At 52.7% G+C, this 281,683-nt stretch overlaps 4 protein-coding genes and 3 long non-coding RNA genes across 21 annotated transcripts in view; 2 read left to right on the top strand and 5 right to left on the bottom strand.

Moving 5' to 3' along the window:
• Nucleotides 1–27,157, bottom strand: part of ANKRD10 (ankyrin repeat domain 10) — a 31,835-nt gene extending 4,678 nt beyond the window's left edge. The window contains exons 1-5 of one of the 3 annotated variants that reach the window (XM_006049140.4): nt 26,777–27,155; nt 22,848–23,000; nt 18,607–18,698; nt 7,590–7,825; nt 26–115 (exon numbers count right to left, since the gene is read on the bottom strand). In XM_006049140.4, coding sequence (XP_006049202.1) covers nt 26–115; nt 7,590–7,825; nt 18,607–18,698; nt 22,848–23,000; nt 26,777–26,986 — 781 coding nt within the window. In that variant the 5' untranslated portion in view covers nt 26,987–27,155. Of the gene's footprint in view, nt 1–25; nt 116–7,589; nt 7,826–18,606; nt 18,699–22,847; nt 23,001–26,776 lie in introns of all 3 variants that reach the window. The other 2 variants (XM_006049141.4, XM_044927074.2) reach the window with 2 other exon arrangements.
• Nucleotides 27,158–39,502: 12,345 nt separating this feature from the next.
• LOC123328940 lies at nt 39,503–51,254 on the bottom strand. The gene is made up of 3 exons (XR_006543946.2): nt 51,170–51,254; nt 44,918–44,998; nt 39,503–39,942 (listed from the first exon to the last, which is right to left on the bottom strand). It is a non-coding gene; the product is annotated as an uncharacterized LOC123328940 (long non-coding RNA).
• Nucleotides 51,255–52,258: 1,004 nt separating this feature from the next.
• On the bottom strand, nt 52,259–57,075 carry LOC123328941. The gene is made up of 3 exons (XR_006543947.1): nt 56,814–57,075; nt 53,788–53,850; nt 52,259–52,365 (listed from the first exon to the last, which is right to left on the bottom strand). It is a non-coding gene; the product is annotated as an uncharacterized LOC123328941 (long non-coding RNA).
• A 44,973-nt stretch (nt 57,076–102,048) lies between these two features.
• Nucleotides 102,049–206,029, top strand: ARHGEF7 (Rho guanine nucleotide exchange factor 7). Of its 12 annotated transcripts, XM_045162527.1 has the most exons (22): nt 102,049–102,360; nt 130,969–131,055; nt 144,109–144,193; nt 146,914–147,044; nt 152,269–152,470; nt 159,641–159,729; nt 169,037–169,131; nt 169,333–169,428; nt 177,400–177,522; nt 181,342–181,480; nt 182,154–182,213; nt 182,909–183,055; nt 183,967–184,053; nt 186,362–186,440; nt 186,616–186,755; nt 188,683–188,907; nt 190,581–190,674; nt 192,479–192,568; nt 195,047–195,223; nt 202,549–202,648; nt 202,848–202,902; nt 203,741–206,029. In XM_045162527.1, exons 1-22 carry the CDS (start codon nt 102,196–102,198, stop codon nt 203,861–203,863), a joined length of 2,589 nt encoding a protein of 862 aa, XP_045018462.1. In that variant the 5' UTR covers nt 102,049–102,195; the 3' UTR covers nt 203,864–206,029. The 12 variants fall into 12 exon arrangements, with proteins under 12 accessions (XP_045018462.1, XP_045018463.1, XP_045018464.1 ...); XM_045162528.1 differs by lacking the exon at nt 130,969–131,055; XM_045162529.1 differs by lacking the exon at nt 195,047–195,223.
• On the bottom strand, nt 172,592–173,121 carry LOC123464846. The gene is made up of 3 exons (XR_006639878.1): nt 173,009–173,121; nt 172,710–172,859; nt 172,592–172,609 (listed from the first exon to the last, which is right to left on the bottom strand). It is a non-coding gene; the product is annotated as an uncharacterized LOC123464846 (long non-coding RNA).
• Nucleotides 206,030–210,563: 4,534 nt separating the features above from the next.
• Nucleotides 210,564–222,015, top strand: TEX29 (testis expressed 29). Of its 2 annotated transcripts, XM_006076650.3 has the most exons (6): nt 210,564–210,699; nt 210,780–210,874; nt 212,273–212,383; nt 220,119–220,188; nt 220,943–221,106; nt 221,850–222,015. In XM_006076650.3, the coding sequence occupies exons 2-6, from the start codon at nt 210,817–210,819 to the stop codon at nt 221,888–221,890; spliced, it is 444 nt and encodes a 147-aa protein (XP_006076712.1). In that variant the 5' UTR covers nt 210,564–210,699; nt 210,780–210,816; the 3' UTR covers nt 221,891–222,015. The 2 variants fall into 2 exon arrangements, with proteins under 2 accessions (XP_006076712.1, XP_044783005.1); XM_044927070.1 differs by lacking the exon at nt 210,564–210,699 and having other exon boundaries at nt 210,707–210,874.
• A 1,889-nt stretch (nt 222,016–223,904) lies between these two features.
• Nucleotides 223,905–239,239, bottom strand: LOC123328930 (translation initiation factor IF-2-like). The gene is made up of 3 exons (XM_045162482.1): nt 239,176–239,239; nt 224,857–225,857; nt 223,905–224,101 (listed from the first exon to the last, which is right to left on the bottom strand). Exons 1-2 carry the CDS (start codon nt 239,237–239,239, stop codon nt 224,992–224,994), a joined length of 930 nt encoding a protein of 309 aa, XP_045018417.1. The 3' UTR covers nt 223,905–224,101; nt 224,857–224,991.
• Nucleotides 239,240–281,683: the final 42,444 nt, after the last annotated feature.

Here is a 281,683-nt window from a genome sequence, read left to right as displayed (position 1 = left end):
CTAACGGGAACCTGTCCGCCCCCACCTGTGGCGAGCTCTCTGTCCACGTGCATCTTGTCGGGGTCATCTTCCACCTCACCACTCGCGAGCGGCATGGACTCATCCAGACTGTGGGCTGCACAGAAAACAGACACGTTTAGGTTCCTTGCACCCAAGACAGATGCGCCTCACTCCTTGTCATCAGAGCACTGGATGCTCCCAAACTGCCAAACAGCTTAATAATCTATGGATTACCAATGACCTTGGCACACTACCAACAAACTTACTTCCCCACAATAGAGAATAATTCCGGAAACGTGCAGCTTTGATGAAGTCATGGCAATTCAGACACCTACTCGAGATTTACTTGCTGGCGTAAATTCTCATTTAAGGCTGGTACTTGGGCAACATAAAGCAGTTATGTAACTCGAAGACATTTATTTCTAAATACTTCTAAAGATTTAGGATGGTCTGTTACACCCCCAAATGTTCCTTCAGTTGTTTTTCATAAAGAAATGATAATTCCTGAGTAACATAAAAACCATTATAATGATCCTCAAATTTAAAAATCAGTGATTTCATTAATAGAAAATAAATTCCAAGATCAAGACAAGCTCGTCGGATATGGGCTGAGAGCAGCTCTGGCCTTGTGCCCCAAGATGTGACGCAACTGGAAACGCCCAGTAAGCTTCTGGGCTCCAGGACGGCAGGACTGAAGCTACGCATGCGCCTCTGGGCACGCCAACGCTCGCATCGTGGAGAACAGCGGGTGCGCACACCTGGTACCCCTTCCTGCGGGGCTCACACACACTGCAGCAAAACCTCCTGCTAGCCCTGGGGCCCCTACTTCTCAGGAGCAGCCACTGCCATGCTGCGCATAGCTATCCAGTCTTAAGAAGCAGGCATTTTTACAACATCGGATCTGAAGGATCACTTGCACGTCTTGCCTATATTCATTTACCACTAAACGAACACATCCCAACAACTAAATTCAAAAGGACCCTTAAAGCTGAGTAACAACTCCCTGAATGGCTGGACCACCAATAGCTCAGCCACCACCCAGCTCCCCACTGCTGCCTGAGTGGGGCTCCTTTTCCATCACCAACACCATATTAACTACCATCCCTATAAACACACTTCTGCATACACTTCTGCTTCTTCACCAGGATAGACTAGAATGGTTTCTGGGTCACAGGATATATACAACAAGTAAGTAACAACTTTCAGTGCTATTTCTTTCAAACAAACATTTAAAAACAGAAAGACTTGAACTCTGCAGCTTCAACCACTTCTAGAGGCACATGAATTGTTTTCTGTATCGGAATGAACATATCAGTTTCAGAGTATCCCCAAACTGTTAAAAGTTTTAGATGAAAAAGTCTTAATAAGAGAAATACAAATTCGATGATCAGTATGCAGAACAAACAGAATGGTGTGACGCGTGCTGTTAAGAAAAAGCAGAAATCTGCACAGACACGAGGCCATGAACACCCTAGAAATAGAAGTGCTTTGAAACCAGAGGTAACCAATGGAGGACTTCAGCAGTTTTCAAAGCTTTTCTTAATCTTCCACAGGCCCCACTGAGGTCAGTGATAGGCCAGGTTCCAGCTTCACTATCAAACAAGGTACTTTCAAGAAATCAGTGGTAAACAGGCCATCTTTTCTTAAAAAAAAAGGGGGGGGGGGTTGGGGGATGGAAGTTCAGGTACCAGGAGACAGAACCCTTCCAACCTCTGATTCTGTCTCTGCAGTAACGCAGGGCCCACGTCTGACAAGCCAGATCAGGCAGTTGACTGAGAAGCAGAGCGGGCCTATTGGGCAAAGCCACAAACAGCCTTGAACGAAAGGGGATACAGCACAAACAGCTTGACGTGGCCATCCTCCCGATGCCTGGCTTTGTTCTGGAGTTCAGGGCCAGTGCTCCTCGGGGAAAGGGACATCTAGGTTACAGCTGCAACTTCAGATCTCTGAAAGCAGGTTTTAAAAAGAAAAGTGGACAGGTATGACATAAGGACCCCCTCTTCCCCAAAAGGCACAACAGAGCAGCTTCACGAAAGCAGGTCAACCGTCTCCCCAGCGCCTGGAGTGTCCCATCAGGGAATGAAGCCCACACTCTAGCTAGAAAGGGCACAGGCACAGAAAGCAAGCAGCACCATTAAGAACAGGTAATCAAGACTGGCAACAAAACGAAGCAGGACAAGAGGGCAGACCTGCCACTAGGGGGCCGGAAGAGCTGGTAGCGAAGGGAGCCAGAGGACATTCAAAGGAAAAGTGCTTGTAGACAGGAGCAAGACCCAGTGCTGCTTCACAGCAGAAGCTGACCCCTAACTAGAGACCCACGCGGAGCGCCAGCAGGGCTCCTCCCAAGGCTCTCCTTTCGGGTGCATCTTTTGTTAATGCGGTTTCTCACCAGCAGAGCAGGAAAAACGTGTACAAATGAGATAGACTAAAGGCTTTCAGATTTTAAGAAACTCTTTACTAAACGCGGGAGGCATATGCTAACGTGGACAGCCTAGAATTACTTTCTCCGTAGACACTCTGTGAGGCGTTTTCCCCACGCAGGATCTATCTGCCAGGATCTATCTGCCAGCTGCTAACCTAGCTGCCTAGAACCCCGGTAATGTATCTTATACCAACGTTTCCATGTTTTTCTTCCCAGCACCTGGAATTAGGAAGGGCTCAGACAGCTCCATGGGAGCACAGAGGGTGTCACCACTTACCTTTTAAAACCGCATCAAAAGCCATGACATTAAAACCAGCCTTGCAGAACTGTAAGAACACGGATCTGGACTTGACTCCCGTCTCCCACACATCGCTATCACCATCACCAACGCAACTACGACAACGCCCCACGCTGCGTCTGAGAAAGGTGGCTTGTCGACATTTCAGAAAAAAGGCTTTCTTCCAAAATGTTTGATTCTATTTGTTTTAGAAAAGAAGTATTTCCCTATCTTCCTACTCCAGTTAAAAGGAAAAATGAGACACTTGTTAAGTGTCCATATCTTTTGACTTCCAAAGCAGTTATCCGCTGACATGACTCCAGTACACGCCAGACAAAGCGTACTCATGGCAGAACATCACCCAGGACTGCCTCAGAATAAACCCAGTTTCTTGGCCCAGAGGCAGAGTCAGGACCAGGTGTGACCACTGCCCAGAAGCCTCCTGTTCTTGACGTTGGGGCTAGGCAAGAAGCTCCATTTGGGAAGGTGCCCTGGGGCAGCATGGAAACCTGCCCCTGAATTTTCATATAAACCAGAGAGCTGAATAAAACTAAAGCCAGGTACCAGTGTGAATCTAAAACTACAAAACTATTCCTGATGAAGGACATAGGAAAACAGCAGGAAACCCTTCCTTAGCTTTTAAAGACAGGGGTCTGCAGCACTACAGAAACGGTTGCCACCAAGCAGCTTCCCTTCGTGCGGGCTGGGTCAGCTCGGGGAGATGTGCCCAAACTATGCCGTGCAGGTCCCTGATCCTGATGCAGAACCTATACACAAGACTGATCGCCAGGCCCACTTACAGAGGTACCTAGGGCTTATGAAAAACACGTCGTCAGGATTCTTTCACTTTAAAGGCAGTGAACTCTCTCAATAGGCAAAACCCAACCTACACAGTCTTAATTGCTTTAGTTAGCTCACGGGGCGTCCTCCCCTGCACACCACCAGCCGAGCAAGCACTGCTGGGCACTTCCACGTGTGGAGCCCAGTGAAGCTGGGGTCAGGGTAGCAACCTACTGCCCTCTGTGCCTCTTCAAGGGAAGACCTAAGAGCTGACCCGTAACCAAGGTTACTCCCAACACTCTGGCCTTCCCGCTGGTGAAACCCCATTCCCCAAAAAAGGAATGGCTTCCCTCCATTACTAACTAGAACCGTTCTCTTCTCCTCACAGCACATTTTACTCAGATCACCCTCTAAAGGAAAAGTCCTATTAGAACCTGAACAGTACAAAAGGCCGGTAGGAAGGTGGTTCTTTCTACCGGTAACCTCTCCTGGGACTCCCACCACAGCCCCAACAGCAGACGGGGGCGGGGGAGTTTAAGAGGGCAGGTGAACGGAGATGCCGACTACAGAGTGACAGCTGCGGAAACACTAACGAGGGGTCTGGGGCTTTGTTAATAGAAGGTGGAGGGGGAGGTGCACGTGGCACAGAGGAGCCGACAAAGCGTGCCAGGAAGGCCTGCTCCTGGCCGATGCACGCCGCAGCCACCACGTGCGCGGAGGCCAGACGGGCCTGTGAGCTCTGCCCAGCTCAAGACTAACCCAGAAATGACTCGGCTCTTAAATGTAATTCAGTCAGACGATTCATATATATATATATAAAATGCCATGCCTTTGGAGATTAAAACCATCTTTTGTTAACTGGAATACAAACATTTGGTCAAATTTTTAAAAGCAAACACAGCCATTTGCTGCAAATAAGAGGGAACACTAAGCAAGCGTCAAGGTTAAAGTCTCTTGTGTATGTCAGATATACGGACCTCAACTAGAAGGAACTACATTACAAATCTGATTTCTGGAGAAGGAAACAGCAACCCACCCCAGTATTCTTGCCTGGGAAATCTCATAGACAGAGGAGCCTGGTGGGCCAGTCCATGGGGCTGCAGAGTTGGACAGAACTTAGTGACTGAGCATGAACACTCAACAATCTCCAGTCACATCCATCCTCCTTTCTCCTTATCTTTTTAAGCCTGGTCATCCATGAACAATTAAGAACAGAAGATGGAGATTCTTTGTTATTTCATCCTGAGGAATTCGGGCTGAGCAACTTCCTATGACTCATTTTAAGCAAAGTCAAACTGTATTTTTCCTAAAAGGTGTTTTTAAATACCTAACATGTTATACATGAGATGCTAAGCTCAGTAATATACTTATTTGATTAAAACAAAAACCATGAAGTCAACCTAACATCTGAGATTGATCTGGTACCACCACAGCCTCCTGGGGATGGCAACTGTTCACCCAGATAAAACGAGGTTCCCAGGTCAGTCTGTTGCTCACACCGCCTCTCCCCGTCAAGGCTCTGGAGCCGCGCCTGAAACTACTCAAGATTAAAAACAAGATGAAGCTTCTCTCGTGGGCGGGAGTGGCATTTTTCTCTATCCTGGATCATTGATAATTTGGACAAGTTTCCAAGGAATACATTTGTGAACAATTGTACTGTTGCTCCTATAAGCTACAATGCTAACAGCCCTAACACAGATTTTATTCAACAGCTGCAGCTGAAGTCCCGAGGCCCACCTGTCATTCTACCCCGAGCAGACGGTTGGTCAACGTGGAAGGGAAAAAAACCCCCAAACCTAGTTATTATGAACCGATATTTCCTTGCATTGTCCTAAATGAACCAAATCTCCCACACTGGGGAAAATATTACCCTGAAATACTTTTCATCAGGATCAATCTTGGATTTCAACTCACCCTCCTCAACAGGGTGCATGCTGACCCTGGTGTGAACGACTGCATCGAAGACATTCTCAAGTACCCACGTCTGCTGGACAACTTGCTTTCAAAGGATAGTTTGTATTTGGGCCATACAAATAAATGATCAGTGCCTTAAGTTCTTTTACATCATATGGTTTTCAAAGGAAAAACCACTCCAATTACTTTAAAGTATTTAAAAACCATTTATTAAGAGAGAGATCCTACTCTCTATGGATTGCAGGAGGTAAACTTTCACAATCGTGACACCAAACTCAAGAGTCAATATCACAGAACGCCATCCGTCTGTTAAGAGTTGGCTCAGCCAGAAAATCTCTGGAATTAATAGCTTTTGGGTATATTCCACACTAAAAACATAAGTACGTCTAATTTATTAAATTCTAGGAATACAGAACAGACTAAACTTATTGATAAAGTCCAAGCTGTGTAGCCAAGATACTTCAGGCATGTTTTTAAAAAAGGTAACCAAAGATTTAACGCCCAGCCTGAGGTGTGTGTAACCACCTGTGAACTCAAACGCCAGGTTCCAACGTCATTTTCTTAACTGGCTTCCTTGAGCTGACTGCTAGGAATGGGGCACTTAGGGAAAGTTGTACCTTGAGCTGAATGTGCAGAACATTAATCTCTTAACTCAGCTGACCAAGATGAATCCTTGTCTGGAAGAGGAAAATAAAATCCCCAAATACCTGCATAATTCTTCAAACACAATTTGTGCAGCGACAGGGCCTAGGGTGCAAATTCTTAAGTTTCCAGGAACCCTTGGAAAGGCTCTTCCAGACACATCAATAATAAGGAGATACTGGCCAATTCAACTGAAATTGAAACCTGAAGAGGCTAGTTTAAAACTCTTTAGGTACATGTGAATCTTCACTGAACGTTAAGTGACATCTCTTTAAAAAAGCTAAGCAGAATTTAAGATTTATCCTGTATGCTAACATGACAGGGACATGCGTGGTCCCTGTACCAGGACCCAGTGAAACTAGCAACACCACCCCAAAACACTAACCAGGCAGGAAACAGAACGGGGATTAGTTTCTGAAGTTTACACATACCTTCATGTTCTGGGTATGACTTTTACAACATCTTTCTAAGGATTAGGCCCATAATTTATACAAGTTACGAGTTTTAGAAACTATTAAGTCCATACATTCATTTCTATAGAAAAGTTGCGTAATCACAACTTTTCACAGCGACCAACATCTTAAATGTTGTGAAGTAGAGAATTCACTTTTTACTGACTCTGGGAGAAATGCTTTTGTCTGGATATGTGCCAGTTACATTAAAGAGGCACAGCGCTGGGAGGATCAGGCTGACACATCGAATTTAAAGACACGAGCCGCTCCGGTTTTCTCAGACTATACTTGAACAGTTTCTTTTTTTTTTAAACCAAAGGGCATGATTTTGTATTTATCCTTGGCAAATCTCATCTGAGCACATAATTTCAGTGTGATTACTTTCACTGTCAGCTCTAAACTTCCCTTTCCATGTAAGTTTGCTGAACATTCCTGCCAAGCTACTAACGTCTTCTGATTATATATATTTTCTCCCCCTAAGTGAAAGGGACACCTCAAAGAGTGACTAGCTGACTGTTTATTTACACGTCCTGAAACCATCTAGAGATAAAAAGCTGGAGGGACACGAGAACCGGAACACTTACCTTGGAGACACGAGCCCTCAGTGTGGAGGCGGCACGCCGGGCCCCGCTGCGGCACCCCCCCACACCCGGGCGTGCAGACCAGCTGAGGCCATGTAGCAGTGCAAACATCCACCTTCCCCGATGCGAGACTGTATTTTACATCAGACCAACAATTGTTGTAAGTCCAGGAAAATTCACAGGAAGAAAAAATGAGGCACAGGGGCAGATTTTTTTTAATAGTTATATTTCAAGAGGTACAACAAACGGGAAGACTCTAATTCACGGCAGGTGAACCTGGGTGTGCAGCAGGTTACACACACATTACACTTGGGCCGAACTGCCCTCTCACATCCTCCCCTCTCGTTAAATGGCCAATCTTCCAAGAAGCAACACAGGAAAGCCTCCTCCATCACTGCACCAGAGTCCTCCGGGCACAGCACCCTGAGTGAGGGAGCGTCTCCGAGGCGCACTCAGCCGTAAGAAGAACACACGTTAGAGAAGAAACAGGCCTGCCTGCCCTGCCCACAAAGCGGTCTCACCTGCAGGTCGAGCTTTCTTCACGCCAAAGGGTTCCGAATCTTCCAGGCATCTCTTGCGGTTTGTTCCCACACTAACGTGATTAGGAAATATACTCGGATGGCCTCCGTTTAAGGTGCCATTGTGACCGAAACGAGTCAGATGACAATTCTGGAGGTTCAAGAGAAACTGGGTACACTCTTGGAAACCCTGGGTTTGAGCAATGTCTGCTGCCGTCAGGCCACTGGCATTTCTCAGGCTGTACGACACAAAAACACTGAATTACACGCCATTAGCACGTTCATCGGGTCTCTGCTCCTGCTGCGCTGACTAGCTATCTGAAGGTGATACGAAAGAGCATACAGATTACAGCAAGTCTTCATTAAGAAGGAGCTGCTCTCCTATCTCTGTAACTAACTTCTCTCTTACGCACATTTGATTACGAAACAAGATTTGGGAGATAGTAATTTAAAAATCAACATACTAAACTTAAAAAAATAAAAGGCATCTTCCTATTTAACGTCTCAAAATCATTTTTTATGTTAGTCTGAAGAATGAAAATTTATGCTAACTTCAGACTTAACCTGAAACTGAATTCTGTATTATCTGCACGTAATAATCCATTCCTTTAGCTCCAGTAAAATCATAACAAACAAACATTTACTGAATTGTCCATGGCATTCATAACAATTGACTTCCTAAAAGCAAAGACAAGTGGCTTAATGACAAGCCAGAATTTGTGCTGACATGTGACACCATAAGTGGACGTTTAGATGGATGCCCTGAAGCTGATTCATCGTCAGCCTGGAGATCTGAGAAGCTGAGTTTTTTGAGATTTTGGTATTTTGGCCATAGGAAAACTTGTAGGAGTTTAGATTTTGGCATTTGAAAGCATGTGAGTAGATGTCTCCTTCTAATACTGTCCTAGGAGCTATCCCTGAGGCCGAGTCCTACCACCAAGAAGAATCAACATCACTCTGTAGTTAATCCCACTGACAAGTACAGGGCCAATGTCTCTGCACCAACTAAGATTTAGACTAGTCAGGAGGGGTGGCAGAGGATAAATGAAGGCTCTGAGTAAGATGGATAGCAAAGAACCCGTTGAAATTGTACATCTTAATTAGGAAACAGTAAAAATGGAGGGAACAAAAGCAACTCCATGATGAAGTTCCCCTGGAAGACAGGAAAATACACCGCTCTGTGTGATGAATCTGTAACACAGCAAACCAGGCTGTCGCTGCAGGCTGATGCAGTCAAACTGGAGAAGTGCCGAGGAGCCCAGGCAGCGCCCACACCTCACAGCAGACCGCTCAGCTCTGACCAGACACAGGCCTCGCCTTGTCCCGAAAGAACAATGCACAGCCCTGGACGCTTGTCTCCTATATGAACACGTTAATGGGGGAAAAACTGTTTCAGAGAGAAAACTACAGAATCAGGGACAAATAGGGATCTTCCACTTTAAAGATACCATAGCCCTGTATTCCTAGTTCCAGCCATAATACTCAGGACAGTCAAAATTCAGAAATGAAACATCCACACACGTTTGACAATCACTAGATATGTTTCCATGTTTAAAAGCACGAGAAAAAGAAATGATTTATACAGTTTGAAGAAAGGAAAAAGCCCAAACTCAATTTGGTCAGATATAAATGAGACAAGACTCGAGAATCCCCAAACCAACGATATTTTCTTAAAAATAAAAGGCATTGTGTGTAGGACTACTGGGAACTAAAACTGACATTTACCTTGTGGCTATGATTTCTGATAAATATTATTCTAAAATTTCATAGTGTTTTAATTTTGAGATAAATTAAAGAAAGGAAATACCAAAGTTTTGGCAAAGTTAATTACATTAATTATGTGCATATAAAATAATCATATACTTAATTTTTAGTATCAGCATGCTATAGAAATTTAATATTCAAGTAACTTTAAGACTGGGTAATTTTTTTAAAGGGTGTATTTCCTTTTCAGAAGATACCATGAGTGAATGGTCCAAAAAGGTCTACTCTATGAAGAACGTGAACAGAGTAAGGTGCCACAATTAAAAAAAAAAAAATTAAATCAACAAAATTTGAAAAGATGAAGACCTAGAATAAGCAGTTTATAAAATGATTTCTATGGACATGACTATGAACTCGCTCTCTGAAATCAGGTGCAGAAATGAGGAACTGTTGCTTGACATGAGGACACAGAAGCTGTCAGTAGAAAGCACCCCTCTAGTGGACGATAAAATAAAGAACAGCACAGACTTTTAAAATGCCATTTACACCAGAAATGCAGTTCACCGAGGAAAGCTGAGATGCTCAGGGAGCAGGCCGACTTTTTAAAGTCATTGAAAGCAAAGCTGTCCAAATTACATTCCGTTCCTCCGCTCTTAAGCAGCCCGAGACTGAGTTTACTGTTCTTCCACGGAAATACGAGGAAACATAACAAGTAAGGCCGGCATCCAGAGACCACAGAGACTGTCTGTGTCCGAGGGGGCACATCCGGGAGAACACAGGCAGGGGCTCCCGCCACCACAGGGGCCCGACAGGAACACGTCACTCAGCTTGGCTGGAGCCCAGCAAACTCCCAGGTGGGGTGACACAGAGCCTTCACAACTCCCAAGAGCAGTCACCAGAGCCAACTCACGCTATGTGCCCCCATGTGTGGACCAAGAAAGAAAGCAATCATAAGCCAAGCTGAACTTCAACTGGCTCCTCAAGTAACTCTGAGGGGTCGAAGAGTGACCCAAAAGGGAGCTCCAAACATTCCAGAAGACATACGGACAGACGTCAGAATCGGGGTCACATGGGAGCTGCGGAAGAACTACTGGAGACCCTAGTGTCAGCACCGTCTTTGGAGTGTTATTAGAAATGGGGACATAGAGTACCCCTTCTCCACTTCTGGGGAAACTACAGAAGACTTCCAACCATGTGATTTCTCGGTCACTAAGGGCTGAGTGGAACATCCAGCCTGATGGTGCTGGTGTTCCTCTAAAGCAAACGATCTGTGAACGCCTGGCCCTGGGGCAGGACAGCAGGCCTCCCTTCCCCTCCCCGGCTCCCAGCGCCTTCCTCCCGCGCCCACACTCACGCCTTTCTCCACCTAGTGTAACACGCTTCTCTGCTCTGCTCACATTTAGATCCTGCTCTACTGGCCGTGCAATCGTACGGGGCACAAGAAGTGGGTGGGAAGGAGTGGATGGGACCACCAATTCAGGGGGCAGGCACTTTTTCTGGAAAGGGCTAGACAGCAAGGACTCCATTCTCTCGTTGCCGCCCGAAGCAGCCTTAGATGATATGTGAGGACTACAGTGCTCCCTGTGTTCTAATAAACCTTCAGCTACAGCCACTGGAATCTGACTTTCATATATTTTTACATATTGTGAAATGAAACATTATTCTTTTGATTTTTCACTCAACCATTTAAAAAATGTAAAAATCATTCTTAGTTTATGGGCCATACGAAACAAACAACGGGCTGGACTAGTTGAGTAACATTTAACCAGTAGATGATATTAGTAACCAGTCTTCTACTTTTTAAAAATTCGGGTGTGGTACAGCTGATTTACAACGTTAATGTCTATTGTACAGCAAAGTGACTCCGTTATGTATGCCTTTTTTTCATATTCTCTTCCATCATGGTTTGTCATGATGAAGTTACGATGCTGCAGCTCCTTCTGCTGCAGTGGGACCCTGTTCATCCATCCTGTATGTACGAGTTTACACCTGTCAACCTGCAACTCCCAATCCTTGCCTTCCCCACCCCTCTTACCCTGGCAACGGGTCTGTTCTCTCTGTGAATCTGTGTCTGTTCTGTAGTTCATATGTGTCCTATTTTGGATTCCACACACAAGTGATATCATATGGTATTTGTCTTTCTCTGACTAGATCGCTAACCCTTAATAAGAGATGCCTATTGGTTCCTGAAAAATGTCTCTCTGGTAATTTTGCATACTATTCAATTCAAATAAAATGGAACTTTTTAAAAGGCTGCCCAATCTGTTAAACCACAAAATGTCAAACACCAAGAAAAATATCTGAAGGTAAACTTCAGAAGAATGTAAAAATAAAAGACTCTGAGAGAGCAAGCAGAAGTAATACAATCATTCCTATTTGAGTGTTTTCAGTTGAAAGTTCAAAGTGCCTCACAACTGAATCAAGCAATGTACTTAAAGTGAAGAAGGCGAAACTGCCTTTATAGGTCTGAATCCTCGAACCACCTCTTAATACTTCCTAAGTAGAGGGTTTTCAAGTGTACTCCACAGAGGCTGAAAATCATGCTGGCTTTTTGCTAAAGACTAGAATAAACAATAATTAAGTAGTGTAGTTCCCAAGACACTTTAACAAAACAGGCTCAGGTCTTTAAATTCATTTTTTAATATACACTTTCTTGAGCATGTTTCAATTTTGACATTTTAAGAGTTGAAACAGTTACCCTGGTTACAATGTATCATCAATTTATTAAGCCTTCAAATTCTAGTGTTCCAAGTGTAAGCAGATTTTAAACCTAGTGATTTTGCTAAAAATCCAATGGGAGCTGGGCACATGCATGTGACTTAGGATTTACAGGCTCTATGATAATTTTACATTCGAATGTGGCCTCTCGTTGTTACAGTACTTTTTAAACAGTCAGGCCTTGACTCTTCAATCCTGAGGTATTCACTACACTTCCTGCTGACCACGCCTACCGACCCCATGAGAGACTGCTGAAGACAAAGTCTGGACTGCAGTCCGCAAACACCAGTCCAAAGGGAAATTCACAGTATCTGGTAGATATTGTGCAAAATTACTCTCAGGAACTGTGCTCTGCATGAAAACAGGGTAGTAATGAAAGTGTACATGTTATTTTCAGATTAAATCATTAAACATACACACCAGTTTAATGTCTTTGGTTGTTGTACTTGGGCAAACAGACTGAACCTGATCCAAGATTTCCCTCTGCCCATTTCTTAAAGCAAAAAGCCACACATGGGATGTGCTTCAAATTCTACTTCACCTCTCTGGCCCCCTCTGGCATCCATCTGAAAAGTCTTCGAAAATGGGCAGAGATTTAAAAAAATCAGACATCAGTCAACCTGGGTGTTCAGATTGGGTCTACTCTGTGAAAGCTGTAAAAACTTTTCTTTAAAAGCTGACATGATCCGATTTGGGGGCTAGTGAATCATTTGCTACAATTCATTATGAAAGCTATGTCCTGTGTCGACAGACTTCGGTTCCTGTAACTTTCACTGAGGCTACACAAAGTCATTCTACCCATTTTCTCCCAATAGTTCCTAGTGTTCTTTCAAAACTGGAATATGAAAACATGGGAAGACAAAGAATAATATCTGCTGTGAATTATTCTGCTGAATAATTGGCAAGATAAATCAAACTTTTTATACTCTACTGTATTTTCTGTAATAAAGTTCTGAATGGTTTATTACAACTTATTATACCTAACAATATATCCCCACGGAACTTGAGAACAACGCTCCGCTCTGCTGCCAGCTGATCCCATCCACCTCCACTTATAGTGTCACCACATCAGAGTATGAGAAGCCGTGCCAATAGTTTTTTTTAAAAAAATTTGAAAAACCACGGATCCAGAAGTTTCTGAAGTACATTTAGAGTCTGAGTTGTCACATCACCTTCAGGATGTTTTCTTTTTAGTTAATGCCATGTGACAATGAAAGATAACCACAATTTTTATATAAATAATATTTCTGTTAAAATTCTGATCTCAACTTAACTATTGTTAGTTTACAAATAAAAAGGTAGCTATCATAAATTAGGGTAAGCAAAGCATGCAAATCTAAAGAATCTATATCTGAATTCCTAGATTAGCATTAAAACCAATCACCGCAACAAATACCTCAACAGTATGCCTCGATGGAGAAAGGAAGCCATACTGAGCATTCAATGCCACAACGGTAAGGGTTCGGAGAAGCACCTGTGGCAGTTTCAGCAGTTTCTATATGGAATGCTCCCCCTTTCTAGGATTACTTGAAAAAATCAAGTCAATTCGAATTACGTAGCTGTAAAACATTGACATGTGTAGTTTTTACGATTCAGAACCTTCTATGTGATTTAAAACGGGCAATGGTTCATAAACAGGAAACTTAAATAATAAGGGATCACATATTTGCAGGCAACATTTTGATTGAAAATACATACACATACATGAGGTGCGGAAGCACAGTTACCGGGCATAGCCACTGTCGCGTGGCCCCCGTGGCCGAGAGCTGTCGCTCTGAGACACTGCCCTCGCCATTACTTCTAGTGATGTTTAGCATGAAGCCAATTTAATCATGTCAGTATTTCAACAAAAGTTTAACAGTATGGACTAAAAACCATTAACTCACGATTCTGGTTACTTTAAAATTTGGTATGCTGTATCTCAAATACATTAGTAACTATTCCTAGATGGAAATAAGCAAATACATGGAATCATTAAAAAAAAAAAAGATAAAACATTACTAAACGCCCATTTGTACAGACAAAACATTACAAACATCTAAAATGTCTTCAATAAAAGAAAAACATGTGTATTTTTAACCCTTTGGTATCCAAACTCTTAAATAAGTAATTATGAAAACGTTCTTAAATATATTTTTCAGGTAACAATAGGAAGAAAGTATTTTTTAAAGTTTCTACTTGAATAAATTTGGTGCCAAGTTTTCATTTCAAGTTCAACACTACTGGGGGTAGTTTTAATTTGCAACTGAACCCCAACTATGTCTGCATACATTAAAATACAACAGCATCATTCAAAGAGTCTGACAAAATAGTTAACAGGCTCCCACTGTAATTTGGCAAAGGAAAAGACATCTGAATTTAGAAATCATTGGTTTTATTTGAAAGCACTATTTATAAAAGCGGTGATTAAACAAATATTAAAACGTGGGTACTATTCAGGCTGCCATGACAAGTCTAGAGCGCCCCAGGCCCCCCACTACCTGCTCCTTCCCAGCAAGCAGATCCCAGCAGCTGCCTTGCAGTGATCCCTCCACCTGCCTGCAGTCGCTTAATAAAGGAAACCAGAATCAGGAAACCCAGTCTGCTGCAGTGACAAGGCCAGAATGGAACGCACAGGATCCCAAGATCAGAAACTACTACTCACTTCTCCTACATTTCATATTTGCACTATTACTCTGAAGGGCAAATGGGTAAGTTTCAAACTTCAAATGTGAACAAATGTCTAATAAAGTAAACATGGATTACATTTTGCCACGGGCAAATGTGGCAAACCAGCTTTCGACACTAACATCAAATATGCTCGTCACGTGATTTGCCCCAGTGAAAATTTTGCTTCTAGACGGGGCTCTATGGGTCAGCAAATACAGGTGGGTCATAAACCTGAACCAAACTAAACCAACTCCATTTCAGTTATGAATTCTTAGAAGTTCAGCAAAATACTTTTTTTGCAACACTGAAAAATCTATTAAGATCCAATGTTAAGACTTCTGTTAACTTTAATCACCTGTGTCCGTTTTCTATATCAGGCAAGAAAGATTTTTTCAGAGTGAATCACTGAACTTGCCTATTTAAGGCCATGGATGCGTCTCTCCCTATCGATGATCATAACTAACTTTCTCTTGGGATCAAAATAATTAAGTTAAAATACATGTAGCTCATTGGAAGATCTATCCAGTCACCACAGAACCAATGGCTTTTATGAAATACTCTCTTATAGAAAGCTGTGGGACTCTGTCACAATTAAACACTGGCACCTGTACAAAGTGATATTAAAATAGACTAGCAAACTGGCCTTCGATGCAAGCAATTCTGAATCTCTAAAATCTCACTAAATCCATTTTTATACTCTGAGGCATTAAAAAAATCAACTTTTATAGATTGATAAGGAAACATTCTCCATTATCTCTCAAGACAATAAAAATATTAAAAATCAATCAGTGTCAAAGTACTAAAGTAAAGCTAATTCAAGGGTAGAAAACCATAGTTTACAAAGCTGATAGTAAAAGGTCGTCTTAATTATCAGCAGACAGCAAATTTTCAAGAGTCTTTCTTGGAAATCACATTGAGACTTAATTTTATATTTTTACTTGAAGTGATTGAAGAATCACCTTTCCCATGATATGATTTGCCCTTCTTCCAATCAAACAAGCAGCATTCAAACTGTGACTGCAAAGAGCTGAACTGTCACACAAGCAAAGGTCAAGATGCTGCCCGTTTAACTTGATGCAAACTTCGTACTTGAGAAAAAGAGTGAGAAGCATCTGCAGCGGTCTGGGTCATTTAAAGCATACACACTCATACTGTAATGTGGCCGCAGAACCGCCACCGTCCTGTTGGTTCTTAGTTTTGGATGGAAACAGTGGCAGATACCAGCAACAATCATATAAGCAGAAACAAAACCTTACGTGAAAAAGAAAACTTGGCACCAAAACTCAAGATGTAAAATAAGAGAAGAAAAAGAAACTCCATCGACATACTCACGTGTGGTGCTAGCAAGTGTGCCGCAGCGCACGCGGCGTGCGTTACCTTACGGACGCGGCCTACATTGACAAGTAGGGTATGTAACAAACCGCTCTAGCCACGGTCGCCTGGCCCGCAGGCCCTCACCATTATCTACCCCATGACCAAAAAAGCAGCAACTTCAGATTTTGGCCACTTTATGTAGCAGATATATAAAAAGCAAAGTAGGAGTTAATAACAAAATTATTAATTACCACCAAGTGTGATAAAACACTGATACAAGACAGCTCTTAATCTAGTCACAGAAAAAGGAAAAATTTCCACTACTCCATCTACAGCATGTAATATTAACACTCCAGTTCAATCTGAACTGGGGGAAAAAAATTTGTAACTTTAAGTAAGGTAATTTTGTGCCCCTTGATGCTCTTAAAACTAAAAGGCACTGGTCAGGGCTGCACCTTACCATACGGGCAGCCTAACAGAAAACAAAAGACCTAAGTATATCATAATTTGGGGGGGAATTAAAGTATTATTTGTTGGTAGACTAAAAGTATTAAACTATAAAAATGTGCAGAACAGACATTAAAAAGCAATTTACAATTTGGCTTACTGGCAACATTGACATTTTATCTGTATGTTAAAACTGAATAACCACACATACAACAGCGATTATTAACGACCACTGGGCTCTACCTCCAGGCCAAAGACTTACAATTTTAAAAACTGCTTTTGGCAGGTGGCTCAGGCTAAGTATTTGTTCTAAAAAATATGTGAAAGTTCAGACCAGGGAAATCACCATGTGCAGGGTCTCGAGGGAGTGGCTTATACTGAGAAGGAAAAGCAAGCTGGCACTCAGGCCATGCTCAGTCACACTTGGTGGGAAAGAGACACTCGAGGGTCCTGTAACAAGGACAGAATTGTAAATAAAATGATCTCATTTAAAAAAGACACCTATTAAAAAAAGGACATAGCAAAAGAAAGATATTTACTGGTTCAAAGGATTAAGCTATCCATTAAAGTGAATAAAACTAACATCTTAGTAATAAAATGCTCAGGACCAACTATTATTTAGAAAAATAAGTCATCAAGAAGATCAACTTCTGATTATTCATTCTTTTAATAAATGACAATTAAGGAATTTAATCAATTATTTTATGACTCTGTATTTCATAATCAAAGCTTTTGTTATTAAAATTGAAGATCAGAGTTTTAAACCTAAAAACAGCAAAGAAAATGGCATCTATAACTTTGCTTTAAAGCAATGCATTGAGAATCATCTCAGTGCTTTTTAAAACTATGTAATATATTCATTAGTGAATCATCAATTGCTTTTACATTACCTTAAGTTATAACTACATATGAAGTCACAAGGCTCCCTGCAATGTAACAGGTAATACAGGTCATAGTTATAACACTAAATGGTTATACAAGTAAATGATTCAAGCCCATACCAATGTCCAGTCTTAACAATATAATACTTACTGAAACAGAAGCTAAGATACTGAGAGTCTAATGATAGCCCTTGGTATTAGACAGGCCGTACATTAATGTATATGGTTCTGCTGTCCAGGATCTATTTTCAATATTTATTATAATACAGAGTCAAAACAATGAAGTGGAAACCAAAGGGTTAAACTAAGTTTTGTGGGTTTTATTTTTCCCAAAGTCTAAATTTTCACATTTCCAATTAGAATAAAGTGATTTGTAATTAATTTTTATGAAATATTCAATACACTTGGTAAAACAAGAAAGCTGATATTATCACAGTTATTTTGGTTATTACAGCTCTATAGCTTACACTCAACATTTAAGGGTGAAAACCGCATCCATTTTGTTAATGCTGTGAACTGCAGAAGAAAAATTTTTATAATAAATCTTTAAGAGAAAGTTAATACAAATAAATTTAATACTAAAATAAATGTATAATGCCATGTCTAGCTAATGATTTGCATACACAATCACATTTTTAAATTAATACACTTAAATGCTAATATTGTTCTATGAAGCTCTAAGTAAGCCAGTTGATGTAACCTGGGCTAAGACAAGGATATTCTAAAATTATGACATCGGTATCAAAAACTCAGAATGAGTTTGAAGTCTATTGTATATAGTTCCATTTTACATGGAATTATAAAATCATTAAAAATCATAGGTTTTAAAACACAAGATGTTCTCACATCTAATAAAAGATAGGAAATAAAAATTTAGAAAAGCTAACTGTCTGCATGATATTTTGAGCCAGAGAGGCCTGAAAAGATAACGTAATCCAATTCAAGGCACTCATTTTGAAACTAAAACTTGGCCAAGTTTGAAGACTCGCCCACAGTGACACAGCTAGGTGGTGGCAAAGTCAACAATGCCAGGCTCCAAACTTAACGGGTTAACTGTCATCTCCACCCTAATTCACTTGCTCACTCTCATGGCAAGAATTCCAAGTCTGCTGTGATCAAGGCCCCTTCTGCTGGTGGTCAACTTAACCCACAGAACAACCTGCTTACTACCGCCAACTGATCTAAAAAGCAAAACTATATTACTAATGTTAAAAACAAAGCTCAGAACTTGTGCTTGCTCTAAACCTGTCTCTAAACACAGCACCTGACTACATCTTCGGTTGGCAGGAATAAATGAAGACGCTTACTCGACTTGAGCCCCGTTAGCCACCAGGGCACTAATGCAGTCCAGGCTCCCAGAGCGAGCCGCCTTGTGAATAGGAGTCTCGCCCTCACAGTCCTGAAACGACAAAAATGATACACAACAGTGAAAACATTCAGATCCACATTCTAGGGTCATTAATGAAGGCCAAGGACCATCTCAGCCCTCTTTGAAACAGAGTAAGGCGAGCCAAATTTGAAGCAACACACAAAAAAATGTAGATGAAAGAGAACAGAAGAGCAGACCAAGGAAGGAGCACACTCTCCTGGATTCTCAGGGCGAGAACAGAACCACCAAGGGGCCTCAGCAGCAATGACAGCATGTGTACTGTAGGCGCAATTGAGAAATAATTCTTATCGTGAATCACTGTGCAAATGAGTATACAACGCAAAACCACTGTCCTCACACAAAACTAGTAATCCAGGCCTAACATCCGAGGCCTGGTCTAGTCTACCCATGTTTATCTAGTCTCCCACAGGGACACCCTGAGGCCACACATCATCTCAGGCACACCCAGTGCCCCCACTGCCCCAGGTGTTTTATCCCGAGAGTGAATCAGGACTACACTTTAGACAAGACTGCTGAGATAAAGCAGAGAAGGCGATGGCACCCCGCTCCAGTACTCTTGCCTGGAAAATCCCATGGACGGAGGAGCCTAGTGGGCTGCAGTCCATGGAGTCGCTGGGAGTCAGACAGGACTGAGCGACTTCACTTTCACTTTTCACTTTCACGCATTGGAGAAGGAAATGGCAACCTACTCCAGTATTCTTGCCTGGAGCATCCCAGGGACGGGGGAGCGTGGTGGGCTGCTGTCTATGGGGTCGCACAGGGTCGGACATGACTAAATCGACTTAGCAGCAGCTGAGATAAAGGGTCGAGAAAAAATAGAGAACACGGAGTCAGACACAGGCAGCTCTGCACAGTTTAGGCTGTTTGTGACAGGTAGCTGTGTTTAAGGACCTTCAGAAAGGCTGCATTAGAACCTTTTCTTCAGAGGAGAAGGAAATGGCAACCCACTGCAGTATTCTTACCTAGAGAATCCCGCGGACAGAGGAGCCTGGAAGGCTGCTGTCCATAGGGTTGCACAGAGTCGGACACGACTGAAGCGACTTAGCATGCATGCATGCATTGGAGAAGGAAATGGCAACCCACTCCAGTATTCTTGCCTAGAGAATCCCAGGGACGGGGGAGCCTGGTGGGCTGCCGTTTATGGGGTCGCCGAGTCGGACATGACTGAAGCGACTTGGCAGCAGCCCCTTCAGAAAACAACGTTCAAGGAGGCAGAGGCAGTGAGTGATTCAGGGAGATGACTCTGAAGAATAATACAGTCATTAAAGAAAAGGATTATTCTACACTGTATGAAAGGACCAAAACAATCTGAAATACAGTTTCATTCACAGACACGGGGGTAAAACAAAAGGTCAAGAAAGAGCGAGCAAGAGAAGCTGCTTCTGTTAGAGCAACTGATTTAGGACTTTCTGCTTCAGAAATGCCAACAATCCTTGAATCAATCATATCCCATCATCACTGAATGGGAACTTGGTGCAGAAGACTACACACAGCTACGGGAAAATACAGGAAGCAGGAGTGGGGCAACTGCGCACGTGCACGGCACTCGGGAACATTAGCTCACAGGGGAGACTGAGGTGAGGGCTGCGTAGAGAGCGGCAGAGCATTGTACAAAACAACACAATGGGAAAGACTCAACTGCTTACTGGAGCGAAAAGCACGTATATTTAAGCTCACAAGCAACATAAAATTCCCAACAGAATAGTCCCACCTTTGAAGAAAGAAACAGAAAATCATGAGTCTATACAGTAAACTATCTGGTAAAGTCAGACTTACAACAACTACAAAAACCTACCCCTATTCTCTGAAAGGGAAGGGAGGGGAGAGGCACACGCAGAAAGGAGGCAACAAGCACCTATGTGCATCGCCAGGAAGAGCAGAACCAAGACTCAGATGACATTCTGCCAAATCACAGAGACTAAAGAAAACAAAGCGGACTTTTAAAAACTATCTTTAGTACAAGAAAAGGTTTTCTATATTGTTTCAAGAAGACGGTGAGATAGCAACAGAAGGCAGAGAAGAGAGCAGAGCCAGCCTGCTCCTACTTCGTGGTGTGCGAGGAGACCATTTCAGCTGGGAAGGGCAGAATGAACACTATTTAAAGAAAACTGCAACCAACGGAATGAGAGGCAAGAGCCATTTCATGGTTGCTCACATCTCAAGTTCAGGCCAGTCATATTTCAAAAATACCAAACGGCTTGTAACATGATTCTAGAACTACTGCTGGCAGACTCTGAGTCATAAAAGACAGAGGGAGCCGCGCCAGAGACCCGAGGCGGACAAGCCACCTTGAATCTTAATTAAAAAAAAACAAACAACCTTATTTCTAATCTAGTTATAAGAAACTAAAGGCAGTATCAAACACCAGCACCATTCTAGAAGGGGTATTAAAGAGAGGACTTATGGACTATAAAAATAAACCACTTAAAAACGAACTCCACTTCCTCTTTGGGTAATCTCAGAGCACTGAGCCTCGAGACAGCACATCCAGGCTTCAGTGACCACCCATGCCAACCTCAGCAATGACAGCAGAAGTCTCCATTACACTTGAGGAAAATGAGCTCAGAAAGGTTAGTAGTAACTAACATGCCAAAAGATTAAGACTAGAACATGAGTTAAAACAAAATTTATTAAGACTAGGTTCCAAAAATTATACGCACACAAAGAATAACAAAAACCTGGATTTAGTTTTGTATGTTTATGTGGGAAATGAGGAAAAACTGTCTACCTTGAGATGAGCCAACAGGAAGCCTACTGGGGCCTCAGGGTCGCGGGGTGCTGGTCACGGCAGTCCAGCCTGGCAGCCGAGCCTCAGAGGGGCGAAGCTCCCCATGTGAGACCGCAGCCAGCCAAGGTCCCCCCAAGAGGGATGTCAGGACCCAGCAATACCCTCGTCTGTGAAAGGACTGGGGACGTGGAGCCAGGTGGGCCGTTTCAACACTAGAGGACAGCTGCAAGGTGACTGGGATCTGGGGTCTGCCCTGGGAGCAGAACTGAGGAGGGCTTCCACACAGTACCATCCAGAGCAGCTCAGGGAAGGGGTGTCTGTAGAAAATACCGAGCTGCTATAAATCATTATATGAAAAGGGGGCTTCTGGGCTTAAAAATCTTTGAAACACAGCATTAGACGACTTCTTTAGAGCTCTCCAAATTAAATTTATGTAACAACTTAATTAAAATAATCATGAAGAAGGTTCTACACTTAAAACTCTACATATATACTAAACAGTAATTACTGCTGTCCGCACTATCCTATCTCACTGATAAGGAAGCTGAGTCACAACCAAGGAAACAGCCTGCCCAAAGGCCCTGGAGACAGGAGGCAGGGCGTGCCCTTTCCACCAGGAGGAGGGGGAGGATCCAGGAGCGGGAAGGAGACCCGTGGGGACAGGCAACGCCCGGCGCCACCACCACACACAGCTGCCCACTGGGAACTCCTGAATCCTTGGACAAAAGCGACAAAGCACAGGAGGAGCCTGTGTGAGAGGGGGTGGCGTGGAGGGTAACCAGTGAGCGGAGCAGCAAGAAAAGGGCTCTCCTCTCCTCGTGGCCCTTCCTCCCTAGCCAGTCTCACCCTTACTCCCCTTCCTCACTGACCCGACTCAAACGACTGCTACACCACCTTTCCTCAATCTGGTGTCTAGGAGTCACGTTCTATTTGACCCCTGACTGCCTCCCTCCGTCTAGTCATCATCCCCACCTAGTACCTGGCGCGATGTAACTCAGATGGTGACCTGCCGAAGCTCACGTGCCTGCCGAAGCTATCGCAACCAGACAACTGTAGATGACTTCACAGCCTCTCTTCTGCTGAACAGGTGTGTTCTCACAACCATCGGGGATGAAGCTAAGGCAGCTGTGAGCAGGGGAGCCAGGAAACCTAGGCTCACGACCAGACTCCTCCCGTCACCAGCTGTGACCTTGGGCAGCTCGCTTCGGATCGCAGCGAGTCACACAACAGGTGAAAGCACTCTGAGCAGAAAGCATTGCTCCGTGAAGGCCAATTATCCACAAATAGTTTAATAAACTTAAGTTCCAGTTAGCCCACAGGTAAAGATCTTACACTCTAATTAAGGCCTCAATTTAAAACTCAACACCATGTAATTACAGCTGGAAGAAGAAAACAAAAACAAACCATGTCAATCACAGGCACTCCCTTACCGGTTTGTTAATGTTGGCTCCTGCTTGGATCAACCAGACGAGGCACTGAGGGTGTCCCCCAAAAGCGGCAATGTGGGCTGGGGTCTGTGCGTAACGGGTGGTGGAGACGTCCAGGGTGGCCCCCGCTCTCACCAACTGTATCAAGCATTCCAACTTGGAGAAGAGGGGATGAAAGAGGCACACAAGTCAGTATACTAGTAACACTGCTCAATCTAAACTCTATGGTGGAGACGAGTGGTGTTTTGCTAAACTTTTTTCTGTTTAACAAAGTAAGTCGTGCCTTCCCAGTATCACAAAATTTAAAAGGCTTATTTAAAAACACATTTTTCCTCTTTCTTGTAAAAAAGCTGGTACACAGGAATAGGAACTCAAAATGATGGACACAATACAAGTTTACATGTTTTTTCTACAACTAACAAAACCAATATAACGTAAATCAACTATACTTCAATCTTTAAAAAAGCTCAAATCAGAAGAGACTAGATTGTATATTCCAGGATTTTGATGAGAACTAAGCTTTGCCACTTTCACCAACTATTCTAAAAACTTATGAACAGTTAAGAGTGATTGGTTGGATTTTCTGCGTCCTGCACAGGCCGCACTCAGGCCCAGCGCTAGATCTCAGGGAGAAGACAGCGCCGAGCAGGCGAGAGGGCAGCACTTCATCTCGTCAGTCTGTACAGAACCCCTCCCCCCATCAAGGAAAAAACTGGCTGAGCAGCACAGGTGAGCTGTGCCCAGGCAGGCGACTCAGACAGACAGACGGGCGGGAGTCAGAACGAGACTGCAGCCGGACACCAGTACCACACTGGCCTCTGGAGAAAGAGCCATCACACTCAAGGATTCAGCAAGTGCCTACGCTGCGCCCAGCACTGTGAGGGAAGGTCTGCTGTCCTCAGAGACTCCCACTGTTCCACCCAGCGCGTCCTCAGATCGAGGACGATCGCCTGTTTATCCTCCCCAAACACCATGCAGACTCAGTGGGGAAAAAAAATTGCTCACCGCCAGCAATTCTCCAGAGGACAGACCTCAGGCAAGGAACAAACGGCCACCCCTGGGTCTCACGCCGTGTCTCTTACCCTCTTTCAGCAATGCCACTGTTGCCCGGCAAAGGGCAGAGCGCTGCCATCGCCGGTTTTGTGAGGGTGAACTCACAGTTGGTGGTACAGATTTAAAATAGGATTTGTCTTCAAGAAACCTGAATCTGAGAGTAAAGGCTGAAAAAGGGGTACTATTTTGGTATATTTTTATATATTGCTTTTACTAATGTACTGAGTGAAAAATGAAGGCCAATAATAGCGACAAGATGAGCAGGTCTCAAAGCAACAAAAATGAAACAAGGATAAAAACCGCTTGATATGCCGAAAGTGGTTAATCTTAGTATGAACTGAGAGGTCCCCGGACTTAAATTTGTTAACCGCGGTTTGATGAAGGAAACCAGGTTTGGAATTCTGGAAAGATACTGTTCAATAGGACACCTTGTAAAAACGAGGTGTAATCAGAGTTTTTAAATGATGTCTGGTTTAGTCCTCTGGGCGAGAACAAGCCTCATAAAACGGTTAGGTAATTAGTGCACAGTTGGCACATTTCTAGGAACACAGATTGAGGGCTGAGAGTAGTTCACAACACGCTAAGCGCTCAGCTGGCTCTCACACAGGTGGAGAACAATGAGGGCTCGGTGCATGCTCGTTGCATCTGACTCTTCTGCAACTCCACGGACTATAGCCCGCCAGGCTCCTCTGCCCATGGGGATTCCCCAGGCAAGAATACTGGAATGGGCTGCCACTTTCTTCTCCAGAGAGAATTCCCGACCCAGGGATGGAACCCGAGTCTCCTGCATTGGCGGGAGGGGTGGGGTGGGTGGTTCTTTACCACTGAGCCACCTGCAATGCCCTGAGAGTCGTTCACAGCATGCTAAATGGTCAGCTGGCTCTTGCACAGGCAGAGAACAGTGAAGGCCTGAGTGTACACCAAAGGAGGGAAGCTGCTGGCAGGGTGCGGGGAGGCAGGGCTGAGAACTCTGTCAGGAGTCCTGGCCTAACTTTTGCCCTAACAGCCTTTTCTCACGGCCCCTTCTGCATCGAAGACCCTACAGTGAGAGTAAAGACAACCAAAGGCACTAAAATAAAAGGCTCCAGTTACAACTTTTGGTCTCTGAGGGCTATCTACTACTTGGTGTCCAGGTTACTACTCATGTTCTGTACAAGTAGAGACTTGCTGAATTCAGCTGGTTTCATTTTTATTACCAAATACACATGCATGAAATCCACCACTTCCATCATCATAGCCATCTTCCAGTTATGGCTATTTTTAATTCCTAAAGATAGGGAAGTACCTGTGCCTTGGTCAATATTTCTAAATAGCCCTTTGTAAGGAGCCTACAGAATGTTTGGGATTGCCATGCTGTGTCCTTCTCAAGCAGGGTAGGGAGGATCGGAATCAATAGGGGAACCTTTCCCCCCAAAACCTGCCTTGGCTATTACAAGGGTGGTGGCGGTACTGTTTAGTCCCTAAGTCATGTCCGACCCTTTGGGACGCCATGGGCCGTGGCCCACCAGGCTCCTCTGTCCACGGGATCTTCCAGACTATAATACTGGAGGGAGTTGCCATTTCCTTCGGCAGGGGATCTTCTCAACCCGGGACGGAACCGTCTTCTGCATTGGCAGGCGAGTTCCTTATCCTTGGACCACCTGGGAAGCCCGTTACCAGGGTGTCTCTTGCCCTCCCCCCGCCCCCCAAAGATGCCGAGAACCAATGCTTTGAGAATTACCTAGTTTAACGTAAAAATGAAGCAAGACGCGCTCAGCAGGGAGATGGCTCCCGGGCTAATTGACCGGCTGGGGAAATCCACATTCCAGGCTGCAGGGAGACGCGCCGAAAGGCGCTTTTGTTCTTGTTTATTGACACTGATTTCCCCGGGGCACGCGGGGTGTCGGGGGAATCTCAAGGCCCCGGACGACTACCCTCCTCGCCCCGCCGTCGTGACTCCCTCTCACTTCTCTCACTGAGATAAACCCGGCTTCGTTTTCCTGGGGGCCGGGAAGCTGCTTCCCAAAAGTTCTCGCTGGGCTGTGACCGCAGCCGGTACAAGCAAGTCGTTGCGGCCGCTTCTGAGAAGCCTGGAGGACGCCCCTGGACGAGCACTCCTCGGCCACCCAAGGACCGCGCGGACGGGGCACGCCGGCGCCTCTCGTCAGGTCTGCAGCGGCGCCGGCACCCTCGCCCGCAGAAGCCCATGGACAGAGGAGCCTGACAGGCCCAGTCCACGGGGTCGCAAGAGGCGGACACGACCGAGCAACTACACCGATCCGCTCCGCCCAGTCCCGAGGTAACCGACGCGCCGCGGACCACACCAACACGGGCAACACGCGGCCCGGAGCCCCCCAGAAGCGTCGAGCGCCGCGGCCGCCTGACCCCGAAACCCTCCAACTCGGCCCTCGGGTGGCGGCCCCGCCTCGGGACCTGAGGGCGGCTTCCCCCCGGGCGCGAGGAGGCCCGGCAGAGGCTCCGCGCGTTGAAGTTCCGCTCCGAGAGCCTCCCCTCGGAGACGCTCGCGCCGCCGCGCCACTTCGCGCGCCGCGTCTCCACCAAGGGCGGCCCGGCCCTCAGCCCCGCCGGCTGCGGACGAACCTCGCCGCCTGGGCGGCGCCTCGGAGCGGCAGCCCGCGTCCGAAACTTGCGCCGCTGCACATGCGCCGCGCACGCCGGGCCCGTTTCCGCCGGCGCGCCCCGCGCGCCCCTCGGGGCCGCGGTCGTCCCCCGCGCCGCCGACCAAACGCCCCGGACCCTCGCGGCGCCGCCGCGGCCCCCCCGGTTCTGCCCCCGTCCCCGATACGCCCCGCGACCCCCGAGCCTCAGCCCCCGACCCCTTCTCCTCGGCCCCCGCAGCAAAGCCGCGGAAGATGGCGCCTTAAAGGGCCCGCGCCCACCTTGCCGAAGTGTGCGGCCCAGTGCACCGGCGTCCAGCCGTAGAAGGAGTCCTCGGCGGCCAGATGGGCGCGCGGCGTCTGCTGCAGCAGCGAGCAGAGCGCGGCCAGGTCCCCGTCGCGGCAGGCGCGGTGCAGCGGGAAGCGGAGCGACAGCAGCTCCTCGCTGGAGAAGCCCGCCTCCACACCCGCGCCCGCTCCCACCGCCGACATGGTCCGTCACGGAAGAGCGCGGACTGGCGAGCAGAGAAGACGCCTCACGGAAGACCCGAGAGAACACCGCCGCCGTCCGAGCACAAAGGAGCGAAAGCAGCACGGCCGCTGCGTCCCGCCTGCTGCCGAGCCGAGAGCGCACAGGGACGGGGCGAGGCGGGGACGGGGGCGTGGCCTGCGGCGCCGGGCTGGAGGGCGGGGCCCGAAGCGTCGGGGGTGGAGCCAGGATCCCTGGGGCGGGGCGGGGCGAGGCCCCTCCCGGTCCCTGCGGGCGGGTGCGTCTCTGGCTTGCGTCTCCTGTCCAGACCTCAGGGCTGACGGTGTCTTGACCCCCTTAATGAAAATTTCCCGGGGCCGCAGGTTTGGGGTGCGGGCACAGCCCCTGAGGCTACGGCTGCGCGGCTGTAATTCTCGCAGTGAAACAGGTGGTGCGTCCGTGGGGCCCCGAGAGCGGTTCCCGCACTCTGGGTCCTGCTTCTCAGGTGGGCCGCACGCTTCCGAGAACCCAGGGCGAAAACGCTGAGAAACCCCGCAGCACGCAAGGAAATACCAAATGCTCTCTCTGTGGTCGAGATCACAGGATTTTGAAGATTTTTTTTCTCATTATGAGTAATATGTGAAAATCATCAATCATTTCATTTATCAAGGAGTAACGTCTATTATACGGAGAAGGCAATGGCACCCCACTCCAGTACTCTTGCCTGGAAAATCCCATGGACGGAGGAGCCTGGTAGGCTGCAGTCCACGGGGTGGCACAGAGTCGGACACGACTGAGCGACTTCACTTTCACTTTTCACTTTCATGCATTGGAGAAGGAAGTGGCAACCCACTCCAGTGTTCTTGCCTGGAGAATCCCAGGGACAGGGAAGCCTGGTGGGCTCCTGTCTATGGGGTCGCACAGAGTCGGACACGACTGAAGTGACTTAGCAGCAGCAACATCTATTATGGAGAAGGGAATGGCAACCCACTCCAGTATTCTTGCCTGGGAAATTCCATGGACAGAGGAGCCTGGTGGGCTACAGTCAATGGAATCGCAAAGAGTCGGACACGACTGAGCGACTGAGCGCAACCTCTCTTAACCTGCGTTCCCGCTCAGTCTTGTCTGACTCTGTGACCCCATGGCCTGTAGCCCACCAGTCTCCTCTGTCCATGGAATTTCCCAAGCAAGAATACTGGAGTGGATAGCCATTTCCTTCTCCAGGGGGTCTTCCCAACCCAGTGATCGAACCCAGGTCTCCTGCTCTGCAGGCAGATTCTTTATCATTGAACCAGGGGATTGCAAGTAGTCCTACACGACTGAGCCACTAAGCGCACACACACGTTTAAGTAGCTGTCCCAAAGCAGGCCCAAAGATGATGACCGCCTAAGACAGGCCACAAGGTGGCTGTGGATGTGACAAAGATAAGGGCCGGTCTTGGGAGTCCTGCTAAAGCCAATAGTCCAGTGGTTTGTTCCCAGGTTTTGCCCAACTCTTACAGTTAGTACTAATTACAGATTTTCTTTAGGGCTGTTGTTTTTAAAATGTCCTAGGAGGAGAAAAGTATATTCATAACTCAGATCCTTTGTTTTAATTTGACAAAGTAACTGTACATAAATGACAAGGGTTCTCTCCTTGACCAAACTCTACTCAGGCTCCCCTAAATTTCAGCAAGGCCTCAGCTTTTGGACTTGTGGACTTGTTTGTCTCTGCATTGTCCGATTTTAGCGAGAATCCTGCTAAGTTGGTTTGGCTAGACTCCCCCATCTCTGATAACCATCTATATCTAACTGGGTTCTTCATCCTCCCCCCAACCCTGGTGATATCTGCTCGCCCTGGCCTGCCTTCAGCAAAAATCCTGTTAGGTCAGTTTAGCCAGAACCCTGGACATTTAATTGACCTCTGAGTAATTCCCGATCCACTGACACCCTCCCTGCTCCTTAGCCTGAGTCCCCGATTACCCTTGATGTATTCAGAGTTCAGTCCAATCCTTCTGGACTGCAAGAAAAAAGCGAGGTCTCCCCAGTCCCATTGTGGTGGTCCCTGTACCCATTTGAAGGCTCCCATTGAATTAAGTCCGCCTTTCTACACTTTAACAAGTGTCTTTGAATAATGTCTTCTTTAACAGTTTGAAATAATTTTTTTCTTTAATGTAAGCACAATTGGGTATTTGAAGATGTGATGGAAAAGAGGAAGATTCAAAACTCAGTATATGTATTAGAAACAAAGCCAAACCCAGCCCTGCCTTTAGGATTGGCATTGTGTTTTCCTAAAGGGGTTTGTGTGTGTGAGAAACTGCTCACGTAGGCCGGGCTTGGAGGAAGAAAGTTCCCGTGAGAGATGCACAGAGGGGTCCACGGCCTTAGTGGACAGTGGCGAGCCTCTTTTGGGGGCTGTGGTCACCCTGGGAACTGGACCCAGTGGATGAGGCATCACGGGAGATGAGGCTGGAGAGGAGGTGGGAGGCACTGTCCACCACACACAGAGCCTCTGTGGTTCCTGAAAGTGTCAGTCCTCGAGGACTCTGCTGTGCTGAGTAAGGGAGGGTTGGGGTGCAGACGGGGGACCCAGAGGGGGTGCAGCTGGCTTGGGAGGGGGGTTTGGGGGGGCGGGAGGGCCCTCTGCAGTGGCACCTTCACCGAGGCCTAAGAGCGGGACCAGAGCCCGTACTGTTCTGTTCTCCCTGTGGCCCCTTCTCCTCGCCCCTCCTCCTCCCACCACGCTGCCAGGTCCGCCCGTGGAGACGGCAAGTCTGCATGAACTTGGCCTTGAGAGTCTCGGGCCACCCGGGCTGCCATCAGAACTGCTGCATCTATCTGCCTGGCTCAGACAGCAGAGATGTGTTTCCTGCAGCTCTGGGTGTCCGGGTCCAGGTGCCAGCGCTGTGGGATCCGGGAAGGCAGGCCTCTCCCCCAGTTCAGAGGTCTTGTTCTTACACCATGGGTGGGCGCCCCGTTCCTTATACCTCAGAACAGACTCCCCGAGTTTGGCAAGTGCCACTCGCGGTGACAGGCTGCTCTGTGCTGTGCTTTGGGAAGCTAAGAGGAAGGGGCCACCCTGCACTGGGGATGAAGGGGTCAGGGAAGGGCAGTGTCCAGGAGGGGCCGTCTCCCAAGGGCCGGCCGCCGGGCAAGCTCCATGAAGTGCAGGCTGAGACTCAGATTTGACGGATGGCTGCTTGTTTTCAGAAACAGAGCCTTGCCCTGGGCCAGGGATCTCCGCTATAAACATCACGAAGGTTCTGGAATCTTGCCGATTGTCCTGTTTTCCTTAAATCTTTTTAGAAAAGTGATTAGCACAAGTCCCCTTGCAGTGAAATAGAAACAGAAGGTCTGTGCTCCCCTAGAAGCAGAACGCGAAAGCAGAACCGTGGGGGACGGAGGGTGAAGGTTTGCTGAAGGAAAGAGGAACAGCGGGCTGGCGGGCCGGCGCCCAGAGATGGGCGGCTGGGTCGGGCTGCTCGGGGGCAGGGCCCCGCTCGCCGCCGAGAGTGCCCACAGGCCCCTCCCAACTCCTTGACCTTTAACTTGCCAACCGCACAGTCTGTTCAAACGTTTCAGCCGATTCCTCCATTTCCCAACGCTCTCGCGGGAGAGCAGAGCCCCAGTGAGCCACAGGTATTATTAAATGTGCTGCCCATCCCCGGGGTGGGGAGGTGGGGGGCTGGCTGAGTGGCCCGGAACTCCCTGGGAGGCCACCCTGTGGGCAGAGCCCTTGGGCAGAGGCTGCTGACAGCTGCGGGCTAGACCAGCCACGGGCACCTGGTGTCTGTCGTGTCATCCTCGCCCATCCTGACACGCCCACCCCTGAATGTGTTCTTTAGGAATGTTCCCGAAACAAGAGCACGCAGCCAGCCTGGGAATCTCTGTTACCGAGGAGAGTGGGATCCTAGCCCTCGGACGAAATAACTGGAGGGAGGCTGTCACAGTAGAAGCAGTCTTGCCCTGGAGGCGAGGTGGGACAGAAAAGCTCCTGTCTCTTCATCTCCAGGTGTCTCTACCTGGAAGGCAAACGCGTGGACACCACTGTCCTGCCACTCTGCCAGAGCCCTGCACCCCTTCCTGGCCGCGTGGGGCTGGGGGTGCGGGAGGCGGCTGGAGACAGGCAGGGCAGACCGAGCAGCGGCGGCTCAGGGAGCTGTGGCCGGCCTCCAGCCCTGCCCTGTCTCCCCTAACTCAGGTTGAAGAAATCTCCCTGGGCTTCCCTGGCGGCTCAAATGGTAAAGAATCTGCCTGCAATGCAGGAGACCTGGGTTTGATCCCTGGGTTGGGGACATTCCCCTGGAGAAGGGAATGCCAACCCACTCCAGTATTCTTGCCTGGAGAATTCCATAGACATTAGAGCCTGGTGGGCGACCGTCCACGGACGTGACCGAGCAGCTGACACTTCACACTGGGTTGCAGGAGTGTTTCTCAGCCTGTTGGCATAATCTCCTCATTCATTAAAGAAGATCAATATTATTATGCTGGTTCTGCAGAAGGGTCCCGGTCAGGGTCAGAGAGGTTGTGGGTGTGGAGGGGTTTAGATGGAGAAGCTCTAGGCTACTCACTGTTCTCCAAAGCCTCTTTATTATCCACCCCACCCCCCAACACCCTGGCCACCAACAGTTTATAAAAATTTCAGCTACAAAGCGTCCCTGGCAGGAGCTGTTGCTGTGAGGTGTGTTGTTTGTCTTGAAGACTGAGTCACAGTGACAAGGCACCCAGGGCACTTGTTGTCAGACTCGGGCACCACTTAGAATGTGAGCCCGCTGCTCCCGGGACTGCCAGCCCTTGGGAGGCGGCCCGTCCTGGACGCTGCCCTTCCCTGACTCCTTCATGCCCGGTACAGGGTGGCCCCTTCCTCTTGGGCTGCCACTGTGAGTGGCACTTGCCAAAGGTTCTCAGACACTGGCGAGGGCTTGCTGCTCTCCCAAGAAGGGTCGGGGACCAGGGTCTGTCGCCACCGTCGCTCATGTGACCCTGCCTGCCTCCGTGGACCAGGGCGAGAGGAGGGCATTTTGAGTTATGCCACACTCAAAATCTAGTCCGTGTGGACTAGAAATGTGGAAACAAAAGTGAAAATGGCTCACAAGGAGACAGCAGCCATCCCTACGGCGTTAGAGTGGTGAAGGCATTAGACCGGTGAAGGCGTTAGAGCGGTGAAGGCATTAGAGTGGTGAAAGATTCCTTAACGAGACTCACCGAGCAACCCACAAAAAAAGGACACACACGACTATATTATAATCGATGCCTTCATTTTGACAAAAGTCACCAGAAACAAAGTGAAAGGTAAGCAGCAGACAGGAGGAAAGAGTTTGCAAGTCATTCAACAAATTGTTGGTATTCGGCATACACAGAGTCCACAAGAGAAAGATGAACAGCGAAAGGAAGCAGACAGAGGACGTGAGCATGCAGTTCACTGACAGGAAGTGTAAATATCTAATAAGTGGTCAGCGTTTCTCCAGCCCTGCTACCTGGGTCAACACGGTCCACAGGGGAGCCAGCTCAGTGTCACCAGCCGGGCTGCTCTGCCTTGGGAGAACAGCGCTTCACCACGTGTACCTTCTCAGCTACTGCGAACCTGGTCTAACGTCAAGAAAGCCTCGTGTGCCCTCTGCAGCGCGCTCCAGCCGGGTGTTAGCCCCCGGCATGCCTCCCCCTCCCACGTCTGTAACCGCTCGAGCTCAGCACAGACCTTGTTGCCAAGCCCGTGATCAGCCCTCCGTCCTAATCTTCCTCCGCGGACGCTCTGTGGGTTGGCCCTGACCTCCTGGCTTCAGAGGCTCCCCAGCTCTCCTGTCGCACCTCCAGATGTCCAGGGAGCCCAGGCCTGGGTCCTGGGTCGGCGGCCCCTCTCCCTGCTCTCTTCCTGGGCACTGCCATCGCGCCCCATGCCCTTCTGAAGTGAAAGTGTTAGTGGCTCAGTCATGTCCAGCTCGTTGCCACCCTGTGGACTGTAGCCTGCGAGGCTCCTCTGTCCATGGAATTCTCCAGGCAAGGATACAGGAGTGGGTTGTCATTCCCTCCTCCAGGGGATCTTCCTGACCCAGGGATGGAACCGGGGTCTCCTGCATTGCTGGCAGATTCTTTACCACTGAGCCACCCCGGAAGACCTTTTGATGGTTCCTAAATTCACCTCTCCAACCCTGACCTCTGTTGGGATTTAAATCCAATTTCCAGCTGCATTTGGCAATCTGCCAGGCATCCCTACTTCACCCCAGCTGAAATGCCTGGGTCACCCCATGCGCAGTGCCCCTACTCACCGCGCCCCCCACCCCCCACCCCCGGTTGGGTTCTCTGCCTCTCTTCCCAGAGGACCCCCATGCCTCTGCCTTGGCTCACACCCAGCGCTGGGGGCAGCACTTTCCCCTCCCGCTCCCGTCCCTGCCCAGGTCCTGCTGGCCCTGCCCCCGGGTTAGGGTTAGGGGCCCAGGTCCTTCTCCGCTCCCTCGCCCCACCCGCCTCTTTATCTACAATCTCTCACTTAAACCAGCCTGACGGCCTCTTCACTTTTCCTGTCGGGCAGACACAGGATCTTCTCAATGTGCAAATCTAACAGAACTGCCCACCAGTACCTTTTCATTGAACCTAAGATCCAAATGGCACACTTGAAAATGTTCAACGGTACTTAATCTTAACTTACTTAAATTTGAATTTAAAATCTTAAATTCAGAAGATATGCAGATGACACCAACCTTATGGCAGAAAGTCAAGAACTAAAGAGCCTCTTGAGGAAAGTGCAAGAGGAGAGTGAAAAAGTTGGCTTCAAGCTCAACATTCAGAAAACGAAGATCATGGCATCCGGTCCCATCACTTCATGGCAAATAGATGGGGAAATAGTGGAAACAGTGGTTGACTTTGTTTTTCTGGGCTCCAGAATCACTGCAGATGGTGATTGCAGCCATGAAATTAAAAGACACTCCTCTGAAGGAAAGTTATGACCAATCTAGATAGCATATTAAAAAGCAGAGACATTACTTTGCCAACAAAGGTCCATCTAGTCAAGGCTATGGTTTTTCCAGTAGTCGTGTATGGATGTGAGAGTTGGACTATAAAGAAAGCTGAGTGCCGAAGAATTGATGCTTTTGAACTGTGGTATTGGAGAAGACTCTTGAGAGTCCCTCGGACTGCAAGGAGATCCAACCAGTCCATCCTAAACGAGATCAGGCCTGGGTGTTCACTGGAAGGAGCGATGCTAAAGCTGAAACTCCAACACTTTGGCCACCTGATGTGAAGAACTGACTCATTGGAAAAGACCCTGATGCTGGGAAAGATGGAAGGCAGGAGGAGAAGAGGACAACAGAGGATGAGATGGTTGGATGGCATCACTGACTCAATGGACATGGGTTTGGGTGGACTCCAGGAGTTGGTGATGGACAGGGAGGCCTGGTGCTGCGGTTCATGGGGTCGAAAAGAGTTGGATACGACTGAGCGACTGAAGTGAACTGAACTGAAAATCTTAAACTTGATTCTGTGATTGGAAAAAATGTTAAATATTTTTAAACAACCTAAAAATGACTTGGGGATGAGTGGCTTCTCTTTTGACTGTAAGTATTCTGAAATGATCCCCTGGAGAAGGAAATGGCAACCCACTCTAGTACTCTTGCCTGGAGAATCCCATGGATGGAGGACCCTGGTAGGCTACAGTCCATGGGGTCGCAAAGAGTCGGACACAACTGAGCGGCTTACATTCTTTTCTTTTCTTTCTTATTCTGAAATCTAAATACAGACCAGGTGTTCCCAGGGGAAACTGAATGTTCCAACTGAGATGTGCTGAAGGGTAAAGTGTGTGCTGTAAAAACTTAGTAAGAATAGAAGAATATGAAATACCTCACCAGTAATTTTTAACATTGAGTATATGTCAAATTTATAATATTTTGGATGTGCTGTGCTGCGCTGTGCTTAGTCGCTCAGTCGTGTCCGACTCCTCTCGAGCCCCGGGAATGTAGCCCGCCAGGCTCCTCTGTCTGTGGGGATTCTTCAGGCAAGAGTACTGGAGTGGGTTATCATGCTCTCCTCCAGGGGATCTTCCCAACAGGGATCAAACCCAGGTGTCCCGCATTGTCGGCGGAAATATTTTGGTTACATTAGGTTAAATAAAAAACATTATTCAAGTTGGTTTCTCGGTTTATTTTTATTGATTTTTAGTGTGGCTAGTGGAAAATTTTAAATTACATATATGTACCCTGTATATTGTGTCTGTGGGTCAGCTCTGGCAAGCTGGAAGCTAATACATCGTCTAACAATAAATCAGCATGACTAGTTGAGGTTTTTCCCTAAGGAGGGAAGTCTAGGGATCCCTCTGATTGAGTATGAGGCTTGACTGAAGGCCTGTTTGCTTTGGAAAACTGTGTGTTCAGAGCTTTTGTCCATTTTTATCAGGCTATTTGTCTTTCTACTATTGAGTTGTAATAGATCTTTTATTTATTTTTTAATCTTTATCTTATATTGGAGCATAGCTGATTAGCAATGCTGTGTTAGCTTCAGGTGTACAGCAAAGTGATTCAGTTGTACATATACATGCATCCATTCTTTTTAAAATTATTTTCCCACTTAGGTTATCACAGAATATTGAGCAGAGTTTCTCGTGCCGTAAGTAAGTCTTTGTTGGTTATCTGTTTTAAATATGGTAGCATATGTATGTCAATCCCAATCTCCCAATTTATCCCTCCCCACAAATAGATCTAAAAAGCAGCATGCTATAAAGCAAAGATGTTACTTTGCCAACAAAGGTCCGTCTAGTCAAGGCTGCGGTTTTTCCAGTGATCATGTATGGATGTGAGGGTTGGACCCTAAAGAAAGCTGAGCACCAAAGAATCGATGCTTTTGAACTGTGGTGTTGGAGAAGACTCTTGAGAGTCCCTTGGACTGAAAGGAGAGCCAACCAGTCCATCCTAAAGGAGATCAGTCCTGGGTGTTCATTGGAAGGACTGATGCTAAAGCTGAAACTCCAGTACTTTGCTCACCTGATACGAGGAGCCAACTCATTGGAAAAGACCCTGATGCTGGGAAAGACTGAAGGCAGGAGGAGAAGGGATGAGATGGATGGACGGCAGCACCGACTCGATGGACGTGAGTCTGAAGAAGCTCTGGGAGCTGGTGATGGACAGGGAGGCCTGGCGTGCTGCAGTCCACGGGGTTGCAAAGAGTCGGACACGACTAAGTGACTGAGTGAGCAACAGATAGATCTTTTTATGTTTTAGATACATGTCTCTTATCAGATATATGATCACAAAAATTCCTCTTATTCTATGGACTCTCTTTTCATTTTCTTCACAGTGTAGCTGTGGCTATACACTTTAAGGTATTCTTTTTTTTTTAATTGTGTTAGAAAAACCATAGCATTGAATTTACCATCTTAACCCTAAGTGTACAACTCTGTAGTGTTGAGTGTATTTATGCCGTTGGAGAGCAGATCTCCAGGGAACGGGAGCTCAGCTCTGTGCCGGGCACCCAATGTTCTGTCTCAGCTTGTGGATGTTGTCATTTCAATTGGGAACAGCTTTGTGTGGTCAAAATATTAAATCATGGCAAAAAAAAATAAATAAATAAAAAATAAATCATGGCACTTGCAGGATCCTAAAACTGCTGTACTGAGAGATGTTATAAGGTTCAGGATTGATGCTGAAGCCGAAGCTCCAATACTTTGGCCACTTGATGCAAAAAGCAGACTCATTGGAAAAGACCCTGATGCTGGGAAAGATTGAGTGCAGGAGAAGAGGGTGGCAGAGGATGAGATGCTTGGATGGCATCACTGACTCGATGGACATGAGTTTGAACAAACTTTGGGAGACAGTGAAGGACAGGGAAGCCTGGTATACTGCAGTCCACGGGTCACAGAAAGCTGAATGTGACTTAGAGACCAAATGACAGAGACAACAAAGGTTCAGAGGTGGATCAGGGGAAGGTCGAGGTCAAACTTCGGTTTAATCTGCAGAAGGTCAGGAAAGGGGCTTTGTAATATCTTGCCTACCTGGGCAGCAGTGCTAAGCAAACTGATTACACCAATAACGTCCTGATGGGCAAGCAGTGATGGGCGTGGTTTCCTAACATTTAGTGAGAAGACCCTGGCCTCCGGATTAGAAGGCGGGCTGCGGTATGGGGTCCACCACGGGCCGTTTGACGCTGTGACAATGAGAAGGTCACTCAGTGTCTCTGAGTCCGGGTGACTTCTCCCTCCCAGACCCTGTGATGAGGGCCGGATGGTCCTATGTGCGTGTAGACAGTGCAAAACCACAGGATACTCCACAAACGAGGAGTTCTGGGCAGAGTTATGTCCCCTCGAAGTTCACGTGCTGAAGCCGTCACGCCCAGGAACTCAGAATGTGACTGTATTTGAAGATGGGGTCTTAAAGGCGGGCTTATTATTTGGGTGGGCTCTAATCCATTCTAACAGGTTTCCCCCAAGAAGAGGTTTGGACACGTACGGAGGAAAGACTGTGGGAGGACATAGGGAGAAGACGGCCGTCTGCGGGCCAGAGAGCAGCCTTAGGAGGACCCAGCACTGCGCCGATCTTGGACTTCCAGACGCCAGGCTGCGAGGTAGCACGCTGCTGCTGTGTAAGCCACCCGTCATCTGATGCTGTGACGGCAGTCTGAGCACCCTAATACAGGAGTCAAGTAGGAAATAAAAGCAGAGATAATGACTGTGAAATGTCCATTTGTTGTCAGGGGGCTGCAGAATAGGGCCGTGGAAACCAGAGAGGCTGGACATCAGAGCTCTTTGCTTGCTGCTTGGCCTCTGACTTACTTGGTGACCAGCAAGTCTTGGGACCTCTCTCTGCCTCAGCTTCCTTGTCTGGGAACTCAGGGTTGGATTAAGACCTCGTTCTCTGACTCCAGTCCCCCAGTACTCCATTTTACAGTCATCTTGATGACATCTGGGAAAGAGGGGTAAGGGTCTTGTCTGTCTGAGAAGAGTGCACAGCCAGCAAATTACAAATAAGATGCTTTAGTTTGATCCTATCTCTGTTGTTGTTCAGTCGCTAAGTCATGTCTGGCTCTGTGACCCCATGGGCTGCAGAATGCCAGGCCTCCCTGTCCTTTGTCATCTCCTGGAGTTTGCTCAAACTCATGTCCATTGAGTCGGTGAGGCCATCCAAACAACTCATCCTGTGTTGCCCCCATCTGCTCCTGCCCTCAGTCTTTCCCAGCATCAGGGTCTTTTCCAGTGAGTTGGCTCTTCGTATAAGGTAACCAAAGTATGGAGCCTTAGCTTCAACACCAGTTCTTACAAAGAATATTCAGGGCTGATTTCCCTTAGGATTGACTGGTTTGAGCTCCTCACTGTCCATGGGACTCTCAAGACTCTTCTCCAGCACCACAGTTCGAAAGCATCAATGATCCTGTCTCCAGCTGCCTTTGAAACTGATGTTTTAGAACCAACATCGATCTGCTGCCAAGTCTGCACCTTGGAGCAGAAGTTCTCTCTCTATGGCTGTTTTTGAGACAAGATTCATGAGCTTTTCCCAAACCTGCCTTTCTGGAGCAGTGGGGCAATCTCACTTTCCAGCCAGCTCACTTCAGTGTGCTGATCTTGTCCACAACCAAAATCAGTTTGGACAAGAAACCACTGAAGACGTGTTGGCAGTTGCTGAGAAAAAAATCTCAGTCTCCCAGAAAATACTGGTGGGCCAAGAGCTCTGCAGCTAAAGCACTGAGCTGCCAAGACTTACCGCCTTGAGGGTGGGCCGGCTCCTGGAGCACGCGCGAGCACTGGGCCACAGCCGCCTTCATTCTGAGGAAGCAGAGCTCCAGTGCAGTGAAAATTACGTGGAGTTGGGTCATTCCTGGAGACCTGAAAGCTTTCCTCTCAGTAGGGATCTTGGTTTCACTCAGGGACCAGATTCAAAACAGTTAGGCGCCCTTCGGGCTGGACGTGCCTGTGAACCAGCTGGCCACGGGGAGGTGTGATGTCAGCACCGCCCTCCGTGAGGGTCAAACCACACGGCTCCCTGGAACGTGGGTTCGTCATCACAGAAACCCAGAGTGTGTTTTCTGATCCTTCACGAGGCCATGAAGTGTACTCTGCCTGTCTGCACACACTGCATCCCTGGCTGTGCCCCTTGCATGATGCTGGGCAGGAGCGGGGCATGGAAGGGCTGGTTGTCAGGACTTCGTAGGTTCTGGCATTCATGGACAGACGTGGACGTTAATTTCATGTGCCAGCTTGACTGGGCCATGGGGTGCCCAGATACTTGGTCAAACATTATTCTGGTGTTTCTGTGAGGTTGTTTCTGGATGAAGTTCACATTTAGATCAGTGGACTGAGTCAAGCAGATTGTCCCCCTCCCTGATGTGGGAGGGCTTGCTCTGAGCAGCTGAAGGCCCAAATACAACAGAAATCTGACCCTCCCCAGAGTAAGAGGGAACTCCTCCCGCCAGATGGCCTTCCAACCGAGATACCAGCCTTTTCCTGCCTTTGGACTTGAACTGAAACATTGGCTCTTCCTGGGTCTCCAGGCTGTCGGGCTTCAGACTCAGACTGAAACCACACCATCGTCTCTCCTGGGTGCAGCTCCTGGGACTTGTCAGACTCCATGATCACATGATCTAAAGCCTCTTGATTATTTTCCGATCTTTCTACTTTCTACTCCCGTCTTGTAGGTTCTGCTCCTCTGGAGAAGCCTGACGGTGGCACAGTCTCTGAGGTTACGTTTTTTTCCAAAGCTCCTCCTGGTAGGCAGTAGGAGCTTTGGACATTCCTATTTTTCAGGCTCAATTAGATTTTCATTCCTTTTTTTGTTTAAGGGAAAAGAACCACATTGCCTCTAACTTAATATTTAAATAGGTTCATTTTATTTGGCACTCCTTGAATAATACGGTTCTTCTTTATACAGAATGGTTAGTAACTCTTCTCTGTCTGTCTTCCTAGTGGTGGGGGTGAGTGGGCAGTCCCTCGAGTGGTCCTGGGTTCTCAGTCTAGGCTCTCCGCTCGCGGTATTTGTCTCCCCTGAACAAATGTTTATACTTCTTTCTTCTTTTCATGAGCGAACTCCCTGTTTGGAAAGAGGAGATTTTTTTGAGACATTCTAGGTGTTCCTGTGAGCCTGCATTTCAGACCTGCCCCTTTGGCTCACTCACCCAGGAGAGCCCGGGCTGAGAGACGGGGCTCCGGGTTCATTGATGGGGCAGAGGGCTGCGGGGGCAGGGCAGTGCTGGGTCCCCTCGCCTGTGGTCCCTGACCCAGGACAAACGCCTTCCTGGGGTTGCCAGCACTGTGGCCCTCCCACCGGTCCAGTCGTGTGGGTACGTGTCAGACCCTGGGCTAAATGCTCAGCCAGCATCACCCCACTCGGCCCCCTGCCCCAGAAGGAGACAGCTGCCCTGAGGACCCCACTCGGAGGACAAGTCCCGAGAGCTGCACCCAGGAGAGATGAAGATGCTGAGCCTTCGTGTGTGCTGGCCCTTGCCCAAGGTCACGCAACTCACTGGGAGCCCAAAGGGGATTCGACCAAGGTCAGTTCAGTTCAGTTCAGTCGCTCAGTCATGTTCAACTCTTTGCGACCCCATGAACCACAGCATGCCAGGCCTCCCTGTCCATCACCAACTCCTGGAGTCCACCCAAACCCATGTCCATTGAGTCAGTGATACCATCCAACCATCTTATCCTCTGTTGTCCCCTTCTTCTCCTGCCCTCAATCTTTCTGAGCATCAGCATCTTTTCCAATGAGTCAGCTCTTCGCATCAGGTAGCCAAAGTATTGGAGTTTCAGCTTTAGCATCGGTCCTTCCAGTGAACACCCAGGCCTGATCTCCTTTAGGATGAACTGTTTGGATCTCCTTGCAGTCCAAGGGACTCTCAAGAGTCTTCTCACCACAGTTCAAAAGCATCAATTCTTTGGCGCTCAGCTTTCTTTATAGTCCAACTCTCACATCCATACATGACCACTGGAAAAGCCATAGCCTTGATTAGACGGACCTTTGTTGGCAAAGTAATGTCTCTGCTTTTTAATATGCTGTCTAGGTTGGTCATAACTTTCCTTCCAAGGAGTAAGCGTCTTTTAATTTCATGGCTGCAATCACCATCTGCAGTGATTCTGGAGCCCAGAAAAAGAAAAGTTGGCCACTGTTTCCACTGATCCCCATCTATTTGCCATGAAGTGATGGGACTGGATGCCATGATCTTCGTTTTCTGAATGTTGAGCTTTAAGCCAACTTTTTCACTCTCCTCTTTCACTTTCATCAAGAGGCTCGTTAGTTCCTCTTCACTTTCTGCCATAAGGGTGGTGTCATCTGCATATCTGAGGTTATTGATATTTCTCCCGGCAATCTTGATTCCAGCGTGTGCTTCCTCCAGCCCAGCGTTTCTCATGATGTACTCTGCATATAAGTTAAATAAGCAGGGTGACAATATACAGCCTTGACGTACTCCCTTTCCTATTTGGAGCCAGTCTGTTGTTCCATGTCCAGTTCTAACTGTTGATTCCTGACCTGCATACAGGTTTCTCAAGAGACAGGTCAGGTGGTCTGGTATTCCCATCTCTTTCAGTATTTTCCACAGTTTGTTGTGATCCACACAGTCAAAGGCTTTGGCATAGTCAATAAAGCAGAAATAGATGTTTTTCTGGAACTCTCTTGCTTTTTCCATGATCCAGCGGATGTTGGCAATTTGATCTCTGGTTCCTCTGCCTTGTCTAAATCCAGCTTGAACATCTGGAAGTTCACGGTTCATGTATTGCTGAAGTCCTGGCTTGGAGAATTTTGAGCATTGGTTTACTAGCGTGTGAGATGAGTGCAATTGTGTGGTAGTTTGAGCATTCTTTGGCATTGTCTTTCTTTGGGACTGGAATGAAAACTGCTCTTTTCCAGTCCTGTGGCCACTGCTGAGTTTTCCAAATTTGCTGGCATAATTGAGTGCAGCACTTTCACAGCATCATCTTTCAGGATTTGGAATAGCTCAACTGGAATTCCATCACCTCCACTAGCTTTGTTCGTAGTGATGCTTTCTAAGGCCCACTTGACTTCACATTCCAGGATGTCTGGCTCTAGGTGAGTGACCACACTGTCGTGATTATCTGGGTCATGAAGATCTTTTTTGTACAGTTCTTCTGTGTATTCTTGCCACCTCTTAATATCTTCTGCTTCTGTTAGGTCCCTACCGTTTTTGTCCTTTATCAAACCCATCTTTGCATGAAATGTTCCCTTGGTATCTCTATTTATCTTGAAGAGATCTCTAGTCTTTCCTATTCTATTGTTTTCCTCTATTTCTTTGCATTGATCACTGAGGAAGGCTTTCTTATCTCTTTGCTATTCTTTGGAACTCTGCATTCAGATGCTTATATCTTTCCTTTTCTCCTTTGCTTTTCGCTTCCCTTCTATTCACAGCTATTTGTAAGGCCTCCTCAGACAGCCATTTTGCTTTTCTGCATTTCTTTTTCTTGGGGATGGTCTTGATCACTGCCTCCTGTACAATGTCACGAACCTCATTCCATACTTCATCAGGCACTCTGTCTGTCAGATCTAGTCCCTTAAATCTCTTTCTCACTTCCCCTGTATGATTGTAAGGGATTTTACTTAGGTCATAGCTGATGTAGTGGTTTTCTCCACTTTCTTTAATTTCAGTCTGAATTTGGCAATAAGGAAGGAGTTCATGATCTGAGCCACAGTCAGCTCCCAGTCTTGTGTTTGCTGACTGTATAGAGCTTCTCCATCTTTGGCTGCAAGGAATATAATCAATCTGATTTCGGTGTTGACCGTCTGGTGATGTCCATGTGTAGAGTCTTCTCTTGTGTTGTTGGAAGAGGGTGTTTGCTATGAGCAGTGCCTTCTCTTGGCAGAATTCTATTAGCCTTTGCCCTGCTTCATTCTGTATTCCAAGGCCAAATTTGCCTGTTACTCCAGGTGTTTCTTGACTTCCTACTTTTGCATTCCAGTCCCCTATAATGAAAAGGACATCTTTTTTGGGTGTTAGTTCTAGAAGGTCTTATAGGTCTTCATAGAAGTGTTCAACTTCAGCTTCTTCAGAGTTACTGGTCGGGGCATAGACTTGGATTCCATGATATTGAATGGTTTGCCTTGGAAACGAACAGAGATCATTCTGTCATTTTTGAGACTGCATCCAAGTACTGCATTTCATACTCTTTTGTTGACCATGATGGCTACTCCATTTCTTCTAAGGGATTCCTGCTCACAGTAGTAGATATAATGGTCATCTGAGTTAAATTCACCCATTCCAGTCCATCTTTGGAGAAGGAAATGGCCACCCACTCCAGTACTCTCGCCTGGAGAATCCCATGGACAGAGGAGCCTGGTAGGCTACAGTCCATGGGGTTGCAAAGAGTCGGCCACGACTGAACGACTTCACTTCACTTCCAGTCCATCTTAGTTCACTGATTCCTAGAATGTCGACGTTCACTCTTGTCATCTCCTGTTTGACCACTTCCAATTTGCCTTGATTCACGGCCCTAACATTCCAGCTTCCTATGCAATATTATCCAGGTCAGGGAGTTTCAAATCCTGCATTCTTAGCTGCAGCCGAGCCCTGAGGGCTGGTAGCTGGCCCTGGCCCTCAGAGAGAGGCAGTGTCCAGCTGTTTCCCCAGAGGAACTGGGTGGGGGGCAGAGGGGACAGAGGCCGCCCTGCCTTCCGAGTTTCTGGTGCTGGGCTGGGCATCAACCGTGTTGGCCTCAGAGGGTGTCAGAGATGCGGGTCAGAGCCCCGGACTACTATGGGGCATGTTTGCTTGGAGGGAAAGCAGGGAAGGTGGATTTAGGGGAGGTTGTCAGAGAACGAGGAGGGGATAGAGAACCGGCAACTTTGGGGGAACAGGAGGCCTCGGCCGAGGTCCAGGAGGAGCCTCGGGACCGCTCTGGCCCCCAAAGTCCAAGGCGGAAGGCCCTGCTTCACCCTGAACCCCTGGGAGGTCCCAGTGCTGAGCCTAGACCCCATCTCATGGGCGCTGAGCCAAGGACAGGATGGCAATCTCGCTGCCAGAGGACAGCGGGGCCTGAAAGAGCAGCGATGGGACGCGTCACCACCCAGCAGTTCCCGGTGGGGCTGTGCGCGGGCGTGCACATGCGCGCGCGCGTGCGTGAGCTCAGTGGCTCCGGGCATGTCTGACTCTTAGTGGCCCTATGGACTGTAGTCCACCCGGCTGCTCTGTTCATGACATTTCCCAGGCAAGAATACTGGAGTGGGTGGCCATGCCCTCCTCCAGGGGATCTTTCCGACTCGGATGGAACCCACGTCTCCTGCGTCTCCTGCTTTGCAGGTTGATTCTTACCGCTGAGCCACCGGGAAGCCGTTCTGTGTGTGGGGGTGGGGGGCAGGGTAGGGGGCAGATAAATCCTGGGATCTGAGCCCAGCGCCTGGCGCGGGGCACGTGCTCGGTCCACGTGAGATGAGGTTGAATGCGGGCGGGTGCACGGCGTGTGTGATGCTGCAGGAGTTGCTTGGAACCTTCAGCGTGGCGGCCAGGTCTGACTCAGAGAGGAAAGGAGGCCGCGAGGCCGGCCTGGGAGAGGCTCGGAGGTGTTCTGGAGAGTTCCAGGGACAAGCGTGAGGCCGGAGGCAGAAGCGGAGGGGGACGGCGTGGGCGACTTCAGCAGTGAGGACGCTGCGGCCCAGGAGGGGCGGGAGGCCGGCCCCCAGGGGGAGGCGCCTGCGGAGAGGGGCGTGTCTGCCCGGGGGTGGGGTGGGGGTGGGACCTCCCTGGGCCTGGTCACAGGGACACGGGGGTGTGTGAAGCCCTCCTCCCCAACACTTCTGGAAAAGCGGCTCGGCCTTGCTCAGTTTAGCCAAGAAGTGCGGGGAGCCTGCTGGTGGCCCCGTGACTCCTGGACTGTGGACTTGTGAGTGGGGCTCACAGGGTCCCCTCAGGATAGAGTCACCTGCTTGTCCAGAGCTGCTCACGGCTCACGCGGGTCCCTGCAGTGGATGAGGTACCTCCCGTCTCACCAGGGGGACAGCCCCAGCTCAAGGACCCATCCTCCACACTCATCTATGGCCATGGTGGCCCCCTGGTTCCCTTTACCTAAAGATTTCCGGAGATTTTCAATGATTCTTTCCAGAGCCGCTAGGCTTTTAATCTGATAAAGTATTTCTTTGTCCTCATCTGTAGGAAAAAGTAAGCACAGTGATCAAGATTTGATGCACAATGTGATTTAATTTCACAGTTGCTATCTACCCTGAAGGACGCCTCCTGACAATATGAAAATACGTGTGCATCAGTTATCCATCTCAGCATTGTTTGCAAAATGTTGGAAAGAAGCTGAATGCCCATGCATAGAAGGGTGGTTGAATCATCTACATTGTGTCCACCGGTGGATAACTATGCAGCTGTAAAAAAGATAAACAGTGAGGACGCTTCCTACAAATGGACATAGAGTGCGTTACAGCGTATGCTGCTGGGTTAAAAGAAGGGAAAGTGTGAAATGTCTCCCGGGTGCTAGCTTTCATGTGAGAAAGAAGAGGTGATGAGAAAACTTACATGATCATAGCTAATAAAGTGGCTTAATACACACTGGATAAGAAGACAGGCACTATAACGGTATTATGCTAAGTGAAATAAGTCAGACGGAGAAAAGATAAATATTGTATGATCTCATTTACATGTCGAACCTAAAAAAAACAAAGCAAACATAGCAAAATGAAGACGGACTCATCGATACAGAGAGCGAGGGAGGGATTGCCAGAGGAGAGGGGAGCTGGCAAAATAGTTGAAGGGGATTGAGAAGTGCACACATCCAGTTATAACGTAATTAAGCCTCGGGGCTGTAATAAACAGCATAAGGAATGTGCATAATAATACTGTAATACCTGTTTAGGGACAGATGGTTAATAGACTTATCTTAACGATCATTTCATAACGTATGCAAATGTCAAGCCGCTATGTAGCACACTTGAAACTAACATGATATTGTATGTCAACTGTATTTCAATTGGAAAAAAAAGATGTAAAACAATAAACAGAATAATCTTGTACCCAGAAAAGGAGCATTTGCGTGCACTTGTTCCTTTGTGTCGAAGAAAATGCAGAAAGGACAAGCCAGAAAGTGGTGAGGCTGGTTGCAGCAGGAGGCAAGAAGGAGCAGGTGGAAAGAAGCGGGTGGGAATGTGTTTGAGGATTGAGGGTTAGACTCCTGGTGCTTGATGTTTTCTATTAGAGCCAGGGTCATGTTTCACACAAAGGCTTCCTAGGTGGCTCAGTGGAAAAGAACCTGCCTGCCAATGCAGGAGATGCAGGTTCCATCCCTGGGTCAGGAAGATCTGGAGAAGGAAATGGCAACCACTTCAGGATTCTTTCCTGGGAAATCCCATGGACAGAGCCTGGTGGGCTACAGTCCATAGGGTCACAAAAGAGTCAGACACAACTTAGCAACTAAACAACACGTTTCACACGCTCCAAAATAAATCTGTAAAATCAGCCATGATGGGGAGGGACCCAGAATGGAATCTAAGCCCCAAATGGAATTACAGATGAGTAAGAGAGCCCCATGGAAGAGAGGGCATCCCAGGTGGTAAAGAACGTGCCTGCTAATGCAGGAGATACAAGAGACGTGGGTTAGATTCCTGGGTTGGGAGGATCCCCTGGAGAAGGGTGTGGCAACCCACTCCAGTATTCTTGCCTGGAGAATCCCAGGGACAGAGGAGCCCGGTGGGCTACAGTCCATGGGGTCGCAAAGAGTCAGACAAGACTGAAGTGACTTGGCACACACAGAGCAGGCATGCATAGAAGGGTGTGGGAAGGAAAGAACTAATAAGGAACTTTGGCGAGTAGGACGCCACTGTACACGGCAAGGCTGAGAACGAGAGGCTGGACATGACTCTGGTCTGGCAGCAGCTCTGTTTTCCGCAGGGGTGGGTATCCATTAGGAAGTCTCACCTGTTTCTTGGGATTCCAGAACTGGGTCAGGGGATCCGCCCTAGTGGCGTCTGGGAGTCGGGTTTCTCTCAGTGAAGAGGAGAGGAGGACTGGAGGGAAGGGGTAGTTAGGGGCTTTGGGAAAGTCATGTACACACTGCTCTATTTAAAATGGATAACCAGCAAACACCTCTTGTATAGCACAGGGAACTCTGCTCAATGTTATGTGGCAGTTTGAATGGGAGTTTGGGGCAGAATAGATACATGTCTATGCATGGCTGAGTCCCTTTGCTGTCCACCTCAAACTACCACAACCTTATTCATTGGCTATACTCCAATATAAAATGTTTTTGGTGTTAAAAAAATTAAAAAAAAATTATAAGGGCAAAAAAAAAAAGGGGGGGGGAGGAGGCTCAGGTGAGCCCGAAGTTCAGGTGGGGTTAGTCTGAACTCATGGAGTCTGACATCTGAACAGGGAAGTGTAGAACAGACGGATCTGCACACCCAAATCTTCCCAGCCCTGTCTGCGGGGAGGGCCTGGAAACGATGACGGGTCAGGAGCGGGGAACACGTCCAAACACCATCCTCCGGGACGAGGAATCAGGGCTCCTTGGAGACGTGTGAGGTCCTGGGGTGGGGCCAGGGCAAGTGAGGGAGCAGCCTGAGGCTTCTTGTGTCCCCAGAAAGCTAGAAGGTGCTCCCAAGGGAGGACAGCATGCCCGAGCTCCTGGGAACCAAGTCTGAGAGCCTGAGGAAGTAAACATTCATGGCTTATTGCCCGCTATCGGCATCAGCGGTTAGTAAGTTCATGGAGATGTAAACACGCAATGGGATAAACAGTGAATAAAGGGAGGAGAAAGAGCGTCCTTCCTTACAGTAGAATCCTAGCCAATCCGTGCGGAAGGAACGTCGGAAACAGGAACTGACCTTTTGGCAAATAGATGGGGAGACAATGGGAACAACGACAGACACTATTTTCTTGGGCTCCAAAATCATCGCAGATGGTGACTGCAGCCATGGAATTAAAAGACGCTTGCTCCTTGGAAGGAAAGTTACGACACACCTAGCCAGTGTATTAAAAAGCAGAGACACCACTTTGCCGACATGGGTCCAAACTGTCAAAGCTATGGTTTTTCCAATAGTCGTGTATGGATGTGAGAGTTGGACCGTAAAAAGGCTGAGCGCCGAAGAACCGATGCTTTTGAACTGTGGTGTTGGAGAAGACTCTTGAGAGTCCCTTGCACTGCAAGGAGATCCAACCAGTCAGTCCTAAAAGAAATCAGTCCTGAATATTCATTGGAAGGACTGATGCTGAAGCTGAAACTCCAGTACTTTGGCCACCTGATGCGAAGTGCCAATTCATTGGAAAAGACCCTGATGCTGGGAAAGATTGAGGGCAGGAGGAGGAGGGGACGACAGAGGATGGATGTCTCTGGGAGATGGTGAAGGACAGGGAAGCCTGGTGTGCTGCAGTCCACGGGGCCTCAAAGAGTTGAGAGTAGACAACAAAAACAGCGGTTATTTTTGCAAGGGTGCTAGATCAGGAGGTGAAAATAGGATGAGAAAGAAAGAAAGATATTTTCAGAATCTGAAAGTATCTCCCCACAAGGTAGTAATTACACATGCAAAAACTTTTAACCTGATTACGGAGAAATCAGATATCCATCACCTTAAACCAGCAGTGAAGTAAACTTCCCTGACAAAGAGATATATTTGCATCACGTCTTTCACAGTTTTGCCCCAAACGCATAACCTGAATTTAGTCATGGGAAAATGTGAGACAAACTCAAATGGAAAGAGATTCTATGAAAGAACTAGCCTGTGCTGTCTTCAAGGCTGTGAAGGACAGATCAGGAGACTTCCTAGGTTGGAAGAGACTAAAAGTGACCTGAGAGATACATACAATGTGGAATCCTGGATGGATCCTGGAGCCAGGAAAAAAAAAAAATTGGTAAGATGACCGGCCAACTTGGACGTGGGTCTGTAGGTCACCTGACCGCGATGCCTCAGCAGCGCCGCCCTGGTTTTCGCGGTCGTGTTCGGGTTGCGTGAGCCGTCCACAGCGGGCAGTGCCATGGAAGGCGGACGGGAAGCTGTCTGTGTTGCTGCTGCAAGTTTGTTTTGCATAAGTCTCACAAAGGAGACTGGACTAAACGCTTGCACCGTCCTCGTTTGGCCCGAGGTATTGTTTCCCAGACACGCCGCTGCGTGTGCACGCACACTCAGGGTTACTGCGGCAACCCACTTCCGTTTATAAATAGCTGGACACGGCCTGCCCGTGGCCAAGAGCACGTGGCGAGGACATGTCTCTGTTCAGAGGCACTGTCGTGGTCGCTGCTGAAGGCGCCAGTCCTCTGCCCCACTCACAACTTCCTTCTGTTCCTGCTCCAGCCAGGAGGCTCCTCCCGAGCCTGGGAGACCCTGTCTGCACCCAAGTGCCACTGCCCGAGGCCGCCCTGCCCTTCTCGGAGCTGTCCCTTCATGCTCCTAGGTGACCACACTAAGGCTTTGGTTTCCTCGCGCAAACCGTCTGTGCCCTCCCTGCAGCGTCTCACGTCCTGCCCCGACGCCAGTTCCCCGTGGACTTCTCCGAGCACAGCTGCGGTCCAGGCACCCAGCCCGCTAACGTGAGGGGGCGGACGAGGCCAGCGTCAGAAGCACCCTCGCCGTGTCTGGCGGCTCTGCTGGTGGCGGCGCCCGCTGGAATTCGGCTGACAAGAGCGGGGGAGCTGGGGTCTGGGCTCCTTCCACGTGCCACACTCGCCTGCCTCCTGTATGGGTCGCCACCTTTGCTCCAGGTCACCCTCAGCCTTGACTCTCACGGACAGTGGCCACTGGTCAAGAAACTGGGGGCCCAGATGCACCCGTGGGCCACCGCCGGTCCCTGCTCCCGGGACATACTGCAAAGGCAGCTGCCCCAGAGGTGGGGTCTCTGCGCCCTGAGCCTTGGTCTCATGGCTACCCCCAGTGGCATCCTGGGCTCTGGTTTCACGGGGCGGGGTGGTCATCTCAGGACAGAGGCGAGCAGCTTCTTTGCCTGGGGGCCTTTCCCGGCCCACCACACCACGCTCCCCATCTCTCCCGGCCCCCAGACGGCAGGTGAGCATCTGTTCGTCCCTGGGTCCCCTTCCAGGCCTGCCCTCACCCACCCACCCTGCCCCAAACTCGTGACTCACCTCTGCTTTCTCTCACTCACACGCGGCCGTCAGGAGCAACACACTTCCATTAACGGATCCGTGGGCCCTGAAGCCCCGGGGCCCCCGGGAATCTACCGCGGTGCCAGCCGCTCAGGGAGCCGCCCGTGGATGCCCCGCCAGGCCTCAGGTCAGTCTCAGGACGGAGGGGTGGCCCGGGACAAACACGGCGGGGCATGTGGCCCCCTTGCGTCCGTTTTCCACGCAGCTGGCTGGGGGATCTCACGGTCCCTCTGAGGACCCCGGTGAGCCAGTGCCTGCTCGGACAGCGGGCGCGCCCTACCCGTTCCTTTCTGCCTCACCTCTGACCCCCGGCAGCCCCTCCAGGGACTCCCGTCTAGGGACAGTCAGCCCATTCTCTCCTCTTCAGTGACTGCGATGGGCGGGACGCAGGGAGCCTGTGCCCCAAGGCCAGTCCAGCTCGTGCTCAGACCTTTCAGCACAGACTCGCCCCATAACCTCTCCTACCGTGGGCCCGCAAGAAGACGTCCAGCTTTATTTATCTCATAACCACCAGGAGATTTGCACAGTCAAGGAGTGGGCTGCGCCCAGAGGTCTTAGAAGGGACCGGACTCCGGTTACTGCTCCAGCTTCCAAACCCAGAGGCTGGATCCCAGGAGAGACTGGAGACTGGGGACAGACTGAAACCTGAGTTCCTGGCCCTGCGGCAGGGAAGCTCAATGGGGCCCGGGAGTGAGTATTTGACTCAGCTCCCGTCCCACGGAGCCTGGTCTCGCTTCCAGGGCTCAGATCGGGTGCACAGGGAGCCTCAGGAGCTGTGTGGTGCCTCCTTTTTTGTGCTTGGCCTCTTCTGTGACCCCGAAGGATGCTGACTCTGCAGCCTCGGAGCCCCAGCTCACTGCTCTTCATCCCATTTCCTGGGGACTCCCCCCAGGGACACTGGGCTCTCTCCGCCCCACCTGCCCCGGGGAAGGAGCAGTGACCGCAGTGGAATTGCGCGAGCAGGGGACAGGGGGTGGGGCCCTCCCCTGCTGGGGCGGCCACCTGCCTGCAGGACAGCAGGATTGTGCGCTCCTCAGACCCACAGGCAGGAGGCGGGGCTGGGGCACCCCAGTCCCCACGAGGCAGGGACCTGCCTGACCCGACCCGGGGCAGTGGCCTCACTCTCTGACCAGGCTGTTCGTCCCAGGAAGGAGACATCTCTGTCTGCAGCCTCCAGTCCTCCCACCGTGGCTGAGCTCGGGCGGGGCCTGCCGGGGTGCTTTTACCGTTAAAGAAGAGTTTGTCGTCCTTCTTGGCAGAGAGCTGACTTTCATGTTGCACCTTCTTATTAGTGCTGGCCTGATAATTCATTTTAATACGGGCTTCTTTGATGAGGGGCATGGAAAAAAAAATGAGGGAAGGCATGAATGCAGGGATGCTCTGACCCACTCTGCGCTTCGAAACCTGAGGCGGGGACGCTAACACCCTTTCCAGCTTCTCCTGACAACGTGCTCCAGTGAGCCAACATGCACAGGCGGGCATTCTCTGACCTCTGTGAACCCAGCCGTTTGGCGGATGTTCTGAGAGGTAATCCCAGGAAGTGGCATTGACGTCTGGATGCAGAATTTCAAGAAAATGCTGACCTTCCTGCTGCCGAACGCATTCCGTGCTCTGTTGTAGATTTCAGACACACAGCTCTCACCGTCTTTGCGGGTTAACCGTGTGTTCTGTTTGGACCTCAGGGTGCTATTTCCCTTTTCTGTGTGTTTGGACTACGCTAGGCTGCAAACTCTGGGAGATGGGGAAGGACAGGGAAGCCTGGCTTCAGTGCTGCATTCCATGGGGTCGCAAAGAGTCGGACACGACTGAGCGACTGAACAACAACAAAGCTGCACTTGGAAAAAGCACACTGTTTTGTTCGCTACCAGCTCTGTGGCCGGGGGCCAGTCCATTCAGTCCCTAGTTTTGTCTCCTGTCGGCTGGGGTCAAGTCCCCGCCCCTGCTCTCAGGAGGCTTAGGGGAGCGTCACACTCGCGGGGTAGTCGGAAGCTCCGGCCTGCATGCATCCTGGGGTCCTGCAGCGGCTAAACCCCACATGCACTCCAAGCACCAGGCCTCTCCTGCAGTGCCCCTGGAGACCACCCAGATACTGGAGCTTATCTCTGCCCGTCGGTTTGACCTTCCTGCCTCGGGAAGATTACAGAAAATATGGGACTACTGTGTCCTTCACATCTCCATCTGCTTTTGCCCCAGGAGTAGCTGATCTCAAAGATGCTGCCAAGATGGGACTGTGCATACACACCACAGACCTCCAGGAATACAGGCAATTAAGGCTCGAAAAATGTATACTTGCTTTTTTTCTTTGTCGGAGTTGTTGTTAATGTTGTTGAAGTTGTTATTGTTGGTAATGTTGGTAGTGGTTTTTGTGCTTCAAAAAATGATGATCTGTTTGGCTCCATCATCTCCTGGACTAGAATTTCATCTTGGGAAAAGCACACAAGGACGCATGTTACACTCTTCTGCTCCGCGCGGCCCTAAGGTAGTCGGTGAGAGCAGGACTGGACACAGGGACCCAAGGACATGGGGAGACGGACTTGGTTTCTAAAAACCTTGTTCAGGCGTGGGGAGACCACTGCCTCCTAAGTAACTTCTGGAAACCTGAGCTCATCCGGGTACCTGGACACGCTTGCTGGAGATAAGATGCTGGAAACCTGACCCTGCCTGGTCATGATTCTCCTTCTGCCCCAGGGGCCGCTCTGTCCCCTCTGAGACATCCCGCCTCTGTGATCTGCGCCCTGGGAGGCAGGCAGGCGCGAGTGTCTTTCCTGATTTCTACCCAAGGCGGCCTGCTTTCTGCCTGTGCATCCCCGCGCCCGCCCAGGGAGCGTCTAACACGGGCCCTGGACTTGGTGTCGGGCAGCCCTGGACCACACCTGGCTCTGCGCTCACTGGACGTCCTCTGATGTTTCTTGGGCCTTGGGCTTCCTCGTCTATACGACGGGGTCTGCGCTTACCTCATCAGGATTTGTTTGAGGTTCAAATGAAGCCGTGCGTGTAGGACACGGTTGACACAGTCAGGGGCCGGGTGGGGGCTATGTGAACACACGTCAATGCTGAGCCCCAGGTTCAAACCCTGCGGCCAAGCCGACCAGCCTGTCCACGCGCTGGGTCTGTGCTGACTCCCGCCCAGCGGGGTGACCAGCCCGCCCCGGCTTGCCCTGCTTTTCCTGTTTTAGCAAGAAAATCCCACATCCCAGGAGCCCCTTGGTCCCAGCAAGGAGGCCGGCTGGGCCCCCAGTTCCAGCTCACGTGGAGACACACAGAAACGTCCACAGTTGCGGGCGTCATACACACAATTGTCTCTGGAAAAAATCCCAGGTAGCGATGAGCCCAACAGACGTGCAAGGCGAGAAAAGCCTGTGCTTTTAAACCTCGTGTATTTTCTACTTTAAACTTTCCCTTTAGAGAAATGAGATGTTGAACGTGCAAACGGACAACAACCAGACCTGCATCACACAGCGAGCACGCTGACCCCTGTGTGAGTGCCCGCAGGGCAGCCGGTGGCCTCTGGACGTCACACCTGCAGGACGCTGACCGCTGTCCCCGCGACGGTCCCGGAGACCAGACACTCGCAGCGGCACCGTCAGACCCTCCAGGACAGCGTGAGTCACAGCCGCTCCCTGACCTGGCGGAGCAGGGTCCTCCCCAAGCGGGCACATGACCGCAGCCCCAGGTCTAAGCTGCAGCCCCGCTCAGCGGCGTCCCCGTCACCACTCCCGTCTGGCGGGGCCTCAGACCCGGCCACCTCCCCGCCTGTGCGGCTTGCACCAGGGTGTCTGGGTGACGGCCTCAGCCCCCCACCCCTCCCAGACACGGCCGTGTTTGGGAGGAGGAGTTTCCTTACCGAATATTGAGGCCATATCAGCATCCAGATTACTTAGATTTGCTGGCGTTTCAGTGGCTGAAGCTGGGGGGAAATAAAGACCCCAGTAGGTTAACAGTGTTCCTCGAACTGGCACCAACTTCTCTCCAAGTAGGTTTGGTTCTGTGGGCCCACCAGCCTGCTCGAGGGGAGGAAGCCCTGCACAGGATCTGGGGGCTCAGGGCTCGTCTGGAAGGAGGTTGGAGGGTGATGAAGGGTGGCCCTGCTCTGGGAACCAACCCTGCTCCTGGGCAGGCTCACTGGCACTGCCCTCGGGGAGGGTAAGAAGGGGCACACACGTCCTTCTGTGAAAACCACACTCTCCTCCCCGATGACGTGTCCAGCCGAAAGCCTGTCTGGGGCTGAGGACGTGACGTGGAGGAAGGGAGACGGGCACGGCTGCCTGCCCTCTGGCCCTCTGCTTGGGGATCTGCGAGTCCGGCCCCTGTGGCTCCTCGTCTGTAAACAGTGATCCCAGGGGGGGCTCAGTCCCCGGGGGCTGGCCTCTGGAAGCCAGTCCTCCATGGGGCCCTGGATCCCTGGCTCCACCTTCCTGGCCTTGCTGACCTGAATCAGCCAGGCGGGGCTGGGCAGGGTGCAGAGACCCTGAGCACCGGTCCCCACTGCACCCCCAGGGCGCCTCCCACTCTTCTCAGAGCTGGTGTCAGGGTCCATGTCCTCCACTCAAGGTCAAGATCAGCCCCTTCTTTCAGCCCTGGGGGACCAGAGAGCAGACGGTCGCCCCCAGGACTCCCAGGAGACCAGAGAGCAGACAGTCGCTTCCCCAGGACCCCAGGGACCCCAAGGACATCAGAGAGCAGACAGCTGCCCCCCAGGACTCCGGGGAGATGAGAGAGCAGACGACCACCCACAGGACCCCTGGGTGGACCAGAGAGCAGATGGCCGCCCCCAGGACCCTGGGAGACCAGACGGCCGCCCCCAGGACCCTGGGGACCCCAAGGAGACCATAAAGCAGACGGCCGCCCCCGGACCCCGGGCCAGGCCAGCTTCCCGTTGCTTCACACAGAGCGCTCAGGTGGTGTCTGCAGGCATTCAAGTTCCAGCACTAAACCAATGATGACGCTGATTTTGAAATGGTTTTAATGACGGACAATCTGCATAGCAATCGCTCATCTGCGCACACGCGGGCTCAGAACAATGCAGGGAAACTGCACAGAAAGGTCTGTGCCGTGACGACAATCGCTTCCCAGTGCGCGACCCCCGTCAGCGCCGCAAACAAACGTACAGTCCTCTTCGGAGGCGACGTTAGCGAGCCATCACGGATGGGCACAGCTGCTCCTGCGAGCGCTTTGTTAAAAACATTCTTCTCATTTCGCGTCTGTACCTAATTATAATGGGGCCACTGTGCAAGCCCGCCACGCGCGTGTGCAGAGAGATGCTGATGCTTGTGACGCCCGCCCGGCCCGTCCAGTGTGGCTGCCTGTCCGCCTGCGTCTCCTCCCGTCGTCCAGGGTCCGCCAGCCCTGTGCCCTGTGCCCTGTGCCCGCGCGGGGACGATGCTGCTTGCTCCGTGTTTGCACGTGTGCGTCCTGGCCCCTGGCGCGGGCTCGCCGTGGAGCGCAGCGGGTGTGCTCTGCTCCACCCGGGGAAAGCAGGACGGTGACCTCTGTCCTCCCGGGACCAGGGCCACCCCCTTCCTGACCTCTGGGTCAGGCCAGCCCGGTGTCCGCCGAGGGTGGAGGCTGGAACAGAGACTGTGCCCAGGACCGGCCCTGAGCTGCCCTCGGGGTCAAGCCAGCCCGATGTCCACTGAGGCTGAAGGCTGGAGCAGAGACCATGGCCCGGGACTGGCCCTGAGCTGCCCTCGGGCTTGCTATGGACACTCTGTCGGGACGAGGAGCCAGACAGGCTTAGGGCTGCGTCGGGAGACTCAGGTCAGTCCCGGCGGGAGCCGTTCCCACGGGCGCCAGGGGCGGGGAGCCACAAAAGCAGCAGCAGGGGGGAGCCAGCGCGGGGTGAGCCCCCATTGCTGCCCGTCACAGACCCCGTGCCCCGGCACCCAGAGGATGCCTCCTTGCAGGTGCCTCAAAACTCAGTGTCCTGAGGAAAGATCGCTAGAAATGCCAGCTTCTTCACGGCAAGTTCAGGCAGGGGACCCCCTGCCCTCCTGCCCAGACCCGGAGCGGGCTGGGCCTCCCTGGTCACTTGGGGCCGGGCTGAGGCCGTGTCCTTCTCGCGGGAGCTGCCCGAGCCCTGTGGGGACCTCCAGGGCCGCTCGTCCACTGGGCACCAGGCAGGGGGCCTGGCAGGGCCTCGTTCCTTGGGCTCGTCCCTCTGAGGAAGGTGGGAGGGGGCCTGGGCTCAGGTCTCCCAGCAGAAAAGTCGGGTCACGGGGGACCCTGCCCCCTGCAGTCCTCGGGCAGTGATCACATCCCAGGAGGGTGGCGTCCACTGTCGCCTTCCTCGACCCAGGGGTCAGGGTGCAGCGGCCGGAGCCCAGCGGGGCCTGCCTGGGTGGGATTCGAACCCGCCGCCTGTAAAGCACGTTCTGAGACCCGGGGGGAGGTTTGGGCGTGGGCCAGGATTGGCCCTGCTTGGGGGCTTTCTTCATTTTGTTAGTGCTTCAGTGACGCTGAAGGTGCGTAAAAGAAAAATGCCCTTATCTTAGCAAGACACGTTTGCAGGGAATCATAAGACATTTTGGGCGATGCTAAAATACTCCAATAACCACAAAAGTGTGTGTGTGTGCTAAACAAGATGGCAAAATGTGTACGACTGAAACCAGGGAATGGAGTTTCTTTCCACGACTCCTCTACTTTTGGGTAAGCTAGAAATGTCGATCATAAAAGTTAAAGTATATAATGCATGCTACTCTCCCATCCGAAAAACTCTTCGAATATAGGATAGCTGTGCAGCTTGCTCCATCCTCCAGGAATAAGTGGTAAATCTGGGGCGGCACGCAGGGGAAGGGCCTGGGAGAACCCCATGCCCCCGGACTCACCCGGGGGCCCCGTTTCCTCCCGGCCACGACTGCGCCGAGGCTGTACCTGAGGTCACGCTGATCGGCGGCAGCTCGGCTCCCTGCCCGCAGTAGAGCAGCAGGACCAGGAGGGTCACTGCCGTGGTGGCCGCCATGCCCCTCCAGCAGAAGGAGGACCCTCTCCTGAAGGCCCCTCAGCGTCTCTCGCCTTGGTCTCCGGGACACAGTGGAATGCCCAGGGTGTGTGACATCACGGCAGGAGAGGAGCCGGGTCCTACCCATGTGTTGGGGGGCGGAGAGAGTCGTGCTCGGGGTCTGTAGCTGGCAAGGAGGTGGGAGGTGGGCTGGGGTCTCTACGCAGGACTGTGTCCTGTTCTGGCTCCTTCTTCAGTCCTGCAGACCCACTGGCTGTTTCCCCAGCTCACCTGGAAGCTGCTGGAAATGCAGAGCTGGGGGGGCAGCTCACATCTGCTGAGTCAGAACCTGCATTTTCACAGATGCCCGGTAGACACATGTATGCAGTGAATTCAGACTACAGGGTATGGTTTTCAGTGGTGGCTCAGTGGAAAGTAATCTGCCTACCAGTGGAAGAGATGCAAGAGACCTGGGCTTGATCCCCGAGTTGGGAAGATCCCCTGGAGTAAGAAATGGCAACCCACTCCAGTATTCTTACCTGGAGAATCCCATGGACAGAGGAGCCTGGTTGGGCTACAGTCCATGGGGTCGCAAAGAGTCGGACATGACTGAGAGCCTGAGCACACACTGGCTCTTCTAGGGGAGGAGAAAGTTTTCTTCTACCCATTTAGGGCTCCTGAGTGGGTCTGAAAGTTACACTAACAAAGACAGACCAACAGGAGAAAAGCATACACGTTGATTTAATGTTTTACATGAAATGGAAACCTTCATAAGGAAGCGAAGGTCTGAGGAAATGTTTGCATGGACGTGAGGGTTTTCATACTGGCTCTGATGGGGAATGGACAGTCCTGGAGGAACGCGGCTGATCAAGCAGTAGGAGGTAAGTGTTGCCAACAGCGCCTGTTGGTTGGGATTTTTTTTTACCTTTTTATCTTATATTGGAGTGTAGCCAGTTAGCAGTGTTGTGAGAGTTTCAGGTGAACAACAAAGAGACTCAGCCACACATACGCAGGCATCCACTCTCCCCCAAACTCCCCTCCCATCCAGGCTGCCCCGTAACCCCGAGCAGAGTTCCCTGAGCTGTACAGTAGGTCCTTGTTGGTTATCCATTTTAATTAAAAAATTTTTATTTTGCATTATAGCCAGTGAACAATGTTAATTATAATAACGATTAACAATGTTAATTATAGCTGACTGATAACGTTTTGATAGCTTCAGGTGGACAGCAAAGGGACTCAGCCGGACACACATACTCTTGCGTGCGTTGTCCCCCACACCCACCTCCCATGACACTGAGCAAAGTCCCCTGAGCTGCACGGCAGGTCCGTGTCATCCTGGGATTCTTCTCGGCACACATTTGTCTGCAGAGACGAGGCTGCTCCTTTCTTCCAGGTGTGGGGTGGGTTCCAGGGAAGGAGGGTGGAGGCAAGGTCAGAAGACCTGCCCGTTTCTGCCTCCTCAAGTTGTTCAGCATAAGGAGTGGTCCCACATTTTGGAATAGCTTTTCCTGCACCCCATCGTTCTTCTGTCTGAAACTTTCCCAGGAAGACTCACAGCCCAGAATAGACTGATCTCTACAGAGAGGCCCAGGCTCTCAGCTCTGCACCTATCTATGGAAACGAACCGAACCAGAAAGGATTCCTCGCCGGCCCTGGAGGGTGCACGGCCGCACATGGCCCGCCAGGAGCACACGGTGAGGTCACGGGTACAAAGAGAGCATGGGCGAGCCTGGGGCTCTGCCTTCGTCGGGGTCCAAGGCTGGAGTGGCTGGGGTTTCACGCGCACACTCTTTATAGGTTGCTTGAAACGTAGGAATGGGAGTTTGAGCACAGATGGGAGGAGCAGGCCACGCAAAAGGCCAGCTATCCAGTTTACCCAGGACTTCCTAACAGGGGAGCTTGGCGAGTGGGGCAGCCTGGGCCCTTCCCCAGTTGTTTGGCTAGTAACTAAGTCATATAGCTGGTAATACGTTTATTTGAGATGGATGTCTTCGAAGCTGATGCCGTGGCAATGAAAACCTCAATGTCAAGCACTTAGGTTACAATCAAAACTTCATGTCGGTACAACAACCTACGTTCTCCAATACCACATCCAGTCAAAGCTTTGTTATATAACCAAAGTGCCCACCGTGTCCTGCTTTTAGGAGAACAGATTCTTATTGGACTCATGGGAATAACCAGATTTCCATGAAGGTAAAAATACTCAGGAAGAGTTTTCCAGTCCTGGAGAAGTCAGGGAGAAAGATAAGTGATTCAGTTCTGTTTGGAAAGGTATAACTCAGCAACTTGCTCTGAGTTATAGGTTGCTTATGGCTTCCCTGGTGGCTCAGTGGTAAAGAATCCACCTGCTGATGCAGGAGATGCGGGCTCAAATGCAGGAGATGCGGGTTCAATTCCTGGGTTGAAAAGATGCCCTGGAAAAGGAAATGGCAACCCACTCCTGTATTCTGGCCTGGAGAATCCCATGGACAGAGGCTTCTGGCAGGCTAGAGCCCATGGGGTCACAAAAGGGTCGGATGCGACTGACCAGTTGAACAATAACAGGAAGCTTAAGAGAAAAGAGGAAAGTGGTTCCTTAAATCTGGAAAAACAAATGTTAAAGAATCTGAAGTTTTACTAAAAAAGCCATAAAAGTCTTAACTAACCATTCTTCATCAGTTCATCTAATCCCATGCTGTGAGGAAGGCTGAGGCCGAAGAACTGATGCTTCTGAACTGTGGTGCTGGAGAAGACTTTTGAGAGTCCTTTGGACTGCAAGGAGATCCAACCAGTCCCTCCTAAAGGAGATCAGTCCTGGGTGTTCATTGGAAGAACTGATGCTAAAACTGAAACTCCAGTACTTTGGCCACCTCATGCAAAGAGTTGACTCATTGGAAAAGACCCTGATGCTGGGAGGGATTGGGGGCAGGAGGAGAAGGGGACGACAGAGGATGAGATGGCTGGATGGCACCACCGACTCGATGGACGTGAATCTCAGTGAACTCCGGGAGTTGGTGATGGACAGGGAGGCCTGGCGTGCTGCGATTCATGGGGTCGCAAAGAGTCGGACACGAATGAGCAAATGAACTGAACTGAACTGAATGAATTCTTGCTCTGCTTGATCTTGAGTTAGCAGTTACACAAATCCATTAGCTTCTCCACTCATTCTGAAGAATTTTACCCAGCACAATGGTGTGACCTTAAAGTTATTTAAGCAAAGGGACCAGGAGTCTTTGCTCCCAGAGGACCGTCCTTCCCCATGTCCCAAAGATGGTGCTTTTTTGTTTAAGATGAAGAACTTTGGCCTATATTTGATTACAAGAGCAACTGGGAAAATACTAGAGTAAAAAAAATAACTGTCTGTAAATGATAAAAGGCTTAAAATGACCACAGTTAAAGATTTGACGAGAGTTTGCAATTGGAAGGCGATTTGGTTGTTCCTGTGAAGGCAACTGGAATGATCAGGAGCGCTGTATTAGGACATTCCATGGAAAGCAAGGATATTGACAAATTTCTAGAGACTTCTTATAATTTCTGAAACAACTTTTCATCTGTATAAATATAACCTAAGGAAGATTAAGTATCACTTTTTATTCGAGAATGTTTCCAACACAGTTTAACATATCAAATAGACCTAAGGAGTTCAGCATCTCTTTTTACAAAGTGAGAGACCAAATCCTTTGAGATTTTATGAGATCCTCTGGGAAATTTCTGAGTCTCAAGGTCAGGAAGATGTCATTTGGAATTTGATTTTGGAAAGCTGTGCAAAATGTCAAAAAGTTTTGAACACTTGGCTAAATAGCTTCACAGATCACTATGAAAAATATTTATTTACCAAAGTGACAATAAAAGACTTTAAAAATAAGTATAGGGAATAATGTGATTAAAAAAAAAACTTAGCACTTCCAATATTGGGAAGACTTAGCTTTCTTTTATAATCAACGATATGAGAAAGACAGCCGGAAGTGCGTGGAATCCTGGCTTCCTAGGTGGCGCCTTCAAAATGTAAAGCAAGGCTTTCACAGTCTCTTATTAGGAATCTCTCTCTTTAGTCGCTAGGTCATGTCCGACTCTTGCGACCCTATGGACTGTAGCCTGCAAGACTCCTCTGTCCACGGGATTCTCCAGGCAAGAATACTGGAGTGGGTTGCCATGTCCTTCTCTAAGGGATCTTCCTGACCCAGGAATCGAACCAGGGTCTCCTGCATTGCAGGCAGATTCTTTACCAACTGAGCTATGAGGGAAGCCCTTATTATTATTAAGAATAGTCCAAGAAAAATAAAGAACAGTCCAATAGTCCAAGACAACTTACCCCATATCACACGAACTTGAAAAACACTTGAGTCGGCTCCTATATTTCTAAGAATTTTAGGAACATTTACTTTACATAAATGATTATTTTTCTCAAAGCCTTCAAGAAGTTTTTAAAGTTGATTTTGACAGTATCATTCTTAGATGGAAAAATGGTACATACACATAAATACATAAACACACAGACAGATGCTCTAAAACAATGGCCAGTATCAATTTGGGATTTTAAGAATCGAAATTCAGGAGTCACGGATTCAGGTAAAACCCACAGAGCATTCTGGGGAAGAGGGAGAGTCGGGGACTTATGAGGGCAGAAGGACACAGCGTTGCTCGAGTTTGTCTGGCAAGAATTATAATTAACTCTGAAGAAGAAAGGAAATATTTGTCCATGGGGGATAGGCTGTCTCAGGTTATTTAGGGCAAGGGTCTGATGAGTATCTTGAGCTTCTGGCAAGTGTGCAGACATTCTGGAGGCCAGCATCAAGACCATAACCATAAACGGTCAGGGTGCAGATCCCCTCGGGGCTGAGACGGGCACAACCCCACCTCACCCACGGCCTCCGGTCCATTCAGAGGCTCTCTTGGCAAGACTGGTGCGATCTTGATTTCCCCTCCTAGTGCAAATAGAATTCTACTGTCATCAGAAAACTCAGGCATTTACCGCTCGCGCTTTTTTCTTTTTCCCGAGTGCAGCATAGTTCCATCTCAACGTTTGACCTCCTGCAGCATCTGCAAGCATTGTGACCGGGGCTGATGAGCAGGATGGCTGGGTGTGGGCTTTACTTCTAGAGTTATATTTCTGTCTTGCAAAGACTCGATAAATAGGACAAGGACTGCTATTTATAATTCTTCCAAGAAGTGGTGCAGCCTCAGTGATAACTTTAACACGTTTTCCTGCCCATCCAACTACACTATTGTTTAGTATCGGGAAGATTTTTCAACTAGGCAGGGATTAAAGATGCCGTGGAGCCTCAGGTTTAATTCCGTGTTTCTGTAAGTTATTCCACAATGGCTTCAGGGTGCTTTCCCTTCCCTCTCAAGTGCAAGGTCGAAACAGCTTCTACAGACCTGATCTCAGCCTCCGCCTGGGCCACCCTCTGCCAGGACAGCAGTCCCAGGGGCGGGTCTGGCTTTTTGCTGTCTTGAGTGGGGGTAGGGTGGCCTTTCTCCAGGAAGTCGATGGGCCTGTCGCACTACTCCAGGGTGATCGGGTGCAGAGCACAGCCCTTAGTGGCTTGTGGTGCTCACGGACGTTTTCAGCTCTAAATCTGGCAGAATCTCCTGAGAGGGAGGTGGGAAAGGCGAGCAAAGGGCTCCGAGATTTGAGGTCTGTTACCGTCCCGAGGCCATGAGTTCTTTCTGGTGGGGGACCAGGGTGCACTTGCACGGGGGCTGCGCAGGGGGGCCTGGGGCTGAGGGCATCTGGAGACAGAGCACCAGGGTCCCAGGCCTGGTGCTGAAGGCGGTTCCTGGGTATCAGCATCCCAGACGTCTGCCTCGTGCCTGGAGGTCAGGCCGGTATTCTCTGAAAGGAAGAGAAGTTAAAAGCAGACAGCTGTATACTTGTGGCTGATCTGTGTGTTGTACGGGCTTCCCAATGCAGGAGATGTAAGAGATGCAGGTTGGATCCCTGGCTTTGGAAGGTCCCCTGGAGAAGGAAATGGCAACCCACTCCAGTATTCTTGCCTGGAGAATCCCGTGGACAGAAGAGCCTGGTGGGCTACAGTCCATGGGGTAGCAAAGAGTCAGACACGACTGAGTGACTTAGCAAGCGCAGGATGAAGTGCAATAGCGGGCAAGACTAGAGCCCTGTGAGAATTTACAGATGTCCTGAATGTTAGTGCAGAGAGTATGTGCAATGTTTGGCAAGAAGTTTCTAGATATTTTTGGAAGGAGAAGATATACTACATAAGAAAACCACATTTTCTATTATTTGTTACTGAAACAGTCAGAGAAGCCATATCCTTATGCTTCTTTGTGGGTTAAAGGTTTCTGGCCTCATAAACCGATGGAGGTGAACACGTCTGTGTGTTGTGGGTGAGAATGGATCGTCCCAGTGTTAAGTGGATCAGAGTGGGAGAGTCTGGGATAGACTTGCCAGAGCTATAAGAGACTGAGCTTCACACGGCAACAAGAGGGGAAAGTTGGATGCCAGCACCTGTGATTAAAATTAGGAAACCTTCAGACAACAATCAGGGGTTCACGGAAACCCCCTCGGGATGCTCTCCAGTCTTTAAAATTAGGGAAATCTCAGACAGCAATCAGGGGTTCACAGAACCCCTTGGGATGCTCTCGTCTGCGTCTTGGGTCAGAAGGCCGGTGCGCTCACCAGGGGAACGCGGGCGCTACTCCGTGGACTGTCTCTGTGGACACACTAACTTCTTCCTCTTACACGTTTGCCAGGAATTACTGGCCTTACATGAACTGTGAACTTCCTGATGTTCAAGCTGGTTTTAGAAAAGGCAGAGGAACCAGAGATCAAATTGCCAATATCTGCTGGATCATGGAAAAAGCAAGAGAGTTCCAGAAAAACATCTATTTCTGCTTTATTGACTATGCCAAAGCCTTTGTGTGGATCACAATAAACTGTGGAAAATTCTGAAAGAGATGGGAATACCAGACCACTTGACCTGCCTCTTGAGAAATCTGTATGCAGGTCAGGAATCAACAGTTAGAACTGGACATGGAACAACAGACTGGTTCCAAATAGGAAAAGGAGTACGTCAAGGCTGTATATTGTCACCCTGCTTATTTAACTTATATGCAGAGTACATCATGAGAAACGCTGGACTGGAAGAAGCACAAGCTGGAATCAAGATTGCCAGGAGAAATATCAATAACCTCAGATATGCAGATGACACCACCCTTATGGCAGAAAGTGAAGAGGAACTCAAAAGCCTCTTGATGAAAGTGAAAGAGGAGAGTGAAAAAGTGGGCTTAAAGCTCAACATTCACAAAACAAAGATCATGGCATCCGGTCCCATCACTTCATGGGAAATAGATGGGGAAACAGTGGAAACAGTGTCCGACTTTATTTTTCTGGGCTCCAAAATCACTGCAGATGGTGACTGCAGCCATGAAATTAAAAGACGCTTACTCCTTGGAAGGAAAGTTATGACCAACCTAGATAGCATATTCAAAAGCAGAGACATTACTTTGCCAACAAAGGTCCGTCTAGTCAAGGCTATGGTTTTTCCTGTGGTCATGCATGGATGTGAGAGTTGGACTGTGAAGAAGGCTGAGCGCCGAAGAATTGATGCTTTTGAACTGTGGTGTTGGAGAAGACTCTTGAGAGTCCCTTGGACTGCAAGGAGATCCAACCAGTCCATTGTGAAGGAGATCAGCCCTGGGATTTCTTTGGAGGGAATGATGCTAAAGCTGAAACTCCAGTACTTTGGCCACCTCATGTGAAGCGTTGACTCATTGGAAAAGACTCTGATGCTGGGAGGGATTGGGAGCAGGAGGAGAAGGGGACGACAGAGGATGAGATGGCTGGATGGCATCACTGACTCGATGGATGTGAGTCTGAGTGAACTCCGGGAGTTGGTGATGGACAGGGAGGCCTGGCGTGCTGCGATTCATGGGGTAGCAAAGAGTTGGACACGACTGAGCAAATGAACTGAACTGAACTGGCCTTAAAAGTGACCCTGTCCCTGTCTTACACTTAGATGCCTTAACACCCAGCCCTGAGAGCCGTCCTCTGCCGGCCTGCCTGGGCAGGTCCCCTCGCCTCCCCTCGTCCGGAGCGGCCACACTTTTCTCCGTGTGGCCGGAGACGGGCCGCTTGGTGGTCACCTGCCTGCTGGCCAGTTGAGGTTGGGGTCCTTTGTGAATGAATGACCAGATCCTGAATGAATGGATCTGGTCTTAAAGAATAATCACCTTCTTCGTGTCTGTTCTAGCGGGGAGGCCTTGGCATCTGTCCAGCACTTGATGAGAAATCATGGTCCATTTAAGCTTTATTTTCCCCCTTGCTCCTTTGTGAGTTTGACATAACGGTGACAATGAAAGAAACTTGAGCGGCAAACGCATCAATTGAATAAAAGCAAAGCTGTTGCAACCATATTCTGGCCTCGATGCTTTTGCTCCATAACTGTAATTCTTGCAAGATGAATTCTGTGTAATAATGTGTGCTCATGCCTCTCAGTCTTTGTGTCTCGGTGTTTGTGGGCAGGGTGAGCGAGTGCTACTTTGCCCTCAGAAGAAGTGACACTTTATAACTTGTCAAGATGACTGAATGACCAAGTTTTTTAATATTAAAAAATTACATTTGTTTTGTTTTTCACACTGATAAAAATCTGGCTGCATTCCAGTTATCAGGATAAATGAGTGTGCTGTCCATAGAAACGCGTTCTTCTGCTTAAATGAAGAGCAGATAAAGCTATATCTGCGATGAATCTAATCCGTTCAGTGGCAGATCATAGAACCGTGATCTATGAAGTGGTTTACGCAGGCTGGGTAACTTTTTAGATGAGGGCTCCTCACCTTCACCTCAAACTTCTCGGGCTAAGTTCTCTGTGTCTCTGGAACATAGATCATTTTAGGCGAAAGGGGAAAGATAGAAAAGGCTGAGGTTCCCTCTCCTCTTTCACATGCGAGATGCTTCTGTTTCCTCGGTGTCTCGGGCGATGGGGCTTTACGTGCTGGCTTTCCTTGGGATTTACAGCACCCGAGGGGACAGAGTGGTCCTGCACGGCCCCTGGGGAAGGGACAGGGCGGGCCGGGCCTTCCCAGACTCTCCTGCGCGCCCTGCGAGCCGTCTGCCGAGAGCGGCTGTCACGGAACGCCACGGTTTCGCAGCAACGCTCGTTCTGATAAGTCAGGAAGCTTTTTCTGTCACAGGTCGTTCTCTGGGAGGACTGTGGTAAGGACGGCAGTTTCATCGCCATGTTAATACAGTCCTGTGGGCTTGTGCTTTGTAGCTAAGGGTGGTGCCATTTATGGACCTCTGCTGCTTTACTAGATTCCAGTAGTAATTTTAAATGTGGGAGAATCATAATATTGACCTCTGTACCAGCCACTCATTTTATGTTAACTTGCTTTTTTTAAAAAACACATCATGGAGAATTGACCACGAGGCCAAGAAAATGAAAGGCTATTTTTTCGAGTCATGTTTCAACGAACTTTAAAAATAACAAAAGCAAGTGGACCATAGATCCATTTGGAGCGACGTCGGGTGACCTCTAAGGTCGTGGAGGCGGTCTCCTGTTGGAGAGGTTGGTGTGCTGAAGGTGGCTTGCTGGCTTTGCACAGGTGAGTCTGCTGAAGTTCACAAAGTGGTTCCTGCATTTCTGATTAAGTTACAGCTAACAAACTGGTTCAAGAAAGGCCTGGGCGGATGGGCCGCGAGTGTAAGCTTCAGTCCACAGATACTTTAAAGTGAAGATTTAAGACTCTGTTTTCTGAACATCTTTGATCCATGTAATGATTGTTTTGCTCAAAATGTCTTCCTAATTGAAACTTCTTTTAAACCATTTACTGGGACTTCCTGATCCCACATGCCTCATGGCCCAAAAATCAAAACATAAAACAGAACCAATATGGCAACAAATTCAACAAAGACTTTTAAAATGGTCCACAATTAAAAAAAAAAAAAATCTAGAAAGCAAACAAAAAACGTCAGGGCAGCAGAATGCTCGGTCGCGTCCAACTCTTTGTGACCCTGTGGACTGCAGCTCACCAGGCTCCTCTATCTATGGGATTTTCCAGGCAAGGATACTGGAGCGGGTTGCCATTTACTATTTCAGGGAAGCTTCCCGACCTGGGGATCGAACCCGTGTCTCCCGTGCTCCTGCATCGACCAATCTTTCACCAGCAGCACCACTTGGGAAGCCCAATACCCGGCATAGTTTTGGTTTAAGGAAGGTGGGGAGGACTGAAGGAATGAACTCTGGGTAATTACTAGGATGACAAGCCATTCTTTTAAGTAGATTCACAAGAAGGAAAATCATCTTTCTTTCCTGCCTGTGATGAATTGAGTTTTTTTAATAGAAAAATTCATTACTAAATTTAACTTTTATGCCATTAATTGGGAATAAGAAAAAGGATGGAAATTTTAAAAAGCATCATTAAGTAGATTATTATATAACATTTAAATTAAAATTGCTTCTTTAAAACTCTACTCTTAGGGTTTAAAAACCTCTATAAAGCTATCACCATAGCTTTTTTTCCTTCCAACCTGTGCTTTGAAGGAGAAACAATGAATAAATATTAAAAGATATGGTTTTTTTACACCCCAATTTTTAAAAAATTAAATTTAGAATTCCAGCTTCATTATGTTTTCTATGTAATCTGCTCCACACCTATTCAGTTCAGTTCAGTTCAGTCACTCAGTCGTGTGCGACTCCTTGCGACCCCATGAATCGCAGCACGCCAGGCCTCCCTGTCCATCACCAACTACCGGAGTTCACCCAGACTCACGCCCATGGAGTCAGTGATGCCATCCAGCCATCTCATCCTCTGTTGTCCCCTTTTCCTCTTGCCCCCAATCCTTCCCAGCATCAGAGTCTTTTCCAATGAGTCAACTCTTCACATGAGGTGGCCAAAGTACTGGAGTTTCAGCTTTAGCATCATTCCTTCCAAAGAAATCCCAGGGCTGATCTCCTTCAGAATGGACTGGTTGGATCTCCTTGCAGTCCAAGGGACTCTCAAGAGTCTTCTCCAACACCACAGTTCAAAAGCATCAATTCTTCGGCGCTCAGCCTTCTTCACAGTCCAACTCTCACATCCATGCATGACCACAGGAAAAACCATAGCCTTGACTAGACGAACCTTTGTTGGCAAAGTAATGTCTCTGCTTTTGAATATGCTATCTAGGTTGGTCATAACTTTCCTTCCAAGGAGTAAGCGTCTTTTAATTTCATGGCTGCAGTCACCATCTGCAGTGATTTTGGAGCCCAGAAAAATAAAGTCTGACGCTGTTTCCACTGTTTCCCCATCTATTTCCCATGAAGTGATGGGACCAGATGCCATGATCTTCGTTTTCTGAATGCTGAGCTTTAAGCCCACTTTTTCACTCTCCTCTTTCACTTTCATCAAGAGGCTTTTGAGTTCCTCTTCACTTTCTGCCATAAGGGTGGTGTCATCTGCATATCTGAGGTTATTGATATTTCTCCTGGCAATCTTGATTCCAGCTTGTGCTTCTTCCAGTCCAGTGTTTCTCATGATGTACTCTGCATATAAGTTAAATAATAGGGTTTCCAAACATCTAGTAACATTTGGGAGAAAAATAATATTGTGCTTTAATACTAGCCTAGCCTGCTGTGATGAAAGTGAAAGAGGAGAGAGAAAAAGTTGGCTGAAAACGCAACATTCAGAAAACTAAGATCAGGGCATCCGGTCCCATCACTTCATGGCAAACACATGGGGAAACAATGGAAACAGTAAGATATTTTATTTTGGGGGGCTCCAAAATCACTGTAGATAGTGACCACAGCCATGAAATTAAAAGACATTTGCTCCTTGGAAGAAAAGCTATGACCAACCTAGACAGCATATTAAAAAGCAGAGACATTACTTTGCCAACAAAGGTCCATGTAGTCTCAGCTATGGTTTTCCCAGTGGTCATGTTTAGATGTGAGAGTTGGACTGTGAAGAAAGCTGCGCACAGAAGAACTGATGCTTCTGAATGTGGTGTTGGAGAAGACTCCTGAGAGCCCCTTGGACTGCAAGGAGATCCAACCAGTCCATCCTAAAGGAAATAAGTCCTGAGTGTTCATTGGAAGGACTGATGCTGAAGCTGAAACTCCAATACTTTGGCCACCTGATGTGAAGAACTGACTCATTGAAAAGACCCTGATGCTGGGAAAGACTGAAGGCAGGAGGAGAAGGGGAGGACAGAGGATGAGATGGTTGGCTGGCATCACTGACTCGATGGACGTGAGTCTGAGTAAACTCCAGGAGTTGGCGATGGACAGGGAGGCCTGGTGTGCTGCAGTCCATGGGGTCACAGAGAGTTGGACACGACTGAGCGACTGAACTGAACTGAACTGAACTGAACCTGCTGTGGCTGCCAGGCATCTGCGGGGGGGCAGGTGGTGCCAGCCCAGGGCTGCTGCTCGGCTGTGGGTGGCCAGGGTGGGCTCCAGATGCTGGAGTCTCCGCAGGATCATTGGGAGGAAGGAGGAGGTGATGTCCACCCAGCTCACCTGTGAGCACAGGAGGATAGTGTGCAGGCCATGCACTCTGCATCCCACCTCGTTGTTCCGTTTGGCTTCCTGGCCACATGTGCAGAGGGCTATGCGGTGTGGGCCTCTGGTGTCCAGCACGTATACCTGCCCCTTCTGAGCGGGGTCCCGATTCCTGGCTGAGCACTGGGGGAGGGGCACCGCACAGGCTGGACGCAGAGGCTACGCAGGCGAGGTGAGGGAGGCCCACGAGGGTGGCCAGGGCGCAGCATCTCCGGGCTGCTTACCCTGCCTCTCCCTCCACTGAAGGGGCTGTGAGCTCCCCTCAGCGTCGGTTCTCCTGTCTGTAAAGTGGTGACAAGCGCTGCCTTGCAGAGCCGGAGAGGGACATCAGTGAGGTGTCAGGGCCGGGCATGGGGTGACCTCCCGGGTGACTCCTGCACCTGCCTCAGTCTGCTCAGCTCTCCCGGGCCTGTGGGGCCTTAGGGAGCCGGGTGGACCTCACAGCTGCTCCTTCACCATCGCCCTCAGGGGCCTGGAGGAGGCTCTCGGGGCCTGTGGAACAGCTGGCCTCCCCAGGTCACCTGGAGGGCGCCCTAGAGCTCGGGCAGCTAATCTGAAGTGGAAAGATGCTGGCCAAGAGGAGCCTCAGTGGGTCCTAAGCTTCGAGCAGGCACGGAAGTTGGCAGGCTCCCGGGAGCCCATGTGTGGCTGAGGCGTCGTGTCCCGGGCGCTGCTGCAGTCTATGGGCCGAGGTTCTGTCTTTAATGTATGTTCTGGCCGTTGCTCTTCTGTCTGTTCAGTCTCTCAGTGTGTGTGAGTGACAGAAAATTCTGAACATGTAACTGAACTTCTTGAGGAGACGGACGTTTGATATCTCTCCATAGAGCCTTCTTGCAGACAACCCCAAAGCGTGACTTGAACTCAGCAGCTGTGTTCCCAGAAACGTCCCTGAGAAGCAACAGCTGCTGCTATTTAAAAGCTTCCTTCAGACCCACTGCCCGGAAGGCTGAACTGGCGGAGGTGCGGGCGCCCTGGCCCAGAGCCCGCGGGGGCGGGGGCCGGAGCCCGTGTCCCCGGGCACCCTCTGCTCCTTGCCTGCCGTCAGGCCCAAGATCACAGAACTGGAAGGGCCCCAAAAGCGACTCGTCCAGCCCCTGCCCCGGAAGAGCATTTGTAAACGGTTTTTTTTAAAAAAGTCCAGCTGCGGTCGAGACACGATCATGTCACTTGGCAGTGGCTGAGCGTGGGATTAAAACTTCCAGAAAGTCAAATGTTAAGCCGCCATGAAAGGAGGAGATGAGAGGCCATGACTTTGCGGGGAGGAGCGTGCAGCTGCCTGGGGCGGGCAGGCTTGTGGAGACAGCGCGGTTGTCGTGTTGCTGCTGTTTAGTCGCTCCATCGTGTCTGAGTCTGCAACCCCACGGACTGTAGCCCACCAGGCTCCTCGGTCCATGGGAATCTCCAGGCAAGAATACTGGAGTGGGTTGCCATGCCCTCCTCCAGGGGATCTTCCCGACCCAGCCATCGAACCCAGGTCTCCTGCCTTGGCAGGCGGATTCTTGACTGCTGAGCCTCCTGGGGAGTCCAGGGTATATGGAGGGTGTTAACTCAGCAAGCCGCTCCTCACCAGCCACTGCGCCTCTTTTCTGAATCGGCCAACGTTGCAGCTACATTCACAGCCTCTTGGCTAAACACGTGCATTCCTAACCCCTGTTTAAGTTTTCACTCCCTTCAGTTCAGTTCAGTTCAGTTGCTTAGTCGTGTCCCTTAGCAGCAGGCAACTCCAATTTAATTAACAAGAAAAAAATCTTAAACTTACACGAAGAGTGCAGCAGTAGTACAATAGAGTGTTTTCTCCTGAACCATTCGAGAGCAAGTTGAGGCTGTGGTACTCCATCACTCTGAAGTGCTTCATTATGGTTTGTTTGTTTGTTTGTTTTTTTACAAACAATGCCTGCTGCTGCTGTGTCGCTTCAGCCGTGTCCTTCTGTGCGACCCCATACACGTCAGCCCACCAGGCTCCCCCGTCCCTGGGATTCTCCAGGCAAGATCACTGGAGTGGGTTGCCATTTCCCTCTCCAATGCATGAAAGTGAAAAGTGAAAGTGAAGTCGCTCAGTCATGTCCGACTCTTAGCGACCCCATGGACCACAGCCCACCAGGCTCCTCCATCCATAGGATTTTCCAGGCAAGAGGACTGGAGTGGGGTGCCATTGCCTTCTCCACAAACAATGCCTACATGACTCTAAAATACTATCAGAATCAGGAAAGGAGCATTGATACGTTACATGTTGTGCAGTAACACATTCCTTAAAATTACCACTATCTAATCTTCAACCCCATTTACGATTAACCCTTAAACTTCAAATTTATAATTGTAATAAAAGCAAGTGAATAGCTTTTCTGTATCTTAGTACCATCCAACTATAAGATGTGATAAAAATAATCTTCATATTATAGCAAAAACTATACCAGGTGAGGAATATCACTGTAAAACACCCAAGATATACAGAGTAGTTTTGTATATACAAAAGATGTCTCTGTGGGGGGAATGTAATGAAGTGAGGTGTTGGCTTTTAACCGCCCAGAAATGGACCCAAAGTTGATAGGAGAATAAGAAACGGAAGCACAAACTCCATCACATCAAATATGAAGACATTAAAATGCTAACCCTTTACACAGGAGAAAGTTGCTAGTAAAGCAGTGACGATCTCACGGGTGTGGGGATTCAAGTGCGCGGTTAAAAAATAAATACAAAGGGACATTGCAGAGCTGTTTTTAACATATCATTAAGTTTATGGGTTAAAAAAAACCCACACAAAATGGCACTCCATATTTTAATTCTACTTTGCATTTTCCCTGAGGACGCATGCTTGCAAATGTATAAAAGATCTGAAAAAAGCACAGCAAGTTGATGAGACTAGCAGGGTGGGGGAGTAGGGGAGAGGCACGGCTGTCGTTTATTATTACATTTTAGCTTTTTGGCACTTTTCAAAATGCACTTGAATTGCTCGTATAGTAAAATTTTGATTAGAAAGATAATTGTAAAAATTACCAATTCTTTCTCCTGTTGTCAAGCAATAGCAATCAGACCAGGCCAAATTCTTTTCCTTTCCTGTGTCTCCCACTGACTTGAACTTGCAGAAATGTAGCTAAAGATGGTCTAAAATGACTAAATAACTCTGGGAGAAACAGGAAATAACCCTCTTGTGACTGGAGAAGTAGTTACTACAACCACATCCGTGGATAGAGATGTTTATGGCTCAAGTAAGGTGAGACACAGGCTGGAGGCAAAAGAACTTCAGTAACGATTTCAGACACAGCAAGCCGGTCTGGGCTTCCTCTGGGCGTGGTGGCTGGGTTCCCAGAGTGGCTGCCTCAGAAGAGCGCAGTCAAAATGCAGGACATTTTTACAGCGTCACCTAGCCTCGGAGGTCACCTTGCATCAATCCAGCCACACTCTGCTGGTCGGCACGTCACAGAGTCGGCCCAGAGTGAAGTGCAAGAAACGGCTGACTCGAGAGAAGAGCGGTGAGGTCACACTGTTTGGAAAAAAAAAAAAACCTTGGGACGAGAGATACTGTGGCTATTCTTGGAAATTACAACCTGCTACTGAACCGTATGCAAAAGAGCGCTTGACAAAGATTCCAGACATCTGTGCTTCCCAGGGAGCAGGAAGCACGGACTATCCTCGTGAAGTGAGTTAAGACAGTGAGGCATTTTGGTGTACATTTACTAGTTCGCTGACGTATAGGCAGGCTTCCCTGGTGGCTCAGCAGTGAAAAATCTGCAATACAGAAGGATGCAGGTTCAGTCCCCGAGTTGGGAAGATCCCCTGCAGAAGGAAATGGCTACTCGCTCCAGTATCCTTGCCTGGGAGATCCCATGGGCAGAGGAGCCCGGCATGTTGCAGTCCACGGGGTCACAAAAAGCCAGACATGACTTAGTGACTAAATAGCAAAAACACTGATATAAAAGCAAGATAAAACAAGAGAAGCCATTACAGTTCAGTGACTTTTTTGGATTTCATAAAATGTGTGAAAAAGCTGTGGGGTGGTAAATAAAATAATTTTGGGCCTCCGCAGTTAGAACTTTGCAGGGCTTGGCTCCCTCTGCTCCCAGCCTGGGTCGTCTCTCTGAGGTTGTCAAGGGCTCCAGGGAGGGTCAACCTCAACATAAAGTGTCCAGGCTCCTGCTGTTTAGAATGCAGCTTTGGTGGCAAGAAGAATAAAGAAAATACCACCTTCTGAAACAAATACTGCGCCAGTACATAACCCCGTGCGAGAGAAATGGGCTCTCTGATACAGCCGGCGCGGGTAGGGCAGGCGGGTTGCGGTCTTTTCAGATCCGTGTCGACACCACTGATTCCTACTCTTGCCCCTTTGCACCAGCTCAGTGTACACGGTCCGTCCCTCCACTGTCTCTGTCTGCCTGCTTCTCATCAGGGCTGTTCATTTTCTTTGACAAAATGCTTTGGACCCACTCTGCCGGCTCCCACCTTTCTGATCTAGAAGAAGTTGCTTTCCCCTCTGTGCTCTGGAGGCCAGCTCAATTAGGTGTGTTTTTCTAGATGAAATTGGGGCTAGAGTCCTCCTGTGCTCCAGGGGTGTTGAGACCGCCGCCTTGATGCAGGCTCGGGGCCGCCTGGGTTCCTGCCACTGGCATCTCAGCCCAGCTGCCTCTAGCTGCTGGGATGGCCTCTCTGACTCCGGGGCTCCCTCCTTGCCTGGCTCCCAGGGCACAGGGGTGACTGAGATTTCTGTGGGCACCGTGCCCTCTGGACAGAGTCCAGGCCACCGAGAGGACGTTCATGGGCCAGTGGCGCCCAGCACAGACCTGACTAGGTTCCATCATCGTTAGTCTCTGCTTCTCCCTTTCTATGAGGGGCAGAAAAATGAGCCGACCCATTCCCCTGCCCAGACCCCCTTCAGAGCGCCACCCCGCCTCCAAAGGCTTTCTAGAGCGCCCTCAGACGCTGCTGCTGTAAGAACCGAGGCCTTCTTGCAGATGCTGCTTGGATATTCTCTGCATCTTTCCCCCGGCCTTCCCCTGAGAACTGTGGCCCCAAGACAAAGTCCTGCTCTTTGTAAAGTGACTGGTTTTGGCTTCTGGAATGAACACAAGTCAGAACTCCAGAATTAGAATCACTGATTAGACCAAATGAATGTAAATCAGTCACCTTTGGCAGTGCATTTGATTTTTTTAAAGAATTTTCTTTATTTCCTTGCTGGCTGGGGTCTTTGCTGCTCTGCAGGCTTCTCTGCAGTTGCAGTGAATGGGGGCCAGGCTCTGGTTGCGGTGGTGACGGCTTTTCATTGCGGCGGCTCCTCTTGCTCAGGGCCTGTCGGCTCAGTAGCTGTGGCCCACAGGCTTAGCTTCTCCGCAGCACATGGGCTGTCTGCCGACCAGGGCTTGAGCCCTGTCTCCTGCATTGGCAGGTGGGTTATTTACTGCTGAGCCACCAGGGAAGCCTGAGTTGATTTTCAGAGTGTTTTAAGTTTAAACGTCTAGTCCTTTCTTGATGATCACATTTTAAAGTTCTCTGCATCAAAGCTCTAACCCCAGAATGAGGACCTAGCTCTCGGGGCCTGCTCCCGAGACGCGCATCCTGTGCCCAGCATGCAGGTGACTCCTTAGTGGGGGCTGCGTGAAATCACCGCCTCTCCCCCAGCCTCTCCCCCAGCCCTTGCCCTGCTTTTAACAGTTGTTTCTTTGGCAAGAGTCCGTTTGCTGAATGATAGACCCCCTGCTGTGCTCCTCGGCCTGGATAGAACCAGGCGTCGCCCCGTTGGAAAGGGCAGAGAGCTTGCTCCCGGAGGCCCGGCCTTCCTGGGTGAACGGGCAGCTGGAGGGACACAGCTGGCCCACAGGAAGTGGCAGAAATCCCAGCTCGCTCATGGCTCACCCGGGCCCCCCAGGCCCAGCTGTCCCCTGATCTGAACCAGTGACCTCGAAACCTGAGTCTTCTCCCAGCCGGAACGTCCCGTCACATGCTGTTCTATTTTAAACTCTGGCTTCCCTGCAGAGCCTTGTGCTCAGGTGCCCCCACGGGGTCAGATGGTGGCGGGTACCGCCTGCCCAGGGCCCAGTGGCCACGGTGGCCCGGGCCGCCGACTCCTCACTAGCGCCTGGGGGTGAGTCCCTGTCTCGCCCCGGGGGATGAGCACCCAGCGGGCCCTGCTCGGGACTGGCCCCACCCCGCAGGCCCAGCCTGGCGAGTATAGGAAGTCAAGAGTGGCTGCCCCTCGCCCCCCATATACCCAAAGCAGCTCCCCAGCCAGTCCCCCAACCCCGATCAACCTGGCCCTTCCCGCACACCCCCGACGGGACTTGAATGAGAACTCTTAGGACAGCGGAGACTGGAGGGGCTTCCAGCTTGCCCCCACCCCCGCCCATCACTGGTCCTCCCCGCTCTGGGGGGCCCCCCGGGCCTCCTATTAGTTTGGTGACTCAGGCCCTGGAGCCTGGTCACACCCTCAGGGCTCTCCTCCCAGGGGGATGGCATCCAAGGGTGTGTCAGGCCTGCCAGGCTTCTGGAATTCTCTCTTTGGGGCCACAGCGTCCCGCCTGCTGGGCTGGCTGTGAGTCCCTGGAGCTTGCCCTGTTCCCTCCTACAAAGGCCACTGATGTTGGGGATGCTGGTGCAGAGGTCCCATCCTCCCCCCAGGCCCCCAGTCTGAGACGGGTGCTCAGGAACTGGACAGATTGTATTACTGATCAAGCTGGACTTGAGACCAGAGCTTGGACCTGAGCGCCCAGCCTGCACCAAGACGGTGGGCTGAGTCACAGGCCGGCCAGACTGCCGCACCTGGGTCTTGGGGAGGGAGGCGCCCATGAGCCTGTCCTCTCTGGGGAGGGATGACCAGGGAGGGAGAGGAAGCCGTTTCCCCATTCGCCGCAAGGAGGCAGAACTCCGATCGCACAACCGACATGCATTGAACAGGGTCGCCCTGCTTCCCGTCCACCCCGAACCTCAGAATGTCCGAAATGGGGTCTGCGCTGAGGCTCTAGAGAGGAGATGGTCCTGGACTGGGGTGGGCCCTCAGTCCGGCAGCTGGTGTCCCTGTAAGAGGAGGAGGACACGCAGTCGCAGAGGGCGGGCGGCCGAGTGAAGCGGGCGGCAGAGCGGGGTGACGCAGCCTCAGTCCTCGGAAGCCTGGGCCCGGGAGCTGGGGGAGCGAGAGGAACCCCCCGACAAGACCGCAGGGGCGCAGCACACCGTGGTCTGGGACTTCTGAGCTCCAGACCTGTCGGGGGACGCACCCCTGCCGTGTGTGGTCACCCCGTGTCTGGTTCTTCGCCGTGGCGGCCTTTGCTGCTGTTGCTCAGTCGCTCACGCATGTCCAACTCTTTGCAGCCCCATGGCCTGCAGCAGCCAGGCCTCCCTGTCCTTCACCGCCTCCCGGAGTTTGCTCAAGTTCAGGTCCACTGAGTTGGTGAAGCCATGCGGCCACCTCATCACGGCAGCCTTGGGTAACTAATAAAGGAGCCAAGGCAGAAATAAGGACACGGTCGGCGGGCGGCCGTTCTCTGTGTAAAACCTCAGGGCCCACGACCTTGGGCGTCAGGCCCAACCCCTCCAGCCACAGGGGCGCTCGCCTGTCATGCGACCCTTGGTGGGCCGTTGGGTCTAGAGCTCCCTGCTGCCCCTCTTGGAAACCTTGTCTTGTGGTGAGTCCTGCATGCAGGGTGGCTCTGCAGAGAGCCCTGGGCTGGTCACTGCAGCCTGAGGTGCCCCTCCTCAGGGACAGGGAAGAGGGGCACCCCTCCCCCGAGTCGCCCCCCGCCCATTCTGTGTGAGGTCCTCATTCACGGATCCGCAGGGCCCGCCCAGCCTCAGAACTGCTTCCAACAATCTGTTCCACAAGAATGCTTTCCCCATCAGGGGTGAGTCATAATACTGAGTCACAATCTGTATTAAAGCTATGATTCCTGATTCCAACATACTTGGAAGTTTACTAATCCACCCTTAGAGTTGATTTAAGGTTTTTTCCACGGTAAGAATCTGGCTCCAAAGCCATCATACTGGCATCTCGGAGGTGACTCATTTTGGTGGGAACAGGAAGAAGAAAAACTCGGGCAGAGCACCGTCTGCCTGGAAGCGTTTCTGGTCCCCGTCAGCTCTGCCCCCTGTCCTGAGCCAGTATAGGAAGTGAGAGGCCAGCCCATGTGACGGAGTTAAGAGTGAGAACGTTCAAGAACATTCTTTCGTCCCCACACTAATCAGCACACATTCTACCCAAGCCGTTTCACAGCGTGTCGGTAGACGAGTCTGACTCCTGTCCTCAACCCAACAGCTAGGAAACACCCCCATCACCCCTCAAGCTCTCCGGAAGATGTACAATTACTGGGTGATTTAGAACTTTGTCCTTTGGGATCGTTTTGAACGAGGAGGATTTTCTTTGCTTGAGTTTTGCAGATGAGCTGTTTGCTTCAAGTTCTGGTGTAAATTATCTCTCAGCCTCTGAACTTTTGAAGACAGGGTCTTTTGACTGTTTTCTGCCAGGACGTTCTCCGTTGTGGGGCTGCCCTGGGCCGTGGGGTGTGTAGCGGCGTCGCTAGTCACTAATCATCACAGCAGAGACCTAGCCTGCCTGGTGCAGCCTCGTCTGTTTGTTGGGAAGCCTACCTGCGGTTTCTCTACCCCTGAATCCCCTTTTGGGCCTCCCTGGTGGCTCAGTGGTAGAGAACCCGCCTGCCAATGCAGGAGATGCGGGTTCGATCCCTGGATCGGGAAGATTCCTGGAGAAGGGCATGGCAACCCACTCCAGTAGTCTTGTCTGGGAAACCCCATGGACAGAGGAGCCTGGCGGGCTACAGTCCATGGGGTTGCAAAGAGTCAGACACGACTGAAGCAACTGGGCATGAACCCCTTTTGCCTGGAAGGGGCCAGCTTTGGTATACGTGGGCATCTTGCAAAAGCGACCTCTGAGCACTCTGTAAGCTCACCGGTCCGGGGGTACTGCTGTAGACCCCACCCCCCCACTGCGCAGGCGAAGCACTGTGGGCAGGTGCCCACCTCCACAGCACACCTGTGGCTCTGCCTTGACCACCTAGCAAGGCAGCCCCGCCCTGGCTCCACCCGCTGACTGTCCAGGGCTCTCTGCCACCTGAGGCAGTCCGGCTCATTTTCTGCCGTTGAGGGGAAGTGGTATAGCTGGACAGGGCAGCCGTGGGCCTGACGGGTCTCCACGCCTGTTTGCTTTCAGAATTCCTCAGAGACACCTTGCAGGGAAAACCGCAGCTTCTTGGCAGGTGTGATCACAGCTGATGACTGACATTCGCATCTGAACCTTGAGCTCTTCCGAGAAGGACAAGCGTATGTAAAACAACCAGCTACCTGGAGTCTAGATTGCTGGCCTCGGCTGGGACTCAGGTGTGTTTAGATCACATTGGCTGGTGAAGTGACTCCATCTTCTGGCAAAAATCGGCTTCATCTTGTGCCCTGAAGTAATTTTTGGCTGAAACACGCCACCCAGCCAAGTCCATTCGGATTTATGCATCTTGCCCTTGCCCACAAATGTTAGAAAAGCTTCCTAAGGAAAATAAATTTACAAAAGTGGCTGAACTACTGGTCAAAAGTGACCAGTTATAGGGAATGTTAATTCTAAGTCAAGCAGGGGTAACGGGAGCTGAACAGAAACCCAATCTTGCGGGTGATTCGTGATGGCTTTCATGACAGCATGTGCGTGATACACTATCTCACGGAAAGACTCTGCACACTCTTGCTGCTTGTTAGATGCTAGTCTAATGGGTTTTCTATTTTTAGAGACTAACTATGTCATCCAGTGGAAAAAGAAACCACACTCAGTAAATTCCACAGCTTTAAATATCTTATTTCCCAAAAGGGTTACGTTAAGACCTTCCGACCTCCTTAACTGTGGTTTAAAGTTTTCACAAGTGACTCTGTGTGACATTATCTGGCTCGTATTTTTATGTCTTTATCGCCAGTACTGTGATGTGCTCAGTTATGTCCAACTCTCTGTGACCCCATGGACTGTAGCCCGCCAGGCTCCTCTGTCCACGGGATTCTCCAGGCAAGAGTACTGGAGTGGGTTGCCATTTCCTCCTCCAGGGGATCTTCCCCACCCAGGGATGGAAGCTGCATCTCCTGTGTCTCCTGCATGGGCAGTGGATTCCTTACCACTGAGCCCACCTGGGAAGCCTGGATAGCCAGTATCTTGAACTAAATATCTTAAAGTGTGGGTGACAAATTAGATGGTGAGGGGACAGAAATCAACAACACTTAGACCAGCCTCTCTCAGATGAAATTTTGAAGGGAAACTGGTAGATTTGACTGTCTAGTCAAACAACTAGACATTTTAAAATAACAGATTAATGATTCATTCCATTTTCAAACTTGTTCAATACATTTTAACATTTAAAAAGATTGGTTTGAATGATATACACAAATGAATAAACACATCTCCGGGGAGACTGGAAACTCTCAGAGGAGCAGAAATAACGGCGTGAGAAGACCATCACTTACAACCATCACGGTAACCAGGCCAGTGGCTCAGCCTGCTGAGCTGTGGGCTCTTGACCGCTTCTCAAAGTATCGGTCCATCCCCACAAAATACTGATTACAGAGAAGAGAAAGAATCTGGCAGACACCCTCCGGGAATCCTGCCTGGAGAATCCCATGGACAGAGGAGGCTGGCAGGCTACAGTCCGTGGGGTCACAGAGTTGGACACAACTGAGCGAGTAACACGCGCACACGTTGAAGAGACACGCTCAGCCACTGGCAAGCGGCCGGGGTGCACCTACCACGGGGCTGAGTGCGCCACCGGGGCTCAAAAAATCGTGGGGCCCTGCGCTGTTCACCCGAGACTATCACAACATTGTTAATTGTAAAACAATACAAAATAAAAGCTTTTTTTTTTTTTTTTAAAATTTCTATGATGGGGCAGAAACGAATCGACAGAACAAGGCTGTGTTTGAAGTGGCTGAGAGCACAGGACCCGCCACCCCGGGCTGTGCCTGCGGCCCGTGGTTCCGTTCTGCGCATCCAGCCCGGCTGTGGTCCGCCCCGTCTGGCCTGACCCGGAGCTGGGCTCGGCGAGGCGTCCGCGGGGGCCTGGTGGGCCCGCGGCCAGGCGGGCTTCCTTCCGAGAGCGGCAGTCGTCCCAGCTCCTGCCAGCGCCTCCACACCTGACCCTCTCATTCACGTTCTCGGACGCTTCACCGCGTCCCCAAACCACCCCTGAGCAGCTGGGCCGCCCAGCGCCTCTGCTGATCTTTCTCAGCCGCCGGGGTGGGGGGGCGGGTTCTGGCTGTGCCCGCCCTGGATTCCGCTCTCCGCCCCGCTCCTCTGTCCGGAGGCGGGAATGTCGCCCGCAACTTTGGGACACAGCCTCCCCGACAGCGAGACAGCGACTCGTGTCACTTTGAACTCCTCTGCGGTGGCACGGGGCTGCGACTGAGTTCTCCTGTTTCACCTGAACGCCTCGCAAAGAGCAAACAGAAGCTTTAAACGGAAAGATATAGGTTAGCTGTTTTTGTTCTTTTTAAATGTTTCTTGTCCCATAAAATGGAAACCATCACAGTTTATCTCTTTATTATAGACACACTTTGCTAATCTCCTATAAATATGTACACAACTTCAGTAGAAATCAAACATGGAACTCGCCTTGAGGGAGAAAAGTCTCCAAGATGCTCTGGACTCTGCATCAGAGTGAGAGAGCCTGAGCCCAGCTCTTGTTCCCAGTAAATTAAAACCAGAGAAGCAGACATTCGCCCAAGAGCACATGAAGTGTGACGAGACGTCATTGATTTTAAAGCACCCAGTTTACACAAGAAGTAAGACGCAGAGGCCTGTAAATGGGGGCCTGAGCCGCAGTGTCGGGGAGACAGGGTGCCCAGGGCACAGACCGCAGCCACCCGGTTGCCAGGTGCGCCCAGCTCCGGCAGCAAGCCTGACGCACAGTGGGTTCTCAGGAAAGGCCCCTTAGACTGTCGGTAATTAGACGCAAGAGAACGGCCCGGTCACCACGGCACTGCTTTTTCTAAATGTTGACTCTACAAAATGGGAAATCATACTTCTCGTCCACAAGAAAATGCCAATTTATGGCCATAATTGGTTATGAAATAGAAATATGAGCTGAGAAAATGCGGAGCTTGGCAAGATGAATCTGGAGCTCTTTGTGGGTATCTTCTGTCCTTTGCTGTTTAAAAAATGTTTCTAAAGTCTGTAGCTTTCTCTCTCTGTTGGGAACACAATTCAGACCTCAAGACACCTACCAGGTGGGGAAACCTCACCCTCCAGACCAGTCACGTTGGTGAAGGGCCCTCCCTGCTTGGACACGAGCTCGTCTTCACTCGTGACACCTGCAGAGGTTTTGGGGGTCGGGATGCGAGCCCGTTCTTTTAGGGACACTGCTGCTGTTCAGTCACTCATCCGTGTTTGACTCTGTGACCCCAAGGACTGAAGCCCGCCAGGCTCCTCTGTCCATGGGATTCTCCAGGGAAGAATGCTGCAGTGGGTTGCCATGCCCTCCTCCAGGGGATCTTCCCGACCCAAGGATCGAACCCGGATCTCCTGCGTCTCCTGCATTGGCAGGTGGATTCTTTACCACTGAGCCCCTGGAAAGCCTTTTCGGGGTGCAGTTCAGCCCATCACATGCATCCCGGGGGCCCCTTTCCCCTCCCTCTGGTCGTGTAGGGACCCCAGAGCCTCCCGGCTCAGCACAGCCCTGCGCTCTCTCAGGACTCAGGGCCCACTCCTCCCCTGCCGCCTGGAAGCTGCCCCTCCTCACCTGCCAACTGTTGACTTGGGAACTCCTCTCTTCCTTAGAAGCCTGGGAGGGTCCCCGGGGCCTGGTCAGTCATCTTGTCTTCTTGGAGGATAAAAGATGCAGTGGACCCGGTGGGGACACTTCACTTTGCTTAAGGAATCTCCACCCACTTTGTCCTGTTTTGTGGAAACACTAGAGATAACTACTCCCTGGGGCTCAGGGGGGCACCGGTGAGTGAACCCCACAGAGAGACCTGGCACTGACCGCCGGGCAGCCCACACACGACCGGCCGGGTTCTCCGAGAGTCATCCCTACGGCTCCTTAGAGGTCCCTTCCAGTGAGGCCATGGAATATGGGAGTAAGGCAGAAAACCAGGGGACGGGGAATGAACTGCCCTGGAACAGCAGGCGGGAAGGACTAGTGAGCAACGGATTAAAGCAGAGAGGAAGACAGAAACACCACAAAGAGACAGGACGGGGGGAGGGGTCACGAAACAAACGATACAGGAATAGGCAGAGTTTGTTAAAAGTTCTGGCCAGCCTTTCTTATTAAAAATAAACATAAAACAACAAGCCAGTCACAAAAAGACAAATCTGTGTGACTGCACGTTTATGAGACCACGGAGTCGTTGCACTGAGCAGCTGATGCAGGAGCGGACTGCAGACTCGAGAAGGACGAGGTCCCTCTCCGGTGACCTCGTGCCGTGTCCAGTGCGGGAACCGAGGGGTTTGGACCACGAGCGCCAGACGGTTAAGTGAGAGACCCAGTCCACTGTCCACTCGTCAGAGAGCATTTTCACAGCCCCAGCCTCTTCCCGCGTTGTTACTAAACTTTAATGCTGATTTGTAGCTCCTATGAGCAAAGGTGGTGTCAGGGCTCACAACCATTGATGATCTCCTGTATTGATTCTACCTGCACTTACCACTGATGGCCAATAGGGGGTGTTAATCCACAGCTTTATTTCTATTCTGCTCAGTGATATCAATCAAAAAGCATACCAACGTGTCCAATTTCAACACATTTATTAAAACATAAATATTTAACTTCTTGAATCTCATAGGACTTTTGTCATTCTCATTAACTTTACTTATGTAGTCTTAAATCTCAAAGCTAATTCTCTTTAATGTCTACAAATATACTTTAAAGGATATGGATGCATTTTAAAGTCAACATCTAAATGGAAACAGCTTACGTACAGAAAAGCTCAGAAATCCTAAAAGTACCACTAGAAGAATTGTTTACACAGGCGCTGCATCTGTGGGGACACCGGGACAAGATCCAGGGTGTTCCCTCCTACCCCTGCCAGTCATCGCTGCTGAAGAGTAAGCGCTTCCCTGGTTGGCTTCGTTGCAGGGGTCTTGCTGTTCTTAAACATGGAAAAAACTACTATACTGTGTGTCTGAATTCTTCTCAATATTATGTCCACGAGATTGTCCGTATTTTGAGTGAAGCAGTGTTGCATGGTAGTATGCATGCAGCACATATGTGGTATACATGGAGCACACACAACACACATGTAGCATATGTATAGCATGTGTGCACTGCCATGCAACACACACAACAAGGCAACATATATGTGGTGTGTATGTGACACACATGTACTATGCACACGCCACACACGTGTGTATAGCATGTGTGGAATACACATGTGGTATATATGGACTGTGTGTGCAGTACAAATGTAGTTTATGTGTAGTATGCATGCAGTGCACATATGGTACATATACAGCATGTATGCAGTGTGTTGTGGGCTCACAGATCATCACAGGATAACATCTGCAGCCTGAATACACCGCCTTCATTTATCCCTCCTACTGCAAGCCGGCAACATGGCTGCTCCCAGCGCTGGCTGTTACGAGTGATGTGGTTGTGAACATTTCATACTTGTGTTTTGGTGCACACTTGTAGGTATTTCTGAGAACTATATATTTAGGAGTAGAATTGCTGAACAGGTCTCCTGAGAGGTGGTATGAATTTACGCTCCCACCAGCTGCAATTTTTCTTGCTGCACATCCTTATCAACGTTCGATATCATAATCTATTTTTCATCGTATGACATTTTTGTTACTCGATATACAGTTTTTCCACGGTTTTCCAAACAGTATAACTTTAGCTGGATATGAGGAAAAGAGTAATGACGATTAGGAGCTGTGTAATTATGAGCACGGAGCTTCCCGGGTGGCTCAGTGGTAAAGAATCCACCTGCCAATGCAGCAGACACAGCTTCCATCCTGGGGCTGGGAAGACCCCCTGCAGAAGGAATGGCAACCCACTCCAGTATTTTGCCTGGAGAATCCCACGGACAGAGGCGCCGGGTGGGCTACAGTCCACGGGGTCTCAAAGGGTCAGACTCTACTTGGCGACTAAACAACAACAGTAACGCTTACGAGCTCTCAGAATGCTTATACAGCAACAGAATATTCTGATGGAACTCTCGGGACCTTGCTCGTTAGGGAGATGGGGGGTGCTGTGGATACAGTCCTTTATCCGTACTCATTTTAAGCCCACGTTACATTTAAGTTGCTGCCGTGCTAGCCCCCCGGCCCTAAGGCCATCAGCACTGGGGTGGACCGAGAGCATCCAACACCAGTGGGAGAATGGCCCTTCCTCGCCCAAGCGGGCGTCACAAGCTCAGCCTCACTCCCGTCACCAGTCACGGGCCCAGAGGTGACCTTTGTGTTACGGTGCCGACTTCTTTTCAGCGCTGCTTGCAGTTGAGGTCAGAAGGCGGTGGGCTGCAGGTGGCCTGAGTGTCCAGTGTGTAAGCGAGTGGGGCTGGTTTTGTCTTTTCTTTACACTTTTACTGTTTTCGCAAGTGTGGATGCTGGGTGTCCTGCCTGGGCCAGGTCACTCCACAAGTGTGAACAAGTTAGAGAAGCTTCCAGAATCATGACATTCACTTCTCTTAGCACAAACGATGGACTTCAACAGACAACGGGTTTCTTCGGTGTTCCATCTTTCTTGCAGAGTTCTGTAGTTCTCTGAGCAGAGGTCAGCACATCTGCCCAGTCTTTCCAGTTGGCCCACCGCCTCCGGGTCACGGCCGCCTCCGGGTCATGGCCGCCCCACCCTCCCACCTGCTGCTGTCCTGCCCGGCTCTTCCGGCGGGGGAGTGGACCCTGACGAAGGGGCCCAGCGGCACAGCTGACTCATCCGCGGCTGGGGCAGATTTTCCAGGATAAGTGGTTCCTCTGATGCGCCTCCGCGCCTGTCGTGTGTTTGCAGAACTCCCAGCTCAGGAGTCCGGAGGGGTCCTCTCTCCACGGGGGCGGCGCTGCTGGTCCCCCAGAAATCAGTCTTTCAGGACCAGGTTGGGCTTCCCTCGTAGCTCAGTCAGTAAAGAATCTGCCTGCAATGCAGGAGACCCTGGTTTGACCCCTGGGTTGGGAAGATCCTCTGGAGAAGCAAATGGCAACCCACTCCAGTGTTCTTGCCTGGAGAATCCCGGGGACGGAGGAGCCTGGTGGGATACAGTCCGTGGGGTTGCAGGAGTTGCCACGACTTAGTGACTAAACCACCACCACACGACCAGGTTGTGCCAGGTTCTACCTAAATGAGCTGATCAGACGTAGAACACGCTTTTTGGAACCAAAATAAGGTTTTTTCCCCTGTGTTTAGCAAGTCAGTTGTAATGAATTTTTTTATTATAGTAAAATATTGTTGTTGATGTTTAGTCACTAAGCCATGTCCAACTTCTTGTGACTCCATGGACCACAGCACACAGCAAAATATACAAAATGTGAAATTTGGCATTTTAACCATTTAGGTGTACAGTTCAATGGCACTAAATACATCCACATTGCTGGGTGACCGTCACCACCATCAGGTCCAGAACTGCCTCATCTTCCCAACCTGAAAATCTGCCCCCTTTAAACAGCGGCTCCCAGTGCCTCCCCCAGCAGGCAGCCACTATCTACTTACTTCTCTGCTGACACGACTCCTCTTGCTGCTGTTGTCCAGTCGCTAAGTCACGTCTGACTCATTGCGACCCCCTGGGCTGCAGCATGCCAGGCCTCCCTGGCCCTCACGATCTCCCTGAGTTTGCCCAAGTGGCATCTGTGATGCCATCCAACCACCTCATCCTCTGCCGCCTCCTCTCGAGACCTCGTCTTAGTGGATTAGACAGTATCTGTCCTCTCCTGTCTGGCCTATTTCACTCAGCATCATGTCTTCCAGGTTCATCCATGTCAGGGCCTGTCTCAGAATCTTCTTTCTCTTTAAGGCTGGATAATATACCCTTGTATAGATTTTGCTTATTCATCGTGCTACATTTTGCTTATTCATCCAGCTGTTGATGGACACCTGAGTTGTTTCCATCTCTCCGCTGTTGAGAATAGTGCTGCTGTGAATGTGGGTGGACAAGTATCTGTCTGCGTTCCTGTTTTAAATTCTTCTGGGTCTATATACTAAGAAGGCTGCCCAGGTGGTACTTGTGATAAAAGACCCACCTACCAATGCAGGAGGCTCAAGAGACGCACGTTTGATCCTGGGTCAGGAAGACTCCCCAGAAGAGGAAGCGGCAGCCCACTCCAGTACTCTTGCCTGGAAAATCCCATGGACAGAGGAGCCTGGCGGGCTATGGTCCAAAGGGCCGCAAAAGAGCCAGACACCACTGAACGACTAAGCAAGAAGTGGAACGGCTATGGTAATTCCGTTTACCTTTTTGAGGTAGCACCATACGTTTTTCCACAGTGGCTGTACCATTTCACATTCCCGCGTTAAGAATTCTAATTGTGTTGCCAGGGCCTTTCTTTTCTTTGTTTGAAGGTTTTTAATGACAAGTTCAGTTTATTTAACAGGCATCAGGCTGTTCAGATGGTCTCTTCCCGCATCGGCCCTGCTGCTGCCTCCCACGTCGCCCGTGCAGTGCGCACTATCGCTGCGCGGAACTCGCTGCTGTTTCTTTCTGCGGACACGGGCTCTCACACCTGCTCAGATAAACCTGGTGCCCGCAGTGCCCACCAGGGGGTCGTCTGGGGCCCGTGGCCGTGCAGCCTCACAAGAGCACCAGGGGCCTCTCACAGAAGGACGGGGGCAGGCGCACACGGGCACCCAGCGCCAAGAGCAGAGTCAGGCTCCGTCCCTCGGGGCAGTCCTCGCAGGGTCTGTAAAGCGGCTCGGGGACCCTTCCCCAGCCCCCAAGGCTCAGACCAAGACGGGACAAGGAGCAACACATATCCTGCATCCGACTGCCGGCCGGGAGCAGCCTTGGTGAGGGGTGGGGGGGTTCCAGGGCGTTCTCACGAGCTCCTGGTCACCTGCTTGGTTAGGAGAGGACACCTGCCTGCACACCAGACAGCAGCCATGGTCAGCGATGCTCCCAGCGGTGGGAGGTGTGGAGGGGGGACAGAACACAGTCCTCAGGGCCACACAGGAGGGAGCAGAAGGAACCGGGGGCTGAGAGAGGCAGATGCTGCAATAACAAGAGGGTGGGGCCCCAGGGCACGACTGGGCTGGCAGGGAGGTCGAGGACGGGGGCGGAGGGGAGCGTGTGCAGCTCAGCCGCTGGGGATAGCCGTCGGGGCCCTTTCCAGTGCGTGAGGGGCCGGGGGCAGAGCTGCTGAGGCCGGGGGTTGCACAGTCAGGCCTCTGGGGCCCCGTGAGGCTCAGAGAGGCCAAGGTAGTTCGTGGAATTTCAAGTCTCACACACAGGGTGCTGATGTGCCCAGCTAGAGGTGGTCCCACCCTGGGGCCCCTTCCCATCCTGATGCAGGGTGGTCATTCCTGTCACCAGCAAAGGTACCTGGGGACACAGGTGACACCTGGGTACTGCTTTCGGGGGGCACAGCCGGGAAGTGAACCCAAGGTTGCGTTTCCAGAGTCAGGGAGAAACACAGACGCACATGCTGACCTGCGTCTCAGGCTGGCGATGGGGAATATTTACACGCAGATGCGTGGGTGAGTCGAAAAGTGAGGTAGCGCCTCCATCTCCATCATCTCCAGAGTGACCTTTTATACGTAATCCTCAGGCATACAAACTGGTGTGCTGCACTGTCTTTATCAGCTGTGAACGGAAAAAAAATACAACGATACAATCTAGAATAAATGTTTTTGACACCTACGGCTTTTTGATCACATTAAAAATATGTATTTCTATTTGCATGTGTATTTTGTATGCAGAGAAGTGTGCTCGAGTGATTAGTAAAAGTCTCTAATATAAAAGGATAACACATTAAATTTAAAAGTAAGTTACATTAGACAAAGTGCAATACCAGTGACTGCTACACTTTGTTGTACAATCTTCCTATTTCTCTTGTTTTTGGATATTTTATCCAGGCATTTGGACCCATTTCTTTTTTGTTTGTTTGTTTTTAGGACTCCGTAGAATTATTTGCTTCTAATATTTTGTCATTATAAATAATGCTGCAATAACTAAAGTCTTACATATGTTATCTCACATTTGAAAGTTAAACTTAAATTCCTAGAAATGGAATTACTGATTTAAAGAATAAGTCCCTTTGTAATTGTGAGAGACTTGGCCATATTACATTTGTCAGACGTTGTGTCAATATATACACCACTTTCTGTGGAGAAAGTATATTAAAAATACAATTTTAAGGGAAAGAAGTAAAATGTAAATTTAGACCTTTGAAGAAGACCTTAGTGCATTTTAAAATGAATAAAAGTGGGTGTGAATTTTTATGGTTAGCGATGCCATTGAATACCAAGGAGGGACCTGATTTTATTGTTAAGCCAATGTTTACAATTCACTGAACATTACATTCTTAAACTTTTAGAAATCAACTTAAAAATTTGCAAGGCTACAGTAGTTTTTTTCATGAGTAAAAATACATGAAAACCACTGCTCTAAACCCCAGTTTATACCTGGTTTGGTGGCTGGATTTTGAGGTCTGACAGGACTGATACCAAACACTTCGGCCATCAGCTGTTGTCCTGACGTGAGCCCTCCGTCTCTTCTCGAGCAGCTGACCCGAGGGGCTCCCAGCCCTGGATGGCTGTATGTGCACCTGTGTCAGACACATCTATTTTTTATAACAGTAAACATTAGCTTGAGGACAGACATTAAAATTATTAAGTTGTAAGACAGACAGGCGTGCTGCAATTCACGGGGTCGCAAGGACTCGGACACGACTGAGCGACTGAATTGAACTGAAGATAGACAGGCACATGGAGAATAATTGTAAGGTGTCTGTGAGAATGAATTTCAAGTCTTATCTGTCAGTCTGGGTTTTAGAAACCTGTGTGTGTTAGTCGTCCAGTCGTGTCCGACTCTTTGCGATCCCATGGACTGTAGCCCGCCAGGTTCCTCTGTCCATGGGATTCTCCAGGCAAAAATACCGGAGTGGGTTGCCATTTCCTTCTCCAACATCTGGGTTACTAAAACATTCTTTATGGGAAAACAGGTAGACATCTTAGCTTTGGTATATGCTCATGATGAAAATTGTCCACATAATTTGAGATTTCCTATGTCACACTGAGCTGACCAGTAGATCAGTCCAGTACTCTTACCCACCCTATCAGCTTGTTCAGGAGCTGTGGTCACTGCCTTGTGAGGAATAAGGTGAGATGCTGCTAAGACTGCTAAGCTTTTCCCGCACCTAGGTCTGTGTTGAAACCTGCCCCCCGGCCTCTTTCCCTGAGACCCTCTTCCCTACCAGCCACCCTGCCCTCGGACGTTACCCACCTGGAGGTGGGAGGTGGAGAGAGTGGCTGCACAGGTTCTGAGCTGCCCGGGACAGGTGTGCCGACCCCGGTTAGTGACAGACAGTGGAGAGAGGCCAGATCCGAGCGCACATCCTTCACCACCATGGCCTCAAGCCCACACCCGTGGCCAGGGCTGAACTCTTCCCGGGAGAGACAGGATGGGCACGTTCTCAGCCCTGGGTGGGGCAGAGCTGTCTTGCCAGCAGGCGGCCACTTACCTGTGGAGACACTGAAGCCTGGGCCCGAACATTCAGGACCAAGAAGCAGACCTTGGCCATGGGAAGGAAGGGTGGCTCTGCATGCTCAGAACGCCAGCTTGTTCCCTAGGTTAGAAGGTGACTTGTGAGCGCACGGACCAGCGCTCAGGTCTTCTTGCCCGCAGGAGTACTCTCTCAGGAGGACACCCAACCCCTGCTCCCCAGTCCCAGGCCTCGCCCCCGTCTTGGTCCCAGTGCCCCCTTGGTCCCCTATCCCAGGCCACACCCTCCTCTGCGGTCCCCAGTGCCCCCTGATCCCCCATCCCAGGCCACACCCTCCTCTGCGGTCCCCAGTGCCCCCTGCTCCCCCATCCCTGGCCAAGCCCTCCTCTGTGGTCCCAGCGCCCCCTGGTCCTCCATCCCTGGCCACACCCCCCTCTGTGGTCCCAGCGCCCCCTGGTCCCCTATCCAAGGCCAAGCCCTCCTCTGTGGTCCCAGCGGCCCCTGGTCCTCCATCCCTGGCCACGCCCCCCTCTGTGGTCCCTGGTGCCCCCTGATCCCCCATCCCTGGCCACGCCCCCCTCTGTGGTCCCAGCGCCCCCTGCTCCCCTGTCCCGGGCCACGCCTTCCTCTGTGGTCCCCTGCCCAGGACAGCTTCCCACTCCTGGCCCACGCCCCAGCTTCACGCTGTGCTGTCAGAATGTTCTTTTTCATAGGAAAATGTCTGCAGTGTATTAATAAGAGGGCTTCAGTAGGATGAGAACAGGAGTGCCCTTGCTCTTCCTGTCTAGCCCTGTCCTCGCGGGCAGCCCAGGAACACACTTCGGGATCTCGGGGGCAGAGGGCACCGCTTTTCTGGTCCTTGGCAGGTGTTAACAAAGAATCACATTTTTTTTGGTATAAAAAAGTCCCCAGCCACTGTAATGTGAAGGCTTCCACGTCTCATTCAGATATAATCTGCCCTCCTCCCCAGCCTGGTCCCAACCTTTAGCCAGATGTGGAGTGGGTGTTGATGCCAGGCTTCCAGCAAACTCCCGCCTGGGGCTCCTCTCCGCCCCCTCCCCACTTGCAGTGGGCTTGGAGTCTCCTGCTGATGGGGTTGCCTGGGTGGGCCCTTCATGGCCCTTGGGGGGCTCCTGCCTAGAGGCCCCAGACGTGCTCCTGAGCCTGCCCCCGCACCCCGAGACCTGGCCTTTGCCGTCACCTCACTTCCCCCAAGTCTGCCGCAAGGGTGCCCTTTCAGAGGTGCTGAGTCTGGACACAGGGTTCCCACTGGCCTGTTCCACCACTCAGGGGCATCAGCTGTGCTGGTCGCTGTCCCCCCAAGCTGGGGAGCCAGCGAAGCCTGAGTGGCCCCCAGCCCCCTCTCCTGTGGGGGTGAGGTGGCCCTGCCCTCTCCAGGGAGGGCGGAGAGAGCATGGGCCCCCTTTCCAGAGGAGCTCCTACTGCGCTCTGCCCCGATTCCTGGGCTCCCCTTTTGAGCCCAGACATGGTGATGGGTGAGGGGGGCTGGCAGGACACTCGTTTCCGGCACCCCGGCACCTCACTTTACAGACTGTGGGGTCCCTGCAAGCATGTCTCCGTGGAGCCCAGCTACTGCCCCGTCCCCTCCTTTGGCTTGGTGACCGCTCCAGTGGGCTGTTTATCCCATCCCACACACCCCTGCCTCCTGGTTTCACCTGGAATCATCCTCAGCCTCTTGCATCTCCCCTGACCTACTTCCAACTGGACTGGACGCCCCACTGCTCGGGATCCTGTGTCAGCCAGGGTCCCGGCAGGAGGGTGGAGGCCACACAGTTGTCCAAACCCAGAACACGTCTAAGGAGTGGGCTGGCGAGTGGGAGGTACTGGAGGACAGAAGATCAGGGATGCTGAGGGGAAGTGGGGAGAGGTTGAGGGAAGTGGACGTGGGCCCGACTTTCGAGGGCAGGATGCTGGACTGCGGGCAGCCAGGCGCTCAGCCCTTGGGCCAGGGTCTGCACCCCCCGGCTGTCTCGGGATCTCAGGGATGATGGCGTGCAACCATGCAGCGTGTCCTGGGTCGAGGACCCGCTCCGGTTCCTGCCGGGCAGCAGTCACAGCGGCCACGCTCTGGCCTCACTGCTCGCCCACTTCCTCCCCACTCATCGCGAGACCCGCCTCGATCTCACAGCCAGCTCACTTGCCGAGCTCTTTCCCGATGACGTGCACTTCCTGATCTCACGTCGGCAGATGCTGCTGCTATGCGAACACACGTGTGTGACTCCCCCTCACTGGACGTGTTGCCCTTTACTCCGAGGCCAGCTCCACCGTCCGGGGGGGCCACCAGGTCTCCACACCCACGTGTGACTGCAGTGTCCCTGCCCAGCCCATGTCCTTGGCCGGTCCCTCTGCCCTGCCGTCCTTCCTGGTTCTGTGACTGATCCCTCTTCTACCCGACAGTTCCATCCACGCTTTCTCAGCTCTTCTATGAGCCCACACGCTGCTTCACCCCTTCCTCTCTGCTCAGGGCCCTTGAGCTCAGAGGACCTCCTCCACCAGAAATGGTTCTATGAGGACTGAGACGTCTCATGCCAGGCTCATCTGCTCATGGTCCAGGCAGCACCAAAATGAAATTTAGTATCTGGGCAAGCACGAAGGCCTTGTTTCCTAAGGGACTTCTCTATTTCCAATTTTCAATAATTTATGGCTTCTAAAAACTGGGTTCCAATTAATTAAACCCATGATCCACTCAATATACTTTTTTCTGGAGTAAGTCAAAAGGACAGAAAACGGGGGCAATTAAAATGCTTCCTTTGGGAAAAAGATTCTACATCTAAATGGATGAAGCCACTTATAAAGCAAAAGCATTTCATGTGAGATGCATTTTGTTGCCCCATATACAATATGACAGTGGCTACTTATTGAGTTTGAGCAAGCTCTGGGAGTTGGCGATGGACAGGGAAGCTTGGCATGCTGCAGTCCATGGGGTTGCAAAGAGTTGGACATGACTGAGCTGAACTTATGTCAACAAATATTTGTCAGCGTCTGCGGCTGTTCTTTTTCAAAAAGTACCCTAACAGAGAGATATTTTTAGGTTTTTCAGGAAATACAGATAAAATATCAATGGGTATTTTAAAATAACATTCAAGGCACTGCCTATATTTAGGGCCAATGTTTATGTCAGGCTTTGCAACAGATCTGTGAAATTAAAAGACACTGCCCCTTGGAAGAAAAGCTATTACAAACCTAGATAGTGTAATAAAAAGCAGAGACATCACTTTGCCAACAAAGTCCGCATAGTCAAAGCTCTGTTTTTTCCAGCAGTCATGTATGGATGTGAGGGTTGGACTGTAAAGAAGGCTGAGTGCCAAAGAATTGATGCTTTTGAACTCTGGTGTTGGAGAAGACTCTTGAGAGTCCCTGGGACAGCAAGGCGATCAAACCAGTCAATCCTAAAGGAAATCAACCCTGAATATTCATTGGAAGGACTGATGCTGAAGCTGAAGCTCCAATACTTTGGCCACCTTATGTGAAGAGCCAACTGATTAGAAAAGACCCTGATGCTGGGAAAGATTGAGGGCAGGAGGAGAAGAGGGCAACAGAGGATGAGATGGTTGGATGGCATCACCGACTCAATGGACATGAATCTGAGCAAACTCTGGGAGATAGAGAAGGACAGGGAAGCCTGGTGTGCTGCAGTCCAGGGGGTTGCAAAGAGTCGGACATAACTGGGCGACTAAACAACAAGGTCAATGACAGCCCCAGGACCCGGGCCCACAGCCGTTCACGCCTGTCTCTGCGGTTTTGTACGTATTTTTTTTTTGTTTTTGTTTTTTTTTTTAAAGTAACTTCCAGGCAGAGGCATTGAGAATGACACTCTGTCCCCAGAGTAAACCACGTGTGGAGGAGACACACGTGTGAAACACTCTGCTTCCTAAAATGCTTGTCTACTGCAGCCTCATTACGGACCCCACAAACACAAACGATGGGGACCTTTTCACGATAGCACCTGTTGCTCTTAAGTAGGTCCGCTCAGCCACAGAAGGCGTGGGCGTGTGTTTTCTGCTCGCATCTGCTCTCTATCCTGCACGGCCGTGACCCGAGGCCGGTGGAGACGCTCTGCCTCCGTCTCCATCAGCGCTCAAAGGGCTTCTTAACCCCCAGACCTTAAAGAGCCTTGTGAAGAGCCCTAGAACCTCGGATTTGTGCTCCTCACGGAGGTAAGGAAAGAGTGGGAGGCGTTCAGCCCCGGTGAGGATCCAATCCCAGCCAGGGGGTTAACTCTGCCCAACAGAACCCGGGCTTCGTTTCCACCAGCAGGGATGGAGACTCAGCACGGGTGCCTGGGGGAGGCGCCTGGGCAGGAAGGAGCCCACAGGACGGCGGGGTGAAGGGGGTCTGGGTGGCCGAGGGATCACTGCACGCTGGGGTGGGTGGGAAGGGCCCGAGGACGAGTTAGCGAAGGATAGGAGGGGACCGGGGGAGGTGGAAGAGGACAAAGGGTGGGGAGGTCCGCAGAGCGCCCTCCAGAGGACAGGCACGAGCTCAGCATGAAGGACAGACTGCACCGAGCAGGCAGCACCCGTGGGTTCCAGAGGGTCTAGACGGGAGGGAACCGGGACTCGGAGTGAGGCATTCACACAGGGCAGAAATACTGAGGGTGGTGTTTCTCAGAAACACTGAGACAAGAGGGCCGCCCAGTCCCCGCAAACCTCCCGAAGCCCCCTTACCTCTCTGCTTGGGCCACAGGATGACGGAGTGAGCGTTGTAACCACCAAGCGCTCAGTCGCTCAGTCGTGTCCGACTCTGTGACTCCGCGGACTGCAGCCCAGCAGGCTCCTCCGTCCATGGGATTTCCCAGGCAAGAGTACTGGAGTGGGCTGCCATTTCCTTCTCCATTTAACCACCTTAAATCCCCTCAATTGTGGGATTATGTTTCCTACCGCTCTTTCCTAAAATTATAAACGTGAGACAAAAACAGGCTTAAGGAGTTTCAGGTACAACACAAAAGTGACTTCCTGAAAATAAAAAAAAATGTAAGTGCTGAATGGGAGGAGAACACCCACGATATTGGGCTGGCATATAAAATGGAGGCCATACCTCAGAGCACAGAGTAAAAAGACAGAGCTAGAAATCAGGAGGGGAAAAAAGCAAGATTGAGAATCATAAAGAAGAGCTAACAGGAAGATAAGAGGGGTTCCAGGGTGTTAAAAAAAGAGACAAAGGAGAGGCAGTAAGTATAAGTGACTGAAGCACATTTCCCTAAACTGCAGAGAGATGGGAGTCAGCAGTTTGAAAGGCCATCAAGTCACAGGGAGCCATGAGGGTAAACACACGCGCATGTGCGCACACACACACGCACACATATGCACATATGCACACAGATCAGGTCCTGATGAAAACCCTGGTCTTCAACAATAAAGAGGAAAGTCCGACCAGTCTCTAGACCAAAAGATCAAGTTCCCTACACGGAGTAGGAGGATCAGCCTTGCGTAAACGCCCCCGTCTGCAACAGCAGCAGCTGCAGGTGGATGGGAGAGCTTCCTGCCAGGTGCGCGTGAGCAGAGGGCTGGTCCGTGTGATCCTCCGCCCAGCCAGGACGCCGCGCTCTGTCGGGGCACACGTGCCCTTATACAAACATGAATCAGTAACGTACTCTACCATTCAGGTGCCCCACTAGAGCTGAACGTCCGAGACACGACACCAACACCACCCAAACCTCAGGATGCATGAGGAGAGCGGCAAAGTGGTGGTGAGCAGTGACACGCAGACACACGCACCCAACAACACCCAAACCTCAGGATGCATGAGGACAGCGGCAAAGTGGTGGTGAGCAGTGACACACAGACACACGCACCCAACAACACCCAAACCTCAGGATGCATGAGGAGAGCGGCAAAGTGGTGGTGAGCAGTGACACGCAGACACACGCACCCAACAACACCCAAACCTCAGGATGCATGAGGAGAGCGGCAAAGTGGTGGTGAGCAGTGACACGCAAACACACGCACCCATGTGTGCGTAATACAAGGGCTCGATAAAGATGCCTAGAAAACAAGATATACTACAAATGAAATTCTAATGTTGTGTCTGACTCTTTCACGACCCAGTGTCTTTTGGACCATTGCCTGCCAGGCTCCTCTGTCCATGGGATTCTCCAGGCAAGAATACTGGAGTGGGTTGCCATTGCCTCCTCCAGGGGATCTTCCCGACCCAGGATGGAACCTGCATCTCTTGAGTCTCCTGCATTGCAGGAGGGTCTTTTATCATTAGGGCCACCTGGGAAGCCTAATGATAGACAAACGGATGGCAGACCATGGACGCTGAGGGTATAGAAAGGGGAGAAGGCAAAGCTCTCCAGTGGTCTCTCTGGAAGTGTGGGGGTGAAGCTGATGAGCAGCGGGAGGTACAAGCCTTCTGCAAGCCTCGTCTCTCGGGGCGGGCGGTGAGCAGGAAGCAAACAGCACATTGGTGGGAACAGTGAGTCATGGTGGCTCACTTTAAAAAGCAGAGCTATACGAGTCTGACTATAAGCCAAGCAAGGAAAGATAACCATTTATTAAATGAAAAACTATGATGCAACTTTTGAATTGAAAAAGAAATGGACAAAAAATGGAACAAAGCCATTTGAACACACCAGCAAACAGTCAGAAGAGGAAAATAGACCTCAGCAATGTAAGGTAAAAAGTAATTTACTTACAACAACAGGGACAAAATGAAGTCTTATTGGTCAGTACACTAGACGTGAATGGACTTATTATGAAAAAAAACAGACCCTGTCAAAGAGGCATAAAAACAAACCCATTTATGCTCTTGGCACAATCTAACTTAAAGTGAGAAAGAAAGGTTGAAAATGAAAGGGAAAGAGTCATCAGGTAAGTATAAGTAAGAAGGAAACAGGAATGGAAACTGTGATCATGCCCATGGAAAATAAGCATAAAAGAAATAGGACAAAGGTGAACATTATGAACTGACTGAAGGCAGAATTTGTGAAAAGGAGATACGGTTTCAATTCACCCGTGCTTTGAACATCTCACATAAGATGTTTCAGTGATTTGAGATTTAGGGAAAATGTGATTTTAACGTCTATATCTTTCAGGATCGGACATATCTCACAGAAAGGGTTGGGGCAAGACGCAAAATCTCAGCGGGGCAGGGGTGACTCCCCAGGAACATCAGCAGGACTCTGGCTGGAGTGACTGCTTGTCAGTTTCAGGCCCCCACTTTCAGCAAGACCGATGGAGAGCTTTGCCCTCTCCCCGCTCTGAACCCTGCAGACGGGCAGCTCTGCACCTGTCTGGGTGGGACGACACCACCCGCACAGGAGGTGGGGCTGATGAGGCACACACGCCAAGTACACGTAAACCTATAGTTTAGCCAGCAGTCTCGGAGAAGGCACTGGCACCCCACGCCAGTACTCTTGCCTGGAAAGTCCCATGGACGGAGGAGCCTGGTAGGCTGCAGTCCATGGGGTCGCTGAGCGTCAGACACGACTGAGCGACTTCACTTTCACTTTTCACTTTCATGCATTGGAGAAGGAAATGGCAACCCACTCCAGTGTTCTTGCCTGGAGAATCCCAGGGACGGGGGAGCCTGGTGGGCTGCCGTCTATGGGGTTGCACAGAGTCAGACACGACTGAAGCGACTTAGCAGCAGCAGCAAATAGTCTTGAACCAGCATCGACTCCCTTGCTTTGAGCTGTTCTCTGGTTGTGTGACACATTACCTTTGAAGGAAGCCGGGGGAAGCCTACCTGGGAGCCCTCTATACTATTTTTGCAACCTATTGTAGGTCTAAAATTATTTTGGCATAAAAAGTTCTTTTAAAAAAAGCACAAAAACCTTACCTGGAAAATAGAAGTTTATTCTCTCTCCAACAGAGAAAATGGATCATTTTATGTTCACGGCACATTTAAAATCTTAGCAAATTTTGAAAAGTAGAGATTTATAGGTTCAGTTGACTAAGAGTCAGTGGCCAACAAACTTTCAATTTCTTGATAATTAGGAAACATATTCCTAGGAAAGATTTGCTCAAAGAGGAAATCAGAAGGGAAATTTCGAGTCCCCTTGGGAGCAATGAAAAAGAAAGTACCGTCTAATAAAACTCATGGGACACAGTGAAAGCCATATTCAGAGGGGAAAAAAGAAGGGCAATTGATCACTAATTTTGGGAAATGAGTAAAGGACCATGAAGAAGTATAATGGATCTGGGAATTTAGCCATTTGAAAGCTAACGCAGTTAAGCCAAAGCTTCGTGGCTGCTAGAAGACACGAGACTCCCAGGTCAGAGTGAGGAAGGGCCGCGTGACTCAGCACAGCCTCAAGTTCTCACCAGGACCCCGGATCCCAAGTTCAGGGCAAAGACGGGTGGGCTCAGCTGGGCGCCACACACGGGGGGCTTGTGTCACAGCTGAGAACCCCAGGCTGGCAAACCCTGATCTTCAAAGGGATTACAAGTGAACCCGCCCAAACCTCGTCCCGGAGGAAACGTTATTATAATCTGCTGGTCAGCGAGAAAATTTGTCCTCTGCCCTGGAGGGTACCAACCACACATCTACCTTCAAAAGGCTGCTTGCTCCAATATACTCTCGCTGCTGCTGCTGTTGGTAAGTCGCTTCAGTCGTGTCCCACTCTGTGCGACCCCATAGACGGCAGCCCACCAGGCTCCCCCGTCCCTGGGATTCTCCAGGCAAGAACACTGGAGTGGGTTGCCATTTCCCTCTCCAATGCATGAAAGTGAAAAGTGAAAGTGAACTCCCTCAGTCGTGTCCGACTCTTAGCGACCCCATGGACTGCAGCCCAGCAGGCTCCTCCGTCCACTCTTGCAGGAGGGCAAATCAAAACGGCAGTGAGCTAGTCCTCACACCAGTCAGAACGGCCGTCATCAGAAAGTCTACAAACAACGGGGGAGGGAAGGGAGCCCTCCCACCCTGCTGGTGGGACTGTGAACGGGCGCAGCTGCTATGGAAAGCGGTATGTGGTCATGTCCTCCCTTCCTCGCGTGTCCTCCCTGGGGTCACTCCCCAAGTGAACTACTTGAATCCAAGCTGGTGCAGGATCTGCTCTAGGGACCCAAACCAGGATGAGAGTCCTGTCGACATTAGGTATCACCATGACCATAATTGTAAATGTCTTCCTGCCCTGAGTAACTGCTCAGCTCTGTCTGTCCAGAAACTATATTTTCCTGCTTTGCGTCTTTGATTTTTAGCATTTGACCACATTTAAGCCAAATAAGTAGTATACTGTTTTAGTTACAGTGAGCTTCACAGAACTGCTTCCCACTGCGTGTTTCAGTCTAGATGACCGTCCAATTCAATAAAAGCGCCTCTACAGGGAGTGGTGGCTAGGTAAACAGCCATCTGTCTGTCTGGCTTCGGGCTGGGTAGGTTTTAACATTGCTGTAACACCATCCTCCGAGCACCAAGCTAACAAATGGAGTTAGCACAGTTCAGCTGAGCTGTGGGAGCTCCAGGTTTGGGGCTATTTGTGGGTGAAGCTCTAACAGTGGGCTGTATGTGGCCATCGGATGAACAGACAGCCAAGCTGGGAATGAAGCTCAAGTGCTCATGAGAAACGAGGAAACCGAGGGGCCTGGGCCTGTGTGGAGAGCCCTTCCACAATCTTTCGGGGTACATCAAAGGGCATTCACAGACAAGGCCGAATCCTCAGCCAGCAATATTCTTAACTGGCACTAACCCAGAAGAGCAAAGAGTTCTCCTGCACAGGAGCTTGGAAAAATGTTAAGCTTAACCAGATGTCCACCTTGGATAGCCAGCACAATTATACCCTTAAAAACACGTAGGTCTGAGCAGTGTTACTTTCTGGAATGCCTTCTAAATAATCTTTTTTGAAATGAACGTACATCCAAAGTAACAGAATCCCTCTGGTTGCTATAGAGCATTTAAACATTCAGGGACTTCTGAGGTCAGTTAGAGTAGGTGGCCTCTGGGTCCCCCTTCTGATAATGCTTGCCTGCCAGTTCAGTGGCTACCTAAGGCCACTCCCTGGAGCCACCTTTCTGCAGGACCATTTGATTGAGTCAAGTTGACCCTTAAACCCACTTCCAGATTAAAAGCACCGGACGTCATTTAATGCATCTGGAATTGTAATGCCTCTACTCTAAATCATGTGTCCAATTCAGCAGTAATGAGAGCAAACAGGAGCCTCAGTGAACAGCTATTCTTGGGTGAACACCCTTTTGTTGACAAAGTGTCCTTGGGCAGAAAACGTGACGGAGCTGGGAGCTGTCCTGTTTCATAGAAACTGTAGACAGACGTGGTCTGGACAGCAGGTGCCGAGCGTGGACCCTGGAGCTGCAGAACCCAGGCTTGAGTCCGTCCCACCACTCGTGGGACGGAACCTTCCCAAGGCTGCGGCAGTGGCCGTGCCACACAGAGCAGACGCCGGGAGCCCAGGAAGCGACCAAACACACGGCCCTTAAAATCCGGAATTCACGCTGCTGTCTGAGCCACTCTGTGTTCACATCTGGAAAGAAAACTTAACCACTTAACTTGAAGCTGGAAATAAATACAATTCACAGTTGCAAAAGAAGTGCTCTGGAAGAAGGAGGAAGAGGAGAGTCAAGCCTGTTTTTTTTTTTTTAATCTTCATGTTTTCTAACTTTTGTCACTAATGGGATTAATACATTCAATATGTGCCTGGCACAGAGTAAGCTCTTGTGTGCACGTGCACGCTCAGTCACTTCAGTCGTGTCTGACGGTAGCCCGCCAGGCTCCTCGGTCGGTGGAATCTTCCAGGCAAGAATACTGGGGTGGGTTGCATTTCCTCCTCCAGGGCATCTTCCCGACCAAGGGATTGAACCCCCATCTCCTGCGGCTCCACCACCGGGGAAGTGCGAGCTCTCTGTAGATGACACTTTTAAATTGCCAGGGGCAGTCACAGCAAGCAAACAGGCAAAGCACTCAGGGTGCAGACGGACACACGGACGCCTTCACGGTCCCTCTTTTAAGGAGAGGCTCGTTCCCTTCCGCAGCGTGTACAGTGCACGGTCATTCCTCGTTTGAAGAAGCATCTTCCTTAGAACAGTCAGATGGCTGCGTTCCTTAGGCCTGGCCCACTTGCTTCATAGCCGGGCCTTTGAGCATCTCTCAACCACATATGACCTGGCCAAGTGGCCTGTTTGGACTTGAGCAGCTCTCAGTCCTTCCTTCCCAGTCATCTGTGCAGACCAGCTCTGGTTCCGCTGTTTTCTTGACCTTCCTCCCACAGTGTCTGGAACACCACCATCAATTTAACGTGCGGTGGCTCCAAGGTTTCTGGTCCCGGAGGGTGGGCCCGCGGCACCCCGGCCAGGGAGGTCACCCGAGCGGGGCAGACGGGCCTCCCGGCTGGGGGCAGGCTTACTACCAGCCACACGGCGCTCCGACCGGTCACGTCCCCAAGGAGCCCAGCAGCAGGGAAATCAATTCCTCCCCGAAAGAGACCCATCTGGTTACAGATTTAATTATCATTGTGTTCTGTAATTATTGGCTTGCAAGGTAGCGCAGAGAAGGAAACCTCTCGTTTTCAGCTCCCTCCACCCCCGACCTCTTGAAATAAAACTGGCAAAAATAAAAAGAGCTTTCTGGGAAGCACTTAATCATTTAAACATTCATGAATCAGGAATACAAATAAAGGTCCCGCGTCTCCCGAGGAGCGAAGGAGGCGGCAGAAGGGCCAGGACAGCGAGAGGAGCCCGGCCCGGGTCTCCCCCTCCGAGGGGGCTGCCCCGGGCCCCACCGGGCGCACCCGGGGAAGGGCGCGCGCGGCCCTCGGGCGGGGAGGCGCGGCGAGCTCTCGCGGCCGGCGGGCTGTCGCCTCCTGGAGGTCACCGGGCCCTTGGGGCGGGGGCCGTCCACCCGGCGGCGCAGGTGGGGACGCGCGCGCACCGCAGGCGGGGTGCGGAGGGCGCACGGCGGGGGCGCACGGCGGCGGGCCCGAACGCGGAGGCCGGCGCGGCCCGGGTTCGGTTCGGTTCGGGCCCGGGCGGCCCCGGGTCGGGGCGCGGGGCCCGCTCCGGCGCGGCGTCTTTCTTCTGCTCGCGGTGATGTCATCGGCGGCAGCGGCTGGGGGCCGGGAGGCGGCGGCGGGGGCGGCGCCGGGCGGCCGCCGCCGGTTCATGTGCATCTAATGAAAAGGCGCTTGACAGTCGGCCAGGACGCACGCGAGGGAGCGCGAGCCGGCCGGACCGCGGCGCCGCCCGAGCCAATCGCCGTCGCCGGGCTCTCCATGGGCGAGCGGGAGGAGGGGGCGGTGGGCGCAGCCGGCCGGGCCGCGGCCGCTCCGAGGTGAACGGCGCCGAGACGCGCTCGCGGCGCGGGGAGGCCGGGCGCGCCGCCGCGATGAATTCCGCCGAGCAGACCGTTACGTGGCTCATTACCTTGGGCGTGCTGGAGTCGCCCAAGAAAACCATCTCGGACCCGGAGGGCTTCCTGCAGGCGTCTCTGAAGGATGGGGTGGTCCTCTGCAGGCTGCTGGAGCGCCTGCTGCCCGGGACCATCGAGAAAGTGAGTGCCCCCCCGGCCCGGCCCGCGCACGCACCCCCGGCGGACAGGCCCGGGGCGGACGGAGGCCCGGGCGGCGGGAGGCCCCGCGCGTACGGAGGCCCCGCGCCCCACCTGGCCCCCGCCGCGGCCCGGGGTGCGCCGAGACGCGCGGGCGCGGGGTCGCCGGCGCCCGCACCTGGTGGCCGCGCGCGCGCGCGGAGGAGCCCACGCGCTTCCTTTGTGCGCGGGCCCGGGCGCGCGGGGGGCGCGCGGGCGGCGCGGGGAGTCGGCGGCGGGATACCGCCCGGGCTCGGGGCGCCATTGTGTGCGGGGCCGGCGGGGACGGGGGGCCGCGTTCGAGGGGAGCGGCCCGGGGAGGCCGGGGGTCGCGGGAGCCCCGCCCGCACGAGGAGGCGCCGCTCCGGGGCGACCTGAGCCGAAACCGGGCTGCGGCGCCCGCGGGCGTCCTCCCCGGCTTTGTTTGAACAGCTTTTGTTGCTGGTGTCGTGTGAGACTTTCGGCCTCTGGTTCGCTGACCAGTTGCATTTTTAAAAGATCGTTTATCAGTCGCGGAGAGCTGGGCTGGGAGATGGTGTGCTGACCTCCCCAGGGAAGAATTCTCCTGTCTCCAAACCCGGAGGACCGCACACGGGGTCGGGAAGCCCTGGCGTTTCAGGGCCGGCCGCAAGTCCTAGGATGCGTTTTCAGGCTCATCCCTGGTTCGGAACAGAATCCCGAGTCCCGCAGACCCGCTGCCCTTCTCCGTGACTTGCGGTTTTCTCGCGGCTGGAGTGTGAACCTTGGCCGCAGCTCTGAGTGTTCAACTTTGCTTTCCCCTGGCTCAGCTGACAAAGCAGGGCCGAGCCGATAGGGCGCTTTTAAACACGGTGAATCACCGTGTTGCAGAAACACTACAGTCTTACCCCAGTTTTTTTTCCCCCCAAATACATAATCTTAAGATCAACAGTTTCTTAAATGGTTTAAATGTAGACATGAAAGTGCACCATAACTTGGAAAAATTATTTAATTTTTTAAATAGGGTGTATTGGCCCCAACGGTACAGTTATCAGTTTGCTAACAATAAAATGTGAATTAGGTGACTTTAGAAAGTAAAGTGTTGAATCTTTTAAGTTCGTGCATGTTCTGGCACCACATTTTAAAGGTCAGAAAAGACTGTATTTGTCTGAATTGTGGACACATACTAACTAGTTTCAGGTATTTTCTTACTTGGAACGTATTTTTTTAAACTTTTTGTTTTATACTGGAATATAGCTGATTAACAATGCGGTGATAGTTTCAGCTGGACAGCAAAGGGACTCAGTCATACACACACATGTATCCTTTCTCCCCCAAACTCTCTTCCCATCCAGGCTCCCACATGGAACACATTTGTGCAAACAGAATCTGCATTTTAGAAAGGCTGTCCCCCTGTCTGTCCAGGGAGTAAAAATGTTGCTCCTCAGAGAACCTGGTGTCACAATAAAATTATGATTCAAGACAGGAATAAAGAGCAGACTAACTTCCAAGGCACTCAGAATACTTTGTTGTCATCTGGATATCAGGACCTCTGGTAATAAGAGACAGATGTTGAGAAGCATTGAAAATGCATGCTAAGTTAACCAAAACAGGCTTATATAAAAGATGGTTCCATTCCTAAGAGTAAAGCTTTAAGAGACTTCAGAGGCGGTTTGATTAAAAACATGTCATTATCAATGCATACGCTATTTGGCCTATTAACTGCATTCATATTGACTGGTGGACTTCAGGAATCACTCTCTTTTAAATTGTAGAAAGATTTTCTTAGAAAACCGTAGCCCTCCTTTTCACTTGGAAGCAACAAGGAGAGGAATGACTAACATTTAATTTGCAGAAGCCAAACGGAAACAAGCCAACATGCTCTGAAACCGTGGTCGTCTGGGAACTTCTTATAGGGCAGCCACCCTTTCATCACCGCCCCCCGCCCCGAGGCCCCGACTGGTTTGTTTAGAGGGACCCAGCCACAGTGCAAGTTCAACGTCAAAGTCGCAAATTATAGACATAGCGACCACTTCTCTGTGGTACAAAGGTAGGTTTGGGGAGTAAAATATTAGCCATTCTCTGCCCCTGGAAACCCTGGGTTTCAGAAGTTTCACGAGCATTTTCCATTTCCTGAGACAGTTATTTACTTGAACTTTCCCATGTTTGCGTGCACAGCAGAGAACTTTCCTGTTTGCCAGAAAGCACACACGCTGAGCACCCTTCACCCCAGTGTGGGAACGCCAGGCCGAGGACGTTGTTTTTCCTTAAAAAGGAACGTTTGGAAACTTCGCGGAGTATTCATATGGAATTGAAAAGCTCTTGACCCCAGCTTGCCACACGAACACATGGAAGACTGGTTAACAGAGTGTCAGCAGCCTGCAACTTAACTTTTTGCAAATTCACAAAATGTGAAAGGAGCCATCAGATGGAGGCGAGCGTGGCACAGAGTCGGGAAGAGTGCTGGGGTGCCTCGGCTTTCCCATGTGCCTTTCATTAAGAAAGCATGTCCCAGGGTGTTTCGTGCCTTCGGTAGCTCTGTTCTGTTTCAGGGCTGGCGAGAGGGTGAGGAAAGAAAGGGAAGTTCATCTCAGTTCAGGTTGTTCTGCTCACTCTGCAAAGCTTTCTGTTGAGGTTCCCTTCATGTGGCCTGCTTTTCTTTAGGTGGAAGGTCAGACGGGGCTCAGAAACTTTCCAGGAGCGGTTCAAGCGAGAGATGCAGTTTGTTACTGCCGAGGGGGTCCTCTCTGCCGAAGGGGAGAACAGTGGGTGTTCTGAGGTTTCCTCGATCTCCCTGGGTGAGCCCCTGCTGCTCTGATTCTGTCTGGTAACAGCCAGGATGTTTTTCCGCCCTGCCCACACTGTTTGCTTCCGTCATTCATTCCTCCTGTGATGAGAAACACATGGAGGCTGCAGGGTCCAGGGAGCCCTCTGGGCACCCAGCTCCTTGCTGCTGCTGCTGCTAAGTTGCTTCAGTCGTGTCCGACTCTTAGCGACCCCATGGACTGCAGCCCACCAGGCTCCTCCATCCATGGGATTCTCCAGGCAAGAGTACTGGAGTGGGGTGCCATTGCCTTCTCCGCCCAGCTCCTTAGGTAACAGTATAACCGACTCTGAACCATGTAGTCAGAGGGGCTGAAATTGAGAAGCTGTCATGCCCCAACCTCTGAAACTCCTGTACGACCAGGAGACACACTCGGATAACAGGAGTCGTGAAAGGCTGCTTTACTTACTTACTTACCTGGTTATTGGATGCCCCTCGTGGCTGGTGGGGTCTTAGTTCCCCCACCAGGAAGTGAACCCTAGCCCTGGGCGGTGACAGCGTAGAGTCCTAACCACTGCACCCCCAGGGACGTCCCCGGGCCGCTCCCATGTTGCTTGTTATTGCCGCAGATGACGTTGCTCGATTCAAACACTTAGGGACCCGGTTCCCCCCCTCTCTGCCCAGGAACACACACCGTAAGCCACCAAGTGTGGCCAGGAGACCCTCTCGCTACGCGTATCTGTGGAGTCACACACACTGCCCTGTGGCCCTGCCGGTGCCCGGGGTGTGGTGTGCATCCAGACTCGTGGGAGCTGCTGGGCTGTGTGTTAGCTTCCTGGGACTTTGCAGCAAAGACCCCTAGACCTGGCCTCACACACCAGGACTGCATGCTTTCACGCCGTGGGGACGTGGTGGGCAGGGCCATGCCCTCTGCAGGGGTTGGGGGTCTGTTCCCCCCTCCCCGAGGTCTCTGCTGGTTCCTAGCTTATGGCAGCAGAGGTCCAGTCTGCCCACCGCACCCCCTGGGGTCTCCACTGTGTCCGGACGCCCCTTTCATAAGGACTCGGGTCAGTGGATGAGGGCCGCCATCCCAGAATAACACTGACTGTTTACACTGGCAATAACCTTGTTTCCAAATAAGGTCCCATTCTGCCCTGGGGCTTGGGGCTGGAACAAATGAATTTCCGGGGTCATGACCCAACCCATAACAAGTTGCGCAGTAAGTTTGACTGAATCAGCTTATTAAGTATTTACGTGCCTGCAGGTGCAAGGTGCTATGGGAGACAAAAAAGACGGCATAACAAGTTCTTAAGGCTTTGAGTCCAGGAGAAGACATAATTCTAAAAACAAGAGCAGTGTGAGGCCGAGGGAAAAGTCAGAAAGAATGTCCGGTGTAGACAGAGAGGGGCTGGGGAATGAGGAGCTAGAAGGGACTCGCTCTGGGCTCTGCAGCCTCTACTGAGTTTTCCAAGGCGTGGGTTGGAGTATGGTGTTTATTTTCCCAAACTATGATCGGGGCTTTCCAGGTGGCTCAGCAGTAGAGAATCTGCCTGTCAATGCAGGAGATCCAGGTTCGAGCCCTGAGTGGGGAAGATCCCCTGGAGGACGAAATGGCAACCCACTCCAGTGTTCTTGCCTGGAGAATCCCATGGACAGAGGAGCCTGGCGGCCTTCAGTCCATGGGGTCGCGAAAGAGTTGGACACGATTTAGCGACTCAACAGCAACAGCAAACAGATCGGGCAGTCCTGCCTGATTTTCCGCAGGCTTGCAGAGAATCCGTGAATTCTGATGCAGCAAGGCAGGAAGAAATTGAATTTTCCTAATTGATTCCTGACTTGCTTTCTGCTCATTCTTGAGATTCTGGGTTGGGGTGGGGTAGAAGAAAAATCTAGTCCTAGTGGCCATTGGCCAGCGAGCGGTTCTGAGCATCTACCCGGAGAAGTGTGTCTTTTTTCTGGCCCCCGGAGAAGGACGTGGTCGGCGGTGTGGTGTGGTGTGGTGTGAGGGCCTTACTCCGGACCAGCTGGTTTGGAAGCCGTGCCCTGGAGCTGCCACAAACACCTGCTCGTCGCAGGTGAGGCTCTCCAAGAGAAAGGTTCCAGAACGCATGACTTCCTGTGTTTGTAAGGAGAAGACATCTTTCAAGTTTGCAGAGGGAATTACTGGCTGTATTGAGTTGCTTCTAATGAAACTGCTTGAGATTTCAGGATAGTTCCTTTTGTCGTAAGAAATATCTGCCTTTGAAGCAGAGATTTTCAGATACTACCCAGCACCCAAGAGAGAAGCCATAACTGCGCTTGCTGCTTCACTCAGAACAAAGCAGACACAACTAAATTCCATTCAACTGGGACTGCCTCCCGTCATCTCCAGAGAGGCACGCTGGAAGTGCTGGGGTGTCGATGCCGGCATTCCCGAGTGCGCGCGCGCACGCACGCACGCACGCGCAGGCACACGCGTGCGGAGTGATGGGTTTGCGGCGCTGGGGAAGGGCCGCAGGCTGGTGTTTTGTCGGGGGCGCTGTCCTCGGGGCCCTGGGGCGGGAGGGCGCGGCCTGTGTTCTCCTGGGGCCTCGTGCTATGGATGGAAGTGGCACCGCGGTGGCCTTCTTCCCGCGTTTCTCTAAGCGCAGCCCACCTTCAGATGCGCCTCCTTTCCAGAAAGCACTGAGCGCCCCGAGTGGCTGAACTGCTGTGGCTCCACATGGCCCCCGCGTCACAGGGAGGACCCTGAGGCCCTGCGGGGTGCCGAGCCCGGGCCCCCGGCTGCCAGGGGCTGGGGGCGTCCCCCGGGGGCGCCCGCGGCCCCAGGCGGGACCTTCCAGGTGGCCTTGGTGAGCCCCGGCTGCGCCCCCCGTCTGCTTCGGGGGTCACCAGACAGGGCGGGAAGGCCACCGACCTGAGCGGCCGCAGCGGACGAGAGCGCAGGGTTAGGTCAGCCGCCGTCCGCGGGCGTCCCGGGAGGGAAGGGGCGGTGTGATACCGTGCGCAGGCGCAGGTGGGTGGCCTGGGTGGATGGGAGCCGGGGGGCAACGGCGGGGAAGGGGGGCGCTAGAGCCGGTCCCGGGACAAGTCTTCTGAGAAAGGCGGCCCTGCAGAGGACGCCCCCACGGACGAGTGTTCCGCTCTCGTTCTGGCACCTGATAACCTCCGCTGGGGCTCCTGGGCCTTCGGACCCTGAGTTCACTCAGAATCCATCTAAGCTGAGATTTAAAACAATGCCGTGTGTATGTGTGTGTGTGTGTGTGTGTGTGTGTGTGAGAGAGAGAGAGAGATACGCTTACTTGGTGGGACTGTCTCTAGACGTTCGGGCTGGCTTTGCACGGGGGTCAGGAGAAGGTGGCCAAGGTCCCGCACACGGTCTGGGAGCTCACCTCTGCCCAGGGCACTGCCCGGTGGTTCCCAAGACCCACCATGCCCCTGGGGCCTATACCGTGGGGTGGTCCCAGGATGTGCTCCAGAATCGTCCATTTACTGTGTGACTTTGGACAACCTGCCCGACTTCTCTGAGCCTGACTTTCTTCCTCCTAAAAACAAGATTAGGGCTTCCCCAATGGCTCAATGGGTAAAGAATCCACCTGCAATGCAGGAGACACAGGAGACGTGGGTTCGATCCCTGGGTCGGGAAGATCCCCTGGAGAAGGAAGTGGCAACCCACTCCAGTATTCCTGCCTGGATTCCCATGGACAGAGGAGCCTGGCGGACTACAGTCCATGGGGTCGCAGAGAGTCAGACACGACTGAGCGACAGAGAGAGAGAAGATCAAGGTTAACCATTGCTGTCTGGAGGAAACGGCCTCATGGGCTGGTAGGGCTGTTCCTAGGGTGAGTGAGTGGATGTGAGGGGCCGTGTGCAGTGCTGGGTGCGGACCTGGTCCTCGTAGGTGATGCTTTTATAGATCAACAGCCGAAACTTGTGCTACATCCAGGAAAACGCTAAGCCAGGACTTGGACCTTAAGGCCACCCATGTCTGGGAGTATTTCCTTATTCTCACAACTGGACAGACTCTTGCCATCTCAGGGTGCTGGCGGCCCTTCCTTCTCACCCTCATGGATACCATTGTTTGGGGCGGTGGGACCACGGAATGTGTTCCTGGGTCCTCTGCTTAGCTGCAGATCCCCGCGCAGCTGCTGAGCGCACGCAGCTGCTGGCCCAAGGGGCCAGAGGGCTGGCTGGGCGCTCGGGTTTCGTGCGTCTAGGGTTTCGTGCATGGGAAGGGCCCAGAGCCACAGATGGGCAGTGAGGCCCGCCAACCCCCGTGTCTGGACTGGGAGGGCGTCCCGCTGTCCTGGGCGGGTGTGTCCTGGGTACGATTTCTGATGTTTCCTCTCCTCCTCAGTTCTACCAAGTTAGGGTCGGATCATTTGTTTCCTTATGTTTTTTTGTCTAACTTTAGCTCTGTATTTCTCGTTTTATGAACCAAACTGGTAGTTCTCAGTCTTGCTTTTGTGGGATACTTCTGTAATCCAGGAAGAGGGGTGGGATGTTTGTACATTTCCAACACATTTGTTCAAAATTATTTTAATCTTCATTCTAATGTCAGCACATGTAACTGATGTATTTGTTATGTTCCTACTGTGTGCATGCCAGTGTACCCATCATATACATGGAAACACACACACACACGTGTGTTCTATACTGCCCTTTCAGGCAAGTCGTAAGAGAAACCGTAGGGTCTGAAGTGTAAAGCATTTGTGAATTCTCAGTGGAAGGCATTCTCAAGACACCATGCGGCCCAGATTCATCATTTTACAGATGGGTTCGCTGAGGGCAGCACCATATGGTTGAGTAAGTTGTGCACTGTACAGCCTGGGGGCAGTCATTCACACTGTAGTCTAAATGAATGGGGTCTCCAGGACTGTGCTGGGGCAATGGGCATAGAGGTCAGCCTCCACGGAGGTCAGCTTCGTAGGGCACACAACGGATTAGAGAAGGGCCGTGGTAGGTTACGGAGCAGGCCCCCGCCCCCTCCTCGCTGTGCCCCTGCAGCCACGCCCCTCACCCCTTGTCAGGTCACACTGCAGCTCTTCCCATCAAGGGGTGGGGTGGGGCCTGTTCCTCACTTCTTGCATCTGAGCTGACCTTGACTTGTTTTGGCAACGGATGTGGCAGACAGGGGCAGGCAGCAGTTCCCAGGAGGCCTGGTGTCTTTCCATGCTCTCTCAGGGGCTGTCTGCACCCGGGCCCCAAATGCTGCAGGATGCAAGACCACAGGGCCAAGAGCTCAGCTGTGCCTGCTGAGCCGCCCGGGCCCACCCAAAGCCCTCCGACCCCCTTCATGGGCCAGTCCAGGCGAGGTCAGCGGAGCTGCCATCTCGATCAGGGGTCCCCGCGGCCGCGTGAGCCCAGGCGAGCCGAGCGCGGCCCCGCGCACAGAAGCACGGGCTCGCCTCAGCGGCCACTGAGGCTTCCTGGCTGGCTGTCCTGCAGCCTCCCGTGGCGGTGGGCGCGGTACAAGGCTTGAGAGCTCAAGTGGTGTTTAGTGCGTGACTGTAATTGCGGTTACACGGAGAGCAGCCTTTAAAAAGGAACTGATAAGGTTCCTATCTTTTCTCTAAAGGAGGTGCACATGATTCAGAACCAAAAAAAGTGCAGCATGGGAAGCCTCTCCCTGCTTACATCTAATGGTTTATTTAACACGGGAGCCCTGGTGTCCGGGTTTGCTTTGAAGTCGCAGCTCCTGGCAGAAGTCGTGTTCTGGCAGCGTGGTTTTTTTAGCAGTCAAGCAGAAATCCTTAGAACAGCCTGGTTTGGATTATCTGCAAACCCTCTGGCCTGTGGTGGCCCTTTCCCCTCCATCCTGGGTATCTGACTGCTAAGTCTCTGCCGGGCACACACTTTCCCACCGACTCCCTGAGCTTGAGATGGCTTAAGTTGTTCCTAAGAGACTTTTTTTGGGGGGACTTAAATTTTTTTTTATTACTTCAATTTAATCTAGCAAATTAATGTTCTAACTTTTGAAATATAATGTTTATGCTCAATGATGTGTTAGAGGAAAATACACTTTGAGTAACAAACGCATCTTAGTTGTTGAAAAGATCTGATTAAAACGTTTGCCACACAATTGTTTATAAGTTCACAAGAGACTTTTAACTCCAGCTGAAGTTAGTAAACTTGTTCAGGAGTCTTTTGTTAGGAATATAGACTTTCTGAAGAAAGCCTGTTTCTGTGTGTGCCTGTGTGGTCAGTCGTGCCCGACTCTGTGTGGCCCATGGCCGTAGCCCACCAGGCTCCTCCGTCTGCGGGATTTCCCGGGCAAGAATACTGCAGTGGGTAGGCATTCCCTTCTCCAAGGGATCTTCCTGATCCAGGAATGCATACCAAAAGGTTATGACTCTGTTCTTCACTCTGTGAAGAATGTTGTAGAAATTCTGACAGAAAGTTCGGCGCTGTGGAGGCCTTGTCCTGGCCCCCAGGCCGGGTTGCTGGCCTTCGGGAGGAGCCAGAGGCGTGGGAACACACGCCCCCTCAGCCTTCACTTCTCTGGTGACCGCAGGGCCGTCTCTCTGCGGTGCTGGAGAAACTGCCTTGTTCAGCGACGTGCATAACAGATTTCTCATGGAAACGTGAAGTTTTCTGGTTGTGGTTCTCCTATTTGTTAAGGCATTTTTGTTTCCTTTGAAAACAAGCCCCATAAATAGAACGGGGTTAGATTCTCAGCAGCCTCTTGGCAAAGGTTAAGCTTCCAGAGGGCAGCATGCTCTGAAGCCACGCCTCTGAGTGGGGAGAGCCTGGAGCCGAGTGGCTCCCAGACTTCATCTCTGGAAGAGGAACGGGGAGGAAAGTTCTGTTTCTCCTTCCTCTGACCTCTGACCAAGCACGTTTATGTAGACTGAACCCGAGTAACTGCCTTGTCGGCGAGCCCAGGCTGGGTCTTCAGATAACTCACAGTAACTGTTTAATTGGGTGTGAGTCTTAGGCATCCTGTTTATAAATAGTTAGAACGATGTTCTGGGAATGAGAGGGCACTCACCCAGCACAGGCTTTAAGTCTTCTGTGGGGTGGAACAGAGCTGCCATCTTAAGAAGCTAGAACAATAAAGGCAAGATAAACCCAAAGTAAGCAACAGACAGAACAGAATAATGAAGAACTCGAAGACCAACCGGTGACGTGGAAAGCAGAAAATTACCAGAGACAGCAAAACCCAAAGCTTATTCTCTAAGAAGAATCTGCAGAATTGATGACCCTCTTAGACTGATGAGGAAGAATGGGGGGAAGACCCAGAGCAGTCAGCCTAGTGGTCGGTGATGTTAACAAGGGCACCTGTGCCCGGGGAGGGGCTGAGCATAGGGGCTGGGGGGTGTTGTCAGAACCGGGGCAGCGTGGACCCGGAGGTCGGGGAGCAGAGCGTGGGGCTGAAAGAGCGGGCGCCCGCGGGATCCGAGGATGCATGAACTTGGGGTGGGTTTTCACAGCCTGATGCTCATCAACTCTAAGAAATCTTGTTAAGAGAACGTTGACCTTCAGCAATTTTTTTTCTTGATAAAGGAGACTTTAGAAAACTCTATTCCTTTCAGTGGCTTCAGGGAAACACATCTGTGTGGTTTTTCCCTCACTTCCTACATGTTTTAACAGGGGTTCAAGTCCGGCCAGTGTGTTGAGGCTGAGCAGTGGTCAGTCTGAGCCCCTCTGAGATTTACAACTTTTTTTTAAAAATAAATCTGTTTTATCTTTTTTTGAAAATCTCTTCTAAAAAATTTAACATTTATTTTTGGCTGGGCTGGGTCTTCATTGCTATGCAGGCTTTCTCTAGTTGCGGCGAGCGGGGGCCACTCTGTAGTTTTGGTGCCCAGGCTTCTCACTGCAGCGGCTTCTCTTGTTTCAGGAGTTGTGACACGTGGGCTCAGGAGGTGCGGGCCCCCGGGCTCTAGGGCGCGGGCTCAGGAGGTGCGGGCCCCCGGGCTCTAGGGCGCGGGCTCAGGAGGTGTGGCCCCCCAAGCTCTAGGGCGCGGGCTCAGGAGGTGCGGGCCCCCGGGCTCTAGGGTGCGGGCTCAGGAGGTGTGGCCCCCCAAGCTCTAGGGCGCGGGCTCAGGAGGTGCGGGCCCCCGGGCTCTAGGGCGCGGGCTCAGGAGGTGTGGCCCCCCAAGCTCTAGGGCGCGGGCTCAGGAGGTGCGGGCCCCCGGGCTCTAGGGCGCGGGCTCAGGAGGTGCGGATCCTGGGCTCTAGGGCGCGGGCTCAGGAGGTGTGGGTCCTGGGCTCTAGGGCCTGGGCTCAGGGGGTGTGGCCCCCTGAGCTTAGTTGCTCCTCGGCATGTGGGATCTTTCTCCATGTGGGATTGAACTCTTGTCTCTTGCATTGGTAGGTGGCTTCTTTACCATTGAACTGCCAGGGAAACCCCTGTCTTATAAATGAATTTACGTCAGGTGTTGAATCTCCCCGCTTTGATTCATTTTACAGTGAATGGCTTTTTAGGTAAAGATAGGGATGGTTGAGAACCTGCCACTCTAGGCCGTCTCGACGTGCTGCCGACATTTGAGAGTCCAGATCCATTGGAGGGAAGGCCTTTTAGGGATGTCAATGTACAGTTTTTAGGAAGTTCAGATTCAAGTCAAAGACTATTTGTTTTATAATTTTATGAATATATGCACATCTCTCCTGGGCCTTGCTCTCTTTCTCATGTAGAAAACACTCCCAATTCGTTACATATTATAATAAATGAAGGGAGATAAAAGTAAATCAAGTTGTATTTACTGGGAATACTGTCCCTAAACAACCGCAGTGAGTGTAAGCAATGTTTAGCTTTCGGGTGTTGTTTTTCCCACTCAAGGGCTGCCCTGATAGCTCACTTGATAAAGAATCTGCCTACAATGCAGAAGACCCTGGTTTGATTCCTGGGTCGGGAAGATCTGCTGGAGAAGGGATAGGTTACCCACTCTACTATTCTTGGGCTTCCTTTGTGGCTCAGCTGGTAAAGAATCCACCTGCAATGCAGGAGACTGGGATTCAATCCCTGCGTTGGGAAGATTTCCTGGAGAAGGGAATAGCTACCCATTCCAGTATTCTTGGGCTTCCTTTGTGGCTCAGCTGATAAAGAATCCACCTATAATGCAGGAGACTAGGGTTCGATCCCTGCATTGGGAAGATCCCCTGGAGAAGGGAATGGCTACCCACTCCAGTATTCTTGCTTAGAGAATCCCATGGACTAGTCCATGGGGTCACAAAGAGTTGGACACAGCTGGGCGACTTTCACTTCACTTCACTTTCCCGTTTTAAAGCAATAAACCCACACTCGCCCGTCTGTGTCCTTGTGTGGGGGATGGGGGCTCATCAGTTGTTTTTCCTCCTTAGTCTTTTTCCTTTGAGAGGATGAAGTGGCTTAGCGGTAAAGAATCCACCTGCCTGTGCAGGAGACTCAGGAGATGTGGGTTTGATCCCTGGGTCAGGAAGATCCCCTGGAGGAGGAGATGGCAACTCACTCCGGTATTCTCGCCTGGAGAATCCCAGGGACGGGGGAGCCTGGTGGGCTGCCGTCCGTGGGCCGCACAGAGTCGGACACGACTGAGTGTGCATGCACGTGGTGGGGATGGTATCGCTGATAAGGACGTAGGAGGAAGACGTCTCTTCCCTCTCTGCCCACCTCTCACTTCCACTGAGGAGCCTATGCCTCGAAATTCCTGGCTTGGGATGGTTTCCTTTTCCTTTCTTAGAGCTGGAAGCATAGCTGCCCAACAATGAATTTTTGTATAAAAATGTTTACAGTTTTACATCAAAGTTATGAGTGAAGCTACTGACATCGCAGTTGGCAGTACCTGTGTTTCAGTGGTGGTTCCTCTCTTTGCACCTTTGGCATAGGTGGTTACATGGTTCTTACACGCGAGTGTGCCCAGAACCTCCTGGATGGCTTGTGAAGATACAGACTGCTGGGCTCCACCCAGAGTTTCTGATTTCACAGTCCAGGTTGCGGAGGGTGGGCATTTCTCAAGGGTGCACAGGACATGCTGATGCTGCTGGTCCAGGGGACACATTTCGGGACCACTCACGGCCCCCGAGCTCATCAGCTCACCGGTGCTGTAACCTGGGGCCAGCCCGATGACACGCACGGTGCTGCAAGGACAAGGAACGGAGGTGCGAGCCCTGGCGGCTGCCCCACGGGGAGCGTGGGCTGCTCGCTGGCCTGGTGTGCCCCACAGGGGAGCGTGGGCTGCTCGCTGACCTGGTGTGCCCCACAGGGGAGCGTGGGTTGCTCACTGGCCTGGTGTGCCCCACAGGGGAGCGTGGGCTGCTCGCTGACCTGGCGGCTGCCCCACAGGGGAGCGTGGGCTGCTTGCTGGCCTGGTGTGCCCCCCCACCTCTGCACTTGGGAAACGTCCTCACCTAGAGCTTCTTAGTTCAGGACAGAGCGGACCCCAGGCTGCTTCACGGTGGCTTTTGGAGCCTTGAAACGTGGAGGTAGAGCGCTTGGAAAGAAATCCTGCCTTGGATTGGAAGGGGCACTTGGAATTTATCTGCAAAATGGGATTCCTCACCTGTCTGTTTACTTCTAGAAATTCTTGTATAAAACAGAAGAGAAACACAGCCTCCATTAAGAGACCAAGCTCAGGAGGCTTGCTTGTGATTTGATGACTGTTTTATTTAAGTCAGGGCACTTAAGGCAGGATCCTTGAAATATTCATATTAGCGTTAGAAGGGCCTGTAGCTCAATAAGAGGATGAGTCACTAAAAGCTACCAAAGGATATGGAGACACTTGTAGGTAAGGGCTCTGTCTAAAACTGAGGCTTTTAAGGGGAGAGGTAGATCAGCCGAGGTGTGGACTTGGGGCTGGGCGGCGTCCAGGCCCAGGTGAAAACACTCTTCGTGTAGGGGTCTGCAGGGCCGTGGCCCCTCCTGCTGCCTCCCACGGAGGGTGGGCCTGGGTCCTTAGGCTGGGGACCCCTTCTCTCTGCAGGTCTGTAGGGGTCTGTGGCTTGTGCTGGCTTTCCACCACTACTGAGGAGTCTGTGCTTTTCAGTTCAGTAGCCAATTAAGAGGGCTTCCCTGGTGGCTCAGTGGTAAAGAATCTACTTGCCAATGCAGGAGATGTGAATTTGACCTCTGGGTCGGGAGGATCCCCCGGACAAGGAAATGTTCCAGTGTTCTTGCCTGGAAAATCCCATGGACAGAGGAGCCCGTTAGGCTCAGTCCATGGGGTTACAAAAAAGTCCCAACACAGCTTAGTGACTGCACAACAAAGGCCATTTAAAGTGCACTTTGTCACTGAATACCGAAGAAAACAATTAATTTCTGGCAACCCTGCCACCCAAGTGCGGTCAGAGCACACTGCTTTTCTAGATGATACTGTACTGCCAAGGTGACCTTCAGGGGCCATCTCCTTCAGGTGAAGGGGGCTGGAATCGCCTCACGGGCAGGAGGTGAGGCCTGAGGGAGCCAGCCAGCTGGTTATGGGCCCTGCCTGGAGTCAGCGATCATCCTGAGTGACAGGGAGCCGGCCCTGAAGCCAGAGGCTGGTGCTTGGCGGTGCCCGGCTGACTGAGGCCTGGTGCCCACGGAGGGGAGCGGAGCCCGGACCCCGTGCTGGCTGCCCTCAGAGCGCTGGGTTGCTGGCGGCCGGCCTTAGGCGGGGCCTTCGGTAACAGGATGCATCCGTCAGCCTTGACAGAAAGGGCTTACGGGTTTATGCTAAAACCCAGAGCGTCTCTTACGTCTGTGTCGTTTAGTCTATGGATATTATATTTCCGTGTGTGTGTGTTTTTAAGCACGGTTCCTGTGTCAAATATTCAGTTCTCGTGTTACACCAGCTGCCTTCCTTTTTGGTTCTAGCTGCTGTCAGCATCACTCACCTTCATTTTTGGAAGCTCGACCCAAGTGGTTCTGGTACCAATTCGAGTCACAGGCTCTGGTCCTTAGTGCCAGTGAAATTGCTCAGCCGTGTCCAACTCTTTGTAACCCCATGGACAGCAGCCTACCAGGCTCCTCCATCCATGGAATTTTCCAGGCAAGAGTACTGGAGTGGGTTGCCATTTCCTTCTCCAGGGGATCTTCCTGACCCGGGGATCACACCCAGGTCTCCCACATTGCAGGCAGGCGCTTTACCGTCTGAGCTACCAGGGAAGCCCTAAATAATGAGTAAACTATAGAGCCAGTGAAGTTGGAAACCATCAATTCACCTACCAGATAACATGCTCAGTGCCTCTGTCACTGTGTGCCAGGTGTTGAGACCCAGCACTCATCACACAGACTCTACGTGTGGAATGTGTGTTCCACGTGCAAGGAGGCTCTCTGGGCACACACGTAGATCGCATTGCATGTTTGTGCTGGAGCTATGGAGACATCGTGGGCAGGGGGTGCCAGCAGTTATGGTGATGCTGCAGTTTTGCATCTGGTCGGTAGGGAGGTGTACCAGGAAGTGATGTTTAAACAAAGACAATGTATATGAGCAAAGGCGAGACCTGGATGTCAGGGAGAAGGGAGTTTCAGGCAATGGGAAGAGCCTCTGTGAAGGCCCTGAGGTGGGAGCCTGGCTGGCAAATTCCGGGAACAGCAGAGTTCACTGTGGGTTGGGGGAGAGTAGTGGCTGGCTGGTGAGGTCAGGGAGGGCATGGAAGAGCTGCCTGTGCAGGCCTGCTCAGCCATCTTAAGGTCATTGACTTAAAAACTCAGTAGACTTTATTTTCAGTCTTCAGTTCAGTTCAGTCGCTCAGTCGTGTCTGACTCTTTGCGACCCCATGAATCACAGCACACCAGGCCTCCCTGTCCATCACCAACTCCCGGAGTTCACTCAGACTCACGTTCATCGAGTCAGTGATGCCATCCAGCCATCTCATCCTCTGTCGTCCCCTTCTCCTTCTGCCCCCACTCCCTCCTAGCATCAGAGTCTTTTTCAATGCGTCAACTCTTCACATGAGGTGGCCAAAGTACTGGAGCTTCAGCTTCAGCATCATTCCCTCCAAAGAAATCCCAGGGCTGATCTCCTTCACAATGGACTGGTTGGATCTCCTTGCAGTCCAAGGGACTCTCAAGAGTCTTCTCCAACACCACAGTTGAAAAGCATCAATTCTTCGGCGCTCAGCCTTCTTCACAGTCCAACTCTCACATCCATACATGACCACTGGAAAAACCACAGCCTTGACTAGATGGACCTTTGTTGGCAAAGTAATGTCTCTGCTTTTGAATATGCTATCTAGGTTGGTCATAACTTTCCTTCCAAGGAGTAAGTGTCTTTTAATTTCATGGCTGCAGTCACCATCTGCAGTGATTTTGGAGCCCCCCAAAATAAAGTCTGACACTGTTTCCACTGTTTCCCCATCTATTTCCCATGAAGTGATGGGACCGGATGCCATGATCTTTGTTTTCTGAATGTTGAGCTTTAAGCCAGCTTTTTCACTCTCCACTTTCACTTTCATCAAGAGGCTCTTTAGTTCCTCTTCACTTTCTGCCATAAGGGTGGTGTCATCTGCATATCTGAGGTTATTGGTATTTCTCCCGGGAATCTTGATTCCAGCTTGTGTTTGCAGTCTTATGTTTACAGAAAAACTGAACAGAGAGCATAGAAGATTCCATCCAGCCCTCCGCACTCTCCCCTGCTGTTAACGTCTTGCATCAGCATGTGTCAGCTGTTGCAGTGGATGACGCGGTGCTGATACACTGAGTAAAGTCCATAGTGGACATGAGGCTTCGCCCCGCTGTGCACTTGTGTGCCTGGATGCCACACGTGTCCATCATCGCTGTCACACGGGATGGTTCACGGTCCTAAGACTTCTCTGCGCTCTGCCTGTCCATCCCATGCCCTCCCCTCGTCCCTGGCAGTTTTGCCTCTTCCGGGATGTCATCGCGTAGGGTCACATGGTGTGTAGCGTTTTCAGATTGGCTTCCTTCACTCGGTCATGTGCATTGAGGTCTCTGATGTGCCTTCCTGTGGCTTGACTGCTCATTTCTTTTTATGACTGAGTGATCTCCCATTGTTTGCCTGGACCACAGTCTGTTTACTCACTCACCTACGGAAGAGCATCTTGATTACGTCCAGCTTTTGGCAGTTATGGATAAAGCTGCTATAAACATTCATATTCAGGTCTTTGCATGGACATGTTTCCAACTCATGGGTAAAGCGAATTTACCCGAGGAGCAAGACTGCTGGACTTTGGGTGGGAGCATGTTCAGTTTTGTAAGGAGCCGTCTTCCGTGGTGTCTGGCTCGCGTTCCTGCCGGGTGGGGATGGGGCTGCTGCCGCCCCAGGCTGGTGAGGACCTCACGGGTGTGCAGAGGCGTCTCACTGCAGTGTTGAGCTGCACTTCCCTGATGACAGCTGACGTGGGGCACCTTTTCATCAGTCTGTTGCGTTGCCATCTGTAGGGAAAGAGCAAATTAGCCAAGATGGTGGCGGTCAGGCTCTGTCTCCCCACGTCCTCACACTCTGGCCCCATGTTTCGTAAATACGTGGTTATATAACAGCCAAGATCGTTTATAGCACGGTGTGTGCCCAACGACCTGTAAGCACCACCTGAAAAGCTCCTGCAGTTGAGGCCAAGTCAGGACAGAATCGCGTTGAGCTGAGTTGTAGTTGTTGCTACTGCTGTGTCAGCCATTAGAGAGGAGACGACGTCTGCCTTGCTGCCAGTAAAGTGTGTGTGCGGTTCCTACGGCTCCTGGTGTCTTCTTCCAGCTCTGCCTTCCCTGTCCTGGGTTCAGCGAACAGCGATATACAGCGAGACACCGTCTTGTGCCCACTTTGGTGAGGAGACTGGTCACGTCTTTTGCCCATTTTTTCACTGGGTCGTCTGTTTTCTTGTTGTTGAGTTTTAGTACTTCTTTGTATGTTTTGCGTACAAGCCCTTGACTGGACATGTGTTTTGCAAATGAGCTCTTCCTCCCGGTCCGTGTCTAATCTTTTCCTTCTCTGAAAGTACTCTGGCTTTTACCCTTGAATGAATAGAGAGCTGCTGAGCGTTTTGAGCCGAGGGGTGAGGTGACCGGCAAATCGTACACGTACGGGACGTACTCCAACTCAAGTGGCATGGAGGATCCAGAACTCTGGAGTCTGCGTCGGCAGCCTCGTCTTTAGCTAGCAAGGTCTGTGGCCGTTTGAAAACGTGTCTCCCGGCTACACGTCTGACAGCTACGACCCTACATGACTCAGCCGGTGCAGATACTCCAGCCTCTTGGCCCTACATGACTCAGCCGGTGCAGATACTCCAGCCTCTTGGCCCTACATGACTCAGCCGGTGCAGATACTCCAGCCTCTTGACCCTACATGACTCAGCCGGTGCTCTGCAGATACTCCAGCCTCTTGGCGATAACCATCTTTTATCACCTTTTTATCACTCGCCGTTAATATGAAGTCTCAGCTGGCTTCTTCCACGCGAGAGGCTTTTACAGCAGGAGCGTTCCGGCTGTGGCCGCCCCGCCCCTGGCCTGCCCTCTGGGGAGGGGCTCAGCTGCTATTTATGGAGAGGCGCACTTGCCAGCGGGTGTCTTCAGCTGTTTCCTATCCCTGTATTTAGGTTTCTTCCCTGGGTGAAGGCTCTGTTTGGCTTCTCAGCCTCTCTGCAAAGTCAGCCAGCACCCTCTGCATGCCTTCAAACCTCCCCCGTGCTAACCTGTGGGTGAAAACAAAGCTTCTCCAAGGTGGTCTCCAGAGTGTCCCGTCTGCTGCCCAGAGGCTTCAGCGCAGCTTCTCAGGCTGTTTAAAAGTGATAGACGGGGTCTCAAGCCGGGAGGGCTGGTTGAGCAGGAGGCTCGTGCTCCTCCGAAGCCCCACTGCTGCCCCTGTTTCACTGTGTGGGGAGAGGCTGGAGGGGGCACAGCAGTAAACCAGGGCCACGGCAGGCGGCCCGGACCCCTCCCGGACACCTGAGGATGGGGGGTGGACAGTGCAGTGGCTGCGGACATGGGACACCTTAACCTGAGGCCTCTCAGTCGAAGGAAGGAGGCTGGGTTGTCCATGAGGCAAAGAGCAGACCTGTGAGACCTGCCGCCCCCAGCGCCCCATTCAGGCAGCAGGCAGCTCTGCTCCTGGGGGCCGGCTCCTGCCCGGGGACTCTGTAGCTGCTGCTGCTGCTAAGTCGCTTCAGTCCTGTCCGACTCTGTGTGACCCCATAGACGACAGCCCGCTAGGCTCCCTCATCCCTGGGATTCTCCAGGCAAGAACACTGGAGTGGGGTGCCATTTCCTTCTCCAATGCATGAAAGTGAATAGTGAAAGGGAAGTCATTCAGTCGTGTCCAACTCCTAGCGACCCCATGGACTGCAGCCCACCAGGCTCCTCCATCCATGGGATTTTCCAGGCAAGAGCCCTGGGGTGGGGTGCCAGTCCCTTCTCCGGGGACTCTGTAGGGAGAGACCAAATTAGGCAAGATGGTGGTGGTCAGGCCCTCTCGCCCCACGTGTTGTAAATACGTGGTTATGTAGCAGGCGGGATCCCTTACAGCACTGCGCGTGCATGTCACAATGTACCTGCTTGGCCACGGGCCACGTGTGTTCTGTAGGCACATGTAAGCTCCACGTGAAGCTTACATGTGCCTACAGGCCCTTGGGGCTGCATTATGGTCCACGCTGTGGCCCGTGTCACGGCCCTGTTGCGGCTGTGTCTACTGGGTCAACTACAGGAGAATACAGCGTGTCTGCTGCTACGGCTGCGGTGCCAGTCAGGGGAGAATGAGCCTGTCTGCAGTTCCTGCGGCTCCTCTGGTTTTCTTCCAGCTTCCCCGCTCGCACCTCACCTACCTTGGTTCAGTGAACAGTGAGATGGACTCTCAGCCCCAGCTGCTGCATGGACACTGCAGAGGTACACAGCACTTTCCCCTCCGGGACCACAGCCTCTGCACGGGCTCTTCCACCCGTGGGCACAGGCATGGGCGTGGCCAGCCGTCCTGAAGTGCGTGCGGTGGAAGAGGAAACCAACAGGAAGGACCAGAAACAGTGCAGAGACAGAGCCGAAGAAAGTCGGCAGTGGCTCTGGGTTCAGTTCAGCTCAGTTCAGTCGCTCAGTCGTCTCCGACTCTTTGTGACCCCATGGACTGCAGCACACCAGGCCTCCCTGTCCATCACCAGCTCCTGGAGTTTACTCAAACTCATGTCCATTGAGTTGGTTATACCGTCCAACCATCTCATCCTCTGTCGTCCCCTTCTCTCGCCTTCAACCTTTCCCAGCATCAGGGTCTTTGCCAATGAGTCGGTTCTTCGCATCAGGTGGCCAAAGTACTGGAGTTTCAGCTTCAGCATCAGTCCTTCCAATGAATTTTCAGGACTGATTTCCTTTAGGATGGTCTGGTTGGATCTCCTTGCTGTCTGAGGGACTCTCAAGAGTCTTCTCCAACACCACAGTTCAAAAGCATCAGTTCTTCAGTGCTCAGCTTTCTTTATGGTCCAAAATGCCTGTTTCCATTGGGTTGTAAGCAGGGGAGTGAGAGGGGAAGAAAAAGGAAGCTAATCCATGTGAACGGGTGAGACTTCAGAGTTAAGACAAACGTCTGAGTACAAGGCCTAGTTTAAGTTGTCTTGTGAGCTTGGTGTGCCCAGTCATGTCCGACTCTTTGTGACCCTGTGGACTATAACCCACCAGGCTCCTCTGTCCATGGGAGTTCCCAGGCAAGACTACTGGAGCCGCTTGCCATTTCCTTCTCCGGAGGATCTTTTTTTTTCCAGGGGATCTTCCTGATCTAGCAGGGATTGAACCCACGTCTCTTGCGTCGCAGGCGACTTCTTTACCACTGCGCCACCTGGGAAGCCCTTGTGAACTTGGGCTCCTGTTTCCCTGTGTCGGGAAGGAATGAGGCAGTACAGTGGCCGGGCTGCGCACCTCTGCCACGCTGTGTGTGGGTCACGGCCACACGGGGCAGGTGGCGTGCTGGTTTTCAGGTTGCTCTCGTTTGGCTGTAACTGTACACCTGCCTGTCGATCTGACGTTCCTGCGAGGGTCAAATCCAACTGTGGTGGAGGAGTTTAGCCCGGGTTATCTGGGGAATGTCTGTGCTCACATTGTAAAAAATCCATTTTTGGCATTGGTATGCATTTGAGATGGTCGCCACCATCTCTCAGGGACTTGAAATGTGCTTTTGGAGTCTGTGGGAAGCGAGCCTCAGGGGACACCCGAGCTAACTGAGGCTGTGCAGTCTGGCCGGTCCCCACCCGGCACCCCTCATGTCTGGGAAGGCTGCACTTGGCGCATTTGCATTTCTGGCTGCCCATCAGGCTCAGCCAGCTCCTCAGATGACCGTAGCATCCACCCGGGAGTAGGGCTTGTGTTGAAGAAGGGAAGCAGAGGAAACCGTGCTTTATCAAAGGCTCCGATGGCTCCCCTAAACGACCTGCGACCCCAGGCTGTGTGCCCTGGGAGCTGTTTACTCTCTGGAACTCGCTGCCAGTTCCCAGGCGCTGCAGCGGCCTCACTGTCCCCCGTGGGACTGGAGGAAGGGCCCTGTGGCCTTCTGCTGGGCTCTGCTGACCTGTTTTCTCTCCCCTCAGCCTCTCTGGGTGCAGAATGAGCATGGCCCCTGAGCAGGAGACAGCCACACTCCAGTCAGAGTGAAGCAATGGCTACTGGGTCGTTACAAGTTAGACGAGCCCCTCAGTGCCCATTTGACTTCTGGGTGGGGAATTTAGGGTTTTAAGCGTGGCCTTGTGTTTTGGCAGGGCAGGTCGAGATCTGCTTTATAAGGACCCCAGCGCAGACAGCTGGGCTCTCTGTGGGCTGTTTTTTAATTGGAGGGCTACTTTATTTGTGGAGGACACGAGAGTGGAGTGTTCTTCTTTTAAAAAATATGTTTATTTAATAATACTTGCGTGTGGGACAGAATTGAAAGGGTGCAGAGAGGCACAGCGTGACAAGCAGGCCCCCACGCCTCGGTCCTGTGGGCCCCCGCTCCCCTCCCGGGAGGCAGCCCCTGTTACCTCCGTGTGCCTCCACCACAGGCCATGCGTTTCTGAACACCCACACACGTTCCTCCTGCTTTTTCCTTTGAACGCAGAGGCAGCATGTGCCCCCAGGAGGACATGTCCTGTAACCAGGAGGCTGTGGCGTCAGGATCAAAGCCGCCTCTTTCTGAAAGCAGTGCGGTGGGCTGGCGCACTGGCCTGTGGCAGGTCTGTGGCTGACTCAGTCCTCTCCCTGAGTGGTTCTCGTCTTCTGCTGTGACACCGTGTTCTGTTTTTCACTGAACCACCAGGAGGCTCACTGGGGCTAGGGGCCCAGCGAAAAACAGATGACGCTAAACAGATGGTTGAAGAGTGTTTAACGAAGAGACTATTTACAAAGTGGGGGCGGGGGAAGGCCGTGGAGGCACCCCAGGAAGCCACCCCTCCTGGGGACCCAGGTCCCAGGCAGTGGGGAAGACTGTGGAGGCGCCCCAGGAAGCCACCCTTCCTGGGGACCGGGGTCCCAGGCAGTGGGGAAGGCCGTGGAGCGCCCCAGGAAGCCACCCCTCCTGGGGACCCGGGTCCCAGGCAGTGGGGAAGACTGTGGAGGCGCCCCAGGAAGCCACCCTTCCTGGGGACCGGGGTCCCAGGCAGTGGGGAAGGCCGTGGAGCGCCCCAGGAAGCCACCGCTCCTGGGGACCGGTTCCAGGCAGCGGGGAAGGCCGTGGAGGCACCCCAGGAAGCCACCGCTCCTGGGGACCGGGGGCCCAGGCAGCGGGGAAGGCCGTGGAGGTGCCCCAGGAAGCCACCGCTCCTGGGGACCGGGGTCCCAGGCAGCGGGGTGTCTCCCAGCTGTTAGTTTCCTGTACCCTCCATCTTAGCTGGAACCCATGCAATTCCTTGCTGGTAGGACGGCCTGTTCTTCCTGGTGGCGGTTTTGGAAACTAAGACTCTGGATGCCTTTAGAGTTCGAGAGGAGGCGCTGAGGGCGCCTTTATCCTGACTGCGAGTGGAACTGGCTGTGCTGGCTGTGGGGTGGGTGGTAGAAGAAGTTGGGGAGGCGGGAGCCCAGCAGCTGGTGCTGAGGTCTGACCTCTGACCTCAGTGCTGCCTTGGGATTTAGTTTGTAGCAGATTCTCAGAACATCACACACGCCCCTTATCAGACAGGGACTACAAAAGCAGTGTTTCAAAGGGAAATCACAATGCTTTTGGGACTGTACTCTTGCCTGGAAAGTCCCATGGACGGAGGAGCCTGGTGGGCTGCAGTCCATGGGGTCGCTAAGAGTCGGACACGACTGAGCGACTTCACTTTCACTTTTCACTTTCATGCATTGGAGAAGGAAATAGCAACCCACTCCAGTGTTCTTGCCTGGAGAATCCCAGGGATGGGGGAGCCTGGTGGGCTGCCGTCTGTGGGGTCGCACAGAGTCAGACACGACTGAAGCGACTTAGCAACAGCAGCAGCATGCCTCTGCCAGATTACAGCTTGTGGCGGAAAAGCCTGGAGTTTGTCGTGCTGGGAGGTTCGGGAGAGGACTGCTGGACAACGCACAGGGCAGCTGTTGGAGTGCCTCTCTGGACGCCTGGGGAGACGCACTCAGGGGAGCCTGCCTTCGGGTGGCTGCAAATGAAGCTGCTGGGAACATCCTCGAATGTGGCTTTTGGAGGGCGTGTTTCCATCCCGCTTGGGTAAATGCCTTGGGGAGGAACTGCTGGGGCTCAGGCACGTCTGACTCTTGAGAGACTGCAGTTCCCAGAGCGCCCCACCGTCAGGCGTGGGGTTCCGACTGCTCCCCATCTTCAGTGTGTGAGACTGCCAGCCTTTTCCATCTCGCCAGTCTGCCGGGTGGAGAGTGTTATCTGTGGTTTTAATTGCATTTCGCCCATGACTAAGGACGTGCCACACTTTTTCATGTGCTCACCATTCATACGCTTCTTCAGCAAAATATGGGTGGGTGGTGGTTTTTAAGTATTGCCTTTTGTATCATCATGGAGAAGGAAATGGCAACCCGCTCCAGTATTCTTGCCTGGAGAATTCCATGGACAGAGGAGCCTGTGGGCGAGAGTCCATGGGGTTACAAAGAGTCAGACACGACTTGACGACTAAAGCACCACCGTCACATTTCCAGTTCTAGGTCCTCAGCTTGCACCTGTGCTCGACTCTGAGGAGCCGGGAAGCTGCCCGTGCACGAGGAGACCCTGGCGCTGCCCAGCTAGCCCTTCCCCTTTCACGGCGGCCCTCTCCCACTTCACCCTTGTTGCGCCCCCAAGGTGCACGCTGCCGGGAGGAGGGCTTCGGGCTGGGTCACAGAGAGCCCTGGTGCTGGGAGGGGTGTGACTCTGATGACCGTGGGCTACAGCTCAGGGTTGTACTTCTTAAGCTTTCACAGAAATTGAAGGAGACCCCAATCAAGCTGTTAGCTGATGAGGTAAAGTTTTTATTTATGACTGATTGTATCAGGACTTTGGCTATGTAACTCAGAAGGTTTCAGAGAATCAAGTTACATCCTAACAAAACTCCATCCATTTCCATGCACTTAATTTATGAACAAGGTTTCTCAGTGTCTGCATAAGAAACCCCAATAGAATAGAACTGGTGCTGGTTCATATCTCTTTCCAGCAGTAAGTGATCATCCATGGTAAATGAACCCATTAAAAAAAACCTTCTTCCTAAGAAAACACTATTTCAATGACGGCATTGTGTAATGTGGTCACCATAGGGTGGCTGTTCTAAAGAGTGCACATGTCCACTGCTCACACACACGCAGACTGTGTACTGGACAGTACAGTGTAACACAGGACAGAAAACCTCCAAAACAGGGTTAACTGAAGACTAAACATTTAAAACACATTGCCTTAAGAGATACATTTTCAAACAATAATTCACATTTTGTAATTAATAATTTTTATGAAAAATATGTTTACATCATTTGTGAACTCAGAGAATTCGTAACAGATCCTTATGGATTAATAGTTTTAAATGTTGAGGCAATTCTCATTATTTGTGGTAACTGCATTCTACAAGGGCACCGTGACCACTGAATTAGCAACAACTGAACCACTGTTCCTGGAGAAATACAGGGTTAGTTTCCTTTGAGACTATGGTCATGACATTTGGTCAACTAATCAATACCTAATCTTGTTTTGGGTATGTTTCTGTTTAAAGATGGCTTATTTAAGATATACATGTATATTTACAAATAATTACATGCCATGTATCTTCATAAGAAAACACTATTTCAATGATAGTATTATCTAATGTCACCATAGGGTGACTGCTCTAAAAAGTACACATGTCCACTGCTCACACACACACACATGCATACTGGACAGTACAGTGTAACACAAGGAAGAAAACCTCCAAAACAGTGTTAACTGAAGGTTAAACATTTACAAATGTACAGAAACCACCTCACTGTTGATGGAGCTGTGAGACATGTGGCAGGGCAGTGCACGATGTAGTTAAGCCCCTCAATGCTGGCTTGCCCCTTGGAAACTTGTCCCTTGTGGCTCAGCTGATAAAGAATCCGCCTGCAATGTGGGAGACCTGGGTTCGATCCCTGGGTTGGGAATATCCCCTGGAGAAAGGAATGGCTATCCACTCCAGTATTCTGGCCTAGAGAATTCCATGGACCATGGGGTTGCAAAGAGTCAGACACAATTTCTTTTTACTTCACTGGAAACTCAGGAAAAGTGGTGAAGCTCCCTGGGCAGGAGAGGAAGACATCAAGGAGGGTGGCCTGGCAGCCCTGCCCCAGGAGTTTGGCTTTCACAGCTTGCTGATGGTGTCAACAACTTTCCCTCCCAATCAGACTTGAAATAATTGCTTCAGCTCTGTCTGCTTGGCTTTTTGCCTCATATCTTTACGTGTTTTGGTATAAGAGATGAATGCAGTTGAGGCAAGGTGCTTAAATGTGAGGTGGCGTTTGGGCACAGGGTCCCCATTTTCCATGTCATTGAAAATTTCTTCCAAGGCTGAAGGCCATTCCGCCACCTTGGCTGCTGTAAGAGGGACGATTCTCACAGTCTCAGGCTGACTTGCACTACCGTCCTCATCATCACTGACTTCAAAACCTTATTCTGCCATCTCATCTGAGTCTTGGTTGATGGGTTCTGCTGTTGTCTCTTCCCAAATTTCCTCCGTCGCCTTCCTTCATGTTATGGAAACCCTCTCCACTCATTTGTTGTGCAATATGCATTATGTTTTTGACACTATTCTTCATATTTTCTGTGACATCTTCAAAACCTTAAAAAATTTTCAGTCTGGCCAAATGTTTCCCCAGCAATTGCTGATGGTAGCCTGTTTGACACTGTCCCAGGCTGTGCTGATATGCAATAATGTTGCATATGGTGACTGACTTCCAAGTACTCCAGTATGGTGGTCTTCTTGTTGGTGCTGAGAGCCTCGAAAGCCTTGCTTAAAGCTCCCTGGCATAATGTGCCTTGAAAGCTTTTATCATGCCCTGATTGAGGGCTTGGAGGAGAGATGCCATGTTTGGGGGCATGAGGACAACTTCTGTGTCAGGGTGGGCATTTTTGAGCTCTTAACAGCAATGAACTGGGGCATTATCCAAGATTAATAAAACCGTGAAGGCAAGGTTCTTGCCATGGAGATAGTGTTCAGCTTTTGGGAAGCAGTTGTGGAACCTTCCCAGAAATATTTCAGATGCCATCCATGCTTTTTTGTTTTATCTCCAATGGACTGGCATATGGTTCAAGGTTTTCCCTCTGAATGCTCGTGGGCTTTGTGCTCTGTGTACCATGAGGGGTTTTCTCTTAACGTCACCCTTGGCGACTGCACATAATAGCAAGGTTACCCATTCTTTGAATGATTTAAAGCCAGGAGCTTTGGAGGCCATTTGCATTTCACAGGCTCACTTGCCAGCATGCTTGTAAAATAAGACAGTTTCATCAGCACTGAAAACCTGCTCTTCTGTATAACCTTTTTAATATGTAACACTTAGCAGGTATTTTCTAAACTTTTCTGCTGCCTCCTGATCTGTAGAACCTGGCTTGCCTGCAAGTCTAACATTTTTCATGTGGTATCACCTTTTGAATTGTGCAAGCCAACCTTCACTAGTTGAGAAGGGTTTAACATTGTCTTGGCCCTGGGTAAGATGAGTGTACATTTCTTTGGTTTTCAGCCTCACAACAATGCTGTCTACTATGCTCTTTTTATTGCTTGTCATCTCACGAATCCACAAATTTAGTTGCTATTCCATCTTTCCCACAGCTACATCATGCACTATAAAGGTTACTTTGGCACTTTCCAGAGTGGGTTCATGTAATCTCCGAATATCTTCTTCCTTTTTCTAGATGTACCATATTGTTGACTCATTACTGTTGAATTCGGGGCCTGTAGCACTATAATTCAGGCCTGAATGAAGTTTATCTATCACATGTATTTTCTCTGTAAGGCACATCACAACCTTCTTGTGCTTAGTAACACTGGACAGTGCTTTAACACTATGCTTGGGGGCCATTTAAAATAGTGAAATCACCAAGACAAAGCAAAAAAAAAAAAAGTGAAAAACGTAGCACCAGTAGATATCGGAAAGAACGTTTGTTTCCATTATGAGCTAATGTAAGATGGCATAGCATGCCCTTGTTCAAATTCAGCTGGGAACGTGTGAATAAGGAAATTCAAATTTCTTGCTGCTTTGCACATGTATAAATGGCTGAGAAAGTGCTGCAAATACGGATTTTGTGGTTACACATAAATTTTATCGAGTAGGCCAATTTGCAAATACGGCATCCATGAATGAGGGCTGACTGTGAGGGCGTGCGAGGAAGGAGTAGATGGGGCTAGAAGGCAGCTTTGGTTTTGCTGTTCCACTGGAAAAAACAAATCTGTTCAGTATTTGGAGGGAAATATGTTGGCACTTCTCTAGGAATTTTTAAACTTTAAGGGGAGAAAAAGAGTTTCATTTCCTCCATCTTTGCACTGCTTAACACCCTGGTTTTCTTTTGTAATTTTAGAAGCCCTGAGCACTTTGACAGGAAACTACAGTATTCCTGTGAGAGGCCTGATGCAATGTCGAGATTTCACCCTAGAGGACAGAAGGACAAAAATGTCTTGAGCGTCCTGAATGCTCGAATTCCCGATGACACTTCAGTGTAAAAAGCCTTCATGTGTCGTTCAGAACAACAAAAAGCTCTTCTGAAGTCTCAGGCTTCTCCCTTGATTGTTCTGCGTAATTGCTGCTGTTCTTGGTTTCCTTCGTTTCTTGCCGTGGGAGGTTGTTAGTAACTCCTTACACGCGTGGCGGTGGCCTTTACAGCTCTGCCTTGGACCAAGCACCGAAGGTCTGTCTGCGGGAGCCCTCGCCGCTCGTCTCCTGTGATGGAGGCTGCAGTTGCCACCATTTATCTCCAGCAGCCTTCGCGCTGACGAGTAACACATGGTCCATGTTTAGAAGAAAACATTGCGCTTTAATCCCAACATGCATAATTTACGTTGCTAATTAGTTTAAATCATCTAGTAGAATTCTAGCCCCCTTCCCCCCTCGAGCCGGGGGCGGGGAAGAACTGAAGAAAAAACAGGTTCTCGCCAGCCCCTTCGTTGTTGCTTGAAGCGGCGGAGGCCAAGCTGTCCCGGGTCCCCGCTGGGCGGGCGGGCTGCGTCCGCGGGGCCGCGTCGGGGAAAAGCCCCAGCTTTCGGGGACGGAGGAGCGCGCGCGTGGCACGCGTCCGGTGCGCTGCATCCGAGGCTGAGAGCCAGGCGAGGGCGAGGAGGCCTCGCCAGAGAGGCGGAGGCCGGAAGGGGTCGCGTGAGGGGGGGGCTGGCCGGGGCGCGGTCTGAAGACGTCACTTCCGCCGTCGCTCCACTTCCTGGTCAGGGAAGGGGCCTGAGGAGATTGGTGCAGCCGGGAGGAAGGAAAAAGGGTGAGGAGAGGCGGCGGCCGGGCGCGCGGGCGCCGGGGGGCGGCCAGGGTCGCGCCGGGCCGCAGGGCCGGCGGCCTGGTTGCACGAGGGGCGTGCGCGTCCGCGGGGGGCCGCGGCGGGTTCGCCTCGGGGCGCGCCCGGCCTGCGCGCGGCGCTCAGCGCCTGTGCTCTGTGTTGCAGGTCTACCCGGAGCCCCGGAGCGAGGGCGAGTGCCTGAGCAACATCCGCGAGTTCCTGCGAGGCTGCGGGGCGTCCCTGCGGCTGGAGGTGAGGCCGGGGCGCGGGGGGCGCGGGGGTGGGGGGGGCGCGCGGGCGGCGCCCGGGGGCGCGAGCGGTGTCGGGGCGGGGACGAGCCCCGCGTCTCGCCTGCGCGAAGGGGAGAGGGGCTCTGGTGGATCGCGGGGCAGGTGACAGGCGCTCGTTCGTCGGGGGCGCCTTAGGGTTCCTTGGTACCCGGCTCAGCCTCCTCTCTGCGCTGGGGATGCTCGGAGGACCCGCGTCCAGGTTCGCGAACCCAGGCCGGTGTCGGGCCGAGCCCGGAGAAAGAGAACGGGCCCCTCCTCGTCCTCGACGCGCTCCCTGTCTCCCTTGGGCAGTCGGTCGGCTGGCTCTCATTGACTGGACGTTTAGGCTGGAGACGTTAGTCTGCGTCTCGGGGAGCCTGCTGGGCGGAGGTGTCGTTTCCACGATGCTTAGGGTTTTGTCTCTACGCTAAGGACCGTCTTTCAGCGGCGTCTCTCTGGAAATCCCTTTTTCATGTTACGTTCCCACATGTGGTTCCCCCCCACCCCCCAAACCCTGGGGTAGTGCTTTGGATCAGAAATGCGGCTGCTTTGTGTCTGCTGGGGGGTTTAAATCTTGCCTCTTCTACCTGTGGCTTTAGCGCTCTCTGCCTCTGTTTCCTGATCTGAGTGCCGGGATGAATTCTGCCCAGCTCCTAGGCAGCAGTGAATGCGAGCATCTTCAGAGGAGCCGCGGCGGGTCCTCCTCCTGCAAGGCCAGCCTCTTCTGTTTCTTGGGAGATAAATCTGGAAGCCGTCAAATCTGAGGAAGATTCTATGGAAAGCTTATCTGTTGGTACTGTTTTTATCACTAAGTTGATAGTGTTTGATATCTGTGAGGAAATCAGACCCTGAGGCGATTCCAGAGCAGCGATGTGGCGATTCAGGAGTGGGAGAGACCTTGTTTCAGAAGGGTCCTTTTCTCTGCTGGGTCCGCTTGGTCGTTTTTCATCGAAGTTCCCTGTCATGCTGTGATAATGAATGTTTGTGGCAGTTTTTGCTTTTTCTTGGTTGTTGTGGAATTTTATTATCCTTTCCAAACTATTGAGGTGTGTTTTTTTTTTATCATTAAATTTGAAACTCAGTTTGTACTTAGATGTAATGTGACATTTCAGTGTAAGTTTTTAAGGAAAGAATTGTTTTTTTAAAAGTTGAATTAAAAAAAAAACAAACCCATCCTTAGTTTTCCAAAGGTTACCGTTGAAATTTCATGTTTTTTATGTTTTTGTTGAAAAAAAATGTTTATGTTGAAATTTACTGTTTTTTAAAATTAAGAGCTTATTTAAAGATGTTAAAGACGTTCTAGAAGAGACATTGTTCACTAACACACCCTAAGGGTCTAGAGCAGTGCTTGGCGTTTTGTAGGCCTTTTTTGTAGGCCTTCCGTAAATGCTTGTGACTGATTGACTTTGAAGTTGTAGTTGGTATCAGATGTTTTACTTTATGTAGAAAAGTCAATTTTGACTTGTTTTGTGCCAATTTTTAAGAATATCTCTTCTAGTAAAAATATAGAGACAAGTTTAGTTACCATTCTTTCAAGCTCAATTATAAGTCATACTTAAAACTTTCAATTAAATGAGAGGTAATAATAATAAAGCAGATCAGAAAGCCCACTCACTGTTTATGCACTCTGAAAAAGGAACCTGTGTGGTATGGACTCTAGGTGGGCTTCCAGACTTGTTCTCATCCGTGATATGAAGGGACAGGCCTGCCTCCTGGAAGACAGCCTCCCACGTGCAACACAAGTGTGGCCGTTCCCAGGGTTTTTAAAGAAAAACACGTGGAAGGGAGTGAGCAGAGAAAGGCTTTGTTCTTCTGAAATACCTTGTAGCTCTATGCTTTGTTTTCACAAAATCCTGGAAGATTAGAGATTGACAAAAAGCTTTTGAAATTATAAATGTGAAACCCAAAATTGATAGCTTGAATTCTGGATTAGCTTTTTCTTTATGTAAAGGGTCAAGGTGCTTTTTTCCAGAGGTTTAGACTGAATTGTGTTTGTAACAGACTGCTTATTTTTGGTGTATGTATTTTCTTGTTTGCCACCATTATAAATTATCCACAGATTTCTTAAAGGAAAAGAGGAATGGAACATCATAATCACTTTTTCAGTTATTTTCATGTGTACACATCTTAATACAGTGTGGAAATCAAGTATTATCCCCCAGTGAGTGGTTCTGATCATGAAAGGAGTTTTAATTTTAAAGGACTATTGTACAGTTTGCATTTATTGTTAAGCTTTGAAAAACAATTTAGGTTTTAGGTTAGAAAACGTTTTGAAATTTGGAAAATGTAAAAACTTATTGGAAAACCATGTTTAGCAAAACAGCCTATGTGACTTTGATCTTTTCATTTTGCTTATGATTTTTTTTTGCTACCCAGTAAGCATCTTATTTGACTTTTTTTGTTTCCTTCAATAGTATGGAATTTAATAAGAATTTAGATTTTTTTTCCCTCATGTTTCTAATAGTGTAATAAGGATGTAAAGTAATGCTATTTAGAATTATGTATGCCTTGATAATGAAAGTGGGAACTTTCCTGGGAAAGTCGAGTTTGCTGACGAGAGGAGCCAGGCACTGTGAGCGCCTCCAGCTCGAGAATGTTGTGTCTGAAAGCCCCCATTCCCGGGTGCCTGTGGAGGGACAGAGCTTGCCCCGGCCATTGTGACGTTGTGAGAACGTTGCTCATGCTGACCAGCCGTGTGTGTAGCTTTCCCGCCTCCACCTGCCCGATTTCAGCTCTCGGCAGCATGCTGCTTTCGGTTGTTTGCATCCCTGAGGGACTCGCACGTGCTGCCTTAGTTTACTCCCTAGTCTGTTGAGTTAGCCGCTCCTCGTCCTCGTCCTCGTTTTATAGGAAGGAGCCACAGTCTGACGTCAGTTCTCACTATTAACCCTGTGAGTGTTCACTGTAAGGCTGCTGTTGGGCTTGGTAAGGGATACTCCAGAGGCGTGGTTTGGCAGCTCGGGGGCTGGCAGGGCTCTGCGGGCCCTGGGGGACCAGCGGCAGGGAGCTGGGGCGCGGAGCTGGCATTGGCCCTATGCGAGGTGCTTCGTTTCCTGAGTCTGGCGCCGGCCGGGGTGTTCCACGGCCGCTCTGTAAAGGGGGCGTTCTGGCTGGAAGCGAGTCTGGAGACTGTACCACGGTGCCCGTTTCCCGCTGTGTGAGTGATGGAGCTTTGGTTTTCTCCCTGCAGAGAGAAGGGGAAGGCGTCAGTAGGGCCCTCCAGGGTTGTCATCGACTGAGTTGATGGGCTGATGAGGTGGGGAAAGAATGCGCCTCACGTCTTTCTAAAATTCTCATCTTCCTTGTGTATTTCTGGAGGGCAGAGTCTTATTAAACTTCTTTGTCCTCATGCTCTGTTCTCATCTAGATTTTTAGCAAGGTTATGACTGAGATTTTGTCCAAAACTATTGAAAAATACTGTTGGAAGAACTAAAACACGCTCGTGTGAGAACTTCAAACTTGTTGATGTAGGCTTCGGAATTAATTGAAACAAAGACAAGTGTATAGTCCTTTCCCTGGGAATGAGGTGCCCCACCCAGGTTTTAGCACCACCTTTGACCTGGATGCAGATGGATGGTTAAGCTGTGTGCTGGCGCTTTGCACTGCAGGTGTGTTTGGGGTCACACAGTCTGTCATCTTAGCTAGTCATCTGTTCTTCTGACTCTGTGGTGAGCTGGAGGTGGTGGGTAATGATGTGGTGTTTATTGACTGACTTACCGAATAAACTCTTCAAGTCAAGTCATTCATGTTTTTGCCAGAACTTGTCTTTTAAAGAAGTTGAGAGACAGTGAGTAATTAAAAAGTCATTTGGTAGGTGAAATGCATAGCTGTTCTCTGACCATCTTGTAGGTGCTTATAAGCAGAAACGCTAAATCCTCCTCTGACACTATGATTCTGTTTAGTTTTTCCCGCACCCTCTGTCACACGGCAGAGCCTGGCCAGCTGTCCCCAGTGAGCTGGTTCCCACTGCACACAGGCTGCGTCCCACGCGAGACCTGGGCTTCCCTTCCCCTCGAGTCTTTGGGGGCTTCTGTCAGGATCAGCGCCATTCGGTAGAATATAATTGGATCCACACCTGTTATTTTAAATCTCCTAGTAACTACATTTGAAAAAAGGTAAAAGAAAGATGGAGTTCATTTTAGTAGTCCACCGTCTTTAACCTTACAGTGTACCCATAATGTTCTTATCTTAAGGTGTAGTTGACATGAAAATGTTGTTGATGTTACTTTGTTTTTTCACCCTCAGTCTTTAAAATCTGAAGTGTATTTCTCTCACTGAAAGCGTCTCTCGCTCTGAATCGGCTGTGCTGGAAGTGCTCGGCACCCCACGAGGCAGGTGGCGCCCACATCGGACCCTCGAAGTCTCCCTCATTGAAGAGGCTGCAGACACACGTCAGCTTGAAGTTGAACAGGACTGACGTGTCGAGTAGAGTGTGTGCCGAGCTGTTCTGCCCAGGTGCCCTGTGGAGAGGGTGGCCCTTTCCCCACTTTGCAGAGGAGGGGATGACAGGGTCTCAGGTCACAGCCCAGCGCGGGAGCGCCGGGATTTGAACTTGGGTCCTGTAGCTCCACCGTCTGCGTCCTCCTGGGCACGCTGCACCTGGACTGGACCAGCCAAGCTGGAATTGCAGCTTTTGCTAGTTTCTGTAGCTGCCCGAGAGACCACCACAAACATGGTGGAGTCTCTGCAGCTTCCTGCCTCTCGGCCCTGCAGGGAGGCCCGGGTCCCTTGCAGATCCTGACGGCATGGTGGCTGGCTGTGCTCTTGGCGGGAGATCGGGAGGGCATGGCTGTCCATGGCTGCCGAGGTGGTGGGTGGATTCCAGGTCTTGTAGGGGACTGTGGAGCAGGGGGAAGGTCTGGGGGCACCGTGGAACTGGGGGACGGCTTAGGGGAGATGGGGCAGGGGGGACGGTCTAGGGGGGATGGAGCAGGGGGGACTGACGGTCTAGGGGGAATGGTCTAGGGATGGAGCAGGGGGGACGGTCTAGGGGAGATGGAGCAGGGGGGATGGTCTAGGGGGGATGGAGCAGGGGGGACGGTCTGGGGGGACCGTGGAAGTGGGGGGACGGCCTAGGGGAGATGGAGCAGGGGGGATGGAGCAGGGGGGATGGAGCAGGGGGGATGGTCTGGGGGGATGGAGTAGGGGGGACAGTCTGGGGGGAAGGAGCGGGGGGATGGTCTAGGGATGGAGCAGGGGGGACGGTCTAGGGGAGATGGAGCAGGGGGGATGGTCTAGGGAAGATGGAGCAGGGGGGATGGTCTGGGGGGACCGCAGTGCAGGGAGACGGTCTAGGGGGGACCACGGAGCAGGGGGGATGGTCTGGGGGGGATCGCGGAGCAGGGGGCGGCTGCTGTCTGGTACTGTATTCTGCGCGCTCGTGAACGGCCCCCCGTACTCACACTTGGCTGCCTGCTTCTCTGGGCACAGGAATTCTAGCCCCTCAGGGGCCTGTCTTTTGATCTCATTCTCCTCTTTTACTCCGTTTCCCCCTTTTTTCAAGTCCAGTAAAACAGACTACTTTGAATATCTTCTAGTTGTCACTTTTCTATTTTCATGTAAAAACAAATCAAGAAAATGTCAGGAAGGGACCCCCACTCCTGACAGGCTTCTCCCCGTTGGTCTGAGGAAGGCAAAGTGCTCCCCTTCTTTGCCCTGAGGCGGTTCGTGTCCCTGCGGAGCTCCTCTGAGTCCTGGGAACTAGGGAGAGGACAGGTTCCCAGGGAATCACTGCAAAGCGAGACAAATCCCGAGGCCTCTCAGACCATATTTAGATGTGAGATCTGCATTCAGTATGTTAAGAAAAAATTAACTTTCTAGCCAGAATATGCATTTCTGAGCTAATCTGACCCAAATTTTGGACCCTATTCAGGTTGGTGTGTGTTGGGTGTTTTCCCTAGTAGTTGGGGGAGTGCCTGGTCCTTGAGCTGAGTGGTGCCGGGTCTCCTGTCCACGGGTCTCCTGGTGCCTCCCCCTGCGCTGCGGGGTGACTGGCGCGCGCGCTCCTGCTCTAGGGAGAGTAGCAGGCAGGCGGGCTGGCATTCATGGGCTGCGGAGCTTTTGTATAGGACTGTGGTTCCAGCGTACCCTGTGGAGAGTCTGCTGTAACTAGTTCCCCCATGGGTCCTTTATTTTTAAGTTTTGTGTTTGCTTTTGGCTGTGCTGGGTCTTGTTGGCTGTGTCCAGGCCTCCTCTAGCTGTGGCGAGCGGGGACCCTCTTTTTGCAGTGCACAGGCTTCCCGTTGGGGCGTCTCCTCTTGTCATGGAGCCTGGGCTCCAGGCGCATGAGTTGAGTTGCTCTGGGTTGTTTGGGATCTTCCCAGACCAGGGGTCGAACCCGTGTCCCCTGTATTGGCAGGCAGATTCTTATCCCCTGGACACCAGGGAAGTCCTGGTGTGTGCTTGGCATGAGGGGTTGGTGATGTTGGGAGTGGTCTGGCTGGGAGAGGGGGCCACGTGTTTCCCCCAAGCCTGCAGGAGAGCCAGGGAGCCTGCCTGGCGGAGACGGCACAGAGGGAGCTGCTGCGCTTCTCCACTCTTCCCGGTGCAGGACCGGGCTGGCCCAGCCGCGCTGGGACTTGCGGAGTATTGAGCGGCAGCAACCAAATGGACAGGTGGCCTGTGGGGTGGCCGGTTTGAGTCCTGCTCCCTGAGGCCTGCAGAGGAAGGCTCTGTGTGTGATGAGCGAAGTGCTCCCCTGTCTGCTGACGTGTGGAGCCGGGGGGCCGCTGAGGGGGTGCAAGAGAGAACCTCGTGATCAGCCCGTTTCATTTTGAAGAGTTTACAGTCAGCAGAACAATCGGGAGGAGAGGGTGAACGCCCTGTGCTTTCACACTGTCGTCGTGTAGACGTTGCCTTGTTCAGTCGCTGAGTTGTGTGTGAACCCGTGGTTCCTTCGCTAACTATTTAACCCTCACGTGGGCTTCCCTGGTAGCTCAGCTGGTAAAGAATCTGCCTGCAGCGCAGGAGACCTGGGTTTGATCCCTGGGTCGGGGGATTCCCTGGAGGAGGCATGGCAACCCACTGCAGTATCCTTGCCTGGAGAACCCCATGGACAGAGGAGCCTGGCGGGCTGCAGTCCCTGGGGTCACAGAGGGTCGGACACGACTGAACACAGCACAGCACCCCCGGGGATACTCCAGGATGTGCGCAGCACGCATGTCTTCAGAACGAGGCCCTCCTGTCGTTCTACGCTGTTCTGGCGATGCCGCCCCTGATGCGTCCCCGGGGTCTGCAGGGCGCCTCTGTGGCGTTTCTTGCAGCATAGGCGCCAGCCAGGGGTCGTGCGCTGCGTTCACCAGGACATGTGCCGTTAGTCTCCAGTTTCTCCACCGCTGTTCTTTGTGACTCCCTTGGTTTTGAAGACTCCGGGGTTGTTACCCGTGGATCCCCCACAAGAATTCCCTGAGCCTCATCTTGACGGCTCGTGGCCCCTCTCTCCCGCCTTTAGCCCTGCAGTGGATTCTTTATTGCTGTTTTTTATTAGTAAAGTCTGCCCTTTCTGTCATCTCAGTGAAAAGTTTGGGAGGGATGGGAGTTAATGTGTACTTGAAGTTTGCTGTCTTGACGCATTTCTCACGGTTTGGGTTTTGGCACGACTTGATTTGAGTATTAACACGGTGTGCTCCTTGCCCTTTTGGCTCTAAGCGTCCGCGCCTAAACCAGCCGACAGCCTGAGTACTTGCCGTGCACCTGCTCAGACTCTCTGGCGCCGTGCGGCTGTCCTCCGGACGCGGAGCCCTCGGCGGGCAGATGGGCCGGGGCCGAGCTGCCCTCCTGTGCAGGCGCTGCCCCGCTGACCTGTGTATGGGTCGGGGGGCCCAGCGACTGATGCGGCTCAGCGCTCTGCTCCCGTCTGGAACCTCTGTCGGAAGGCCTTTTGGAGCCTCCGTCTCCCCTTTACGAGGTGAGGTTGGGGTGAAGTCTGCAGCGTAGTGTCTGGGGCCGCAGAGGTCGCTCGTGCGCGTCTTCACACCTGGCGGCGTCTGTCTGGGATGACGGCGCCTACGGGGGGGGCGGAGACGGTGCGGCCCTTTCACACGTGGGTCCTGCTGCCTCGCTCCTCAGGACTCTGTGCTCCCTTCTGCCCCAGCCCTTCCTGGAAATGCCTAAAATATTCGGTGTCTCTTTTCTTGAGTAAGTGGTCCCTGTCCTCGTCTTTCAGGTATTGCTACAGTGGAATCCACAGAATTGAATATGATCTAATTGTCATTTAAGGGAAAAGGAACGGGGGCACGTAGGGTGAAAGTGCTGCGTATGGATAGAATCCATCATTGAACTTTAATTTTATCCCTAGGGTGTAGGAGTAGGTGGAATTAAGTGCAGAGTCTGCAGAAGCTGAGAAAGAGAACATTCTATGCTGGATTTCTGCTTTGCACATATCCCCAGCAATATGGACCATTTGCATTAAACTTAAATAGCACAACTCATTCAAGATTCATTTTTTTACTCATCTTGTTCTAAAATCACAAATTCCACTTGACAATGTGATAGGGCAAGATTATATTTTTAAACTTCGAGAGCCACACTCCAGAGCTGTGCCAGAAGGAACAATTTCTTGTGTCAAAAATAACTTCCTCCTAAATTCATCAGCAGAGCTGACCTGGCTGGTTGCATTTGGAATGCTGAAGCTGCCTGAGTTGGGACGGAGCTGTGTCAGCCTTCCGCTGTGGGGGTCCTCTCCCTGAGGGCTGGTGGAAGGAGGGCTTCTCCGCGTTGCCTGGTATTCTCTCTGTGGCACCTCAGCCGTGGTGGCGTCGTTGAGGTGAGTCGTCTGCTTTTGCAGCGGTGTGATCAGGCGGGTCAGAGTCTGCTGTGGCTGTCCCGTCTCGTGAGACTGGGCGGGTGTGTGTGTGTGCAGCGCTGGCGGGAGCTGCAGCTCGCTGCTGCTGGGTCGCTCCTGGGTCTGGCGGTCAGTCCCGGGGCGACCTTTCCTGCCTGCTCTGAGCCACAGCTGCGGGCAGGTCTCCAGGAGGTGCTTGCGTGTCATCACCTGGCCTTGCCCGGCTCTCTGCGCTGCTGTGACTCCAGCAGGGCCCGCAGGTGTGGCCGAGGTGGCGGACTTGCTGGTTGTGGCTGGGGGCTCCTGGTGGCCTCGTGGCCTTGTGAGGAAGGACCTTCCTGATCTAGCCCACGCAGAGACAAGCTGAGTCAGGAGATGGCCCGAAGCTTCTGATTTCGTGCCCGTGTTCCTTGCCATTCTCAACTCGTTACTTATGCAAACCGATAATTGTTTTTTTTTTTGTTTACGCCAGTTTGACTTGGGTTTCACTTGCTTACAGTTGGAAGGTTCCTGACTGACAAGAACTTTGTTGCATGAAGTATAACGTTATGTGAAGTTTGCTTTTCTGTTATTATATGGGAGACTCTCCTGGCTTTCATACCATCTGTGAGCCTGGAAGCTAAGGCAAAGCCGCTCGCTGGTGTTGGGGTGGGGAGAGCCTTTCGGATGGGTGAGCTGGGCATGGTGCCGTCACCCTGTGGGTGGGGTGCCCCTGGCCTCTGTCAGGCGTGCCAGCGCTCCGCAGGCCTGGTTAGCAGGAGTGGCAGCTGGGTTTGAGGAGAGAGTGGCACAGGAGGTTGGAGTCCATGGTGGGCCTGTGGCTGGTTTCCCGCAGGGACCCTCCCTCCTGAAGGCGGGGCCATGGCCCTTCCCCGGAGCATCTGGCGACTGGGGCCCGCCCGTGGGAGACAGAGCCACGTGCCCACCAGGCCGCGGGCTCCTGAGCATGGCTTGTGGTTGGGCGTCTGGGTGCTGGGGTGACTTGTTAGGTCGGCAGGTACCTGGACGTGGCCGGTGCCCTGCGCCCTGTCTCCCTTCATCTCTGGACCCCACCTTCCTTCATGGCTCGTGTGGCCCCTGCAGAGGTGCTGACGTGCAGGGGAGAGGGGACGTCTCCTGAGAGAGCCCAAGCCCTCTGAGGGCGAGCCAGAGACCTGGGGTCTTTCTGGGAGATTCCTTGAGCAGGCCTGTGAAGCAGCTGTACTCTCTCTTCAGGAGCCAGCTCTGTTAGGGGAGACGTGGGTTTATGTCCCGCTCTCACCCAGAGGAGGCTTGCCCACCAGCAGCCCACACGACCCCGTGGCTGACCACTCGGGAGGTGTGTCCTGCCGCTGTGCTGGCTACGGAGACGGCGCGGCTGTGCTGAGTGGCCTCTTTATCCTGGGGTTCAGGCCGGGGGAGCAGCTCCTGAGCGCCGTGCCCTGCTTATGCCGGAAGGTTCCTGAAGCTTCTGTTGGGACATTAGGGCAGCGTCCTGCTCAGAGTGGCTGCTCGTGCTCTCGTTGGCTGGCGGTGGGGCAACGGTTGGGGGCGCCCACCCCGCGTCTGGGGAGGGGCCAAGTGGAGGCTGGGAGACTGCGGTTAGATGGGAGCCGGAGGGCAACATGGTCATCCTCTGGCCGGGGGCCTCAGAGCTCCTGCTCTGGTGGGCGGGCCACCCTGACCGCATCGCCCCGCCGTGGGTGCTGGTGGCGGCTGGTGTGTGGCGCCTCATCTCTTCCTTGGGGACGGGTGGGCCCTCCTGTGTCCGGTGTTAGTTCAGGGAACAAGCCTGAACCACGTGTGATGCTAAGTGTGAGGAAAGAGTGTGTCAGAGGGTGGTGTAGGGAGCGAGCGTGACGGCTGGGAGGTTGAGCTCGGCTCAGGCGAGTGATGGTCTGGCTTAGCCCTCCCGTGCAGCGTCACGGCCAGTGCGCTCAGCGGCTCCAGGTGCTGGGTGCTCGAGAACCTGCCTTCTCTGCTGCACAGGTGGGGCTGGGACGCTGGGCGGGTGGCCTTCTGTTTGGGAGCCTCGGGGCCCTGACGGACTGAGGTGGCCACCGGCAGAGGGCCCACGGGTGGGCGGGCTTGTCTCTGAAGCGTGAGTGCCCCGGGGTAGCTGCGTGAACCCTTATTCCCACTTTCTCTGAACCCTAAGGTTTTTTCTTTTGTTGAATAGATTCCTGTCTCAGGAAGTAGTTGGTTATCTTTCTGTAGAGGAGCCCTTTAGTCAAAACATCTGTTGACTCAGAATGTGCGTCTCCCTCTCGGTGGCAGGCGCTTGTCTGGTCTCATTGTGTAGCTTCCTGTTGAGAAGTGTGGCATGTGTGTGAATTCACTTAAGTTCTGACATCACTTTGGAGCCCATTGGTGGGCTGCTTCAGCCAACCAGACGCTTCCTGGTGTCCAAGTAAGATATATAGTTCTGGAATAACAGGAAACTTCAGCTTTCAACATCCTGTTTTTCTGGGTTTTGTGACTCTCTGCCTCACCACGATGAAGGTTAGTAAATACTTTTATGTATATTTCTTCTTGCAGAATACTACAATTTGAATTTTCCAAGCTCTGGAATTAGGATTTGAGAGCTGAGACCGCCTCTTCCCACCTTTTCCAGGAGAGGGAACTTTCGTGTTCTGACAGGAGGGAGCGGAGGCTTGTTCAAGGCCCTCCTTTTACTGAAGAACTCAGCCAGCCCATGGCAGCTGTAGCTGCTCGTCCTCCTGGCCACGGCCTCCTCTGACTCGAACTCTAGTCTGTGTCACACGGGGATTCCAGGCACTGTCCTAAGGGGTACTTGTTTTCACAGGTGGGCAGGATCTGGCATCACGGATGTTTTATCTCCTGCTCCATCCACGAGAAAGGCGTGAGCAGCGTCGCAGAGTGCTTGGGTGTCTGAGTTCACGACTCTCTTCCCCTCTCCCAGCTCTGTTCGCGTTCCTCTCTCAACTTGGGTTTAATGGCCTCCTTTCTGGAGCTGGTTGTTCAACTCTTGGATTTTCTTTCTTTGGTTCATTCTAAATAAGCACACCTCACGAGGATGTTTACTTATCTCAGAAGTTAAAGCAGGAGACGGGACCGGAGGCGGCAGTGACTATCGAGATTTGGAGCAGCCCTGTGTCCTGGGTCTGTCCTCACAGAGACATTCTGAGCTGTGGGGGGGGAGGTGGGGATGGTGGGAGCCGGGCGGGTCGGTGCCTTCTTACTGCGTGCGGGCCGTCCTCTGGATGTGGGGTGTGAGGTCTGCTGCGCGGGTTTCAGTTTCTGGGGCAGCCCGCACAGGGACTGTGCAGTGTGCCAGGGCCTCGTTGGCTGTGCTGAGTCCGCTGGGGGAGTAGGGCTGCGGGAGCCAGGCGAGTACGAGTTAGCTGCGCAGGGGGTGGGAGGCAGGAAGAGGAGCCGGGCTTCCTGGCAGGATGTGAGACGCAGGGTCCGTGAACCAGCTGGGGCAGAGGTGGCAGGCGACCTGCAGAGGAAGCCATTCTTGGGATGACTGGCCACCGGAGTTCATTTTTGCCTCAGTGAGAGAACCTCTGAAGTATGTACACCTAGTTTTCATTTTGGCACATGAACACATCTTTCTGTTAATTGCATCTCTGAAAGAATTTTCTTTCTCTACTTTCTCTGGCACAGAGTTATGGATCATCTGATGGTTAAACTTCTTGGCGGGGAGGAGTTGTTAGTGAACCAAAGCTGTGTGTGATCTTCAGACAGCGTTTGGGAGTGAGGCGCGTGTGTCTCAGCCCGTGGTGTTTGTGCACACGTCCGAGACCGTGGGCTGCATCTGGGCAGCCCGACACGCGTTCTCTTCCGGCTCCTGGGCGGGCGGGGCCGGGCCAACGTGGTCGTGTCCCTGGTCTCTGGGGTGGAGGCGCCCCTCTTTCTGGAGTCTGCCTCCCCGCTTCCTCTCCCTCGACCCTTGTGTCCACTCTGGCATCTGGGCTTCCCTTTGGCTGCTCCTGACTTTGGCCTGGGCTGTGACCGGGAGAGGAAGTGTGTTGTAGGCGTGCCTGGCGGCTTTGGCCTCCGTCTAAGGAAAAGAGCCCTCTCTGAGTGCCAGAAGTGCCCCAGGTCACTAGGAGAGTGGGGCAGGGTGGTTCAGAAATGGACTCAGCCCCAGGAGCGGAGTGGCCCGGCCTCCTGGAAGCTGAGCTCCTGGGGTGCCCCTGCCCGGGTCTCACCTGCAAAGCCTGCTGTCTTCCTCCCGCGGCACAGAACCGCCACGTCCTGCCCTGGTGCTGGGCTCGGCTAATCCTGCTTGTTCTCTTTCCCTTGCAGACGTTTGATGCAAACGATTTGTATCAGGGGCAGAATTTCAACAAGGTCCTCAGCTCCCTAGTGACGCTGAATAAAGTAACAGCAGGTAGGTGTCTTTCTGCCTGAGGGGCAGACAGCTCGCCCTTCTGTCACACACAGGGCGAACGTTACTGAGCTTAGAAAGGGTCACGCTAAGTTCTTGGTTGTGGCTCTGCTGCAATGCTATCCTTTTTCCTTGTTAGAGCAGCTCTTCCTCTTCGGGTCCTCGTGTGTCTCGGGGCTTCCCCTCCTCTGCCTGAGCAGAGGGGCCTCGTCCACGGGCGCACTCGTGGGCTGTCCTGGCCCTTCAGATGGGGGCGCTCTCCCCCTCACTGTGCGGGGAAGAACGGGCCCTCGCGTCGCCCGCTTGCTAAGGGGGCTGCCCCGCCGCCCAGAGCAGCCCGCGCCCCCACAGGTCCAGGCTGGGCTTCCGTGCTTGACCTTGGCCTGCAGTGGAGACGCGTGGCTGCCGCAGTGACAGCACCTCGGGTCACGCTGAATTAGGGCCCAGGTGAGGGAGTGTAGACGAGGGTGAGAGTCTGCACCCTGAAGGAGAAGCGGGCTCCTAGACGGGCGTCAGCGCTCCACCCAGAGGAGGCCCTGCAGGAGGGAGGTCTGTGGCGTTCCGAGGAGGTTGTCCGTCAGGCAGCGTGCTGCCTCCTGGGCCCCCCGGCGAAGGGCTGGGCTTGATGTGAGCACGCAGCAAGGGGGCGGCCGGCCGTGTGTGGCCAGGCTGGCTCCGATAGCAGTGCTTCCCCCGGGACTCCACGCCCCGGCCCACCTCGGTCCCCCCGGCTGCCAGGGCCACGGCTGACGTGCTGTCCTGGGGCTGGACGTGCGCTCGGGCCGCAGGCAGGAGCAGCTTCGGTAGATACAGACCTCATGCGAGGCTGGGGGAGAGACGGCAGGTCGGCTCTCGCCCTGGAGGTGTCTGTTTCCAGGGTCGGAAGGTGAGAAGAGGGCCCTGGAGGATGCTTCTGCTCCATCCGCCAGGTGGCGATGCTCAGTCATCGTGGCGGGAGTGCGGGGCTCGACACGGGCCGGGGCCGTGTCTCCAGGGCACCCGTGCCATCGCTCTCACCCTGTCTGGTGAAGACGTGTTTCTCGTGTGTTCTTGACGCCCCTGGGTGCAGAACGCAGAGCGCTGTTCTTTACAAAGAGCTGCTGGGACATTGTGGAGTGAACTTGGCGCTTCTCTCTTCAGCTCTTAAACAAGAGGCCAGAGCCTTGTCAATTGAGGACTTTCTGCCTCTCGTTTGTTGGCTGCTGCTCTTCATGTTTGATTTTGAAGTCAGCGTGACATACGGCCATGCCTTTGCAGACGTCAGCCATAAGGGCCAACTCAGGTGCAAGAAGGGCTTCCCTGGGGGCTCAGTGGTAGGGAATCCACCTGCCAAACAGGAGACCTGGGTGCGATCCCTGGGTTGGGAAGATCCCCTGGAGGAGGAAATGGCAACCCACTCGGGTATTCTTGCCGGGAACATCCCATGGACGGAGGAGCCTGGTGGGCTGTAGCCCACTGGGTCGCAGAGAGTTGGGCACGACTGAGCGGCTAAACAGCGGCAGGAGTGAGACGCACGCTGCCCTTCAGGGTTGCTGTCGGCCTTGCTGAGAGAGGCCTGCCATTGGCTCCCCTCTGCTCCTGGCACTCGAAGGAAGTGTTCTCGGGCATGTGGACGGATCCTTGCCTTTCTCTTGGACAGAGGAAAGGTTGGTGGTGGGGCAGGAAGGAGTCCTGAGTGTGCCCTGGGTACAGGGGCAGCTGCTGGGCAGCCTCCTCATGCGTGTCCTCTGGGCGCTGCTCTGTACTTGTAGTTGCCCAGGCCCCTGCCCCACGGTGGTGGTGAGCGCTGGCTGTTGCTGCCAGCGCTCATCTGGGCCTGAGAATTGGAGGGGCTTTCGGACTGAGTGTCCACGTGGTTTTAGGGCAGGAGCCCTAGATGCCTGGGCCCTGCTAGCTCTGGGCAGTCGGGGAGCGCACACCATGTGGTACCCTCCTGGGCGCTGTGAGAGCAGCTGGAAAGCTCTATTTCCCTGGGAAGTCCTCTGGCTCTCAGCTGTTGATGACTAAGTCAGCATTTCCTCAGACACTGTGCCAGCCGGTCTAGACAGACCTGCCAGAAAGAGCGGGCCCGGAGGCCCCCAGTTTCGGGATGTTTTCACGGAAGGCCCCCACGCAGCTTCAGGATGTTGCCAAGGCCTGCGTCTCAGGGCAGTGATTCCCTGGAAAGCCTTTTTGTGGCCTCGCTTTCACAATCCCGCTGCATCTGTGAAACGGGCTGCTGACCTACACGTGCTGGGTGGTGGTGGGTTATGTGGTCCTGACTGGACCCCCAGCAGGGACCGAGCCTTTGGTGCCCTTGACACCCTGGTCCTTCACAGCCCTGGGAGGTGAGGAAGGTGTGGCTGCCCTCGTGCAGGGGGACTTGCCCTCTGAGGGGCCGCTCTGGCCAGAACAGCCAGGGGCTTGTGTTGCACGTCAGAGTCTTTCCTTCTCTGCATGGTCCCACGGGGGCTTGGAGCTCGCTGGCCCCGAGGGCAGGTGTGCAGCAGGGGTGCAGGGGGCGAGGCCTGGGCGGTGCTCGGAATTCACTGGGAGGCCTGTTTTTTCCCAGGTGAGAGGAAAGGATCAGAACAGACTGCCTGATGACAGAACTGTTACATGTCCTGTGCTGCTCATTCCTGGGAAGGGCGACGGGGGTGCGTGCGGGTGGGTCCGGGACTCTGCTCTCTGCGAGGGGCGGGTGGGCAGCAGGGCACTCAGCCCGCCCCCTGACGACCTTGCAGACATCGGCCTGGGGAGTGACTCCGTGTGCACCCGGCCCTCCTCACACCGGATCAAGTCCTTTGACTCCCTGGGACCACAGCCTGCGCACGGCCGGACTTCACAGTTGTTCCAGGGCCAGTACCGCAGTTTGGTAAGTGTGGGCATGGGTCCCGGTGGTGGGAGTGTGGTGGTGGGCCGGGGCTCGGGAGGCGCTTGGCACGGGGTGGGTGCCTGTGCTGCCTTGCCCCTGCTCTCGGGGCTGGCATTTGCTCATCGCCAGATTATCACAGGTCTCACTTCATGTCGGCTTATTTCAAGATGTACCTCTGTTTATCTGGACGGATGTGGGCTTTGAAGTGTTCTCCTCGTCACTTGCATGGTGTTTTCTTTCCTGCTCTACACACGATTAGAAGTTGGGGCGCAAGAATCCATGTCTTATACTTAGATGATGAAGAAAAGGCTAACCGTGGAAGACCCTCGAGGTGGTTTTTCTCTGTATGAGCGTGTGACTGCACACTGCAGAGTCCGGCTGCAGCGTGTGAGAGGGGCGCCCCTCGTGAGTGCTGGTGAAGCGGGGGCCCCTGGGGTGGACAGACCCCAGGAGACAGGCTGTGAGCACAGACCCCGGGAATGAGGCCCGAGGGCCGTGATGCACAGGGCCGAGCGGAGCCTGTGGGGGCAGCCGCCACGTCCGCTGACAAGGGGGAGTGTCCGCGTGAGGACCACCAAGCCCCACGGGGCGGACGCCGGCCCGGCCCTTGGCTTCATCAGCCGCTGCTGTGCCTCTGCTTCATGCGACATCCTAGTCATCACTTTATGTTGGAAACTCAGCGACCTTGTCACGTGAGTCTGAAGAGAACCTACTCTTGCAGTCTTCAGAGGCCAGGGCTTTCTGCTTACCGCAGGGGGGACGTCGTTCTGTAAGCACGTGGGGATCCTGGAGAGATAAAGCTGGCCTGGTTGGAGCTGTGCCTTGTAGAGAGATGCATCTGAGTTAGGTCACGAAGCACTGTTAAAAACGGAAGAAAACTGTAGAAGGGGTATAATTTTTATACCTATTCTTGAACTGTTCGCGCTCGGGCTGACTCTTCCTGCTGTGTGTGCGTGGCTGCCTTCCCCTCAGAGAAGCCCCGGAGCCCTGTCTCTGACCTTGTGAACAGCACAGTGCCCCTCGGGTGCGGTGTCTCGGTGCCGGCTGGTCAGCGCTTCACGGGGACTGACGCGTGTCACCATGCACCCCCCCAGGGCTGGAGGGATTTAGAGGGCCCTGTTGGGAGCATCATGTTCCAAAGGAAGGAAGGAAGGTGTCCAGATCCCTTGAAAATAGCTGCTTCATGCAATACACGTGGAAGATGCAAGAAAAGTCAGCAGGCTTTGAGAAATCTGCTGCCTGACCCATTCACTGGTGGCATGTGTCATCTGTTTTTTTTGTTTGCTTTGTTTTTGAGTAAATGAGGATTGGATTGCAATTGAAGAATTTTACTCAGTTAAATGTCCTTTATGATGAATGTTGTTGAGATCATAGTAAGTATAGGACTAGTGTTTCATTAGAGAAGTTTTGTCACATCAGAAACGGAAAGCCCCCGGCCAGCTCAGCTGTGTGGTGGGCACGGTGAGCCGCTCGGAGGGAGCGTGGTGAGACTCCTCCTGACCTGAAGGGGAGGGTAAAACCTAAGGGGAGACGCTCCTGACTGAAGCCTCCCTTTGCCACGGCCGGGCCAGCAGTGGCGGCCCCAGGGAGGGCTGGGCTGGCACGGCGTGGCCCACGTCGTCCTCCAGGGTGGGGGGTGCTCGACGGCTGAGAGCGCCTCAGGAGCGAAGGGTCCAGACTGCCCTGCCCTCCGCTGACGCTGCCGTCTGGGCCTTCGCGGATGTCGCTGCCTGAAGCAGGAGGCGTCCTGGTGCTGGCCTGGCCGGCCTGTTGGGACGCTGTGGGCCACGTCTTCTGCTGCCTCCTGACGCTGCTGCCCCATCCCACCCGGTGCCGCCCGTGTGTGCCCAGCAGGTGGGCGGGCAGAGGGCTCCCGGGGCAGTTGGACGTCCTCAGGGGCCTGCTCTGCGCCTTAGTTTGTTACGTGTCGCGTTCCTTGTTGGAACCCCTCACCCCGACGGGCTCTGCAAAGCCAGGGTACATCGCGGAAAGGAGAGTGCTGTGATCAGAGTGGACGGCTGGGGAGAGACGGCGCTGCTTCACAGCCTGAGGTGCAGCGGGCGGCCGAGTCTGACCAGGGAGAGGGCGGCCTCCCTGCAGGGCTGCAACCCGTCCAGCCCACACCTCTCAGGTGCCCCTCACCCCGAGCTTGAGGGGACAGCGCTCAGTCCGGGGTTCCTCCAAATGCTTATAAGATATCCCTTTATTGAATACTTTCAGTTCAGTTCAGTTGCTCAGTCGTGTCTGACTCTTTGCGACCCCATGAATCGCAGCATGCCAGGCCTCCCTGTCCATCACCAACTCCCAGAGTTCACTCAAACTCACGTCCATCGAGTCGGTGGTGCCATCCAGCCATCTCATCCTCTGTTGTGCCCTTTTCCTCCTGCCCCCAATCCCTCCCAGCATCAGAGTCTTTTCCAATGGGTCAACTCTTTGCATGAGGTGGCCAGAGTACTGGAGTTTCAGCTTTAGCATCTTCTCCAACACCACAGTTCAAAAGCATTAATTCTTCAGCGCTCAGCTTTCTTCACAGTCCAACTCGCGTATCCATACATGACCACTGGAAAAACCATAGCCTTGACTAGACGGACCTTTGTTGGCAAGGTAATGTCTCTGCTTTTCAATATGCTATCTAGGTTGGTCATAACTTTCCTTCCAAAGAGTAAGCGTCTTTTAATTTCATGGCTGCAGTCACCATCTGCAGTGATTTTGGAGCCCAAAAGATAAAAGTCTGACACTGTTTTCACTGTTTCCCCATCTATTTCCCATGAATTGATGGGACCAGATGCCATGATCTTTGTTTTCTGAATGTTGAGTTTTAAGCCAACTTTTTCATTCTCCACTTTCATTTTCATCAATAGGCTTTTTAGTTCCTCTTCACTTTCTGCCCTAAGGGTGGTGTCATCTGCATGCCTGAGGTTATTGCTATTTCTCCCGGCAGTCTTGATTCCAGCCTGTGCTTCTTCCAGCCCAGTGTTTGTCATGATGTACTCTGCATAAAAGTTAAATAAGCAGGGTGACAATATACAGCCTTGCCGTACTCCTTTTCATATTTGGAACCAGTCTGTTGTTCCATGTCCAGTTCTAACTGTTGCTTCCTGACCTGCATACAGGTTTCTCAAGAGGCAGGTCAGGTGGTCTGGAATTCCCATCTCTTGAAGAATTTTCCACAGTTTATTGTGATCCACATAGTCAAAGGCTTTGGCATAGTCAATGAAGCAGAAATAGGTGTTTTTCTGGAACTCGCTTGCTTTTTCGATGATCCAGCGGATGTTGGCAATTTGATCTCTGGTTCCTCTGCCTTTTCTAAAACCAGCTTGAAGATCTGGAAGTTCACGCTTCACATATTGCTGAAGCCTGGCTTGGAGAATTTTGAGTATTATTTTACTAGCGTGTGAGATGAGTGCAATTGTGCGGTAGTTTGAGCATTCTTTGGCATTGCCTTTCTTTGGGATTGGAATGAAAACTGACCTTTTCCAGTCCTGTGGCCACTGCTGAGTTTTCCAAGTTTGCTGGCATATTGAGTACAGCACTTTCACAGCATCATCTTTCAATACTTTAGGTATTAAATATTAAGTTTACATTAAGTGTCTAATTCAGTAGATAAAGATTGATGCATTGATTTGAATTATTAAGTAAACACGATTTATGATAGCCAGTGTATGTTTAAATAGGTAAATCCATGTGGACTCTCTCAGGCCTCACGTCAGCTCCTCCTCCTGGAGCTCTGGGCACTGTCTGTCTCTCTCATCCTGTTTGGTGACACACACACCTCGCGGAGAGTCAGGAGATTCTCTGGGACCTGCTCCTAGGAGAAGGTCAGTCAGACGCCACTTTCAGTTTCTCTGCAGGTTCCTTAGGTATTTGGCTGTGTCTCTAATAAACGCCCTGTGTAAAGCCTGTTGTTCAACAGCACAGCGTTGCGGCTGTGGGCGCCCTGCAGTGAGAGCCGCGTTGAGCTCCCCGCCCCGGCCCCTCCCGAGGCCCTGAGCTGGCGGCAGCCGCAGCGCGGCGTCATTACGGCTCAGGCTCAGTGGGGCCTGGCCTTCCCGGACGGCGTTCTGTGTGCCTTTGGCAGATGGCAGTCTACTCTTCTGCCTTATTCGACTCTCCTCTTGGGCCTTCAGAACGGCTCAGGGTGTCTCCGTTTCCTCTTCCCCGGGAGCATGTGAGGCCTCTGTGACCAGCACCTGTGGGCTTGCTGCGACCCGAGTCCACCCCTCCACTGCCTCCACCCTCATTTTCTCTCGGTCAGTCCCGTTTTGGCGGAGTGGTCTTACACTAACGTCTTGAGTAAGGGTGCTGTTCTTGCGTCTCTGCAGATGTCTTTATCCAGATACTAAACTCTTTGTCTTTAGTTTTCTGACGTTTAGGTATGACGTGAATTGGTCCAGATATATTGAGTTGTTTCCTGTTTGGGGTTCACTCAGCTTCTGGACGTGTGTGCTTGTGTCTTTTGTCACACCTGGGACACTCTGAGCTGTGCTTCTTAGACTTCTTTTTAGCAGTGTCCTTTCTCCTCCAAGACTTTGGTTCCAATGTCAGATCTTTGTCATTTCTCACAGGTCGCCGGGGATCTCATCGTTTTCTTTGTTTTTCACTAGGTCAGTTTGAGTAAGTTTTTTAAGCTCTGCCCCATTTCTGAGGTTTCCTGTTTTATTCGTCTGTTTTGAGAGAGCTTCGCTGCAGTGTTGGTATCTGTGTCTTCTCAGTCAGGCTTGAGTTCGTCTATTCGTGGAACAAGGGGCATCTTTGATTTTTTCTTAGACACTATGAGAGCATGCTGGAAGATGCGGGATCTTGCTCACATCTGTGTCTTAGGCCACGGTCCTGGCTGAGGGTTGTAGGCTGTGGTTTTGGGGCCAGGATCTTTGACCTGGCGTCCGCGGGGTTCCTGCTGGACCCTGACTGTGGACGGGAGTCGGTGAGACTCAGGGCCTGGCTCCTGCCCCGAGGCTGTGGAGCGCAGGGGCCTGTGCATGTGTGTGGAGTGTTCGTGCGGGCAAACGTGGCCCGAGTAAGGCCTTGCCGGCGGTTAACGGGGTTTCCTCCGGGCCGGGGCCTGGGTGGCGGTCGGGGCGTGCTGCGGGGCAGGGACTCCCGTGTGTCCAGCCGGCCCCCGCGTGTGCCGAGCGGCTCTGCTGTGGTGCTGAGTTGCACCTGGTCTGACCGTAGCGACGGAGACGCCGTTGTCTTCATGTCTCCCTCCCTTCTCCCCCTGTAGGACATGACCGACAACAGCAACAATCAGCTGGTCGTCAGAGCCAAGTTTAACTTCCAGCAGACGAATGAAGACGAGCTGTCCTTCGCGAAAGGCGACGTCATCCACGTGACGCGGGTGGAGGAGGGGGGCTGGTGGGAGGGCACGCACAACGGCAGGACCGGCTGGTTCCCCAGCAACTACGTGCGCGAGGTCAAGCCCAGCGGTGAGTGGTCGGCGGGCGGGGCGGGGCCGGGGCGGGGCGGGGCCGGGGCGGGGCCGGGGCGGGGGGGGGGGGGGGGGGGGGGGGGCGGGGGGGGGATGCGCTTGGGAAGCCCGGCTGGGCGTGGTCCGGCCCTGGCGGAGGGTGAGAGCCTGGCCACACTGGGAGCTGGAGAAGGGGCTCCACACTCAGGCCAGCGTCTCCTGCCGTCGTGACACCAGCCGTTGAAAACAGACTCACTCTGTTCTTTACCGTTTGTGAGGAGAAACCTGTCACGTCTGTTAGTTTTTATTTTGTGGTTACACATTTATATAAGGTACAGTTCATTATCCTTTTCAGGGCTTGAAGCTTCCTGTATTCTGTTCGCTGTGTAGTTTCTTATCGTGGGTGCTTTGGCCAGTCATGTGGTGCTGTGATTTGTCCATTTCTTCGCGCTAATGTGACACTTTAAAATGCATCCCCTTCTGTATGTTTTCTGTAGTTTTTAACAGTTTCTTAAATTTAAATAATTATTCCAAGGCCTATCTAATTTTGGAAAGGAATGGTGGTCCTGGCATTGCTTGCATTTCTGCTCAGGTGTGGTCATGTCGTGGCACTGCAGGCGCTCCAGGGCGTGCGTGCTCCCAGTGGTCTCATCAGGACGCTCCAAAGCGTCAGGAGCCTTTTCCCAGGAACTTGGGGGCAGAGACCAACATACGTGTGTGTGTGATTTCACAGCCTTCTGCTGCTGCTGGACTGTGTTGTTTCTAGTTCTGGGCTCTGGTAACTGACGTCACTGTGCACGTGGGGCTGCAGGTGTCCGTCTGAGTCCTTTCGGGTCTCGTGGGTACGTAGCTCGGAGTGGAACTGCCGGCTCATACAGGGACTCAGTTCAGGTCTTAAGGACCTGCTGTGAGTCGTGCGCAGTGGCTCTCACACCCCGCAGCAGGGCACAGGGCTCCTGTTCCTCCTTGTCTTTGCCAACACTTGTTTCCTGTTTCTTTTTTTTTAACAAGAGCCTTCCTAATGGGTGTCAAGTGGTATCTCATTGGTGCTCTTTTTTCTGTAGTTGATCATAAAAACAGTATTTGTTCATTATCATTCAGTTCAGTTCAGTCACTCAGTCGTGTCCGACTCTTTGCGACCCCATGAATCACAGCACACCAGGCCTCCCTGTCCATCACCAACTCCCGGACTTCACTCAAACTCACGTCCATCGAGTCGGTGATGCCATCCAGCCATCTCATCCTCTGTCGTCCCCTTCTCCTCCTGCCCCCAATTCCTCCCAGCATCAGAGTCTTTTCCAGTGAGTCAGCTCTTCGCATGAGGTGGACAAAGTACTGGAGTTTCAGCTTTGGCATCAGTCCTTCCAAGGAAAACCCAGGACTGATCTCCTTTAGAATGGACTGGTTGGATCTCCTTGCAGTCCAAGGGACTCTCAAGAGTCTTCTCCAACACCACAGTTGAAAAGCATCAATTCTTCGGTGCTCAGCCTTCTTCACAGTCCAACTGTCACATCCATACATGACCACAGGAAAAACCATGGCCTTGACTAGATGGACCGTTATTGGCAAAGTAATGTCTCTGCTTTTCAATATGCTATCTAGGTTGGTCATAACTTTCCTTCCAAGGAGTAAGCGTCTTTTAATTTCATGGCTGCAGTCACTATCTGCAGTGATTGTGGAGCCCAAAAAATAAAGTCTGACACCGTCTCCACTGTTTCCCCATCTATTTCCCATGAAGTGATGGGACCAGATGCCATGATCATAGTTTTCTGAATGTTATGATTAGAATACAGTTAACAGTAATAGCCAAGCTTTTGTGTTCTGCTTCCTATATCAAGTCCTTTTTATATGTGACTTTCAGTCCTCACCACAGCCCCAGAAGACAGTGTTGTTGGAATATTCAGGAAATAGGGTGCAAATAATACCCTCCTCTGAACACCCTCCAGTTAATCTGTCCCTGGGCAGAACCAGCCGAGGGCATGGCGCTGGCGTCCAGCTGCCTGCATTACAGGCACGGCTGCTGGGAAATGTGCCTTAGTCTGCAGCTTGGCTGGACTTGCCAGTCGCCGCCAGCCCGTCCGGGGGCAGCCCTGGCCCTGGCCCCTGGGCCTGAGCGCTGGGCAGGCCGAGCAGTCCTTCTGGAGCCAAGAGAGCACTGGGCCCTTTGTGGGGCGAGGTTGAGAGTGACATGGTCTTTCCCTTTACGAAGGGGATCCAGGAGGTCACAGAGCTGGTGATGGGCACACCCTCAAGAGCCACAGAGCTGGCGGACGGGCGTGCCCCAGGGGTCACAGAGGTGGTGATGGGCACACCCTCAAGAATCACAGTGCTGGCTGAGGGGTGTGTCCCGAGAGGGTCTCGGAGCTGGCGAAGGAACAAGCCATAAAGAGTGGGTTCTGCTGATTGTGTAGACATCTGTTGGGTCTGGGCTTCTTGAATTCTACTGTGAACATCTCTTTTAAATGGAAATTCTGGTTTGATGTTGAGGCATCATAGTAAAAGTGTGAATGAGTACAAATAAACCGTTTCCTTTCCAGGTGTTTCTCTACCTGAAGTTTCCAGAGTTAACCTTTGGAAATGACACTGCAAAGATGGGGTGGTTTTCAGGTGGACGTGCGTGTGGTCAGTGTCGTCTGTGGTGGCCTCTGGGTGTCCCGCAGCCTGGCAGGCGTGTTCTACTCTTACCCTATTTCTGGGGGGAGCAGTGAGCACTGTGGGGAGGGGGCAGACACAGCTCTAAGAACCAGCCATCTCATTTTTATGAGGTACCTGCGTCAGGAGGTACCCCATCACTTTGTTCTGCCTGTAATTCCCGTTTCTCTGACTTAGTCGTGTGTGTGTGTGTGTGTTTGAGGCCCCTTTAGTTGTATGTTGTAACTGCCTTGCTGTCACACAGCTCCTTGCAGGGCTCACATGGAATCCCTAGTTTTCAAGCCACACTGAGACTCAAGTAACTGAAAACTTTCCTTGTTTTCCTGTTTAGTTTTAAAACATAGAGAATGGCATATTTGCTCAAATGAGTCATCTGTTAGGTTGCTGCGACTCTGTGCGACCCCATAGACGGCAGCCCACCAGGCTCCCCCGTCCCTGGTATTCTCCAGGCAAGAACACTGGAGTGGATTGCCATTGCCTTCTCCGTCTGTTAGGCTGGGTGTTGTTTTATTTGATAGTCGAGCTAAAGGAATAACTGCTTTGAGGAGTAAGTTTCCGTTCCTAGTGTCCTCTGATTACTTGACTCTTTTCTGTGGAAAGCTGTGCCTGTCTGATTTTAAACGTGGGCGTTTGAGAAGGAGAGACGTGAAACCACGTTTTTACTGTTTCGCTTTGTAGCAGTTGAGAGTGAAAATCCAGCATCATGGTAACACTTCTGTAATTGCATTTTTTTTTTTTTTTTTGGTAATTTGTATGACTTTGTGATTTTGGAATAGATTTCTCTGTTTTAAAGAACAGGTTTGACATAAAGGTTGTGATTTGCAGTGTAATTTATCCTTCATTTTCTGTAAACAAAATGTGCCAGGTCCCAGCATACAGACTCCTTCCTCTAAGTGGCCGTTGTGGCAGGAGTTTTTCTCTGTGTTAAGTTTTGCTTTGGCTTACAGATATTTTTATTGAATACACAAAGCTGAGGTCTCCTTCTCTGTGATGTCCCCTGGGCATGCGTGTCTCCAGGTGAGCTCTGTCCGGCTTCCCTGGCAAACGCTTGGCCGTGCTCGCCTGCCCCCTTGTGGCTGCAGACGGCAGTGCTCTGTTTGCGCCTGGGGCCCGAGTGTGGTTTCTGGTTTGAAATAGTCCCTGTGAAGACAGGAACGCTCCCTCAGAGATCGAGTTCCTCAGACCTCTTGCAGGGGTCTGCGGGAGGATATTTCAGAGTTCTCTGCGGACACATTGGAGTCCTTCCTGAGTATGTGCTGTCTGACGGAAGGTGTATGTCAGCATCCCCGAACATTTTCTCTGCAGACTCTGGGTATGTAAACTCATTTTATTCACGCAGTTAATGTGTGTTTTACACACACAGACACACGTGCGATGGTTTCTTGAATTTGTGGGGTGGAAGGCCGGCCGCCAGGAGGCTCGTCCTGGAGCGCTGGCGCTGCCCTCCAGTGGGTGGAACATGGGCACCGCGGGCTCGGGAGCCCCAAGTCCAGGGCCACGTGGGCCCGGTCGGGTTTCGCCTCTGACACGTTGACCCGATGTCCTGGCATTCCTCATGATGTATGGCCCACATTCACCTGCAGCCCGCTCCTCAGATCTCTCCCCACCCGCTTCCCTCCGTCCTGCCTGTCCACCAGGATTTCATTTTAGACCGCAGGGCTCATTTCTAGAGGCTGTTTCCGTCTTTTCCAGATGTCCTTCATGTTCGTGGTGCCTTTTCATTCATTCGGGCCCCAGTTTCTTTGGAGGCGTTTCCAGCACGCGTGTGATAAGCCTCCTAGATGGCCGTGTTATTTCTGCATCTCAGGACTGGTCCCCTTATGTGTTTCCTGTTTACGCTTGCTTGACGCCCGAGTTCTTGATGAGCTTGTTTTCTGTTTGGCTGTTCTCTGATGGCTGGTTGTTCAGTGGGTGCCTCCTTTCCCTGGGCCGCAGAAGTACTCCTGCAGAGACGGCTGACCTTGGCTTCTGGGTCCCTGAGAGCCTTCTCGCCCTTGGAAAACCCCAAGGGTCCTCAGGAGGTGTGGCTTTGGATCACATGCTGGATGGGTCGGCTCCATTTGATCTCTGCCCGGCTGTGTCCCCCACATCAGAGTGGCTTCCCTGGCTGGCTTCCTTTCAGGAGGCGTGCGGGGCTCAGGGCCGGGCCGCTCGGTGCCAGCACTTCCTGCAGCCGGGCCCCGGGCAGCCCCATGCTGCCCTGCTCTGCAGCCCCCGCTCCTTTCCGCACCTGCTGGGAGGGTCCCCGCCCCCTTTTGTCAGCACATCTGTGTCTACATTCTATTATCAGTGCTTTGTAACGATTATTGCGTGAAAGCGGGGACAGGCTGCCTGAGTCGCTCTGAAAGGTGCGCTATTCCATCCTTGGGGTTCCCCTGCCCTCCTCACAGGGCGTGGAGTCTTGTCTTTAGATCTTGGATGGGCTGCAGAATGTTTTGTTTTCCTTAGGACGCTAGGAAAGCTGCGTGTTTTAAGATCTGTTTCCTGTGCGTTTTCCTCTGTTACGAGTGGAAACTGTTACGTGACTGGCCTCTGTCGTGTTGCATTAACACGTCCAGATTCTCTCTAGAGGTGCTGCAGGCTTGCAGGTCTGTGGTTCTGTGGCCTGCACCTCCATGGATGCCTCTCCTGGAGCCTGTCCCTGCAGCGCCAGCCCATGCCCTCCCGGGTCTCCTGCAGGGGGCACCGAGCCTTCTGCAGAGGGCACGTTGGGGGCCCCTCCGTGTGACGGCTCAGGGAGCGCCTCACACAGTGTGTTCCTGACACCTCCCAGCCCAGGAGATTCTTCTGGCGCCCAGCACATTGTATGCTCTCCTTTTTTTTGAGTGAGAGAATACAGCCTCTTTGGACTTAAGCCTTGGTTTGTCTGGGCCTCTCCCGCCTCTTTTCTTTTGTAGAACGTTAGCCTGTAGCTCGCTTTTGAAAGACGTCTTCGTTATAGTCCTCATAGTAAGTTGATTAAATTTTATTAACTGGGATGTTGAGAGGTATGTCTTAAACTTAAGTATTGATAAAATGAGGCAGTTGGCAGATGATTTGCTTTAAAAAAATTGAAAGCAGATTCAAGTCTCTCACGAATTAACCTCGCTTGACTTGTGTTGCTGTGTGCTTTCTGTGACTTTTTTTTGATCCCAGGGCTGTAGTTAGGCTCAGCTGTCTCCCCTTTACTGGTGTTGCATATGCTTCCTCCAGATGGCAGATTTTAAGGAGTAAAAGGCATTTTTTTCCTTCAGATGGAAACATCAGGTTTTCTTGCACAGTTAAATGCTGAGATGCAGATATAAGAATTGAGAGGAAGTTTTCCTCCTTGTATCTCTCATGGCTTAAAAGTCACTTGTTTCCTGTTGAGTTCTCTTTTCCATCCCGTGGACAGAGAGAGTCTTTCAGCTGGGAACAGCACCTTCTGTTTTGTTCTGTATTTTCACCCGTTTGGAAACCCTTACAGAGAGGCGTTGAAGGAAGACTCAGGTCAGCCGCTCCACAGGAGGAGGGGGACCCACAGCTAAAGATAGGCCTTTTGCTTTGGGCTTTTTATGGGTTTCCGGTGCTGAGAAGCTCATGGAAGAACTGAGCAGCTGGGATCTGGGACCTGGAGCTCGACGGTGTTTGGGATTGGAGGGCCATGCTGCCAGAGAGAGGTTCTGGACAGGTGTGCTCAGGGGCACCGCCAGCTGTCTGTGGCAGTGCCCTGTGGAGGAGGGCAGAGGGGGTGCGGGAGGACGTGGGGGGCAGAAACTGAGCCCCTGAGGCCGCGCCTGTCAGAATTTCCCCTCTCCCCCCGCCAGCCGTGGGCCACTACCAGCCTCTGTAGCTGGAGATCTCGGGATAGACACCCCCCTGCAGAACCTCAGCTACAGACACACCTACCTCGCAGAACCAGTGACCGCCAGACACACTGGCGCACATACCCGGGGCCCCAGAAGCGGCTGCAGGCGCCCCTTCAGCACCCGTGCGGAAGGAGCCTTGCTTGAGTGGCGTTGGGTGCGAGTCCTGTGATGTGCTTGAATCCTTGCAGTGACGGCGGCCCTTTCCTTGGCTCTGGTCTGGAGGTCCTGAAGACAGAGTGGCTTTTCTCGCCGCCCTGCCTGGGGCTCTCCTTCTCTGTCGCCCATCTGGGCAGGCCTTCTGCACTCTTGCGACCTGGGTCCCTCCAGACACGCTCAGACTGGGGGTCCTGGTGTCTTAAGGCTGCTAGGTGTCTGCCCACTTTCCTCTGATTTGCTGGGGTCGGACTTCCCCCGTACTGTGCCCTGAGCTGACGCGTGGCTCATGGGTTCTTTTGTGTGTTGACAGCAGCCGTGTGTAATCTGTGAGGGGTGCCGCTGAGCTGGGAGGCTGGGCCGTGGGGGTCTCTGAGCCCCGGGAGCTGACCGTGAGGAGGGGGTGGGGGCTGGGGCCTCCTGGCCACGTGCACTTCTGTCCCCCCCTCCCTGTGGTCTGGGGCTGAGTCGGAGCCAGAGGCCGGGCCGTGCGGGCTGCTGCGCTCTGTGCTCTTGGCTGGAGCCGGGAGTGAACCTGCCCTCCGTCTTTATTTCAGAAAAGCCCGTGTCACCCAAGTCCGGAACCTTGAAGAGCCCTCCCAAAGGATTCGATACGACCGCCATTAACAAGAGCTACTACAATGTGGTGAGTGGCTGAGGGGCGCTTCAGAGGACGACTGGTGTTTCAGCGTCTCTGAAGCGCGCCGTGTAGAAGGGGTCATGGCCCCGCGGGCCCGCTCCCAGGTGGCCGCGGCGCGCTCACGTGTTCGCGTTTGTGTGCGCGGCTGCGCCTGTTGCTGCGTGACCTGGTGCTGTGGTGATTTCCCCGTGTGGTTTCCAGTCTTCAGCTTGGGGTTTTACAAAGGTGCATAATGTGACTGAAAGGTTTAAGTGCCCTTAGGCTCATATGCAGAGTAGGTTGTCAGTTCTCTAGATGAGTACAGTTTTTAGTTTATTTTGTGTGTTACCATAGTCTTTCCTGGGATTGATGTGTGTATATATGTAAATAGCACGAAATTAGAGGTGAGCATCTGGACATTGTACATAGTGAAGACAAGTGTTTCAGAATCCTGAAACTTGCTGCCTTTTGAAACCTGAGCAGTTTGTGAGCTTGAGAAATGCCCTTGATACTGAGCCTCACATCTGGCCAGTCGCCCTGTGCTCCTAGCTGCTGCATCTGCTGTGGACTCATGGGCCCGCCTTCTCTTCCTCTTTCTTGGGTGAGACACTGCTTTCTTTACTGGGGAAGCTCCAGGGGGCAAGGAGTGCCATTCTGATTCCCAGTGACGTCCCGGAGTGGGAGCCCCTTGCTTCTGTGTCCATCCGGGGGTTGTGTCGGAGGACTCTTGCCTGCGTCCGACACGTCTGTCCGGGAGTCGCGTCGGAGGACCCCCCGCCTGCGTTCCCCTGGGGGTTGCGTCAGAGGACTCCTGCCTGCGTCCCTCTGGGGGTCGCATCAGAGGACCCCCTGCCCTTGTCCGTCCAGGGGTCGTGTTGGAGGACTCCCGCCCACATCCCCCCGAGGGTCGCATTTGTGGACTCCCGCCTGCGTACCCCCGGAGGTCGCGTCGGAGGACTCCTGCTGGGGCCTTTGGCGCCGTTCTCGTCTCCGGGAGCCCATTCCCGCCGGGTGAGATGTGGAACCAGGTGGCCGTGCTTTCTGGAGGTCTGGTCAGTAGCGTGTAGTCCTCTTCGGATTGAAGCGTGACCAGTGCCCTTCCAGAGGTCCATCCATCTCTAACCGCGCTCACACAGGGCGAGGAGCCCTGTGCACAGGGCCTGCTGACTCTGAATCGGGTCAGGGGACACATTGACTTCAGTCTCACGTCCAAACTGTTGTTGACGTAGAGCTGTGAGCGTAAACAGCACGTGTTAAACTGTGGTTGTTAGGACATCAGCGTGTAGTGTTGGTGGACCATCTTTTAGTGTCTCTCTCATTTTACAAAAGTGAACAAATCCAGTTAGTGACTAAGCCAGGACTCAGTTTCAGCTTGCCTGAATTCCATGTATATAAATCACACGGAAAAGTAAATGTGGGGCACACAGCACATGCAGGCCGAACAGAAGATACAGTGTGTGAGTTTTCACACTCCCTCGTGTCGTAGTGTCTTCATGGACAGCTGCACAAGTTACAGGTGTTTTAACCCCCCTGAGAGATGAGCAGCGTTCGGGGGTGAGGCCAGTGCGGGCTGATGTCACGGGAGAGACTTGGGGTCAGTGACAGGGGAGTGTCAGAGGTGGGGGGTTGCCGTGGGTGGGGGAATGTTGGAGGTGGGGGGGCGCCGTGGGTGGGGGAGAGCCGTGGGTTGGGGAGTGTCAGAGGTGGGGGGGTGCCGTGGGTGGGGGGTGTCGGAGGTGGGGGGGTGCCGTGGGTGGGGGGTGTCAGAGGTGGGGGAGAGCTGAGGTGGGGGAGTGTCGGAGGTGGGGGGGTGCCGGGGTGGGGGAGTGTCGGAGGTGGGGGGGTGCCGTGGGTGGGGGAATGTTGGAGGTGGGGGGGCGCCGTGGGTGGGGGAGAGCCGTGGGTTGGGGAGTGTCAGAGGTGGGGGAGAGCTGAGGTGGGGGAGTGTCGGAGGTGGGGGGGTGCCGGGGTGGGGGAGTGTCGGAGGTGGGGGGGTGCCGTGGGTGGGGGAGAGCCGTGGGTGGGGGAGAGCCGTGGGTGGGGGAGTGTCAGAGGTGGGGGAGAGCTGAGGTGGGGGAGAGCCGTGGGTGGGGGGGTGCCATGGGTAGGGGAGTGTCAGAGGTGGGGGGGTGTCAGAGGTGGGGGAGAGCTGAGGTGGGGGAGAGCTGAGGTGGGGGAGTGTCGGCGGTGGGGGGTTGCCGGGGTGGGGGGGTGCCGTGGGTGGGGGGTGTCAGAGGTGGGGGGTTGCCGGGGTGGGGGAGTGCCGTGGGTGGGGGGTGTCAGAGGTGGGGGAGAGCCGTGGGTGGGGGGTTGCCGGGGTGGGGGAGAGCTGGGGTGGGGGAGTGTCGGCGGTGGGGGCATGGATGCAGACCTTTGGAGGTTGAGGCGTGCGTGGGGAGGCTGTGTGTCCTCTGCTGCTGTGCGCTGGTCCAGACCAGCCACAACAGCCCTGGGGAGAGGACAAGGTCTTCGTGGCTCACCGCCGTCCTCGGGCTGCTCCCGCCTCTCCCGCCCCTGCTTCTGGGACACCCACTGAACATGTGTTGGCAAGCACTGGGTGTCACCCAGGTCTCCGAGGTGCTGTTCATTATTATTCTTTTTTTTTTTTTTCCTGTTCTAGGGAGTGTAAAATCTCTGTGGGTCTTTTTGTGTTTGCACAGTTTTCTGACCTTGAGCCCCTCTAGTGAAGTTTTATTTTATTTATTGTACCTTCAGCTCATAATTTCCATTTGTTTTATGGGTCAGTATATTCTGTATTGAAGTCATTGTTCTCATACTTTAAAAAAATTCTTTAAGCATAGTTTTCTTTAATTCTTTGGACACGTTGTCAAACTGGACTTTATTATTCAACGCAGTTTAAGTTGACCATGCCCTTGAGAGGGAGCTAGCCCCCTGTAGCCTCTGCCCCACACAGGCGCGAACCCCTCCTCCTCAGCACCACTCAGCAGGCGGGACACAGTTTACCGGGAGAGCCTGCGCTGACACGGCCATCCGGAGTCCAGGGGTCACTGCGGCGTTCACTGAACCTGCTGTGGATCCGTCATTACAGCATCAGCTGTTTCACCCCTGAAAATCCTCTGTGCCTGTTCATTCCTTGCTACCCTGAGCCCTACCCCCGACCCCTGGGAACCCCGATCTTTCCAGTGTCTCAGAGTTGGAATCATCCGGGTTGTCGACTTTTGTCTGATACTCACTTGGGGTACCTGGTTGAGCCGCTAGAGGTAAATTGCCCCAGACTGGGTGGGGGGGGATTCCCACCTGACTCTGTGCCCCCAGGGATCTGAATGCCTCGACGGGCACAGTTGCAGCGTCCCCTGGGGCAGTGGCCTCGCTGCCCCCGGTGGGTCTGGGAGGCGCTGTCGGCTCCCGGTCTCTGGATTTGCCTGCTGTTGGTGGACGGCCACCCTCATGCTCCTCACCTGCAGAACCAGAGAGCGTTTCTCAAAAGAGAAACTGTTGGTAGAATGCTGAAGACACTCAAGTCTTTAGTGCAGTATTTCTGCTTCTTGAAATCCACCCCAGAAACATTACCTGAGATGATTTCAGAGATGTTTGTGCGAGGATATTTTCATAGGAGGCTTTGTTTTGCAGTAAGCCTCAAGCAGCCTAAGTGTATAGCCGTGCACCAACGCCTCAGACGCCAGCCGTGGGTCCGTTTCTAATTCTTACAGGCGCACAGGGGGCTTTAAACAATGTCAGCTCATATTTTCATGTTACGTACAGTGAAAGAATATAAGATAGGCAGGTAGTGTGATCTGCTGTGTAACAGTGTCGTCACTGAGGGCAGAAGGCAGTGTGCGGGGAATGTGGCGGAACCGTGCTCCTCAGTAACGCTGGTAATGGGGGTGGGGGCTGCTCTGGCCCAGAGCTCAGGCTGGGTTGGAATGTCATAGGCAGTGGAGACCTCGGGTGGTGGAGTCGGGGCTCAGACACGGAGGGTCTCAGTGGAAGAAGAAACCCCGTGACTGCTTCACATGGAGGGCTGACCCGTTTTTGGTGACAGAGCCCGGCAGCACAGTTTATTTTTGCTGTGAGACGTGTTTCAGCCTCCAGCCACTGAGTGGTCAGGAGCGCCCTTCTTTGGGTGGCGGGCGGGGGTCCGGCCCTGTGTGCGGTGCTGGACGCCCTGCTGTGGGCTGCCTGGGGGAGCCCCCGCTGCTTGCACGGCCGTCTCTGCAACAGAACGCTGGTGACGCTGGCCTCGGCCTTGCCACGTGAAGGGCGTCAGCAGTTGGCCTTAAGGTGCCTCGTGAGTGTTGGCCCTTAAGAGGTTTTCATGTTATTTTGTTGTTCAGTCGCTCAGTCGTGTCCGACTCTTTGTGACCCCATGGACTGCAGCACGCCAGGTTGCCTTGTCCTTCACTATCTCCCTCAGCTTGCTCAAAGTCCTGTCCATTGAGTCGGTGATGCCATCCAGCCATTTCATCCTCTGTCGTCCCCTTCTCCTCCCGCCTTCAGTCTTTCCCAGCATCAGGGTTTTTTCCAATGAGTCAGCTCTTCACATCAGGTGGCCAAGGTATTGGAGCTTCAGCTTCAGCGTCAGTCCTCCCAATGACTATTCACGGTTGATTTCCTTTAGGGTGAACTGGTTGGATCTGCTTGCAGTCCTAGGGACCCATGGTTATCAGGAAGTGTGTTCAGAAGCATTTGAGGCCACCATACCATTCTGTTTGCAGACGGGCATCCCATTTGAGGATTAATTACCTAGGGCGGTAGTCAAGGGTGACGGGATCGTGTAATTAAAGGGAGCGAGTGTGTGACCTCTCTGAGCTTGGTGGGTGTGACAGTGAAAGGAGTCGACTGCTTTCCGCCTGGTGACAGACCCCTGGCCAGGGGAGGTCAGGGGAAGCCCTTCTCTTGGAGAAGCCACATGCCCACTCCTTAGGGGGTAAACAGTCTTCCAGCACCTCTTCTAGGGGATAGGAGTCTCCCCGTCAGCATCAGAGAACGAGTTTTCCTGACTGTGTCCATCTGAGAAGAGAGCAGGCTGTCACGACCCTCTGTGTCGTGTGGCACAGTGGCCTTGTCTTCAGGGCCGTGTCAGCGCTCCTGACGCAGCGGACAGAAGGTGCACGTCTCACCTGGTGTCATGACACGCACAGGAGCTCTGTCTGAAAGATTGTAAACATGACCCAATAGGCAGCGATCACTGGTATAGTACGTGTTAGAGTAGACATCCATCGTCCATCGTGCTGTAGCAGATTTCTACAGACCCTTCCTGTGCTCCAGATGGACCTGCCCCCACGCGTTGCCTTGGCTCCTGGGGTTGCCCAGAGCCTCTGCCTGCTTGTCCGGGAGAACCCAGGCCTGGTGGCCGGAGGCTCACATGGAGCCACAGCTGAGCCAGCCCAGCCTTGGCTGCTCTAGTCCCTCATGGCCTCTGCCTCTTCCACCTTGCCCAGGACTGGTCAGTGTCTCCCCACGGCCCGTACGGGTTCAGGCTGTTGGCACACCACCCAGGACGGGGCCGCCTGCTCCATGTGCGCTCGGGGCTGCCCCTCCTCTCCTGGCCCCTCGCTGACACTGACCGCCTGCTGCCTCTGCCCCCTGCTCCTGGGCCCTTGTCCACACTGACCGCCTGCTGCTCGGACAGGCTCTGCTCCCGCGGTTCCTGTGGATGAAGACCAAGGTGAAGCTTTTCTGGTGGTGGCCAGGACTGGGCCTGTGAGTGGAGGGAGAGTGAGCTGTGCCACGTGGGGACGGCTGGGCGGGCTGTCTGTGAGGCTCCTTCCTGCCTTGAGTCAGGGAGCTGACTCTCTGCGCCTTTGCCACAGGCCAGGAAGAGCCCCTTTTGTGAAGAAAGCAGGCAGACCCACACATGTGTGCTGTCCAGGGAGGACACGCAGGGCTGGGGTTCAGGCCGGGGTCTGCTGGCTCTGGGGTGACACAGAGCAGAGTGGGCCCACGGCTTCTGCTGGAGCTCTTGCACAGTAGATCTTCAGCATCCCACAGCCTCGTGAATCCCCAAGTTTAGAAATACTGTAAGAACGTAGCTCCTTTTAAATGGCGTAATAATATAAACATTTTATATCCACCCCCGACTCTTCTTGAGACTTAACGTCATGAAGCGTTGAGGATGCAGAAATCAGGACGCCGCCCTGGGTCCGTGACGGCCGGGGGGGCCCGAGGCCTCCGCTCCAGGCGCGGGGGCTGCAGGAATGGCTGCCTCAGCAGTACTGCTGCCCTCCTCCTCTCCTCTCCTCCAGGCTCTAGTTCATTAACCGCGGGGTCCTGTCTAGTAATTTACCTTTTGAAACTTGAAGTACTAACAGTTTAAATAGAGTGGGCTGCAAGAGTATGTGCGATGGTGACTCCCCTTTGTGGTGTGGGGGTTACAGTTAGGTGGTGGAGAGGGGTAAGAACAGCTCTGCCGGTCTTGAGTTCAACCGGGGATCGAATTCAGGCCCCCCTGCATTGGGAGCATAGGGCGGAGCACAGGGACAGGAGTCCCTGGGTGTAGTTTATGATGGTAATGTTTTACTGTGTCTGGATCACATCTTGAAAAGTTTCCTTCATGTTACATGTGCTATTATGTGTAAATCAGTTATTTTCAGAGGACTGTCAACGGCACACGGAACATAGGGCGCCCACGGAATTTGCAGTGGCGGTTGGGACTCACTTGTAAGGCGAGCGGCGCCCGCGCTCCTTTCCCGGCAGTGGTGAAGGGGCTTCTGTGGGCTGCAGGCATGAGTCGGTCCTTTGTTTGGCTCTGCTGCCGCGGCTGACAGCCAGGGATTGTCTGTGAGCTGCCCGATGCAGTCCCCCTGTGGGCACCATTGTTGGCCAGCCCACCCCCCGCCTCCCGCCCCGGGGGGAGCTTGTGCCTCTCAGCCCGCCCTCCTCGTGGTGCCCGGTGACGGCTGCTCTTCCCGGCCCTCTCTGGACCCGCCTGCATGCGATGGAGCCGTGGCGGCTGGCCTGTGACGTCCCATGGGGTCCTGCAGCAGCCAGAGCATGCAGCAGTCCAGGAAGGGGAGACAGGTGATGGCTGGAGCCCCTGGCGTGCTGCGAGCTCGGAAAGGGGTGTGCGGCGGACGCTGGTGCTGGTGGGAGTCCCTCGGCGTCTGTGGAAGCCAAGGAGCGTGGCCTGGGTGGTTTGGGCGGGGTTGCTCTAGAGCCTGTCTTGAGCACTTAACTGAAGGTTGTGTTTGTAGCCAGTAGATGCGGTTACCAGCTGGGCCGTCGCAGGAGAGGCAGTCGGGCAGCGCGCTCTGCGTGTGTCCTGGTGCACTCTCGGGGCGCTCCCTGTCTGCTCGCCCCGCGCGGCGCCGTGGCTGAGGAGGGTCATCCAAGTGCGTCGCGCTCACGCTCCTGGCACCGCTGTCGAGTGGGAGCTGTTTGTGTTCGTAAAGTGTGTGTCGGGGTCCACGCGTGTTCTTAGCAGTGTTGCTAATAGTTCCTGGTGTTTGCTCTTAGACGTGGAGTCTGAGCTGAGCCTTTGTTTTCACGTTAAGTAGGGGCTTTTTGTCTTACTTGTTTGTGACACATTTAAATTTTTTTTTAGTTTAGGGACCCACTCGTGGTACTTGATTTGCTTCGGGTCATTTTGTAAGGAGAAGATGTGGATAATATGGATGAAGCGTATCCCCTGGTGATGCAGAGGCAGGGTCACACGGTGCCCCCATCCTCCAGTCCTCTGACACTCGGGTCCACTGGGTGTTCTCGGAGGGGCGGCAGCGTAACTGTGAGAGCGGCACCCACATTTCCCCACAAGGCAGGGTCTCCCAGAGTGGCCCCTCCCCGTCCGCTGGCGTCCATGAATAGGTCCATTCAGGGGCGAAACGGAGCGGAGCCCAGAGCTGCCGCAGCGTGGGAGAGCCTGGTCCCCTCCCGTCGGCTGCGGTGGCTCCTCAGGCCCTGCACTCCCGAGTGGCCCTGCTCCCCTCCGGCACGGGGAGGACCCTAGTGAACACACAGCGACTCCTGTTGCTTGTGTCAATGCTGAAATCTAAATCTAGCTCATGATTACTTTTTTCTTAAATGTTTAAACATACCTTTTGATTATCGAAAATCAGGGGAGAAAACCGGGCATGTTTGGAGTCTTTATTCTGTCTGGTTTCTTCTGCGGGATTAGCTTAGGGTGCTGTGCTAGTTTTGGGAGACAGCGCGTTTACTGCAGGTAGTAGCTCCTCAGAAAAGGCGCGTGGCGTGACGTCATGACTGCAGAAGGCGCTGGCTCTGACAGTGGGTGGAGCAGACGGCTGAGGAGGGCTCATTGCTCCCAGGCAGCCCTCAGCCTGAGGCTGGAGAGGGGCTCGGGGGCTTCACCTCTCCCCGCTCCCCTTTTCCTGTGTAGAGGAGGGTTTTCTCTGGATGGGAGGTGCTGTGGATGGGGCACTGGCTCAGCCTTCCAGGCTCCATCCATCCATCAGGCTCCCCCTGCAGACCTGAGCTGCCCGCCCAGCCCCACCCCAGGGGCCGGTGCTCCTGCCATTGACTGCGGTGGAAAGGGGCTCCTGTTTGAGCTCAGCTGTTTTACACTTAGATTTCTTTCTCGGTTTTTAGCAGTTGTTAACTACTTTTGTCTGTATTTACTGCAGGCTGTCAGGAAACATGTTAATTTCAAGGTTGATTCATAGTTTTTCTCCCATCTCTGCATACAGTGGTGGTTTTATGCTGGTGGACTTTTAATCTGTAACATGTATAGGATGGTCTGAGACGGTCATCGTCTGTTGTGAAGGTCTGCAGTGCCCAGAAAGTGACCTAGAATGACCAGACGCCTCTAAGGGTGAGCTTCATGTTTGTTTTTAGTCGGTGCACTTTCCGTGCGTCACAGTGCACAGATGCTCAGGGCGCGAGTCGGCGAGCTGTAGCCGGTGTGTATCTCTGTGTAACAACCACCCAAATCATGAGGCAGAACTTATCCATTATACCAGAAATTGATCTCATGTCCCTTTCCCCATTGTCCCCCCACCCCCCGTCCCTGCCCTCACAGATCAGTTTGGCCCAGCCTTGGGTTTCCCATAGATGGGGTATATGAACAGCTTCTTTTGCACGGCGCGTGTTGTGGAGACTCATCCACGCCTCCATGCTGTCGAGACTGTCAGTGGTTCCTCCTTTCTGTCTAAACAGACTTAGCATTACTATCTGAGGATGGAATGCATTCAGGCCTCTTTCTAGGTGTACCTGTGTTAAATGTGCTTGGCAGGAAGATGAAGTCAGTTGGATAGCCTCGATTATAACTCATTACCTGAATTTACTAGTTAATCACAGGGAGTGATGATATTAAACAAGCCAGCGTTACATAGAAGCAACAGTGTGAATTGAACAGGAGTGATGAACTTTCCAAAGCTTATACATCTTAATGTCAAGTAATACTTATCATTTATTGTAGGTGCTACAGAATATTTTGGAAACTGAAAATGAATATTCTAAAGAACTTCAGACTGTGCTTTCAACCTACCTGCGGCCCCTGCAGACCAGCGAGAAGTAAGTTAGATGGTAATTGTGTCAAGCGTTGGAACAGTGGTCCCCTGGGCTGTTGCCTCGTGTTTTCAGAGAACAGCAGCTGAAACGCTGGGACAGAATGCGGCTGAAGACACAAGACAGCTCCTTGTGTATTAGGGGGCGGGGCGGGGCGCGCGAGTAAGACCGCTCACACGTGTCTCCTGTTGTTTTTCTCGGCTCTAGGTTGAGTTCAGCAAACACGTCACATTTAATGGGAAATCTAGAAGAAATATGTTCTTTCCAGCAAATGCTTGTACAGTCTTTAGAAGAATGCACCAAGTAAGTAAGAGGCTAATGATGTAAAATTCAGATGGATATAACTGGTATTTGAAGGGTCAGGACTAACTTAACTTCAGGTTTCACATTTCCTAAGGTGGATACTGGGTTATTTCGAATGTTTGGGGTATATCAAGCTTTACAGTAAAGTGTCTTTCAGACTCTCTCCCTCAGTGGGATCTACTGACTGCTCGGAGCCGGGAGAGAGGTTTCCTGTGAGCGGTGGCCCTTTGGGGTGGCGGCTGCGGAAGGAAGGGAGCCCGCAAGGGAGCAGCGCGGCTCGGTGCCGGCCCTGCCGAGGTCGGGGGGCTCGGTGCCGGCCCTGCCGAGGTCGGGGGGCTCGGTGCCGGCCCTGCCGAGGTCGGGGGGCTCGGTGCCGGCCCTGCCGAGGTCGGGGGGCTCGGTGCCGGCCCTGCCGAGGTCGGGGGGCTCGGTGCCGGCCCTGCCGAGGCGGGGGCACGGCGCGCTGCTCACAGGCGCGCGTCTGTCTCCGTCCGCGCCGGCTCTTCTTACGCGGGCTTTGGGTCGGTTCAGGGCCGGACGCACGGCCAGCTTTCTCCGGCTCTTTTCTCATTCGTCCTCTGCTTACTCAGGCGGCAGCCAGCGCGCCGGACACGTGTTAACGAGACAGAAGTGACCCCTTGCCTAGCGGAGCTGTAGGCGGGGAGGGAGGCAGCTGGTTACCGCGGTGGAGGCAATTCAGACGGCAGCGTGGAAACGCTGTGAGGAAAGCTGAAGGCGGATTTCAGGGGAGCTCGGCCAAGCGCTGCGGTGATGGGAGTACGGCAGGCAGAGGCCGCGGCGGCCGCCCTGCCCCAGAGCCCGTGCCGCTTGAGCTCGTCGGGGCCCAGCCTCTCCATCACTCACTGTGCGGTCGGTCATCCGCTCGTTCCCTCGCTCTCTGGCCCCGCCCTCGCAGGTCACCCTGCGCCAGCACTCAACCTGGCGCAGTCTCCCGCGCGTCCTTCTGTCCTGGAGAGTGCTGGTTCCTGTGGCAGCCACTGCCCTGCCCTTGCGCTGCCCCCGCCCTGGCTCAGGCCGGCCCTCCTCCTGTGTCCTGCACGGGCCTCCTGACGGGGCCCTGACCTCCGGGTGGCCCTCTGCCCGTCCATCTCCCCAGCAGCGTCTAGCCTCAGCCTTGCTCAGAAGCTGGGGGGTGCCTGGTTATTCCTGTGCTTGTTCCCAGCTGTGTTTCACAGGCTGGCCTCGAGGGCCACAGGGGTGGCCTGAGGGTGGGGGAGCTAAGGTAGGAAGGAGGTCGGTCCCCGCGTGGCGGCTGTCTGTGGAGCACTGCCCACACCCGGCTCCTGCCCGCTCTGCTGCACGGGCCTCGGCTCAGTCGGCAGGCCCGCTCCGTCGAGGGGGGGTGGGGGGGTGGGGGGGCGCCTGGGAGGCGGTGTGCTCCAGCCATCCCCGCCCTCCCCTCCACCCGGTCCGCTTCCTGCAGCTGCCCGCCTGCAGTCCTGCGGGTCGCTCCACCCCGGGGGCGTGGGCCGTGCTGGCACAGCCCGTCTCCCTGGCGCTTCTGCCACGCATGGTGCGTGCGCTGCCCTGCTCGCTTGTACTCGGCTTAGGTGCAGACTCCTCCGCGTACTGTAGGCTGAATTCCCGTTAGTTGTCTTATATTCTGTAGGGCTTCAGGTTATTGAAGAAAATACTGAAATAAACATTTGAAATAATTGCCACTGGTTAAATAAACATTGTGTATTTAGTTCAAAGTTATTTATAAAGTGTGTTTTAAGATATAAAAAAATTCATCTTTGTAGACAGTGGACCATTACTGTAACATTTTCACAGTAAAAGTATTTGTTTTAGATTATTATCAAAATACAAATTTGAACTAGAGAATAGTTTATTTTGTCTGAAAGTTGTATTTTGAACCATCCAAATAATAGAAACACGGGGGATCCAGAGATGGTATTTACCCTTGTAGAACGGGCCGGCTGAGACGCAGAGCACCCTCTGGTTCTTCTGGGCCGTCCGTAATGAAGATCAGAGCACAGGACTTGAGCTGGCGAGGAGGCGACTGGGGCGGCAAGTGTGGTCGTCGCCTCCGACCCCAGCAGGGCCTCTGCACAGTGGGCCCCGCGTCAGGATCGGCCCCCCGCGTGTCAGCTGGGAGGTCCTGAGTGGCTCTTGCTGGAACCTCCTGACTTGTTGAATGAGACTGTGTGATTCCACGGAAACGCTTCCAGCTCTAGAACCTTGCACGCCTAGGAAGTTCGGAAGGGAAGGCACTCCACGGGCACGTGGGGGCGTGAGTGGACGGCTCGAGGCGGGGGCTGGAGCTGCTGGCTGGTGATGGGGCTCCTTTGGCGGAGCCTCAGGCGCTGCCGCCTCCCCGGGCCTCTGGCATCCTTGAGGAAGTCGTCCATGTTCAGGGTTTGGGGTCCAGGCGCTGCCAGCGCCCTGAGGCTCCGGCGTGGAGGCACTCGTGTCCCCTCACGGGGACACCTCTCTCAGTCCTTAGTGGACAGACTCAGGTGGGATGCAGAGGCTCACTCAGGTCACAGCCACACCCTTGTGCTACCCTTGGTCTTCCCGGGAAGTCGGTGGCTACTGGACCCTGAACCTTTCTCTGCAGTTAGCAGTGCCAGCAGGAGTAAACGTGCCATGAGGGGCCATCGTGCGGCAGCTCTGCTTGCTCAGGGCTCTCCTGGAGCGCACCCCTCTCTGCTCTGGGGAAGGAGGAGGGCCCTGGGCGTCCCCACCCACCTTGTAGTGGGGTCTCCCTGGGGAGGCTGTGGGGACTGCCTGTGTCACCACCAGGCACCAGGCCACTGCCCCTCACCTGTGTCAGACCACAGACCCTCACCTGTGTCAGACCACAGACCCTCACCTGTGTCAGACCACGGACCCTCACCTGTGTCAGACCACGGACCCTCACCTGTGTCAGACCACGGACCACTCACCTGTGTCAGACCATCGATAACTCACCTGTGTCAGACCACGGACCCCTCACCTGTGTCAGACCACGGACCCTCACCTGTGTCAGACCATCGATAACTCACCTGTGTCAGACCACGGACCCCTCACCTGTGTCAGACCATGGACCGCTCACCTGTGTCAGACCACGGACCCTCACCTGTGTCAGACCATCGATAACTCACCTGTGTCAGACCACGGACCCTCACCTGTGTCAGACCACGGACCCCTCACCTGTGTCAGACCATCGATAACTCACCTGTGTCAGACCACGGACCCCTCACCTGTGTCAGACCATGGACCGCTCACCTGTGTCAGACCACAGACCATTCACCTGTGTCAGACCACGGACCCCTCACCTGTGTCAGACCACGGACCCCTCACCTGTGTCAGACCACGGACCCCTCACCTGTGTCAGACCATGGACCGCTCACCTGTGTCAGACCACGGACCACTCACCTGTGTCAGACCATCGATAACTCACCTGTGTCAGACCACGGACCCCTCACCTGTGTCAGACCACTGATCGCTCACCTGTGTCAGACCATGGACCCCTCACCTGTATCAGACCACAGACCACTCACCTGTGTCAGACCATCGATAACTCACCTGTGTCAGACCACGGACCACTCACCTGTGTCAGACCACGGACCCTCACCTGTGTCAGACCACTGATAGCTCACCTGTGTCAGACCACAGACCACTCACCTGTGTCAGACCATCGATAACTCACCTGTATCAGACCATTGATAATTCCTCCCCTGTTATCTGACCATTCATAACTCACCTGTATCAGACCAGTGGTAACCCGTCACTTGTTATCTGACCATTGATAACTCCTCACCTGTTACTTGACCTTTCATAACTCACCTGTATCAGACCGTTGATAACTCTTCACCTGTTCAGTTCAGTCACTCAGTCATGTCCGACTCTTGTGATCCCATGGACTGCAGCACACCAGGCTTCCCTGTCCATCACCAACTCCCGGAGCTTGCTGAAACTCATGTCCACTGAGTCAGTGATGCTATCCAACCATCTCATCCTCTGTCCGTCCCTTTCTCCTTTCCCCTTCAATCTTTCTCAGCATCAGGGTCTTTTCCAGTGTCAGTTCTTCGCGTCAAGTGGCCAAAGTATTGGAGCTTCAGCATCTGTCCCTCCAATGAATATTCAGAACTGATTTCATTTAGGATTGGATCATTTAGGTTGGATCTCCTTGCTGTTCAAGGGACTCTGAAGAGTCTTCTCCAACACCACAGTTCAAAAGCATCAATTCTTTGGCTCTCAGCTTTCTTTAGAGTCCAGTTCTCACATCCATACATGACCACTGGAAAAACTATAGCCTTGACTAGATGGACCTTTGTTGGCAAAGGGATGTCTCTGCTTTTTAATAATGCCGTCTAGATTGGTCATAGCTTTTCTTCCAAGGAGCAAGTGTCTTTTAATTTCATGGCTGCAGTCACCATCTGCAGTGATTTTGGAGCCCAAGAAAATAAAGTCTCTCACTGTTTGCATTGTTTCGCCATCTATTTGCCATGAAGTGATGGGACCAGATGCCATAATCTTAATTTTCGGAATGTTGAGTTTTAAGCCATCTTTTTCATTCTCCTCTTTCACTTTCATCAAGAGGCTCTTGAGTTCTTCTTCACTTTCTGCCATAAGGGTGGTGTCATCTGCATATCTGAGGTTATTGATATTTCTCCCGGCAATCTTGATTCCAGTTTGTGTTTCTTCCAGTCCAGCGTTTCTCATGATGTACTCTGCATAGAAGTTAAATAAGCATGGTGACAATATACAGTCTTGACGAACTCCTTTTCCTATTTGGAACCAGTCTGTTGTTCCATGTCCAGTTCTAACTGTTGCTTCCTGACCTGCATACAAATTTCTCAAGAGGCAGATCAGGTGGTCTGGTATTCCCATCTCTTGAAGAATTTTCCACAGTTTATTGTGATCCACACAGTCAAAGGCTTTGGCATAGTCAATAAAGCAGAAATAGATGTTTTTCTGGAACTCTTTCTTTTTTCATGATCCAATGGATGTTGGCAATTTGATCTCTGGTTCCTCTGCCTTTTCTAAATCCAGCTTGAACATCTGGAAGTTCTTGTTTCACATACTGTTGAACCCTCGCTTGGAGAATTTTGAGCATTACTTTGCTAGTGTGTGAGATGAGTGCAATTGTGCAGTAGTTTGAACTTTCTTTGGCATTGCCTTTGGGATTGGAATGAAAACTGACCTTTTCCAGTCCTGTGGCCACTCCTGAGTTTTCCAAATTTACTGGCATATTGAGTGCAGCACTTTCACAGCATCATCTTTCAGGATTTGCAATAGCTCAACTGGAATTCCATCACCTTCACTAGCTTTGTTTGTAGTGATGCTTTCTAAGGCCCACTTGACTTCACGTTCCAGGATGTCTGGCTCTAGGTGAGTGATCACACCATCATGATTATCTTGGTCATGAAGATCTTTTTTGTACAGTTCTTCTGTGTATTCCTGCACCTCTTCTTCATATCCTCTGCTTCTGTTATGTCCATACCATTTCTGTCCTTTATTGAGCCATCTTTGCATGAAATGTTCCCTCGGTATCTCTAATTTTCTTGAAGAGATCTCTAGTCTTTCCCATCCTATTGTTTTCCTCTATTTCTTTGCATTGATCTCTGAGGAAGGCTTTCTTATCTCTCCTTGCTATTCTTTGGAACTCTGTATTCAGATGAATATCTTTCCTTTTCTCCTTTGCCTTTAACTTCTTTTCTTTCGTCAGCTATTTGTAAGGCCTCCTCAGACAACCATTTTGCCTTTTTGCATTTCTTTTTCTTGGGGATGGTCTTGGTCACTGCCTCCTGTACAGTGTCAGGAACCTCCGTCCGTAGTTGGTCAGGCGCTCTGTCTCTCAGATCTAGTCCCCTGGATCTGTTTGTCACTCCCACTGGATAATCGTAAGGGATTTGATTTAGGTCATAGCTGAATGGACTAGTGGTTTTACCTGTTTCCTTCACCTGTTACCAGACCATCGATAACTCCACCTGGTATCTGACCACTGGTAACTCTCCGCCTGTTAGCAGGTCCTTGGTTAGGGTTAGGGTTAGGGTTAGGGTTAGGGTTAGCCGTAACCCTTCCTACCAGCCCCCCCATCATTAGATCAAGGATAGAGCCACAGTAGCGGCCTCTCTGGCCCGGCACTAATTGTCACAGCTTGGTGTGGGGCCACCAGGAGGCTGCAGGGGGTGCGGGGCAGCCCTGCGCTCTGCTGCACGTCTGCTGCACGTCTGCGTGCTCCCAAACCCGCCTCTGGAAGCACAAGAGAGAACCACGATGAAAATCCTCTCTCAATTCTTAAGTCACGTTCTGCCTGGATGATCTTTATGTTCCATTATTTCGGTGATCTACACGGTGTTACGTGTGCGATGTATTGGCATAATAGTTAGGCTCCAATTAAGACCACTCACGTAACCTTTCTGAGCTCCGGCTGCTAGTTCAGGTTGGCGAGTTGATGAACTATGAAGGTTTCATAAACTGGTGGCAAGTGTAGTGATTTCTTGCACAATTGGATTGAGAGAGGTAGTAAAACTCTAGAGCCAAGCTCGATGGGAAGAAAGAAAGAAAAGCTTATATACTGGAGTCATTGCCCGTATGTAGTTCATGGACGTGTAGCAGATTAAAGCCCCTTGACCCAGCTTGCAGTGTGAGTGTGTGGCGCTGTGGTCTGGCCCAGGCGGGCGAGGCCGTCCCAGCAGCTCCTGGCCCGCGCTGAGCAGGGCGTGCGGCCCCGTCATCTCGTCAGGTAGACAGCGTGTCTGCAGGCTTCCCATGCCCGCCCAGGCAGCGGTTTGCTCCTCTCGGCCAGAGCATGCGTCCCGTCACTGCTGCGTCCTCAGCCCTGCAGCCAGGCGGTGGGGTCCTGCTGGGTCTCTCGCAGAAGAAGGCGGCCTCTGCCTGTTTCTGGCATTCAAGCGTGACCGTTGCCTGCTGAGATGTCATTGTCTCGGGGTGGGTGTGTCTCAGGTGTCCAGGTCCTGGTAGAAAGCAGTTGGTCTCAGAGCCTTTGGGGAGGGTGCCCTTGGCAGCGTGTGATGCCTGCTCCCTGGTGACTGGAGGGGCTGCTCCCTCTCTGGGGTGTGCCCTCTCCCCTCTGGGGTGCGCCCTCTCCCCTCTGGAGTGTGCCCTCTCCCCTCTGGGGTGCGCCTTGTGCCCCTCTGGGGTGTGCCCTCTCCCCTCTGGGGTGCACCTTGTGCCCCTCTGGGGTGCGCCCTGTCCCCTCTGGGGGCACCTGCAGTGTGTGGCTGTATGATTGAGGCCTCGGCTTGCTCTCTGTTATATTCAGCTTAGTTTTGAACTGGGTTTGTATCTCCCCAAAGATTGCAGTCACCCCTAAGGTAGAGACTCGCTTTTTCTCTGTTTTTAATGTGTTCCCAGTGCCTGACTGAATGGTTGAAGTTAATTTATTGAGTCAGTGACTGTTTATCCTGCAGATAGGCGAAACTGTGACTAATCTCTGAAGGCTGTTAAAACCCACTTGGGGGTTCACGCTTGGGAAAAAGTCTGCCACCAGTGTGGATGCCCGCTTGCTTTGACCCCAGATCCCAGTGAATGAGCAGAGCGCTGGCACTCGCGTACACGCAGGGCCTGCTCAGGGGCAGGCTATAGGGTCCTGCCGTCCCCGACGCTCCGGGGGTGTCCCTCACCTGGCAGGGTGCCCGCCCCGCTCTGCGGGCCACTCGTCTCTCCTCCCACCCGGGAAGCCAGCTGTGGGGCTTCTCCTGTGCTCGTCTCGTGGCTACTTCAGCAGGAAACCTTACCGACCAAGTAACCACACATTATGTTTCTCCTTATTTAATACATGACATAACGCTCCTGGACATCTGTTTTGCTTGGTGCCCGAGGAAGGGGCTGGCGTGCAGGTCCTGGCGTCTGGATGCTGGAGAAGGGGAAGGCCTGCTTTCCGCCGCGCGGCTCCCCGGGGGCTGGGTGCCGGGCGTGCCATCTGGGGCTGCCCCGTGCGCTGGGGCCCGCCCTGTGTGATGCTCACTCAGTGCGGTTCCGTGTCGCTGTCCGCAGGATGCCGGAGGCCCAGCAGAGGGTCGGGGGCTGCTTCCTCAGCCTGATGCCGCAGATGAAGACCCTGTACCTGGCATACTGTGCCAACCACCCGTCGGCGGTCAGTGTCCTCACGGAGCACAGGTATGTCTCACGGACTTCTTCCCAGGTTGGGGGGTGGCTGTGTCCTGGGGTTCCCTCCAGGCAGCTCATTTCTGTCAAATGTTACTTGAAACACGGTGCAGGCGTTGTGTGTTTTTCAAGAATGGTAAGTTTAATTATCCTCCAAGTGAGTGTCTGGGGAGGACTGATGTCAGGCTAAAATCCTAGTTAGCGCTTATAATAGAAATGGGCGTGTTTTGAAGTCTCCTCTTCAGCCTGGACGCTTTGGACGGAGGTCAGGGGAGCTGGTGGGAGCTCTGGAGGGTGGCCGTGGGCTGGTCCGGGCTGCCGGCATCGCCTCCGCTCAGTGCGTGAGACTGGAGTGCGTGTGACAGAGCTGGCCTTGCTGCGGGAGACGGTGTCCGTCTCTGTGGGGCGTGCCGAGCCAGAGGCTGTGCGCTCCCGCTCTGCGGCCGGGAAACCAGGGAAGCAGCAGCGGGCCGCTCTCTGCTCGTCTGAGCAGGCACGGCCGGTGCGTCCTGGGCGGTACGGAGCCCGGCCTCCTGAGCGGCAGGGAGGACCGCGGGGCTTGACCTGCACACGGGGTGGGCACCGAGGCTCTGCTTCTGCTCCCAGAGGGGCACGCGTCTGTGTTAAGGATTCAAAAAACTTTATGGTTCCTTTTGAAAACAGTCGTTCTGCCATAAATAGCAGTTCAGTCATTTTTTAAACCATAAATTAAGAAATGGTGTGAGTCGCAGCAAGGTAAATGCCACTGTGCTCCTGATTTAAATATTTAAACTCAAGTTATTACTAACTTAATATTTCAGTTTGAAGTTTAGAGGCTGTGCTGGGAAGCTGGAGTTGTTGGGCTGTTTGTAACTGAATGACGCTCTGGCGAGGCGGCCTGTGGCCGGGTCGTGTGGGCCTTCGGGAGGGCCTGTGGCCTGCTTTGAGCCCACCCACCACTCAGCAGCCGGTGGCCCTCGGAGATCACCCCTCTTTTCTGGAAGCGCCTGGTCATAGGGTCCTGTTGGTGGGAAGCAAAATCCCTGAGTAGCTGAGCGTCTACTCCTGGGAACAATGATTTATATGTGTTTCCTCCTGACCGAGATGCAGGGATTGAAATGTGAAATTTCTGAAACTTCCTCAGGAATTGCTGACGCAGTCCTGGGAGAGATGAACAGCAGATAGAAGGCTGGGGTGAATTCAGGGCATTTTAAATGTGTTCTCTCCTTCCGCCATTTCGGTCAGGGGCCGGCCCCCTGGGGGTTAAGCTGTGTCCTGAAGGTGACATTTAAAACCATTCAGACGTTCAGGGCAACGCTTGTGAGCATGTGGTGTGTTCCTCTCTGTATTATTGCTTTAATGACTGCTTGTGTCATGGCTGAAACCTCAGGGCAGCTTTTCCCAGAAGAGCAGGAGGGCGTCCAGGTGGGGCTGTGCTCAGGGACCCCTGCCCGCCTCCACGTGGTGTGTCGCGGGTGGGAGGGGTGGGCACTCAGGCCCTGGGACTGTGCCGAGGACAGGTGAGCGAGGCGGCTGGCAGGATGCGCTGCCCGCGTGCCGTCCTGAGGCCCCTGGGCGGCGGCGCCTGCCCCGCCCAAAGCTCAGACCGGCCTCCGCAGCGTGAGTAGGGGTTGAGAGCCGGCCGCTCAGGCTGGTGGCCTCCGCCAGCCCGCCCTCCCTTCCCTTCTGTCCTGGGTCCTGCTTGTGGCCTCTGTCCTCTCGTTGAGGTCGTGAAACCACCACTTAGGGGTGGATCGATCTGTTTTTCTGCTTGAATATACGTTCTCAGGGATTGATTTAAACACAGTGTTTTGCAGTTTTTAAGTCTTCCTTTTAGTCTTAGGATCCTTGTGTTGTGTTAGTTTGAATTTTGAGTGTGAATCTGGAAAATGTATCTATGGAACCTCCGCTCCTGTTGAATTATAATGGATATCTGCTTTTTGCATTATCGTTTGATAGTCGACACCATAGGCCCGTGGCTGCCTGTTGCAAATGCATTAGAGGTGTCATGATTTGGTGTGTGGAACGTCCCCTTTTCTCCAGCACAGTGGTTGGTACTTCCTGCTGCGCTGACCTGAGGTGGCTGCTGTGCTCCTCGGGCACCGTCTCGCAGCCCGCAGTGTCCTTTAAGTAAGTACAGAGGCTGAAGCGCTGTGTGAGGGTTGCAGCCTTTGTTTTGTCAGAAAAGCTATAACCTGCTGTTTTATCACGGTACTAAAGTTTTTAAAACCTGAGAAATGAAGCAACTGTGTGCTGAGTCGCTTCCGTCGTGTCCGACTCTTCGCGGACCCCGTGGACTGTAGCCCGCCAGGCCCCTCTGTCCATGGGATTCTCCAGGCAAGAATTCTGGAGCGCCCTCTTGGAGGGGGTTTTCCCGACTCACGGATCCAGCCCAAGTCTATTATGTCTCCTGCATTGGCAGGGGGGTTCTTTACCACTAGCATCTCCTGGGAAGCCCATACAGTGATCTGTAAAGATTTATAAAAGGTTTTGTTTCATTTCTTAATGGTGTATGTGTCTGGCATTTTAAGGCTGTCATATGGATATTAAAAGAAGTTACTTTTGCTTGCAAAAATTCCACGTAAATTTTTAGTTGTAGGGAATTTTAGGAGTAGGTGGGTGGGTGATAAGAATAATTTCTTAGTTTTATTAATTATTGTCTGCCATAACTATAGTTATAAAATGTCATATAATACTAAACTATCAAAAATGGCCCAAAGAGACGTTTTTTGTTATTTTTCTTGTGGTAGAAAAGGCCCCTAATTGGATTGTACTTAAAGGAGTCAAACTTTCTCTTAGTGCCATTAACGGGGAGGGGTGACGCGAGGCGGATCCAGGTGGCCTGCACCAATGGGTCGGGCTTCAGGATTTTCGCATTTACTTTATGGCCTCGTTTATAGTGCTCCTCCCAGTGGGAGACGTGGGGACACGGGGGTGCGGCCTCTGCTGCCCGCCCTCAGCCCAGGCGTCCTTCGCTCTGTGCCTGGAGGGACACCTCTCGTCAGCAGTGAGGGCCACGGACGGCGTCCTCCCGGGGACCCCAGGTGTCATCTGCCCCGTGAGAAGCAGAAACAGGGTTCCCATCACAGACGTGAGCCACAGACGTGTGGGTGATGGAGCTTGGGCCTCCCTGGGTGCTCGTGTGAAGCGGAGCCAGGGCGGCCCGGGAGCGAGGCTGGGGCCTGGGAACGCGCTCCATGGAGCTTGGTACTGGGAGGGGGGGTGCGAGAGGAGTGAATGGGAAGGCTTGCTCGGCAGCTGCCTCGTTTCTGGATATGCACTCGGTTTCCTCGTCCGCAAACACAGACGACTTTCACGTGTTGTGAGGGTTAAGTGAAACGAGGCTGTGAAAGTGCTTCTGGAGGTTGCGCGCCCGTGTGCGTGCCAGGGGCACTGGCGCCGCCTCGTACCGCTGCTGCTCAGGGGCTGCGGCGCCTGGCGGGCCAGAACCGTGAGTCGGTGGTGGTCTTCATGCCTCGCCTCCTTAAGGTTTTACCGTCGTGAAGGACTGCTGACCGGGCTCTGTTCTTGCCCTACAAGGACCGCCCACTTTCAGACCTCTCTGTATGCAGGTGGCTCGCTGAGGGGGCTTTCCTGAATGGTTTGCTGGGAGACCATCGCTGTTTGTGTCGTGCACACAGGGCTTTGCTCAGGTTGAGGGCCCTGATGTGAACTGTGGGGGGGTCTTCCCTTTGGTGTTTAGAAATAAGCGGCACACGTTTGGCTGTAAAACCTGTGGCCTGTAAGTGATCAAGGGCACCGCGTGGTCTGTCGTCGTCCTGGGGGCTGGGGGCAGGCGCACGGCCCTCCTGGGCTCTGACGGTGGCCTCTGCTCTCTCTTCTCACACTCAGTGAGGAGCTGGGAGAGTTCATGGAGCTGAAGGGCGCCAGCAGCCCGGGGATTCTCGTGCTGACCACCGGCCTCAGCAAGCCGTTCATGCGCCTGGACAAGTACCCCGCGCTGCTCAAGGAGCTGGAGAGACACATGGAGGTACGTCTTCCCCACTGGCCACGCCAGGAGGAGCAGTCAGGAGCCAGCCCTGGAGAGGGTATTACCACCAGCCTGTATCTCGGGAGAGTTTCACAGGGACTTTGTTGGTTGTGAAGTTGTTTCCTCGTATCCCAGCTCTGTAGAGAGGCGTCTGCTCCAACCACTGCTGGCGGGGAGATTTCCAGTAGCTAGAAAACGTCCGTAGTGTTGAGGGGTCACATCAGGAGCATGTGCCTACAGTGTTAAGTGTATAAGTTATGGAGAGATAATAGGAAAAGAATCAGTGAATGATGTGTACTTATCTCATTTTCGGAACACAGGCTGTGGGCCTGGCAGAAGTTGGGGCTCAGGCTGCTGGCTTAGTTAGGCTGTGGTGAGCCACTCCGCAGGGCAGGCGGTCTGCTGCGTCGCTCCCCTCTGCCCTCTGGTGCCCGAGCAGCGGGGCGGATTGGGGTGGGCGAGGCTGGGCCGGCCTCCTCCAGGGCAGAGTCCAGAAGACTGTCCGCCGCTCTGTGGTCCCCTCAGAGACCAAGCAGAGGCGCTTCAGCGCCGAGACAGAGGGTCAGGTCGCAGGCTGGAACTGCAGGGAAGGCCCAAGCCAGCCTCCAGAGAGAGCCTGTCGAAGAGCAAGCGTTCATTATGGAAGCTCACAGTGTGTTTCTTTTATTCAAAGGATTATCACCCAGACAGACAAGATATTCAGAAATCCATGACTGCCTTCAAAAACCTTTCAGTAAGTGATAAGTGTGTGATGGTTTTTTTCCTTCAGACTTTATTATGGCAAATGAATGCAGGAAATTAGTTGTGAACTATAATTTGGATTTATTCTGGAGAAATGAGAAACAAATAACATAGTTATTCCACGGCTGGTATACATAATATTCCTGCATTACGGCCCTTTGGACATCAGAGAGATGAAAGGATCGGTGTTCACGTTTACACGGCACCACACGATGCCGTGCACGTCAGTGATTTAGAGCATGGTCAGCCTCATCTCAGTGTCTACTGACGTGTGAAATGGAGCGCTGGGCCTCTTCCTTACCTGCTGTCAAGCTGTCTTAATGATTGAGTTTCTGGAGGACGTGTCTTATTTATAGCACAAGTGGAACTCACCCTTTTTTCCCTTTTCCAGGTCTTCTCTTCTGGCACTCAGTAGTAAAACCAGAGGATATTTTTCTTGTCCAGTTCACATGTCATCTTCTAAAAGCGACAGGATTTGCTGTATTTTTCTAAACCAGTGTTTCTCATTCTAGAGCTGTTGTGTTGTTGTGGGTCTCTCTTGACTTGGTTCTGCACTTATGAAGTGAGCGAGTTGTTCACTAGCTGGTCTGTCTGAAGAAGCAGCCAGGGACGCAGCAGTAGAGCCAGGAGCTCGGCCGGGAGCTCAGCCGGGAGCCCGTCTCCCTGACGCGCCCCCTGTGCCCCCAGGCGCAGTGTCAGGAGGTGCGGAAGAGAAAGGAGCTGGAGCTGCAGATCCTGACGGAGGCCATCCGCAGCTGGGAGGGCGAGGACATCAAGACCCTGGGCAGCGTCCTCTACATGTCCCAGGTCCTGATCCAGTGCGCCGGCAGCGAGGTACCGCCTCCAGCGCTCCCTGCGTTCTTCTACTGGGGGACCCCTCTCCAGGGCCCCTGCGCCTGCCGGCTTCCCCGAGTTCCTTCACTACTGTGGGCGGTGTTTCTCTCTTGAGTCTCCTTTTAGATTCTTGGGCATCTTTGTCCTTCACTTGTGGTCTTTCTGGGGCTTTTCTTAACCGATTGCAGCAAATGAGATTTAATACATAAGCAGTGCTCGTTGGCCTTTCATGTAAATTGGGCAGAGCTCACAGGGGGATGGCGACAGTAGATGTGTTGGGCTCGGTTGGTTAGTGCCAGGATCCGCCGGTGGGCCAGAGGCGATCTCCCTGCTCTATCCTCCCCGCCTTCAGCCTGAAGGTTCCACCTGGTCTCCCACTGCCACTGAAAGGTCACAAGTTCTTTTCTTCGGTTTTCTCTCAACCACAGAAAAAATTTGTTTTTCTAACTCCTGCCTAATGAGGAGTTAATGGAAGAGCTAAACTCAGATTTTTAAAAAAAGATGTTCCGTGGGCTACTTGTGAGTCTTACAAATTTCTCATAATTTTGTTTCCATTTAATTTAAATTTGGTAAAAATAAACACCTAAATGTGAAGTGTGATACACTGTTTCATAAAGTGGAGTCGCTCAGTCCGGTCCGACTCTTTGCGACCCCGTGGACTGTAGCCTATCAGGCTCCTCCTTCCATGGGATTTTCCAGGCAAGAGTGCTGGAGTGGATTTCCATTTCCTTCTCCAGGGGATCTTCCCAACCCAGGAATCACACCCGGGTTTCCTGCATTGCAGGCAGACGCTTTACTGTCTGAGCCACCAGGGAAGCTACTGTTTCATAAGGCCTAATGTAAATATTTCTTCTCATCATTGTAAATATATGTTTTTAATACAGTTATTTAAATTTGTTCTTTTACATTAGGAAAAGAATGAAAGATATCTTCTACTCTTTCCAAATATTTTGCTAATGTTGTCTGCCAGTCCTAGGATGAGTGGTTTTATATATCAGGTAAAGCACATTTTAAATTTATATTTGTGTATTGTGGACCTGAGAACTGTCTTAAGGCTCGTTGTGAGTTTTTGTATTAAATACCACGTGTGTCTGTCCGTGTGCTGTGTATAGTGCTCTACGTACAGTGTTACATTCACGTCCGTACACACGGCTCCAGTCTGTGTTTGGATGTGACTGTGCAAATTAGGATCTTTGTGTTAATCCAAAGCAAACAGAGAAAGAAACTGGTGTCTGTACAGCTGACCCTGAGGACACAGACTGCTGGGGTGCAGGCCAGCTGGTCCCCTCCAGGTCGTTCTGCTGCTTTCCTGCCACCAGGGCAGGTGGCCGCACCGCGGGCCGGCTGGGGGCGCAACACGTGTGGCTGAGGTGGTCTGTGGGCCCCCACTCGACTCAGCAGTCATGGGCACACAGCCTGGGGCGTTACTTAGCTTTTTTATTGCTCATCGTTTTTCTGATTTTCTTCGCGAAGATGTGAGACTGCTTTAAGAAGAACAGGGCAGGGCTCTTGTGTTTCTGTCTGTTGCGTGTGGTGCTGCCCTGCCCTCCTCCAGGGACCTTCCCAGCCCAGGGATGAGCCCAGGCCTCCCACGGTGCAGGCGGCTTTACCATCCAAGCCTCCAGGGAAGCCCATTACGTGCCTTAGCTTTTCTCTGTGTCTAGGAGGGGCTTCTGGCAAAGTTGACTGCTTTTTTCCTGTGTGGTTATTGAAGCTGCGGCCCTTCCATCGATTCCTCAAGGCCTGACTGGTCACCAGGAACCATTCCCACAGAAGTCACCCTGGGTTTGCTTGGAGCTGCATTTCTGCACACGTGGCATGCTGTTTGTCTTGTCCCCAGCATGCGCTCTGGTGGGTCCTGAGTCCGGAGCGTTCACGGCTGGCTTGTACCTGCTCCAAAAGCTTTGCAGCCCAGAGAGGAGTTGACATCACACCCTTGTTCTGAAAGGAGCACTTGAGGTGCGAGAAAGCAGATAGACATGGGCCAGCCTAGGAAAGGACCACCTCCTGCTTTTCTAAGCCTGCAGTTGAGCCGATGCCTGGCTGGGGGAGCACCTGCTCGGGCTTCCCAAGCTGGTCGCCGCTACTTCAGACCTCGGTCCTTTCCGGCCGCATTCCTGGGCTTCGAAGGTCCCCCCACCCCAAGGCCCAGGGCCCTGCGGTGACCTGTGGCGCTGTGGTGGTGTCCGGGGCGGCCTCAGACCCCAGGATGCTGGCATCAGCGTGCCGCCGCAGGGCCCTGTTTTCCCCCTGGGTGCACCGTCTTGGGGCTTCTCTCCGAGTGCTGTGACCCCCAGTGCACACATGTCAGTGTTCCCTTCTGGCTTTGCCCCACATCCGGCCACAGCGAGCTTGTCCCGTCCTCCGTGGCTGTTGCTGCAGGTTGGTCAGGGATACGCAGCTGTGTTTCCTGTTGGGCTTCTCTGAGCTCTTGGTCACCCCGGTGCCATTAGCCTCTCGGCAGGGCGTCTGCAGTGCCCTCGCTTGTCCACGCGGTGCCCACCCGGCTGCAGGACAGGCTCCTGACCATGTGATGGTCTCGGCGCCCGGCCTCTGCCCTGGTGTCGGGAGTCCCGAGCCCTGTGGCCTTAGAGCCGCCCCCTGCTCAGGGTCCTGCTTCTCGGGGCTCTGGCCCTGACCCGAGAGACGCTCCCTGCAGACTCGCTTGGCCTCCACAGCTCTGGTGGCTGTTACTTGAAGTGGTCCTTTCGAGGTCCAGTTCTGGTTCCTCTCCCTGCCTCACGCCCTCTGTCCCAGAGCGGGCGGGCTGGCGCTCTGCTCTGCATTGTGGGCAGCGCTCAGCGCAGCTGCTGATGGACCGTCCTGTGGCGGATTACCAGGCGCGGCCCTCACACGGTTCCTCCAGCTCCAGTTGCCTTTGTTTTGCCTTCAGACGTGGAGCTTCCCCTGTGTTTCTCTAAGGCGTATCTCTGCTTCCTTTCTATAAACAACATCATTTAAAATAGCCACCGTGGACTGTAGTTTTTTTCTTTTTTAATCATAGTGTGTAATGTTTTTGTGTCTTGCTGTTTATATTTAGAGTAATCATCAGATGAAATGTTTTTGTTCTGGTTTGCAGCCCTGTACCTTTTTGCTCGCTCATTTCTTGGTTATAGTATTATAATTTCTTATTCAAGGGAGAGGTTTTTGTATTATACATGCTTTTGGTACAAACAAGAGAGTTTGCTTTACAAAGACAGTTCCTCTGTCTTTTCTAAAATCGTTTAATATTTACTTTAATAACGGTACCTTCTTCACTAGAAAAGCACTAACTGTTTCTTTTTGTGTGGGGGGGGTCTTTTTTAGGGAAAGCTACCAACGACAGGAATGACAATCACAAAGCTTGAGGACAGTGAAAACCATAGAAACGTGTTTGAAATATCAGGTGATAGGCACAGACTGTGGGTGCTCTCTGTTCGGGCGCCAAGGCAGCGGCCCTCGTGTGCAGGCCCCACTGAGCCCCCGGGGGCTGCATGGGCGTGCTGTTGGGCCTCCTTGGGGTGCGCGTGTACGCGCTCTGCCCCCCTCCCCCCCCTCCAGCCCGTGTCTCTCTCTTCCAGGGAGCATGATCGAGCGGATCTTGGTGTCCTGCAGCAACCAGCAGGACCTCCACGAGTGGGTGGACCGCCTGCAGAAGCAGACGAAGGCCGCCTCGGCGGGGAACCCCAGCAGCAAGCCTCACTCGGTGCCGTCACACACCGTAAGGGCCCCGCCCGCAGACCCCGGGCCAGGAGAGCACGGCCGGGCCTCGGGCCTCTCTGCAGACGCGTCCTCATCCCCCGTGGGCTGTGGCTGCCTCACAGGGACCCACTTGTGAGCCAGGCCTGCCCGTCTGCCTCCCGAGAGTTCACACACGTGCACGCACACGGCTCACTGGTTAGGCGCCCAGTGGCACCCGGTTAGGCAGCTGCCCTGCCCAGGGTGGCCATGAACACTAACCTTGGGGCTCTCAATCAAAACCCTGAGAACCACCGGCCCATAGAGGGCTTTTCTGAGCATTTTAATTGCATTTATTATGTTTCATCAAAAACAAAAATGAAAACCAAACAATACTTATGACAAAAAGGACCAGATTCATGCTGAAGGCATTGAAGTGTAATTTTTGACTCATCATTTTAAGAAATCTGAATTTTCTACTTTTAGAAAATTTCAGCAGGTCTGCGAGTTTTTAGATACTTAAACATTACAAAATATATCAGTACTGAAGTGTCAGTGCTTAAAGCTAGTCTTTACTGGTGTTGCATGTTTAAGATACTGGTATTGAGTCATCTGAACACCTGTCATCTTTCCCAGCGAGTACTGACGAATGAGGGGCCCTCCTCACTATGACGTAGGGCCTCACGGCGCTGCCGGCTTGTGAGGGTCTCTGCTGGGGCTTTTACCACGGGGTTCACCCTGTGGTTGCTGTCCTTTGGCTTGAAGGGCCGTCTCAGGGCTTGTGGCCATGACACAGTGTACTGGTCACCCGTGCAGCTTCTTACTCCATTTCTCAGCAGTCTGGGGGTAAAAACTATTCATTTGCTTCAGCTATCATTTTGAATGGTTTTGCCATGACAACTTTTCCATATTGTAAATGTATGCTAGAGATGCTTAGCTTTCAAGGGACTAAATTTATCCCGAGGGCATAGGTGTGTACATGTGTGTACATCAAAAGGGAGTGCCTTCTCACTCAGGGGTTAACAGCCTGAAACTAACCTCTGTAAAGTCCCACTTCAGGTAGCCCTGTGCCGGGACCCTGGCCTCTCTGGTCCCAGGGCAGCTATGTGGTCATGGCAGAGTCCACTGCTTCTGTCCTCGAGCCCCAGGCCTCAGCTTGAGCCCAGGCTCCCCTTTAAAGCCTGTGTTTCAAATATTATTCATTTCTTCCGAATAATGACCTTGAGCAACTTGACAATTTCTCCTGTTAAGCATAGTGTATTGTTTTGGGTTAATTCGAGGTCACCAACTAATTGTGAATTGTTTAACATTTTCTTATTTGTCAGTGTGATGAAATATTTTTGGAGTTTCTAGGAGTATAAACCCCATTAATAAGGTCCTTCTGAGAAATTAGATTTATGTAACTTTGTCTTGATTAAAGCTGATTTTTCTGAGAAAATGTTTTACCCAAGGGATTTAAAATTTTTCTTCAAAAAGGCAGTAAATATTTTTTTGGTTTTTAAGCAGTACGGTCTCTGTTGCAATTGTATTTTGCTTTTATAATATAAAAGCAACCATTGACATGAATGGGCTTGTGTCCCAGGTTTAAACAAAAACAGGTATCAGGCCCTACTTTTGCTGGTGAGGGAATAATTACCCTCCCCCAGTCACATTCCCAGTGCAGAGAATGCCCATTCTTTTATAAAATCCTGATACCTGTGTTAAATGAAATGCCTTTTTTGCAAATGTGACTGCATGACAGTTAAAGGTGGTTGATGGATTTCTGGGTCTGGACCCAGCAACCTGCTTCCTGCTCTGAGCTCAGCGGGCCTCATGCAGGGTGTGGGGGATGCTTGGCCTGGCGGCCAGTAACCCGAGCGTCTGGAGGTTCAGGATGCACGCTAGCAAGTGGGTGCTGCTGTGCTGGGAGGGCTGGGCTGGCCTCGGGTCCTTGGTGAACACGCTCTGCTCTCTCCCTCCGTCCCCGGCAGCTCCCCTCCCACTCCATCACCCCGTCCAGCAAGCATGCGGACAGCAAGCCCGTGCCGCTGACACCCGCCTACCACACGCTGCCCCACCCCTCCCACCATGGCACTCCACACACCACCATCAACTGGGGGCCCCTGGAGCCTCCGAAGACCCCCAAGCCCTGGAGCCTGAGCTGCCTGCGACCCGCACCCCCCCTGCGGCCCTCGGCTGCCCTCTGCTACAAGGAGGTGAGCTCTAGTGAGTGTGGAAATGTGACAGCCCCGTGTTTGTGTCTGTGATGTGGAGCCGATGAGCCTCTTCAGAATGGAAGGTTCTGCCTTCACTCCCTAGTTACCCTTCCTGTGCTGTAGGGTCCTGGGAGTCCTGGGGAGACCCCTGCTGGGGTCCCCTTTGTGCCCATCACAGAGGGAGAGGGACAGGCTCGGGGCAGTGTTTGCACTTTGAGGAAGCCAGTTGACAAGTGTGGTGATCACACGTGCGAGCTTGAGTGTGAGCCGAGTTCAGTTACTCTGGTGTGGATGTGGCTGTGAGTGTGGGGGTGTGGCTCATGCGGTGGGCAGGGTGGGGCTGTGGGTGTGGCTCTGAGCATGGTGGGTGGGACAATGCGCTTGGTGGACGGGGCCGGTTTGTGAGCCTGGTGGAGCACCTTTGCGCGGGTTTGCATCTCCACGAGGTGTCATTTGCCGAAGGACCTGGGGCAGACCCTGCCTCCATCCTTGCTGGAGGAATTTTAAGGTACATAGAAGAGTACAACATAAGTTACAGTTAATCCTTTATGGGTTTTGCTAGTGAACTTTGGTTCTTAGGACATGCATCTTCCTGGTGGCCCATTTTGGCATCCTCATTGCCTAGCTGAGTGTTGCAGGGTGCGGCCACGCCCTGCTGCGGGTTCACTACAGGGGAGGGGGAGTAGGGTAGAGGAGAGAGAGGCTTGGCGGGTGTGGCCGTGGACATGTCCAGTGTGCTGAGCACACAGGCCGCCTGGTCACAGTGCAAGTGGTCCTGGGGCAAGGCCGGCACTCAGCACCGCCTGCGGGCACTGCTCCCGGGCTTCCCTCCACCCCCTGTGCCCCAGGACACCTGCTGCATTCACTTCTTTGGGGACTGATGATCTGCATTTTCAAGCGCTCTGAAACTTTTCACTTTGAGATTTGGAGAGAGGCCTTTGGAACACAGGCTATTCTTTTGGTGCTTGTCAGCCTGATCCCTCCCATGGCCCGAGTCCCGTTCTCAGCCTCCAGTTGGCCTCGTGAGGTTCACCAGCGGTGAATGTGACTCAGTGATGCAGAAGTTAGCCTTTCTGACATTCGTGTTCAGTATGTGCTTGACAGTCAAAACCTTGCCGGCTGCATGGGCTTGTTCTTGCTGTTCCTCTCCTGCCCCGCTGAGGGTCCAGATGTGTTGTGGACGGAGGGACGGACTTTGGGGCTGTGAACATAGCTCTGCCGGCGGAGGGGGGCGCCAGTGCTGCCCGTGGGCTGATTCTGCTCCATTTTCTTCTCTCTCGAGGCTTCGGATCCGTCCCTAAAGGAACTGTTTTCCCTCACCTTTCATTTAGAAATCGACCATTTCCTCCTTTCTTTCTGGTTGGCTGCAGCAGGGGGGGGGTCTGCCCCAGAGTGGGCAGCGCACGTGGCGCCCTGTCCAGGTGTCGGCCAGCTGCCCTCTCCTCCCCGCACCGCCGGCTGCCGCGCCTCCTGGGGGTGGTCCCGGCGTCCCGGCGGGTCCAGGTGGAGGAGGGCGGTCAGAGCCTGTGCCTCAGGATGTCAGCGCTCCGCAGCTGGCAGAGCGCGGCCAGCGTGTGCGGGGCGGGCGCTGGAGTGTTCCCGGCTTCCCCCTCCGCTACGGCCGTGCCGCACTCCAGACTGGGGTCTGCCAGCCTTTTCCTCTCCTTCCCCAGGACCTGAGCAAGAGTCCCAAGACCATGAAGAAGCTGCTGCCCAAGCGCAAGCCGGAGAGGAAGCCCTCGGACGAGGAGTTCGCGCTGAGAAAGAGTGAGTGCCTGCGAGGACACACCTGGCTTCGGGGTGGGAGGCGGGGCCACGAGGGCGGGGAGGCGGGGCCTCGAGGGTGGGGGCGGGGCTTTCCAGAGCCACAGAGGGGAGCCAGTGCCCAGCCTCGGGTCCGCGCTCCAGGACTTGAGAGCGGGGCAGCACAGCCCCCTCAGTGCCGGCCGCATCAGCGGCGCTGGCAGCATCCCCCGTGAGCGTGCCCCACCGTGGACACTGACTCCCAGCGGATCCTGCAGGGCGTTAAACATTGTTCTCACAGACACCTGTTAAACGACTGGTCCAGTTGGTGACATGTAAGTCAGTTTCTCAGTGGCTCCTAAGCCCTCCGTGTGACGCTGACTCTTAGGAGGGAGCACCTGGCCTTCCTTGCGTGTGTCAGTCTTAATATCATGAGATGCTGTCCAAGCATTTTTGGTACAGCTTATAAGTGGCTCATTCCTCCATTCTTCCCATTTTTTAAAAATTAGTTGAGCCTTTAAGAATATATATCTAATATTCTAGAAAATATAGAAAAATTTAGAACAGTAGCAGAATTTAACCATACAGCTGTATGAAGCACGCGGGGTGTGAGGGCAGCCTGGTACCAGCAGCGTCAGACGCTGCTGCTCCGCAGGCTCCATCCTCCACCAGGTGGCCTCCGGGTGCAGGTGAGGCCAGTCTGCAGGGGCCCCAGCTCAGGCCAAGCTCTGGAGCCATGCATGCACTCTTTGGGCTACACTCTGTAAATTTCCCGGATTAACTCTCTGGTGGGAATCTGTGGATCAGGGAAGTGCTTGTAAATAGGGTCAAATGGCCTTTCAGGGGCTGTTCCTGTCTTCACTGCCTCCCACGTGTGGGTGCAGGAAGCTCTTTCTGATATCTACATCCACACGGAGAATCATGGTTTCTGATTTTCTCAGGCAATATGTGAAAACACCATCCCTAGTTTTAATTTTCACTTTTCTTGGTGACGATGAACATTTTTCTTTCTGTGATCTCTTGTGAATTGTTTCTGCTTCTTTTTTCATGTTCAGGATGGGGGGGGGATACTCTTTTTCCTGTGGTTATGGATTAGTAAGACAATACGTATGTATAAGTATATATACATACACACACACATATATATACGTGTGTATATATATGTGTGTGTGTATGTATATATATGTTTGGATATTAGCTCTTTGCCAGATATGCTGTAGATAAAAAGTACATAGAAGTAAACATCCTTTGGAATATAACTATTCTGTGAATATCGAGCAATGTTTCAGTTCAGTTCAGTCGCTCAGTCGTGTCCGACTCTTTGCGACCCCATGAATCGCAGCACACCAGGCCTCCCTGTCCATCACCAACTCCCGGAGTTCACCCAGACTCACGTCCGTCGAGTCAGTGACACCATCCAGCCATCTCCTCCTCTGTCGTCCCCTTCTCCTCCTGCCCCCAGTCCCTCCCAGCATCAGTCTTTTCCAGTGAGTCGAGTCTTCGCGTGAGGGGCCACAGTACTGGAGCTTCCCCGGCGCCAAGCCCGCGGGAGGGGCCGTCAGCGAGCACTGCGGGCGGCTGGCCTGCTGCGCTGGTGCCTTGCGCGCTGACAGCCGCGTGTCGCTCGCAGGCACGGCCGCGCGGGAGGGGCCGTCAGCTAGCGCTGCTGGCGGCTGGCCGGCCGGCTGCGCTGGTGCCTCGCGCGCTGACAGCCGCGTGTCGCTCGCAGGCACGGCCGCGCGGGAGGGGCCGTCAGCTAGCGCTGCTGGCGGGCGGCTGGCCGGCTGCGCTGGTGCCTCGGGCGCTGACAGCCGCGTGTCCCTCGCAGGCACGGCCGCGCTGGAGGAGGATGCCCAGATCCTGAAGGTCATCGAGGCCTACTGCACCAGCGCCAAGACGCGGCAGACGCTCAACTCAAGTAAGTGTCGCCCGAGCCCGCTGCCCCTCTGCTGCTTCATTGTGCTAAGATGTGCAGGCCCTCAGCGTGACCCCTAGTGAGGCTGCTTCTGCGGCCTGGCCCGCGTCCCTCAGTCGTGACAAGGGGTCTGAGTGGTCAGTGACACGGCCCCGCTGGGGAGCCTTGGCGTGGAGGGAGCTGCCAGGTGTGGAAGCTCTGGGGCCTGGAGAGGACGGCTGTGATGGGCACCGCGACGTGTGCTCAGCTTGGTTGGTCAAGCTGCCTAAACCACTGGTGTGGAGGTGGTTTGAGGGAAGAGGTTCTTAGAGTTACTGTCAAAAACACAAGCCTAGAGTAAGAGTTGTTTTTGTTTTTGTTTCTGTTTTTTAATAGCAACTCACCGCTGCCCGCTCCCCCCCCCCCCCCCATGATTGCATTTAGAATTTTTGCTGTAGACACCAGTGAGTTTACTGGGTAAATTTCAGTACCTCTCAGTGTACCTGCATTTTATTTATAATGTCTTATGTGAAAAAATCTTAATCTGTTGTGTGAACAGGAAAAAAGTGGATTTTTTTTTTCCCCCAAATTCCTGAGCATTTGAGAGTTGGCATGCAGGGTGGATATAGTCAGGATGTGGTCTGTTCAGGAGGAAAAGGGGCTGAGCTTCCCCCGCCTCGGACTGGATGTCATGAAATCGGGCGTGAAGGCCGGCTTTTATGATGCTGTGTTTCTGGTTCCCTTCTCCGTCCTGCTCGTGAACCGCCCGTCACCTCGTTTGTGCCACCTGCAGCGTAACCCGGCGGTTCCAAGCGGTGGCACGTCTGTTGTAAAAAAAAACGCTGGAAAGAAAAGAAGAGGTGGAAAAAGGAGCTGTTGGGTGCTTTAACTTAGCTTTTGTTCAACGTGACTGCAGGCATGAGGCTAGGGCCAACAGGATTAGCCCCTGGTACAGCTGCAGATGATCCGGAACCTTCCTTCTGGCTCGTAGTTTTCACGTCCTGCCTGTGATGTTGGCACGTCTGTTGTGCACCGTGTCTGGTGAGAACGCCTGTCCATAGTGACCAGTGCCCAGAGCAGGTGAGGAAGAGCAGGGTGTGCGTGTGAAGGGAGTCTGCAGGTGACAGGGCTGGAGTCTGTGAGTGCAGACCGTCGTCCCTGAGGACAGGACGGCTTCCTGTTTGAGACTGTATTTTGGGTGATAGGCTATTTGTGCCTGTAGTTTTTTGGGTTTTGAGTTTGAGATTTTTTAAAAAGTACTCATCTCCATGTCAGCTGTATGAAGTGCAGCTTTAGCTTGCCGTCTCAGGTGTGCGGGCCTAGTGGCGTGCGCTGTGTGTCCGTGCGGGCCTCGCTTCTCCCCCGGGCGCAGGGCCCTGGCGTGTGTAGGAGCCGCCACGTTCCTGTGTGTCCACGTCTGCTGTGTGGGCAGAGCGCTGGACGTTGGCCAGCACAGTGGTTTTTGTGTTTAGTCGATGTTACGGCCTAACTGCCCTGAGGCCTGGGACTGGCCTTCATTCAGGGTTGTCAGGAACAGGTGGCTCCGGGGTTGTGTCCTTCGTGCCGGCTGGGTGGTGTGCTGTGGAGCCTGGGGACGGGCAGGCGGGGCGGCTCTGTCCCCGTGGAGCAGAGATCGTGGGCGTGCGCGCCCCACCTTGGCTCAGTTGGGTGCGGCGCGCCTGGGCGCTGGACGCCCACGTCGCCCACATGGCCTCAGTGTCCACTGCCGCCCTCCCGGCCGGGCCCGCCGCTCATGGCTCCCCTCGCGTCAGGGGGATGGTCAGCATGAGGGTTGATGGCGTCCTGCCAGACGTTCTTCCCGTGCGACCACTGCCCTGGATGCGTGTGGGTGGGCGCTCCGGGCTGGGCCTGCGTGCTCTGCAGGGTGGGGGAGCAGGGGCAGGGCCCAGGCCCGTATCAGACCGTCTCCGTCGGAAGTTCTCGCAGTCGTTAAAGTTGCACAAGGTAAGTTTAGACCCCCATTGTTGAGGTGGCTGAAGTCTGGCTGAAGAAGTGAGTCAGAATCCTGGGGAACCGTTTTGCATTCACTATATGCACGTTAACCACTAAATGGTTCTTTTACAAATAGTGTCCTAAATGAGACTATTTGTTAATTGAATGTGTAGCGGAATTGGTTATCTTTCAAATGTCTTTAGAATTTTCTTGTGATTGTGGGCTTAATTCGTAAGAGATTTCATAAATGAGGGCCTAATAGCAGTAAGCTTAAAAAGGAGCAGTTTGGAAATGGTATCGTGATACCGGTTTATTTAAATAATCATCAGCCTAGCTGTGTTCTAAGGGTGGTGCTAATGAGTAAGTCAGAAGATGAAACCCAGCCGTACATCAGGAGACGCGCGCGTTGCTGCCGTGTTCTAACGCTCTTTTCTCTCTCCCTTCTCTTCCCGTCTCCTTTTGCGTTTGTTCCATGTTTTGGTTGTGGCTCTTCCTGCTCGCCCCCCTCCGCCTGCCCCTCCTCCCCGTCCCCCCCACCCCCCGTCTTAGCATGGCAAGGCACTGACCTGATGCATAATCACGTCTTGGCTGACGACGACCAGTCAAGTCTAGACTCCTTGGGTCGTCGCAGCAGCCTCTCCCGTGTGGAGCCTTCAGACTTCTCGGAAGACTCTGACTATGACAGTATATGGACAGCCCATAGTTACAGGATGGGGTCTGCATCTCGTAAGAGCTGTTGCTCATATATCTCTCACCAGAACTAACGCACGTCTCAGCTTTTCTTAACGATGCTTGTTGTACCGCAGCCTGCTTTTCTTAGATGTTTTCTTGCTGTTTCTTGTCTCTTTGATGTGATATTTTAACAACTTTGGGGAGCGTTTCTGGTATTTCCCATTGTACTTTGTGGGGCTTACTGGCCACGTGGAGTGTCCACTCAAGCGACTGACTGTTGAAAGCGGTGGCGTGTGCACACAGCTACACCGAGGGTCCTCTGTCCACGGACAGCAGTGGTCTCACAGCTCCACGTGATAGGGTTTTTATTCTCAGTGTAGCGACTGTCTTGTTTCTTTTTAGATACAGCTGTATGAACGCTTTTGTATTTTATACTGAAACCACACAGGTTTGTGATCTAAGTGCCAGCGACGTGGAGGAGACTCTGGCCTTCCGTACAGGGACGTAATTGTGTGTGTGTGCGGGACGCGGCGGTCCAGTAGTTGTGGAGAGATGAGAAGAACCCTGTCTCCAGAGCTGAGTCCAGACCGGACGGCCGAGTGCTCGGCTGCCCTGGGTGCCCAGGAGGAACCTCCGTCAGCGCGGCGGATGTGAGCTCTGGGCCTGCGCAGGCGCGCGAGGGGCACGTCCACACCCCGCAGATGGCCAGCTCCGGGCCCCACTTCCCCGCAGGCCAGACACCTGCCCATCACCCCCAGACTTCTGTTAGTTGGAGGAGTCTCTCTTAGAAGGCACTTGGCAAGCCGGTGCCCCTGAAGTGCAGGGCGGGAGTCCAGCCTCTGAGCGCGAGGGTCAGGCTGTGTGTGTACCCAGGAAGCCTGGCCGCCCCGACTCCCAGGTCCGAGCCCGTGGCCTCTGGGCACACTGGCTTGTTTTCAGATGCAGGGACACTCCCTTCACAGCCCCAGTGGAACATCGCCCTCACTCTCGGCTGTCATGGCGATGCGAGTCCCCAAAAGTTTACCAAGTTGCTGTGTAACACGCTTATGAGACTCTCTCAGATCTGGGGATGCCCCTGCTTCCCTGGGGTTTGTTGTGGGAGCTTCTCACTGCCCTCCCTTGGACTGGTTCCTGCTTCACGAGAAACTGACTGTGCCCCATGGCACGCGCTTGTGGCACCAGTGCACACGTGGCCCACGCTGGGCGGGAGGGCGAGGCCCCTCCCCTCACACTCAGCTGTGCATTAGGGACGCCCGAAGCCAGCCTCAGAAAGCAAGACGCCGTGACAGTGGGTTGGCGTTCCCCTCCCTGTGCCCTCTGCGCCCGCCTCTGCCGGCACCAGGTGTGCAGGGTTCCGATCTTGTTTGCACGGAGTGGCCGTGAGCCGGCGCCCTGCACCCTGTGCCCGGGCAGCTGGCCGCCTGTGCTCGGCACTGGTCCCTGCGGCCCTCCCGGGGTCCCGGCAGGGGCTGTGCTGGAGGGCCAGTGCCATAGGCAGGGGCTCCTTAGGAAAACCAGGAGTCGCACACGCCCGTCTGTCCCCGAGTGTCTGCTGAACTGCTTAGGCCACCTGGAGAGTTGATATTTTTGTATCAGTTAGTGTAAATAAGAAAGTTGAGGAGCAGTCTTTTAGATTTAGTCGGAGCCCAGTATTCATCCGTGGGAGAGAGGAGATTATATACCTTCAGCCAAGTAGCAAATGGAGTTATGGGAGAAGTACGGTCACTGCGAGGCTCACATGCTTCGTGTTGTGCAGTGAACTCAGAAGCGCCTGTTTTCCTTCACGTCACGTCAGGCGACGTCACAGCTCTCCAGACGCTCACAGTGCAGGTCTTCTCTCTGCTCAGAGCCTGTGAGTGGGGCGGGCCGGGCCTCGGTGCACGCGGGTTTGCAGGCCATGTGCTCTGTGCGCCTGGGTTTCTCTTGAACGCCAGATGGGTTTTCCTGACATTGATGTTCCAAACACCAAAGTTTTCCTGTTTCCCATAATTCCTGTTTGTGCCAATTAAAGCCATTTTGACAATGATTTTCTGTTGATGCTAACTAAGATCACTACAGAATGACCACCTGGCTGGCTGGCTGGTTTTATTCTGAAGTCTGGCACCATTTGCCCTTGTGACGTAGTTGGAAGTATTCGTACCACTGGCTTGAAAGCCATTCTCACGGGGCTGAGGCGAAGGAGCGCCATGGCCAGTGTTTCCACTTTTGCGGAACTTCAGTCGTGCTGAACCAGTACCTGTGTTTCTGCCATTCTGTAATATCTCTGTGTACAGTTAGTATTATAACGAAAGGGGGAAGAATCTGAACTAGAAGGTAGGTTTAAGCCATTCCCAGACCCTTGGCCAGCGGCTCGAATGGTGTTCCCACTGAACTGATGCCACGAGTCTATGAGCTGTATCATGTGTTCTGCGTAAAACTGCCAAAACACAGGGGTGTGTATAGTGCTGAAGACCTTGGAGAAAGTCTGCGTGCTGTGCTCACCCTGAGCGGGAGGGCCGCTCTCCGTGGGCGCCTGCCGCGCTGGACCCAGTCGGACATGTACCTGGGTGTTCATTGTACAGTATGCATACTCCTGTTTGTGGCTGCATATGGCAACGAAGTGTTTGTTTTATATTCAAAAAGAAACGTCTGTTATGTACAGTTGAAATAAATTTTGCATTTGCTAGCCTCTGGCTTCTAATATGTGTTACATGGAGGGGAGGTTGGGGTCGGGGAGCAGAATTCGCAGTTTACTGTGGTTTGGCTGTTTGGAACTAGCAGGTTCCGCAGGACGGCAGGGCGGTGCTCGCCTCGTACCTGCCTCGGTGGCAAAGCCTGCACTTTCTCAGGTTAAAAATGTTCTAGATGATGCACGACTCTTCTTCTCATGTTTATGTCATGTTTCCCTCTAATTCTTTTCTTAAAGAAATTTTCGCTCACTGGGAGGTTTGTCTTCAGAAAGAAGAGCTCTCTCTTTCCTCTCTTTTGGTGGAGTCAGGGGTGCGCATAAATGGAAAAAAGCCCACCCTTCAGTGTTTTTTTTTCCGTAGACTAAGGTCTCAGGTTTTAAGTTTTTATTTGTAGAGCGCGTGTCTAGCTGACCAGGAAAAGCAGAACAGGAGGAAAAGAAGTGCCTGTGGCAGGTCCGGGACCGGGCCAGGGTGCAGGTGGTGCCCGGGTGCGCATCCTTTCTGAAGAGGGGCCTTGTGCTTTTCTTTTGTGTCTTCCTAAGAAAAACGAATTGGAACCTTATCACAGCCAGAAATAACAGAGTGGCCTGATGGAGAGATCTTACTAAGTGGAATTTTTTAAATGTTCGCATTTTGTCTTATGCTGAAAGTTACTCCGGTTTCTGTGAGTTATAAGAAGTCATGTGAATCGTGCTGTAAAGGTACTCCACCCCTGGCCAGAGAAGCGGACGCTTGCTTCTGAAAGACCCTCCATGGTCTTCAGGGTCTCCAGGCGGCCGACCCCCGGCCCGGACCCACGTGCACAGCGCAGCCCCTGGGTTTGGAACTGCAGGCCATCGGGGGTGCCACCCGGGGGTGGCCTGCCAGCCATGACAGCGCCCGGGTCAAGGCCCTCTGCTTGCTGTCCGGGCAGGCCCTCTGTCCACGAGGTGGGGTGCTGCACCCGTCCGTGTTCTCAAGCTGAGCTCCACGGCCCCCTGGGGACCTGTGACAGACTCAGGGGACAGGTGCTCAGTGGGTCTCCAGCTGCCAGGTCACCTGTCCCAGGGAGTTCACGGGTCCCCAGCGCCTGCTGCACCCCCAGCTGAGGGCGCAGAGCGACCCCTGCTGGCGGCAGTGCTTGTCGGCCGGCGTCGGCCGCGTTTGCCCTGAGGAAGAGCCCTGTGCCGAGCCTCAGCAGAGCCGCGCAGTGCGTGTGCGTGTGCTCACAGACACGTGCAGGGGCGTGTGCTGGCTCACATTCCTCAGAATGTCAGCCAGAAAGCTGCAAAATGTTCCTCTTGATGATGGAGGAAGTATTCAGCACTCAGATTTAGGGAGTGCTGAATTCAGGTTAAATGGGTATTTTTGCTGGAAATCTTAAGCACTGTGAACCTCCAGGAAGTGGTACAGCGTTCAGCATTTTCCACAGTGAGGTGCTGCAGAATCCCGGTGGTCTCCTGGAAACACAGAGCTCTGTGTTGAGCACGGAGTTGGGGAGACACAGGCCCTGTGTGTGCTGCGCCTCCGTGAGCACACGCTCCTGTGTCTCGGCCCGTCAGTGGACGCTTTCAGAGTGACAGCCGTCTTCGGAGGCTCTGCTATGGAATTCTTTTTCCAGCCTAACTAATTCAGAGAAGATTTGCTGTCATGCCTTTAAAAATACTGAACTGATCTTGGAGAAAGCTTGTTAAATCTGCCTGCTTTCTAGAGCTTTGTTCTCGTAGAAACAGTTGACTTATTTATAAGCTTGGCTTGAGAATATTCTTTTGTTGTTTTGCTGAAAGACTTGCAATTTTTTTTCAGTTGTTTCACAAGAGTATGTTGAAACTAGGCAGCCTGTGGAGCTCTGTGCAGGCTGAGGGGTAATCTCCACGCACAAGCCTCCTGGCACACCACGCACGGCCTCAGTGGCCTTCTCATGTCGGTGCGTTTCAGGAACCCAGCCACTGACACTTCTGTCCGTCACGTAGCCTTCTCCTGCTCTCGCGTGCTTTCAGCGCATTTGCCGAAATGCGAACCGGGTCCTTCTTGCACGTGTAGCTCTTGGATCAGGTCTCACAGTCACCTCACATCGTGGAGGGTGTGGTTACGAAGTCATCTGGCAGAAGATAGCTGTCTAAGTGGCCTCTGCGGAGGTGGTGGGCCTTGCTCTCTTTTTGCGGCTGATGGAGTTGAGGCTCCGAGCTTTGGTGTCAGGCTGAAGTTTCCCGAGGCCCGCAGCCCCAGCCCCTGCACAGCCCTGCTCCTCGGAGTGGACACCGCCGCCCCCTCCACCGCGCTCCTGTTCTGCATATCATTTGAAGACTTCATTGCTGCCAACGCGCAATGTAAATAGGTTGCCTCGGCTTTGAAGCTAGAAGGTGGAAAAATAATTGAGAAGCATAGAATTTAACCTTCCTAAAGCACTTACGTGAAAAAACACATTCAGCCTGTGGTCTCATTAGCTAGTTCTGGTGAAGAAACGTGTTACAGGCTGCCCGTGACCGGCCCACCCTGGTGGCCTTGGCCCGACCGTGGCACACAGCTTCCGGGGCAGAGCAGGTAACAGTGGGGACGCCCGGGGCGCCGGGCTCCCAGGTCACCCACCTGCTTCTGTATACAGGGAAACCAAGTGGAGCCCTTTGCTCCCTGACGTGTGGTCCACACAGCAGAGTCCTTAGGAATACTTGCCTGTTTTCAGGGAAAATGGCACGCTGCCTCCTCCCAGTAGGAGCATGGCCGACGCTGGCGCTGGTGTCGGGAGTGCAGGCACCTGGCCCTTCAGATTCTTAACCCAGCGGCCTCTGGGCCTCAGTCGCGTTTCCCGTGTGCGTTTCCTCCCTAAGCAGTACTTCTGCCCGTGGCCCAGACATCCCAGAAGTGTGTGCTGAGAAAGGCCCGGAAGACAGCGTGGCCGCAGCCCCGCGCAAGGCCCCTGGAGCCGGTCACCGCCGTCAGCAGGACGAAGCCTTTCAGGACGTGTCCGTCCCCAGGCCCAGGGCTCGGAGGACCTGGCAAGCCTGCAGGCCGGCCGCTGTGCCGGGCGGGCTGTGAGCTGGGCGCTGCCCGCGCCCGCCCGCCCATGGAGCTGCCGCTGCAGGACCCGCGTCTCGCTGCGAGCAGCGCCGCTGGTGGAGGGCCGTCTTGAACAGCAGCCGACAAGTTCACACACAGACGTGCTGCGGTGCAGGAGCGCCTTCCGGCCGTGGCAGGGTCCCAAGCAGTCCCCGTGGGTATAACACTGACCTCCGAGGCCGTGTGGACGCCGTGCCTTGGCTGGTGTGGGAGACTCTCTGACCCGTTGGCGCTGTAAAGTGGCGCTGTGCCTCCCCGGGCCGGGCGGCCTCCTCCCTCTCAGGCCAGACGCTGTGCTTTAGCTCGGCCTCCCTGTCTGCGGGACGGGGCTGGAGCCGGGCTTTGCAGACGCCCGCACGGCAGCCAGCAGGGGCACCCAGCCCCGTGAACCAGACCCTCCTCTCTGTCGCCGGCCTCCCCGGGAGTGAAGGGGGCGCTCGGTCCCCACGTGAGGAGCGTCGTGGGAGCCCCGTGTCAGCAGCGTCGACAGCCGCCACAAGCCCTGTTCTTTCAGAGGAGGGAGCGCTTGTGGTAGATGAGATGTTGGTGGACCGTCAAGTCCCGTCCTGAAAGCCTGTGTTGTGCCGAACGCTCGCCACGTGAGCACGCCCGGGGCCCTCGTCCAGTGTGACGGACCTTTGGGAAGGCAAACAGAGGGTCAAGCAGGGAAGACGAGGTCGGGCGAGCCGAAGCGCTGTCTCCGTGGTTAAAGCGTGTGCACCAAACAGCCAGGTGGATGGTATTGGCGAGAAAGCTGCGTTTATCACAGTGACCACCAGCAGGGGCCACGGTGGGTCGCGTCCTGCCTTGGATGTGCATCTGACGTCATTTTCAAAACGTGGAATGATGCACATCAGTGCTGTGTAACTTTAAAAAGGTGGTTTTCTTCCTTGCACCCTTAAATGAGGTTTGATTCTCGTTAATTTCTGAAGAGCCTGTTTTGCAGTAATGGTTTCTCTGGCCACTGTCCTGGGTAAGCTTTTGTGCTGGGTCTTGGTTAAATGACATAAATATTCCTCTAATATTGTAAACAGTGTTCCTCTTTTTGGAAAAATGCTTATATTCCAGGGAATGTAAATACAATTTTCATAAGAAGATCAGTAATAAACTCTTTCTTAACCACGTGCTATAACACTTTTAGCTGTTGCTCTGGAGTTAAATGTTTTAAGGACCAGTTCACTGACTTGATAAATATAGGAATATGTCTTCTGCGTGATCTGATGGTTCTTCCTAAGATTCTTGGAATAAAATGGCACAAAATTTGATTGATTTGAATATCCCCCAGTAGTTTGATTATTTCCTCCAAAATGCCCAAGTCAATATGGTCAGAATCTTCAACTTTACTACGTGTTGAAAATTTTTTAAAGATCCATAATCCAGATCCAGAAACTGAAGCTCAGTAAATTGCAAAAAAAAAAAACAAAAACGCTAACCTTTTCTTTGCCCTGTCGTGCTATGGGCTTGAAGAAGGCTTGGCTTCAGTCTACAGAGGGAGAGGAAGTTGGTAAAGGTTACTCATCCCCATTTTATCTAGAGTATGTATTTCTTAACATACTGGAATTAACACCTGGAATTTAATATTAATAATCAAGTAGTGTTGTATAGTCAAGTTCTTATAGTTCTGCCATGGTATTTACCTGTGGGTTTCTTTTTTTTTTTTTTAAACGATGACAGGTTCACGCAAAGAATCTGCTCCGCAAGTTTTGCTTCCAGAAGAAGAGAAAATTATAGTTGAAGAGACTAAAAGTAACGGTCAAACAGTGATAGAAGAAAAGTAAGCTGTGTCTCAGTGTTTTAAAGTGTCTGTGGTGGGAGGGCTTCCTGGCTGAGGTCCACACCCTGTGCATGGCATCGGGCCTTGCTGGAGCTGGGCCCAGGTGAGCGGGCCGAGGGGGACGGGCAGGGCGGGCGGTGGGCGCGGGACGAAGTGGGGTGCTCGCAACCCTCGCTCAGGGTGCCCCCTCTCTGTCTAGGAGTCTCGTCGACACTGTGTACGCGCTAAAAGATGAAGTCCAGGAGCTACGACAGGTCAGTTGCCATCTATCTGTAATCATTTTAACGGGGCCGACGAGGAAGCCACAGTGTTAGACCTGAAGCCAGCTGTCCATGAGTACCATGAGGCCAGTACAGGAGCCTCCTCCCGGGGACTGGATCTCAGCAGCAGATCAGCAGTGGGTCTGTGAACGTGAGCGACAGGAAGTGCGTCTTTAAGGCGACTTGTTAAGCATTCTCTCCACTGCCCTGGTGTTAGGTGCCAGCAGAGACTGTTCTCTGTCACCAGGTGTAGCATGGTCCAGGTTCTTGAGAAGACCTGTCAAAAAGCCGGTTAGACTAGGCTGCCTCGCCGAGCAGGCTTGTGTGAGCGGCATCGTTTGTGCCAGTGGCTTCCGTGTGCGAGACGCAGCTCGTGGCTGGCCCGGGCTGGACGGACGGCAGGGGACCGGCCACGCACCCAGAGCTGCCCCCGGCTGGCTGCCTGCCATTCTGCCCGCCCAGGGGCCACGCTGGCATTGGCCGCGGTGGGGGTGACGGGGCCCCTGACTCACCAGGCTCTGTGCCCCCTTCTTGGTGCCGTGGAGACTGTCAGGGGCGTGGGAGAGCGGGAGGGACTTGAGCCCTGCCTCGTTCCTTGCGGCCGCTCTCGCGCTCTGTTCTGTAGATTCTCTGGTTCACAGTCATAGGTGGAGCGCCGGGCCTGCTCCATCTGCCAGGAGCTGCCCTGCGTCTGAGACCCTTGGGGGCCCCATCAGCCACGCCCCTGGTCGTGGTGCAGGGCGGGCTCCTTCAGCGGGGCCCCATCTCCTTGGGGAGGGGTCCCCTTTGGTGCCAATCGCGGTTAACCCCCTGCGGTCTGCTTCACCCGCAGGACAACAAGAAGATGAAGAAGTCTCTGGAGGAGGAGCAGAGAGCCCGCAAAGACCTGGAGAAGCTGGTGAGGAAGGTTCTCAAGAACATGAACGACCCTGCTTGGGATGAGACGAACCTCTGAGGGGCGTCCTGGTGCTTCGTTAAGACCGGTTCCGAGACTGAGCCGGAGCCCCGCGACCCCCGCCCCTGACGCTCAGGCTGCGGGCGGGGCCGTGTGTGGAGACTGCAGCCGCGCGGCCGTGAGCTCCAGGCCGAGCCCAGACCGCGTCCCCCCCACACCCAGCACCTCGTTCCGCAGTAAGCGTGGTGACGGTGTCTGGACTTGCAGGCTCCGAGTGAGCACGTGTCAGTGTTAGGTGTACGTTCCCTGTAAATGCCCTGTTCTGAACGCACAGAGAGCTGGTTCCATCTGGGCTGACTGCTGGGCCGCAGTCTCTTTGCACTCACCTCTCTGCTCCCGTGCCCTGGGGCTCACCGCTCGTGGGGACCATAGGCTGCAGACACATAGGTGTTTCTGGGGGTACCTGCCGGGCTGCGGCGCTCCAGAAACACCACCCGCTGTGTCTGCCTATGGCTCACCTGCTTAGACCTGCAGGGGCCCCGTCTACCCTCCAGGCTCCCGGTCGAGCGGGGTCGAGGTCCACGTGCAGCACTGGGGCTGAACCCGGGGCCTGGCCTCAGCCCCGAACCCGGGAACCACGTCTGCTGCCCCTGGGCCCCGTGACAGCTGTGTGTACGCCCACCTCGTGTGAGCACGTGCATGGCGGAGGGTGCCTGGCTGGGGCTGGCCTGGTAACTGGGCCAGGTGCACAGTCCCATCCTCCCAGAAGGAGCAGCTCCTGAAGCCTGTAAATAAAGTGTGTTATTTATTGCACGTTGCTGCAGCCCATGAGGACGCACTGCTGGGCGCAGGTGGCCTCTCTGCGTGAGGCCACTCTGACCCCAAAACCTGTCTTCCCGTCGGGCACGGGCAGGCCTTCCGTGCTCAATGAGGAGGCAGTGTCTGAACTGTTTATGCACGAATCAAGCAATAGAACACGCCTGAGACTCCCCAAGGAGTGGGGTCAAGACCGGGCCCCCCATGCTAAGTCCAGATGGCCAGGGCCCGTAGGAGGGGCCCAGTCCTCATGCCCGGAGCCCCGCCTGGGGTCCAGCCAGTTCACGGGACCTGCTCCTCCGCCCTGCTCTTCTGAAGAGGTCATTTGTAAAGTGAGATGAACTTGGAGAGGACAAGTGTTGTGTCCCTAAAAGCCCAAACCCCAGCCCCTGGATCAGGGGCGTCTCAGAAATGCCTGCGTGGCATCAGACGCGACTGTGACGTGCGCTCCTGTGTCTGCGTCGTCCGGACGCCCCTGAGCTGGAGCAGCTGCTCGTCTGGGCGCCCGGGTCCCGCCTCGGCCCCGCCCTCAGCCTCCCCTGCTCCGGGGGTGGCAGGGGCCTTGACGGCCTTGACCTTGTAACGAGAGCTGCCAGCTGCTTGTGCTTACGTTTATTTTCTTGGTTAGTGGCAGGGCTGGGGAAGGTGGCCCTGGGAGTGTTTGGTGAGCCCCGTTTTCACAGCAGGCCCTCTGGTGAGGCGTGAGACCCCGTGGTGGGAAACAATCCGATCGCGTGTGCTGGAGTTTGCTGTCTCAAGCGAATTCTCCCTCAGGAACCGCGTCCTCACCTGACTCTCCAGCACTTGCGGTGGGTGGTGCCGCCGCCCTCAGCCCGACGGGGCGCCCGCAGAACCTGCCTTAACTGCTGACTTGAGCCTCGAGGGGGCACACGTGTTCTCAGCCCTTCTCCTGAGGGGTGGCCGTTGACATGCTTGTGTGACGCATCCTTCCCAGGCCCCAGGGTTTTTACTAAGCTTTCTAGGGAGCAGAGACGATGCATCTGAGCAGCTCTTCCTGCAGACCTGCCCTGTTGTCAGTGGGCTGCCCCCGTGTCTCCGGGGGGCCCTCGAGGAGCTCGGGGTCCCAGGGGATGTCAGGAAGGGGCCGTCTGCCTGCTGGAGTCACCTCTGCCCCACCTTCCACGGACGAGGAGACGGAGCCACGTCCTTGCCCGGGTGGGAGGGGACGTACCAGAGCTGTTGTGGAGGCGTGCCCTGCAGCAGGTTGAGTGGTCCTCGCAGACTCCCCACGGGCCCCGGGGCCCGCATCCGTGTTTCCGTAGGACGCACAGGGCCCCCTTTCACAGCTGTGGGGGTGCTCCACGAACAACCCCCGGTGTCCTGCTCTTGACTACTCACGCTCTGTTGTAATTATTATTATTAAACTGACTATTTTTCTTATGTTACAAACACGTCACTTTATTGGCTTTTTTTTACATGTGTGTGTGTTAACTTTATCCTTCTGGATTTTTTTTTTTTTTGTATTTTAAAATTTTGGTGTGAATTTTTGATGCTGGAAAATATCACATTTATGTTTAAAATCTAGAGTTTGGGAATATTTGAAGATAAGTTAGAAAACAGAGTCTGGGAAAAGGGCTTCCCAGGTGGCACTGGGGGTAAAGAACCTGCCCGCCAATGCAGGAGATGTAAGAGATGCAGGTTCCATCCGTGGGTCGGGAAGGTCCCCTGGAGGAGGGCATGGCAACCCACTCCAGTGTTCTTGCCTGGAGAATCCCGTGGACAGAGGAGCCTGGTGGGTACGGTCCATGGGGTCACAGAGTTGGATACGACTGAAGCGATTTAGCACGCATGAAAAATGAGAACAAGTCTGGGGGAAGGAAACGGGAAGGAAAGACTGCCGTCTGGGGGCTGAAGGCTCTCACCCCAGGAGGTCCAGGTCGACCCCATGTGGGGCTTGATGGAGGGCAGGCGCCTTTCCTTGGACCCTGTGGGCCCCTCAGAGTTGCGTGGCAGGAGGAGGTGGCCTCGCCCTTCCCTCCAGTCCGTCCTGCTGGAGGAGGCAGGTGTTTGGGGAGCAGCCAGGCCAGGTTGGGGGGCAGTGTTGCCAGGACGTCCGCTCCTCTCCCCCCCTGGAGCTTCTGCCACAGAGGACGGAGCTGACGGCATGGGGGTCACGGCCCGGGGCTCCGCGTTCAAGGACGTGTTCTGTCAGACGGCCCAGACGCCCGTCGTCCGTCATCTCTGGGTCGGACCTTAGGGAGGCACATGGCGGTGCGTCTGCCCTTTGGAAGGCTTCCTCCAGTGCAGGTGGTGCCAACACGCCTCTGGCTCAGTTTAAAAACTTTTTTTTGTTTGGCCACTCCATGCTGTGTGCGGGCGCTTAGTTCCCTGACCAGGGATCGAACCCATCCCCCTGCATTTTGGGAGCATGGAGTCTTGGCCACTGACTGGACCTCCAGGGACGACTGAGACGCGTTTTCCTCACACCGCTGGGCGCTGGTCTGGGCTCCGTCGGGGCTGCAGTCACCCCATTTAAGTTTCTGTCTTAGATGCAGTATTTAACTCGATTTTGCTTGTGAACAAACATGGTTGGCACCGAAGTGGAAGAGGGATGAAGAGGGGTGAAGTTGGGATTCCCCTGCGCCTGGCGCCCCTGCAGGAGTGGATGCTGGGGAGTCCCTGTGGTCAGCCGTGGGACTGCTGTCCTGGGCTGGGAGGGTGGGGTGCACGAGGGGACCCAGGCCCCCCACCTCTAACCCCCTGCCCTTGGGTTTGTCTTCTCCCGTAAGAGCCGGGTTAGAGTCTGCCAGGGTCTGAGGCTCCCTTCCCTGGTTACTGTCCAGCAAAACGGATGACGGCGCTGGTTTCCTGAGGCCATTGTGGCAGGGGCGGTGAACTGGGTGGGTTCTGAGGGCAGAGCCTCATCTCAGGGTCCCAGGGCCTGAAATCTGGAGCCCACGTGTCTGCGGCATGTCCCTCTGCAGGCCTGGCCCTGGGGGTCCGCTTCCAGCCCCCGTGGTGGCATGTCCCAGGGCCTCGGGCTCAGCCTCTGCTGGCATGAGTCCGTTTGTCCACTCTGGGCCCTCCTCCTGTGGTTCTGTTTCCTCTCCCTGGAGGGACACCTGTCACATTGGGCTAGACTTCAAACCAACGGCGTCTGCAAAGGCCCAGCTTCAATCGGGGGCACGTGCACAGGTACTCGGGGTCAGGACTGGAGTGGACTTTCCAGGAGATACCGTTCAACCTGTCCCCGGGGGATGTGGACTCAGCTCCAGCGCTGGCCTGTCCCCTCGCTGGCCTGGGGCACCTCCCCTCACAGAGGCCACCTGCATGTGGATAGGTTCCCAGCTACCCACCCTCCCCTCCCTGGCACTGACCGGGGAGGAGCGTCTTCTGTTTGAGAGAAGCCAGGGTGGCTCCCACGGTTCCCACGGGAAGACCTCTGGGTCCAGGACAGACTGCGTCTTCTTCTCGGCTAAAATCGCGTACAAAGGAAAAGGCTTGGCCAATAACAGGAGATGCCAGCCCAGGCCCGCGTGAGCTCCCCGTGGGCCCCTCCTGGCTGGTCAGGAAAGTGGGCAACAGACCCTGGGATCCCCGGGCAGAGGGGAAAGATGGTCTGTCTGCTCTTTTTGGGTCCTGCCAGCGCTGTGGTGACCCGGCCCCCCTTCTGAGCCAGCACTTCGGCCCTGCCCTAGCGGTCTCTCCTGAGTGCCCTCACCTCCCCGGCTTCCCTGTGCTGACCCAGCCCTCGCACGGCTGCACGTGACCTTGCCCACGGCTTCCCGGGAAGCTGGTCCATCGGGGAACTTGAACCCGCTGCACGGTGGTGTGAGGTCAGTTCCCAGGAGGGTGCCCGGCTGCCAGCGCTCCTGGCAGCAACGTGAGCTGGCGCGGCCGCTCGGGACAGCCTGGCCGCTCCTTGGAAGCTGAGCCTGGAGCCACTGCCTGACCCAGGGAGGCCGTGGCCGAGGGACGTGGGAACCCACGTGCACACAAAACCCATACGTGGACTTCCACAGCGGTGTTACACGTAGCGGGCAAAGAAGTGGGACGGCCCAGACGTCCGTCAGTGGACAGATGGATCAGCAGAACGTCTGCCACGTGGAGGGCTGTCGTGGAGCTGTGAAGGGGGGTGGTCTGGCACCCATGCCCCCTGGGTGCATCCTGAACGCGGCAGGTGGGAGACACCAGACTGAAGTCTGCGTGTTGTGAGATTCCATGGACAGGACGTGTCCAGAGGCAAATTTGGGCTTGGGGTGGCTTAGAGACCCCTCTGGGAGGGTGGGGGTGCCTGCTCATGGTGCCAGGGGTCTCCCTGGCTTGATGGCATGCTGTGGACCCTGGACCATACACTCCAGATGCCTGAGCTACACCCAGTGGATGGCAGCGTGGCCCCAGGAGCCACTGGACATAGGGGATTGCCTGGCCTCGGGCGCTGCTGGATGCCCAGCCTGACCCTCTGAGCCCCTGGACGTGGGCTCGTTGCTGGGCACCCAGCGCGAGACAGTCTCGTGCCTGTGTGTGTATCATCACCTTGCTTTCAGGTGAGGAAACCGGGGTGAGAGAGGCTGGGTCTTGTGGTTAGGGGGGCGGGGGAGCAAAGCCTCTTCATCTCACAAGAGCGGGGGCGAGCTCGGTGCTCCGCCAGGCGCTGGTCAAGGTGGTCCCGCCCCAGAGGCCCTGAGCCGGCCCCGGCCGACCAACTGCCTGCTCCCCTCCCCGGGGCTCCCTGTGCCTCGTCACATCCGGCCCTGACCTCCAGTGACCTCAGCTTCCTTGGACTCGGCACCTGCTCCCTGCGGGCTGTGGCTCCCCGCGTGAGCCTCCCGTCCACCCTCAGCCTGCCTTCCTGCTCCCTCCCGTCCTCACCCGCTAGGCCGGAGCTGCTCTTTATCCTCCGACCGTTCCCTCCTCTCTGTCCTCCTCTGGGTCCCCCTCCCCTCTGTCCCCCCCTCCCCTCGACACTGACACCCCCTCTCCCACCCGCACCCCCTGTACCCATGCACCGAGGCCGCTCCATCCAGGGCCCGCCCTGCAGCCTCTCGGGGACTGCAGCCCCGGCCGGACTGCACCTGTGCTAGCCTGCCTGTCCACTCGGAGCCCAGGGCCCACCCCTCCAGCCTGGTTTCCCCTCCTGCCAAGTCCTGTCGGGCTACCAGTCACCGACTGTAATTAAAACAACACAAAACGTGTTTGGTCGTGGCCCTCGTTTAATTTTCCCTGGGTGATCATGTTATCCCAGGCTGCCTCTTGCCTCCTGACGGTCCTTCCGGACGACGCTGTGAAGACAGAGCTCACTCTGCTCTGCACAGACCCTCTTCTGTCGCCTGGCTTCACGCCCTGTGAAGGCCAAAGCCCCGCGTGACCCGCTTGCCTGCTCCTGCTTGGTCTCTGGCCTCTCCTCGCCTGCCGCCCTTGGACTGCAAGGAGATTCAGCCAGTCCATCCTAAAGGAGATCAGTCCTGAGTGTTCATTGGAAGGACTGATGTTGAAGCTGAAGCTCCAATACTTTGGCCACCTGAGGCAAAGAGCTGACTCATTTGAAAAGACCCTGATGCTGGGAAAGATTGAAGGCAGGAGGAGAAGGGGACGACAGAGGATGAGATGGTTGGATGGCATCACCGACTCAATGGGCATGAGTTGGAGTAAACTCCGGGAGTTGGTGATGGACAGGGAGGCCTGGAGTGCTGTGGTTCACGGGGTCCCAAAGAGCCAGACAGGACTGAGTGGCTGAACCGAACTGAACTGAACTGCGTGCCGTCCACAGGCACGCCGGGTCCTCCAGGGCTCTCAGCTTCACCAGGCCTGCCTCGCCCCAGGGCCTCGGGGCCTCAGCCTTGCGGGACCCGGTTCTGCAGAGGAGACTGGCTGGGCAGCGGGACGGGCGTCGTGCAGGCAGGGGCTCGGGGCGGGGTCCGCAGGCCGCTTCCCCCCGGCTCGGCCTCTGTGTGACGTCACGGGGCCTGTGTGACGTCACAGCCGGCAGGCGGGCCTGCCCTGGCCGAGCCGAGGCGGGTGGGGCGCTGGGCAGTCCCTCGCTTGGTCCGAGCGCTGCTGTGCACGTGGAGCGTGTTGTGAGGCGCGTGGCCGGGGCTCGGCCGGGACATGCCTGCCAGGTGGAGCCTGGCCCCCCGCCGGCCGCCCCCGTCCCGTGCCGGCCAGGCCGGGGCCCCGCACTGACCAGCTCTCTCCCCAGGTTCCCGTGACCCCTCTGCCCTCCTTCAGCTGCTACGATGAGATATGCGCCCGAGTTCAAGAAGTCCCCCTCACACCTCCTGAAGAAATTTGCAGGTGACTGGCTAGCCTGCAGGGGCGGCGGCCGGCCCGGCCCGGGGTGGGCGGGGACTGTGCATCCCCGACAAGGGGGGACACGCGGACAGCGAGGGGCCCTGAGGGCCGGGCCTTTCCAACCACGCCCGCACCTCCCCCTTCTCCATCGAGTGACCCGTCCAGGGGCCCCTCGGAGGACTCGCCCCAGCGTGCCCAGGGACCCGGGAGCCCGGCCTCCACACTGGGAGGCCGGGGCGGTCCTGAGCCGGAGGGCGGGGCCGCAGGCCGAGGTGGGGTCAGAGAGGGTCCCAAGGCTGGACTGAAGTGACTTAGCAGCAGCAGCAGCAGCAAGGCAGGAAGGCCAGGTCGGAGCTGTTGGCGTCCCCAAACCCTCGCTTCACTGCCGTGGAGACTGGACATAAAGGAGACCCCCTAGGATGGCTTACATCTGGTTTCCCAGGGATGTCCCGAGTGGGCTTCCCCCTGCAGGAGGCTCTCTGCCTGGGACGGGGTACCCTGATAACCACCTGCACCTGGGCTGTCCAGGGAGCCCTCCTCCCCCATCTGTTTGGGGAGCCTGCCCCCAACCTGGCTCTGTCTGGGGAGCCTGATCCCCCCATCTGTCTGGGGAGCCTGTCCCTGGGGATCCTTCCCCCCCCAGGTCTGTCTGGGGAGCCTGCCCCCCCAGGTCTGTCTGGGGAGCCTGTCCCCCACCTCTGTCTGGGGAACCCGCCCCCTCCAACCCCCTCCCTTCTATCTGGGGAGCCCCCTGCCACCCGTCTGTCTGGGCAGCCCTGATGCAGGCCCGCAGGACGTGAGCGGATCTCACACCCGAGGCACATGTCTGGTTCTGGACTCTTTCTAAGCCCAGGTTTCACCTCTGGGAACCAGGATGCAGGACTCCCGACTGCAGGAGCCAGACTGGAGGAGGGTGGGGAGGGGACCAGTGGGGCGGCCGCGGCCCTTGAGGGTCCTGCCCATCCGTGCAGCTCACGCCGACCCGGGCCCTGAGCTCTGTCCTTCTCAGAGGACTTCTAAATTCTGAAATGACCCACGGCATCATCGCTTTCACACACCCCGTGCTTACACCTGACTTGGTAACACTTCCTGCCCCAGCTCCCAGCGCCCATGGTGTCAGACCTTCATTCCCGGTCTCTCTGTGGAGCGCGGAGCCTGGCGAGCTCTTGCCGAGATGCGTTAGTTCCTTAGTCACTGGAGGACCCCGCGTTATCCTGTGTCATTAACTTGACGCTAATTTGTTCAGAAATTGCATTCTTTCCAGATCGGACTCTCAGAGTGAGGTCTGTGTGACGCGCAGTGAAGACCGTAGCAAAACCCACCGTGTCCCTGCCCTGCACTCCTCCGAGTCCATGGGGGCTGCAGCCGCGGGGTGATGCCCTCCGTGTGTCTGCTTTGCAGTGTGCGACATCCCGCTGTACGACATATGTGACTACAACGTCAGCAGGGATCGCTGCAAGGAGCTTGGCTGCTGCTTCTATAAAGGCATCTGCTACGAGAAGGCTGTGCCCAGTGAGTACGCCCCGCGGGCCTGGGGCGGCAGAGCCCCACGGGCCTGGGACGGCCTGCCCCCCTCGCCCGGGTCCCCCTTGCTGGACAGGCCTCCTTCCATATCCCCTGGCCACATCACCCTGCTTGGTGCCGCCCGGAAAAGAGTGCTTGGAGGGGCTGGCTGGGGGCCTTCAGCCGCGGGGAACGTTCACTGCCCGAGGGCCTACACGCTACTGCAGAGGCTTCTTTGAGCTCCCTCCATCCTGGGGGCGTAGAAGGCTGAGCTGGAGCCGCTGGGTCCACAGAAAGAGCCGGCTCGGGCTGGGGCCCCTTGCACGGAGCGCAGGGACGCACCTGACCCGGCGGGGGTCGCGGCCACAAGGGCCCAGGACGGGCCACCGTCAAGGGTCAGAATGAGACGTCAGCCCGACACAGTTCTGCTCCCCATCCTGAGCCCGGGGACGGACCTGGGGGTCAGGGTAAGACTGGCAGGGGTGCCCGGGAGGGTGGGGGCCTGAGCTGGGGAGTGGCCGCACCCCCAGGCCAGGCAGTGTGGAGGGCGCCACGGGAAGCAGGACTCTGGGGGCAGCCTGAAGCAGGTGGGGGGTGGGGAGGAGGAGGTGAGCCACGACGCCTGGACCCCAAGGGACGCTGCCACGGTGCTCCCTGGATTTTCTGCCTCTGCTCATCTGGATTAGTGTCTCCAAGCCCTCAAGCTCCACTTGGTGGTACATGCATTTTCCTGGCCCATATGCCTCCCTTTTAGAAGCAGGGGTGAGGGCTTGAGGACTTTGGGGAAGGGCACACGGTCTCAGGAACAGGCAGTCTGCAGGAGGCCTCATCAGACGCAGGAAAGAGCCCCTGGCACTGGCTGCGGACCCTCAATAGCTCGGACGCTTTGGGAAATGTATCCCGGGCCGCTGCCCCCTGGGGGGCATGCTGTGCTCTGCGGCCCGCCAGGGGTCCTCTGTGGTCCCAGGGGGGCTCAGCCCCCCACCCCCAAGACCTGCCTTCTCGTTCCTGGAGCCGGGAAGCCACTGCCCCGGGGGGCAGGCGATCCCACTCAAAAAGTCACTCCAGCGCCTTTAAGAAAGTGATGTTCTAGGCAAAACAGTTCAAGAAGCTAAAGCATTGGCAAGATCTGGGTTCAGTCAGATGGGGAGCAGTGTCTTCCCGTGGGGTGAAGATTTGGTATTTAGGTCAAAAGAGGGGTCCGTTTGGCTCAAAAAAGAGGCAGAAAAGAGGCTGTATATTTGGGACACTCCATTGGAAAAGCCCCTGATGCTGGGAAAGATTGAAGGCAGAAGGAGAAGGGGGTGACAGAGGCTGAGGTGGTTGGTAGGCATCACCGACGTGATGGACATGAATGAGCTTGAGTGAGCTCCGGGAGCTGGTGATGGACAGGGAGGCCTGGCGTGCTGCAGTCCATGGGGTTGCACAGAGTTGGACATGACTGGGCGTGGTGTCCCACGGATCTCTGAGGCTCTGTTAATTTGTCCTGACTCTGTTTCTCTCTGATACTCAGACCGCATGCTCTCGGTAGACTTATCTTTGGCTTTGCCGATTGTTTTCTTTTGTGGCTCAAATCGACCAGTTTGCTCCTCTGGTGAGACTTTCATTTCCAGGATTATACCTTCAACCTCAGAATTTCTATTTGGTTCTTTTTTTAATTAAATAGTTTCTATCTTTTTGTTGGTGAGATATCATTCTCATACTCTGTTCTTCAGATATGGCTTCCTTTAGTTCTCTGAGCCTGTTTAAAATAAATTCTCTGCCCAGTAAGTCTAATATCTGGGCTTCCTGAGAGACCATTTCTATTGATGGCCTTTTTCATATCATGTACAATGGCCATATTTTCGTGTTACTTTGCATGCGTCATATCTTTTTGTTGCTGTTGAAAACCAGACATTTAAATTATATAATGTGGTGACGCTGAAAAGCAGGTTCCCCTGCCTCCTAAACCTCTTGCTGGGGCTGGGTCATTGTCTAACAGCGCTTTTCTAAGTGGATTCTGTAGCGTCTGTCTTCTTTGAAGCTCACTGAAGACTCTCTTTGGTTAGCCTAGTGGTCAGCTAGTGTCTGGACAGAAACCTCCGTAGACGCCCGGAAATAATCATCTCCCAGTCTCGCCAAGGGCCCTGTGTGTGGGCTGGGACCCCACGTCACCCAGGTGGTCCCCAGCTCTGCCTTAGTCTCCGCTTCCTGCTTGCACGGAACCTGAAGCTCAGCCAGCAGGGTGAGCCTGGGACCGCCTCTGCTCTCCTAGGGCTGCTCCCTGCCTTCCAAGGGCTGCGTCACAGCTCTCCAAGTCTCCCTGGAGACGGACCGCTCCCCAGGCTTTCCCGCGAAGCTTTCTGATCAGCCTGTTGTTTGCCCCGAGCTGCTGTCAACCACGTCAGCCACTGTGGTTTCGACAGTTGCCTCCGATTGCTTCCAGCCGACCGTAATTTGCTGCTTCTTGCATTTTCCATCCTTTTGTTGCTGTTTTGCGGTTTTGGTGGTTGGACACATCTCACTATGTGGAGAGCAGCCAGTCTGGCTCACTTCGTCTCCATCATGGAGTTTCTCTTCTTAGAGGACGTTGGTGTCCTAAGCCCATATGCAGCTTAGTTTTTCTGAGACGTGTACTGTGGGAAGCTCCTAAAAGCAGGAAACTTTAACACCCAAGGGTAGTGGCTTTGCTCTTCAATCTTCTGTATATAAAGATGCAAAGGCATTAAATTCCCAGGTCAAGTCCCAGGACACGTCGCTGCTGTTGTTCAGTCGCTCGGTCCTGTCTGATTCTGCGACCCCATGGCCTGCAGCACGCCAGGCTTCCCTGTCCTTCACCAACTCCTGGAGTTTGCTCAAATGCCGGGGTCCAGCCCCAGCTGATCCAGGGTATTCGAAGGAGAGACGGCTAGGCGACCTATTCAAATGTTAATTAGAGATAATAAAGAGGAATAGAATGAGGATAGCTCAGTAGGAAAATTCAGTGGAGAAAAGAAGCTGAGTGGCTTGGTTTACGCGGAAAATCAATATAACCCGTGACACCAGGTTAGCTCTGACCACGGAGGCCGCAGGCGCTCTCTCGAATAGCGGAAGGTGCCCCACCTTAGACACCTTCTCGAGTGGGTCTTAGAAGCCCAGGCAAATAAATGGTCGCAGAGGATATCCACGCTCCAGATGGACACTCAGCTGGAAGTTAAAGGGAAGAATGACATGGGGAGACCAAGCGTTGGTGAGCAAGGCCCATAGCTTTATTTTCAACAGGGGCTTTTATACCCTAAGTTACACATAGAGGATAATAGGGGATGCAAAATCAGCAGTCTTTGATGCTTATCAAAAACCAGGGTTTCTTTCCTGCAGATTTATCGTATACAAATGGTTTAGGTGATTTACATCATCTTCTGGCCAGAGGCCTATTAACATTTTATGACTCTTGACAAGGACTTATCAACAAAGACTTATTTTCTCTAAGAGTAATTATTTTAAGGTTTGGCGCCATCTTCCGAAGATAAGATTACGTTCCTATAGGGTGGATGTGTAATGGGTTTACAAAGGAAAGAATTTACTACCTTAAGGGTCTAAAGTTACTAACACCAGGCCACTACTTATTTTTTCTACATACCAACTATATTAATTAATGCACATTCAAGGATACAATTCAGGGGATGTGAAAACTTGGCAACAAACATTGGCTCATCAATGAAATCTTTTACTAGCTTTATTCTGACAGCTTCTAATTCTCTGAGAGGCTCTAAGCTATTTGAATATCTTAAGCTTCCCGTGCCTCTGGAGGCTGGGAGACTGTAAACAATCGTATGCATAGCTGTAGGTGTCCGGGTAAACTTGTCAGGCGAGTTAGAGAGCCATCTGAGGGGTTTGGATTTAAACACTCCTAATTGCCCAGGAACTTTATTAATTGGAGCTGTAAGTTAACTCTTTGACAGAGAGAGTGAGATGGTGGTGGGGGACAGCCCCCAGTAAAGTCAGAGGTGAGAGCACAAAGCAATAAAGTAGGCAGACTCTGGTTTTTTGGGGGGTAGATGCTCGAGAATATCCGGGGGCACTCCCGAGGCTCGATCCCGCCTTTGCGTATGCCGAGCCCCCTTCCTCATGACCTTTGTCACGAGTGGAATGTCTCTCGCCGGCTCCCGGCACTCAAACTCATGTCCATTGAGCTGGTGATGCCATCCAGCCCATCTCCTCCTCTGTCGTCCCCTTCTCCTCCTGCCTTCAGTCTTTCCCAGCATTGGGTCTTCGTTTTGGCCGTTAATCATCCCTGTGTGCTCACATCCTAATGAAACGGAGCCGTAACAGCACGAAGCAGTGACACGGATCATTCAAGGGAGAACGCAGCCAGCGGAGAACAGAAACTCAGGCTGATGCTTTTTCTTCTTTCATCTGTTCTGTCCCTGAGCATCTTCTCATCAGAGTTTCGTGGTGGGAGCTGGCCACTTGTAAATGTTTGTATTTGAGACAGTGTAAATTGGTACCATCACCTATCACTTATTTGAAAAATAAGCCTTATTCTTTTTAGCACCTAAATTACTAGTGTCTCTAAGGAACCTAGAAAAGAACACAAACCCAGGAATTTTCTGTCCTTGAAGAGGGCTCATTGTTCTACAAGTGGGGTATGTCATTTTTTGCATGGAGGCGAGGACTGAGCCTCTTTCCATCCTTTCGGTTATAACACACGAGTCGTGTGGGCTGGGCCTTTCTTCCGACTTCCCTCACGTTTGCGAGCGTGGCCCGTCTGCGGGCAGAGCCCGGGCAGCGAGCCCTGCGCTGGGCTCTCACCGTGCCCTCGGTACTTTTCGTTTCTTTGACATTTTCTCGTTCAAGAGGCGCGTGAACCTTTGTGCTGTAAGTTGTACTGTTCCGTGACAGGGTATTATGAGCTCTTTGTGCTCATAATTCCATGTTATGAAAACCTTTCACCAACGTCTTAAATTGGCTGGTTTGAAGTGCACTTCGTGTTATGGCATAATCTGTATTATTAAGAACATGAACTTGGGGAATTAGCATTAGATCTTTGAGAAAGAAATGGGAACTCAAAGAGAATGACTTGCTTTCAGTCTTCAGCTTGAGTTTCCGGTACACTATTTAACCTGTCATTTTTTTTCCCGCTAAGTGTGTGACTTCAGTTTCTTCGTGGGACTTGCTGAGACAATTTCAAAACTTTTGTTTAACTATCTGGGGGAGGCTTTGCCAAGATATTTTTTCAATTGCTGCTGTTTCTGAGTGATCAATCATAATATGTGTTATATGATAAATCGCACATATAGCTTGCCCCTGATGGATGCTGGCTGGAGATTGTGCAGAGAGAATCACTGAGATTCAGTCTCTGCCTTCAAGAGCTCGACCTCAAGAAAGAAAAGTACTTGCACCAAGATACCGAAGATACAACCGACAATTGAAAACTAAAACACCAACTAAATCCGCGTGTCTGTCTAACAGGGATCCACTTACATTTAGATTCTGAATCCCTTTCATAAACCAGGACACAAATAGATTCTGAATTTCTTTCATGAAACGGGACACAAATCACACTAAGGAACAGCTGCTTCTGGGAATGCAAGAACGTGTGGGCTGCTGTCTCCTCCCTGGGTGATGGTGGTTTAGTCGCTCAGTCGTGTCCAACTCTTTTGTGACCCCGTGGACTGTAGCCCACCAGGCTCCTCTGTCCGTGGGATTCTCCAGCAAGAACACTGGAGTGTGTGTCGCCATTTCCTCCTCCAGGGGATCTTTCTGACGCAGGGACTGAACCTGGGTCTCCTGCATTGCAGGCGGATTCTTTACCATCTGAGCCCCCAGGGGCTTCCTCTTCTTCGCTTGGAAGCTCCTAATTCACGCTTAGGCTTGGTTTCAGTTCCGTTCATTCAACATCATTTAAAGCGCGTTGACTGCACCGAGGTCTAGGAACTGCCCCATATTATCTATCACCAGGTGATAAATTACCCAAGCTTAATGGCTTTAAGCAGCAATTCAGAGGCTTGGCTGGGTGGTTTGGGCTCAGGTGGCTCACGAGACCGCATTCAAGATTTCGGGAGGTGGTGGTTGTCTGAGGCCAGCCCGGGGCTGGACGAGCTGCTTTGAGGCTCTCAGTTTGCTGCGGGGCAGCACGGGGTGCGCACAGAAGCCTGCTCCATGCCATAGGTCAGCTCGCAGCTGTGAGATGCTGTGAGATGCTCTTCTCCGAGGCCAGCGGCCGGACCGTGAGCTGGGCCGCAGCCGCAGTGACCCTGACCTTGGAGGTCGCGTCCCCCTGCAGTGCCCAGCTCAGAGATCACCATGGGAGCGTCTATACCACTGCATTCATACTGGGGATAAGAAACACGAGGCAGGTTATCATAGTCCTGGAGGCGAGGAGGTGAGCCCAGGGGAACGCCTTTCCACGGCCAAGGCATCGGGGACAGAAAGAAGCCAACTGCCAGGAGGCGCCTCCAGCAAGAAGCTCCCAGCCGGTCATGGTCCTGGGGCGGCGGCTGCCCTCGAGCACCCCCACGCCCTCTGCCTGTGAACTCGCTCGTGAGAGCCTGCCGCATACTCAGCCCCTGCTCACCACGCTGTGTGGCATCGCCCCTTTCTGTTTCCTGACTCGAGCCTCACGTCTGGGACCCCGCGGCCCCAGGGAACCACCAGCAAGGACGCCGTCTGATGATGCTGTTACTGGGTCAGGGGCAGACGGCTCAGGGGAAGGAGGAAGCGAGGGCACTGAAGAGGTCATGCCACACGTTGGGTCGGCATTCGCCAGCCGGCTGCTCCCTTGCTTGGAGAAAGGGTAAAGGGTCGGCGAGGAGGCCAGCTGAGCATGCTGATGGCCCAGCCAGGGTCAGGGCTCAAGCTCCTTGCAGAGGGCACTGTGCAGGCCCGCCTGCCTGCCTCGCTCCTTAAAATCCTGGCCTGAGCCTCACGAGAACGCGGGGACAGAGCCAGGGGGAGATGGTCCAAGTGCCTCCACGCGGACCTCCTAGGCCCCGGGGACGTGGGTCCTGCCCTTCAGTCGTCCGAGTCCCAAGCTGGCTGGCGGAAGGAGGCCCAGCATCAGTCTGTAGGGAAGGCTGGCCCCCTGGACCCGCCTGTGAGCCTGGGCACCGAGAGGGCCCCCAAGGTGGAGGACCACCCCCCGCCCCGGAAGGCCTGGGGGTCGCCCAACTCCCCCCTCCCTGTCCTTCCCAGGAGTGGACAGGGGCTGAGAGCTCACACCCGTAAGGCTGCTCCTGCACAGGGACACTCGGGGGCATGGTTGCCCCGAGTCACCTTGAGAAGCTCCGGGCCTTCCTCTGGGGGCTAGTCTGGAGAAGGTGGGTGCCACTGGGGGCAGCGGCCACCCCTCACGGATAAAGGAGCGCTCGGTCCATGAAATTTGCAGTCAGACCTGTGGAATTTGTCACCTGAAAGCGCCTCCTAATGTCTTGGGACAACTGACCTGTGTACTGAGGGACCATTTCCAGGGAGGCCAGGGCAGGGGGCGGCCCAGGTCCCAGGAAGCTGGGTGCTGCTGATTCTGGAGGACAGATGGACAGAATGTTTGGACAGACATCCAGACAGATGGACGGCCCACCCCATCACTGTCCTCAGGGGACGGTTCTAGGGAGCCCCCACGAGGGCCAGCTCGGGTCCCTGGATGCGTTTCCGGGGGAGGAAGGGGCAGAGGCTGAGCCGGACTGGGGGCGTGGCCGGCGGCGGGCGGGGGGCGTGGCCGCCGCTGGGAAGCAGGCGGCTTTGGGGAGACGCTGGCCCGCAGTGACGCCCAGGAACGGTTTTCCAGGTTACGTGCAGGTGTTTTCCGCCCTGATCGTGATCATCGCTGGGGCCTTTGTCATCACCATCATTTACAGGTCAGCGCTTTCCTTCTCTGAACCTCACCTGCGGGCCCGAGGGGACAGGAACAGGGTGCTGTGTGGGCGGGAGGCTCCCAGACTTGCTGCGGTGTGGGCGATGAGGAGGGCCGTCTTTGGGCATGAGCCGGCCAGGGTGCGCGCTTTCCTGCCCAGCATCCTCAGAGCCGATGCCAGCGGCACTGAAGGACACGTGCCAGCCTGGCTCCTCGCGTCTCAGCCTCACGGCCAGCGGGTGCCGGTCTGCAGGCCGCCAGGCCCCACCCTCGGCCTGCGGCGGTTGTGCGGCAGGCTTGTGCTCAGGCCCGTGTCCCGGTGCGTGTTAGTGGTCAGGACCCGCCCTCCAGGCCCCGCAGCTGCCACGGGTCCACAGGCAGGGCCGGACTGCAGCCTGCATGCGGGGCCCGGGCCCCTGTCCCGTGAATGGAAGCCGGTGAGGCTGGTTGAACCACTCCATCCAACGGCGAGGAAAAAGCATGTTCCTCCTCCAAGTGCAGCCGGGTGGCACCTCTGTGGCCTGGCCTGGCCGTGACCGTGGGCCACGCACACCTGGCCCGCTCCCTGTGTGTCTGTGGGAGCCTGGGTGCCACGCGCCCGGTGAGTCTGAAGCTCGTGTGAAACAAAGCTGAGGCAACAGAGCATTTCTCCTTCAAACCCGCGGGCAGGGTCGTGAACGCTGTGATGCTGCGGGTGCGTCCCGGTGGAAGGCTGGGCGGCCCCTCTGGGTCCCCATCCTTCTCTCTCTGCCCATCAGAGTCATCCAGGAGAGCCGGAGAGAAAAGGAAGTCCCCACGGAGGCGCCTGTGTCGGCCAAGTCCAGCGTCCAGGTGGAGACACAGCCCCCCAGCAGCGTGGGGGCGGGCTCGAAGGCCCCGAGCATGGAGATGCCGCAGTCCAAGGACAGCGGCGCGGAGGATGGTAAGGCAGCGGGCCAGCCAGCTTCACTGCTGCCGAGAGCGCCTCTGCTAGAGACCCTCGGCCTCCACCCCGGCCCCCGCGTGTGCTGCTCGGCTGCTAGCCTGAACAGGAGCATGATCTGTCTTCTCCAACCCGGAGGGTGGGCTTGCGAGGTGGGCTCCACCCGTGGCATGGCTTCCGTCACAGCGTCCTCCCTTTCCTGCCCCCAGGCCTGGCAGGTAGGGGGCGCGGGGCGGCGGGCTGACCTCTCTCGGGAGCTGGCTGGAAGCTGGCAGGCTCAGAGCATCGCCGCTTGGGACACGTCCTGCCTGCGCTGGTTCCCAGGAAGCCCCTTGCCCTCGCAGGCAGGTGGCTTTGGCCGGAGCCCCTGGCAGGTTCGAGGAGACGTGGCCGCGGTGACCAGCTATCCCGGGCCGTGGTCGGTGGGAGTCAGCCTCGGGCTCTCACCGTCCCAAGGGGCAGTGAGCGGGCTGCCTGGCTGTCCTCTGGGACCTGGCTGCAGCCCTGGGGGGCCTGCAAGCTTGGTGCTCACCTCCCGCGGGGGTGCTCTCCGGGGGCTGCAGAGGCTCTGGCCCCAGGACTCAGTGGAGAGACCCCAGCGGGGGAGGCAGAGACCCAGCTGCCAAGCGCGCTTCTGAGTGAATCGCATCCCTGCAGCTGCGTCCACAGGCCCTGGAGGGTCTCCCCCTTGGGTGGCCGAGAGTCCTACTCAAAACCCACTTCTGTTTTATCTTTAAATCCAGCGAGTCTGATAGTAACAGAGGAGGAGGAAACAGAGGACTGAGGCGCAAGACAGAGGCTGAATGATGACGGGAGGAAAACTCTGACCACGGTGGGGCGGCCGGGGAATAGCCGAAATATTTTGTGGAGTGACCACTGGTGAGAGAAAATAAAGGTATTTTGAAATGCTTGTGCTCTGTGTTGGGTCCCCGAAGCTTGTTTTTCTGCTTCAGGAGGGAGCAACCCCTGAGCTGAGACTGGGCCCCAGGAGCTTGCGTTCTCGACACTCAGCTTGTTCCAACCTGGGCCAGGCAGCCCACGGTGCCAGCTCACCCCCACCCAGGGTGGGCTGCAGGCTCTAGACGGGTGGTCACTCAGACCCACAGGGAAGTCAGGCCTGGCCCATTTTACGTGTCAGCTTGAGGGGCTGCTGGGTGTCGGGGACACGGTCATATGTTATGCTGGATATTTCCGGATGAGGTTTCTGGGTGGGGAAGGTGGACTGAGGGGACCACAGCCCCTCCCTAGTGAGGGTGAGGGTGTAAGTGTCTCTCAGTCGTGTCCGACTCTTTGCAACCCTGTGGACTGCTCCTCTGTCCGTGGGATTCTCCAGGCCAGAATACTGAAGTGGGGTGCCATTCCCTTCTCCAGGGGATCTTCCCAATTCAGGGATGGGACCCGGGTCTCCCACATGGTGGGCAGATTCTTTCCCTGGGTGGGCCTCTGCAGTCCGTCCTGAACAGAAGGAAGAAGGAATAGGCTGACCCTCCCGTTGAGGGAATTCCTCATGCCTGCCCTGACTGCCTTTGAACTGAGACATCATCTTTCTCCTGCTTCGGAGTTGAGCTGAGATAGCTCTGCCCCGGTCTCGGGCCTGACGGACGCAGCCTGGCGCGGGCGGCACAGACTCTGCTGGGCCAGGGCTGCCTGCACTTCTCGGGACGTGTCGGCCCCCAGTTCCTGTCAGTCAGTCAGTCGGTCGGTCTCAGGCTGATTCTGTTCCTCTGGGGAACCTGACCAGGACCCAGCTGGGTAGTAGAGAACTTGGCCTCAGCCCAAAGAGAGACCTGGTGCCGAGGTCCCTGCTGAGCCGTGGAGTGTCCCAAGTATAGGCATGTTTGGGCGAGGGGGATGGGCCTAGGTCACACCCACATGGTGACTCGGGTGGGGGACTGGCCACACAGAGAGACCAGCCCTGGATCTCAGCCTGACCTCTGGGAGGACAGAGGGCTGGAGATCGGGCAGCGACTCAGTCACGTCTGTGATGAAGCCACTGCACACACTCAGAGGTTGAGGCTGAGCCAAGCGCCCCGGGCAGGGACCCCATCGACCGGGCGGGGAGTGATGTGTCCTGAGGACAGGGCCGCGTCACCTGTGGACGCTCCCATCCCATCTCGTGTGCCTGACTTGGCTAGAAAGAAAGAGACGTGTCCGTTTGTTTTCCTGAACCTGTGATCGTGGGAGTCGTGCTTCCCTGAGCTCTGTGACTTGTTCTAGCAGATTGTGGGCCACGAGGGTGCTCGTGAAGCCCCCCGAGGGTGCAGCCAGCCGGGCCGGAGCGCGGGTGCTCCAGGGACCCCGGGGTGATGGCCCTCCAGTCGTGCAGTGTGGCCACCCCTTCCTTACCACAGCGGCCTCCCTGGGTGGGAGGTGGGCTCAGCTCTGCTCCCCGCTGGGGTCAGGAGGACACCCACCCTGGCGCAGGGAGGGGGGCAGGCCTGCTCTGTGAATGCACAGAATGCGGGCCCTTGGCTGCAGATTGAGTGGAGGGAGTACCAGTCCTGGTCTCGGGTGTCTGAGGGAAAGCGGCCATCCTGCAGAGAGCCACCGGTCTAGAAGGCTGGCAAGAGCCGCGCCCTGTTTTGCATCCTAAATCTCGGGACTGTGTGTTCTCCGTGGCTGTCCACTGCCCCTCTACAGCGGGGAAACCAGACAGCCCTCATCAGAGGGAACAATCCGCTTCCGTAACCGGCCCATCCACACGCTGACAGGTTATGTAACAGTTCTCATTGTCCTCACTGTCTAAGAATAAAAACACTTTATTCTGCAAGTAAGGCGGCGTACTCTATAATCTGATCTTTTGATGAAGCAAAGAAAAGCTGGTTTATTTTTAGATAATGAACGTGCTGATAAGTCCTAATTTGGCTCCAGTGCCTGTAAGCGCCCGGCGCAGTCAGCCTGCGCCCCCTTCTCCGTGGGCACACGGGCGTGGCTGTGCGTCCGCCGGCACGTGGCAGCTTTCTGGGTCCGAGCCACACAGAGGCTGCTGTCGGTTCTCCACAAAGAAGAGAATTCAAGTCAGAGTGTTTTCTTCAGCTCAAAACTCTCCCTTCCCTCCTGTGATGATTTCTAGTCTGGCTTTTCTTGTGCTTGTCTCTAGGTTGCAAGCAAGTGGGTTTTAAAAATGAATCCTCCTCTCTCGTCTCCATAGTGTGGTTTTAGGAATTAAGTGGGGGTCTGTTGGTAGAGGTAAAGAACCTGCCTCCCAATGCAGGAGACACAAGAGACGCGGGTTCGATCCCTGGGTAGGGAAGATGCCTTGGAGGAAGGCATGGCAACCCACTCCAGAGAATCCCATGGACAGAGGAGCATGGTGGGCTACAGTCCCTGGGGTCACAGAGTCAGACACGACTGAAGTGACTGAGCACACATGCACACACTTAGGATAAAGGTCACTCTGAGGGCAGAAGGCTCTGTGCCCCCTCCACGTGGTGAAAGTGTCAATGTGAAAGTGAAGTCGCTCAGTCGTGTCTGACTCTTTGCAGCCCCGTGGCCCATAGCCCTCCAGGCGCCTCTGTCCATGGGATTCTCTGGGCAAGAGTACTGCAGTGGGTTGCCATTTCCTTCTCTAGGGGATGTTCCCGACCCAAGGACTGAACCCAGGTCTCCTGCATTGCAGGCAGATTCTTTACCCTTTGAGCCACTAAGGAAGCCCTAATACTGGAGTGGGTAGCCGTTCCTTTCTCCAGGGGAATCTTCCAGACCCAAGAATCGAACCCTGGTCTCCTGCAATGCAGGTGGATTCTTTACCAGCTGAGCCACCTGGGACGTGGGGGCCTCTTCCTTCTGGAGCCTGGCTGGCGCCCTGGCGAGGCGTCGTGTCTCCAGGTCACAGGCGCGTCTGGACATGGAGAGGGACCAGAGCGAGTGACTGAGCTTGGACGCTCAGCCCGGGCCTCCTGGCCCGGGGTGTCTGGGGCGTCGCAGGGGCAGCAGGCGAGGCTGTGGAGATGCCTGGGCCGGGGGGAGCCCCGCCTGACCCGACAGCCCACGCAGAGTTTCATCCTGAGGGAGCACGGAAATCAGTCCTTTCTGTTGAATGAACGATTTGGTTTCCAGGAAGCCTCCGCACGTGCCAGGCTCTGGGTGAGACAGACGAAACCCAGAGCTCCCCCGGGGATGCCGGGGCGGGACGTGGCGCCCGGGGACACGGCGGTGGTGGCGCAGCCGCCAACTCCCGCGGGAAGCACGGTCCCCAGCGGGGCGGCAGGCCGGGCAGGGGGCAGGAAGACGGCCCGCAGGCGCCCACAGCCGAGCCAGGCCGGGGTGACGGCTACGGGCCTTGGGGTCGGGAGGTGGTCCTGAGGGTGCCCGCGCGTCCTGAGAGGCCGGGGCTCTCCGGGCGGGGTCAGAGGGCGACGCCCCCTCGAGGAGGGGCAGAGAGTCGTCTGACGCGGGCGGGGCAGCGGAGAACCGGCGGCGCGGTGCTTCCGGAAGCCGGAAGCGCGAGGGCCCGCCCCTTCCGGCCCCGGGGAGCAGCCCGGAGAGTCCTGTGCTTCGCCCGCGAGGCTCGTGCTGGGCTCCTGGCCTCGGGGCCGTCAGAGGACCTGTGAGGAGAGGAGGACACTGCACTTTCGCCGTCTCGGGCCCTGGGTGCCCCGTGTGCCCCGCCGGGGAGCCCGTTAGAGACGCAGGCCCCTGTGTCGGCGCCAGCCGGGTCGAGCCCGGGCGTGCGTGTAAGAGCAGAGCTGGCCCTGCCCGCCCGGGGCCAGGCGAGCAGGGCGGGCAGGAGCGGAGGCAGGAGGACCCGGCTCAGCTCGTCTCCCCCTGAGCCGCGAGGCTCCTTCAGCCTGGAGCCTCCTCGGACGTCCCTAAGGGACCACGAGAGAGGCTCTCTTGAAGATGGCAGCCCAGCTACTAAGGAGTGTGCCTCCTCCATGTTCATCTGGTGATTCCTCACAACCACATTCAGGCTGCGTGGAGCGGGGCCGGCTCTCATCACACCACCTCTCCCAGGAGTCACCTTTGGGCAGCCCCGTGACTGCTGTCTGTTATCATTAACCACTTAGGATGACACCTCCCAGGCATGTCCGTTTCATGTTCCTCTCTTCTCCTTTTTGGTATTTTGTATATAAATACTCTGAAATTAGGTAAGTGTCCTCATTAAAATTACCTTTTATATATTCATTCCTTCACCCATATCCACATGAACTCATGGTGCGATTGTTTAAAGGGCTATGCTCTGTTACTGTATAGTCCCCATAGTTAGATCTCTGATTTCTCCAGTAGTCATGTACAGATATGAGAGAGCTGGACTATAAAGAAAGCTGAGTGCTGAAATGATGCCTTTGAACTGTGGTGTTGGAGAATACCCTTCAGAGTCCCTTGGACTGCAAGGAAATCCAACCAGTCCATCCTAAAGGAAATCAGTCCTGAATATTCATTGGAAGGACTGATGCTGAGGCTGAAGCGCTAATACTTTGGCCGCGTGATGAGAAGAGCCAGCTCATTTGAAAAGACCCTGATGCTCGGAAAGATTGAAGGAGAAGGGGACGACAGAGGATGAGATGGTTGGATGGCATCACCGACTCAATGGGCATGAGTTGGAGTAAACTCCGGGAGTTGGTGATGGACAGGGAGGCCTGGCGTGCTGCAGTCTATGGGGTCGCAAAGAGTTGACCATGACTTAGCAACTGAACAGCAGTTCTGTTTCCACCATCACTTACTTGGATGTGTGAATTCCGTATTCAGCCAGAGAAGCCCTGCAGGCAGCTCGTGCCCCTGGCCTGTCCCCACTGCTCCGGGAGAAGCTTCCTGCTCTCTGACATAATGCAGTGTCCAGGTCCAGACCCGGGATCGGCTGTCTTTCCCAGGACCCTGGGTTTCTTTAGTGGGTCCCCCTTTATGCTTCAACTTGAGGGTCCAGCCACAGACACATTGGGCTGTGACGGGGCAGAGGGCTCCTCCCCCACCCCCAGCAGCAGGCTGTCGCAGGCTTCCACCCCGCTGGCCCCCGTGGGCCACCTTTGCCCCCAGGAGGTCAGGGGACCTGCCCGGGGCCTCCCCTCCGCCTGAGCAGAGGTCCCTGCCGGTTACCAAGGCCTTGTGCCTCACCGCGTTGCTGCTGCTTTTTTTCTGGTGACTTAAAAAGCCCTGCTTATCTCTTCTGCTTCAAATTAATCCCCTGTGTTGCTTTATCGAACCATTTGTTGCCGCAGTGACTGTTGATTGCAGATGTACGTCATTTCTCCCCCGGCCTTTTCAAGGGCCAGTCACTATGGTAACCATATTACGGTAAATTGCTTTGTCTCCTTAAAATACCCTTCAGAGAAAGGTCATTCAGTATTAACATTTTCCGACTAAACCTAGCGAAGTCAGCGATGGGAAGAACACATTCCCCATGCCTGCGTGTTTTCAGGCTTGCAATTTCAGGAAAGTCTCAGAACAGGACTGCATGTTGGGAGGAGAAAGAGTTCTCACACTGTGATACATGTGTATGCGGGCTCGCAAATTTGAAAAAGTATGTTTATTTGGGTCAGTGGTTGCAGTGTGCACCTTAGAGGCTCTTGGGAGTGACTGATTGCCGGTTCCCGGTCCTGGGTGGGGGTTGAGGTGGAGACGGGCACCCTGCTCCTGGTGGGCCTGGAGGAAGCCTGGAGCCCCAGGGAAAGACGGCCCTGCCGGCAGAGGGGCCCTGGAGCCCCAAAGCCCATGTGCAGCGCCCATGGAGGGCGGACCGTCCTGCTACGTGGGCGTCCTGCTAGGGCCCGGGGCGGGTCCACAACGGATCATGCTTTCTTGCTGTTTTCCACTGACCCTTGGGAGTTTTATGTAACCACTCTTGGGTGATAGGTTGTTGTTTTTTCAGAGTAAGAACCCTCTGAACTGGGTTCCTCTGCCTTTTCCTTTTCCAGGAAGGAGACGAGCATACAGAGGTGTGTCTCAGAGCTCGTCTCTAGCCACATGGAGTTAAGGTTGCATCTTGAGGCCCACCCTGCTTCCTTCTTAGTGACGACCCTCCATCAGATCCACAAGGGAGCCGAGTGTAACACGCACATGCTCCTGCATGCCTCGGAAGGACATACGCGTCCTGCCCACCCCAGACCTGCCCAGGATGGCCACCGCCCACCATTTCAGGGCCAACTGGGGGTTTTCCTGCCTGTTTCTAAACAGTCTCCTTGAGGAGCTGTTTCGCCTGCACTTACTATGTACCAGGAGGTCTTGGAAGCGCGCTTTTTGCCTTTTAACTCCTGATTTTCTCAATAACCCAAGGAAGCAGGTACTATCTGTTAACCCATGAAAAAACAGACCCAGAGGTGTTAAGGCGTTGGTGCAGACACAGCGAGGAAGCGGCGGGGCTGGGCCTCGACCCGGGGCTGCCGTGTGGCTGGAGCGTCAGCTCTGTCCCCTGCACACTGGCTTCCTGTCCTGGAGGATCAGGCTTACCCGCTCGTAGCCTCTGCGCCTGCCTCCCAGCACCCTGTCTGCATCACTGATGCCCGTGTTCTCCTGTGCTCTCTGTCTCTCTCTCTCTCACCATCCTGACTCACCTGGAGGGTGTTTCAGCGTGAACTTCCCAGAAACGAGGCTGCCCCGATTTGCCAGTGTGTTCTGGCCCCCCTGCACATCAGAAACACTCTGTATTCCAATTTGCCCAGTCAGCCCCAAAATGCCTTTCACATACCCTTTCAATCCAGAAACCCTTGAGGATCGTGTTATGGCTGTTGGAACATCTCTCTTATTTCCGTTAGTCTCGGGCTGCTTTTCCCCTCCCCTCACGACGTGGACAGCACAGCCCCGCCGAGCTGTCCTGAGTGGTGTCCAAGCCTGGACTGTGCGCGGGTTTCCTCGGGATTCAGTTCAGCTCGAGCGTTTCGGCAGGAGGGCTGCACAGATGATCTGTGTCCCTCCTGTCTTTTTGCATTGGCTAGCTCTAATCACTTGGCTGAGATGACTACCAGGCTTGCCCAGCATAAGCTGCGTGGCTCTTTCTGAAAATGACAAATCTGTGGGGTGAGACACTGAAGCTGTGCGAACATCCAGCCCTCCAACAACCTTCACCCATGATTTTTGTCATCCTCAACTGTGGTTGCAGATATTCTAATTCTGTTGTTCCTCCTACATTTATAACTGACTTTCTTTTGTAAGTTCAGTTGAATTCAGTCGCTCAGGCATGTCCAACTCTTTGCGACCCCATGAACTGGAGCACGCTAGGCCTCCCTGTCCTTCACTAACTCCCGGAGTCTACCCAAACCCATGTCCATTGAGTCGGTGATGCCATCCAACCATCTCATCCTCTGTTGTCCCCTTCTCCTCCTGCCCTCAATCTTTCCCAGCATCAGGGTCTTTTCAAATAAGTCAGCTCTTCTCACCAGGTGGCCAGAGTTTTGGAGTTTCAGCTTCAATATCAGTCCTTCAAATGAACGCCCAGAACTGATCTCCTTTAGGATGGACTGATTGGATCTCCTTGCAGTCCAAGGGACTCTCAAGAGTCTTCTCCAACACCACAGTTCAAAAGCATCAATTCTTCGGCACTCAGCTTTCTTTATAGTCCAACTCTCACATCCATAGATGACTACTGGATAAACCATAGTTTTGACTGGACGACCTTTGTCAGCAAAGTAATGTCTCTGCTTTTTAATAAGCTGTCTAGGTTGGTCATAACTTTCCTTCCAAAGATTAAGTGTCTTTTAATTTCACGGCTGCAGTCACCATCTGCAGTGATTTTGGAGCCCAGAAAAATAAAGTCTGACACTGTTTCCACTGTTTCCCCATCTATTTCCCATGAATTGTTGGGACCAGATGCCATGATCTTCGTTTTCTGAATATTGAGCTTTAAGCCAACTTTTTCAGTCTCCTCTTTCACTTTCATCAAGAGGCTCTTTAGTTCTTCTTCACATTCTGCCATAAGGGTGGTGTCATCTGCATATCTGAGGTTATTGATATTTCTCCCGGCAATCTTGATTCCAGCTTGTGCTTCTTCCAGCCCAGCGTTTCTCATGATGAACTCTGCATAGAAGTTAAATAAGCAGGCTGACAATATATAGCCTTGACGTACTCCTTTTCCTATTTGGAACCAGTCTGTTGTTCCATGTCCAGTTCTAACTGTTGCTTCCAGACCTGCATACAGGTTTCTCAAGAGGCAGGTCAGGTGGTCTGGTATTCCCATCTCTTTCAGAATTTTCCCACAGTTTATTGTGATCCACACAGTCAAAGGCTTTGGCATAGTCAATAAAGCAGAGATGGATGTTTTTCTGGAACTCTCTTGCTTTTTCCATGATCCATCAGATGTTGGCAATTTGCTTTCTGGTTCCTCTACCTTTTCTAAAACCAGCTTGAACATCTGGAAGTTCATGGTTCACGTATTGCTGAAGCCTGGCTTGGAGAATTTTTGAGCATTACCTTACTAGTGTGTGAAATGAGTGCAATTGTGCGGTAGTTTGAGCATTCTTTGGCATTGCCTTTCTTTGGGATTGGAATGCAAACTGACCTTTTCCAGCCTTGTGGCCACTGCTGAGTTTTCCAAATTTGCTGGCATATTGAGTGCAGCACTTTCACAGCATCATCTTTCAGGATTTGAAATAGCTCAACTGGAATTCCATTACCTCCACTAGCTTTGTTCGTAGTGATGCTTCCTAAGGCCCACTTGACTTCACATTCCAGGATGTTTGGCTCTAGGTGAGTGATCATACCATCGTGATTATCTGGGTCGTGAAGATCTTTTTTGTACAGTTCTTCTGTGTATTCTTGCCACCTCTTCTTAATATCTTCTGCTTCTGTTAGGTCCCTACCATTTTTGTCCTTTATCAAGCCCATCTTTGCATCATATGTTCCCTTGGTATCTCTAATTATCTTGAAGAGATCTTTAGTCTTTCCCATTCTGTTGTTTTCCTATATTTCTTTGCATTGATCGCTGAGGAGGGCTTTCTTATCTCTTTGCTATTCTTTGGAACTCTGCATTCAAATGGGTATATCTTTCCTTTTGTCCTTTGCTTTTCACTTCCCTTCTTTTCACAGCTATTTGTAAGGCCTCCCCAGACAGCCATTTTGCTTTTCTGCATTTCTTTTTCTTGGGGATAGTCTTGATCACTGCCTCCTGTACAATGTCATGAACCTCCATGCATAGTTCATCAGGCACTCTGTCTGTCAGATCTAGTCCCTTAAATCTCTTTCTCACTTCCCCTGTATGATTATAAGGGATTTGACTTAGGTCATAGCTGAATGCTGTAGTGGTTTTCTCCACTTTCTTCAATTTCAGTCTGAATTTGGCAATAAGGAGTTCAGGGTCTGAGCCACAGTCAGCTCCCGGTCTTGTTCTTGCTGACTGTATAGAACTTCTCCATCTTTGGCTGCAAAGAATATAATCAATCTGATTTCGGTGTTGACCATCTGGTGAAGTCCACGTGTAGAGTCTTCTCTTGTGTTGTTGGAAGAGGGTGTTTGCTATGACCAGTGCGTTCTCTTGGCAGAACTCTATTAGCCTTTGCCCTGCTTCATTCTATATTCCAAGGCCAAATTTGCCTGTTACTCCAGGTGTTTCTTGACTTCCTACTTTTGCATTCCAGTCCCCTATAATGAAAATGACATCTTTTTTGGGTGTTAGTTCTAGAAGGTCTTGTAGGTCTTCATAGAATTGTTTAACTTCAGTTTCTTCAGCATTACTGGTCGGGGCATAGACTTGGATTACTGTGATATTGAATGGTTTGCCTTGGAAACGAACAGAGATCATTCTGTCATTTTTGAGACTGCATTCAAATACTGCATTTCAGACTCTTTTGTTGACCATGATGGCTACTCCATTTCTTCTAAGGGATTCCTGCCCACAGTAGTAGATATAATGGTCATCTGAATTAAATTCACCCATTCCAGGCCATTTTAGTTCTCTGATTCTTAGAATGTCGACATTCACTCTTGCCATCTCTTGTTTGACCACTTCCAATTTGCCTTGATTCATGGACCAGGTTCCTATGCGATATGGCTCTTTACAGCATCAGACCTTGCTTCTATCACCAGTCACATCCACAACTGAGTATTGTTTTTTCTTTGGCTCCGCCCCTTCATTCTTTTTGGAGTTATTTGTCCACTGATCTCCAGTAGCATATTGGGCGCCTACCAGCCTGGGGAGTTTCTCTTTCAGTATCCTATCATTTTGCCTTTTCATACTGTTCATGGGATTCTCAAGGCAAGAATACTGAAGTGGTTTGCCATTCCCTTCTCCAGTGGACCACATTCTGTCAGACCTCTCCACCATGACCCACCCATCTTGGGTGGCCCCACAGGGCATGGCTTAGTTTCATTGAGTTAGACAAGCTGTGGTCCGTGTGATCAGATGGCTCGTTGTCTGTGACTGTGCTTTCAGTGTGTCTGCTCTCTGACACCCTCTCTCAGTGCCTGCCATCTTACTTGGGTTTCTCTTACCTTGGATGGGGGTATCTCTTCACGGCTGCTCCAGCAAAGTGCAGCCTCCGCCCCTGACCTCGGGCGTGGGGTAGCTCCTCTCGGCCGCGCTTCTGCGCCGTCCGTCACAGCCGCCGCCCTTCTGTACGTATGTATATATGTGTGTGTCTCTATATGAAAGTATAGATGTATACGGGATATATATATTTCTTTTAAAGTTTCCTTTATGTATCTCCTGTATTTTGGCTGTGCTGGGTCCCCACTGCTGCGTGAAGGCTTCTCGCTGTGGTGGCTTCTCTTGCTGTGGAGCCCGGACTCTAGAGCACAGGCTTCGTGGTTGTCACTCACGGGCTTGTTGTCCCACAGCATGTGTGATCTTCCCTGACCAGGGACCAACCCTGTGCCCCCTGCACTGGCAGGTTGATTCTTAACCACTGAACCACCACGGAAGTCCTGTATTTCTTATTTAATCTCCTTCTGTATGTACACAGAAGGTAGTATCCTTTTTTATAATCTTTTGTATTTTGCTTTTATAACTTAAAGTATATCCTGGAAATTTCTCTATTGTTCAGTCATTCAGTCGTATCCGACTCTTTGTGACCTCATGGACCGCAGCACGGCAGGCTTCCTTGTCCTTCACCATCTCCTGGATTTTCTTCAAACTCATGTCCATCGAGTCAGTGATGCCATCCAACCATCTCATCCTCTGTCGTCCCCTTCTCCTCCTGCTTTCAATCTTTCCCATCATCAGGGTCTTTTCTAATGAGTTGGATCTTCGCATCAGGTGGCCAGACTATTGGAGCTTCAGCTTCAGCATCAGTCCTTCCAATAAATATTCAGGGTTGATTTCCTTTAGGATGGGCTGGTTTGATCTCTTTGCAGTCCACTAGCACCACAATTCCAAAGGATCAGTTCTTCAGTGCTCAGCCTGCTTCGTGGTCCAGCTGTTGCTTTTACTGCATATACATTATGTCATAGTTTAAAAAAAGTTTCCTTCACATCTTTCATTATAAAAGAATCTACCCATATTTTCTTCTAGAAGTTTTCCTATGTAGATCACTGATCTGTTTGGTCTTTATTCTGGTATATGGTGTGAAGAATAGACTCATTTATGCCTTTTTTAAACAGCTACACAGTGATCACAATGTTACTGAAAGTGGGGTCCATTTGACTGCTCAAAAGCCGAGAAAGAGGCAAGGCTGGTGGAAAGGAAAGTTTGCTTTATTTTGGAGGCTGGCAACTGGGGATGGGGGCGGGTAGGGCAGACTCCTGTCTGCAGGTTGACCTTCACCCCCGCCAACCTTAACAGTGGTCCAGGGCTTTATAGACTGAGGGAGAGGGCTCCATGCAGAAATAGCACAGTCAGCTCTGACAGTCACCACAAAACCGGTCATCGGTGGTCTTCCCAGTGTCTCTCGGTCGTCTTCAGAACAGCTCGTCTTCAGGGCCATGGTCATCTTGTTCCCATTTCCTTGAGGCCCGTTCCCAGAATCACGGCAGCTTACGTCATGTCTCTAGTCTGGTCATCATGTCATTAACTTCTTCCCCCTGGTGTTGCAGTGTCTACAGGGCATGGCTCAGAATATTATCCGTAGCCCTTGAGAAGGCGCTGAAGACCCTTACTTCTTGCTGACTACATTGCTATTATCTGGTCTGCTTTGACCCTGTCCCTTTGTTTCTGCATGTCCTCACTTCTCTGATTAAGCTTATTCTTTGGCTCAAGTCTCTCCATGGACAAAATGCAGGCAGAGGACACGGGGAGAAGGACCATAGGTGTGGTGCGTCAGCAACATCCTCTATTATTGCAGACACTGTCTTTTCCCAGTGATCTGAGATGTCACCCGCACCATGAACTGTATTCACATATGACTTTGGGTCTCTGCTTGGACTCGTTGTTCAACTGGTTGGCTTGCTCATTTGCCAAGATCACGGTTTTAATTATTGAGGCTTTTTAGTACGTTTTAATATCGAGTAGGATTAATCCTCCCTCACTGCTCTGCTTTTAGAATTTTCCTAGCTATTAGCTACATTTGAATAATATGCAATATAATTATGTTGAAGGCTTAATTTTTCATTTAAACTGTAGAATCAACTTGTGTAAGTTCACAATAAAAACTTACTGGGAGTTTTATTTCCATTTTGTTAAATTTATATAGTATCTCTAAGGAGGATTGATGTTTTTTATAATGTTGAATTATCCTCTGCTAGAACAATGGATTTTTTTTTCATTTGTTCAAGTCATTTTTGTGCTCTGTGGGAGTGGCTTGACGTTATTTTCATGAGCATTCTGCATATTTCTTGATAGGTTAACTCATAAGCACTAGACCCTCTTTCTTGCCTTTGTAATAGTGAGTTTCTCCCCCATCACACACCCACACAGACACAGGCTGTTGGTTTTTGTGGATTCACTTTACCTTCTCCCATTAAAAAAATTCTTTTATTGTTTTTGTTATTTTCATTATTGAGTCTCTTTGGTTTTCCAAGTATATTTTTATCTCATGTGCATATAAAGTTTTATTTCTTTCCAAACTTTTAACCCTGTAATGGTTTTTCCTTATCCAATTATATTCATTATATTTTCAATATAGAGTTAAATAGTGTGTGTGTGTGTGTGTGTGTATGTGTTAGTCACTCCGTCATGTCTGACTCTTTGTGACCCCATGGACTGTAGCCTACCAGGCTCTTCCATCCATGGAATTTTCCAGGAGTACTGGAGTGGGCTGCCATTTCCTTTTCCAAAATAGTAGTGTGGAGAATGGGAATTCTTGCCTTCTTTCTGACCTTAGTGGGAAATACCTCTATTGTTTCCCTATTAAGAAAGATAATAGCCTGGAGGCTGACTTTACATCTGTGCATGTTGCAATGAGTTGGACAGAACTGAGCAACTAACACTTTCTTGTATATACGTGTGTACATGTGTGAAAGTGAAGTGAAGTCGCTCAGTCACATCCGACTCTTTGCGACCCCATGGACTGTAGCCTACCAGGCTTCTCCGTCCATGGGATTTTCCAGGCAAGAATACTGAGTGGGTTACCATTTCCTTCTCCAGGAGATCTTCCCGACCCAGGGATTGAACCCAGGTCTCCTACGTTGTAGGCAGACGCTTTGCTGTCTGAGCCACCAGGGAAGTCCATGTATATGCATGTGTATGTGTGTATTTAAGTACAAATGTGGGCTTCTCAGGCGGCGCTATTGTTAAAGAACCAGCTTGCTAATGCAGGAGACATCGACATGGGTTTGATCCCTGGGTTGGGAAGATCCCTCGGAGGAAGAAATGGCAACCCACTCCAGTATTCTCGCCTGGAGAATCCCATGGACAGAGGAGCCTGGCAGGCTGTAGTCTTTAGGGCTGCAGAGTTGGACATGACTGAAGTGACTTAGCACACATGCGTGCAGATACAAATGGAGATAGATCTGTACATATGTCTAAGTCTGTACGTATGTCTGTGTATTTAGAGAAATGTCCATGAATTCTTACTGAAATTGCTGAATTTTATTGAAGGCTGTTTTAGTATTATGGAGAAAATCATACCATTTCTTCCTTATAGCTGTTATTAATGTGGCAAATTATATTAATCGATTTTCTAATACTGATCCAGTCTCATGATCCTAATAAATTCTACTTACACATGATGTATTATTTTTTAATCTGTTTTTGGATTCTGTGTGCTAATAAGTTTTGTAGGATTTTTTGCATTGATACTTGTAAGACATATGGGTCTCAGGTTTTTATTTTGGGCTATCTTTATTGGTTTAGAGATCAATATTATAGTTGCTTCAAAAAAGAATTTGAAGGTTTCTGTCTTTTTATATTCTGCAACAATTTAAATAATGTTGAGATTATTTTGTATTTATGTAGTAGATTCCCAATAAACCTTTGAGGATTTTTTTCTTTTTAAAGGAATAGTTCTCTTAGATAACTTTCTGTATTTTGTCTCTGGGAGTAGGTCTGTTTAAGCTTTCTATCTTTATTTGGGTCAATTTTAGAAAATTGTGTTTTCCTGGGATATTATTTTGGAGAAGAAAATGGCAGCCCACACCAGTATTCTTGCCTGGAGAATCTCGTGGACAGAAGGGCCTGGCGGGCTGCAGTCTGTCATGTCACAAAGAGTCACATGACTTAGTGACTAAACCAGGATGTTGTTTGTTTCATCTATATTTTTAAATCAATTTGCATGGAGTTGTACAAAACAGTTCTTAGTTTTTTATGCTCATATTTTTCTTTGTTATTTCTCCCTTTCATTTTTTCTTTACTTTCTTGTTTCGGCAAATTATAGAAGTATGTGTTCATCTCTTCTAAGAGAAATAACATTTTGATTTAATACTTCTGCTTAATTTTCTACTGTATTCTATTAACAGTTATGTTCAGAATTACTAAGCAAATGTTAAGCAAATACGAATTTGGTTTCTATTCTGTCACATTTACTTTTAGGTTTAGTATTTTTTCCTTTTGCTTTTTCTTGACTTATTTTATAGCTGTCTTTCCAGGTTTTGAGTTGGGAACTTAATTCCTTTATTTTTATTCTTTTATTCTATTGGTATAATTTTTTAAAGTTACACAGTTTTTCCTGATCACTGTTTTAACTGTATCCCATACATTCTGGCGGAGAAGGCAATGGCACCCCACTCCAGTACTCTTGCCTGGAAAATCCCATGGACGGAGGAGCCTGGTAGGCTGCAGTCCATGGGGTCGCGAAGAGTCGGACACGACTGAGCGACTTCACTTTCACTTTTCACTTTCATGCACTGGAGAAGGAAATGGCAACCCGCTCCAGTGTTCTTGCCTGGAGAATCCCGGGGACGGAGGAGCCTGGTGGGCTGCCGTCTATGGGGTCGCACAGAGTCGGACACGACTGAAGTGACTTAGCAGCAGCAGCAGCAGCAGCATACATTCTGGTGTGCAGCACTTTATTGCCCCCAGTTTTTAGTAATTCTACAATTTTTATTTGTATTTTTCAGCTAATGACTTTTTTATTATAGAGTTTTTTTTTTTCCCCAAGAAAAAGAAAAAAGGGCTTTTTGGTACAGCACTTAGATTCTGCGCTGTAGGTTTCGAGGGTTCCTAATGGACATCTATGTTTGTATTTCGTTATTAACACTTGCCTGTGGCTAAATGTGGTGCGTCTCTGTGACTGTTTCGTGAGGGTTCAAGAGGGAGCGTGTCCTGTGTCCAGAGCTGAAGCTTACTCCGTCACCAGGATCTCTGTCTCCTTCCTGATGCTTTGCCCTTTGACCTTTCTTGGACCGAGAGGAGCGGTCTTCCTGGAGCTCAGCGGTTCCCTTCTCTGCGTCTCGACGCTTCTGCATCACAGTGGTTCCTGTGCTTCTCGAGGGTGTTCACAACAGACTCGGCATCGTGAGTCGTCGCTTTAAACACCCAAGGCATCCTTCCCGTCTGTCTTAATGCTGTTTCTGCCCCGGAATCCCACATGACCCTTCACAGCTCTCCTCGCCTGTGCATTTGCCGAAACTGCCCTTTTGGCAGAAGGAGACACGTTGTTCTGGATGCGTCTCCTGGATTCAAGTGGGGTTTGATTTTACTTTGTGAAGCCATTTGAAAATCTTTAGTTTTCAATGTTACGTTCGAGTCAATCGTGTTGTATGATGAAGTGTTGTAGTTACTGGGTGTATTGTTGTGACGTGTTCTATTTATTTATTTTTAATTGTTTGCTTTCCTTCTTTTCTCTTTTTCTGCCAGTAACTTGTTTCTTTGCATCGATGGTCAGCCTCTATGTGGACACTTTTATAATGCCTTCGTCTCCCCCCACCCACTCGATCCCCACTACGTTTGTATTGGCTTTTGCTGTCTGACTCCTCTCCCTCTGACCTCCTGGGTAAGCTGGCCCCTCGGTTTGTCCCCAGACAAGCTCACTCGCCCAGGAGGTGTGACTCCACCCCTGCCCTACCCCCAGCCAAAGTGAAATTCTTCCTCTTGGGGACAACTGTCCTGTGTCCTCCAGAGGAACCCTCCTTTCCTCATCTGCAAGGTGTGGGGCTGACCTTGACCCCAGCCCTGGGGTGTGACACTCGAGGCCCAGAGGGGGAGGTAGGTGCCCCAGGCCCCCATTTAGGACATCAGGGGGCAGGCCTGGCCCCAGGCACAGCCTCTTTCTGTCCTGGGACGCGGAAACCACATCCCAAGAGGGCTCAGCCCCAGCTCTTGGGGTTGGGGGCAATCTCATCACCCTTATCTGCTCTTTTATTAAAAAAAATTCTAATTGGAAATAGGTATTAAAATTCCTGAATCAATCTTTGAAGTTTTTCTCTCTGAACTTTCATCTCTGTATTTTTCATTATCCAAATGATTTTCTCTATTTCTATTCCTTCAGTTGAAAAGGAAAAAAGGTTTAGTGTTCTCTTGCATTTTCTGAACAATGTGTTTTTATGGCATGCTATTCTTGTCCATAAAATCAATGTCTCTTATCTCTTTGATGTTAACTGTACTTTAAAGATGCGTCCCCTGCTGCCTTTATTATTTCTATTTCCTCTGAGTTAATTCTCTTTTCCCTCTTTCCCACCTTCCTGCCTCTGGGTTTTGTGTCAGGGACTTTCCCCAAGGGCCTGGAGACTCTGACACCGGATATAGGTCTGGATGGGGAGGGGGCTGGAGCGCAGTTGGTGGAGACGCCTGAATAAACTGGCGTGTCGGTTTTCCCAGACCGCGCTCCTGCCGGATGAGACCTGGCCCTGGGGCCCAGCTCGAGAAGGATTCTGGGCCCGCCGTGCGCTCACCCTGCTGTGCCGGCTGTGAGGACGGTGTCTCACTCCACACCCGGCTGTGCCTCTGCTCGCGCATTGCAGAATCTACTGATCCCGCCTCCTCAGAGCCGGCTGCAGCGGGCTGGGGGCGGCTTCCTGCCCGTGGAAGTTGGGGAAGGGGCCTGCCCTCCACACTCCACATGCCCCCTCGGGAGACTCGGGTGTCCCCGCTCCCGAGCCTCTAGGGGGTCCTTGGGGAGCAGCCAAGTGTTGTTGCTTTCTCCATCCTGACGGCACCCGGATTTCATCACTGCTGTATTCTCTCTGTCAGTGGCCACTGTGAATTTGCTTTCCATCCTCCAAAAACGCACTGCCGCCTTGAGTCTGCCATCAACGCCATTACTGTTCCACTGGGGAGCACCACCTCTGTTCTGTAGGGATGACGTCAGTGCTGGGGAGCAGGGAGAGAGGATGTTCTCATCTCCTGAGCCACCCGGACCTGCCTTCTCTGCCGCCGTCCAGCTGCTCCTGTGCTTTATAGTTTACCTCCACGGCCCTTCCTCTTTTTTGACTGTCCACAAAGACTGAGCACCGAAGAATTGATGCTTTTGAACTGTGGTGTTGGAGAAGACTCTCGAGAGTCCCTTGGACTGCAAGGAGATCCAACCAGTCCATCCTAAAGGAGATCAGTCCTGGGTGTTCATCAGAAGGACTGATGTTGAAGCTGAAACTCCAGTACTTTGGCCACCTGATGTGAAGGGCTGACTCATCTGAAAAGACCCTGATGCTGGGAAAGACTGAGGGCAGGAGGGGAAGGGGACAGCAGAGGATGAGATGGTTGGACGGTGTCATGGACTCAATGGATGTGAGTTCGAGCAAGCTCCAGGAGGCTGTGAGGACAGAGAGCCCTGGCGTGATGCCGCCCACGGGGCTGCAGACTCAGGCATGACTTAGCGACTGAACAACAACAAAGATGCTTGCATCTGAAGGGCTGCCGTTAGTTGTTACAAAAACGCCTCCTACCCGGACAATTTAGCCCTTTCTCAGTGAAAACAAGGATGAGTTGGTAGAGTTATTTCTCGAGGCATGAGTGTGTGTGTGATTGTGTAAGTGTGTGTGTGTGTGTGTGGGTGCAAGGAGTGGGTGGGAGGCAGATGAGAGCGGAGGGCCCAAGGAGAGGGACAAGTTCACAGAATGCCCGCAGCATGGCTGTAGCTGGGTGCTAATTTGCTCAGAGGCATGCATGTCGCTGATAGCGAGCTGTGCCCATGACATCCTGACACCGTCTCCCGGGAAGAGAGGGACCTGGAGGATGCTCGTGTAATCGCAGAGCCAGCTGAGACCCGGGCGGCTGGGGACAGGCACCATCTCTCTGCACAATGGCACTGGCGGAAGGTTGTGTATAAGGTGGCCTTATTAAAGTGACAAGGCAATTTAATTCCTTTGTGCACGATGATTCTACTTCATTGATTTACAATGGGAAGGATATAATTTTGCGAGTGTTGGCAAAAAGCTCAAATGTCAGCCTTTTCAAATTGCCATACTTGCCTTGTTCAGGATGAATAATGAATAAGTCACCTTTTGTCTACAGTTAAATATTCTTGAATAAATACAAAGAACATAAAAGACATAAATGATTGCCTGATTTATATTTAAAATAAAGATCAACATTGTGATAAATGGTGGAAAATGCTGTGTGTGCAGCCTAGGACTCTCCTGCTAATGACATTATCTGTGAGGACTGCCAGGTGTAGACTGTGGCTGGGGCCACGCTTGCCTGGGAGCCGCCTTCTGCACATCCATGAAGGGAGTGCGGGTCCCCACGGGAGGGCCTGGGCTCTGCATGCCCCTCTGCGCCCAGTGCCTGACCAGGGGAGGGCAGGGCAGGCGGGGCCGGACCTCGGGAGAGTGGTTCCCATTGGGCCACGTTGGAAGGGATTTTATAAGAAACACTGGAGAAGGGTGGGCAAGCTGATTCATCTGGAAAATCAGCACATCTTTGGCTGAGTAACTGGCGTTTCTGTACAATTCGATGTAGCTGCTGGAAATGTGCGGGGCAGGGAGGACTTTAGTGATGAACAAATCTATCCAGGTGGCTCTCAAGTGAGTAAAACCAGGTGTCTGTCAGGATGAAGATAAGAGTCATGTTTATTAAAAATGTGTAAATTCGTGTGTCAGGGACTAATTTTCAGTAGTTTTTCTGGAGGAATAAAATAATAGAACGTGTGTGTGGGGCTATGCATGTTTGCAGTTATATATATATATATATATATATATAATGCAATTATATATATATATATATATAATATTTGTCCGAGGAGCTGTGGCTGCGCGGGCGCAGGAGGGCCTAGAGGAGCTATCCCACATTGAAGGTCAGGGAGCGTGGCAGTGAGGAGATGCCCCTCGTCCAAGGTAAGGAGCAATGGCTGCGCTTTGCCAGAGCAGCCGTGAAGAGATACCCCACGCCCAAGGTATGAGAAACCCAAGTAAGACGGTAGGTGTTGCAAGAGGGCATCAGAGGGCAGACACACTGAAACCACAGTCACAGAAAACTAGTCAATCTAATCACACTAGGACCACAGCCTTGTCTAACTCAATGAAACTAAGCCATGCCCGTGGGGCCACCCAAGACGGGCGGGTCATGGTGGAGAGATCTGACAGAATGTGGTCCACTGGAGAAGGGAATGACAAACCACTTCAGTATTCTTGCCTTGAGAACCCCATGAACAGTATGAAAAGGCAAAATGATAGGATATTGAAAGAGAAACTCCCCAGGTCAGTAGGTGCCCAGTATGCTACTGGAGATCAGTGGAGAAATAACTCCAGAAAGAATGAAGGGATGGAGCCAAAGCAAAAAGAATACCCAGCTGTGGATGTGACTGGTGATAGAAGCAAGGTCCGATGCTGTAAAGAGCCATATCGCACAGGAACCTGGAATGTCTTGGAAGTGGTCAAACAAGAGATGGCAAGAGTGAATGTCAACATTCTAGGAATCAGTGAACTGAAATGGACTGGAATGGGTGAATTTAACTCAGATGACCATTGTATCTACTACTGCGGGCAGGAATCCCTCAGAAGAAATGGAGTAGCCATCATGGTCAACAAAAGCGTCCGAAATGCAGTACTTGGATGCAATCTCAAAAATGACAGAATGATCTCTGTTCGTTTCCAAGGCAAACCATTCAATATCACAGTAATCCAAGTCTATGCCCCAACCAGTAACACTGAAGAAGCTGAAGTTGAATGGTTCTATGAAGACCTACAAGACCTTTTAGAACTAACACCCAAAAAAGATGTCCTTTTCATTATAGGGGACTGGAATGCAAAAGTAGGAAGTCAAGAAACACCTGGAGTAACAGGCAAATTTGGCCTTGGAATACAGAATGAAGCAGGGCAAAGGCTAATAGAGTTCTGCCAAGAAAATGCACTGGTCATAACAAACACCCTCTTCCAACAACACAAGAGAAGACTCTATACATGGACATCACCAGATGGTCAACACCAAAATCAGATTGATTATATTCTTTGCAGCCAAAGATGGAGAAGCTCTATACAGTCAGCAAAAACAAGACCAGGAGCTGACTGTGGCTCAGACCATGAACTCCTTATTGCCAAATTCAGACTTAAATTGAAGAAAGTAGGGAAAACCACTAGACCATTCAGGTATGACCTAAATCAAATCCCTTATGATTATACAGTGGAAGTGAGAAATAGATTTAAGGGCCTAGATCTGATAGATAGAGTGCCTGATGAACTATGCATGGAGGTTCATGACATTGTACAGGAGACAGGGATCAAGACTATCCCCATGGAAAAGAAATGCAAAAAAGCAAAATGGCTGTCTGGGGAGGCCTTCCAAATAGCTGTGAAAAGAAGAGAAGCGAAAAGCAAAGGGGAAAAGGAAAGATATAACCATCTGAATGCAGAGTTCCAGAGAATAGCAAGAAGACATAAGAAAGACTTCTTCAGCAATCAATGCAAAGAAATAGAGGAAAACAACAGAATGGGAAAGACTAGGGATCTCTTCAAGAAAATCAAAGATACCAAAGGAATATTTCATGCAAAGATGGGCTCAATAAAGGACAGAAATGGTGTGGACCTAACAGAAGCAGAAGATATTAAGAAGAGATGGCAAGAATACACAGAAGAACTGTACAAAAAAGAGCTTCACGACCCAGATAATCATGATGGTGTGATTACTGACCTAGAGCCAGACATCCTGGAATGTGAAGTCAAGTAGGCCTTAGAAAGAAAGCATCACTACGAACAAAGCTAGTGGAGGTGATAGAATTCCAGTTGAGCTATTCCAAATCCTGAAAGATGATGCTGTGAAAGTGCTGCACTCAATATGCCAGCAAATTTGGAAAACTCAGCAGTGGCCACAGGACTGGAAAAGGTCAGTTTCCATTCCAATCCCAAAGAAAGGCAATGCCAAAGAATGCTCAAACTACCACACAATTGCACTCATGTCACACGCTAGTAAAGTAATGCTCAAAATTCTCCAAGCCAGGCTTCAGCAATATGTGAACCGTGAACTTCCAGATGTTCAAGCTGGTTTTAGAAAAGGCAGAGGAACCAGAGATCAAATTTCCAACATCCGTTGGATCATCAGAAAAGCAAGAGAGTTCCAGAAAAATATCTATTTCTGCTTTATTGACTATGCCGAAGCCTTTGACTGTGTGGATCACAATAAACTGTGGAAAATTCTGAAAGAGATGGGAATACCAGGCCACCTGATTTTCATCTTGAGAAATTTGTATGCAGGTCAGGAAGCAACAGTTAGAACTGGACATGGAACAACAGGCTGGTTCCAAATAGGAAAAGGAGTTCGTCAAGGCTGTATATTGTCACCCTGTTTATTTAACTTCTATGCAGAGTACATCATGAGAAACGCTGGACTAGAAGAAACACAAGCTGAAATCAAGATTGCCAGGAGAAATATCAATAACCTCAGTTATGCAGATGACACCACCCTTATGGCAGAAAGTGAAGAGGAACTAAAAAGCCTCTTGATGAAGGTGAAAGTGGAGAGTGAAAAAGTTGGCTTCAAGCTCAACATTCAGAAAATGAAGATCATGGCATCTGGTCCCATCACTTCATGGGAAATAGATGGGGAAACAGTGGAAACGGTGTCAGACTTTATTTTTCTGGGCTCCAAAATCACTGCAGATGGTGACTTGCAGCCATGAAATTAAAAGACGCTTACTCCTTGGAAGGAAAGTTATGACCAACTTTCCTTAGATAGATAGCATATTCAAAAGCAGAGACATTACTTTGCCAACAAAGGTTCGTCTAGTCAAGGCTATGGTTTTTCCTGTGGTCATGTATGGATGTGAGAGTTGGACTGTGAAGAAGGCTGAGCGCCGAAGAATTGATGCTTTTGAACTGTGGTGTTGGAGAAGACTCTTGAGAGTCCCTTGGACTGCAAGGAGATCCAACCAGTCCATTGTGAAGGAGATCAGCCCTGGGATTTCTTTGGAAGGAATGATGCTAAAGCTGAAACTCCAGTACTTTGGCCACCTCATGCGAAGAGTTGACTCATTGGAAAAGACTCTGATGCTGGGAGGGATTGGGGGCAGGAGGAGAAGGGGACGACAGAGGATGAGATGGCTGGATGGCATCACTGACTCGATGGACATGTCTCAGGGAACTCCGGGAGTTGGTGATGGACAGGGAGGCCTGGCTGCTGCGATTCATGGGGTCGCAAAGAGTTGGACATGACTGAGCGACTGATCTGATCTAATCTGATAATATTTTTTGGGGGAGAGACAGATTCAGTTTATGGAGTTGGCTCCTGTGAGTGTGGGACAGGCACACTGGAGACCCAGGGAAGAGCTGGCATGGCAGTTCACCTCCAAAGGCCCTCTGGAGGCAGAATCCCCTCCTCTTCAGAGAATCTCAGTCTGTTTTTCTTAGAGCCCTCAGCTGATTGGATGAGGCCCACCCACATTTTGGAAGATGTTCTGCTTTGCTCAAAGCCTGGTCATTAAAATATTAGTCACATCTGAAAAATGACTCCGTAGAGTCTTCCAGACTGACTGACTTTGGCCAAGCATCTGAGCATTGTGGCCTGGCCAAGATAACACATAACATTAACCATCCTTTATATATATATACACACACACACATACACATGTACATAAATACACATATACCCATACATAGGCAAACATATTCACACACATAGGTATACACAGACATACATAAATATATACACACACATATATATATACACACCCACATATATTGTTGTTCAGTCACTCAGTCGTGTCTGACTCTTTATGACCCCATGGACTTCGGCTCGCCAGGCTTCCCTGTCCATCACCATCTTCCCTGTCCTTCACCATCTCACCATCATCCACATATACATACACAAACATATATATATATACACACACTCATATATACACACACATGCACACACGCACGCACACACATGTACATGCACACACATGTACACGCAGGCACACACATGTGCACACACACACACCTCATCCTGGGCAGGAACAGGGGAGCTTCTCCAACAGAAAGGAGGGCTATCACGTGACTAATCTGCTCCCCTAAGGACTGTAAAGCATCTGTCTACAATGCAGGAGATCCGGGTTCGATCCCTGGGTCAGGAAGATCCACTGGAGAAGGAAATGGCAATCCACTCCAGTACTATTGCCTGGAAAATCCCTTGGACAGAGGAGCCTGGTAGGCTACAGTCCATGGGGTCGCAAACAGTCGGACACGACTGAGCGACTTCAATCAAATCGAATCAAATCAAGGAACGAAAATGTGTCCTTGTAAAACAAAGATTTTAGGGCCCTCTTTTTTCTGATCAGATCTACATCAGGAATGAGAGGAGGGACGGATGCGTGAGGGCCTCTCTGGGGGCGGTTGGCCCAGTGGTCAGTCTGCTCAGCTGTCTGCAAGGGCGGGGGTTTCAAGTGGTCGCTCACGGACCTTGGGACCCTCAGGTGATGCTCGGGTGAGTCCATGTTAGACTGTGGAGACTGGAACCCGGGACTCTGGCTCTGCACACCCTTCCTTCTTGAGGGAACCTAGGTCTCTCTCCCTGAAGTCTTCTGCCCCCAGGACACGTGAATAGAAGGTGCTGAGCTTGGACTTTGCCGCAGAGAAGATGGGTGACTTTAGAATTCAGAGTGAGCTGGAGTAGATGCTGGGAGGAGGGTCTCCGGGTGTGGCCACGTGAGCTTTCGACCACTGTCTCAGCTCATCCAAGATCCATGGGAGCAGTGGGCAGGGTGGGCCCTGGGTCGGCCTGCATCAGGGGATTCAGGAGGAGAGAGGCTCGAGCTGGGCCAGGTGCTCCCAGGGGACCACACATGGTGAAAGATGGGTTCTCGTTGTTTCCGCTACAAACAGAAAACCTGAGCCCGCCACACATGAAGACGATCCTTTCTGCTTGCGTGGCTCCTTTTTCCCTAAATGTCAAACTGCTGTGTGGACATGCTTCCTCCTGGCCCCGTCTCTGGGAAGACAGGTCTTTGGCAGGAATGTTGGTTCTTTGGCAGATGGAGAGTTTGGGACATAAAGAAGGGTGAGTGCACTCTGCTCTTCCCTGCAGCTGAGTGGAGATGGGAGCTGGGTGTCCAGGTTCTAGGGGGACTGAGTCTGTCCTCACAATCCCTGGGGTGCAGCAGGTGTGGAGTGGAGTTGTTCTGGGCTCCAACTGCAGCTGGGGTTCAGGGTGCTGCGGCCCACCTGAGCGTCTGGTGACAGAGGAACGTGTCTATGGGAAAGACATGCCTGAGGAAGAAGAGGGTCTGAGTGGACCTACCAGAGAGGCTGATCAGGGAGGGCTGGTCTGGGCTGCTGTCAGCTGAAGGAGAGCGTGGGGTTCGGGGGACAGGCTGGTCTGGGGGCCAAGCCCTGGGGTCAGGATACTGTCCAGGCTATACTGTGAGTAAGGAAGGAGGTTACGCCTTGCGGTGCTGGGATGGAGGTGAACGGTTAGGTGGGGCGAGGAGAGGCTCAGAAGGCTGGGTGGCTCCCTGGGCGTGGGCCCTTTGACTCCCGACAGCACTGTACGCTGGCTGACTGTGTGTGTGTGTGTGTGTGTGTGTGTGCGTGCTCAGTTGTGCCCAATTCTCTGCAACCCCATGGACTCTAGCCTGCCAGGCTCCTCTGTCCGTGGAATTCTCCAGGCAAGAATACTGGAGTGGGTTGCCATTTCCTCTCCAGGGGATCTTCCCTTTCCAGGGACTGAACCCCTGTCTTTGCAGGCAGATTCTTTACTGCTGAGCCACCAGGGAAACCCAGATGGGATTTTATGGCAATGGCCTCAGAGAACCGAACCGAGAAGGCAAATGAATGCTGCCGGGGACATTCTGGTCACGTGTCCTTGCTGCCAGGGGGGCCCCAGGTCTGGGATCCTGGCGGGGCAGTGGTGGGCGGAGGCACACGCTGGGGCAGTGGTGGGCGGAGGCACACGCTGGCGCAGCTCCTGGGGCTCTGGCGTGTCTCTGGGTTTTGGCGTTCTGCTCTGCCGTCCGGAGGGGCCGCACTCTTTACCTAGGGGTTATTAAAAGCCCAATAAGCTCCTGCGTGCCCGCATGCCAGCGGGTTCCCAAGTGCTCTTGATTTTTTTCCTACATGAAATGGTCAACCTTTCATCACACTAAATGCATTTAAAAAAATCTGATTCATTCAGACTAAATGCAAAACATATGGATAGAAGAATGTTGTTTTATTTAAAGATAAAGGAGCACTGCCTACTGTGGGGGGGGTGGGGGGCTTCTGGCTTCATTGGGATGAACAGGAAGCAGAGAGCCCCTTCCTTGGCCTGAGCAGGATACAGTGGACCCCGAGCAGGCTTTGTGTTTCTCAGCCTCTGCTGTGGGTCCTTCCTGGTCTTTTCTGCACCCCGTCCCTTTTCACTGTTTAAAAACTCCTCACCCTAATTCCCCTCAAATGTGACTGCATTAAATATAAATACATTCTCCCTCAGTTGTCTGCAGGGCTGTGCACAGAGGTTCTGCCAAGTACATGCAAGCCCAGGGCACAGCCTTTTAAGCCCTTATTTCAAAACACAGAGGAAAGTCACCCCCGGATTCAGTTGATTTCATAAATAAGTAAAAAATATATATATATATATATATATATATATATATATATATAATGAAAATTGACTCCACTGGCCTCAGCTTTTATTCTCTCTCTCCAGGCAAAAACACCCAGAAGAACGACCTCTTCCCAACTCCCTCCAGGGCTTTATATCGAAAACTGAACGGCTCTCCAAATCAGGCCTCCCCCGCCTCTCTCCGGCCCCACGGAGTCTGGAGGCTTCAGGGGCATCTTGGGTTTCCAGTGCTTTTTGGCGGATTGTACCATGCTTGTCCTCCCACCAGAGCTGGGGCTGTTTCCCCTCCTGGCACCTGGGCTGACCTCTGGTTGGCCGTGGCCCACACATGAGGGGGACTGTCCTCATCCTTGCCCTGAGTCCAGTCCTTGAGGAGTCTTCCTGCCCCTCCTGGGGCTGCTGCTGCCCCGTGAGCACGCCCAGGCTCCCTGCTGGAGGCTGGTGCCAGGCGTCCCAGGCACACCAGCAGAAACAGTGCCAGCTGATGACCGTGTTCTGCAGAGCTGAGACGTGCCCCAGCTGAGCCTCGCGCAGAGCGCTGGCTCCCAGAACTGGGATCGCAACCAGCAGCTGCTGTGCGAGCCGACAGCTTTTGGTGCTGTTTTGCACAAACCCATCCTGGAATGTGAAGTCCAGTGGGCCTTAGGAAGCATCACTATGAACAAAGCTAGCAGAGGTAATGGAATTCCAGTTGAGCTATTTCAAATCCTGAAAGATGATGCTGTGAAAGTGCTGCACTCAATATGCCAGCAAATTTGGAAAACTCAGCAGTGGCCACAGGACTGGAAAAGGTCAGTTTTCATTCCAATCCCAAAGAAAGGCAATGCCAAAGAATGCTCAAACTACCGCACAATTGCACTCATCTCACACACTAGTAAAGTAATGCTCAAATTTCTCCAAGCCAGGCTTCAGCAATACGTGAACCATGAACTTCCAGATGTTTAAGCTGGTTTTAGAAAAGGCAGAGGAACCAGAGATAAAATTTCCAACATCCATTGGATCATCAGAAAAGCAAGAGAGTTCCAGAAAAATATCTATTTCTGCTTTATTGACTATGCCAAAGCCTTTGACTGTGTGGATCACAATAAACTGTGGAAAATTGTGAAAGAGATGGGAATACCAGAACACCTGACCTGCCTTTTGAGAAACCTATATGCAGGTCAGGAAGCAAGTTAGAACTGGACATGGAACAACAGACTGGTTCCAAATAGGAAAAGGAGTACGTCAAGGCTGTATATTGTCACCCTGTTTATTTAACTTATATGCAGAGTACATCATGAAAAACGCTGGACTGGAAGAAACACAAGCTGAAATCAAGATTGCCAGGAGAAATATCAATAACCTCAGATATGCAGATGACACCACCCTTATGGCAGAAAGTGAAGAGGAACTAAAGAGCCTCTTGATGAAAGTGAAAGAGGAGAGTGTAAAAGTTGGCTTAAAGCTCAACATTCAGAAAACAAAGATCATGGCATCTGGTCCCATCACTTCATGGGAAATAGATGGGGAAACAGTGGAAACAGTGTCAGACTTTATTTTTCTGGGCTCCAAAATCACTACAGATGGTGATTGCAGCCATGAAATTAAAAGATGCTTACTCCTTGGAAGGAAAGTTATGACCAACTTTCCTTAGATAGATAGCATATTCAAAAGCAGAGACATTACTTTGCCAACAAAGGTCCATCTAGTCAAGACTATGGTTTTTCCTGTGGTCATGTATGGATGTGAGAGTTGGACTGTGAAGAAGGCTGAGCGCCGAAGAATTGATGCTTTTGAACTATGGTGTTGGAGAAGACTCTTGAGAGTGCCTTGGACTGCAAGGAGATCCAACCAGTCCATTTTGAAGATCAGCCCTGGGATTTCTTTGGAGGGAATGATGCTGAAGCTGAAACTCCAGTACTTTGGCCACCTCATGTGAAGAGTTGACTCACTGGAAAAGACTCTGATGCTGGGCGGGATTGGGGGCAGGAGGAGAAGGGGACGACAGAGGATGAGATGGCTGGATGGCATCACTGACTCGATGGACGTGAGTTTGGGTGAACTCTGGGAATTGATGATGTCAGGGAGGCCTGGCGTGCTGTGATTCATGGGGTCGCAAGGAGTCGCACACGACTGAGCGCCTGCACTGAACTGAGTGATGGTCACGAGTCGTGTGCGGTGCTGTCCCTGTGTGAGTGCCGCGGTCAGCACACGGAAGAGCTCCTGCAGTGGTCAGTGATGGACCTTCCCTCAGGCCCCCGAGTCCCCTCCTCTGCCACCAGACCCTGGTCCCTGTGGCCATCAGTGAGGGGGTCACGACCAGCAGGTCAGGGCTCCCAGGCCCCTCTTTTTCTACGATGCCACCCCTGTTGGATAGGCTGCCCCTCTGCTGTACAGCAGTTGAGTGTCTTGGTCATCACTAGTGAGTGTGAGTGGGTGCTGTGTGCAAGGTGGCTGGCGGTGTCCTGCTGAGCTGGCCCCCCGCTCTGGCCTGGGGGGGGGGTCCCCACACCTCCTGAGCCCAGGCCTTTGCCCCCTCCCATGTTCTGTGAAGTAGCCCACATATGAGACAAAGGACAGGGCCCCCCGCGCTAAAGGATGCCCCTCACACGGGTGGGGCACAGGGGGTGGAGGCAGGCTTCTCGGGGGTCTCATGTGTCCCCCGGAGCCTGGGGGTCAGAGCTGGAGTGGTGCTTGGCTCCAGGCCTCGCTTCCCCATCTGAGCGGGGGTGACGCCTCTGTCCCTGGACCTCGGGCATGGGGCTCCCTGCGGACGGAGAACCGCCTGACCTTGAGGGGATGTGGACGATGAGGCAGGTCCGCTGATGGTGATGAACCAGCAGGTGGAATCTGTCTAAAGCCCTGGACTGTCCCTCCTCACCTTTACTGGGCTCTTGGCCCTCCAGCACCATTGTGCCCGGAGGGTCTTGGAGCCGGTGGCGAGAGGGCTCCTCCCAGTCCTCCCGACCCTGAGGCCTGCGTGGAGACGGCTCTCCCTGTGTCTTGTCGAGGCCCCTCTGCGGGCTCTGTCTTTCCGTGGCGGCTGTGAGCCGTCCTCAGCGTTGCCTTTTCGTCCTGGCTTCCCCTGGTCATTCCCCTTTCTCCATGTCGTGAAGCAGCGCTGGGCTCTCACCACGCTTCCCACCCTCCCCGCCTTCAGCTGTGCTTATTCCTTGCTTGGATTTGGACACACAGGAGCAAGCCTGGCCCATTCTAACCCTGGTTTGTGTGAGCGTGTGTGTGAGCGTGTGTGTGAGCGTATCTGTGTGCGTGTGTGCGTGCGTGCGTGTGAGCGTGCGTGTGTGAGCGTGCATGTGAGCATGTGTGTGTGCGCGTGTGTGTGAGCGTGTGTGTGAGCATATCTGTGTGCGTGTGTGTGAGCGTGTGCGTGTGTGAGCGTATCTGTGTGTGTGCGTGTGAGCGTGAGTGTGTGTGCGTGTGTGTGAGCGTATCTGTGTGCGCGTGTGTGCGTGTGTGCGTGCATGTGACCATGCGTGTGAGCGTGCATGTGAGCATGCATGTGAGCGTGCGTCTGTGTTGTGCGTGAGCATGTGCGTGTGTGCGCGTGCGTGTGTGCGTGTGTGTGAGCATGCGTGTGTGCGTGTGTGTGCGCGTGCGTGTGAGCGTGTGTACGTGCTAGCGTGCGTGTGAGCGTGTGTACGTGCTAGCGTGCGTGTGAGCATGTGTGTGTGCATGTGTGTGTGTGCGTGCACGTGTGCGTGCGTGTGAGCGTGCGTGTGTAGGTGCGTGTGTGCGTGCATGTGTGTGAGTGTGTGCGAGTGTGAGTGTGTGAATGTGAGTGTGCCTGTGTGCGTGCGTGTGTGCGTGTGTGTGAGCGTGCGTGTGTGCGTGTGTGCGTGCATGTGTGCGTGTGACCGTGTGTGTGCATGTGTGTGTGCGCGTGTGTGAGCGTGTGTGCGTGCGTGTGAGCGTGTGTGCATGCATGTGTGCATGTTAGCGTGCATGTGAGCGTGCGAGTGCGTGTGTGTGCGTGCGTGTGAGCGTGCATGTGTGCATGCGTGTGTGTGCACGCGTGTGAGTGTGTGCCTGTGTGCGTGCGTGTGTGCGAGCGTGTGTGCGTGCATGTGTGCGTCTGTGAGCGTGCGTCTGTGTTGTGCGTGAGCGTGTGCTTGTGTGCGCGTGCGTGTGTGAGCGTGCGTGTGAGCGAGCATGCGTGTGCGCGTGCGTGTGTGCATGTGTGTGAGCGTGTGTGCATGTGTGCGTGTTAGCGTGCGTGTGAGCGTGTGTGTGCGCGCATGTGTGTGCGTGTGTGCGTGCGTGTGAGCGTGTGTGCGTGAGCGTGCGTGTGTGCATGCTGTGAGCATGCGTGTGTGCATGCGTGTGAGTGTGTGCACGTGTGTGTGCATGTGAGCGTGCGTGTGAGTGTATGTGTGCGTGCGTGTGTGCGTCTGTGTGAGCGTGTGTGTGAGCGTGTGCGTGCATGTGTGCGTGTTAGCGTGCATGTGAGCGTGTGTGTGCATGTGTGTGTGAGTGTGCGTGTGTGTGCATGTGAGCATGCGTGAGTGTGAGCGTGTGTGCGTGTGAGCGTGCGTGTGTGCACGCGTGAGTGTGTGAGCATGCGTGTGTGCGAGCATATCTGTGTGCGTGTGTGTGCGTGTGTGTGAGCGTGTGTGTGCATGTGTGTGAGTGTGTGCGCGTGCGTGTTTGCGTGTGTGCGTGTGTGTGTGCGTGTGTGCGCGTGTGTGTGCGTGTGTGCGTGTGAGCCTTTGTGAGCGTGCGTGTGAGCGTGCGTGTGAGCGTGCGTGTGAGCGTGTGTGTGAGTGAGTATGCACGTGTGCCTAAGTGAATTTGCACCCATATTCCATTCCTGCTGGTTCTGCATCCTCTCATGGTTTGCTTACTGTAAGCTCGGCTTACGAGGGTGACTGACTTTTGGGGGTAACACTGATTTCCGCAGAGAAAAGATGCTTCTGTTCTGGAGTGCTTCCTCCTCCAGCCCTCCGAGATCGTCGCCGCGTCCTCCTCCCCCGGGCCGCCCTCCATCCCAGGTCCCCACCAGCTCACTGGCCTCCCCGGCCCGTCGCCTCTCACCTGTCTGTGTCGCCTCCTGTCCTCGCCCGTGTCTCCTTGTATCGGACCCTCATCCCTCGTTGCCTCTTCTTTCCACATCGTCACTGCTTCCCCTGGGCTTTGCATCTTATCTAGATTTCTCGTTTTTCTTGGTGAAAGAAAACGCCTGTAGCTGCTCTTGATGCGCCAGCTGGCCATTTTCAGAGGGACGTAGATTCAGATACAAGGAGGTTCAGACCCAGGTGTGACCTGCAGGACCGCGCGTGTCCAAGACGAGGGGGGTTTCTGGAGGAGGTGAGGCCCCGTGACCATCTGGGCCACACCCTACCTCTCCCGGGACGGAGGCTCGTGGGGGACGCGTCTGTGCCCAAGTCCCTCTGGGTGAAACAGGTGAGGAAACCTACGTGCCACCTGACACGCCCGGGGCCAGCCCTGGAGCAGGGCCCCGAGACACGCCTCGAGGGGCATGTGGACCCTCTCCCCGCGGAGGAGGCCCGGCTGTGGGTGTGCCCGGGCCGCAGGGCCAGGCTCAAGGTGGCTGTGTCTGCCGAGGCTGCCACTCCCAGCCCTGCTCCTGGACGGACCACTTGCTGCGCCCACACCCGGGGCCCATCCACACAGAGGGCCCTGTCCTCACGCCAGACCAGACGCCACAGTCAGACGCTGACCCCTCCTTCCACCTCTGGGCAGCTTGACCTGACCTCAGCTGGACCTCCTCTCCCCTGCCCCTCGGCCAGCACGGCCTCCCCCACCCTTTGGACCAGTGGCCCTCTCCTCCTGCTGTGGCTGGCTGCCTCCACCCCGGCCTGCTTGGCCACCCGGGCAGGGGCCGCCCACCATCTGTGGCCCGAGTGAGGCCACAGGAACCCTTAAGACCCTGCATGAGTGCTAAGTCACTTCAGTCGTGTCTGACTGTTTGGGACAGTATGGGCTGTACCCTTGAGACTCCTTCGGACTGCAAGGAGATCCAACCAGTCCATCCTAAAGGAAATCAGTCCTGAATATTCATTGGAAGGACTGATGATGAAGCTGAAACTCCAATACTTTGTCCATCTGATGCAAAGAGCTGACTCATTGGAAAAGACCCTGATGCTGGGAAAGATTGAAGGCGGGAGGAGAAGCGGACGATAGAGGATGAGATGGTTGGATGGCATCACCAACTAGATGGACATGAGTTTGGGTGAACACTGGGAGTTGGTGATGGACAGGGAAGCCTGGCGTGCTGCAGTCCATGGGGGTTGCAAAGACTTGGACAGGGCTGAGTGACTGAACTGAACTGGACTGTAGCCCACCAGGCTCCTCTGTCCATGGGATTCTCCAGGCAGGAATACTGAGAATTTGGGGGCATGGGGCTCCCTTTGGGGTGAGAGGGTGCAGCTGGCCTTTGAACTTGTTGATGGCCATGGTCCAGCATGACCTGAGAAGCCTTGGAGGTTCATCCCTGGAGCAACACTTATGATCAGGTTCAGAAGATTCGCATCGAAGTCCAGAAGGATTTTAACTTGAGTTTTCCTGCGTGAGGGAATTTGTCCTCTGGGTTGAGTCTGGCTTGTTTTCTTGCTGTTTTATATATGGAAATAGAGGCTGAAATGGCTCATACCCATCTGGATTCTAATTTTTAGATGTGCATTGATTGTAAGAACTTGTGAGCCAAGCACATGAGGCCAGTCTCTATTTTTTGATAATCAGAAGAGGGGAAAAAAGAGGAGCGTAGACAGGGGAGGAAATTGAGAGCGTCTGGATTGTAATTTTCAAACATGAAGCAGAATAAGATAAAAACTGGACAGTGATCAAAAATGGAAAGTGATTTTTGTCCTGGTGTGGCTCGGTGGGTAAAGAATCTGCCTGCAAGGCAGGAGACACAGGAGATAACTGTTTGATCCCTGGGTTGGGAAGATCCCCTGGAGAAGGAAATAGCAACCCACTCCAATATTCTTGCCTGGAGAATCCCATGGACAGAAGAGCCCAGTGGGCTACAGTCCACAGAGTCAGACACAACTGAATGACTACGCAATTTTTAGATTTTCTTCTTGAGCAGTGGATGGCCATCAAGTTAAAGACAGCGTCCTCTGCTCCTTAAATGTCCAGTGACAACAGAGAGCCTGCTCTGACACCATCGGACTTCGGGGAAGCATCTTTGCGAGGCCCGCAGAGCCGTGGAGGAAACCCGAGCTCTCTTATGTCAGGCTCCACCAAAGGCGAGCACACCGGCACCCAGGGCTGAGCTCACAGGCAAACTTTTCCCGCTTGAACAATGTGGTTTTTCCGCTTCCGTGGCCTCCTGACTTAGACTCTGGTCCAGAGCTCTGCTTCTCGGGGGACTGGACTTGGCTTCAAGGACGAAGCCTAAGGACAAGATGTCACAGGTCATTCGGGGCCTGGGAGACCTGATGAGACCTCCTGGAGCTGGGACCACACGGTCGCTGATCTCAGACGGTTGCAGCCGTGATCACGGGGGAGGCGCTGTCTTGCTGGGCAGGGCTCCTGTATGTTCATGGCTGGACCCCAGAGGTCGGCTAGAAGTCTTTAATCGAGCGGGATCTTGTGTGTCTGGATGATGACGAGAGAGGCAGGAAATGGACTCAGTGCGGCTAAAAGTGAAGAGAAAGTATCAGAACCTCAGTCGTGTCTGACTCTGAGACCCCATGGGCTGTACCTGCCAGGCTCCTCTGTTCATGGGATTTTCCAGGTGGGAATACTGGAGTGGGATGCCCTTTCCTTCTCCAGGGGATCTTCCTGACCCAGGAATTGCACCCCGGTCTCCTACATTGTAGGCAGATTCTTTACTGTCTGAGCCTCCAGGGAAGCCTCCCAGTGCGGCTGAAAGATGTTCTAAATCGTGTGGAAAGGCGGGTGGACCGCACGGTTCTAAAGGTGCTGTCGTCTCTGGTGAACAGCTTGGAGCACTGAGTCCACGGTCGCCCTCCCGCTGACGTGGGTCCCCAGTATGTGAGCTTGGCTGACGTGTGACGAGGCCCTGGGGTCCCCGCCCTGCTGGCTCTCCAGTGGGTCGTGAGTAATGTTCATGGCGTCTCACGCTAATACTTACTCAAGCTCCTGCTGTGTGCAGCTGCGTGAAGCCAGGACAGGTGAGCAGCCATGCTGATCTTCCAGGAGCGCGGAGGTTATTGGGGAGACTGAGAAACTGGCTCCCGAGCAAGGGGCAGGTCTGCCCGACACCAAAGCTGGACCTTGGCTGGCTTTCCGGACGCTGCCACGACCCGGGAGAAGCTTTATTGTCAACGTTCCCTCTGTTTACTTTTCTCGTGTTACTTAAAAACCCTGTGTATTCAGAAAGTAAGTGTCCACTTTTAAATGCTGTGTGCGTCTAAGAAGCCATGAACAAGGGAAATTAGAAAGTATTTGCAACAGAATAAAAATGAAAAGAGAATTGACCAGAACTTGTTGTATGCAGCCAAGCTGCTCAGTGCAACTGAGTACCACGTGGAACCTTGAATAAGGCATGAAAACACCTAGTGGACACGAGCATAAAAGTTTGTGAAATCTGAACAAAATCTGTGCTTTAGTTAATACCAGATCACATGTCAATTTCCTTATTTTTTTTATACTCTCAGAATTGGATTACAAGTTTCAAGCCTCATTCAATTTTTTTTTTTTAAATCGTAAGATAACAGACTTTCGGGTCTTTTAGCAGTAATAGCAGATGCCATCTTTGTGTTTACTTTTGAAGAGAACGTCATTTCTGTCCATTCTATGGGTTCCTTTGTTTCTCGAAGCTGAGAGTTGTTCAAGGTCCAGAAACGCTTTTCCTGGTTAAGCCTCGGCAAGCGTACCCGAGGGCCAGCTTCGGGGGCGCGTGTGGCGTTGCACGCGGGTGTGCAGACAGCCTGGGCCCGGTCATACCCAGGTGGGAGAGCTGCGGCTGCTCAGGGCTCGCTCCGAGGCCCCGCCTGGGCCTGCTCTGCACGCCGGTTCCTTCAGTCCTCCTCCAATCGGCTCACTGATCGCGGCGTTTTTCTGACCTAATGAGGATGGGGGTCACCTGGGCGGGAGAGGCAGCGCGCAGGCTCCCAGGGCCTACGACAGCCGGACCCCAGACTCCCGCTTCTGAGGATGCTCGGTGGCGTGATGGTGGTCATGATGTCACAGCTCCCAGGCCCCCGTTGTGAGGAACTGGCCCCTGAGGGTGGGCCCCAGGCCCCCGGGCTGGCCCCGGGGCTGCTGCAGGCCGGGCTGTGGCCGGGCGTGTCTCCTGGCCTGTGGGCTGCCGCTCTGTCCCCCCAGGGTCTCTCTGAAGCCCCACGGTCTGCGCCTGGAGCTGGTGAACGGCAGACACTCACTCGCGGATCTTGGTGGGCTGCAGACTGACGTCCCTGCTCTGGTTCTCACGGTGCCTCCATCCGCTCAGGCCGTCAGGACAGAGCACACAGCTGGGCCGCTGAAACACAGGTATGGAGTCCTCCCAGCTCTTGAGGCCGGAGGTGCCTGGGGTTGGTTCCTCCTGAGGCCTCTCTCCGGCTCTCCGGTGGCCGCCTGCTGGCCATGTCCTCACAGGCCTTCCCTTTGCTTGTGCGCTGAGACAGAGAGAGTTCTCTCTTCCTCTTCTTAGGAGGCCCCCAGTCCTTCTGACATCGCCCACCAGGCTCCTCTGTCCATGGAATTCTGCGGGCAGGCATACTGGACAGGGTTGCCATTCCCTTCTCCAGGGGATCTTCCCGACCCACGGATTGAACCCGCGTCTCCGGCATTGCAGGCAGATCCCTTACTGTCTGAGCCGTCTATGAAGCCCTTCTGACCTCACATAACAGGTCCATGTCCAAATACAGTTACATCAGGGTTGGCGCGTCAACACTTGCATTTTGGGGGGAAAAGTTCAGTCCTTAGCTTTCTGGACACAACTGCAAACGGCCTTACGTCCAAAAAGAATAGTGAAGGTGATTCTCATCCGTGACTCTGTGTCTGTGGATTCACCTATTGGCTCACATTTATTTGTAACCTCAGAGCCATACGCGTGGTTGTTTTGAGGTCTCTCATGGACAGACGTATGCAGCATGGCAAAAAATATATATCGATCAACGTACATGTCCGCAACTCAGGTCAGATGAGGCGGTAGCCGATTCTTGTTTTGGTTTTCTTGCTGTGACCACGTGGCCTTTTCATAGGCTTAGAGCCACATGTTCCAGGTTTTGGGTGGTTTTTGCTGTCTTAAATGGCCCCCAGGCACAGTGCCGGAGTGAGCGCAGTGTTGCAAAGTCTGAGAAGCCTTGCCCGGCCTCCCGGGGACAATACGCCCATTAGAGGAGCCTCCTGCAGGCCGGGGTCACAGGCTGCTGGCTGCAGGCTCCGTGTGAATGGAGCATCGATAGTACCCTGTGAGGTGTCTTTAACAGAAACACACACGGAAAACAAGGTCACATGCTGATGGGTTGGTAGACCTGCTGTGGCCAGAAGCTGGCCGGAGCCTCCCTGTTCATCCCCAGAAACCGTGGTCAGCATTTGCTGATTCAGAGACACAAGTACTGTGAACGCTTGACCTTAGGTCTTAAAGTTGGGAAACCCCAAGGAAGGTGCCCCTGGCTTTAGTGATTTGGACTTTTGTTGTTAACCAAGTTCCGAATACTCAGGTGTCTGTAAGCACGTGAGTGCTTGGCGGAAGCTTGGCTTTTTAATTATCAGCTTTGACATCATCAGCCTCCGGTGTTGGTGGTCAGACACGGTAATCACGGGAAGGTCATGGAAAAAGACTTATCACAAGTGGAAACCCTCGCCCCTGCTGGACAGTGAGGCTCGGAAGCCTGACTCGGTTTTTTCTCCTTGTATTCCGTGTTTGAGTTCAACAGTCTTGGAAGAATGTGGTGGCTCATGGGGGGTCCTGTTACTTTCCAGTTAGTTTGTTTTAAAATATCAATGCTGTTTTCCAGTAAAACATTGAGCGTGACATGTTCTTTACCTGTAAAGTGGATGGTGCCGGTAGACAAGCAAGTGGCGGGGCTGGCCTGCTGACTGGCCTGCAGACTTCTCAGGCATCTGCTCGGTTTTGGTTGGTCCGATCCCACCCGAGCTGTCCCCCGTGAGCCGGCGTGGCCCCAGTGCCTCCAGAGCCAGGTTACCACGCCACAGACTCTGTTTGCATAATGTCAAATGCAGGTTTCTTTGGCAACCCCTCCAGCTTAGCCATTATTACTCAGATTTTAATGAAAAGAGGAGTGCTGTGCATGTGGAGAGAGACTTTTAGCGACAACAACCTGTGTTATTTAAACATTTGCCTCCAAACCACTCTTGTGAGCCACTGAGCCCTTGCAAACTTCCCGTCTCCCCAGGGAATGGAAGCAACAAGCCCACAGACACGCGCCCTCCAGGGCAGCCCCAGGGTGGACGACCCCTCTCGGAGCAGGCGCCCAGCCTCCAGGACACTGGGCCATTGTTCCCAGCTCAAAGTCTTTTCCATTTTAAATGATGAAGATGGACAAATATTCTGGTGTGTGTGTGGGTGAGCGTTCTCCCCCACGGAGCCTGAATCACGGCTCTACATGCTAAGAGCACACGGAGCCTCTTCCCTGGACACCCGGCCGCCCTGCGCTCCAGCCCGAGAGGCGACAATGTCTGCCTGAACTCTGTCCCTCGGTGTGTGTTTTTGGAGCAGGCTGGGGTGACATTCAGCCTCTGCGCTCGTTTTTATGATAATTCCAAGTAAATTGTGGTGCAATAAACTCTTCAAGCCTGTCTTTCTTGTGAAAGCCGTGAATCAATCAGCTGTGGCTTTTTTGGGGGCTTTTCAATGTATGGTGATCATTTAGATTTGACGTGCATTGTGAGACCTAGGCTCGCCTCCTCTCTCTGGTCTGTCATTAATTCCAGCCTCTGCTATTCTGAAGTACAGTGAAGGATGGCTGAGAAATCATTGCCCTCTTCAGCTCCGTGGTTGCACAAAATAGCGCAATAATTTTTTGTCAATGTTTTACTCTAAAAGCTTTCTACGTCAGTTCTGAAAAGGAAGCAATAAAGCCCATTCAATGGTATGAATAAAAATCCTTTGAGGGTTAGGAGCGGAGCGTCTTTTCTTCAGCTGGTAATCAAATTGGAGCTAAAATGAAATTGAGTTTTCTTATGAAAATAGCCTTTGTTGCTGGGAAGGCTGGTAATTCATAAACAATAACCTGCTCTTTTGTGTGGATAATAATATATTCATGTTCTTTCAATAGGGTAAAAGCCAGACATAGTGCATTATGGTACAGGAAAAGCAGCAGAAGGAGCAGCGGGAGCCATCCGAGGAGGAGACGCAGCGCGCGGTGCCCGGCTCTCGGAAGCCTCCAGAAACGGCCTTCCACTCCGTTGGCTTGTTGGTTTGTTGCTGCCGCACAGCATTTGGCTCCTCGTGGCCGGGCTCCAGCTGTGCCCATCGCCACCTCGACTGCGGCAGCCGGGAGACCCTGCCTGCCGCCCCCGACGCCCGGGCTGCTCTGAGCCACCTCGCGGCCCCACAAGGATCGGGACTGGACCAGACAGCAGCTGGACGTCCTCACGGGAGGTAGGCGCTGGTCCCCCCCGCAGGAGGGGGTGTCCTCGGAGGGTGGGGGCCCCGCGGGCCGGGCCTCTTCTGCTGAGCGCTGGGGCTGGACACAGAGGGTCTGGTCGTCTGAACCACAGTGGCCGCCGCTGGGTCGGGGGGTCCCAGGGGCCACAGCAGCTCTGCCCTGGATCTGGCGTGGAGGGAGCCGGGCCGGGTGTGCTGGCCACCAGGCCGAGCTGGGGTCCACCAGAGGCAGAAGGGCTGACTCTCGTGGGCAGGAGGGACCTGCCGTTGGATCGCCGCTCACATCACTGTTGCCACCTGAGCAGCCGGGACTTGCGCTGTCTGTCTCAAGTTGGTGAAAAGTTCTGTTCTGGGGATTGCAGAAACGTGTGCCAGCCCCACTCTCGGCATTTGCTGTGTTTGCGGAGACAGCCCTGGGGCACCGGACCCAGACTGGTGGGGGGCACGCTGGGCCAGCCGGGGCGGGGGAGATGCTCCCTGGAGGATGCTTTCTGTGCCCCTTTCCCAGAGACTGTGAGCACGTCCCTTGTGATAGAACGCCCTTGCTGTGCCCGGGAAATCGTTCCTGGCTGCTTTTGAAGTTCCAGCATCTGGCTCTGAGTATAGTGCCCAGGACAAACAGAGGAAGAAAGGAAAGCCCTCTGGGTGTTGAGAAGCGTCCAGGGCGGTGTGGCAGAGTCTGCCCTGGCCGGAATAAAGTCCTTCTTGCTGAGTTTTGACTGTGTGGTGGACGGTGGCAGTCTTACTCTGGGTTACCTTTATTTTGGGGTGAGGATCCTGCGGCATAATGAGGATCTTTTGGCTTCCCTGGGGGCTCTGCAGACTCCATCCTGGGTTCAGAACTGGCAAAGGGAGACGTTGAAATGAGACCATGGTGTGTGATTTTTAACTACTAAACTTTGAGTTTCGGGGAAACGGAATCAATAAACCCTGAGCCTGCCTCACAGAAACGAGCAGAGAGCACGAGCAGAGCAGCGGGGCGTCACTGTCTCTGAGATACAGCAGGGGTGTGTGCTGGGTTCAGGGCTGGCTAACAGGTATTTTTGCCTTGTTTGGGTATTTTAATGAGGAAATTGTGTGCTTAACAAAAGGAACTTTTAAAGGCACAGTGGAAGCTGACAGTTGGGATAATATAAGTCATTATCCAATTAGTTTACTGGGACGTACGTTTTGGTGCTTTACTTAACACACCTCGATGTGTTTTCAGCTCTAACAAATACTACTTTTCTTTGAAGTCTTTCAAAATGAGGATTCTAATTGTATGTATTTTATTCTGCTGCGGTTAGTGTACTGTGCTTTTCAATATCATGAGCAGCTAAGTAAATTCGGATTTTTAAAATCTCTTTCACATGCATTTTGGGGGAAAAACGCCAGGCTTGCTCTGGCTTTTATTATCTTCCTCGTCAGAGAAACCCTGACAAGTTCCTTCTTGCTTTCTCCCGCTGACAGCTGCGTGGAGTGGGCTTTATTCTTAATGCTAAACTTAAACTGATGCAGAAGAAAAGATTGCTAATTGTCAAAGAATTGGCTTTTGACTTCTTGCAAAGGAGATGATAAGGAAAAGCTCATGGAGCATTTCCACTGTGGGAGGCACGGTGAAGAAAGAGATTTTATTCATGATGGAAACTATTGATCACGTATCACAGCGCATTTTCAGCCTGAAAACTCCGATTGCCTGTGTTTTAACTATTTGGTGGCCTTGACGGAAAGTTCTCTGTGATTCCTGTTGTAACCCGTGGCTTTGTCCCCTCCACCTGAGAGGCGCCCGCTGAGAGCGGGGAGGGGTGAGGGGTGTCTGATGCGGGGGCGGGGGCCTGGCCATCCAGCAGGCGGGCACCTGGACCCTGGCCTTGAGCCCGGTTTCTCTCCAGTTACTTAAAAACGAGAAAAGCAAGTGGTCTGTCTCGGCCGCCGCCTCTGTGGCCAGTGCGTCTCCTCCACGCCCCTCAAAGGACTCCGTCAGGCCTGTGGGTCACAGGGGATGCCCCCGGGCATGGCTGGCATCCAGCCCCTCCCCTGCCCGGGGCACCAAAACGGAGCCTGATGGATCTTTGGCCCAAGAGGGCCTTTGGTGGGAGGTGGAGACCAGGTGTCCCAGGAGGGGTGGGACACCAGATGGGATCATCGGGGTCAGGCCACTCCGGCCACCACGCTCTGGGCTCTGGCTTCGCCTCAGACTACAGAGTCACCTGCCCCATGACCCTGGGGCAGCCTTGAGTCCCAGGCTGAGCGCCCTTCACTTCCTTCTGAGGACTCAGCCCTTTGGGGTGGGGGAGTGAGCAGCTGAGGGATGCGGGGGGCTGGCCAAAGCCCTTCTTGCGGAGCTCGCGTCGGTCAGGTCCCACACTGTCACCAGTGGCGGCAGGGGTCCAGCTGGGGACCTGCCAGCTCCTCCCCGGGAGCCGTTCCAGCTCCTGCATCACGGCCATGCCGCCTCCATCCTGCTTTGCATGGTGACACGGAGTCTTCAGTCTCCCATCGGGAGAACCACCAGGGTCAAGTGTCCACCTCAGCCTCAAGGCCCGGTCTCGCTGGGGCTGCCTCCTGACCAGCGTCCTTGGTTTCCATGGAGACGGGGAAGCCGGCACCCCCCCACCCCCTTGGGAGCTCACCCGGAACCCAGGTGGCTGCTCACCTTGGACGACCCCGCGTCACTCTGGGCAGATGGCTGGATTCTGGGCTGGGAGACCCCACGGCCTGATCCCATCACGTGTTTCTGCCAGGCGGGAGATGAGTTAGTTTCCTCTGATGGTGTTTTGAAAACTGTAAGTTGAATATGAAGGTGGAGAAGGGGAATGAAGGAGGGGGGATGTCCATTGAGGAAGGGTCAGTGTCCCGCATGACTGTCTCGTCCACACACGTGACCTAACGCAGGCGGACGGCTTCTGTAAGCGAGCAGGCAACAGCCCGCATTTACACCGAGGCCAATGTCGGCAGGGTCCTCCCATCACATCATGTCAGCCTTTTAGTTCTGGATTGTCAAGTGGCTTGTGGTCACCTCGGTCATACTAGGCTTTCCATAAGGCAAAGAAGTATATATTCATCTGGAATAGGGATGTTTGAATGTATATTTTTTATTTTTCAGGGAATCAGAATGTAGATGCAAACAAATGAGTTTTGATCACTAGAAAAAGGACAAATAAAAAAGAAAAAGAAAAGGAGACAAGTAAAAGTTGGCTTAAAAAATAGGCACTTTTTTTTCAGTGCTGGCAGCCAGCGTCAGCCATTTCAAAGGGCATCATGCAGACAATTATCTGTCAAGAATTGCATCTCGAGGGTTTCTTTCTTTCTGTTTTAATCTGTGCTACACGACCTTCCTCTCTCTAGAACATTGGGTGAAACGCTTTTCTACCACTGCATGCAACCACCTTTCCAAGCTCACTGGTCTGGGATGAGGCCGCCATGACTTGGGACATGCCCTTTGGTCTTCTGCTGTGGAAAATTAAAAGGTTGCTTGCAGATGGTTGTTTCTTGTTCAGGGCAAACACACAATGTTTTCAGATCCTACTTATACTGTATTCTTACCCCGAGCACACACCTCAAAAACCTAATGCCTAAGTCTTCCTCCAGCTAGTTCTGAAAAACTTCGTAGTACTGAAACATAAACCTGAAAATATGCAATGCTATATTTTACCTCAGTTTTAGTTTTTCCTTAGTGTATATTATTCAGAAGGCCATCTGTCAGGTATCTGAGATATTTTATCTTGACAGTGAAGAAATGTCTCTAGCATTCTTTCGAAAGTGTTGGGTAAATTCTCAAAATATAACTGTTCTTCTTTTTGAAAAAGTAAAATATAATGTAAAATATAATAACCTAGACAGTATATTAAAAAGCAGAGAGATTAGTTTGCCCACAAAGGTCCATATAGTCAAAGCTATGGTTTTTTCAGTAGTCAAGTATGGATGTGAGAGTTGGACCATCAAGAAGGCTGAGCACTGAAGAATTGATGGTTTTGGGTTATGGTACTGGAGAAGACTCTTGAAAGTCCCTTGGACTGCAAGGAGATCCAACCAGTCAATCCTAAAGGAAATCAGTTCTAAATATTCATTGGAAGGACTGATGCTGAAGCTCCAATCCTTTGGCCACCTGATGGGAAGAGCCAACTCATTGGAAAAGCCCCCGATGCTGGGAAAGATTGAGGGCAAGAGGAAAATGGGGTTACAGAAGATGAGATGGTTGATAGCATCACTGACTCAATGGACATGAGTTTGAGCAAGCTCTAGGAGACAGTGGAGGACAGAGGAGCCTGGTGTGCTGCAGTCCATGGAGTGGAAACAGTCAGACACAGCTTAGCAACTGAACAGCAACAATAAAATATAATATAAAATATAAAAAGAAATAATTATTACATCCAAACTCTTGGCCCTGGGAGAAAGTACTCAGCTGGTGGGTGCCGGGGTCCAGCCCCAGCTGATCCAGGGTATTCGAAGGAGAGACGGCATAGGCGAGGGTCAGGGAACAACTGCTTAATTAAACGTTAATTAAGGATATAAAGAGTAATAAAATGAGGATAGCTCAGTAGGAAAATTCAGTGGAGAAAAGAGGCTGAGTAGCTTGGTTTACGCGGGGGACCAATAAAACTTCAAGACAAGAAGCTTGCACCACTTACGTAGGCCGCAGGCGTCCTTCCGTTCTCCCAAAGGAGAGGAGACACTGAGGCCTCCCCGGTCGGATCTTAGAAGCCCAGGCATAATTAGTAAGCATGGTGGGTTCCGCGCTCCAGATGGAGACTCAACCAGAGTGAGAGAGAGAGAGACATGGGGAGACCAGTCTTTCGAGGAACTGATCCCAATTCTTTATTTTCCATGGTCTACTTTTATACACTGAGATGTTATGCAAAAGTCACGCGGGGTCAGCAGTCCTGACTTTTATCAAAGTCAGGTGCTTCATACAAATGTATACAGAGGTCTTAGGGGTGTTACATCATCTTCTGGCCAGGGGGCCTGCTGACAATTTACGACCCTCTCCTTGTGACAGCGGTCAGTCACCAGGACACTTATTTCTCCAGGGGTGATTATTCTTAAAACAGACGCCACCCAAATAAAGTTACATTCCTATAGGGTGAGGGTGTAGTGGGTTTTAGTTAAGGAAAGAATTTACTTAGCCTAAGGTCTAACGTGATTTATATCAAACGTTAATACTTATTTCTTCTATATATTCATTAATGTGTGTAAGGGCAGGGGATATGGAGACTTAGCAACAAACATTGGCTCAACAAATGAAAAACCCTTCACCAATACGATTTCTAATCAGCCCATTACACTTATACTAATAATTTTCTAACTTTTCTAAGGAACCTGTTTTTAGAAGGTGTAAAGCATCTTGTGCCTCTCACGGTTGGGAGGCTGTGAGCAATCACATGTGGCCGGACAAGCCTGTCAGGCAGGCCAGAGAACCTTCAGAGGAGTTTGTAGGTTAAAACACTCCTATCACGCCCAGGAATTATTATTAACTGGAGCTCTAAGTTAACTCCTTCTCCGAAAGAGGTGGTGGGGGACAGCCCCCCGTAAAGCCAGAGGTGTAGGTGAGAGCACAAAGTAGTAAAGTAGGCAGGCTCTGGTTATGGGGGTAGATGCTCGAGGATTTCCAGGGGGACTCCTGAGGCTCGATCCCGCCTTTGCGTATGTCAAGCCTCCTTCCTCATGACCTTTGCCATGGGCGGAGTGCCTCACGCCGGCCCCCAACAGGTGGGGGTCTTAGCATTCTAGAAACATCCTGGGTGTGTTTCCAACACAGAGAACATGTGACTTTCCTACACTGTGGTTCTGATGTCCTTTAGATGATGTCTGAGGACTTACGAGTTTGCTTATTTCTGGAGATAATAATTGGAATTATTAGTTTTAATTCTTTTCTCAGTATTACTTTATAATGAAGTTATCTTTAATCTTAAAGAAGATGTATAAAGTGTGTTTCATAACATGAATCATCTATACAATCAGTCTTAAATAATTATAGTCGAGTTCTGCTGGACAATGGTTTTGCTGTTATTCTTGGGTTTAAAGCACAGATTTTGAAGACGTAACTTTATAGGAAAAGGAACTGAGGGAGGCCTGGCAGTGGCCCCATCACATCTCTGGGTGTCAAGTAAAGACCGTGCTTCAGGCGGTTACTCCAGGTCATGCTCATGCTTAAAAATCGATGATTACCTTTGCGTAAGCACATCTGCTTTTCCTCCTCTTGGATTTGTGGATTTGTGAATCCACCCACTGCTGCCATTCCTGACCCTGGCTACTTCTCTGGGCCTTATACCCTTCAGCTGAAAATAAAGGGGTTCCTTGTTCCTGGGGTCATTTAAATCCTTACATCCTTTTTTTCTGGGCTTCCCTCGTGGCTCAGAGGTAAAGACCCTGTCTGTCAATGCAAGAGACAGGGTTCGATCCCTGGGTTGGGAAGATCCCCTGGAGAAGGGAATGGCATCCCACTCCAGTATTCTTGCCTGGAGAATCCCATGGACAGAGGAGCCTGCGGGCTACAGTCCATGGGGTCACAAAGTGTTGGATACGACTTAGTGACTAAGCCGCCACCACCACCATCCTTGATTCCCAGGGTTAAGCACCCAACAAGCATACAGCTAGGCCCCAGAGCACGCAGGGCTGGCTCCCCATTTCTAGTATTTATAGGGCCAGAGCGAGAGAGCCAAGGCGGCCCCCCGGGCCATGAGTCTTGGTGTTTCAGCTATAAATCAAGCCACCAAATGTGGGTCCTGCCTCCTCCTTGAGAAAACGCTCTAAGGATCACTGAAGGCCTGGTTTGCATGTAGAAGTCTCATCTTCGGGGGCTTGGCAAGGGACCTGGTGGGTTGAGGTAAGTTGGCTCCAGAGCCACGGCCGTGTACCCCACTCCTGCCCCATGGACCCGTCAATCCGCACCACACAAGTCACTGCTGCTCCCTCCTGGGGAAGGCCAGTCAGGGAAGCAGCCCTCGCAGGCCCAGGCTGGGGCTTGCATCCCTCTGCATGCGGGACTCTGAGGTCTTAGCCCCTGGTGGCGGGTGTGGGCCGATCCAGTGGGTGTGTCCCCTGGTCACCGTCCACTGGGGTGGGATTGCCCGGGGGGCAGCTCGGGCAGGGACCTGTGAGGTGCGGGGGCTCAGGCAGGCGCCCTCCAGCCCTGGCCCAAGGACGGAGGACTCAGTGGCGCCTGGTCGTGCCGTTCTCAGAACACAGGTCAGGGCGTGGAGGCGTGGCCAGCGCAGCCCAGATATTAGGATGTGTCGGTATTTACTCAACTCCTGGCCAGCACTGCCGTCAGTGAGTTTAGTTCAAGTTAGCCAACGCCTGGGTTTCGCTGAAGCTTAATGGGCCTCCCTGGTGGCACTAGTAGTCAAGAGCCCGCCTGCCAGTGCAGGAGACACAAGAGAAGTGGGTTCCATCCCCGGGTCGGGAAGATCCCCGGAGGAGGGCATGGCAGCCCACTCCAGTGTTCTTGCCTGGAGAATCCCAAGGCTAGAGGAGCCTGGCAGGCTACAGGCCATAGGGTCGCAGAGTCAGACACAACTGCAGTAACTTGGCATGCACGAACTGTAATTAAAACTGCAATTTAGGCCCAGTCTACCTCAGAGGGTGGACGTACCTTCAGGGGGAGGCAGGATGACATAGGTGAGGCGCAGGGGTCCCCCTGCCTGGACATAGCAGGCACTGGCCACCCTTGCCTCCTCAAGCCTGGCTCTCCCCGTCTGGGACGATTGGACGATGAGACCCACCCGCTGGGGCCGTCCTGGGGACGCGATGAGCTAACACTCCTGGAGCTGGGAGTTCCCGGAGCACATGAAGAGCTCTCAGTCCACGCTGAGTCTTACTGCTGCGCCTCGGCTTCTCACGTGAACTTCCTTATGTCTTAGCACCTCTGATTTGGTGGGCCATGGTAATCAATCTGATCGACTCTTCAATAATTAGGGAATTATCTGCAATTTGTTGACTTTCTGAGGAGCGAGGGATATCTGGATTAATTATTGATGACAATCCATCTCCTAGAATCCTTCTCCCGGAGATGCTCAGGAAGGAGGAACCGCAGCGAGTCTGCTGGGGTTGATGTTGGTCAAATCTCTCAGACTAAGATGAGGGACACACAGCATCTTGAAGCAATAAAGCCCCATAATCACCCCCAGAACACTGGGTGTTCAGAAAGACACAAATTGCTGCGTTTTGAAAGGGACAAAACATTTTGTCTCGTATTCTGGGCACAAACAGTCTTTACAAAAAGAAGATAATTGACGTGAAATCTCTCACCCTTCCCTTGGAAGGAGATCAGCTCTACTCAGGATCCAGCGTCAAATCCAAACCACATGTTTTCTCACAACTACCGTCTTTCCCGTTGCATTTGCAGAACGCCTCTCGTCCTAATCCGCCTCCAGACGCGTGATGCCCAGGCCGGACCCAAGGGCAGCCCCAGGCCGTCAGCTTCCTTGGGGCGCTGTGCCATCCGCGGCCTCGGGCGGCCCTCGCCCAGGTGCTCAGCCCCTGCACGGCTGGGCTCTCTGGATGTGTGGGCCCTCCTTCTCCCTCCAGAGAGGCAGACCGCGCTTGTCTGGTGTCTGCTCCTGCCGCCCTGGCGTCATCAGGGAGCCTGGTTCCTTCCTCCAGGGAGCCGGGTTCTGTGACCAAGGATGCTCCAAAAAATGGTCTGTGCCGAGAGGAGCAACGGGTGCTCCCTGACGGGTACCTGAAGAAGGAGGTGGCGCCGCCTTGAGAATTTGGGGCAGGACTCTGGGGTCGAGGATGCTGGCCAGGCTACGGGGAGGTGTCCTCACGGGGTGGGGGCAGGTCCTCACTGGGTGGGGGCGGGGTCGGGGTCGGGCTCGGGGTGGGGGCAGGTCCTCACTGGGTGGCATTCAACCTCTGGGTGTTGGGAAGGTCGCCTGGAGGGCGTGGGGCCCAGTTTCCTCCACAGCCCTCTCCCTGACTGCCAGGTGGTCCATGGGGGCCCTGATGTGCCATTAAACCCTTTTATTGTCATATAAAATTTACCCTGTAATCCTTAACTTTCAAAAGGCTGCTGCTGCTGCTGCTAAGTCACTTCAGTCATGTCCGACTCTGTGTGACCCCATAGACAGCAGCCCACCAGGTTCCCCCGTCCCTGGGATTCTCCAGGCAAGAACACTGGAGTACTTTGTTTATAAAGGTAATACAAGCTCATTAATGCAAATTTTAAAATGCTCAAAAAATAATAAAAATCACCCAAAAGCAGTTGATCTTGATATCTGATGTGATCCTTATAGTCTCTCCTTTTTTTTTTTTTGACCTGAAATCTCTTTGCTTTCATATGAGAAAATTAAAAAAAAACACCCAGCTCATCAGACTATGAATAAGCAGATCGTCTATCTGAATCTCTTTGGGCCTGGATTTCCTGAGAGCACAGATCTGCCCTGTGTCTGCTGACCCTCCCTGACCTGTCCTGTATCAAAACACACTGACCCGTGCGGCCGGGTGTACCGACGGAGAGGCCCTCCTGACCATGTGCGCACGCTCAGTCGTGTCTGACTCTGTGACTCTATGGACTGCAGCCTGCTGGCTCCTCTGTCTGTGGGATTCTCAGGAAGAAGACTGGAGTGGGTTCCCATTTCCTCCTCCAGGGGATCTTCCCAACCAGGGAACCCGTGTCTTGTACATCTCCTGCGTTGGCAGGCGGGTTCGTTACCACTAGCGCCACCCGGGAAGCCCATCAGTTCAGTTCAGTCGCTCAGTCGTGTCCAACTCTTTGCGACCTCATGAATTGCAGCACGCCAGGCCTCCCTGTCCATCACCAACTCCCGGAGTTCACTCAAATTCACGTCCATCAAGTTGATGATGCCATCCAGCCATCTCATCCTCTGTCATCCCCTTCTCCTCCTGCCCCCAATCCCTCCCAGCATCAGAGTCCTTTCCAATGAGTCAACTCTTCACATGAGGTGGCCAAAGTACTGGAGTTTCAGCTTTAGCATCATTCCTTCCAAAGAAATCCCAGGGCTGATCTCCTTCAGAATGGACTGGTTGGATCTGCTTGCAGTCCAAGGGACTCTCGAGTCTTCTCCCGTAGCCAGAAGGAAAGCGTCCTGGCCCGTGCTGAGGACTGAGACTCACACCGAGCTTCACTCCTTCCACGTGACCTGCCACGCCTGCCACTTGCAGGTTTGTGTGGCAGGTACGTCGTCTCTGCAAGAGCACCTGCTTTTGCCTCAGGGGAGAGTGAGGTCACAGTGAGCAGATGCGAAAGCTAAAACACGTGGCTGCTGACTGTTGGAGCAGGTCATCCACTGGCTGATCCCCTGGACGTGGGCAAATCAGACGCCCCCAGCCCTCCCTGGCCTCGGCAGGCAGGCTCTGCCCAGGGTTCCTGCAGTGTAGTCTAGAGAGAGCACGGCGTGCCCGAGACCCCTGGTGCTGTCCTAAAGACTGCTGAGGCCTCGGAGACCTTTAGCATGCTGGCGGCGGGGCTCCCTGCCTGTCACACCCTCTCCATGGATCCGGGCACCCCCTTCCCCCCCAGCCCCCATGGGGCGGCCCAGGTGATGACCCTCAAGGAGGAGGCGGGGAACCCCAGACGGTGTGCTGATGAGGCCACCTCGGGCCTCTGTGTGTCCGGAAGGGACCAGGGCCCGGAGCTGGGGGTCAGAGCCGGTGCCCGAGCTCAGGAGAAGCAAGTCGGCTGTGAGCCTTCCTGTTGTGTTTTGGTGGTGCTGCTGGTTTGTAGAATTGTGAGCTGTGTATCCGTGTAACGGTAGTCCTGGGCTCTGGGGGTGTCCTACCCTCTCCCTGCCCCCTCGAGGTGAGGCCCTCTGCTCCCCCTGGGGACTGCTCCCTGCACCGGGGGCACCAGAGGGGGCCTGGCCCTGGTGCGTGTGGTCACTGTCCTCATGTGCCCTCCCCAGGACATGGCTGTCCCCGGGACTCCGGCTTCATTTGGCAAAGGCTTCCCGTGATGTCCACTGATGTGTATAAAGCTCAGGATTTCTCATTATGTCCCGAATTCTGTAGCGGGGGCCCTGGGATGTGAGGAATGCCCCGGGAGGCAGGTTTTGATTTCCTTGGGGTGCAGACACAGAGACTAGGGCTGGGGTGCTCATGAGCTTGCTCCGGTTGACCCCGCTGCAGGACAGGAGAGCAGAATGTGGTCAGCGCGGACCTCCACTTCAAACCACCTGTCTCGAGGGGCTTTTCGGTCAGTCAGCTTTGCAGTACCGTCTTATGTTCAATGCAAATCATCACCATTAGCAACAGATTCTTAAACTGCTACCATGAACAACAGGCTTGCGTCAGTGTTTGGAAATGCCCTTCAAAAGCAGAAGCCAGCGCTTAGACGGACGCCAGCCTTTGGAAGGGATTGCCATCTGCCCCTGCGTGGAGCGCAGCGCCCTCCGCACAGCTGGTGCTGATAACTATTTACCGGCCTGCATTCTTGCTCATCGCTTTCCGAGGAAAACAGCAAACATTCAGGACGCACGGGGCTAGCGATTTTAAATAGAAGAGATGAGCCCAGGGAGAAAAATGTGCCGCAGCCGTGACTGGGTGTTCGGTCTAGAAAGAGTTGATACTATTTTGTACTAGTGGGTGACCGCAGCTTTGAGGGGAGTGTTATCTATTAAAGACTCTGCATCATCAAGAGTTTTCAAGGGCGTTCATTACCTTCAGCCTTCGATGTATACTTTTTGTCCATGTCAGCAAGAGAATGTACAATTTTAGGCCTCGAGGACAATTCTGGGTTTTCCATGGATGGACTAACTATGAAATTCTTGAGCAGCATAAACCAACAGAAGGCAGAATGAGTAAAACATCCCACAGAGTCTCCATTTTTCCCCGACAGTAACAGAATTTGAGTAAGGGAATACACTACTGGACTTCACTTTCCGGACATGACACAGAAATGAAAAATAAAGCAGCTACCACCCTTTGGTAAGAAAGAGCAGATGGGAGTGCTTAGGACCGGTCGAAGGAGAGACGGACGGTTCCACACGCACTCCTTTCCTCCTCCGTGCATCCGGCTCTCTCTGTGGGGGATCTTCCTGTCGGAGGTTGGTTTGACAGCTGAGGGAGTCAGAAGGCTTGAGGTGCTAAGACTTCCGCAGGCAACAGCACGCTCAGGAGCTTTTCCCCTCGCGCCGCGTTCCGGTCCCCGCCAGCGTGAACAGTGCCTCTGTGGGAGGTGGTCTCTGCTGCCATTCTGGTGTGGCCTCAGAGGAGTCTGTAAAAGGGGTGCTGCTCTCAAAGGGTGAGCTGGGAGGTCAGGACCTCTGCCGGCAGAAGCTGCCCGCAGGGCCTGAGACCCCCGGCCGACGGGCAGTGGGGAGCCCTCCCAGTGACGCCCGTGTTTCCTGACCCCCGAGTGCAGGGGGAGCAGTTGAGCTCGTCTCCACCCTCCCCATCTGAAACCTGACGGGGACGAATACAAGGGGCCCTTCTGGGAGCAAGATGAACGAACGAATGAAAAAGCTGGGAGGGTTTTCAGCTTCTGGGCACTCTCAGCCTGGGCGTGCGGCTCCACGTGTCAGTCCTGGCGTGCTGCAGCTGACGGGAGGGGTCACAGGGGCTCTGGGGGCCTGTCCCTGCAGACACGGACAGATGTGAGGGGGATGCATGGACCAGCGCGCCCCATGGCACGGCTGTGGTCCGGGAGACCCCTCCCGCTCTCTGCAGCCAGAGAGCCTGCAGAGGCAATTCTGGTGCAGGTCCACGGTGCCCCGTCCTCTCACTGGGGACTCAGCACGGGGCCGTGCGCATTCCGCTTTGTGTCCTTACATCTCCATGTCTGAGGGAGGCACATGGCCTTAGCCAGGTGAGATCCCTGGGGCACCTGCTTGTGGGGTGTCTCAGCACAGCCCTCGACCTGGGGAGAGAACCGCGTGCAGTTCCACCCAGGCCTGCGGCTTTGCCCACCTTTGCTTTCTGTCCAGTGTTAACTCTGGACTCAGACATGCGCTCTTCCTGCACAAATCTTCCCACGCTTGGTAACGTCCTTCTCAGCCCGCTCAGTGCCTCTGATCTCTAAAGCAGAAAAAACGTGTGCGATTTTCCCCACAGGGCGTGGGAGCTGGGTGGTTAGCCCACAGAGAAGCAGCAGGCTTTCTCTTCTTTATTGCCAGCAGAATAACGGGACCGTCATGAACGGTGTTGTGTAATGATCAGGGTGGAGGCATAAAGTGGAAATCCCTCCAGACTGAGGGCTTGCACCCCGAGCCGTCCACTCCGAGTGTGGGCTCTCGGAGGCAAAGTGGCCTCTCGCCCCAGAAGCGGAGCCTGTGGGATGAGAGGTCACTCAGTAGCTGCCAGCCCCTTGGTGCTTGCAGGAGAGCAGCCACTGTCTGTGCGGGTCTTCAGATGGTGTAGATGGGCTGGCTGATTTGGGCCGCTTGGCCATACCTTGTCAGGGCTGTGGAAGGAGGAGTCATGGGAGCGGTGGAATCTTGTAGGCCCTGGCTTCCCTCTCTCCCGAGTGATGACAGAACAGCCTGGTCTGCAGAGCCTCCGCCGGAAGACACGTGAGTGCAGGCCCGTGGATGAAGGGCGGGCACATTATTTACCTTTTGCACTGCTCTTTACCAGCTGCTCTCTCTACACACTCACACACACACACACATAACCACACATGAACACACACAAATACACACACACACACACACACTCATCTTTCAAACCATTTAAGTGGAAATCACGTCAAGTCCTTCCAGTCCAGTGTATTCAGTAAAAACAAGACATTCTTTCACAACCAAATGGTTTAATTATCAACACTGGGACATTTAACCTTGACCCCTGGAAGGTCATCAATCTGATGGCTGCTTCTCCAAGTGGGGCCCCTGCGCCAGCTGTAGCCACAGTGTCTCCTGGGAGCTCGTTAGAAATGCAGATTCCCAGCCCCGCCGCCCAGACTCTGAGTCAGGAATCCAGGTGACCGGCAGGAAGCTTCCGCAAGCCCTCAGCGGGCGTGGGGTGTTCAGGCAGCACCTCGAGTCCCTGGAGCCACTGGTCTCGTTCCCAGACTGTCACGTGCTGCCAACTGACTCAGCAGCGTCCTTTTCGGGCGTTTGTTTCCCGTCAGAGGCTGATCCTGATCGGGAATGACGCTGAGGGTCACGTCTCCAGGGTGTCCTTCCGTCTGGAACAGCTCCTCAGTGCTTCTGGTCTGTCCTGACCCTGACGTCTTTGAAGAGGCTGGGCAGTTGCTTGGATAGATCAGTGGTGGCTCAGTGGTGAAGAGTCTGCCTGCCAATGCAGGAGATGGGGGTTCGATCCCTGGGTGGGGAAGACCCCCTGGAGAAGGGAATGGCAACCTACCCCAGTATTCTTGCCTGGAGAATCCCATGGGCAGAGGAGCCCGGGGGGCTACAGTCCACGGAGTCGCAAAGACTCAGACACGACTGAGTCTAACACTTTCACTTTTTTAACCTTATGGAGGAAGCCATATAGTGCAGGAGAGGTTGTTCTGTGATTGACTTGCTTTCATGACTTGGCCACTTTTACATATTTAAACAGTTTACAACCGCCGCCATTAATTCTGAACACACCGCTTTGCTTGTTTGCCACACACAGCACATGGGTCCCTCCTGGGGCTGCGGCAGAGACTGTCCTGGCCCCCAGCTCCTGCTGTGACTGGTAACCTTCGGTTTGTAAGGACATCGCCCCACTTCTGTCGCCGTCTTCACACTGACGTTCTCCGCTCTGTGAGAGTCGGGTCACACCCCTCTCTCACTCATGATGCGGTCATCCAAATCAACGCATTGAACTTTGACCAACAATAGTGCCCATCGACAGCACGCGTTCAGATCCTGCCTTTGTCTCAGTCGTGTCCTCTGCCGATGTATTTTTCTTCACCCACAGTCATCTCTGCAGATCTGCAAGCGCGCTTCACACTTTGTCTTTCTCGATTCCTCTGAAGAGGACAGGCCAGTCACTTGGTAGAGTGTCCCTGAGTCTGCGTTTGTCCGCTGTGTCCCCCTCATCAGATTCTGGCCCGTGGAGTGTCGCTCTGCCTCACCGGGCCGCCCACCAGGGAAGCTGGAGGAAGCGAGGAGGCAGGCGCTGGCCTCCGGCTGGCCCAGGTGGGGTCGGGAAGGCCCGTCCTGGCCTCCTGCCTGCTCCTCCTTCTCGTCATTAAGTTTAGAACGACTGCGGGTCTGCTCCCTGGCGCTGCCCCCGGAGCCCCTGCCCCTAGCCCTCCCCCTGCGCCCGTGAAGACCCTCAGAGCTACTCGCATCGCCCGGACCGACAGCCGGTACTGAGCTGGCCCGGGCGAGGGCGCGCAGGAACCAGAGGGCGCAGCGCCCCTGCCTGCTAACGCGGGAGGCGGTGAGAGAAACGCCAGACACAGGAGTCACAAATAGAGCGTCAGCTGCACGAGGACAAAAAAGAGGGCCGAGACAGACGCTCTGAGTAAACACTTTGGGTCAGCGTCAGAAAGACACTAGCTAGAGATCACTGAGGCAGAGCGGGGAAGGTGCTTGTGCGGATGGTCTGGAGAGGGAGGCTGCACCCCTGCTGGACCCTGACCGAGGCAGACGAGGACTGGGATCACAGGCCGGGCCAGGACCAAGAGCTAGTCTTCCCGTGGAGGTGCAGCATTGCATAAGGTGCCCCTTCCCATAAACACACTTTCTGCCATAGTTACTGCTGAGCCTCAGAGGCTGGGCTGAAGGCCCAGGTCACCACCGAGGAAGACACCCACCTGTACACATACCTCGGAGAGGGACACACCTGGGAGAGGGAGACACCTGGGAGAGGGAGACACCTGGTGGAGAGACACACCTGGGAGAGGGAGACACACCTGGGAGAGGGAGACACACCTGGGGGAGAGGGAGACACCTGGGAGAGGGAGACACCTGGGGGAGAGAGACACCTGGGAGAGGGAGACACCTGGGAGAGGGAGACACCTGGGGGAGAGACACACCTGGGAGAGGGAGACACACCTGGGGGAGAGGGAGACACCTGGGAGAGAGAGACACCTGGGAGAGAGAGACACCTGGGAGAGAGAGACACCTGGGAGAGAGAGACACCTGGGAGAGGGAGACACACCTGGGAGAGGGAGACACACCTGGGAGAGGGAGACACACCTGGGGGAGGGACACCTGGGAGAGGGAGACACCTGGGAGAGGGAGACACACCTGGGAGAGAGGGAGACACCAGGGAAAGGGAGACACGCCTGGGGGAGAGGGAGACACCTCGGAGTGGGACACACCTAGGAAAGGGCGACACCTGGGAGAGAAAGACACATGGGAGAGGGAGACACGCCTGGGAGAAGGAGACACCTGGGAGAGAAAGACACCTGGGAGAGGGAGACACAACTGGGAGAGAGGGAGACACCTGGGAGAGAGAGACACCTGGGAGAGGGATACCTGGCAGAGGGAGACACATCTGGGAGAGAGGGAGACACCTGGGAGAAGGAGACACACCTGGGGGAGAGGGAGACACCTGGGAGAGAGAGACACCTGGGAGAGAGAGACACCTGGGAGAGGGAGACACACCTGGGAGATGGAGACACCTGGGAGAGGGAGACGGACACCTGGGAGAAGGAGACACCTGAGAGAGGGACACACCTGGGAGAGGGAGACACCTGGGAGAGGGAGACACGTGGGAGAGGGACACCTGGGAGAGGGATGTGTGGTTTAGCTTGGCTAAACTTAAGTATTCTAAGCCACAGGCCAAAGATAAGGCCATATGGAATGTTATTAAAAGTATACGTGATAAATAATCCATATGACTTATCACATATTTTCCCGGAACATAGTCAGCACTTGAAGAACCCTGGTCATTATTGCCACGATGATGACCGTAACACTGTGCAGCAGAATTGAAGACAGACAAATGAGAGACGACAAGAGCATGAGCCGTAGGCGGCAGAGGGGCCTGAGCAGCGCTCAGGGTTCTGGCAGGTTTGTTTTGAGTCGGGGTGTTTTGTTAATTCCGTATTAGTTAAGGTAGTTTTATTATCGTAGCTGCTGTTATTGTTGATTCTCTTGAAATTACTGAGCCCATAATCATGTTCATATCTGAAAATAATGGTATACTTTTCAGTTTTTAATATGGATACTTGTTATTTCAATTTCAAGCATCATTGCATTGGTTAAAAGAGTGGATTTCAAGGGCTTAATCATCAACTTTGCTGAGAAGATCTCCTATTTTAAGGAACATTTGGTGATAATGCTACATAAGCTATTCCAGAGCACAGAACAAGATGAAAAGCTCCCTAATTCTTGTTTTGTTTTGAGTTTTAAGTGCTTTTTCACCATTACTTTAAAAATGCTTTTATTTTTATCTTCTGTTGTTTAGCATGTATATATCTGCAATTATCCTTACCTTTCAGCTTTTTAAAAACTCTTCCTGTAAACGTGCATTTTTTTTATGATTAAAGGAATAAAATATTGTGTCTTGATTCCACCTGCATCATGTGCCCCGCTTCCATGACATTTGACCTCATGTTTCCTTTAATTATCCCTGGTGGCTCAGATGCTAAGGAGACTGCCTATAACGTGGGAGACCCCGGGTCAATCCCTGTGTCGGGAAGATCCTCTGGAGAAGGAAATGGCAACCCACTCCACTATTCTTGCCTGGAAAATCCAACGGATGGAGGAGCCTGGTGGGCTACAGTGCAATGGGGTCCCAAAGAGTCGGACACGACTGAGCGACTTCACTTCACTTCCTTTAATTATATAATCTGTGCTTTGAGTCTGAAGTGACTGTTGTTAACTTATAATTCTTTGAAAACATGACCCATGTGGTCTCATCTCATAGAAAACTTGAGGTCAAAGGAAGGCATTCCACCAAAGAAATAATTTATTTGAAAATAACCAAAATTCCTACTCAGACTTCTCAAATCCATGTTGAGGCTATGTAGATATCAGCAATTTTTAAAAATCACCCCTTCGTCTTCCATCTACTTGCCTTCCATCAGCCTCTCCAGTATATCTTTTAAATTATTTAAAACTTCATGTGCTCATTCCTAACTTTCACATCTTTTTTCCTTCTGTTTCTCCCCTGGACTTGCTTTTGTAAGTATTACCCACTCACCGAAACCCATGCCAGTCTAACCGTGGATGAACATTCTTGGGAGGGAGAGGGAGAAAGATAAAATTAATGAGCATAACCACACTCGTTCCTTGGCTTACTCCTTTGTTTCTCTGGAACATATTCTCAGCTTGTTGGCTTTTTTTTTAAAGAGTAGACATCCAAGGTAAAGTTCTTTATATTTACATTTATATTTTCATGTGCCTGTAGCTCAGCTGGATATGCAAACCTAGCCTGAAAGAAACACTCCATGGCTGACAGTTTGGGCTCTGTTGTTCTCTGATATCTGGTGGTTTAAGAAGGTGGGCAGCAGAAAGGAGTGCAGGGAACCCGTGCAGTTTCTTTTCTGGACGTTTTCAGGATCTTTTCTTTATTTTCGACCCTCTGACCGTTCACTCTCATTCTGCTGGCACTTGGTGGGGGAAGGCTCTTTCTGAAATGTCCTGAGATGTTTTCTTGTGTTAATATTATTTCTTGGGTGGTTTTCTTTTTGCTTTCTTAAATGCTTATTTGTTTGACTGCACTGGGTCATGCGGGATCTCTGATCTTTGTTTCTGCGCGTGAGCTCTTTAGTCGCAGCATGTGGGATCCAGTTCCCTGACCACAGATCAGACCTGGGCCCCCTGCATTGGGAAGTGATGAGTCGTAGCCACCGGATCCCCAGGGAAGCCCCTGGACGATTCTCTCTCGTCTTCCTTTCTGGATCTATTTGTCTAATATGGGTTACTCCTCAACTTTTCTTTAGCTTTAGAGTTATGATTCTTTTTCTTACTGTTCTATTTCTAGAAGAATTCCAAAGCTTACCTTCTTAATGTTCCATGTTAAGTTTTTGCTTCTAATTTTTGCTTTCGCTTCCACGTTTAGAGGCTCTTTCCTCCTGTTCAGTGCTTTCCTAATAGCATCCACTTCCCTCTCCCCACCCCTGGGCTCAGTGTTATATTCAGTCATTTTGAAAACAGAAGCTTTTTCTTTCTTAGAACAAGCACATTCTTTTTGAAAATAGAAACTTTTAAAGCCCTATTATTTTTTTCTGAGTTAGCTGTGTCTGCTAATCACTTGTTCTCCTTTGCGCTTGTCTGGCACTTTATCTCCGGTGTGGCTGGATCTCCTCAAATATCTGGAGATCCATGGGTCTTCCTTTGCTGGATCCATGCTCCAGGGGGGCCCCAGGCACATCTCCTGTGAAGCTCAAGGATGCCTCCCTGCTCTCCTCTGGCTCTTAGACAACAACGTGGGGACCCAGGAGGGACCGCAGGGAGGCACGGGGACCAGCAGGGGGCGTGGCTTCTCTGTTTCCTCCACCTCCGGGTGCGAGGGGTATTCTTGTCTTCAGCCTGGTTTTCTCTTCCTCGTCTTTTCTCACCCACTGCGTGGCAGGTTTAGGAAGTGGTCCTCAGGGCAGTTCTGCCCCAGGGACACGGCAGGATCTGGGGTCACTTGGGGCGGTCACATCAGGGATGGCATTGGCACCCGGCATACGGAGGCCAGGGCTGCTGCCAGGATGCACAGGACGGGCCCAGCCAAGGCCCACCTGGTCCCGATGTCAGCAGAGCAGGCACTGGGAAAGCCTGGTCCTGAGGCTGGAGGGCTTGGTTCAACCCTGCACGGAGCAGGCCCACAGGCTGCAGCCTGAGTCTGGTCTCCAGGCCAGAGGAGAAAAAGGGGGGTCTGTGCCTCTGTGTGCCTGTCCAGTGCGTGTGCACACACACACACGTGCAAATACAGACTCCACACACAGAAACTTTCAGACACAGACACATACACACAAACACACTGATGCATATATACACATATACAAGTACACACTCAGGCACACACAAAACACATACATACACAGAAGCTTTCAGACACAAACGTGCACAAACACACAGGTGCACACATACACACAAATACACGCAAACACCCCCAGCACCCACACACACCACGTCCGGCGTCGGGCACGAAGTCTCCCGGAATGGCCCATCATCAGTTCTGCTGGGGCAGACCCCGGGAAAGCTGGGAACGCAGCGCAGGGCGGGTGGGCAGCCGGGCCTGCGGTGTGGCCACCTGGCAGCGGGTCAGGGGTCTGACCGGCCCGGCGGCGGTAGGCTGTTCCTTGGGGGTCCCTTTTGGCGCGAGTGGGTCTGCTCGACGCGCCTCCTTCTGGGCTAACCTGGGAACTGGATCTGAGAGAGGGGCCGGCTCTCCAGGGCCCAGAAGAACTAATTAGGTTTCTCTCTGCATCTCATCATGTCCGAGTCATTTGTCTCGAAATGGCAGAGGACTTCTTTTGTGCATTCTGCTTCCATCCCAGACACTAACTAACCCGTGTGCAAACAGAGAGGACGCTTACCATTGTTGTACGGGAAACAACAAAGGCTCTGCCAGCAGACACCCAGCAACGCAGCCAGAGGCCGCTTGGACCCCGTATTTTCTGGCGGAAAAACCCACATCCCATACTCAGGCTTTGTTCTTTCTGGGCATCGGTTCCAGAACGTTTTTTGTCTCTGCAGTCAACAGCCCCAGAGCTGCTTGCCAATCTGTTTGTCCCTGTTTAATCTTGAAAATGTGCAGTGGTTTCTCCAAAGGCCGATACCTGACATCCCAAAGCCGACAACGGCTGGGTTCTGACCCTGAAGACCATGAGACTGGATTCCCAGGGAACGTTCTAGAACAGAGTCTGCAAGAAGCAGCATCTCTTCTCCTGCCACGTGTTGGTCTCAGCAGTGCCAACTCTTTGCGGCCGCACGGACTGTAACCTGCCAGGCTCCTCTGTCCATGGGATTTTCCAGGAAAGAATACTGGAGGGGGCAGCCATTCCCTTCTCCAGGGCATCTTCCCGACCAGGAATCGAACCTGGGTCTCCTGCATTGCAGGCAGATTCTTTACCATCTGAGCCATCAGGGAACTGGACGGGCTTCCGGGGTGTCACCAAGCACATCTTTCTTGAGATGCCGTGAGTCAGGGAGGACCCTGGTTTGGGAGGTGAGAGCCTGCCGGAC

Source organism: Bubalus bubalis, chromosome 13 (assembly GCF_019923935.1).
Source record: "Bubalus bubalis isolate 160015118507 breed Murrah chromosome 13, NDDB_SH_1, whole genome shotgun sequence".
Classification (NCBI taxonomy): domain Eukaryota; kingdom Metazoa; phylum Chordata; class Mammalia; order Artiodactyla; family Bovidae; genus Bubalus; species Bubalus bubalis.
The sequence above is the reverse complement of the archived record's forward strand: the minus strand, read 5'-3'. Positions and strand labels throughout refer to the sequence as shown.

Bases quoted from the DNA above. Each gene is read 5' to 3' on its own strand.
- LOC123328930 (XM_045162482.1), bottom strand. From the start codon at position 239,239: ATGCGCGAGCAGAGGCACAGCCGGGTGTGGAGTGAGACACCGTCCTCA. The intron at 225,858-239,175 runs GTGAGCGCACGG...AGACGAGCTGAG, and splicing joins CTCACAGCCGGCACAGCAGG to CCGGGTCCTCCTGCCTCCGC.
- ARHGEF7 (XM_045162527.1), top strand. From the start codon at position 102,196: ATGAATTCCGCCGAGCAGACCGTTACGTGGCTCATTACCTTGGGCGTG. The intron at 159,730-169,036 runs GTGAGTGGCTGA...CATTTATTGTAG, and splicing joins ACAAGAGCTACTACAATGTG to GTGCTACAGAATATTTTGGA. The intron at 202,649-202,847 runs GTAAGCTGTGTC...CTCTCTGTCTAG, and splicing joins CAAACAGTGATAGAAGAAAA to GAGTCTCGTCGACACTGTGT.
- TEX29 (XM_006076650.3), top strand. From the start codon at position 210,817: ATGAGATATGCGCCCGAGTTCAAGAAGTCCCCCTCACACCTCCTGAAG. The intron at 212,384-220,118 runs GTGAGTACGCCC...ACGGTTTTCCAG, and splicing joins CTACGAGAAGGCTGTGCCCA to GTTACGTGCAGGTGTTTTCC. The intron at 221,107-221,849 runs GTAAGGCAGCGG...CTTTAAATCCAG, and splicing joins GGACAGCGGCGCGGAGGATG to CGAGTCTGATAGTAACAGAG.